At 46.5% G+C, this 287,658-nt stretch overlaps 2 protein-coding genes across 7 annotated transcripts; one reads left to right on the forward strand and one right to left on the reverse strand.

Annotated features, from left to right (window-relative positions):
* Window positions 1–78,357: 78,357 nt before the first annotated feature.
* Window positions 78,358–168,001, reverse strand: LOC147103070 (protein tyrosine phosphatase type IVA 2-like). Of its 6 annotated transcripts, none has more exons than XM_085962358.1 (6): window positions 167,895–168,001; window positions 113,860–114,451; window positions 107,809–107,901; window positions 92,142–92,272; window positions 86,548–86,622; window positions 78,358–78,967 (listed from the first exon to the last, which is right to left on the reverse strand). In XM_085962358.1, exons 2-6 carry the CDS (start codon window positions 113,953–113,955, stop codon window positions 78,856–78,858), a joined length of 507 nt encoding a protein of 168 aa, XP_085818484.1. In that variant the 5' UTR covers window positions 113,956–114,451; window positions 167,895–168,001; the 3' UTR covers window positions 78,358–78,855. The 6 variants fall into 6 exon arrangements, with proteins under 6 accessions (XP_085818484.1, XP_085818485.1, XP_085818483.1 ...); XM_085962359.1 differs by lacking the exon at window positions 167,895–168,001 and adding an exon at window positions 167,868–167,886; XM_085962357.1 differs by lacking the exon at window positions 167,895–168,001 and adding an exon at window positions 167,520–167,693.
* LOC147103071 (uncharacterized) lies at window positions 166,950–174,974 on the forward strand. Its single transcript, XM_085962356.1, has 2 exons — window positions 166,950–167,351; window positions 171,737–174,974. Exon 2 carries the CDS (start codon window positions 173,028–173,030, stop codon window positions 174,867–174,869), a length of 1,842 nt encoding a protein of 613 aa, XP_085818482.1. The 5' UTR covers window positions 166,950–167,351; window positions 171,737–173,027; the 3' UTR covers window positions 174,870–174,974.
* Window positions 174,975–287,658: the final 112,684 nt, after the last annotated feature.

A 287,658-nucleotide genomic window follows, 5' to 3' on the forward strand; every position in this document is an offset into this window, starting at 1 on the left:
GAGGAGGAGTGTGTTTGGGAGGAGCGTGTTTGGGAGGAGGAGTGTGTTTGGGAGGAGTGAGTTTGGGAGGAGTGTGTTTGGGAGGAGGAGTGTGTTTGGGAGGAGTGTGTTTGGGAGGAGTGTGTTTGGGAGGAGGAGCGTGTTTGGGAGGAGTGTGTTTGGGAGGAGTGTGTTTGGGAGGAGTGTGTTTGGGAGGAGTGTGTTTGGGAGGAGGAGTGTGTTTGGGAGGAGGAGTGTATTTGGGAGGAGGAGTGTGTTTGGGAGGAGGAGTGTGTTTGGGAGGAGTGTGTGGTATCTTGAGGTGGCCATAGATGGAGACGGACACCGGTTAACTCCTTAACATGGTTTAATCAACACTTGCACATAAAAGCTTCTGCCATGAGGCAGCAAAAACAAAGAGTACAACCAGTACAGATCAGACTTAACTCAGGAGAGCAATTGCCACAGCACCACCTGGTGGATCAGGTTACTCATAACCTCCCAGGTTACTACAGTCCTCCCCCCTTAAGATTGCCGTATGCAATTCTTAAACAACAACTCTTACTAGGTACTACGTTTTAATTAACCAGTATGCTCTAACCATGGTTAACCCCTGACTAATTTAATAGGTTTGTATAAGTCTTTCTGGTTGCTTGCGAATCCTTTGTGAACGTCTTAATTCCACTTGTGGTGGATTCTCAGATTCATTCGCACTTGAGATTGGAGTAGTCTCTGATGTTGGTTTTACTCTGTTCCGCTGTGGCCTGGCAGTACCAGTGTCCACTGGCATCTTATAAGCCGTGCTGGGTCCTGGAACAGCCTCCTCTACTGCCCTTTGTTCCAACTGAGGCAGTTCCCCCTGCTGCCGGCTGAAAAGCTGATCCACATGCCGACAAACCCCTTGACGATCCCCTAGTAACACGGAGTACGACACAGGTCCTGTAATGTCCTGGATTAGTCCTGGTATCCATTTCGGTCCATAACCGAAGTTCCGGGTGTACACAGAGTCCCCTATGGTGAAATGGCGAGCTTTAGTATGTTTGTCATGGTACGCTTTTTGGTTTGTTTGTTTTGTCTCAACCTTGCTTTTGAGATCTGGATGTATCAGGTCTAACGTGCACCGCAACTTTCTCCCCATCATCAACTCAGCCGGAGAACGCCCCGTGGTAGCTTGGGGTGTTATACGATAACTAAACAAGGCTCTATTGAGCTTGGTCTCCAGGGTGTCACCTGAGCTCTTCCTCATGAGCTCCTTAAAAGTCTGCACGGCTCGATCGGCTAACCCATTTGAGGCTGGGTGATATGGAGCCGAGGTGACATGTGTGATTCCATTCCTTACCATGAATTCTTTGCTCCCTTCACTAACAAAACACTGTGTATTGTCGGATACAATCATTTCTGGAATACCATGCGTGCTGAAGCTGTTCCTGAGACAATTCAGTGTGGCATCAGTCGTTGCAGAGCTCACTGGATAAACGTCGATCCACTTTGAGTGAGCGTCAACCAGCACCAAAAACATTTTGCCCATAAAAGGTCCCGCATAGTCTATGTGAATTCTCCTCCAGGGTTTGCTGGGCCATTCCCAAGGATGGAGTGGTGCCCCGGCAGGTGCTTTCCTCTGTTCCTGACATATAGTGCATGACTTTACCTTTGACTCAATTTCAGCATCCAAGTTAGGCCACCACAGGTAGCTCCTAGCCAGTCCTTTCATTCTAGTCATTCCTGGGTGCGATTGATGCAACTGTTCCATCAAAGTAGAGCGTCCCCGCTCTGGGACTATGATGCGTGCTCCCCATAGCACACATCCATCTTGGACACTGAGCTCGTGCTGTCTCTGTCTGTACGGCGCGAACTCTGGTCCCTCACGGTGATCTGGCCAACCTTTCAACACATACTCACGGACCCTTGACAGAATGGGGTCCTTGGCTGTCCAGCCCTGGATTTGCGCTGAAGTCATCAGGGGACTGACCTCCTGATCCAGCATCAGGATGTGCTCCTCAGGGGAAGTACTGCGAGGAGATTTTGAGAGGGGCAGGCGGCTGAGAGCATCCGCGTTCCCGTTTTCCTTGCCGGCTCTGTACGTGAGCACATATTCATAGGCTCTTAGTATTACTGCCCATCTCATTATTCTCTGTGATGCCATTTGAGGCACCGCTTTCATCTCATTCAGTAAGCTAATAAGAGGCTTGTGGTCAGTACTGATTACAAACTTCCTCCCATATATGTACTTATGGAATTTCTTTACTCCAAATATAATGGCCAACCCCTCTTTATCAAGCTGTGAATAGTTCTTTTCTGCAGCTGTGAGCGTGCGTGAAACAAACCCGATGGGCCTTTCCGCTCCATCTGGCATGCGGTGGGCCAACACTGCCCCCACTCCATAGTGTGATGCGTCGCAGGACATTATCAGCTCCTTCTTCTCGTCGTAATGCACTAACACCCTGCTGGACTGAAGTAGCTCCTTTGACTGCTGAAACGCTTTCGCTTGCTCTGGCCCCCAACGCCATGGCTCCTCCTTTCTCAGCAGTTTGTGCAGGGGTGCCAGCAGCATCGATAAGTTTGGAAGAAACCGGTTATAATAATTCAGGAGCCCTAGATAGGCTTTCAATTCAGTCACTGAGGTGGGTGCCGGTGCATCCTGCACTGCCCGCACTTTCCCTGGTAATGGATGGAGGCCTGTGGCATCCACCCGATGTCCCAGGAATGTAACTTCCTTCTCCATGAAACTACACTTACTCCGTTTCAGGCGTAGCCCCGCCTCTTCCAGCCGCTGTAGCACTTTGTCCAGTGTTTTTAAGTGATCCTGATTGTCACTTCCTGTTAGCAGAATATCATCTAAGTACACGGCCACCTTTGGAATGCCCTGCAGAATGCCCTCCATAGTCCGTTGGAATATTGCTGGGCTAGAACTGACACCAAATGGTAGCCTGGCATACGTGAACAGCTCCTTGTGTGTGTTCACCGTGACAAACTTTTTTGATTCTTCATCTAGCAATATCTGCTGATACGCACGACTCATGTCCAGTTTGCTGAATCTTTCTCCCCCAGCGAGCGATGTTAACATGTCCTCCATTCTCGGAATGGGGTACTGTTCCAGTGATGATACTCTGTTCACTGTTAACTTATAGTCACCACACACCCTTACGTTACCATCGGGCTTCAATACCAGGACTATTGGTGCCGCCCAGTCTGAAAATTTCACTGGTTCTATTACTTTGTCCCTTAGCAGGCGATCTAGTTCTGCCTCAACCTTGGTTTTCATTGCAAAAGGTACCGACCTTGGTTTAAAGAAAAGAGGCGTGGCATCACTGGCTACATGAATCTTGGCTGTGGCTCCCTTTAAGGTGCCCAGTTCGTCCTTGAACACTAACTCATGCTTCATCAGCACTTCTTGCAGTGCCTCTGTACTGTCCTCCATTTTATTCATTGCCTGCCAGTACACACTCAACTCACTGATCCACCCTCGCCCTAACAGGTTTGGCCCTGACCCTGCTACCACTACCACCGTAAGCTCTTTGGTGACTCCTTTGTGTTCCACTTGTACTTCGGCCGCCCCCAAAATGTCCACCTTCTGTCCTGTGTAGGTTTTGAGACTAATGGGGCATGTACCTAGCTCTGGTACTTTTGCTTCCCCCCATAGCTTGGTGTGCTCAGTCTGCGACATTATGGTTACACTACATCCGGTGTCAATCTCAAACTTTACTTGACCTCCATTCACTATCAAATACTGAGTGAGAGGGGGTATGTTGGGCCTTGAAGTGTCTATACTGTATACAGTGAAAACCTCCTCACTAGACTCACTAGACTCTTCCTCCTCTTGTATGTAATTTGCCCGCTTTGTGTACTTCTCCCTCCCCCCTTTTGCATGCTTTGCCCCTTTAGCACTGCTTCTCTCACTCACTGCCCTTTTACAGACTTTCTTTAAGTGCCCTATTTTTCCACAATTGTGGCACTTTGCCTTTGCAAACCTGCAGTCCTTTGCATAATGGCTCGTCCCGCCACATCGGTAGCAATCCCCAACCCCGACTGGTGGACTTTTCGCGCCAGCTTCCATCTTGAAAACAGCTCCTCCCACTGGTTTACTCCATTTCTCCTTGCTCATACTGTTTAAGTCCTCAATGTCCTTGTTAGCCGTCTCCATGGCTTGTGCTTTTTTAAGTGCCGTCTCAAACGTTAATCCTTCTTCTGACAGCAGCCTTTGCTGTATACTGTCGTCGTTAACTCCGCATACTAGTCTGTCCCTTAACATGACTGTGAGCGCATTTCCAAAATTACAGTCCTGTGCGAGCTTCCGAAGCTCCTCCACATACTCAGTAACGCTTTCTTCCGGCCTCCTAATCCTCAAATTGAATTTCCATCTCTGTACTATTTCACTAGGTTTCGGATTGAAATGATTCTTTAGTAGACTCACCAACTCGTCAAAAGATTTTTCTCCTGGCCGCTCCGGGCTCAGCAGATTCCTCATCCGTGTATAGGTTTGCGCTCCCACACAACTCAGTAAAATGGCCCTTTTCTTTTCAGCACTGTCCACCTCGTTTGCCATAAAGAAATGGCTCAGTATTTCAATATACTCCTCCCAAGACTGCGACTTGCTGTCAAAAGGTGCCACGGAGCCTACCGTTCCTGCCATCCTTGGAGTCCGGTCACTTCAGCCAAAAAATCAAACTCTGTTTCGACTCCCACGGCCTAGCCTCGTGCTTTTCCGGCTAGTTTGCTAACCAACCCGAGCTCCTCTTCCAAATACTCCAAAACTCTTCCGTCCTTTATCCTCGTCGCCATATGTGGTATCTTGAGGTGGCCATAGATGGAGACAGACACCAGTTAACTCCTTAACATGGTTTAATCAACACTTGCACATAAAAGCTTCTGCCATGAGGCAGCAAAAACAAAGAGTACAACCAGTACAGATCAGACTTAACTCAGGAGAGCAATTGCCACAGCACCACCTGGTGGATCAGGTTACTCATAACCTCCCAGGTTACTACAGAGTGTGCTTGGGAGGAGTGTGTTTGGGAGGAAGAGAGTGTTTGGGAGGAATGTGTTTGGGAGGAGTGTGTTTGGGAGGAGGAGTGTGTTTGGGAGGAGTGTGTTTGGGAGGAGTGTGTTTGGGAGGAGGAGTGTGTTTGGGAGGAGTGTGTTTCGGAGGAGGAGTGTGTTTGGGAGGAGTGTGTTTGGGAGGAGTGTGTTCAGGAGGAGTGTGTTTGGGAGGAGGAGTGTGTGTGGGAGGAGTGTGTTTGGGAGGAGTGTGTTTGGGAGGAGTGTGTTTGGGAGGAGGAGTGTGTTTGGGAGGAGTGTGTTTGGGAGGAGTGTGTTTGGGAGGAGGAGTGTGTTTGGTACGAGGAGTGTGTTTGGGAGGAGTGTGTTTGGGAGGAGCGTGTTACATAGAAACATAGAAGATAGGAGCAGCAGCAGGCCATTCGGCCCTTCGAGCCCGCTCCGCCATTCAATGAGATCATGGCTGATCATCCAAATTCAGTACCCTGTCCCTGCCTTCTCCCCATATCCCTTGATCCCTTTAGCCTTAAGAAATATATCCAAATCTTCTTGAATATATTTAATGAACTGGCCTCCACCGCCCTCTGTGGCAGAGAATTCCACAGGTTCACCACTCTGGGTGAAGAAATTCCTCCTCATTTCAGTCCTAAATGGCTTACTGATATACCTATCAATTCATCCAATGAAAAGCGACGAGTTAAGAAAGTAACTATAGGTTTTTATTGGCTAAATAACAGAACCCACCCTCGTGGGTGATCGGATACAACAAGGAGGAATGCCAGCCAGTCGACTACCTTTATACCTGGGCAGGTAGGTGGAGTCATGGGCGGAGTCAGCAGTGGTCAGCCCAGGTATAGCAGCGTGACAAGAGGCGACCTCGTATAGTGATACAACAGTGTGAACAGTGATAACCATAGAGTAACGATATAACAGTGATAACTATAGTGTAACGATAGTGAACGATAAAAGTGGTTTACCACATTCACCCCTTGTTTAGATTTGAGTCCGGCGGGGTGAAGTGTACTACCAGTTCTGGTATGTCAGTGTGTCCGGAGGCCTCGTAAGCCTTTCTGATCGTCGCAGCGGCGGTGTTGCATTATCCGGTGTTAATGCTGGTGTCTGCGTGGTCGGCGAAGGCTCGTGGGGTTCCGGCATGCCGTCTACCTGGTCTGGAATTGGGGGGGTGGTGGGGGGGGGTGAAGGTGGTGTCTCCGGAGTGCCCGAGGGTGCGAGGTCTCGTAAGGAGACTGTGTCCTCCCGCCCGTCTGGGTATGCCACATAGGCGTACTGGGGGTTGGCGTGCAGGAGGTCCACCCTCTCGACCAGGGGGTCCATTTTATGGGCCCTCACGTGCTTTCGCAGCAAGACGGGCCCCGGGGAGGTCAGCCAGGTTGGTAGCGTGGTTCCCGTAGTCGACTTCCTGGGGAAAGCAAACATTCATTCATGGGGGGTGGCGTTGATGGCAGTGCAAAGTAGTGACCGGGTGGAATGCAGCGCTGCCGGGAGGACTTCCTGCCAGCGGGAGGTTGGGAGGCCCTTGGACTTTAAGGCTAAGAGGACGGCCTTCCATACCGTCGCGTTCTCTCTTTCTACCTGGCCGTTCCCTCGGGGGTTGTAGCTGGTGGTCCTGCTTGCAGCAATACCTCTCGCTAGTAGGAACTGACGGAGTTCCTCGCTCATGAAGGAGGAGCCCCGGTCACTATGTATATAGTTTGGGAACCCGAACAAGGCGAAGAGGTCGTTCAGGCATTTAATGACCGTGGTACTGGTCATGTCTGGGCAGGGGAAGGCAAAGGGGAAACGGGAGTACTCATCAACAATGTTGAGGAAGTACACATTACGGTCAGAGGACGGGAGGGGCCCCTTAAAGTCGATGCTCAGGCGCTCGAAGGGGCGGGTGGCCTTGATCAGGCTTGCTCTGTCCGGCCTAAAGAAGTGCGGTTTGCATTCGGCACAGGTCTGGCAGTTCCTGGTCATGGTCCTGACCTCCTCGATGGAGTAGGGCAGGTTGCGGGCCTTAATGAAGTGGTAAAGTCTGGTGACCCCGGGGTGGCAGAGGTCGTTGTGGAGGGTCTGAAGTCTATCACTTTGCGCGCTGGCGCATGTAATTCGTGACAGAGCATCGGGGGGTTCGTTCAGCTTACCTGGCCGGTACAAGATATCATAATCGTAGGTGGAGAGCTCGATTCTCCACCTCAAGATCTTGTCATTCTTGATTTTGCCCCTCAGCTTGTTATTAAACATAAAAGCGACCGAACGTTGGTCGGTAAGGAGGGTAAATCGTTTGCCTGCCAGGTAGTGCCTCCAGCGTCGTACCGCCTCCACAATCGCCTGGGCCTCCTTCTTGACCGACGAGTGTCGGATCTCAGGGCCCTGTAGGGTCCTTGAGAAGAAGGCCACCGGTCTCCCCTCCTGGTTAAGGGTGGCGGCTAGGGCGAAGTCGGATGCATCGCTCTCGACTTGGAAGGGGATGGACTCATCCACTGCGTGCATAGTGGCCTTGGCAATGTCTCCCTTAATGAGGGAGAAGGCTGTGCACGCTTCCTCCGTAAGGGGGAAGGAGGTGGACTTCATGAGGGGTCTGGCTTTGTCCGCATAATTGGGCACCCATTGGGCATAGTAGGCGAAGAGCCCCAGGGTTCTCTTCAGTGCCTTTGGACAGTGGGGGAGGGGTAGCTCCATGAGGGGGCGCATTCTTTCGGGTTCGGGGCCGATGAGTCCGTTCTCTACTACACAGCCGAGGATGGCAAGGCGCGAGGTGTTAAACACACATTTATCCTTATTGTAGGTGAGGTTCAGCCGTTGGGCCGTACGGAGGAATCTCTCCAGATTAACATCGTGGTCCTGCCGGTCGCGGCCGCAGATGGTGACGCTATCTAGATAGGGGAACGTGGCGTGCAGCCCGTTCTGGTCAACCATCCGGTCCATCTCCCTTTGGAAGACCGAAACCCCGTTGGTGACGCCGAAGGGAACCCTAAGGAAGTGGTAGAGGCGGCCGTTCGCCTCGAAGGCTGTATACTGGCGGTCCTCAGGGCGGATAGGGAGTTGGTGATAGGCTGACTTAAGGTCGATGGTGGAGAATACCCGGTACTGCGCAATCTGATTGACCATATCAGATATGCGGGGAAGGGGGTATGCGTCCAGCTGGGTGTACCTGTTTATGGTCTGGCTGTAGTCGATGACCAGGCGGTTTTTATTGCCGGTCTTAACGACCACGACCTGGGCACGCCAGGGGCTGGTGCTCCCCTCGATGATGCCCTCCTTCAGGAGACGCTGCACCTCAGAGCTAATGAAAGCTCTGTCCCCGGCGCTGTACCGCCTGCTCTTGGTAGCGACGGGTTTGCAGTCGGGGGTGAGGTTAGCGAACAGGGAAGGTGGCGGGACCTTGAGGGTGGATAGGCCGCAGGTGTTACGCGGTGGGCGGTTTAAAATCTGCTGGTTGTCGACTGTGAGTGGGGGGAGGGGTCCGCCGTATGCTAGCGTGACGCTTTGGAGGTGGGATTGGAAGTCTAGGCCTAGTAGGACGGCAGCGCATAGCTGGGGCAGGACGAGGAGTTTAAAATTTTTATACTCCGTACCCTTAACCGACAGGGTCACAACACAGTAGCCGCTGATGTCTGTGGCGTGTGACCTCGATGCCATCGAGATCCGGTTGCACGTTGGCAGGACAGGGAGGGAGTAGTGGCTCACCGTGTCTGGGTGGATGAAGCTCTCCATGCTTCCGCTGTCGAACAGGCAGGTCGTGGCGTGGCCGTTTACTTTGATGTCCATAATCGACTTGGACAGGTGATGCGGGCGGGCCTGGTCCAGTGTGACGGAGGCTAGTGTATAGCTGAGCGAGTTGTTGTAGTCTGCGGTTGAGGCGGTAGTCGGGTCTAGAGGCACGGTGGCGGTCGGGCGTGGTGGTAAAATGGCGTCTCCCACGAGGTTGGACAAAATGGCGGAGAAGATGGCTGCCCCCATAACTCACATGAGGCACTGCTGGTGTCGGTTGCCTGTATCAAAGATGGCCGCCCCATGACTCACATGTGGGGATGCTGGCCTCTGTTGCCTTGAAGGAAGATGGCCGCCCCCACAGCTCGCATGAGGCACTGCTGGCCTCTGATGATCCACCTCTGCAGGCCTTAGCGAAGTGGCCTTTCTTCATGCAGTTTGAGCAGGTAGAGTTCCTGGCTGGGCAGCGCGACCTCGGGTGTTTCGCCTGGCCGCAGAAGAAGCAGCCGGCGGCCCGATCGCGGGGGTCCGATGTCGGAGCCGGTACCGGGGGTGGCGGTCTCGATCGGGTCCGGGACGCCGACGCTGAGGTAGGTCCCAGGGGGGTTGCTGCGGGGGGTATCGCGGTCGGGGTCGGTCCCAAGTCCCAGGGTCGCGTGTTACAGTACCTTGAGTATGCCTCGAGGTCCTGATGGGCCACCTCTAGAGAGAGAGCGAGGGCTGCAGCTTTGTCCAGGTCGAGGTCCCTTGCTTCCAGTAGTCTTTGCCGTGAGTAGTCGGACCGCAGGCCTTTCACGAAGGCATCGCGGACATTGTCTTCAGTATTTTCTGCCGCCGTTAACGCTTTAAAGTTACAGTCTCTGCCGAGTGCTTGTAGCACCCGTAAAAATTCCTCCACGGGCTCTCCTGGCTGTTGCGGGCGGGATCTTAGGAGGTGTCTGGCATACATGGAATTTACCGGGGTTTGGTACTGTCTTTTCAGCCGGTTGATGGCGTCCTCGTATGTTTTAAGGTCCCGGATGAGTGCGAATACTTTAGGGCTCACTTGGGCGTTCAGAACTCTTAGCATGGATTTCTGAGGCACGCCGGATTCTCCCAGGTAGGCTTCGAAGCAGCTCAGCCAGTGTTCGAAGTCGAGGGCTGAGTTTGCTGCCTGTGGGTTTAGATCCAGGTACGGTGGTCTGAGGGCTCGCAGCCAGGCCGGCTGCTGTGGCTGTTGTAACTGGGCGTCTGGCTGGTCGCTTGGCTGGTCGTTTGACTGCTCAGGTGTCGACATTTTAAAATTTAGCCAATAAAATTGATATACCTATCAATTCATCCAATGAAAAGCGACGAGTTAAGAAAGTAACTATAGGTTTTTATTGGCTAAATAACAGAGCCCACCCTCGTGGGTGATCGGATACAACAAGGAGGAATGCCAGCCAGTCGACTACCTTTATACCTGGGCATGTAGGTGGAGTCATGGGCGGAGTCAGCAGTGGTCAGCCCAGGTATAGCAGCGTGACAAGAGGCGACCTCGTATAGTGATACAACAGTGTGAACAGTGATAACCATAGAGTAACGATGTAACAGTGATAACTATAGTGTAACGATAGTGAACGATAAAAGTGGTTTACCACACTTACCCCTTATCCTTACACTATGACCCCTGGTTCTGGACTCCCCGGCCATCAGAAACATCCTTCCTGCGTCTAGTCTGTCCAGGCCTGACAGAATTTTATAGGTTTCAATGAGATCCCCTCTCAATCTTCTAAACTCCAGTGAGTATAAGCCCAATCGACACAATCTCTCCTCATACGTCATTCCTGCCATCCCAGGTATCAGCCTGGTGAATCTTCGCTGCACTCCTTCCATGGCAAGAACGTCCTTCCTCAGGTAAGGTGACCAAAACTGCACACAATACTCAAGGTGTGGTCTCACCAAGGCCCTGTAGAACTGTAGCAAGACATCCTTGTTCCTGTACTCGAACCCTCTTGCTACGAAGGCCAACATACCATTTGCCTTCTTAACCGCCTGCTGCACCTGCATGCTTACCTTCAGCGACTGGTGCACAAGAACACCCAGGTCTCTTTGCACTTCCCCTTCTCCCAATCTATTGCCATTCAAATAATAATCTGCCTTCCTGTTTATGCCACCAAAGTGGATAACCTTACATTTATCCACATTATAGTGCATTTGCCATGTTTCTGCCCAATCACCCAACCTGTCCAAATCATACTGGAGCTTCACGACATCCTCCTCACAGCACACACGCCCACCCAGCTTTGTGTCGTCTGCAAATTTGGAGATATTACATCCAATTCCCTCGTCCAGATCATTAATATATATTGTGAACAGCTGGGGTCCTAGGACCGATCCTTGCGGTACCCCACTAGTCACTGCCTGACACTCGGAAAATGACACGTTTATTCCAACTCTTTGCTTTCTGTCCGCCAACCAGTTCTCTATCCAAGTCAATACCTTGCCCCCAATCCCATGTGCCTTAACTTTACATGCTAATCTCTTATACGGGATCTTATCGAAAGCTTTCTGAAAGTCCAAATACACCACATCCACTGGTTCTCCCTTATCTATTTTACCAGTTACATCCTCAAAAAATTCCAGTAGATTAGTCAAGCATGATTTACCTTTTGTAAATCCATGTTGACTTTGTCCGATCCTGTCACTGCTTTCCAAGTGCTCTGCTATTACATCTTTAATAATAGACTCTAGCATTTTCCCCACTACCGATGTCAGGCTTATCGGTCTATAATTCCCCGCTTTTTCTCTACCACCTTTTTTGAATAGTGGGGTAACATTAGCTACCCTCCAATCCATGGGTACTGTTCCAGAGTCTACCGAGTTCTGGAAGATGACCAGCAATGCATCTACTATTTCTAGGGCCACTTCCTTAAGTACCCTGGGATGTAGATTATCAGGCCCTGGGGATTTATCGGCCTTCAGCCCCATCAATTTTCCTAACACCACTTCCCTACAAATACTGATTTCTTTCAGTTCCACCCTTTCATCAGACCCTATGTTCCCCGGCATCTCTGTGGGGTTATTTGTGTCCTCCTTTGTGAAGACAGAACCAAAGTAGGTATTTAGCTGGACTGCCATTTCTTTGTTTCCCATTATAAATTCCCCTGATTCTGACTGCAAGGGACCTACACTTGACTTCACCAATCTTTTTCTCTTCACATATCTATAAAAGCTTTTACAGTCAGTTTTTATGTTCCCTGCTAGCTTACTCTCATATTCTATTTTCCCTTTCTTAATTAATCCCTTTGTCCTCCTTTGTTGAATCCTAAACTGCTCCCAATCCTTAGGATTATTGCTTTTTCTGGCCAATTTATATGTCCACTCCTTGGATCTTATGCTATCCCTAATTTCCCTTGTTAGCCACGGTTGAGTCACCTTTTTTGTTTTATTTATATGCCAAACTGGGATGAACAAATTCTGTAGCTCATCCATTCGGTCTTTGAATGTTTGCCATTGCCTATTCACCGTCAACCCTTTGAGTGCCATTCCCCAATCAATCCTACCCAACTCGCTCTTCAGACCATCGTAGTTTCCTTTATTTAAATTGAGGACCCTCGTCTCTGAGTCAACTACTTCATTCTCCATCTTAATGAAGAATTCGACCATATTATGATCGCTCCGACCCAAGGGGCCCCGTACAACAAGATTGCTAATTAACCCTTTCTCAGTACATACTACCCAGTCTAAGATGGCCAGATCTCTGGTTGCTTCCTCGACATATTGGTCCAGGAAACCATCCCGTAAACACTCCAGGAATTCCTCCTCCACAGTATTGTTACTAATTTGGTTGGCCCAATCTATATGTAGATTAAAGTCACCCATGATGACTGCTGTGCCCTTATTGCACGCTTCTTTAATTTCCCTTTTAATGCCATCCCCAACCTCCGCCTTACTGTTTGGAGGTCTATATACCACTCCCACTAATGTTTTGGGAGGGGGAGTGTGTTTGGGAGGAGGAGTGTGTTTGGGAGGAGGAGTGTGTCTGGGAGGAGTGTGTTTGGGAGGAGGAGTGTGTTTATGGGGAGGAGTGTGTTTCGGAGGAGGATTGTGTTTGGGAGGAGTGTGTTTGGGAGGAGTGTGTTTGGGAGGAGGAGTGTGTTTGGGAGGAGTGTGTTTGGGAGGAGTGTGTTTGGGAGGAGGAGTGTGTTTGGGAGGATTGTGTTTGGGAAGAGTGCGTTTGGGAGGAGTGTGTTTGGGGAGGAGTGTGTTTGGGGGAGGAGTGTGTTTGGGAGGAGTGTGTTTGGGAGGAGGAGTGTGTTTGGGAGGAGTGAGTTTGGGAGGAGGGTGTTTGGGAGGAGGAGTGTGGTTGGGAGGAGTGTGTTTGGGAGGAGTGTGTTTGTGGGGAGGAGTGTGTTTGGGAGGAGTGTGTTTGGGAGGAGTGTGTTTGGGAGGGGTGTGTTTGGGAGGAGGAGTGTGTTTGGGAGGAGTGTGTTTGGGAGGTGTGTGTTTGGGGAGAGGAGTGTGTTTGGGAGGAGTGTGTTTGGGAGGAGTGTGTTTGGGGGGAGGAGTGTGTTTGGGAGGAGTGTGTTTGGGAGGAGTGTGTTTGGGAGGAGGAGTGTGTTTGGGAGGAGTGTGTTTGGGAGGAGTGTGTTTGGGAGGAGGAGTGAGTTTGGGAGGAGTGTGTTTGGGAGGAGGAGTGTGTTTGGGAGGAGTGTGTTTGGGAGGAGGAGTGTGTTTGGGAGGAGGAGTGTGTGTGGGAGGAGTGTGTTTGGGAGGAGGAGTGTGTTTGGGAGGAGGAGTGTGTTTGGGAGGAGGAGTGAGTTTGGGAGGAGTGTGTTTGGGAGGGGTGTGTTTGGGAGGAGTGTGTTTGGGAGGAGTGTGTTTGGGAGGAGGAGTGTGTTTGGGAGGAGTGTGTTTGGGAGGAGTATGTTTGGGAGGAGTGTGTTTGGGAGGAGTGTGTTTGGGAGGAGTGTGTTTGGGAGGAGGAGTGTGTTTGGGAGGAGTGTGTTTGGGAGGACTCTGTTTGCGGGGAGGAGTGTGTTTGGGAGGAGTGTGTTTGGGAGGAGGAGTGTGTTTGGGAGGAGTGTGTTTGGGAGGAGTGTGTTTGGGAGGAGTGTGTTTGGGAGGAGTGTGTTTGGGAGGAGGGGTGTGTTTGGGATGAGTGTGTTTGGGAGGAGCGTGTTTGGGAGGAGTGTGTTTGGGAGGAGTGTGTTTGGGAGGAGTGTGTTTGGGAGGAGTGCGTTTGGGAGGAGTGTGTTTGGGAGGAGTGTGTTTGGGAGGAGTGTTTTTGGGAGGAGGAGTGTGTTTGGGAGGAGTGTGTTTGGGAGGAGTGTGTTTGGGAGGAGGGGTGTGTTTGGGAGGAGTGTGTTTGGGAGGAGGAGTGTGTTTGGGAGGAGGAGTGTGTTTGGGAGGAGGGGTGTCTTTGGGAGGAGGAGTGTGTTTGGGAGGAGTGTGTTTGGGAGGAGGGTGTGTTTGGGAGGAGGAGTGTGTTTGGGAGGAGTGTGTTTGGGAGGAGTGTGTTTGGGAGGAGGGGTGTGATTGGGAGTAGTGTGTTTGGGAGGAGGGTGTGTTTGGGAGGAGGTGTGTGTTTGGGAGGAGTGTGTTAGGGAGTGTGTTTGGGAGCTGGGTTGTGTTTGGGAGGAGTGTGTTTGGGAGGAGGGGTGTGTTTGGGAGGAGGGGTGTGTATGGGAGGAGTGTGTTTGGGAGGAGTAGTGTGTTTGGGAGGAGTGTGCTTGGGAGGAGGGGTGTGTTTGGGAGGAGTGTGTTTGGGAGGAGTGTGTTTGGGAGGAGTGTGCTTCGGAGGAGGGGTGTGCTTGGGAGGAGTATGTTTGGGAGGAGCAGTGTGTTTGGGAGGAGGGTGTGTTTGGGAGGAGGAATGTGTTTGGGAGGAGTGTGTTTGGGAGGAGTGTGTTTGGGAGTGTGTTTGGGAGGAGGGGTGTGTTTGGGAGGAGTGTGTTTGGGAGGAGGGGTGTGTTTGGGAGGAGGGGTGTGTTTGGGAGGAGTGTGTTTGGGTGGAGGAGTGTGTTTGGGAGGAGTGTGTTTGGGAGGAGGGTGTGTTTGGGAGGAGTGTGTTTGGGAGGAGTGTGTTTGGGAGGAGTGTGTTTGGGAGGAGTGTGTTTGGGAGGAGGGGTGTGTTTGGGAGGAGTGTGTTAGGGAGGAGTGGTGTGTTTGGGAGGAGTGTGTTTGGGAGGAGTGAGTTTGGGAGGAGTGAGTTTGGGAGGAGTGAGTTTGGGAGGAGTGTGTTTGGGAGGAGTGTGTTTGGGAGGAGGAGTGAGTTTGGGAGGAGTGTGTTTGGGAGGGGTGTGTTTCGGAGTAGTGTGTTTGGGAGGAGTGTGTTTGGGAGGAGGAGTGTGTTTGGGAGGGGTGTGTTTGGGAGGAGTATGTTTGGGAGGAGTGTGTTTGGGAGGAGTGTGTTTGGGAGGAGCAGTGTGTTTGGGAGGAGTGTGTTTGGGAGGAGTGTGTTTGGGAGGAGTGTGTTTGGGAGGAGTGTGTTTGGGAGGAGGAGTGTGTTTGGGAGGAGTGTGTTTGGGAGGAGTGTGTTTGGGAGGACTCTGTTTGCGGGGAGGAGTGTGTTTGGGGGGATGAGTGTGTTTGGGAGGAGTGTATTTGGGAGGAGTGTGTTTGGGAGGAGTGTGTTTGGGGGGAGGAGTGTGTTTGGGAGGAGTGTGTTTGGGAGGAGTGTGTTTGGGAGGAGTGTGTTTGGGAGGAGGAGTGTGTTTGGGAGGAGTGTGTTTGGGAGGTGTGTGTTTGGGGAGAGGAGTGTGTTTGGGAGGAGTGTGTTTGGGAGGAGTGTGTTTGGGGGGAGGAGTGTGTTTGGGAGGAGTGTGTTTGGGAGGAGTGTGTTTGGGGGGAGGAGTGTGTTTGGGAGGAGTGTGTTTGGGAGGAGTGTGTTTGGGAGGAGGAGTGTGTTTGGGAGGAGTGTGTTTGGGAGGAGGAGTGTGTTTGGGAGGAGTGTGTTTGGGAGGAGGAGTGTGTTTGGGAGGAGTGTGTTTGGGAGGAGGAGTGTGTTTGGGAGGAGGAGTGTCTGTGGGAGGAGTGTGTTTGGGAGGAGGAGTGTGTTTGGGAGGAGGAGTGTGTTTGGGAGGAGGAGTGAGTTGGGAGGAGTGTGTTTGGGAGGGGTGTGTTTGGGAGGAGTGTGTTTGGGAGGAGTGTGTTTGGGAGGAGGAGTGTGTTTGGGAGGAGTGTGTTTGGGAGGAGTATGTTTGGGAGGAGTGTGTTTGGGAGGAGTGTGTTTGGGAGGAGTGTGTTTGGGAGGAGGAGTGTGTTTGGGAGGAGTGTGTTTGGGAGGACTCTGTTTGCGGGGAGGAGTGTGTTTGGGAGGAGTGTGTTTGGGAGGAGTGTGTTTGGGAGGAGGAGTGTGTTTGGGAGGAGTGTGATTGGGAGGAGTGTGTTTGGGAGGAGTGTGTTTGGGAGGAGTGTGTTTGGGAGGAGTGTGTTTGGGAGGAGGAGTGTGTTTGGGATGAGTGTGTTTGGGAGGAGCGTGTTTGGGAGGAGTGTGTTTGGGAGGAGTGTGTTTGGGAGGAGTGTGTTTGGGAGGAGTGCGTTTGGGAGGAGTGTGTTTGGGAGGAGTGTGTTTGGGAGGAGTGTTTTTGGGAGGAGGAGTGTGTTTGGGAGGAGTGTGTTTGGGAGGAGTGTGTTTGGGAGGAGTGTGTTTGGGAGGAGGGGTGTGTTTGGGAGGAGTGTGTTTGGGAGGAGGAGTGTGTTTGGGAGGAGGAGTGTGTTTGGGAGGAGGGGTGTCTTTGGGAGGAGGAGTGTGTTTGGGAGGAGTGTGTTTGGGAGGAGGGGTGTGTTTGGGAGGAGGGTGTGTTTGGGAGGAGGAGTGTGTTTGGGAGGAGTGTGTTTGGGAGGAGTGTGTTTGGGAGGAGGGGTGTGATTGGGAGTAGTGTGTTTGGGAGGAGGGTGTGTTTGGGATGAGGTGTGTGTTTGGGAGGAGTGTGTTAGGGAGTGTGTTTGGGAGCTGGGTTGTGTTTGGGAGGAGTGTGTTTGGGAGGAGGGGTGTGTTTGGGAGGAGGGGTGTGTATGGGAGAAGTGTGTTTGGGAGGAGTAGTGTGTTTGGGAGGAGTGTGCTTGGGAGGAGGGGTGTGTTTGGGAGGAGTGTGTTTGGGAGGAGTGTGTTTGGGAGGAGTGTGCTTCGGAGGAGGGGTGTGCTTGGGAGGAGTATGTTTGGGAGGAGCGGTGTGTTTGGGAGGAGGGTGTGTTTGGGAGGAGGAAAGTGTTTGGGAGGAGTGTGTTTGGGAGGAGTGTGTTTGGGAGTGTGTTTGGGAGGAGGGGTGTGTTTGGGAGGGGTGTGTTTGGGAGGAGGGGTGTGTTTGGGAGGAGGGGTGTGTTTGGGAGGAGTGTGTTTGGGAGGAGGAGTGTGTTTGGGAGGAGTGTGTTTGGGAGGAGGGGTGTGTTTGGGAGGAGTGTGTTTGGGAGGAGTGTATTTGGGAGGAGTGTGTTTGGGAGGAGGGGTGTGTTTGGGAGGAGTGTGTTAGGGAGGAGTGGTGTGTTTGGGAGGAGTGTGTTTGGGAGGAGTGAGTTTGGGAGGAGTGAGTTTGGGAGGAGTGAGTTTGGGAGGAGTGTGTTTGGGAGGAGTGTGTTTGGGAGGAGGAGTGAGTTTGGGAGGAGTGTGTTTGGGAGGGGTGTGTTTCAGAGGAGTGTGTTTGGGAGGAGTGTGTTTGGGAGGGGTGTGTTTGGGAGGAGTATGTTTGGGAGGAGTGTGTTTGGGAGGAGTGTGTTTGGGAGGAGTGTGTTTGGGAGGAGTGTGTTTGGGAGGAGTGTGTTTGGGAGGAGTGTGTTTGGGAGGAGGAGTGTGTTTGGGAGGAGTGTGTTTGGGAGGAGTGTGTTTGGGAGGACTCTGTTTGCGGGGAGGAGTGTGTTTGGGGGGATGAGTGTGTTTGGGAGGAGTGTATTTGGGAGGAGTGTATTTGGGAGGAGTGTGTTTGGGAGGAGTGTGTTTGGGAGGAGTGTGTTTGGGAGGAGGAGTGTGTTTGGGATGAGTGTGTTTGGGAGGAGTGTGTTTGGGAGGAGTGTGTTTGGGTGGAATGTGTTTGGGAGGAGGAGTGTGTTTGGGATGAGTGTGTTTCGGAGGAGCGCGTTTGGGAGGAGTGTGTTTGGGAGGAGTGTGTTTGGGAGGAGTGTGTTTGGGAGGAGTGCGTTTGGGAGGAGTGTGTTTGGGAGGAGTGTGTTTGGGAGGAGTGTGTTTGGGAGGAGGAGTGTGTTTGGGAGGAGTCTGTTTGGGAGGAGTGTGTTTGGGAGGAGTGTGTTTGGGAGGAGGACTGTGTGTGGGAGGTGGAGTGTGTTTCGGAGGAGGAGTGAGTTTGGGAGGAGTGTGTTTGGGAGGAGGAGTGTGTTTGGGAGGAGTGTGTTTGGGAGGAGTTTGTTTGGGAGGACTCTGTTTGCGGGGAGGAGTGTGTTTGGGGGGATGAGTGTGTTTGGGAGGAGTGTGTTTGGGAGGAGTGTGTTTGGGAGGAGGAGTGTGTTTAGGAGGAGTGTGTTTGGGAGGAGTGTGTTTGGGGGGAGGAGTGTGTTTGGGAGGAGTGTGTTTGGGAGGAGTGTGTTTGGGAGGAGTGTGTTTGGGAGGGGGAGTGTGTTTGGGATGAGTGTGTTTGGGAGGAGTGTGTTTGGGAGGAGTGTGTTTGGGTGGAGTGTGTTTGGGAGGAGGAGTGTGTTTGGGATGAGTGTGTTTGGGAGGAGTGTGTTTGGGAGGAGTGTGTTTGGGAGGGGTGCTTTTGGGAGGAGTGTGTTTGGGAGGAGTGTGTTTGGGAGGAGGGGTGTGATTGGGAGTAGTGTGTTTGGGAGGAGGGTGTGTTTGGGAGGAGTGTGTTTGGGAGGAGTGTGTTTGGGAGGAGGGGTGTGTTTGGGAGGAGGGTTGTGTTTGGGAGGAGTGTGTTTGGGAGGAGGAGTGTGTTTGGGAGGAGTGTGTTTGGGAGGAGGGGTGTGTTTGGGAGGAGTGTGTTTGGGAGGAGTGTGTTTGGGTGGAGTGTGTTTGGGAGGAGTTTGTTTGGGAGGAGGGGTGTGTTTGGGAGGAGTGTGTTAGGGAGGAGTGGTGTGTTTGGGAGGAGTGTGTTTGGGAGGAGTGAGTTTGGGAGGAGTGAGTTTGGGAGGAGTGAGTTTGGGAGGAGTGTGTTTGGGAGGAGTGTGTTTGGGAGGAGGAGTGAGTTTGGGAGGAGTGTGTTTGGGAGGGGTGTGTTTCAGAGGAGTGTGTTTGGGAGGAGTGTGTTTGGGAGGAGGAGTGTGTTTGGGAGGGGTGTGTTTGGGAGGAGTATGTTTGGGAGGAGTGTGTTTGGGAGGAGTGTGTTTGGGAGGAGCAGTGTGTTTGGGAGGAGTGTGTTTGGGAGGAGTGTGTTTGGGAGGAGTGTGTTTGGGAGGAGTGTGTTTGGGAGGAGGAGTGTGTTTGGGAGGAGTGTGTTTGGGAGGAGTGTGTTTGGGAGGACACTGTTTGCGGGGAGGAGTGTGTTTGGGGGGATGAGTGTGTTTGGGAGGAGTGTGTTTGGGAGGAGTGTGTTTGGGAGGAGGGGTGTGTTTGGGAGGAGTGTGTTTGGGAGGAGGAGTGTGTTTGGGAGGAGGAGTGTGTTTGGGAGGAGGGGTGTCTTTGGGAGGAGGAGTGTGTTTGGGAGGAGTGTGTTTGGGAGGAGTGTGTTTGGGAGGAGGGGTGTGTTTGGGAGGAGGGTGTGTTTGGGAGGAGGAGTGTGTTTGGGAGGAGTGTGTTTGGGAGGAGTGTGTTTGGGAGGAGGGGTGTGATTGGGAGTAGTGTGTTTGGGAGGAGGGTGTGTTTGGGATGAGGTGTGTGTTTGGGAGGAGTGTGTTAGGGAGTGTGTTTGGGAGCTGGGTTGTGTTTGGGAGGAGTGTGTTTGGGAGGAGGGGTGTGTTTGGGAGGAGGGGTGTGTATGGGAGAAGTGTGTTTGGGAGGAGTAGTGTGTTTGGGAGGAGTGTGCTTGGGAGGAGGGGTGTGTTTGGGAGGAGTGTGTTTGGGAGGAGTGTGTTTGGGAGGAGTGTGCTTCGGAGGAGGGGTGTGCTTGGGAGGAGTATGTTTGGGAGGAGCGGTGTGTTTGGGAGGAGGGTGTGTTTGGGAGGAGGAAAGTGTTTGGGAGGAGTGTGTTTGGGAGGAGTGTGTTTGGGAGTGTGTTTGGGAGGAGGGGTGTGTTTGGGAGGGGTGTGTTTGGGAGGAGGGGTGTGTTTGGGAGGAGGGGTGTGTTTGGGAGGAGTGTGTTTGGGAGGAGGAGTGTGTTTGGGAGGAGTGTGTTTGGGAGGAGGGGTGTGTTTGGGAGGAGTGTGTTTGGGAGGAGTGTGTTTGGGAGGAGTGTGTTTGGGAGGAGTGTGTTTGGGAGGAGGGGTGTGTTTGGGAGGAGTGTGTTAGGGAGGAGTGGTGTGTTTGGGAGGAGTGTGTTTGGGAGGAGTGAGTTTGGGAGGAGTGAGTTTGGGAGGAGTGAGTTTGGGAGGAGTGTGTTTGGGAGGAGTGTGTTTGGGAGGAGGAGTGAGTTTGGGAGGAGTGTGTTTGGGAGGGGTGTGTTTCAGAGGAGTGTGTTTGGGAGGAGTGTGTTTGGGAGGAGGAGTGTGTTTGGGAGGGGTGTGTTTGGGAGGAGTATGTTTGGGAGGAGTGTGTTTGGGAGGAGTGTGTTTGGGAGGAGCAGTGTGTTTGGGAGGAGTGTGTTTGGGAGGAGTGTGTTTGGGAGGAGTGTGTTTGGGAGGAGTGTGTTTGGGAGGAGGAGTGTGTTTGGGAGGAGTCTGTTTGGGAGGAGTGTGTTTGGGAGGAGTGTGTTTGGGAGGAGGACTGTGTGTGGGAGGTGGAGTGTGTTTCGGAGGAGGAGTGAGTTTGGGAGGAGTGTGTTTGGGAGGAGGAGTGTGTTTGGGAGGAGTGTGTTTGGGAGGAGTTTGTTTGGGAGGACACTGTTTGCGGGGAGGAGTGTGTTTGGGGGGATGAGTGTGTTTGGGAGGAGTGTGTTTGGGAGGAGTGTGTTTGGGAGGAGGAGTGTGTTTAGGAGGAGTGTGTTTGGGAGGAGTGTGTTTGGGGGGAGGAGTGTGTTTGGGAGGAGTGTGTTTGGGAGGAGTGTGTTTGGGAGGAGTGTGTTTGGGAGGGGGAGTGTGTTTGGGATGAGTGTGTTTGGGAGGAGTGTGTTTGGGAGGAGTGTGTTTGGGTGGAGTGTGTTTGGGAGGAGGAGTGTGTTTGGGATGAGTGTGTTTGGGAGGAGTGTGTTTGGGAGGAGTGTGTTTGGGAGGGGTGCTTTTGGGAGGAGTGTGTTTGGGAGGAGTGTGTTTGGGAGGAGGGGTGTGATTGGGAGTAGTGTGTTTGGGAGGAGGGTGTGTTTGGGAGGAGTGTGTTTGGGAGGAGTGTGTTTGGGAGGAGGGGTGTGTTTGGGAGGAGGGTTGTGTTTGGGAGGAGTGTGTTTGGGAGGAGGAGTGTGTTTGGGAGGAGTGTGTTTGGGAGGAGGGGTGTGTTTGGGAGGAGTGTGTTTGGGAGGAGTGTGTTTGGGTGGAGTGTGTTTGGGAGGAGTGTGTTTGGGAGGAGGGGTGTGTTTGGGAGGAGTGTGTTAGGGAGGAGTGGTGTGTTTGGGAGGAGTGTGTTTGGGAGGAGTGAGTTTGGGAGGAGTGAGTTTGGGAGGAGTGAGTTTGGGAGGAGTGTGTTTGGGAGGAGTGTGTTTGGGAGGAGGAGTGAGTTTGGGAGGAGTGTGTTTGGGAGGGGTGTGTTTCGGAGGAGTGTGTTTGGGAGGAGTGTGTTTGGGAGGAGGAGTGTGTTTGGGAGGGGTGTGTTTGGGAGGAGTATGTTTGGGAGGAGTGTGTTTGGGAGGAGTGTGTTTGGGAGGAGCAGTGTGTTTGGGAGGAGTGTGTTTGGGAGGAGTGTGTTTGGGAGGAGTGTGTTTGGGAGGAGTGTGTTTGGGAGGAGGAGTGTGTTTGGGAGGAGTGTGTTTGGGAGGAGTGTGTTTGGGAGGACACTGTTTGCGGGGAGGAGTGTGTTTGGGGGGATGAGTGTGTTTGGGAGGAGTGTGTTTGGGAGGAGTGTGTTTGGGAGGAGGGGTGTGTTTGGGAGGAGTGTGTTTGGGAGGAGGAGTGTGTTTGGGAGGAGGAGTGTGTTTGGGAGGAGGGGTGTCTTTGGGAGGAGGAGTGTGTTTGGGAGGAGTGTGTTTGGGAGGAGTGTGTTTGGGAGGAGGGGTGTGTTTGGGAGGAGGGTGTGTTTGGGAGGAGGAGTGTGTTTGGGAGGAGTGTGTTTGGGAGGAGTGTGTTTGGGAGGAGGGGTGTGATTGGGAGTAGTGTGTTTGGGAGGAGGGTGTGTTTGGGATGAGGTGTGTGTTTGGGAGGAGTGTGTTAGGGAGTGTGTTTGGGAGCTGGGTTGTGTTTGGGAGGAGTGTGTTTGGGAGGAGGGGTGTGTTTGGGAGGAGGGGTGTGTATGGGAGAAGTGTGTTTGGGAGGAGTAGTGTGTTTGGGAGGAGTGTGCTTGGGAGGAGGGGTGTGTTTGGGAGGAGTGTGTTTGGGAGGAGTGTGTTTGGGAGGAGTGTGCTTCGGAGGAGGGGTGTGCTTGGGAGGAGTATGTTTGGGAGGAGCGGTGTGTTTGGGAGGAGGGTGTGTTTGGGAGGAGGAAAGTGTTTGGGAGGAGTGTGTTTGGGAGGAGTGTGTTTGGGAGTGTGTTTGGGAGGAGGGGTGTGTTTGGGAGGGGTGTGTTTGGGAGGAGGGGTGTGTTTGGGAGGAGGGGTGTGTTTGGGAGGAGTGTGTTTGGGAGGAGGAGTGTGTTTGGGAGGAGTGTGTTTGGGAGGAGGGGTGTGTTTGGGAGGAGTGTGTTTGGGAGGAGTGTGTTTGGGAGGAGTGTGTTTGGGAGGAGTGTGTTTGGGAGGAGGGGTGTGTTTGGGAGGAGTGTGTTAGGGAGGAGTGGTGTGTTTGGGAGGAGTGTGTTTGGGAGGAGTGAGTTTGGGAGGAGTGAGTTTGGGAGGAGTGAGTTTGGGAGGAGTGTGTTTGGGAGGAGTGTGTTTGGGAGGAGGAGTGAGTTTGGGAGGAGTGTGTTTGGGAGGGGTGTGTTTCAGAGGAGTGTGTTTGGGAGGAGTGTGTTTGGGAGGAGGAGTGTGTTTGGGAGGGGTGTGTTTGGGAGGAGTATGTTTGGGAGGAGTGTGTTTGGGAGGAGTGTGTTTGGGAGGAGCAGTGTGTTTGGGAGGAGTGTGTTTGGGAGGAGTGTGTTTGGGAGGAGTGTGTTTGGGAGGAGTGTGTTTGGGAGGAGGAGTGTGTTTGGGAGGAGTGTGTTTGGGAGGAGTGTGTTTGGGAGGACTCTGTTTGCGGGGAGGAGTGTGTTTGGGGGGATGAGTGTGTTTGGGAGGAGTGTATTTGGGAGGAGTGTGTTTGGGAGGAGTGTGTTTGGGGGGAGGAGTGTGTTTGGGAGGAGTGTGTTTGGGAGGAGTGTGTTTGGGAGGAGTGTGTTTGGGAGGAGGAGTGTGTTTGGGATGAGTGTGTTTGGGAGGAGTGTGTTTGGGAGGAGTGTGTTTGGGTGGAATGTGTTTGGGAGGAGGAGTGTGTTTGGGATGAGTGTGTTTGGGAGGAGCGCGTTTGGGAGGAGTGTGTTTGGGAGGAGTGTGTTTGGGAGGAGTGTGTTTGGGAGGAGTGCGTTTGGGAGGAGTGTGTTTGGGAGGAGTGTGTTTGGGAGGAGTGTGTTTGGGAGGAGTGTGTTTGGGAGGAGTGTGTTTGGGAGGAGTGTGTTTGGGAGGAGTGTGTTTGGGAGGAGGACTGTGTGTGGGAGGTGGAGTGTGTTTCGGAGGAGGAGTGAGTTTGGGAGGAGTGTGTTTGGGAGGAGGAGTGTGTTTGGGAGGAGTGTGTTTGAGAGGAGTGTGTTTGGGAGGACTCTGTTTGCGGGGAGGAGTGTGTTTGGGGGGATGAGTGTGTTTGGGAGGAGTGTGTTTGGGAGGAGTGTGTTTGGGAGGAGGAGTGTGTTTAGGAGGAGTGTGTTTGGGAGGAGTGTGTTTGGGGGGAGGATTGTGTTTGGGAGGAGTGTGTTTGGGAGGAGTGTTTTTGGGAGGGGGAGTGAGTTTGGGATGAGTGTGTTTGGGAGGAGTGTGTTTGGGAGGAGTGTGTTTGGGTGGAGTGTGTTTGGGAGGAGGAGTGTGTTTGGGATGAGTGTGTTTGGGAGGAGCGTGTTTGGGAGGAGTGTGTTTGGGAGGAGTGTGTTTGGGAGGAGTGTGTTTGGGAGGGGTGCTTTTGGGAGGAGTGTGTTTGGGAGGAGTGTGTTTGGGAGGAGGGGTGTGATTGGGAGTAGTGTGTTTGGGAGGAGGGTGTGTTTGGGAGGAGTGTGTTTGGGAGGAGTGTGTTTGGGAGGAGGGGTGTGTTTGGGAGGAGGGGTGTGTTTGGGAGGAGTGTGTTTGGGAGGAGGAGTGTGTTTGGGAGGAGTGTGTTTGGGAGGAGGGGTGTGTTTGGGAGGAGTGTGTTTGGGAGGAGTGTGTTTGGGTGGAGTGTGTTTGGGAGGAATGTGTTTGGGAGGAGGGGTGTGTTTGGGAGGAGTGTGTTAGGGAGGAGTGGTGTGTTTGGGAGGAGTGTGTTTGGGAGGAGTGAGTTTGGGAGGAGTGAGTTTGGGAGGAGTGAGTTTGGGAGGAGTGTGTTTGGGAGGAGTGTGTTTGGGAGGAGGAGTGAGTTTGGGAGGAGTGTGTTTGGGAGGGGTGTGTTTCGGAGGAGTGTGTTTGGGAGGAGTGTGTTTGGGAGGAGGAGTGTGTTTGGGAGGGGTGTGTTTGGGAGGAGTATGTTTGGGAGGAGTGTGTTTGGGAGGAGTGTGTTTGGGAGGAGCAGTGTGTTTGGGAGGAGTGTGTTTGGGAGCAGGAGTGTGTTTGGGAGGAGTGTGTTTGGGAGGAGTGTGTTTGGGAGGACACTGTTTGCGGGGAGGAATGTGTTTGGGGGGATGAGTGTGTTTGGGAGGAGTGTATTTGGGAGGAGTGTGTTTGGGAGGAGTGTGTTTGGGGGGAGGAGTGTGTTTGGGAGGAGTGTGTTTGGGAGGAGTGTGTTTGGGAGGAGTGTGTTTGGGAGGAGGATTGTGTTTGGGATGAGTGTGTTTGGGAGGAGTGTGTTTGGGAGGAGTGTGTTTGGGTGGAATGTGTTTGGGAGGAGGAGTGTGCTTGGGATGAGTGTGTTTGGGAGGAGCGCGTTTGGGAGGAGTGTGTTTGGGAGGAGTGTGTTTGGGAGGAGTGTGTTTGGGAGGAGTGCGTTTGGGAGGAGTGTGTTTGGGAGGAGTGTGTTTGGGAGGAGTGTGTTTGGGAGGAGTGTGTTTGTGAGGAGGAGTGTGTTTGGGAGGAGTGTGTTTGGGAGGAGTGTGTTTGGGAGGAGTGTGTTTGGGAGGAGGACTGTGTGTGGGAGGTGGAGTGTGTTTCGGAGGAGGAGTGAGTTTGGGAGGAGTGTGTTTGGGAGGAGGAGTGTGTTTGGGAGGAGTGTGTTTGGGAGGAGTGTGTTTGGGAGGACTCTGTTTGCGGGGAGGAGTGTGTTTGGGGGGAGGAGTGTGTTTGGGAGGAGGAGTGTGTTTAGGAGGAGTGTGTTTGGGAGGAGTGTGTTTGGGGGGAGGAGTGTGTTTGGGAGGAGTGTGTTTGGGAGGAGTGTGTTTGGGAGGAGTGTGTTTGGGAGGGGGAGTGTGTTTGGGATGAGTGTGTTTGGGAGGAGTGTGTTTGGGAGGAGTGTGTTTGGGAGGAGTGTGTTTGGGAGGAGGAGTGAGTTTGGGAGGAGTGTGTTTGGGAGGGGTGTGTTTCGGAGGAGTGTGTTTGGGAGGAGTGTGTTTGGGAGGAGGAGTGTGTTTGGGAGGGGTGTGTTTGGGAGGAGTATGTTTGGGAGGAGTGTGTTTGGGAGGAGTGTGTTTGGGAGGAGCAGTGTGTTTGGGAGGAGTGTGTTTGGGAGGAGGAGTGTGTTTGGGAGGAGTGTGTTTGGGAGGAGTGTGTTTGGGAGGACACTGTTTGCGGGGAGGAATGTGTTTGGGGGGATGAGTGTGTTTGGGAGGAGTGTATTTGGGAGGAGTGTGTTTGGGAGGAGTGTGTTTGGGGGGAGGAGTGTGTTTGGGAGGAGTGTGTTTGGGAGGAGTGTGTTTGGGAGGAGTGTGTTTGGGAGGAGGATTGTGTTTGGGATGAGTGTGTTTGGGAGGAGTGTGTTTGGGAGGAGTGTGTTTGGGTGGAATGTGTTTGGGAGGAGGAGTGTGCTTGGGATGAGTGTGTTTGGGAGGAGCGCGTTTGGGAGGAGTGTGTTTGGGAGGAGTGTGTTTGGGAGGAGTGTGTTTGGGAGGAGTGCGTTTGGGAGGAGTGTGTTTGGGAGGAGTGTGTTTGGGAGGAGTGTGTTTGGGAGGAGTGTGTTTGGGAGGAGGAGTGTGTTTGGGAGGAGTGTGTTTGGGAGGAGTGTGTTTGGGAGGAGTGTGTTTGGGAGGAGGACTGTGTGTGGGAGGTGGAGTGTGTTTCGGAGGAGGAGTGAGTTTGGGAGGAGTGTGTTTGGGAGGAGGAGTGTGTTTGGGAGGAGTGTGTTTGGGAGGAGTGTGTTTGGGAGGACTCTGTTTGCGGGGAGGAGTGTGTTTGGGGGGAGGAGTGTGTTTGGGAGGAGGAGTGTGTTTGGGAGGAGTGTGTTTGGGAGGAGTGTGTTTGGGAGGAGTGTGTTTGGGAGGGGGAGTGTGTTTGGGATGAGTGTGTTTGGGAGGAGTGTGTTTGGGAGGAGTGTGTTTGGGTGGAGTGTGTTTGGGAGGAGGAGTGTGTTTGGGATGAGTGTGTTTGGGAGGAGCGTGTTTGGGAGGAGTGTGTTTGGGAGGAGTGTGTTTGGGAGGAGTGTGTTTGGGAGGGGTGCTTTTGGGAGGAGTGTGTTTGGGAGGAGTGTGTTTGGGAGGAGGGGTGTGATTGGGAGTAGTGTGTTTGGCAGGAGGGTGTGTTTGGGAGGAGTGTGTTTGGGAGGAGTGTGTTTGGGAGGAGTGTGTTTGGGAGGAGTGTGTTTGGGAGGAGGGGTGTGTTTGGGAGGAGTGTGTTAGGGAGGAGTGGTGTGTTTGGGAGGAGTGTGTTTGGGAGGAGTGAGTTTGGGAGGAGTGAGTTTGGGAGGAGTGAGTTTGGGAGGAGTGTGTTTGGGAGGAGTGTGTTTGGGAGGAGGAGTGAGTTTGGGAGGAGTGTGTTTGGGAGGGGTGTGTTTGGGAGGAGTGTGTTTGGGAGGAGTGTGTTTGGGAGGAGGAGTGTGTTTGGGAGGAGTGTGTTTGGGAGGAGTGTGTTTGGGAGGAGTGTGTTTGGGAGGAGCAGTGTGTTTGGGAGGAGTGTGTTTGGGAGGAGTGTGTTTGGGAGGAGTGTGTTTGGGAGGAGGAGTGTGTTTGGGAGTAGTGTGTTTTGGCGGAGTGTGTTTGGGATGACTCTGTTTGCGGGGAGGAGTGTGTTTGGGGGGATGAGTGTGTTTGGGAGGAGTGTGTTTGGGAGCAGTGTGTTTGGGAGGAGGAGTGTATTTGGGAGGGGTGTGTTTGGGAGGAGTGTGTTTGGGGGGAGGAGTGTGTTTGGGAGGAGTGTGTTTGGGAGGAGTGTGTTTGGGAGGAGTGTGTTTGGGAGGAGGAGTGTGTTTGGGATGAGTGTGTTTGGGAGGAGTATGTTTGGGAGGAGTGTGTTTGGGTGGAGGGTGTTTGGGAGGAGGAGTGTGTTTGGGATGAGTGTGTTTGGGAGGAGCGTGTTTGGGAGGAGCGTGTTTGGGAGGAGTGTGTTTGGGAGGAGTGTGTTTGGGAGGAGTTGTGTTTGGGAGGAGTGCGTTTGGGAGGAGTGTGTTTGTGAGGAGTGTGTTTGGGAGGAGTGTGTTTGGGAGGAGTGTGTTTGGGAGGAGTGTGTTTGGGAGGAGGACTGTGTTTGGGAGGTGGAGTGTGTTTTGGTGGAGGAGTGACTTTGGGAGGAGTGTGTTTGGGAGGAGGAGTGTGTTTGGGAGAAGAGTGTTTGGGAGGAGTGTGTTTGGGAGGACTCTGTTTGCGGGGAGGAGTTTGTTTGGGGGGATGAGTGTGTTTGGGAGAAGTGTGTTTGGGAGGAGTGTGTTTGGGAGGAGGAGTGTGTTTGGGAGGAGTGTGTTTGGGAGGAGTGTGTTTGGGGGGAGGAGTGTGTTTGGGAGGAGTATGTTTGGGAGGAGTGTGTTTGGAAGGAGTGTGTTTGGGAGGAAGCGTGTGTTTGGGATGAGTGTGTTTGGGAGGAGTGTGTTCGGGTGGAGTGTGTTTGGGAGGAGGAGTGTGTTTGGGATGAGTGTGTTTGGGAGGAGCGTGTTTGGGAGGAGTGTGTTTGGGAGGAGTGTGTTTGGGAGGAGTGTGTTTGGGAGGAGTGCGTTTGGGAGGAGTGTGTTTGGGAGGAGTGTGTTTGGGAGGAGGGGTGTGATTGGGAGTAGTGTGTTTGGGAGGAGGGTGTGTTTGGGAGGAGGTGTGTGTTTGGGAGGAGTGTGTTCGGGAGTGTGTTTGGGAGGAGGGTTGTGTTTGGGAGGAGTGTGTTTGGGAGGAGGGGTGTGTTTGGGAGGAGGGGTGTGTTTGGGAGGAGTGTGTTTGGGAGGAGTAGTGTGTTTGGGAGGAGTGTGCTTGGGAGGAGGGGTGTGTTTGGGAGGAGTGTGTTTGGGAGGAGTGTGTTTGGGAGGAGTGTATTTGGGAGGAGGGGTGTGTTTGGGAGGAGTGTGTTTGGGAGGAGTGGTGTGTTTGGGAGGAGGGTGTGTTTGGGAGGAGGAATGTGTTTGGGAGGAGTGTGTTTGGGAGTGTGTTTGGGAGGAGGGGTGTGTTTGGGAGGAGTGTGTTTGGGAGGAGGGGTGTGGTTGGGAGGAGGGGTGTGTTTGGGAGCAGTATGTTTGGGAGGAGGAGTGTGTTTGGGAGGAGTGTGTTTGGGAGGAGGGGTGTCTTTGGGAGGAGTGTGTTTGGGAGGAGTGTGTTTGAGAGGAGTGTGTTTGGGAGGAGGGGTGTGTTTGGGAGGAGTGTGTTAGGGAGGAGTGGTGTGTTTGGGAGGAGTGAGTTTGGGAGGAGTGAGTTTGGGAGGAGTGAGTTTGGGAGGAGTGTGTTTGGGAGGAGTGTGTTTGGGAGGAGGACTGTGTTTGGGAGGAGGGTGTGTTTGGGAGGAGGAAAGTGTTTGGGAGGAGTGTGTTTGGGAGGAGTGTGTTTGGGAGTGTGTTTGGGAGGAGGGGTGTGTTTGGGAGGGGTGTGTTTGGGAGGAGGGGTGTGTTTGGGAGGAGGGGTGTGTTTGGGAGGAGTGTGTTTGGGAGGAGGAGTGTGTTTGGGAGGAGTGTGTTTGGGAGGAGGGGTGTGTTTGGGAGGAGTGTGTTTGGGAGGAGTGTGTTTGGGAGGAGTGTGTTTGGGAGGAGGGGTGTGTTTGGGAGGAGTGTGTTAGGGAGGAGTGGTGTGTTTGGGAGGAGTGTGTTTGGGAGGAGTGAGTTTGGGAGGAGTGAGTTTGGGAGGAGTGAGTTTGGGAGGAGTGTGTTTGGGAGGAGTGTGTTTGGGAGGAGGAGTGAGTTTGGGAGGAGTGTGTTTGGGAGGGGTGTGTTTCAGAGCAGTGTGTTTGGGAGGAGTGTGTTTGGGAGGAGGAGTGTGTTTGGGAGGGGTGTGTTTGGGAGGAGTATGTTTGGGAGGAGTGTGTTTGGGAGGAGTGTGTTTGGGAGGAGCAGTGTGTTTGGGAGGAGTGTGTTTGGGAGGAGTGTGTTTGGGAGGAGTGTGTTTGGGAGGAGTGTGTTTGGGAGGAGGAGTGTGTTTGGGAGGAGTGTGTTTGGGAGGAGTGTGTTTGGGAGGACTCTGTTTGCGGGGAGGAGTGTGTTTGGGGGGATGAGTGTGTTTGGGAGGAGTGTATTTGGGAGGAGTGTGTTTGGGAGGAGTGTGTTTGGGGGGAGGAGTGTGTTTGGGAGGAGTGTGTTTGGGAGGAGTGTGTTTGGGAGGAGTGTGTTTGGGAGGAGGAGTGTGTTTGGGATGAGTGTGTTTGGGTGGAATGTGTTTGGGAGGAGGAGTGTGTTTGGGATGAGTGTGTTTGGGAGGAGCGCGTTTGGGAGGAGTGTGTTTGGGAGGAGTGTGTTTGGGAGGAGTGTGTTTGGGAGGAGTGCGTTTGGGAGGAGTGTGTTTGGGAGGAGTGTGTTTGGGAGGAGTGTGTTTGGGAGGAGGAGTGTGTTTGGGAGGAGTGTGTTTGGGAGGAGTGTGTTTGGGAGGAGTGTGTTTGGAAGGAGGACTGTGTGTGGGAGGTGGAGTGTGTTTCGGAGGAGGAGTGAGTTTGGGAGGAGTGTGTTTGGGAGGAGGAGTGTGTTTGGGAGGAGTGTGTTTGGGAGGAGTGTGTTTGGGAGGACTCTGTTTGCGGGGAGGTGTGTGTTTGGGGGGATGAGTGTGTTTGGGAGGAGTGTGTTTGGGAGGAGTGTGTTTGGGAGGAGGAGTGTGTTTAGGAGGAGTGTGTTTGGGAGGAGTGTGTTTGGGGGGAGGAGTGTGTTTGGGAGGAGTGTGTTTGGGAGGAGTGTGTTTGGGAGGAGTGTGTTTGGGAGGGGGAGTGTGTTTGGGATGAGTGTGTTTGGGAGGAGTGTGTTTGGGAGGAGTGTGTTTGGGTGGAGTGTGTTTGGGAGGAGGAGTGTGTTTGGGATGAGTGTGTTTGGGAGGAGCGTGTTTGGGAGGAGTGTGTTTGGGAGGAGTGTGTTTGGGAGGAGTGTGTTTGGGATGGGTGCTTTTGGGAGGAGTGTGTTTGGGAGGAGTGTGTTTGGGAGGAGGGGTGTGATTGGGAGTAGTGTGTTTGGGAGGAGGGTGTGTTTGGGAGGAGTGTGTTTGGGAGGAGTGTGTTTGGGAGGAGGGGTGTGTTTGGGAGGAGGGGTGTGTTTGGGAGGAGTGTGTTTGGGAGGAGGAGTGTGTTTGGGAGGAGTGTGTTTGGGAGGAGGGGTGTGTTTGGGAGGAGTGTGTTTGGGAGGAGTGTGTTTGGGTGGAGTGTGTTTGGGAGGAGTGTGTTTGGGAGGAGGGGTGTGTTTGGGAGGAGTGTGTTAGGGAGGAGTGGTGTGTTTGGGAGGAGTGTGTTTGGGAGGAGTGAGTTTGGGAGGAGTGAGTTTGGGAGGAGTGAGTTTGGGAGGAGTGTGTTTGGGAGGAGTGTGTTTGGGAGGAGGAGTGAGTTTGGGAGGAGTGTGTTTGGGAGGGGTGTGTTTCGGAGGAGTGTGTTTGGGAGGAGTCTGTTTGGGAGGAGGAGTGTGTTTGGGAGGGGTGTGTTTGGGAGGAGTATGTTTGGGAGGAGTGTGTTTGGGAGGAGTGTGTTTGGGAGGAGCAGTGTGTTTGGGAGGAGTGTGTTTGGGAGGAGTGTGTTTGGGAGGAGTGTGTTTGGGAGGAGTGTGTTTGGGAGGAGGAGTGTGTTTGGGAGGAGTGTGTTTGGGAGGAGTGTGTTTGGGAGGACTCTGTTTGCGGGGAGGAGTGTGTTTGGGGGGATGAGTGTGTTTGGGAGGAGTGTATTTGGGAGGAGTGTGTTTGGGAGGAGAGTGTTTGGGGGGAGGAGTGTGTTTGGGAGGAGTGTGTTTGGGAGGAGTGTGTTTGGGAGGAGTGTGTTTGGGAGGAGGAGTGTGTTTGGGATGAGTGTGTTTGGGAGGAGTGTGTTTGGGAGGAGTGTGTTTGGGTGGAATGTGTTTGGGAGGAGGAGTGTGCTTGGGATGAGTGTGTTTGGGAGGAGCGCGTTTGGGAGGAGTGTGTTTGGGAGGAGTGTGTTTGGGAGGAGTGTGTTTGGGAGGAGTGCGTTTGGGAGGAGTGTGTTTGGGAGGAGTGTTTTTGGGAGGAGTGTGTTTGGGAGGAGTGTGTTTGGGAGGAGGAGTGTGTTTGGGAGGAGTGTGTTTGGGAGGAGTGTGTTTGGGAGGAGGACTGTGTGTGGGAGGTGGAGTGTGTTTCGGAGGAGGAGTGAGTTTGGGAGGAGTGTGGTTGGGAGGAGGAGTGTGTTTGGGAGGAGTGTGTTTGGGAGGAGTGTGTTTGGGAGGACTCTGTCTGCGGGGAGGAGTGTGTTTGGGGGGATGAGTGTGTTTGGGAGGAGTGTGTTTGGGAGGAGTGTGTTTGGGAGGAGGAGTGTGTTTAGGAGGAGTGTGTTTGGGAGGAGTGTGTTTGGGGGGAGGAGTGTGTTTGGGAGGAGTGTGTTTGGGAGGAGTGTGTTTGGGAGGAGTGTGTTTGGGAGGGGGAGTGTGTTTGGGATGAGTGTGTTTGGGAGGAGTGTGTTTGGGAGGAGTGTGTTTGGGTGGAGTGTGTTTGGGAGGAGGAGTGTGTTTGGGATGAGTGTGATCGGGAGGAGCGTGTTTGGGAGGAGTGTGTTTGGGAGGAGTGTGTTTGGGAGGAGTGTGTTTGGTAGGGGTGCTTTTGGGAGGAGTGTGTTTGGGAGGAGTGTGTTTGGGAGGAGGGGTGTGATTGGGAGTAGTGTGTTTGGGAGGAGGGTGTGTTTGGGAGGAGTGTGTTTGGGAGGAGTGTGTTTGGGAGGAGTGTGTTTGGGAGGAGTGTGTTTGGGAGGAGGGGTGTGTTTGGGAGGAGTGTGTTAGGGAGGAGTGGTGTGTTTGGGAGGAGTGTGTTTGGGAGGAGTGAGTTTGGGAGGAGTGAGTTTGGGAGGAGTGAGTTTGGGAGGAGTGTGTTTGGGAGGAGTGTGTTTGGGAGGAGGAGTGAGTTTGGGAGGAGTGTGTTTGGGAGGGGTGTGTTTGGGAGGAGTGTGTTTGGGAGGAGTGTGTTTGGGAGGAGGAGTGTGTTTGGGAGGAGTGTGTTTGGGAGGAGTGTGTTTGGGAGGAGTGTGTTTGGGAGGAGCAGTGTGTTTGGGAGGAGTGTGTTTGGGAGGAGTGTGTTTGGGAGGAGTGTGTTTGGGACGAGGAGTGTGTTTGGGAGGAGTGTGTTTTGGCGGAGTGTGTTTGGGATGACTCTGTTTGCGGGGAGGAGTGTGTTTGGGGGGATGAGTGTGTTTGGGAGGAGTGTGTTTGGGAGCAGTGTGTTTGGGAGGAGGAGTGTATTTGGGAGGAGTGTGTTTGGGAGGAGTGTGTTTGGGGGGAGGAGTGTGTTTGGGAGGAGTGTGTTTGGGAGGAGTGTGTTTGGGAGGAGTGTGTTTGGGAGGAGTGTGTTTGGGAGGAGGAGTGTGTTTGGGATGAGTGTGTTTGGGAGGAGTATGTTTGGGAGGAGTGTGTTTGGGTGGAGGGTGTTTGGGAGGAGGAGTGTGTTTGGGATGAGTGTGTTTGGGAGGAGCGTGTTTGGGAGGAGCGTGTTTGGGAGGAGTGTGTTTGGGAGGAGTGTGTTTGGGAGGAGTGTGTTTGGGAGGAGTGCGTTTGGGAGGAGTGTGTTTGGGAGGAGTGTGTTTGGGAGGAGTGTGTTTGGGAGGAGTGTGTTTGGGAGGAATGTGTTTGGGAGGAGGACTGTGTTTGGGAGGTGGAGTGTGTTTTGGAGGAGGAGTGACTTTGGGAGGAGTGTGTTTGGGAGGAGGAGTGTGTTTGGGAGAAGAGTGTTTGGGAGGAGTGTGTTTGGGAGGACTCTGTTTGCGGGGAGGAGTTTGTTTGGGGGGATGAGTGTGTTTGGGAGAAGTGTGTTTGGGAGGAGTGTGTTTGGGAGGAGGAGTGTGTTTGGGAGGAGTGTGTTTGGGAGGAGTGTGTTTGGGGGGAGGAGTGTGTTTGGGAGGAGTATGTTTGGGAGGAGTGTGTTTGGGAGGAGTGTGTTTGGGAGGAAGCGTGTGTTTGGGATGAGTGTGTTTGGGAGGAGTGTGTTCGGGTGGAGTGTGTTTGGGAGGAGGAGTGTGTTTGGGATGAGTGTGTTTGGGAGGAGCGTGTTTGGGAGGAGTGTGTTTGGGAGGAGTGTGTTTGGGAGGAGTGTGTTTGGGAGGAGTGCGTTTGGGAGGAGTGTGTTTGGGAGGAGTGTGTTTGGGAGGAGGGGTGTGATTGGGAGTAGTGTGTTTGGGAGGAGGGTGTGTTTGGGAGGAGGTGTGTGTTTGGGAGGAGTGTGTTCGGGAGTGTGTTTGGGAGGAGGGTTGTGTTTGGGAGGAGTGTGTTTGGGAGGAGGGGTGTGTTTGGGAGGAGGGGTGTGTTTGGGAGGAGTGTGTTTGGGAGGAGTAGTGTGTTTGGGAGGAGTGTGCTTGGGAGGAGGGGTGTGTTTGGGAGGACTGTGTTTGGGAGGAGTGTGTTTGGGAGGAGTGTGTTTGGGAGGAGGGGTGTGTTTGGGAGGAGTGTGTTTGGGAGGAGTGGTGTGTTTGGGAGGAGGGTGTGTTTGGGAGGAGGAATGTGTTTGGGAGGAGTGTGTTTGGGAGGAGTGTGTTTGGGAGTGTGTTTGGGAGGAGGGGTGTGTTTGGGAGGAGTGTGTTTGGGAGGAGGGGTGTGGTTGGGAGGAGGGGTGTGTTTGGGAGGAGTGTGTTTGGGAGGAGGAGTGTGTTTGGGAGGAGTGTGTTTGGGAGGAGGGGTGTCTTTGGGAGGAGTGTGTTTGGGAGGATTGTGTTTGGGAGGAGTGTGTTTGGGAGGAGGGGTGTGTTTGGGAGGAGTGTGTTAGGGAGGAGTGGTGTGTTTGGGAGGAGTGAGTTTGGGAGGAGTGAGTTTGGGAGGAGTGAGTTTGGGAGGAGTGTGTTTGGGAGGAGTGTGTTTGGGAGGAGGACTGTGTTTGGGAGGTGGAGTGTGTTTGGGAGGAGGAGTGTGTTTGGGAGGTGGAGTGAGTTTGGGAGGAGTGTGTTTGGGAGGGGTGTGTTTGGGAGGAGTGTGTTTTGGATGAGTGTGTTTGGGAGGAGGAGTGTGATTGGGAGGAGTGTGTTTGGGAGGAGTGTGTTTGGGAGGAGTGTGTTTGGGAGGAGGAGTGTGTTTGGGAGGAGGAGTGTGTTTGGGAGGTGTGTGTTTGGGAGGAGGAGTGTGTTTGGGAGGAGTGTGTTTGGGAGGAGTGTGTTTGGGAGGACTCTGTTTGCGGGGAGGAGTGTGTTTGGGGGGATGAGTCTGTTTGGGAGGAGTGTGTTTGGGAGGAGTGTGTTTGGGAGGAGGAGTGTATTTGGGAGGAGTGTGTTTGGGAGGAGTGTGTTTGGGGGGAGGAGTGTGTTTGGGAGGAGTGTGTTTGGGAGGAGTGTGTTTGGGAGGAGGAGTGTGTTTGGGATGAGTGTGTTTGGGAGGAGTGTGTTTGGGAGGAGTGTGTTTGGGTGGAGTGTGTTTGGGAGGAGGAGTGTGTTTGGGATGAGTGTGTTTGGGAGGAGCGTGTTTGGGAGGAGTGTGTTTGGGAGGAGTGTGTTTGGGAGGAGTGTGTTTGGGAGGAGTGCGTTTGGGAGGAGTGTGTTTGGGAGGAGTGTGTTTGGGAGGAGTGTGTTTGGGAGGAGGAGTGTGTTTGGGAGGAGTGTGTTTGGGAGGAGTGTGTTTGGGAGGAGTGTTTTTGGGAGGAGTGTGTTTGGGAGGACTGTGTTTGGGAGGTGGAGTGTGTTTCGGAGGAGGAGTGAGTTTGGGAGGAGTGTGTTTGGGAGGAGGAGTGTGTTTGGGAGGAGTGTGTTTGGGAGGAGTGTGTTTGGGAGGACTCTGTTTGCGGGGAGGAGTGTGTTTGGGGGGATGAGTGTCTTTGGGAGGAGTGTGTTTGGGCGGAGTGTGTTTGGGAGGAGGAGTGTGTTTGGGAGGAGTGTGTTTGGGAGGAGTGTGTTTGGGGGGAGGAGTGTGTTTGGGAGGAGTGTGTTTGGGATGAGTGTGTTTGGGAGGAGTGTGTTTGGGAGGAGTGTGTTTGGGTGGATTGTGTTTGGGAGGAGGAGTGTGTTTGGGATGAGTGTGTTTGGGAGGAGCGTGTTTGGGAGGAGTGTGTTTGGGTGGAGTGTGTTTGGGAGGAGTGTGTTTGGGAGGAGTGTGTTTGGGAGGAGTGTGTTTGGGAGGAGTGTGTTTGGGAGGAGTGTGTTTGGGAGAAGGAGTGTGTTTGGGAGAAGTGTGTTTGGGAGGAGTGTGTTTGGGAGGAGTGAGTTTGGGAGGAGTGAGTTTGGGAGGAGTGTGTTTGGGAGGAGTGTGTTTGGGAGGAGGACTGTGTTTGGGAGGTGGAGTGTGTTTGGGAGGAGGAGTGTGTTTGGGAGGAGTAGTGTGTTTGGGAGGAGTGTGTTTGTGAGGAGTGTGTTTGTGAGGAGTGTGTTTGGGAGGAGTGTGTTTGGGAGGAGGAGTGTGTTTGGGAGGAGTGTGTTTGGGAGGAGTGTGTTTGGGAGGAGTGTGTTTGGGAGGAGGACTGTGTTTGGGAGGAGTGTGTTTGGGAGGAGTGTGTTTGGGAGGACTCTGTTTGCGGGGAGGAGTGTGTTTGGGGGGAGGAGTGTGTTTGGGAGGAGTGTGTTTGGGAGGAGGAGTGTGTTTGGGAGGAGTCTGTTTGGGAGGTGTGTGTTTGGGGGGAGGAGTGTGTTTGGGAGGAGTGTCACAGTCATAGAGTCATAGAGTTTTACAGCACAGAAAGAGGCCCTTCGGCCCATCGTGTCTGCGCCGCCCATCCATCCCTGTCCAGTCTAATCCCATTTTCCAGCATTTGGTCCATAGCCTTGTATGCAATGGCATTTCAAGTGCTCATCCAAATTATTCTTGAATGTTGTGAGGGTTCCTGCCTCTACCACCCTTTCAGGCATTGAGTTCCACATTCCAACCACCCTCTGGGTGAAGAAGTTCCTCCTCAAATCCCCTCTAAATCTCCTGCCCCTTACCCTGAATCTATGCCCCCTTGTTATTGACCCCCCTACTAAGGGGAAAAGTTCCTCTTTATCTACCCTATCTATGCCCCTCATCATTTTGTACACCTCAATCAGGTCCCCCCTCAGCCTTCTTTGCTCCAAGGTAAACAACCCCAGCCTGTCCAGCCTCTCTTCATAGCTGAGGCGATCCATCCCAGGTAACATCCTGGTGAATCTTCTCTGCACCCTCTCCAAAGCAATCACATCCTTCCTATAGTGAGGCGACCAGAACTGCACACAGTACTCCAGCTGTGGCCTCACCAGCGTTTTGTACAGCTCCATCATAACCTCCCTGCTCTTATATTCTATGCCTCGGCTAATGAAGGCAAGTATCCCATATGCCTTTTTAACCACCTTATCTACCTGTTCCGCTGCCTTCAGGGACCTATGTACATGTACACCAAGGTCCCTCTGACCCTCTGTACTTCCTAGGGTCCTACCACTCATTCTGTATTCCCTTGCCTTATTTGTCCGTCCAAAATGCATCACCTCGCACTTTTCAGGGTTAAATTCCATTTGCCACTTTTCCGCCCATCTGACCAACCCGTTTATATCGTCCTGTAGCCTGAGGCTCTCCTCCTCGCAATTTACCACCCCACCAATTTTCGTGTCATCTGCGAACTTACTGATCATACCTTTTACATTCTCATCCAAATCATTTATGTAGATCACAAACAACAAGGGACCCAGCACCGATCCCTGAGGTACCCCACTGGACACAGGCTTCCAGTCACAAAAGCAACCTTCGACCATCACCCTCTGCCTCCTGCCACTCAGCCAGTTTAGGATCCAACGCGCCAAGGCACCCTGGATCCCATGGGCTCTTACCTTCTTGACCAGTCTCCTATGCGGGACTTTGTCAAAAGCTTTACTGAAGTCCATGTAAACCACATCCACAGCATTTCCCTCATCCACCCCCCTAGTCACCCCCTCGAAAAATTCAATCAGATTTGTCAGACATGATTTACCCTTGACAAAGCCATGCTGACTATGCCCGATTAATCCTTGCCTCTCCAAGTGGAGACTAATTTTGTCCCTCAGAATTTTTTCCAATAATTTCCCTACCACAGATGTTAGGCTCACTGGCCTGTAATTCCCTGGTTTATCCCTGCTACCCTTCTTGAATAATGGTACTACGTTAGCTGTTCTCCAGTCCTCTGGTACATCCCCTGTGGCCAGAGAGGTTCTGAAAATTTGTGTCAGAGCCCCTGCAATCTCCTCCATTGCCTCCCACAGCAGCCTGGGATACATCTCGTCCGGGCCTGGGGATTTATCCACTTTTTGGCCTGCTAAAACCGCTAGCACCTCCTCCCTCTCGGTGTGTTTGGGAGGAGTGTGTTTGGGAGGAGTGTGTTTGGGAGGAGGAGCGTGTTTCGGATGAGTGTGTTTGGGAGGAGTGTGTTTGGGAGGAGTGTGTTTGGGTGGAGTGTGTTTGGGAGGAGGAGTGTGTTTGGGATGAGTGTGTTTGGGAGGAGCGTGTTTGGGAGGAGTGTGTTTGGGAGGAGTGTGTTTGGGAGGAGTGTGTTTGGGAGGAGTGTGTTTGGGAGGAGTGTGTTTGGGAGGAGGAGTGTGTTTGGGAGGAGTGTGTTTGGGAGGAGTGTGTTTGGGAGGAGGGGTGTGCTTTGGAGGAGTGTGTTTGGGAGGAGGAGTGTGTTTGGGAGGAGCGGTGTGTTTGGGAGGAGGGTGTGTTTGGGAGGAGGAGTGTGTTTGGGAGGAGTGTGTTTGGGAGGAGTGTGTTTGGGAGGAGGGGTGTGTTTGGGAGGAGTGTGTTTGGGAGGAGGGTGTGTTTGGGAGGAGGCGTGTGTTTGGGAGGAGTCTGTTGGAGTGTGTTTGGGAGGAGGGTTGTGTTTGGGAGGAGTGTGTTTGGGAGGAGGGGTGTGTTTGGGAGGAGGGGTGTGTTTGGGAGGAGTGTGTTTGGGAGGAGTAGTGTGTTTGGGAGGAGTGTGTTTGGGAGGAGGGGTGTGTTTGGGAGTAGTGTGTTTGGGAGGAGTGTGTTTGGGAGGAGTGTGTTTGGGAGGAGGGGTGTGTTTGGGAGGAGTGTGTTTTGGAGGAGTGTGTTTGGGAGGAGGAGTGTGTTTGGGAGGAGGGGTGTGTTTGGGAGGAGTGTCTTTGGGAGGAGTTTGTTTGGGAGGAGGGGTGGGTTTGGGAGGAGGGTGTGTTTGGGAGGAGGAGTGTGTTTGGGAGGAGTGTGTTTGGGAGGAGTGTGTTTGGGAGGGTGGGTGTGTTTGGAAGGAGTGTGTTTGGGAGGAGGGTTTGTTTGGGAGGAGGAATGTGTTTGGGAGGAGTGTGTTTGGGAGGAGTGTGTTTGGGAGGAGTGTGTTTGGGAGGAGTGCGTTTGGGAGGAGTGTGTTTGGGAGGAGTGTGTTTGGGAGGAGGGGTGTGATTGGGAGTAGTGTGTTTGGGAGGAGGGTGTGTTTGGGAGGAGGTGTGTGTTTGGGAGGAGTGTGTTCGGGAGTGTGTTTGGGAGGAGGGTTGTGTTTGGGAGGAGTGTGTTTGGGAGGAGGGGTGTGTTTGGGAGGAGGGGTGTGTTTGGGAGGAGTGTGTTTGGGAGGAGTAGTGTGTTTGGGAGGAGTGTGCTTGGGAGGAGGGGTGTGTTTGGGAGGAGTGTGTTTGGGAGGAGTGTGTTTGGGAGGAGTGTGTTTGGGAGGAGGGGTGTGTTTGGGAGGAGTGTGTTTGGGAGGAGTGGTGTGTTTGGGAGGAGGGTGTGTTTGGGAGGAGGAATGTGTTTGGGAGGAGTGTGTTTGGGAGGAGTGTGTTTGGGAGTGTGTTTGGGAGGAGGGGTGTGTTTGGGAGGAGTGTGTTTGGGAGGAGGGGTGTGGTTGGGAGGAGGGGTGTGTTTGGGAGGAGTGTGTTTGGGAGGAGGAGTGTGTTTGGGAGGAGTGTGTTTGGGAGGAGGGGTGTCTTTGGGAGGAGTGTGTTTGGGAGGAGTGTGTTTGGGAGGAGTGTGTTAGGGAGGAGTGGTGTGTTTGGGAGGAGTGAGTTTGGGAGGAGTGAGTTTGGGAGGAGTGAGTTTGGGAGGAATGTGTTTGGGAGGAGTGTGTTTGGGAGGAGGACTGTGTTTGGGAGGTGGAGTGTGTTTGGGAGGAGGAGTGTGTTTGGGAGGTGGAGTGAGTTTGGGAGGAGTGTGTTTGGGAGGGGTGTGTTTGGGAGGAGTGTGTTTTGGATGAGTGTGTTTGGGAGGAGGAGTGTGATTGGGAGGAGTGTGTTTGGGAGGAGTGTGTTTGGGAGGAGTGTGTTTGGGAGGAGGAGTGTGTTTGGGAGGAGGAGTGTGTTTGGGAGGTGTGTGTTTGGGAGGAGGAGTGTGTTTGGGAGGAGTGTGTTTGGGAGGAGTGTGTTTGGGAGGACTCTGTTTGCGGGGAGGAGTGTGTTTGGGGGGATGAGTGTGTTTGGGAGGAGTGTGTTTGGGAGGAGGAGTGTATTTCGGAGGAGTGTGTTTGGGAGGAGTGTGTTTGGGGGGAGGAGTGTGTTTGGGAGGAGTGTGTTTGGGAGGAGTGTGTTTGGGAGGAGGAGTGTGTTTGGGATGAGTGTGTTTGGGAGGAGTGTGTTTGGGAGGAGTGTGTTTGGGTGCAGTGTGTTTGGGAGGAGGAGTGTGTTTGGGATGAGTGTGTTTGGGAGGAGCGTGTTTGGGAGGAGTGTGTTTGGGAGGAGTGTGTTTGGGAGGAGTGTGTTTGGGAGGAGTGTGTTTGGGAGGAGTGTGTTTGGGAGGAGTGTGTTTGGGAGGAGGAGTGTGTTTGGGAGGAGTGTGTTTGGGAGGAGTGTGTTTGGGAGGAGTGTTTTTGGGAGGAGTGTGTTTGGGAGGAGGACTGTGTTTGGGAGGTGGAGTGTGTTTCGGAGGAGGAGTGAGTTTGGGAGGAGTGTGTTTGGGAGGAGGAGTGTGTTTGGGAGGAGTGTGTTTGGGAGGAGTGTGTTTGGGAGGAATCTGTTTGCGGGGAGGAGTGTGTTTGGGGGGATGAGTGTCTTTGGGAGGAGTGTGTTTGGGCGGAGTGTGTTTGGGAGGAGGAGTGTGTTTGGGAGGAGTGTGTTTGGGAGGAGTGTGTTTGGGGGGAGGAGTGTGTTTGGGAGGAGTGTGTTTGGGAGGAGTGTGTTTGGGGGGAGGAGTGTGTTTGGGAGGAGTGTGTTTGGGAGGAGTGTGTTTGGGAGGAATGTGTTTGGGAGGAGGAGTGTGTTTGGGATGAGTGTGTTTGGGAGGAGTGTGTTTGGGAGGAGTGTGTTTGGGTGGATTGTGTTTGGGAGGAGGAGTGTGTTTGGGATGAGTGTGTTTGGGAGGAGCGTGTTTGGGAGGAGTGTGTTTGGGTGGAGTGTGTTTGGGAGGAGTGTGTTTGGGAGGAGTGCGTTTGGGAGGAGTGCGTTTGGGAGGAGTGTGTTTGGGAGGAGTGTGTTTGGGAGGAGGAGTGTGTTTGGGAGGAGTGTGTTTGGGAGGAGTGTGTTTGGGAGGAGTGAGTTTGGGAGGAGTGAGTTTGGGAGGAGTGTGTTTGGGAGGAGTGTGTTTGGGAGGAGGACTGTGTTTGGGAGGTGGAGTGTGTTTGGGAGGAGGAGTGTGTTTGGGAGGAGTAGTGTGTTTGTGAGGAGTGTGTTTGGGAGGAGTGTGTTTGGGAGGAGGAGTGTGTTTGGGAGGAGTGTGTTTGGGAGGAGTGTGTTTGGGAGGAGTGTGTTTGGGAGGAGGACTGTGTTTGGGAGGAGTGTGTTTGGGAGGAGTGTGTTTGGGAGGACTCTGTTTGCGGGGAGGAGTGTGTTTGGGGGGAGCAGTGTGTTTGGGAGGAGTGTGTTTGGGAGGAGTGTGTTTGGGAGGAGGAGTGTGTTTGGGAGGAGTCTGTTTGGGAGGTGTGTGTTTGGGGGGAGGAGTGTGTTTGGGAGGAGTGTCACAGTCATAGAGTCATAGAGTTTTACAGCACAGAAAGAGGCCCTTCGGCCCATCGTGTCTGCGCCGCCCATCCATCCCTGTCCAGTCTAATCCCATTTTCCAGCATTTGGTCCATAGCCTTGTATGCAATGGCATTTCAAGTGCTCATCCAAATGCTTCTTGAATGTTGTGAGGGTTCCTGCCTCTACCACCCTTTCAGGCATTGAGTTCCACATTCCAACCACCCTCTGGGTGAAGAAGTTCCTCCTCAAATCCCCTCTAAATCTCCTGCCCCTTACCCTGAATCTATGCCCCCTTGTTATTGACCCCCCTACTAAGGGGAAAAGTTCCTCTTTATCTACCCTATCTATGCCCCTCATCATTTTGTACACCTCAATCAGGTCCCCCCTCAGCCTTCTTTGCTCCAAGGTAAACAACCCCAGCCTGTCCAGCCTCTCTTCATAGCTGAGGCGATCCATCCCAGGTAACATCCTGGTGAATCTTCTCTGCACCCTCTCCAAAGCAATCACATCCTTCCTATAGTGAGGCGACCAGAACTGCACACAGTACTCCAGCTGTGGCCTCACCAGCGTTTTGTACAGCTCCATCATAACCTCCCTGCTCTTATATTCTATGCCTCGGCTAATGAAGGCAAGTATCCCATATGCCTTTTTAACCACCTTATCTACCTGTTCCGCTGCCTTCAGGGACCTATGTACATGTACACCAAGGTCCCTCTGACCCTCTGTACTTCCTAGGGTCCTACCACTCATTCTGTATTCCCTTGCCTTATTTGTCCGTCCAAAATGCATCACCTCGCACTTTTCAGGGTTAAATTCCATTTGCCACTTTTCCGCCCATCTGACCAACCCGTTTATATCGTCCTGTAGCCTGAGGCTTTCCTCCTCGCAATTTACCACCCCACCAATTTTCGTGTCATCTGCGAACTTACTGATCATACCTTTTACATTCTCATCCAAATCATTTATGTAGATCACAAACAACAAGGGACCCAGCACCGATCCCTGAGGTACCCCACTGGACACAGGCTTCCAGTCACAAAAGCAACCTTCGACCATCACCCTCTGCCTCCTGCCACTCAGCCAGTTTAGGATCCAACGCGCCAAGGCACCCTGGATCCCATGGGCTCTTACCTTCTTGACCAGTCTCCTATGCGGGACTTTGTCAAAAGCTTTACTGAAGTCCATGTAAACCACATCCACAGCATTTCCCTCATCCACCCCCCTAGTCACCCCCTCGAAAAATTCAATCAGATTTGTCAGACATGATTTACCCTTGACAAAGCCATGCTGACTATGCCCGATTAATCCTTGCCTCTCCAAGTGGAGACTAATTTTGTCCCTCAGAATTTTTTCCAATAATTTCCCTACCACAGATGTTAGGCTCACTGGCCTGTAATTCCCTGGTTTATCCCTGCTACCCTTCTTGAATAATGGTACTACGTTAGCTGTTCTCCAGTCCTCTGGTACATCCCCTGTGGCCAGAGAGGTTCTGAAAATTTGTGTCAGAGCCCCTGCAATCTCCTCCATTGCCTCCCACAGCAGCCTGGGATACATCTCGTCCGGGCCTGGGGATTTATCCACTTTTTGGCCTGCTAAAACCGCTAGCACCTCCTCCCTCTCGGTGTGTTTGGGAGGAGTGTGTTTGGGAGGAGTGTGTTTGGGAGGAGGAGCGTGTTTGGGATGAGTGTGTTTGGGAGGAGTGTGTTTGGGAGGAGTGTGTTTGGGTGGAGTGTGTTTGGGAGGAGGAGTGTGCTTGGGATGAGTGTGTTTGGGAGGAGCGTGTTTGGGAGGAGTGTGTTTGGGAGGAGTGTGTTTGGGAGGAGTGCGTTTGGGAGGAGTGTGTTTGGGAGGAGTGTGTTTGGGAGGAGTGTGTTTGGGAGGAGGAGTGTGTTTGGGAGGAGTGTGTTTGGGAGGAGTGTGTTTGGGAGGAGGGGTGTGTTTTGGAGGAGTGTGTTTGGGAGGAGGAGTGTGTTTGGGAGGAGCGGTGTGTTTGGGAGGAGGGTGTGTTTGGGAGGAGGAGTGTGTTTGGGAGGAGTGTGTTTGGGAGGAGTGTGTTTGGGAGGAGGGGTGTGTTTGGCAGGAGTGTGTTTGGGAGGAGGGTGTGTTTGGGAGGAGGCGTGTGTTTGGGAGGAGTGTGTTGGAGTGTGTTTGGGAGGAGGGTTGTGTTTGGGAGGAGTGTGTTTGGGAGGAGGGGTGTGTTTGGGAGGAGTAGTGTGTTTGGGAGGAGTGTGTTTGGGAGGAGTAGTGTGTTTGGGAGGAGTGTGTTTGGGAGGAGGGGTGTGTTTGGGAGTAGTGTGTTTGGGAGGAGTGTGTTTGTGAGGAGTGTGTTTGGGAGGAGGGGTGTGTTTGGGAGGAGTGTGTTTTGGAGGAGTGTGTTTGGGAGGAGCAGTGAGTTTGGGAGGAGGGGTGTGTTTGGGAGGAGTGTCTTTGGGAGGAGTTTGTTTGGGAGGAGGGGTGTGTTTGGGAGGAGGGTGTGTTTGGGAGGAGGAGTGTGTTTGGGAGGAGTGTGTTTGGGAGGAGTGTGTTTGGGAGGGGGGGTGTGTTTGGAAGGAGTGTGTTTGGGAGGAGGGTTTGTTTGGGAGGAGGAATGTGTTTGGGAGGAGTGTGTTTGGGAGTAGTGTGTTTGGGAGGAGGGGTGTGTTTGGGAGGAGGAGTGTGTTTGGGAGGAGTGTGTTTGGGAGTGGTGTGTTTGGGAGAAGGAGTTTGTTTGGGAGGAGGAGTGTGTTTGGGAGGAGTGTGTTTGGGAGGAGTGTGTTTGGGAGGAGTGTGTTTGGGAGGAGGGGTGTGTTTGGGAGGAGTGTGTTTGGGAGGAGAGTGTGTTTGGGAGGGGGAGTGTGTTTGGGAGGTATGTGTTTGGGAGTGTGTTTGGGAGGAAGGTTGTGTTTGGGAGGAGTGTGTTTGGGAGGAGGGGTGTGTTTGGAAGGAGGGGTGTGTTTGGGAGGAGTGTGTTTGGGAGGAGTAGTGTGTTTGGGAGGAGTGTGTTTGGGAGGAGGGGTGTGTTTGGGAGGAGTGTGTTTGGGAGGAGTGTGTTTGGGCGGAGTGTGTTTGGGAGGAGGGGTGTGTTTGGGAGGAGTGTGTTTGGGAGGAGGATAGTGTTTGGGAGGAGGGGTGTGTTTGGGAGGAGTGTGTTTGGGAGGAGTGTGTTTGGGAGGAGGGGTGTGTTTGGGAGGAGGGTGTGTTTGGGAGGAGGGGTGTGTTTGGGAGGAATGTGTTTGGGAGGAGGGTGTGTTTGGGAGGAGGAATGTGTTTGGGAGGAGTGTGTTTGGGAGGAGTATGTTTGGGAGTGTGTTTGGGAGGAGGGGTGTGTTTGGGAGGAGTGTGTTTGGGAGGAGGGGTGTGTTTGGGAGGAGGGGTGTGTTTGGGAGGAGTGTGTTTGGGAGGAGGAGTGTGTTTGGGAGGAGGGGTGTGTTTGGGAGGAGCGTGTTTGGGAGGAGTGTGTTTGTGAGGAGTGTGTTTGGGAGGACTGGTGTGTTTGGGAGGAGTGTGTTTGGGAGGAGTGGTGTGTTTGGGAGTAGTGTGTTTGGGAGGAGTGAGTTTGGGAGGAGTGAGTTTGGGAGGAGTGAGTTTGGGAGGAGTGTGTTTGGGAGGAGTGTGTTTGGGAGGAGGAGTGTGTTTGGGAGGAGGAGTGTGTTTGGGAGGAGTGTGTTTGGGAGGAGGGGTGTGTTTGGGAGGAGTGTGTTTGGGAGGAGTGTGTTTGGGAGGAGGGGTGTGTTTGGGAGGAGTGTGTTTGGGAGGAGGGGTGTGTTTGGGAGGAGTGTGTTTGGGAGGAGGGGTGTATTTGGGAGGAGTGTGTTTGGGAGGAGGGGTGTGTTTGGGAGGAGTGTGTTTGGGAGTGGTGTGTTTTGGAGGAGTGTGTTTGGGAGGGGTGTGTTTGGGAGGAGGGGTGAGTTTGGGAGGAGTGTGTTTGGGAGGAGGGGTGAGTTTGGGAGGAGTGAGTTTGGGAGGAGTGAGTTTGGGAGGAGGAGTGTGTTTGGGAGGAGTGTGTTTGGGAGGAGTGTGTTTGCAAGGAGGGGTGTGTTTGGGAGGAGTGTGTTTGGGAGGAGGGGTGTGTTTGGGAGGAGTGAGTTTGGGAGGAGTGAGTTTGGGAGGAGTGAGTTTGGGTGGAGGAGTGTGTTTGGGAGGAGTGTGTTTGGGAGGAGTGTGTTTGGGCGGAGTGTGTTTGGGAGGAGGGGTGTGTTTGGGAGGAGTGTGTTTGGGAGGGGGATAGTGTTTGGGAGGAGGGGTGTGTTTGGGAGGAGTGTGTTTGGGAGGAGTGTGTTTGGGAGGAGGGATGTGTTTGGGAGGAGGGTGTGTTTGGGAGGAGGGGTGTGTTTGGGAGGAATGTGTTTGGGAGGAGGGTGTGTTTGGGAGGAGGAATGTGTTTGGGAGGAGTGTGTTTGGGAGGAGTATGTTTGGGAGTGTGTTTGGGAGGAGGGGTGTGTTTGGGAGGAGTGTGTTTGGGAGGAGGGGTGTGTTTGGGAGGAGGGGTGTGTTTGGGAGGAGTGTGTTTGGGAGGAGGAGTGTGTTTGGGAGGAGGGGTGTGTTTGGGAGGAGTGTGTTTGGGAGGAGGGGTGTGTTTGGGAGGAGTGTGTTTGGGAGGAGTGTGTTTGGGAGGAGGGGTGTGTTTGGGAGGGGTGTGTTTGGGAGTGGTGTGTTTTGGAGGAGTGTGTTTGGGAGGGGTGTGTTTGGGAGGAGGGGTGAGTTTTGGAGGAGTGTGTTTGGGAGGAGGGGTGTGTTTGGGAGGAGTGAGTTTGGGAGGAGTGAGTTTGGGAGGAGTGAGTTTGGGAGGACTGGTGTGTTTGGGAGGAGTGTGTTTGGGAGGAGTGGTGTGTTTGGGAGGAGTGTGTTTGGGAGGAGTGAGTTTGGGAGGAGTGAGTTTGGGAGGAGTGTGTTTGGGAGGAGTGTGTTTGGGAGGAGGAGTGTGCTTGGGAGGAGGAGTGTGTTTGGGAGGAGTGTGTTTGGGAGGAGGGGTGTGTTTGGGAGGAGTGTGTTTGGGAGGAGTGTGTTTGGGAGGAGTGTGTTTGGGAGGAGGGGTGTGTTTGGGAGGAGTGTGTTTGGGAGGAGGGGTGTGTTTGGGAGGAGTGTGTTTGGGAGGAGGGGTGTATTTGGGAGGAGTGTGTTTGGGAGGAGGGGTGTGTTTGGGAGGAGTGTGTTTGGGAGTGGTGTGTTTTGGAGGAGTGTGTTTGGGAGGGGTGTGTTTGGGAGGAGGGGTGAGTTTGGGAGGAGTGTGTTTGGGAGGAGGGGTGTGTTTGGGAGGAGTGAGTTTGGGAGGAGTGAGTTTGGGAGGAGTGAGTTTGGGAGGAGGAGTGTGTTTGGGAGGAGTGTGTTTGGGAGGAGTGTGTTTGCGAGGAGGGGTGTGTTTGGGAGGAGTGTGTTTGGGAGGAGGGGTGTGTTTGGGAGGAGTGAGTTTGGGAGGAGGAGTGTGTTTGGGAGGAGTGTGTTTGGGAGGAGTGTGTTTGCGAGGAGGGGTGTGTTTGGGAGGAGTGTGTTTGGGAGGATGAGTGTGTTTGGGAGGAGTGTGTTCGGGAGGAGTGTGTTTGGAAGGAGGGGTGTGTTTGGGAGGAGTGTGTTTGGGAGGAGCGGTGAGTTTGGGAGGAGTGTGTTTGGGAGGAGGGGTGTGTTTGGGAGGAGTGAGTTTGGGAGGAGTGAGTTTGGGAGGAGTGAGTTTGGGAGGAGGAGTGTGTTTGGGAGGAGTGTGTTTGGGAGGAGGGGTGTGTTTGGGAGGAGTGTGTTTGGGAGGAGGGGTGTGTTTGGGAGGAGTGTGTTTGGGAGGAGGGGTGTATTTTGGAGGAGTGTGTTTGGGAGGAGTGTGTTTGGGAGGAGTGTGTTTGGGAGGAGTGTGTTTGGGAGGAGGGGTGTGTTTGGGAGGAGTGTGTTTGGGAGGAGGGGTGTGTTTAGGAGGAGTGAGTTTGGGAGGAGTGAGTTTGAGAGGAGTGAATTTGGGAGGAGGAGTGTGTTTGGGAGGAGTGTGTTTGGGAGGAGTGTGTTTGGGAGGAGTGAGTTTGGGAGGAGTGAGTTTGGGAGGAGTGTGTTTGGGAGGAGGAGTGTGTTTGGGAGGAGTGTGTTTGGGAGGAGGAGTGTGTTTGGGAGGAGGGGTGTGTTTGGGAGGAGTGTGTTTGGGAGGAGTGTGTTTGGGAGGAGTGTGTTTGGGAGCAGGAGTGTGTTTGGGAGGAGTGTGTTTGGGAGGAGGAATGTGTTTGGGAGGAGGAGTGTGTTTGGGAGGAGTGTGTTTGGGAGGAGGAGTCTGTTTGGGAGGAGGAGTGTGTTTGGGAGGAGTGTGTTTGGGACGAGTGTGTTTGGGAGGAGTGAGTTTGGGAGGAGTGAGTTTGGGAGGAGTGTGTTTGGGAGGAGGAGTGTGTTTGGGATGAGTGTGTTTGGGAGGAGTGTGTTTGGGAGGAGGAGTGTGTTTGGGAGGAGGGGTGTGTTTAGGAGGAGTGTGTTTGGGAGGAGTGTGTTTGGGAGGAGTGTGTTTGGGAGGAGGAATGTGTTTGGGAGGAGGAGTGTGTTTGGGAGGAGTGTGTTTGGGAGGAGGAGTGTGTTTGGGAGGAGTGTGTTTGAGACAAATAATTTTGTGTTTGGGATGAGAAGTGCAGTTCAGAGTTTTGTTTCAATATTGTTCAGTAGTGTGAAACATCTTTCAGATTCAGCTATGCTGAGATGGCTTGGACACACTTTGGAGAGATTTCAAGCAACTGAGCTCCTCTGTGTTTTGCGTCTCGTCTCTCATGTCACAGATGGCCTGCTGCAACATCGCTCGACTCCGCCCCATCTCAGCTCATCTGCTGCTGAAACCTTCATGCGTGTCTTTGTTACCTCTAGACTTGAGTATTCCAATGCTCTCCTTTCTTGCCACCCTCCATAGACTTGAGGTGATCCAAAACTCTGCTGTCCGTGTCCTAACTCACACCAAGTCCCGTTCTCCCATCACCCCTGTGCTCGCTGACCTACATTGGCTCCCGGTTAAGCAACGCCTCGATTTAATAATTCTCATCCTTGTTTTCAAATCCCTCCATGGCCTCGCCCCTCCCTATCTTTATAATCTCTTCCAGCCCTGCAGCCCTCCGAGATCTCTGCGCTCCTCTAATTCTGGCCTCTTGCATATCCCCGAATTTAATCGCTCCACCATTGGCGGCTGTGCCTTCAGCTACCGAGGCCCTCAGCTCTGGAATTCCATCCCTAAACCTCTCTGCCTCTCGACCTCTTTTTCCTCCTTTAAGATGCTCCTTAAAACCTACGTCTTTGACCAAGCTTTTGGTCACCTGCCCTAATATGTCCTTATGTGGTTCAGAGTCAAATGTTTTTTTGATAACGCTCCGGTGAAGCGCCTTGGGACGTTTTACTACGTTAAAGGTGCTGTATAAATGTACGTTGTTGTTGCAGTTGTTGTTGTCGATTTATTCAGTGTGAACAATCACTTCCTGCTCACCGTGGTCAATGCTGGGTAGGACGGCTATTTGCCAGGGAAGGACACTGAGATTGGCTAAACCCTCAGAGTCGGCAGAGTCAGAGCCGCGCAGCTGTTTTTTTGTGTTCAAAGTCCCCGTCTGCCCTCTCGCATGTGAAAGATCCCATGGCACTATTCAAAGAAGCGCCAGGGAGTTCTCCCGGTGTCCTGGTCAACGTGTATCCTTCAACCAACACAACCAAAAAACAGATTAACTGCTCGCATCTATGTTTTTGGGACCTTTCTGTGCACAAGTTGGTTGCCGTGTTTCCTACATTACAACAGTGACTACGCTTCAACAGTACTTCATTGGCTACAAAGCACTTTGGGATATCCTGAGGATGTTAAAAAGTGGTAAATAAATGCAAATTCTTTCTTTCTTTCTTGTTGATGTGCCTTTGGAAGAACTACCTAGTGTGAACATAGGAACATAGGATCATAGGCACAGGAGTAGGCCATTGAGCCCTCGAGCCCGTTCCAGCATTCAATTAGGTCACGGCTGATCTGTATCTCAGCTCCATCGGAGTTCCATCACCCTTAATACCCTTGCCTAACAAAAATCTATCAAGTGTGAAGAAGTGCTTCCTGACATCACCCCTGAACGGCCTGGCTCTAATTTTAAGGTTGTGCCCGCTTGTTCTGGACTCCCCCACCAGAGGAAATAGTTTCTCTCTATCTACACTATCAACGCGTTTAATCATCTTAAACACCTCAATTAGATTACCCCCTTAATCTTCTATACATTCCTTGGTTTCTGATTCAGTCTGATCGCTACAAAGTGGAACTCCCCCAAGTCCTTGGCTGCTTACGTTTATAGGGTAATAGCAAGTTTATTTGATGTTAAGAGAGCAGGCAGTGTTTATCTGTTATTAGCCTAACCTATCTTTATCCCTCCTACATAAGAATGTAGAAAAGAAAAATGCCTCTCTCGCCCACCTCAGAGCAGTTTAACCCCCCACTGGCTTTGTTCTAATCTCCACATCCTTTGTTCTACATGACATCCAAAGTTTTAGATTTTGTATTAAAACAATAATAATAGAAGCAGCAACAAATCCTTTTCAGATCATTTCTTAAACCATCAGAATGAAGCTGCAGAGAGTCCCCCCCAGGTCTGAATTGAGGTCCTGCAGGTACATGAGTTTCCTCCTCAGGCCTTGGGAATGCTCAGCTCCCAGGCGCAATGAAGAGGAAGTGAGCTGCCATCTCAGCTTTCTGCCCCCGCTATGCCTTCCCGGAATTTCCAGCGGTTCCCACACTGAGCCTGACTTGGCGTGACTGGACGTGAGCCCTGCAGGAGTAAAGCATGTCAATCAGGCGGGACTGGCCATACCCAGCCCTCCCTCAGACCTTTCCTCTGAGTGTGGCTGTGGGCGCCCCAAACAGAGGAACACCCCAGAAAGCTGTTGGCGGGGCTCGCGCCAGGACCCTGCACAGACTGCAGTGTCTGGAGCACCCCGAAGATCTATGGAGGCAGAAGGTGTATCAATTATTCCATCCCCCTCCAGCACAACCTTCAAGTCTCGGGGGCCTTCTAGTTACTGCTGTCTGGGAACTAGAAGACCCTAATGCCGGCCCCAAGGAGCGCAGCTGCTGGCCTACAGCTCTGCCCCCACCCCGTTTCTGCCCACCGCCATCCCAGCACAAGGCCCTGCCAGTGGGCTTGGCTGTGCCAGGAGGCCAGGAATTCTGGATGGACTCCTGCTCCCTGCAGGCACACCACATGTAGCGTCAAGTGGAGGCAGACAAGACGAAAACAGGCCCTCTACACAGCAACCACCATAACAGACACAATTTAAGCAGAACATGAGCAGACCTACCACATGTAGAACAACTCGTGACAACATCATAGGAACATGGGACTTGCTAGACGACAACAGATCAAGGTCCACCTAGTTTGCCTTCTACCATCCTGGTAGTCCCATGATATAATGAGAATGGAGTTGTTAACTAATTATAGCCTCAATCTATCAGTTAGTCTACAACAAACCCAGACAAGAGATGAGGAAAACCCCAGTGGTGGAGAGCTTTGGGAACCATAGGTCGAAAGTCACCTGTTCCTCCCGAGCACACCACACTCACCACACGTCATGTCTCAGATTACTCACATACTGTATGCCAAAATATTATTTTCTGAAAGAAATCTATCTAATTTGCATGTGAAAGAATCAACACTATCTGCTTCCATCATCTCCCTAGGGGGCCTGTTCCATAGATTGACCACTCGATCACTGCAGGTTAGTTTTGAATTCGCCCCCTTCAAGCGGAGGCCGTGTGCTCTGGCTCTACAGTTCTGGACAGGGTGAAACAGCTCGTCATGTTCAACACACCAGGCGTCAGGAGCCAGAAACTCAACCAGTAGGTTCACTTTCCCCAAACACCCTTCGAAATTATCGAATCATAGAATGATACAGCACAGAAGGAGGCCATTCGGCCCATTGTGCCTGTGCCGGCTCTTTGAAGGAGCTGTCCAATTAGTCCCGCTCTCCTGCTCGTTCCCCAGAGCCCTGCTAAACGAGGTTACCTGGAGTGCAGGAGTAGTTGGATCAGCTCAGCCAGAAACTGTGCAAGAGTTTCCAGAAGTTGCATGTAGTTACTGACACACCACGTGACACACTAGCGTGTTGAGATGCATTTTGGAAGAATGCATAAGGATTATGTATGGAAAGATCCGCCTCATTTGCACAGTTATTATTGTATCCTTCTAATGATGCCATCAAATGTCCGTACAAATTTACAAAAATAGAATTCTCACGTTAAAGGAGAAAGGCTTGTATTTATATAACACCTTATTGTATCTCTCAGGAACACCCCAAAGCTCTTCACACACATACTACTGTCCTGTATGCAAACACTCAACTGCAGTACTGAGGAAGTGCTGCACTGTCAGAGGCCCGGTCTTTCAGATCAGGCGTTAAACCGAGGCCCTGTCTGCCCTCTCACGTGAACGTAAAAGATTCCATGGCACTATTCCAAGAAGAGCAGGAGAGTTCTCTACTGGTGTTCTAGCCAATATTTATGCCTCAACCAATATCACTAAAACAGATTATCTGGTCATTATTGTTATGTTCATTAATAACTAGACATTCTTATTATGAACACAGCTAGCTTTTGCTAGACCTTTTATTGAGCACATGTGGACTAGGTACTGTATCTGTGGAGGCTTTCATCTTGACTGCTGCCTTGTGGGTAGCCTAGCCTCATGGGTAATGTAGTCTTAATATCATACAGCTGGGTAGTGTAGTCTTATACATACAGCTATATACAGCTCTACACAGCTCCACCTAGTGTCCACTATAGAATGACATGCTATTGATCACTACATCCCCCTTTCTTTGAGGTTTAACAAAATCAATATCAATCAACTTTCAAGAAAACAATAAAGATAATATCAGTAACACTTTTGTTAGTGCTCTATAAACATAAACATTTTCAAAACAGTCAACACACTTTCAAAGCTTTACATTGTACTCAAAGATTAAGTCTATCAGGCTTTTTTACTTCACGTGTGGATCTTCTCAACACGGGTAAGTCTGATGTGTCTTCATGAGATTGTTCTGGTGATGAATGACAAGATGCAGTTGCAGCATTGTCATCAATCTGCTCTTGTATAGATCGAGGTCTCCTTGCGATCTTTGCTTGGAGAGGGTTTCAGTGTTTCCTTCACTCTTCATGCCATAACTCTCAATGTAGTCAATGCACTCTCGAAAAACTGCTGGCAGCTGGATCCCATCATACAGCATAGTCCTCTCAGCAGCCTCGGCTAATGGAACACCAAAGATTGGCCTGAGGGAAGAAGGAGTATCCACCGGAACTGCTTCCTGCTCTGGTGCAGGCTTCTTCTTTTTCTTTTTCTCTTTCCACTGCTTAACAACATCTGCTGCGGTTATATCTTTGGACTTTTTCTCCTTGTGTTTTTCCTCTTTGTGCTTTTCTTCCTTTGGCTTCTCTTTGACCTTGAAGTCTTTTTCTTTCTTCTTGGAGAAACTAGGCTTTTTGAAGACATGGATACCCTTTGGCCTTTTCATCCTTGATGGGCTTTCTGCTTCATCACCTGAGTCATCTGGTCTGCTTATGGCACAGTTTATACGGTAGACTCTCTTGACCAGTTCTAAGTCTTCACAAGCTTTGTCACCTAGTATCGAATCAAGTCTTTCAGCCCCAACAGAAAACATGAGATGATGCACTTTGTCTTTGACTGTCACTTTATGTCTGCATACACCTAAGCTATCTATTTTCTGTCCATTATAGTCCTTCAGTAGTACTGACTTTTTCTGTATTTTGGGCTTTTCTTTCATATTGTTAATGTCACTCATACTGATTAAGTTTGCTTTTGCCCCAGTGTCCAGTTTCAATGTAACTAATGCTCCATTTATCTGCAGTGGGATCATCCATTTGTCCTCTTTTACTGCATTAACTTTATGTTCAGCATTGTCTATTTCTGAGGGCTGCACATTTTCTGTATCTTTTTTGATATCGTCACATGACACCATTCCTACAAAAAATGTCTCACTTAAGTCAGTGTCCTCAATCACATTAACTCGTTGCCCTTTCGTCATTTTTACTTTTGAAAAGCATTGTTTGGCAAAGTGATTCTTTCCATTACACTTTGTGCACATTTTTCCAAACGCTGGGCATTGTCTTAACTGGTGTTTGTAACCACAGCGTTTACAATTAAAAATTTCATCCTCTGATTGCTTTTCATTTCTGTTCTGCCCACGTTTCTTCCCCTTGTAGGACACAGCACCGACAGCAGCATTATCACTCATTACATTTGCATCATTATTGATTTCACTGAAAGTCTTCGCGTGATTTCGAGCTAGCTCGCTGGCTTGGCATATTTTCACCGCATTTTCCAAATTTAGTTCGGTTTCTCTCAACAGACGTTCCCTGACTTTTTTATCATGAATACCAAACACAATCTGGTCATGAATCATGGATGCTTTGAGCTCAGAGAAATTACATGTCTGTGCTTTCAGTTTCAGATCAGTTATAAAGCTATCAAAAGTCTCATTTTGTTGCTGTGTCCGAGAACGGAAGATGTATCTTTCATACGTCTCATTCTTTTTGGGAGAACAATGTGCATCAAATTTCTGTAGCACATCGTCTAATTTGTCTCTGTTCTCCGCTGGATTAAATACAAATGTATTAAATACCTCTATCGCCTGTGGGCCTGCAACCGTAAGCAGCAACGCTATCTTCCTTGTGTCTGGCTTCGTACCGAATCCGATGGCTGCAATGTAGAGGTCGAATTGCTGTTTAAAAGTCTGCCAATTGTAGTCGATTTTTTCTGTGAGTTTCAAATGCTCTGGTGTCTTCAAATTCTCCATGTCGCTTTTCACAATTTTCAGCAGATCTTCATGGGTAATGTAGTCTTAATATCATACAGCTGGGTAGTATAGTCTTATACATACAGCTATATACAGCTCTACACAGCTCCACCTAGTGTCCACTATAGAATGACATGCTATTGATCACTACAATTATCTCATTGCTGGTTGTGGGATCTTGCTGTGTGCAAATTGACTGCCATGTTTCCTACATTATAACAATGAATATACTTCAAAAGTACTTCATTGACTGTAAAGCACTTTGAGACATCCTGAAGTCATGAAAGGCGCTATATAAATGCAAATTCTTTCTTTCTTTTAACTATGAGAGCTATTTTGCCCACATGATCTGAATGACATGTTCATCTATTTTTCGTACAAAAGCAAAATACTGCGGATGCTGGAAATCTGAAATAAAAACAGAAAATGCTGGAAATATTCAGCAGGTCAGGCAGCATCCGTGGAGAAACAGAGTTAACGTTTCAGGTCGAGATGCTGCCTGACCTGTTGAGTACTTCCAGCATTTTCTGTTTTTATTTTTGTTGGTGTTGTTGGTTAGGGGGATATTTTTGCCCAGGACACCAGGAAAACTGCCTTCTCTCCTTCCAACAATGCTACAGGATTTAATTCTAACACCTGAACTTGCAGACAAGGCCTCATTTTACTGTTTCACCCAAGGGACGATACTTCCAACAATGGTACTGCGCTGAGGTGTCAGCCGAGGTCAGTGCTCAGGTCAGGAATGGGGCTTGAACTACTCCGGTGTCCTGGCCAATATTTATCTCTCAACCAACATAACAAAAAACAGATTATCTGGTCATTAGCACATTGCTGTTTGTGGGACCTTGCTGTGTCTGCCGCATTTCCCACATCACAACAGTGACTCCACTTCAAAAGTTCGTCATTGGCTGTAAAGCGCTTTGAGACATCTGGTGGTCGTGAAAGGCGCTATATAAATGCACATCTTTCTTTCTTTCTTGAATCCACATTCTGACTCAGAGGTGATAATGCTACCAATGAAGCCAAGGTTGGCCATCGCAGCTCATCAGCTCATCCATTTAGAGAAATCTACAGTCCTCCCCGTCAGCATACAACTGCCTCTTAAATAACTGCAAAGATATTGCCTCCAATACTTTGCCTAGAATTTCAATCCAAGTATTGATAACTCTTTGATGAGGAAGTACTTCCCGGCCTCAACACTAAATTTTAACCAGCGCTGGCCCATGCCCCATTATCCTGCTGGCCCAGCCTCACTTGAAGCAGTGTTCTGGATTGCCCTTCTAAATTATTTGTTTTGCTGTGAAAAAAAGGTCCATATTTTGGTGATTTTGAAGTGCAAAAGGAAGTAAGATGGCACAGTGTGAATTTAATGCCACAATTCCACCCAATAAAATGGCCACTAAAATTTTCCACCAGGCGGTATTGCTGCCACGTGAACCCAGTTCCGTCTCACGTAAAAGGGGTTCGGTGGCTGTGGCCAACATTCCCATGCCATTTCCCCCACCTTTACCCCAAACCCAATCTCTGAGGGCCCCGCTGCTCTATATTTGGCAGCATGAGCAGCGATTTCCCTGAGGCGGATACTGCGTGGAGGAGGCCATTCGGGATTTCCTGGCTGAAGCGCGCAGGAACTTTGTCTACACAGCGATTCTCGGTTAGTTCATGCTCTGGAATTCTCTGACCATTTCTCCTGACTGGTATTGTGAGTAGTTGATAAAGTAAATTCCTGGACTGGGTATATGGAATTCCCAATGGGAATCCTTCTATGCCTGTACTATGAAGAGGAGGATGAGGTTATAGAAGTCTAGACTGGAGACTCTCAGAAGACATTTATTTCCTATACGTCGATACCCACTTCACAGGGTCGACAGCCCAAGGTTTTATTTAGATTTCTCTGCCTGTTAGTGCCTCAGGAGGCTGTGTATCCCCTGTAGGCTACTGGGGATTTATGGCAGCTGCTGGCTGAAGCCCACTTCCACTAGGAGCGTGGCACTGAAAGCGAACACGGTCGTGAATTTTTTTTTGCCACTGAATCCTTCCAGGCAGCCTCAGTCGACTTTTGTCACATTATTCAGGCAGCAGCACATTATTGTATAAAGATCACTGGTGCTTTCTTCAGGTGGCCCTTACAGTTTATTACCTTCCCTGTGGAATCTGTGAAGCAAAGAGAGCAGTCCAATTCTATAGCTCGGCAGGGTCCCATAGGTGCAAGGAGCAGATGGTCAGGCACATAGAGTACATGACAACCCCCTTCAATTTCATTAATAGGAAAGGCTTTCATTCAATAAATGTCCCGCTAATGTGTGATGCCAGTCAACTTATCATGCTTGAACATTAATGCCCCTTACCCAGGAAGCCACCATGATGCTTTTACCATGCGACAATGCACCAGCTTTAATAACTCTGAAGCATGTGTCAATGTTGGTTGCTTGATGATCAAGGGTATTCCTTCCAGTCATGGCTTATGCCTCCAGTAAGGCATTCAGAGACAGAGGAGGAGAACAATTATAACAATACCCCTATGAGTGTCAGCTGTGGCTCAGTGGGTCGCACTCTCTAGGTAGGAGGGGCTAGGAGTGAGCAGGTGTTACTGGTTGCCTGATTGCTGCAGGGAGTTGGAGTGAGTTTGTAAAAAGTTGGTGGTGTTTTTTTTCCAGGTTTTAGGGCCTTATGGCCCATAAACAACAGCCAGATGGCTGCTGAGGGGTTCGGAGTGCTGGGCCCCTCAGAGGACAGTGTTCCCAAGATTAATTTAATTAGGGGAGAAACTGTGGTTGGAAGGGAAAGAAAAAGGCCCAAAGATTTGGGCCAGGACCCCAGAAGGTTTGGAAAAGAAAGCACGGTGGTGGTTCAGTGCAAGGATAAGGAGATACGAGCTTGGGATATTATCCGAGCGGTACATGAGGGCTGTGGCGAGAGAAGCTGCTTTGCCTGCCGACCAAAGCCGAATGTTGGGTTCGAGATGACGGTCAGTGGCCGAGAGGAGGTGGAAAGACTTTTACTCAGTTTGAAAGTTGGCGATAAGTTCGTGGAGGTATCTCTGCTATATTCGGAGGAGGTGGTGGTCTCATTCTTAAACTTGCCAGTTTATGTTGAGGATGATGTGCTAATCAAAAAGTTGGAGTCGTGGGACATTAAAATTTGCTCAGCAATAAAGAGGAGGTACTATCCAGGAACACGGGTAGCAGATGGAACCCGTTATGTAAAGGTATGGTTCCCAGAGGGGGTAAAGTCATTACCGTACAGCATGAAATTCGAGACAATGGAAGGAGTGCAGTACTTCCGAGTACTGCATGATAACCAAGTGAAGGTTTGTTATTATTGTCTTGGACACGACCATCTTGTAAGAAACTGTCCAGACTTGTACTGTTATAATTGTGGCAAGTCTGGACACATCGCTCGGAGCTGCAAGGTGGAGAGCTGTGGGGTGTCACAAAGGCCCCACCTGCTATGAGTGTGAGGCAGAAGGAAGCTCTATGAGTGACAAGGAGATGGGAGAAGGAGCAGGAGGTGTGAGTGGAACGACCGGAGGAGCGGAGCAGTCGGAGGACACAGTTGGTAAATTGAAGGAGAAAAAAAGCACAGTAAGAGGCAGAAAATTGCGGAGCAGAGAACAGGATGGAGATGGTGGAAAACACACCAAGTACAGTGGAAAAGAACAAAGACAGTAGCAGGCAGCAAGGGTTGAGTGCAGACTCGAGCCTTAATACGGTTCAGCTCTCCCTAAAGCATTTGGTGTCCACGGGGGGGAGAGGAGGCAGGAGCGGGGTGCGTGGTAAATGTAAGTACTCCAAAGAAAGACGGGGAGTCGGATATCTCGGTGAGCAGGAGGGGGCAAGACAAGGAGAGGGTGCAAGAGGCAGGAGCCTTAAAGGGGCAGCAGGACGGGAGAGGCGAGACAAAGACGGCAGAAGGGAGCAATATAGGTGCGCCATTGTCCCAGAGAGAGAAGGATCAGGGAGCAAGGGTCAGAGGTGGAGATGAGGTCGAAGGTGTAGTGTATGTACCCGTCTACCTTTAAGGGAACTATTGAATGTAACCGTTCACCTTTAAGAGAACTACTTTAGGTGTGGCACTATTTGTTTGGCTTCTGTATACTGTAATACCGATAGTGACCACACCAGTATATAAGTGTTGTGGCAGGATTGCTGGGGCAGATTCGCCTGGACCTTCGAATAGTAAAGACCTGTTTGTTTGTTACTTCTGAAGTCTGTGTATTTATTAACTGCACAACCCACAGACTTTACAGTGGCGACGAGTCCGATCGTACCCTGCGGCAAGACTACCAAAGCAACGAAGAGCGTCGAAGAGAGGCAACCGCCCTCGGCGTGCTGCTGAAAGAAAACACGAGGCTGCAGCAGGAGGAAGGAGGAAGACTTTAGCAACAAAAGCTTCCATCTGCAACAGGCACTGACTACCCTTCTACCACGGTGCGGAGTGAGCCGATCAGCTGGAAACAAGGCGGCCGCGGAGACTGTGAGTAGGGGAAGGTGTAGAGAATATCCGGAGGATAAGGGCTGTGCACTCGACCACGGTCGAGGGGGGAACGGAGCCGGTCAGAAAGTCGGGTCCAACGGCGTCGTGAGACAGTCGGACCTCGATCGGCGGGAAAACCGGGCAGCGACCGCAGCCACGAAGCGCTGAGACTGTGAGTAGGCGCGGGAAGAGAAACCCAGCCGCAGCCGGGGAGGGAAACACCGGTCTGCGAGAGGGCTGGGAGGTGAACAGGAACCGTGCGGGTGGGAGAGAGAGACAGAGCCGAGCAAGGGGAGAGAGACTGCGCGAGAGCCAGTCCAGCGGCTGAGCTGTCCTCCACCAACGGGGTGCCCAGAGCCGGTAGAACCGAACGTGCGGGAGAGGGAGAGACAGAGCCGAGCAAGGGGAGAGAGACTGTGCGAGAGCCAGTCCAGCGGCTGAACTGTTCTCCACCAACGGGGTACCCAGGGCCGATAGCACCGAACGTGCGGGAGAGAGAGCGACAGAGCCGGGTACGGAGAGAGAGACTGCGCGAGAGCCAGTCCAGCGGCTGAACTGTCCTCCGTTAACGGGGTGTACCCAGCGCCGGTAGAGCCGTGCGGGCGGGAGGAAAAGACAGAGCCGAGTAAGGGGAGCTGTGCGGAAGCCAGCCAGCGGCTGAACCTGTCCGCTGTGGGGGAAGCGTACCCCTTCCACCGGGAAGAAACGCGGGAAGCCGCCATTAGGCGGAGAAGACGCCAGAAGCGGGAAACCGCCATTGAAGTGGGCGGGGCGAGAAAGGAAGAGCGGGAAACCGCCATTTTCGCGGGAAAACCGCCATCTTAACTGACATACTGCCGTTGAAGTGGGCGGGGAGAGAAGGAAAGAGCGGGAAACCGCCGATTTCGCGGGAAAACCGCCATCTTAGAAATAAACAAATAAATAAGAATACTTAAAGAAATACTGGTGCTGCTCCCAAGGGAAGAAAGATGCCTAAGCGAGGGAATATTAATGACTTTAATTCTGAAATAGAAGACTGGGCCACGTACGTGGAACGCATAGAGATCTATTGCGAAGCCAACAAAATAGAGGAAGACGACAAGGCGATAACATTGCTAAACTCGATGGGGGCAAAAACATACGGGCTCTTGAAGCATCTAATAGCACCAAATAAACCAGCGGATCAGACCTTCGAAGAGATTGTGGCTGTGCTGAAGGACCACTTGAACCCCACGCCGTTGATGCTGGCTGAACGATTCAAATTCTACGCAAGAACGCAGAGGAAAGACGAAAGCAATGCGGAATACTTGGTCAAACTGTGTAGGCTAGCGAAATACTGCCAGTTCGGAGGGAATCTGACAGAAGCGCTGCGGGACAAGTTCGTATGCGGATTGTCCAAAGAAGGGACGCAGAAGCGACTACTGGAAGAGAACGACCTCACACTGGACAGGGCTGTCCTTATAGCTGCATCACACGAAGCCGCAGCAAAAGGAACGGGGGAAATGCAACTAAAGGCGGCGGCACTCGGGGTGGACCAAATTACTTCAAGCACAACAAAATGCTACCGTTGTGGGAAGACAACGCATGACCAGAATCAATGCTGGTTTAAGAACCAAGAGTGTAGGAAATGTGGCAAACTGGGTCACATCGCGAAGGTATGCCAGTCCGGGAAAAAGACCAACAATCAAAGGAAGCCACCACAAGAAAAGTACAACAAGGTACACAAGGTGGCTGAGAAGAGTTCAGACAAACAGAATTCAGACTCAGACCCAAACAACCAGGAGCTGAGTAGTCTGAGAATCCACAATGTGGGTAAAGAAACAGATCTACAGACCATCTGGGTCATACTAAAAATAGCTGGAGTCCAAGTAAGAATGGAGCTGGACACTGGATCAGCTCTATCAGTCATCAACCGAAGGGACTACCACCGGCTATTCTCTCACATACCTTTAAGAAATACCAAGTTCGTATTACAGACATACACGGGGCATAACGTATACCCCGTGGGGAAAATAAGAGTCAAGGTGAGAGATAGGGGTAAAGAACACCCAAGAATGAACTTGTACGTATTACCTGAGGGAGGACCACCACTTCTAGGACGGGAGTGGATTAAGAAAATAGACATGGAATGGCATTACCTAAAAGCCATAATGAGGGAGGACTCGGTGCAAGCTATTAGCTCAGAGTCTGAAATGGATGATGATAAGACCAATTCGAATATGGAAGGCAAGGCTAAAAGGGACTTGCCGACAATGGGGAAGAAAACGAAGACATGCAGAAGGACTTATGGTACCAAGAAGAATAAAGCTGCAGAGCAGAACTCCAGGTTGACAGAGAATTCTGAGCCTGTTCAAGCAAAGGATTCATCCACGATGGAAGAACACCGAGCTCGGACGCAAACTTATGTCAAAGTACGACAACAATTAGAACAGTTGAGTGACCGTCTCGTACAAGAGATGAAAAATATGGAAAAGTTCTGGGACACCGAATGGGAGAACCTGGAAAGACAACAGAGACAGCTAGCTCAAGCAGAGAGCGACCATAGAGCCATCGTGGCCAAATACCAATCACATTCCCCTGATGCTGTTCAGGAACTAGAATATTTACAGAACGAACCAAAGGAAGAGGAATCTTCAGGAAGCCAGGATTTTATTCCAGTTCTTCTCTACGACTCCTTACAAGCAGAGTGTGAGAAGTTGAAAGAACAGTATGAACAGGCCCAGGCTACAATTCTGGAGGCGGTTAACTCGGCAACCTCCGAAAAGCTAGTTTCAGTAGAAGCATATGAACAACTAAAGGTTGAACATGAGCAAGAAGTCCAAAGGCTGCAGGAAACTCTTGATGAGCTCAAGGCCAAAACAGACTCATCGGTAGAAGTTCCATCCATAGATGAGAAATTAGAGGTGAAAAACATGGCAGAGCATGAAAGACAGGATGTCCAAGAACTCATAAAAACGTTGAAGGACACCCAAGACAAATATGAGGCGGCAATGACCGAGGTTCAACAACTTGAAGAACAGATTCAACTGGGAATCCTTTCAGTGGAAGGAAAGGAAACTGTAAGAAACTCCGAGACTGTAAGAATGGTCCCTGAACATGAACTAGAGAGCATCAGGGCGCAACTTTTCCGAGCGCTGAAAGCCAAAGTTCAAGAGGAACAGAAGGTGGAAGTATTGGAGGGAAAGGTGGATGAAATGGAGAAGACTCTGATCCACCGTGTTCCCAGGGAAGAGTTAACGGTCAGCCAACTCCTTCATAGGCTGAAGGACAAGACTCTGCAAGGGGAACAATCTGAACACGAGCTTCAATCTTCAGGGGGAACGAGTTCGGAGCTCTCAAAAGTCATGGAGATAGCTGAGGTGGCAACACAAATTTTACAAGGATGCCAAAAGTACGTTGAATCACGTCAAGGTGAACAGAAGAATGTGGAAACCGTTACTTCAGTAGAAGGATTAAATAGCCTGATAACGCAATTCCCGATGGAAGGGAAGGTATTGAACTCACAAATGAGGTCCGTCGTGAAGGAATGGCAGATAACCCAGGAAGAGCGGGATGAATATGAATGCATGAAGAAGTCTTTTCAAGAAAGATATCTAGGGAAGGAACCACCGTCAGCTAACGTCCAGACGGGTGAGGAGGAAGAAGAAGGCTCTCTCGCTGGCCTAACTCAGGACGAACCCGAATATTACCATGACCTGTTGAGTGACACTGAATATTACGAGGATGTGGTCTGCCCAGCTTGTGATGAAAACTCCCAAAGTGCTGAAATCCAGATGAAGCACTTAAGGTCTAAGGAACATAGAGAGTTGGTGGCGCTACAGCTGGCAGCCGAGAAAGGAGCTCCGAGAGTTTCAAAAAGGCAGAAAAGAAAAAGAAGAAGCAGAAGATAATAACTGTCTAAAATATTAGCACTTCTAGCATCTCAGGCGGGACACTACGAAAGGAGCTAAATTAGTTGAAAAACTGGAAAATGTCAAGACAGCCAGTTGGTTGTAAAAGTCCGCACTGCTGGTTCAACAGGACGAAAGTTCAAGCTGTTACGTCAAGAAAAAGGCTATGGAGGAGTCACGCTAGCCAGGTGAACCGGCTACACCAAAGAAATGTTGTTCGGAACGAGTCAAGATCAGAGACTGAATCTATGAACTGTTCCCGCAGACTGAACCTGTGAACTGTTCCCACCGAGATTATATCTGTAAATTGTTTTATATGACATTGACTCCACCGAGATTATATCTGTAATTTGTTTTATAGTAAGTTGAAGATATGTATGTTTAACGGGGACTCTGTAAGTAATAAGCTAAAAAGGGAGGATTGTAGTGTATGTACCCGTCTACCTTTAAGGGAACTATTGAATGTAACCGTTCACCTTTAAGAGAACTACTTTAGGTGTGGCACTATTTGTTTGGCTTCTGTATACTGTAATGCCGATAGTGACCACACCAGTATATAAGTGTTGTGGCAGGATTGCTGGGGCAGATTCGCCCGGACCTTCGAATAGTAAAGACCTGTTTGTTTGTTACTTCTGAAGTCTGTGTATTTATTAACTGCACAACCCACAGACTTTACAGAAGGGAGCAGCACTGTTGGAGAAACCGCAATAGCAGGAAGACTCTCTATGGGAGATGATGTATCTGATGGGGAGCAGGATTATGTATCTGACAGGGAGCAGGCACAGGGGGTTACAGAAGAGCTTGAGAGTGAGGAATTAGAGGGGGACAGAGACATAGAAGTGGGGTGTGGGGTGAGGTGGCATCATGTGGAAAGGGAAAGGTTAGTGAGGGGCAGAAGGAGGGAGAAAGGGCAGCTCCTTGGCCCAAACTTAATGCAAGGAAGAGGCTGAAACAGCAGGGAAGGTTCAAACAGGAGGTGAAAAAGAGTCGGAGGCTGCAGGAAAAAGCAACAGCTGGCCGAAAAGTTGGGAAGGAGCATGAGAGGAGGGAAGGGCCAGAGATTAAATGATGGGGAGATTATCAGGCATACTTCCCTTCTTTGGAGCCATGATTACATTGGTCTCGATTAATGTGAACGGACTGAGGGGTGAGAAGAAATTGCAGCAGTTGTTGCAGGATTTTAAAGGCATGGACTTGTGTCTGCAAGAAACCTTTTGGGATGAGGATATCCTAGAAAGAGTTCAGAAGGTTTGGAAGGGAGAGGTGTTTGCAAGTTGTGCAAACAATAACCGCAGAGGGGTGGCTGTTTTGGTGAGTCCGTCCATAAAAGAGAACGTTGCCTTGGTGGACAAGGACACTGAGGGGAGATTTTTACAGCTAAGGGTAAAAATGGAGGAATTTAATTGCGATCTCTTTAATATCTATGCACCGAACGACCATTGCAAGCGTCGCGAGTTTTTTCGGGGGTTATTCACTGAATTGGCAGAGGTGGCAAACCCTTGTATAGTGGGGGATTTTAATGTATTTTTATCTCGGATGGACATTTCAGCCAAGATGACCTTTAAGGATGATAACTCCAGAGGGATGATTGTAAAAATGATGGCAAATTTAAATTTGAGAGACTTATGGAGGGACCGGAACCCCATAAAAAGGGAGTTCTCCAGATCAGGTTGGGTGGGTGATGTTTTAAAACAGAGCCGAATAGATTTTGTGTTAATGCGGGAAGGGTTAAGTTCTGAGGTGATGGAGATTTATTATAAAAAATATTTTTTAGTGACCACTCGGTTTTGGTTCTTAGAATTAGGAACAGCAGAGTTAAAATCGGTTCAGGGGTGTGGATTTTAAACAATCAATACCTGAAAGAAATTGCTTATAAAGAAGGGATTTTAAATATAATAAAGAATGCTCGGAAAGAAGAGTTTGGTGGGACAACTTCAAATATGAGGTAAAAGTTTTTTCGAAGAGAATATAAACAAAAGGTTTACGGATGTCTGTAAAGCAGTTGACGGAGGGGATAAGGGAGCTGAGACTAAGTTTCGGGTGCTAAAGGAAGAGTGGGAATTATTGCAAGCTGAAAAATGCAAGGGGGCCATTCTCCGTGCAAAGGCTAGAGATGCATTGGAGGGCGAAAGATGCACTAGATATTTTCTAGAGCAAAAGAAGCTGTGACAGAGATTATCATTAATTGAAGAGTTGAAGGTTGGGGAGAAGATCATTCATGAAAGTGGGGAGATTTTAGAGGCAGCTAGCAGCTTTTATCAAGAGTTATATACAAAAGAAGACATTTCCAATTTGGCGATGGAGAAGGTTAGTGCTTTTATTGAAGAGGGTTTAAAGGAGGATGAGAGAAGCATGTGTGACAAAGAAGTAGGATTAGCAGAAATAAAAGTAGCAATAAGTGGAATGAAGGGGGGGGGGGGGAAAGCCCAGGGTCCGATGGACTGAGTGCAGAATTTTATAAAGAATTTTTCAAGATTTTAAGTCCATTGCTCTTAGAAGTTTTTAAGGAAATTAAAATTGAGGGAAGCCTGGCCCCATCTATGAGGAGAGGTGTCATAAGCTTAGCTTATAAAAATAATAAAGGGGATAGAAGGGATCTGAAGAATTGGAGGCCCATCACATTAATAAATGTGGATTATAAGATCTTGGCGAGGGTTATGGCAAATCGTATGAAGGAGGTGTTGCCGCAGATAGTTTTGCCCTCTCAGTCCTATGGAGTCATAGGCCGGGACACCGCAGACTCTGTGGTCTCAATCCGAGATGCGATAGAGCTCATGGAAGAGAGTGGGAGGGAGGCTTATGTATTAAAGATAGATCAAGAGAAAGCCTTTGATAGGGTCTCTCATGAGTTTTTATTGAAGGTTTTGGAAGCATTTGGTTTCGGGGAAAATTTCATTCAGTGGATAAGGATATTTTATTCAAACATATTTAGCTGTGTTAAATGTAACGTTTTTTTATCCAAGTATTTTCCGATACAGAGATCAGTGAGACAGGGTTGTCCCCTGTCCCCATTGTTGTACACATTGGCAGCAGAACCATTAGGTTACATGATGCGAAAGAAACAAGGTGTAGTTGGGATTGTGGTTCCCAGTTCTGGGCTGGTGTCGGTGATACACCAATATGCAGATGACACAACCTTAACATTGAGAAATGGGGAGTCAGTGAGGACAGCTATGGATGTAGTGGAGGAATATTGTAAAGCTTCAGGAGCTAGAGTGAATTATAGTAAGTCCCAATGCCTGGTTGCAGGAAAGGGTAGGGGGGAATGGTTGGGGGACGGTGGAGGATATTCCTGAGTGGGTGGAAAAGTCCATCCGAGAGGCTTGTGTGAGATTTTTATGGGAAGGGAAACCAGCCTTGGTGGCTTACAATACCATCATTGGACAGAGAAATCAGGGAGGACTCAATTTCCCAGATATTGATTTGAAGAAAAAATCCTTTAGAATCAAATGGGTGAAGAGATTTCTTCAGAAGTCAAATACAAGTTTTTGGAAGAGTTGTTTTGAGCATTTTTAAAAATGAAGTGAGATAAGAGGGCAGGGGATATTGTATATGGAATACAATATGTTTTTGTAATTGATTAAACTTCTCCCTAGGTTTTATAAGGGGGTTGTAGAGACTTGGGCCCAATTTTTAAAGTGTGCAGTTTATGCCCAAGGGGGCTGAGGAATTTTTAGAACAGCCCTTATTTTTGAACAGGTGGGTCAACATCGAAGGAGAGGTATTATTTAATCAAGCTTTTATAAAAGCTGGTATTATATGTATGAAAGATTTATTATACGAGGTAATTCCAGGTTGGTTGCTGGAAGCGATAGTGAGGGGACATGGTGTGGGAGGAGGATCAGGAAGTAGAGGAAAAAGCAATAGGGATCATGTATGAGAAGATTGTGAGGGCAATGCCACAGGTTTGGATGGAAGAAATAAATGCGGAAATCTCCAAAGGAAGTAAAATGCGTCCCGCTTTTCCAAGCTTTCTGCTGGAGAAAGGGGGAGAGTTGGTCCAAGTTGACAACTGTAATACTTGAGATTTCTATGAGGTATTTAGAGAATGGAGATTCAAGACACCTGCTCGTCAGGAGTTTTCGCAGAGTATATACCCACAGCTGGATTTCAACAGGATTTAAAAGGGAGTGTGGGCGAATTTTAAATGTCCAGAGTGAATTGAACTGTATTTCAAATTGGCTCATAACCGGATTTTTACCATGACGGTCTTGTGCAAGATTGGACGAGTGGAGAGGGCAACTTGCCCAGTGTGTGGGACACGGGATGAGACTCTGTCCCATTTACTGGTGTTATGTCCACAGTTAAATGATTTTAAATACTATGTTCAACAGTTGTGTGAAGTTTTTTTGCTGGGTGGGGACCGAAGAGCGAGAATGGGAATCCCGTGGGACTCAATTTTGAGATGGGGATTGCAGGAGAGTCTGCCCGAGTCTAGCGGAATGGCAATTAATTTAATGTTCAGTTTGGCTAGATTCATGATTGTGCAAAGAAGGAATGCTGTTTTTTAAGGGGAGAATCAATCTAAAAGAGTATTTTAAATATAAGCTAAAAGATCATTATAAGGCTCTGTGGATGTTTTATTCAGAAAGGAATTTAAAGATTGTACTTTAAAAATTGATTGTAAAATACTATCAATTAATATATGTTACAGGAGACAAATTAAACTTCAGGTTTTGATGTTAAAATGTGGTGGCGGAATGGCTGTGCAGAGTGGCGGAATTGATTTGTATGATACAATGAAACGATCACGATGTTGTAAATGTTCCTAATATTCAATAAAGTATATTAAAAAAAAGTGGGTAGCACACTTGCCTCTAGATCAGAATGGTTGTGGGTTCAAGTTTCACTCCAGGAACTTAAGCACAAAATTCTAGGCTGACACTCCAATGAAGTGATGCACTGTCAGAGGTGCCGTCTTTCGGATGAGACATTAAACCGAGCCCCTGTCTGTTCTCGCAGGTGGATGTAAAAGATCCCATGGCACTAGTTTGAAGAGCAGGTGAATTATCCCCGGTGTCCTGGCCAATATTTATCCCTCAACCCACAGAACAAAAACAGATTATCTGGTCATTATCACATTGCTGTTTGTGGGAGCTTGCTCTGTGCAAATTGCCTGCTGTGTTTCCCACATTGACTACAAGCCAAAAGTACTTAATTGGTTGTAAAGCGTTTTGAGACATCTGGTGATCATGAATAGGTGCTATATAAATGTAAGTTTTAATTTTTTTTCTTGCAGTCATGGCTTATGCCTCCAGTAAGGCATTCATAGACAAGAGGAGGGGAACAATTATAATAAGGCCAATGGAACTACACAAATTTTAATAGAGCAGACCGTAGGCATTAAAGCCTTATTTTTGGTGTCTGGATAAATCTGGTGGAGCACTGCAGAATGGTCCAGCCAGAACCTCCAGTCATTGTTGCTTTCTGCTGAAGGGATGATGATGAAAAAGCTGAAGAAGGCCTTCCATCGCCAATCAGGAGGTGGGTGCACAGGGTGGAGGAGGTGGTGGAGCTGGAGAGCCATCAGGTCACCCAGAGAAAGGAGCAGCAACTTATAGCTGAGCGCTTTCAGTAAATAAAGATTGTGAAACCAAAAAAAATTCACCCCAATCTGTACTTCCACCATCCCCCACCCAAGTGTCTCGCAAAGACCTGCATTCTCAGAGACTTCCTTTCTGTGTCGAAACAAAACTATCCCTCTCTTTCACTCCCAGGTCCTCATGCTCACTCGTGCTCAGTGCTCCACCAGTGAAAACCCGTGTTACTCATTAACTACTTCCTCCCACATGTGTATGGGCTGGTGTTGGGACAGGTAAGAAGCCATCATACAGTAGGTGAAGATGGGGTAAAAGCTATGGATCTTGATGAGCCCGACTGTTCCTCTCAGTAGTTGACCTCTTCCTGCATGACATCTTGCAGGATTTCAAAAACACAAACACTTCTTTAGCCAGCATGAACACTTACACAACTCCTTGAAGAAATAGCACTCTCGCGCATGGCCATTGTTTGCCTTGTATTCTCGCAACTGCTGTGGAGGCCTGGAGACAAATGGCCCTGTGGGAATGGGGCAGTGCCACGTGCACCATCTTGCTGCCTTTGTGCAAGGGATGAGGTGTGTTCGGGCTTTGATTGGGGTTGGGAGCACATGGGCAGCGCCACGACTGAGGCCCAGCAACCATGTGAGTGATAACCCATTAATGGTGACATTAATTATCACAGGCCCAAGTGAGGCATGCAGGCCACAAACACATTTTTAAAATTTATAACTGGAGAGGGCGGGGGTGATTTTCTTATACAGCGTTAGGCTGGTTGTGCACTCTGCCTGCTGAAAGGAGGCAGCGTGGCCTCTGAGCCATTTTCGCGGTCGTGCATCATTAATGCGATGAACTGCCAGCACAAAAGGTGCTCCTTACAAGCAGCAAGCTGAGCTGGGGCATAAGGAAGTATCTGCAGCAGCACCTTAAAAGGGAGGGGTTGGAAGCAACTTAGAGCAGCAGGAGAAAAAATCTTGCAGCAAGATTAAATATTGGAAACCTTTAAGGCTCCAAACTCACAAACGACTGCAGAAAAGAGTGCCAAAGCTACTGCAGTGAAGGATCGCTTTAAAGAATGCTCAAAGTGCCCTCCTCCTGGCTCTTACTGCCCATGTTTGGTGGGTGCAAGCGGGAACTCGTGGTAGCAATGCAGGCGGGAGCAAAAATAGTCAGAGGTTGTAACTATGTCATTTATGCCTGAGACCACTCCCCTCCCCCCCCCCCCCCCCCCCCAACCCAATTCCAATGGGAGCTCTGGTTGCATTAATCAACACTTCAACGGTACACATGATTTTGGTGCTATGATTGCATAATTTTTAAGTGCAAATGGTGCCATAGTGACATGAAAATCAGCCCCTGGATATTTTGTGCTTTTGAACACCCTAAGTAGGATTTTTTTTAAATATAAGCCAAAGCATGTAGCACACATTGTAGTATTATGTACTAGCTGATTTACCATGGCTAAGAGCAGCATAGAGAGCAGAGCACAACGGGAGAGGGGGGTAAAGTATGGGATTTTAATATTCAAAGCAGGAAAGTGTACAGGCTTACCTCTAATTGTGCCAGTCAACACCTGTAGAGGCTTAGCTGTAATAGTGCCGGCTGTTGTGGCTTAGCTCCACTAGTGTCAATGAAGCAACGTGTCAGCAGATCTTCGAATGAAGGGAGCATTTAGAATTGATGTCAGGCAGACCATCACGCAAAGAATGATCAACACTTGGAATAGTCTTCTGTGCAGGGTAGTGATGGAAAAACTCCAGGTTCAGTTAGATGATGTGAGGGAGGAAATAGAAGTTTTGATTTCCAATCTGGAATGGTTGAACTTGTATGTATTTTGCAACTTGGGAAATATTATTTATAAAAAGTGACATATACAATTGGGCTCAGAAAACAAGGTGGCAGCTAAAACCAATTTGAAAGAAATGTCAGGTTTGTCTTGAGCAAAATTAAAGCCACTGGTTTGTAGATATTTGTACCCATCTATATTTGAGCAAATCAACAGCAGCCTAAAAGACAATGGTTATTTGAGCCAATATGAAGTGATAACTTTTCATGCCAAGACGTAATGTGCCACCCTTCACAGCCATTGTAGAATTGTTGCTATGCACAAGACTTTTAATGATAGAGATAGTTGATTTCCTGTGATGTGCATTGAGTACGCTTATGTGCAATTGCCCTCAAGTCTTGGCACTGTCCCGCAACTTCTTTGCTTTTCACCGTTCTAAAAAATATCACTTTCCATGAAAAGTGCCTAAGCTCAACAGTGTCTGCGCACCTTTCATACTTCAGAAACAGTAATAGAATTAAATTCCTACAGGGTGGCACTTGGAGCCACTACCGAGAGCTAGTAAATCAGGACCAACTGATAGTAAAACCACCCTTCTGGGTGTGGTGGTTTTCTTTTCCAGCCCCATTGTCACTGCTGCATTTCACTTGAACTTTATGCAGGATGCATCTTTATTTTCCCATGGTTCAGGAGCCAGGCCTTGCCCTTAGCTGCTGCAAACCCACTTTGTTCAAAATTCAATCTCTCACTTCACCATCAACAGCCATCCCTGCAGTAGGAGGTTTGAATGCCTCGATGAAGCTTCGAACCGTACAACAGCTGCATCAGAGTATTTTTTGTGGAAAATATATATTTGTTTGAAGTACTACCAGTTTTAAGCTGTAGATTCAGAGTACTCCAGTACATACATTCTTCAATGTGAAATTGTTCAATAACAGATGAATGCGGGAATAGAGTCCTGTCAAATCCAGATCTAGAGCCAACCGACTTTTACACTTGGTGCAAAGACCTAAAAACTATTGGAAGGAATGGCCCAGTTATCAAAGTAAGCTCCAGGAAAAGAGCAAAACTCAACCCAGACCCCAAAGCAATAAAAAAAATATGCTGGAAGTGCACAACAAATTGGTTGGGGTCTGTGGAAGACAGGTTTCAGATGAAGAGTACACAGCTGAAACATTAATTTTCTCTTTGTAGACACTGCCCAACCGGTGTCTTTCAGTTTTTAATCCCAGAGCTAAGGTAGGCCTTTAGGGGCATAATTTATTGAATAGCTTTGCACGAGGACATGGGAAACTTAAAATTAAATAGTTTGCAAATTATCTATTTTTCCACATGTGTTTGTTAGGATTTTTATTTTAGCCGATATATATTTGGTGGGTTGCTGAAACATGGCAACTTAAAGAATTTGAGGGGTGGGAGAAGATAAATCAACAATTTAATTTGTTCATCTGATGGTGCTTCTTGATTCCAGTGATTTGATTGGATGGAGAGGTATGGCTCACTGGTTCCGCCTTCTTTTGACCAAATCAGCTTGATTAATTTATCAGAAAACACGATGGATGACTTTTCGTGCTATGGCCACATTTGACGTGCAACGAGGTGGAGTGGGAAAAACACAGATTGAAGGATAAACAGCAGGGGAACAGGGAACTTTCATGGTGGTCAATAAACATTAAATTGCCCCCTCCCCAATAATCTGGTGTCACATGGTTAGTATGGACCAATGTTGGGATTGGCTAGATTGCTGGTGTCAATTGGTAAAGACTTGCATTTATATAGCGCCTTTCACGACCACCGGATGTCTCAAAGCGCATTACAGCCAATGAATTACTGTTTGAAGTGGAGTTACTGTTGTAATGTGGGAAACGCGGCAGCCAATTTGCACACAGCGAGCTCCCACAAACAGCAATGTGATAATGGCCAGATAATCTGTTTTTATGTTGGTTGAGGGATAAATATCGGCCAGGACACCGGGGATAACTACCCTACTCTTCTTCGAAATAGTGCCATGGGATCTTTTATGCCCAGCTGAGAGAGCAGACGTAATCAAACAATGTTAGCTCATTTTATATTCATATACAGTATTACAAACATTAAACACAGACAAGATTTTTAATGGGGACTTCAAAAATGCAATTCCCCCCACTTTTCTTGCTTCAACCCTCACAATGTTTTACTCCTTGTTGGGATGTGGTCCCACTGGCATACAGTTGTTCCTCACCCAAGTGAGCACAGCAGGTGCGCACGCAGATGGGGAAGTGTGTCCTCAGCTGATGTTCACTTCCCCCAGTGAGCACAGGCCAGACACCTCAGATAGTCACAGATTTAAATAGCTGGAGCCTTTGGGGAACAGCAAAATGTCAAACTTTCAGAGTCTTTATTTTTTTTTTGGGGGGGGGGGGGGGGGGGTGGGGGTGTTGGGAAGTGTACTACCCAATAGGGTCTGCTCTGGTTTATGATGGCAATGTTGAACCTAGACAAAGAGCATTCAGTCTTGTTGGAAATCTACATCCTACATAACTATATAAATGCAAAGCACGGATTAATAGCTTTGGAATTTATTGCTTAAACAGAGATGAAACTGTGACAGAAACTCGAGAACACAACCTGGCTGACTAGTCAAGTTGGGTCTGCTGGTATCCCTTTCTGTATCAGTCGTGCAATCAATGCCAATATAATCATTCCATCAGGTTTGTGCACATCATCAACCTATTTATACAATGGAAGTAGTCCATTATGTTACAAAGGAATCTAGGCTTGTTTTCTTTTGAATAAAAGACTTCACCCTGATCCAATTAATTACAAAAGGGAATGAACAAAATTGATCCAAGCAAATTGTTCACTATGGTAAAGGGCTCGACCCCAGGGGATATGTAAAGAAATCTAAGTTACCAGCAAGAAGGGAAGTCAGGTGGAAACTTAGCACTCTTGCAAATAAACTTGTGAAATCAGTTACCAGGTCAAGCCATTAAAACAGATAATATAGTTAGAGTTGCGACATTTTGATGTATTTCTGCAGTGAAGGGATTCAGGGAAACTATAGGAACATTGGCTCAGATTTTGCAGTCAGCGGCGAAGGAACAGCGCACGCCGTTCTTTACGCTTACATTGCCCAGAGACTTTGTGGGCTTTTGAGCTGCAAGTTATGGTATTTAGAGATCCTTTACAGCATGGCACCCTCTACAGGGGATCTGTGGTGAGAGCAGGGAAAGCAACAGCGTGGATCTTCCACCAATCAGATTGAAGAATCCTCACTGAGACACGCAGTCTAAACCAGGAAGTATAAATTAGAATATTTAATTCAATGTAAAATCATGTACAGAAAGCAAAATAGAAAGATAGATGGGATTGAGGTAAGAAATAAAGTAGTAAAAAATGTTTAATTTTTATAAATGTCCAACAATAATTAAATTCTGAAATAATGAGACACTACACTTATAAAATTACATTTTCAGAGCCAGAGGGGTTGTTTGGCCATAATTAAGACATAACACCAATGTTCCCTTCAAGCTGCGCAGCGCTCGAGGGAACCCGCGCAGCCGGCTTTTCAATGCAAAAACCGCGCATGCACAGTATTTTGAATGGCCCAAGAAAAATTACAGGGCACATTGCTTAACACGCCGTTAAAAAATTCACTAGCCCAAACGTTTTCCTGTGGTGTTTAGTGGGTATCTAGTGAGCAAGTATCGTAACATGCCTTCATGTGTTTGAATGCTGAATCTCTCGGCAAGGTACCTGTGAAGCACAACTTGTGGAGCTGGGCACATTGGACAGCAACTTCTGGAGTTCCGCGTTTAACTGCGCATGTACAAACTCCTGGAAGTTGCTGCTTAATTTACTCCATAATAACGGTGAGTGCTGATAGCCTCACCGCTAATTCTACAGCAAAATCCGGGCCAATATGTTCCAGTTCCGAAAAATTCTTATGGTTCTGTGGCCAAGTTAAAGCATTGCTTCGATCGTAGAACCAGCATATACAAGGTCGTAGCACTGAACTGCTGACTAAGATTGGGAACAGTTTGGAAAAAAGTACTTAAGTTTCATTCAAAAAGAAAGTTTTGAACGAGTATCAAACACGATGGAAGTATTCAGTCACCAAGGCTTGATGAGATTTTGTCACAACCAATGACCTAACTTGAGCACAATATGTTCACATCAGTTGCTTGTTAGCTGTCAGCCATGCCTGCGTTAGTGCTCTTTCCTGAGTCAAAGATTGTGGGCTCAAGTCCCACTTGTGAAAGGCGCTATTTAAATGCAAGTTCTTTCTCTCATGCACTATGCCGTTGGAGCACTGTCCTACGCCATCCTTCATTCCCCTCAGTTCCTGTTTAAGGACACAGGCATGTCAGCCCACAGAGGCAATGAGTTGATAAATTCTAACCAGTCTGCATCAAGATGTGCTGCTTTTTACAACAAACTGAGAAAGTAAAAGTGGATGCCGGCGCAACTGATTTTTGTCACCTTGATTATTGAATCCAGAATGAAAACCGACATGATGTATATGTTGTCAAACTTTTTAGCCCAACGATGACCAAGCTGCATAAACAATGAAACAAAACGCAGAGTAAGAGAGCTCTAACGCTGAAGACACTTGATCTCTTTAATATCAAATCAATAAAAGCAGAATTTATGCTAGAAACACTATTTCAGAAAAACTGCATCCCTTTAGTCGACACAGGAGGTAAAAGCAGCTCAGAGCAGGAGCAGCTTTCCCGCAACACTGAGCTGCACTTCCAACCAACGCCATTTTGTTTCACAAAATGGTGAAGAGTGAATATGTTTGGAACAGAATTAATGGTTTGAAAAAATAAATACTTTAAGAAAGCTAGGTGATTGCTGGTGTGCACACACAGACAACCAACTGGGCATTCATAGAATGGTCACAGAAATTATAGATCAGTGTGTCAAACTGGAAGACTCGGGCTAGTGCCGAGCATTGTGCCAAGCTGTCATTTTAAAGACTGAGCACTCTTCCAGCTCGTTACAAATTACATGCAACAAGACATCAGCGATCTATCTCAAAATGCCCACCTCAAACAGGAAACCTCTCACTCAAAGGCCCTGCTCAAGTTTCAGATTATGTAACTATTCTCGTCAACTTGAGTTTCCCTCGGAGAACACGTGATAACTTAAAAAGGAATGCAGTCTTTCTAGGACAGACATCACTAAGTTCTTCAATAATTCACCATTTAGCATAGTTTGTTAATTTTGAAATGACAGAAAATTGATTCTAAATACCAACAGTTTGAAATAGTGACAGACCAGCAGTTAATGTAATCATTTCACCCTTGTGTGTTTATTTTAGCACCTAAAAGCACAAGTCTGGTAACATCAAAGTCCACTAGAAAAAACTGGACTTGGGTATAGGAGTTGGAACATCAAAGTGGACCCATACCTGGACCTGGACATTGTCAACGCTGGCCTGGTGGTTGCAGTACCTGGTTATAGACACCCATCCAGCATTCCTACCAGTCCATCACTGGTCTAGATTTCTTATACTCTCCTAGCCAAATATTAGAGCTTGTCAACTGCCATACTGAGGTGTGTACAAGTAAAATAAGTACCCAGCTGATGTCTGTAGACAAATATAAAATACAAACATTTCCAGGTTGGAGAAAATGATCTTCTGAAAAACTGAGATTGAACAATTTGCAAATTGCCCCCAGTCTAAACTAATTTCCAATGTATAAAATGTGGCAGGTGTCCCTACCACACCCAACCCGACTCAGGAAACCCTGTTACTGACATGTCCTGTATAATCGATGAAACAAGGGGCCAACAGCTCAAAGTTTTCTTCTTTAAATAAAAGGGTTAGGCTCTTGAAGAAATAAGTATATCGGACTACGTGAACCTGGTTCAGTTCCTAAAAATCACAATGGAACGATTAGTGCACACTCCAATATGGCAGAATTTGAGAGGTCCTTCAATTACAAGTAAAACATTTAAATACAGGGTGTCTTGAGATTTTCCCTTCCAAATACAAACTATAATTTTCACACAAGAGATGGAAAGTACAGCCAGACCACATTATCCCACATCCTTTCAGATCAAATCACGTGCAATTCCTTCCCCTCCCCCGAATTTTAATCTGACTCACTCCCTTCCTGATCGTTTAGGTTTGCGGGGGAAAATGGTTTAGCCCGAAACATCCTGGCCGCCAACAGCAGGTGCGCTTTATAGGGCCTTTGAAGGCCTCCTTACTGATTTCTACCTATTCCTTAGACTCAAGCCAATAATGCAAGGCACTTGATGGGAGTGCCCAGTTTAGCTTACCACGTAACAGATGTTACACATCAGGCAAAGCCGAGTGTCAAAATAGCACAGTAGTGACAAAGCTACCCTGAGCACCCACGTCAGAGCGCAGTGCTCCAAAGGTAGAGCTACTAGATTAGTCTCAGGAACAAGTAGTTCAGCTGTTTCAAGTTTATGTGCTTCTCAACAATGATTCACTGATGCAGCTACTACCAAGGTTATTTGCACTGGTGAGATTTGACTGTGTGTGTGGGTTAAGATATCTAGGACCAGATAGAATCAGAATTCCGACATTCATTGTGCTGCAATTAAGGCATAATCTTTTGGATGCTTTTTGAGGAGGAGGAGTGGGGATTCACCTAAAAACCAAAATAAACTAAGTCACCCATTCCCTGTGATAGAATTAAAAAGTTCTAAAGATATAAAATTGTTTTAGAAAATTCTGCAGGAGCCTCTCATGTAATATTGGGGGGAAAAAAAGGCAAATCACACCAGAATAACCATGATGAATTAGTTAAGGACCATTTTAAAGCCAACATTGTTCCAAGGTTATATCAGGTTCAACCTTGCAAAAAAATTATGAGGGGGCAAAAATTTGAGTTGAATCAGGTTTAAAACACTACAAGATCATACTCGACAGACAGGCACAGTTAATGATTAGCCAGGCTTTAGCTGATATAACTGGTATGCTCCAGTTACTCAGCTCTCTTTCCTGTTTTGTTACACACTGTACAATACAAGATGACTGCAACATGAGGCTGGCCACAAAACTGCTCCTGTAAGTAGGATCAGAATTACACTGAACAAGCATCTGCCGGGTGCTTTCAGGGGATTTAAAATTTTGCTACACCCTACTTTTCTGTGCTGGACCCCGCACCCCTACAAAACACATATTGCAAACAAACAAGTCATGGCTAATGGATGGCAGCAGGGCGCAGTGTGCAGGATCCTTAAACATTTTGACAACAGGAAGTCCTCTGGCATTAGTGCCATCTAAGCTAATAGGCACTGGTCACTCTATATCGTCAGCAAACAGCAGCTTGACCCCATATTTAACGAGGAGCATTGAAGGGTCACATGTTCTTTCTGTAAAATTAGTACCCACGAGAGTTGAAGAATTTTTTTTTAAATTACGCCAAGGCTGTACATTTGCGCTGCAGGGTCTTGGTTGTGCACGCCATGCATCTTTGCACACGTTGGTGATGTAAGCTCTTGCATGAGCCACATCTGTAGGACCAGAAACAGCCTGACTAAAACAGCAAAGCTGTTTACCGAAGAAACAATTCTGGCTTCCTTACATCATTACGCTAGCATGTCTGTTGCCATTCATCCAGTAGCGGCACTTTCTGTACCACACAAAGTGTGTCCAGAGATAACAGTTTGAAAGATAAAAACTGAAATCATCAACAGGAGAAAAACCATTAAAAAAAATTAAACCATGATTCAGAAGCATTTTCTCCTTAAGTACCAGGCTGATCATTGGACACAACTAACAAGGTGCCCCCTCTTACCTAATGACTACAAAATAAGACAGACAATTTTCATTTTACACATCAGCCATCTCAGGAAATTCCTGCCTTTCCTCTACATTTAAAGTGAATAAAAATTAAAATAAGCCTAGTTCATGTTTTTTTTGCTTTTTGTTTCGTCGAGTTGAAAATGGTTTTATTACAAGATAGAATTTAAAGAAAAAAAATCCAATAAATTGACATTTTGTATGAGCTCAGGAGGGATTCAGTGCTAAATCCAAACAGAACCATCCACAAAATAGGGTGAACTTTCACAGTAGGCAACTAATAATTGTGATTTTAAAATGGGAGCATGAAACCTATTTCCAGTCTTCTCTGTAGATATATTTCAGAATTTAACACATTTATGGCCAGATGTTAGATAGACATCTGTATTTTCATTTAACCATTTTCCATCTCTTCAAATCCCTGCCTTTCACTCACCCCAACCTTCCCATCGGCCAGTTGGCAAATCCAACAGGCTGCATATTCTTCTAACTAGCAATCGATTGTCCCTCTCTCCCTCCCGCCCGCCCGCCCCCCCCCCCCACCATTTTCTATTTACAATGAGTTGGTAACGGTGTTAAAAAAGGAACATTGCTATGGGATCATTCTTCTGCTCTCAGGTCCGCAGAACAATGCACACAAGTGTGATGTTCAGAGGGGTATGCTTTTAAAACAATAACCCTGCTGGGAAAGACTCGTAATGTGTACCAGTCACCAACTAGTGCAGACACTTAATCTATTTTGTGGGCTCCACAAAAGCAGTCACAGGAGCCAGAGTCAGTCGGGTAATTTACCCTCTTCCTCTGCCCGTCCAAAGCACCTTGCCCCAGAAAGCGACAGTGCAGAAGGACACACTATGTAGCAAACTGGCTGAAAAAAGGAATCCATCACACTAATATTGGTACATAGGTTGGAGCATTTGCCACTAGTGGAACTCAAACCCAATACTGCAGAAATACGAACATGCACACATCCCACATCCTGGGAAATATCTCATGCGCACATGGCAGATTGTCACTAAGTAAGGGTTCCAAAGCAAAAAAAATTCACTCTTTCTTTTAAAAATAAAAAAAGGACAGATACTTGCTCTCTCTCACTCCTCAACCTTTTTGGATGAAAAATTGGTAGATAAAAAAACTAAAATACAGGTGTTTATACAGATTTAATTCTTCCGTTTAAAAAAACTAAGTATTACACCAAAACAGAGAGATTATTCTCTAAGATTGGCATTGCTTATCTCTGGAAATCAAATACAATACAATTACAGTGCCAGATTCCATCTTTTATTTTGCCTACCTGCTGTAACCAGAGGGATAAACTATTGCATCGAACCATATCCTCAGGAAGTCTTTGTGCAAGTGAGGTTTACAAAGTGAGGTGACAGTGGGGCTTTGCACAGACATAATCTTAACCTCCTTTTTACAGAGGCAGTGAATTCTTTTTCTATACAGACCGTTTTAAGATGCAACACCTCCCTGATAAGATCAATCAGAATATGAAAAATACACAATTCCTTCACCAAAGACAGATTTTTTTTTTAAATTCACTCCAAGATTGACGGTCCTGACTTCACTGCAGTGTGGATATATCTCAATTTCTGTGTTCGTGTCACCAGGGTGTCTACAGTCCGGAGGGAGATCGCTACTGGATGCAGCAGCTCGTGCTGTTGGAGGCTCTGAAGCGCAAACGCAATTTTGGCCGATATTTCTCGAGGTAAAGTAGTTGCTTTGAATTAAAAGCTCCACGCCTTTTCCTGAAATGGAGAAAGAAATGGAATGATTTGGTTTCAGCGGATTCACACATTTAAAACAAAAATCAAGTGAACTGTACTTCCTAATTATAACACACATCTTTCACAAAAGCCTCCTCTGCCTGCATCTGACATTTTCTTAAGTAACATTAGTTTTCAACTTGCCTAAGTTACTTCATTTCACAATTGACCGTTCCCAAAAGCAGGGCACTTGAGAGAGCGCAGTGCTTATTTTCAGAGCTCTTTTTGAAAATGGCTTGGAATGCTGCCTCAGGGTCCTGCACTCTGATTTTTCAATCGCAGCCTCTTGCTGCTGCTGCTAAAGTGCAGGACCTGCAGTCGGCAAGGGAATCAGCTACAGCTTTAAATGGAAGTCAGCAGAATGAGTTGGTTCAACAGGAGTCTGATTTGATCATTTGGACATCGATTCTAATTACCAATACTTCTATATAATCAGATAATCATATAATTTGAGGATGGTGGGGACAGAACAATGCAGATTTATGCAAATGTCCTTGGGTAAACATGTTGCAGGGTATAGCTGCTCTATAGCCAGTAACATGATAAAACTCGATTCCAATAACACTGAGCAGCAAAATCCCCATGTCCTAGCCAGCAACAGACAACCAGAGCTGTAATTACATTTATGTCACTTCTGTTGGTGAGTTTAATATTCACGAAACTGAAAGGTGGTTAGTGCCAGGGAATCATAGAATGGTTACAGAACAGAAGGAGGCCATTCAGCCTGTCGAGCCCGTGCCGGCTCTCTGCAAGAGCACTCCAGCTAGTCCCACTCCCCCACCCTTTCCCCGTAGCCCTGCAAATTTATTTTCCTTCAGGTACGTAGCCAACTCCCTTTTGAAAGCCGTAATTGAATCGGTCTCCACCACCCTCGCAGGCAGTGCATTCCAGATCCTAACCACTCACTGCATAAAAAAGTTTTTCCTCATGTCGCCTTTGGTTCTTCTGCCAATCACCTTAAATCTGTGTCCTCTGGTTCTCAACCCTTCCGCCAATGGGAACAGTTTCTCTCTATCTACTCTGTCTAGACCCCTCATGATTTTGAACACCTCTATCAAATCTCCTCTCGGCCTTCTCTGCTCTAAGGACAACAACCCCAGCTTCTCCAGTCTATCCATGTAACTGAAGTCCCTCATCCCTGGAATCATTCTTGTAAATCTTTTCTGCACCATCTCCAAGGCCTTCACATCCTTCCTAAAGTGCGGTGCACAGAATTGGACACAACACTCCAGTTGAGGTCGGACCAGTGTTTTAAAGGTTAATCATAACTTCCTTGCATTTGTACACTCTGCCTCTATTTATGAAGCCCAGGATCCCGTATGCTTTTTAACCGCTTTCGCAAACTGCCCTGCCACCTTCAACGATTTGTGCACATATACCCCCAGGTCTCTCTGTTCATGCACCCACTTTAGAATTGTACCTATTAGTTTATATTGCCTCTCCTCGTTCTTCCTACCACTTCGCACTTTTCTGCACTAAATTTCATCCACCCATTCCACCAGCGTGTCTATATCCTCTTGAAGTCTATCACTATCCTCCTCACTGTTCACTATACTTCCAAGTTTTGCGTCATCTGCAAATTTTGAAATTGCACCCTGTACACCCAAGTCATTAATATATATCAAGAAAAGCAGTGATCCTAGTACCGATCCCTGGGGAACACCACTATCTAACAAACACCTTCCTCCAGTCTGAAAAACAACCGTTCACCACTACTCGGTTTCCTGTCACTTAGCCAATTTCGTATCCAAGCTGCCACTGTCCCTTTTATTCCATGGGCTTCAACTTTGCTGGCAAGCCTATTATGCGGTACTTTATCAAAAGCCTTTTGGAAGTCCACGTACACCACCTCAACCCTTGGTTACCTCATCAAAGAACTCAATCAAGTTAGTTAAACACGATTTGCCTTTAACAAATCTGTGCTGGCTTTCCTTAACTAATCCACACTTGTCCAAGTGACTGTTAATTTTGTCCCGGATTAGCGTTTCTAAAAGCTTTCCCACTACCTAGGTTAAACTGACTGGCCTGTAGATGCTGGGTTTATCCTTGCACCCTTTTTTGAACAAAGGTGTAAAGCTTGCAATTCTCCAGTCCTCTGGCACCACCCCAGTAACCACAGCAGCAGCAGACCTGGGTGGAGCGAGGCGCCTGCAGCAGATAGGCCCCACAGCGGCGGCGGACCTGGGTGGAGTGAAGTGACGGCGGCGGAGCTAACAAAACCGAGGTGGCAGCAGCAGGTAGGCCCCACAGCGGCAGTGGAGCTAACAAAACCAAGGCGGCAGCAGCAGGTAGGCCTCACAGCGGCGGCGGAGCTAACAAAACCGAGACGGCAGCAACAGGTAGATTTACCAATCTCAGAGCGGGAGAGAGAGAAGTAAAAAGTAATCGAAGTGTGACGTCACCAGAAAGCAGGTAAGTGATTGGTTGGTGAGTATTTCTCTCTCTTTTTCCAAACTTAAACTCTGTGTTTATAGTTTCTAATCTCTCTGTGGTGCAGCGGGTTTGTTGGTAAACAAGGGCACTTGAGTATATAATTTAATTATAGTGTGATTGGTGGTATTGATTTGATTTTAATTAATTAATTAAAGGGTAAGTCATGGCTGGAGAGCTCAGCCCCGTGGTATGCCCCTCCTGCGCTATGTGGGAAATCAGGGACACTTCCTGTGTCCCTGACAACCATGTGTGCAAGAAGTGTATCCAGCTGCAGCTACTGGCAGACCGCTGGAGCTGCGAGTGGATACACACTGGAGCATTCGCGATGCGGAGGTGGTCGTGGATATCACGTTTAATCAGTTGGTCACACCGCAGGTAAAGGTTGCACAGGCAGAAAGGGAATGGGTGACCACCAGGCAGAGTAGTAGGCGCAGGCAGGCAGTGCAGGAGTCCCCTGTGGACATCCCCTCTCAAACAGATATACCACTTTGGATACTGTTTGGGGGGGGATGGCTTATCAGAGGAAGGCATCAGCAGCCAAATTCCTGGCACCAGGGGTGGTTCTGCTGCACAGGACGGGAGGAAAAAGAGGGGTAGAGCTATAGTAATAGGGGATTCTATTGTAAGGGAAATAGATAGGCGTTTCTGTGGCCGAAAACAAGACTCCAGGATGGTGTGTTGCCTCCCTGGTGCAAGGGTCAAGGATGTCTCAGAGCGGCTGCAGAACATTTTGGAAGGGGAGGGTGAACAGCCAGTTGTTGTGGTGCAAATAGGTACCAGCGATATAGGTAAAAAACAGGATGAGGTCCTAAAAGCTGAATATAGGGAGTTAGGAGGTAAATTAAAAAATAGGACCTCAAAGGTAGTAATCTCAGGATTGCAAAAGGATTAATTAGCAATCTTGTTGTGCAAGGCCCCTTGGGTCGGAGCGATCATAATATGATCGAATTCTTCATTAAGATGGAGAGTGAAGTAGCTGACTCAGACTAGGGTCCTGAATTTAAATAAAGGAAACTACGATGGTATGAGGCGCGAGTTGGGTAGGATTGATTGGGGAAATGTCACTCAAAGGGTTGACAGTGGATAGGCAATGGCAAACATTCAAAGATCGCATGGATGAACTACAGAATTCGTTCATCCCAGTTTGGCATAAAAATAAAACAAAAAAGGTGACTCAACCGTGGCTAACAAGGGAAATTAGGGATAGAATAAGATCCAAGGAGAGGACATATAAATTGGCCAGAAAAAGCAGTAAACCTGAGGATTGGGAGCGGTATAGGATTCAACAAAGGAGGACAAAAGGATTAATTAAGAAGGGGAAAATTGAATATGAGAGTAAGCTTGCAGGGAACATAAAAACTGACTGCAAAAGCTTTTATAGATGTGTGAAGAGAAAAAGATTGGTGAAGTCAAGCGTAGGTCCCTTGCAGTCAGAATCAGGGGAATTTATAATGGGGAACAAAGAAATGGCAGACCAATTTAATACATACTTTGGTCTGTCTTCACAAAGGAGGACACAAATAACCTCCCAGAGATGTCAGGGAACATAGGGTCTAATGAGAGGGAGGAACTGAAAGAAATCAGTATTTGTAGGGAAATGGTGTTGGGGAAATTGACGGGATTGAAGGCCGATAAATCCCCAGGGCCCGATATTCTACATCCTAGGGTACTTAAGGAAGTGGCCCTAGAAATAGTAGATGCATTGCTGGTCATCTTCCAAAATTCTACAGGCTCTGGAACAGTTCCCATGGATTGGAGGGTAGCTAATGTTACCCCACTATTCAAAAAAAGGTGGTAGAAAGAAAACGGGGAATTCTAGACCGGTAAGCCTGACATCGGTAGTGGGGAAAATGCTAGAGTCCATTATAAAAGATGTAATAGCAGAGCACTTGGAAAACAGTGACAGGATCGGACAAAGTCAACATGGATTTACAAAAGGTAAATCGTGCTTGACTAATCTACTGGAATTTTTTGAGGATGTAACTGGTAAAATAGATAAGGGAGAACCAGTGGATGTGGTGTATTTGGACTTTCAGAAGGCTTTCGATAAGGTCCCGCATAAGAGATTAGCGTGTAAAGTTAAGGCACATGGGATTGGGGGCAAGGTATTGACTTGGATAGAGAACTGGTTGGCAGACAGAAAGCAAAGAGTTGGAATAATCGGGTCTTTTTCCATGTGGCAGGCAGTGACTAGTGGGGTACCGCAGGGATCGGTCCTTGGACCCCAGCTATTCACAATATATATTAATGATCTAGACGAGGGAACTAGATGCAATATCTCCAAGTTTGCAGATGACACAAAGCTGGGTGGGCGTGTGTGCTGTGAGGAGGATGCCGAGAAACTCCAGTATGATTTGGACAGGTTGGGTGATTGGGCAGAAGCATGGCAGATGCAATATAATGTGGATAAATGTGAGGTTATCCACTTGTGTCAAAAACAGGAGGGCAGATTATTATCTGAATGGCAATAGATTGGGAGAAGGGGAAGTGCAACGAGATGTGGGTGTCCTTGTGCACCAGTTGCTGAAGGTAAGCATGCAGGTGCAGCAGGCGGTTAAGGCGGCAAATGGTATGTTGGCCTTCGTAGCGAGAGGGTTCGAGTACAGGAACAAGGATGTCTTGCTGCAGTTGTACAGGGCCTTGGTGAGACCACATCTTGAGTATTGTGTGCAGTTTTGGTCACCTTATCTGAGGAAGGATGTTCTTGCCATGGAGGGAGTGCAGCAAAGATTCACCAGACTGATACCTGGGATGGTAGGAATGACATATGAGGAGAGATTGGGTCGATTGGGCTTATACTCGCTGGGGTTTAGAAGAATGAGAGGAGATCTCATTGAAACTTATAAAATTCTAACAGGACTAGTCAGACTAGATGCAGGATGTTCCCGATGGCCAGGGAGTCTAGAACCAGGGGTCACAGTCTAAGGATAACGGGTAAGCCATTTAGGACAGAGATGAGGAGGAATTTCTTCACCCAGAGAGTGGTGAAACTGTGGAATTCTCTACCACACAAGGCAGTTGAGGCCAATTCATTAAATATATTCAAGAAGGAGTTAGATATATTTCTTAAGGCTAAAGGGATCAAGGGATATGGGGAGAAGGCAGGGACAGGGTACTGAATTTGGATGATCAGCCTTGATCTCATTGAACGGCGGAGCAGGCTCGAGGGGCCAAATGGCCTACTCCTGCTCCTATCTTCTATGTTTCTATCTAAGGAGGATTGGAAGATTATGGCCAGTACCTCTGCAATTTCCACCTTTACTTCCCTCAGCATCAAATCCAGTCCTGGTGACTTATCTACTTTAAGTACAGCCAGCCTTTCTAATACCTCCTCCATCAATTTTTATCCCATCCAGTCTCTCAACTACCTCCTCTTTCACTATGACTTTGGCAGCATCTTCTTCCTTGATAAAGACAGATGCAAAGTACTCATTTAGTACTTCAGCCATGCCCTCTGCCTCCATGTGTAGGTCTCCTTTATGGTCCCCAATCAGCCTCCACCCAATCTCTTACTACCCATTTACTATTCATATGCCTATAGAAGACTTTTGAATTCCGTTTTATGTTAGCTGCCAATCTATTCTCATTCTCTTTGCCCCTCATTTCTTTTTTCCCCCCTCTGAACTTTCTATATTCAGCCTGGTTCTCACTTGTATTCTCAACCTGACATCTGTCACATGCCCCCTTTTTCTACTTCATCTTACTCTATCTTTTTCGCCACCCAGGGAGCTCTGACTTTGGTTGCCCTACCTTTCCCCCTGGTGGGAATGTACCTCGACTGTACCCGAACCAGCTCCTCTTTAAAGGCAGCCCATTGATAGATTACAATTTTGCTTGCCAATCTTTGATTCCAATTAACCCGGGCCAGATCCGTTCTCAACCCACTGAAATTGGCCTTCCTCCAGTTAAGTATGTTTACTCTAAATTGCTCCCTGTCCTTTTCCATAGCTAACCATATGACACTATGATCAGTGTTCCCTAAATGTTCCCCTATTGACACTTGCTCCACTTGACCCACCTCATTCCCCAGAACCAGATCCAGCAATGCCTCCTTCCTGGAACACTTGCCATTTTGGTATCCCAGTGTCAACATCAAGCACTTCCAGATCAGGTTAGATGCAGACTAAATCTCCCTCTACAATGTTCTAACAAGCCCTCCCAGGTCAGGGTCAAGCACGGGTTAGATAGAGTAAATCCCTCTCGACAGTGTCCCAAATATTCTGAAGTAGGTACTCCACTTAGATACAAAGTAAAACTCTTTCATCATCTCTGCTCTGCCTCAGAGAACAAACTTCAGGATAGCATCCATTGCTGCAAGGTACATTTCCCAGAGTGGCCACTCTAGCCAGCGTGAGGTGGCCAATTTAGTGTAAATTAGTGCTGAATTAGGGGCAGTTATACCCATTAAGAATCAACTACACGGGTTCTAATTTCATGTAGGACTCTTGCAGCCAGCAGACAGAAGAGACTTTTATCTAATCAATCTGGGATGGATTGGAATTCTGTCCCAGAGTAAAGGGCCCCTTCTAAATCATTGCTCTACCCAATCCATGTGCCAGTTTACCTCAGTTGGTAGCATCTTGCCTCTGTATCAGGAGGTTATGGGTTCAAGCTCTCTACTAGGGTTTGAGCTAATAATCTAGGCTGACATTTCAGTGCATTACTGAGGATGCACTGTCCGTCGGTTGAAATGTTAAACCAACGGCCCATCTGGTGGTTCAGGTGGATGTTAAAGACTCTATTTGTTATTCAAAGAGCAGGGAGTTCCTTCTGTGCCCTCAACCTGTACCATCAAGAAACAGGTCAATGGGTCATTTACCTGATTGCGTCTGGGATGTTGCTGGGCTAGAATAACTGCTGCATTTTCCTACGTAACAGTCGTTGCATTTCAAAAGTAACATTGCGTGAAGAGCTTTGGAACGTTTTTCAAATAAAATAGCACCAAGTATGATCAGTTAATTCAGCACAGATCGAGAGTCAAATCTCAGAACTTTGTGGTATGTACGGTTCAGTTCCGCAATAGGCAGTCCACTGACTGAGCCAACAGGGAAACTGTGCAATATGCACCATAACTATCTATAAACAAAATTCAAAACCATCTTTGCAAATAATTGCTGTAGTTTACTTACTGTCGTATAAACTGAACAGCATCTTCATACTTCATTCCAGATTCAATCAATGCTAGTGCAACAAGAACTGGAGCTCTGCAGTGCAAGAAAATGGGTAGATTGAATAATGTAAGTGCTTGTTTAGAAAGGCTGCAATTTTTTGTGCAGTTATTTACTGTGCTTTTACAGAGACCATGGAGAGAGAATAGGAGCAAAAAAAAGTTATTCAGCCCACTGAACCGGATATCTCTTGTAGCACAGGTCATCCATTACAGTATCCAACTGTGCAGTGCCTTAATTCAAAGTAATATACTGGGTTTACTTAATAATATACATGTTAAATGGTATAAATTATGAAGGGTCACATTAACTGCCTTCTTCTTCACAACTCATCTTTAACTTGGGATCAGTCTTGATTGCTCCACTCTGCAACTTTTCCTATGCATGTGGTACAGTGACCAAACTAAACACAACACTCTAAATATGGTATAACCAGTATATTGCATGCCTCAGCGTAACTTGTGATGACATGTACTCTGCTGTTCTGGCTGTATATCCCAGCTTTCTATTAGTTTTAAAAAAATTGCCAGTGTCTGGACAACAAAAGTGAAATGTTTACTATTTGTATCAGGTCCCTTTCCAAGTCTCACTTAACCATTTCACTGTATACCTGTGAATCATTCAGAGGAAGATAGGAACAGGAGTAGGCCATTAAGCCCCTCGAGTCTGCTCCTCCATTCTTATTAGATCATGGTTGATCTGTACCTCAACTTCATTTACTGCCACCCTTACCTAACAAAAAGACAGTTCCAAATTGCTACTACTGTGTGTAAAAAAAATGTTTTGTGATTTCATTAAGCAAGGTGATATTCATAGATGATAATGCAATTGCAAAATATTAATTTAATGTATTTCAACTATTAATCTTCTTTAGCTTCACTACCACATGTACCTTTTAAAGTTCTAACTTCCTCCCTAATATGTTTAGTATTGTTACCAACATCTTTAGCCATATTCATCTTGTAAGTTTCCTTAGCAAGTTCTGATACACCTCCGAGTCCCAACTTCCTTCTCCTTGTAGCCTTTATATAATTTTCTTCTATTCTCCATTTTTTTTTTTTTTTTTTTTTTTTTTAAATTGCTTCTACAGTTTAGTTTACATTCATTTTTCTTTGATGCGTGCTTATCGTGCACACTTCAACATTATAGTTTTAAAAGATGTCCCTTTGCCCTAAACTTTTCAGCATTATTCTCCAGTTGATTTCTTTTAGTTCTCTTATTCCTGTTGAAGTTTTCCTTTTTAAAAAAAAAAAAAAAAAAAAAAATTCTGTCTTTATCTTTACTAGTGCTCTTGGTCAGAAAAAGGTTTGCCAAATATATGACAATCATATAAATCACAAGAGATGCATCATTACCTGAACATTTTGCCAAACATGACGCACAGAACTGATCCCTCCCCAAACTCAGTTTGCCAAAAACTTAAGTCTCCAATACACAGATTGCAAACTTGCCCTCATCAATTCATCTTTAAATGTTCTGTCAGTATTATAGGAATTACACAAACTAATATTCAGATAACTGCCTCTAAAATTTAGCCGAACTCTGCAGGGTAGTATTTGCGACTGTAGCACATTAGTTAAGATTTGTAGAAGACAGCTGGTATAACGTAATGTGTTGCACCCTACAATGACAGGACACGGATTATATGCACGATTTCCAATCTTGGTCGGATTGATCGGGCTCTGTGGTGAATCGGGACAAAACATTTCCTCGTAAACAGGAACAGAAAAATATACAAATCAAGTTAGGTCCATCACAGTAGCAGTAGGGGCCCCGAGAACAAGTCGCCTGCATGCCTTCTCAAAGAACGGCGTGTGACATTAAAAATCGTATTGTTGCAATAATGTCTCCCCTTTTAACATTAAATTCAACTAAAACTTGGATGGAAGAAATCTGTTTTTCTCTCTTTTTTAACCCTATAAAAAATATAAAATTATACAAATAGTATCTGCATATTAGTAGGTAGGGTAGTGGAGTAGACGAGAAGTAAAACAAAAGCCATATCATCTCTATATGTGCTGCTAAATGAGGTGCACGCATTCCAAATCACGAGACTCACAAAATTATACTTTTTACAAATCACAGAGGTTTGCAAATCTAGTGACTTTTTCAGCGAAGAATTGATTAAACGTAACTGGGAACAATTTTGAAATCCAGGAATTTATACCGATGAAAAATAAGGTAGAACCAAAGCTGAAGAGTCTTATGGATGCCTTACTGGCATTTAATTTGGCCTTGTACTGCAGTGTAGACTCGGAGTCTGTTGGGAAACACCAGACTCTTGATAAAGGGTACAAAACAATACGAGCTCCTTTAGTTGTTTCACTAAGATAAGACATTTATTGAAAGAATTTTTCCTGTTGTGTAAAATATATTTCACACACAACCTGAACGAGATTTTTAGTTGCGAGAACACTAACGGGAATTGCTATAATTTCTGCTTTCCCATGCCAATTAGCGCACAAAGACTTACTGTTACTGATAACTATAGGTCCGAGACCCAATAACCCCAGTCAAACCTGTTTAGTTATTTACCCTACATTTCTGTTTTGATAAACGGCATCGGCAATGTCCCATATCAGCATGGAGATGGTGCACTAGTTCCTCCAGAGTATGGTAGCTGATGCAGCAAATAGGGGTGTCTCCTTTATCAATGCTGTCCCCATGGCAGGATTGCGCCCCCTGTAGGTGGGAACTCTCAAAAACAGTGTCACAATCCCTGCCATTAGCACTAGGACCAGCGCCGATAAGAGAAAGGGGCCTGGTTTACATTACCCACTGGATTCTGGTATGATAATAATAATAATCATCAACTTTTTTGTCATTGTTAGTGCACAAGTGCAGTACAACGAAATGTAGGCTTGCGGCTCCCGAGAGTGTACATTTAGATTAAGACATTTAAACATTCAACATACATTTGGCTTGTAATACATTAACATAAACATAACCATAATAAAGTGCATTGGCAGATGTGCAGGCTTTAGAGTTTATTTGTGGAGTTCAGTAGGATGACAGCCCTGGGAAAGAAGCTGTTCCTAAATCTGGTCGTACGGGTGCGAATGCATCTGTAGCGTCTCCCAGATGGCAGGAGGGCAAACAGACTGTGGCTGGGGTGGGTAGGGTCTTTGATGATGGACCGTGACCTCCGTAAACAGCGTTTCTGGTATATGTGCTCTATGGTCGGTAGCCGGGTGCCGGTAATGCGTTGGGCAGTTTTGACTACCCGCTGCAGGGCTTTCCGGTCATAGTAGCTACAGCTGCCATACCATACTGTGATACAGTTCGTCAGGATGCTCTCTATTGTGCAGCGGTAAAAGTTAGAGAGAATCAGGGGTGACAGGTTACATCCCTTCAGCCTCCTTAGGAAATATAGGCGCTGCTGGGCCTTCTTCACCAGAGAGGAGGTATTGAGGGACCAGGAGAGGTCTTCTGTGATGTGGACTCCGAGGAACTTAAAGCTGTCCACCCTTTCCACCACAGCCCCATTGATGTGGATGGGGGTGTGACTTCCGCCTTTAGACTTTCTGAAGTCCACAATGATTTCTTTGGTTTTCTTGATGTTAAGGGCCAGGTTGTTATCGGCGCACCACTTCACGAGATGCTGGACCTCCTCCCTGTAGGCTGACTCATCGTTGTTGGTGATCTGGCCTACTACCGTGGTATCATCCGCGAACTTGATGGTGTTGGAACCATGAACAGCCACACAGTCGTGGGTGAAGAGGGAGTAGAGGAGGGGGCTCAGCACACATCCTTGTGGGGGCCCCCGTGTTCAGGGTCGGGGGGGGGGGGGGCGGGGGAAGGTGTGGTTACCTAATTTGACAGACTGGGGTCTGTTTGTTAGGAAGTCCAGGGTCCAGTTGCAGAGGGAAGTGTTCAGGCCAAGAGTGTGGAGTTTGGTGGCCAGCTTGTTGGGGACGATGGTGTTGAATGCTGAGCTGTAGTCTATGAACCGCATTCTGAGTGAGGGAGACAGAATGTATGGGATAGTGTGTCTCTGAACTGGGTCTGGATGGAGTAGAGTGTGTCTTTGTGAACTAAGGCAGTGGGAGTTTGGATGTGGGAGTGTAACGTTGAGGTAACTTTTGGCTAAGTCATCATCTGGCTAGTCTACTGAAAATCTAAATGTCACTTTTGTTTTTCATTTTTAAAGATTGAGTGGATTTTCTTTTTTCCACAAACCCTCAGTTCACACAGGCATGCTCGCCCCCTCAATTCAACTGGGCACTCCTCTCCCCCTCCAAACCAGGCCACTCCCTCAATTCAAGCTAGCACTCTAACCTCCATCTCCCAGAGTTTATGGTGACACTTTCTCTCTCCTGGCCCCCACTTCTCCAGCCCACAGTTCAAGTTGGCACTCTCCCTCTCCACTCTGCTGACGCAGTGCCTTCCTCTTATCCCAAGGCACTTCTTCCGTGTTCTCCTTAGTCCTCCCCACAAGCACAGTGCTCAAGTTCAGCCCCTTTCCACACTCCTTCATTACCATGCATTTCCCCGTCTCCCTATTGTTATCCATTCCGCTCCCTTTCATTACCATTTATTTCCGCCCCACTCCTTTCCTTCAATTCCCCTTCTAACTCCCTATTAATTGTGAAGCAAGAAAATGCTTAAATCAAAACAATGTAAAAATGTAAAATTTTGCCTGGGGAGTATGCTGCTGGATCCCCCTAGTTTTCTGCCATCAATATTTGGATTTGCCCTTTAGGCTTACAAGTACTTATGTTTTTTTCCTCCAATGCAATTAGAGGAATTTGTGCATCTCCTACCACTTAAAAGTACAACAGCCCTCAGGGCTGTTCGTCAGTTGTCAGTTTCTTGGGGTTGTGTCAGTTTTTTTTTTGAAGCAGTTGGTTAGCTTTTGCTAGTTTTCTAGGTTGGTCTGTGTGCTAACAGGGCATCATTTACAAATGGTTTGCATTAAATGAGACAGCAACAGATGATCCCCTAACAATCTAAACTTCATGAAAAGTGGAGGCTGCCAAAACCCAAATAAACTAATGTAATGTTGACCAGATGTGCAAGATACTGAAAATTATGTGGGAGATCACATGAGTAAATGGTAACTAAAGTAGAAACAAAGAAATTAATGAGCAAGCAATACAAGCTGGGTGTAAAAAGCTTTGTTGACCCACTATCCATTTTCTTTGGAAGCAAGGTAAATATAGTTGGCCTCCAGACCGTAGTCTGCAGTCAAATAACCGGTAATGGAGGAGAAAAAATGTGTTGGTAATTTTTTTTTTGTTTTTTTTTGTTGCATGTGTTCTAAAAGTCAAAAGGAAACAGCTGCATCTTTTTCTGATGATGCACCTAAAAGAACACCTGACAGCTCGTCCTACTCCTGTTTTGAGAAGAGAGTTGCACTCATTGAGCTGCCAACGTGACAATGCTATTGGCTCTCACTCCTACTCTGGTAATGCCAGGGAAGAGGACGTGCGTTTCAAGCTGACTCTGGTTGTGTTGGTTTCCTTGCACCCACCTGCAAAGTGTCTTCGGACGTTTTGTTATATTAAAGGCACTATAAGAATTCAGGTTATATTGTAAACCGGTATCTTCCTTACCGTCCCAGTCCTGCCACACAGTGCACAGCAATGCAACATCCAGGCTCATCATGGAATCTTTCTCTCAACAGAGTCAACCAATCATCCACAATCTGAGTAGGAGGTGGGGCTCCATCATCAAATGGCCAGTCCTAAAACAGAATACAAACGTGAGATATACAGCAGAACTAATATGGTACAGTACACAGTACAGTTGAAAGGATCCCTCGCCCAAGCTTTTTGTTGGCCTACATTTAAGATGACAAGTTACATTTAAGACGACAAGATGGCAATGTTGGATGCTTGGGGCGAATACATTACGTAACACTAAACCATTATGAAGTCAATGGGGGAGAAATTGGGTGAGTAGCGCCACTTGTTAGCGCCTAAAGAGGCAGGCAGCGGCTGTAGCGCCACTGGCTGCGCCTCCCACGATATTGAGTTGGGGCGATAATGGTGGCGTTAGTCTTTTGCGCTGCACCGCCACCGAAGACGTCATCGGTGTGTGCAGCACCCCATTCGCGATATTAGGTAGCGAACGGCACAGTTGTGCCGTTCGCTACCCGCGCCCGGTTCACGGGGCCTTACTGTGCCAGCAGCGGCGCAAGTTAAGGTGGAGGTGCGGGGCGGCCGCCTTTTTCGGCTGCCGCCTGCCAGCACCTCCGTCCCCGGCCTCCGAACCCCCCCCCCCCCCCCCCCCAACCAAACGGCATTGCCGGCTATTTCCCGAGAGCCCGGCACTTCTCCTTGGTGCCGGACTCATTTGCCGGCACTCGCGAGCGGGGATTGCGCTGTTGCAGGCACCTCCCCCTTAACAGTGGGAGGAAGGCCTGCAGTACCGCAGTGTGGCGCTGCGGCACGTTGCGCTGCGATATTCAGTTTCAGCGCCCTAAGAGGGACGCGGAGCGCCTCGAGCCTCGCCCCGTGTCCCTCGAGGGGTAATGAAACTGAATATCTGACGATCGCTAAAGCCTCGAACGCTGCGCTAAATCCTGCGCTCAGGCGACTTTTGCGCACCAACCCAATTTCTAGGCCAATGTGTTCTCTAGCAATTGCCAAACATGTAGACATAAGCCCCAAATCAACAAGGGGCAGCATGTGTAATTGGAAGCATAATCTACTGAATGGTTCCATAATTGTAAATAGCATAAAGGGAGATGCCAACACACTTCTCCGTCAGTCACTCCTTATTACCATACTTTATACTTTAAAATGGTCAGCTGGAAGTAATCTGTAAAAAAGATCTTGTTTAGAAGGTCCCTTGATGTGCCATCATGAAGATGAAAACCCAATACTGTGGAAGGCACACTCTCCACAATCCCATCGTACTATTTATACAGTCACTGGAGGGGAACTTCATGAGACAATTCAGTGGAATACACTTCAAGTTTACACACAGGTCAAAGAGCGGCCCCATTCATGTCATGACAATGCTTTGTGCAGAAGCGGTTTTGAAACAGTCAAGTGCCAAGGCATGTTGCTACTCCCAAAAAGCTGCTGTCCCCTTCTCTTTCCCCCCCAACCCTCCTCCCCCAAAAATTTAACAGCAGAGATTATTTGCAAAGCGGAACAGCACCACCGTAACGCCACAAATAGAGCACGCCACTAACCTCAATTGCAGAACTTTTCAAACACATAATTAGCATGATCAGTGTCGGGTGGGGGAAGGAAGAGAACCTCTTTGCTTGACCAAGTCAGCCGTATGATCCCATTTTAGATCAACCCTTACCCTGCCGAATAAACAGGAACTCCGCAAAGTCACACAGTGAGAATCCTCACCCTGCTGAATAAACAGGAACTCCGTACTATTACAAAAACAACAACGAGGCTTCTAATTTAAAAGGATAAAAACACAACAGCAATTTTAGACAGCTGGTAACCATAGTTAAGCTTACTACAGTACTAGAAACAGAACTGCCAAATATCACTCACTAGAATTGACAGCCATTCATTCTGGTTTAAAGGCATGAAATTCTACTCTTAAAAATGAGCACGGCCTCAGGATTTTCAAAGATTTTAGTAAATCCAAATGTCAGGTGAAGTATATTCTTCATTTTCCTTCTCTCAAGTTTCCTTTTAGTTTCTCCCTTTTATTTTTTTTCCTGCTTGAATGTCTCTCGTATTAAAGTTGTTCTGCACTCCCCTTGCTGCTCACCAGTTTACACCCTTACTGTCTATACTTTGTGTCCTCACATATCGCTTGATGTTCTTGTCTTAATTCTGTTCCAACCAGTTTTACAATTCGATTATCCAACTCTGCCCTACCATCACTACAGGTTGAGAAAGTCAACTTCACATGAATGGAGGCACAGCTTGCACATACTCCTTAGCAAGAGTGAAACTGAATTACGGTTTTCAGTGGATTGAACCCAAATCAACCTAAATCTGCCACTAGACTCAACTCCGCATCCAGACATAAAAGACGAATACTTCAGGATACTGCTTTAGGAGCAGAAAAAATCAGTGCTGCTTAGAACATTTACAAGTCTCTATCCGGGCAAAGGAGTAACCAACACAATACAATCTATGCAAGAAGGACTCTTGACGCCACTGGCTTATCTAGAACATATGAAATTTAGAAAATGGCCAATTGTTCAGCAATACTGTTTGCTCCCGTCTTAACCATACACCATTTCACAAAGCATTACTTTTAGAATTGGCCATCATTAGCTGTCCAATGCAGATCTGATCCCTCATACATTGAGCTTCCAATCATAGCCACACTATTAGGTGTGCCAAGCAGAGCCTGGAGGGAAGGGAAAATAAGGGGTTACTCTTACAGCTCTAGCAAAGAGCTGGCACAGATACAATGGGCTACATGGCCTCCTTCTTTGTATCTACTTCTCAGGTGTCTTACGGGCTGCACCAGCAACCTCCTATCCAATTTCTCAATCAAGGAATAATGCAGAGTTACGTTCTCGAAGCTGCCGAGCGGGGAGGAGGACCTGGGTGTAATGCATGAATTATTGAATGTCCAAGGCCAGTGCCGTGGGGCTATTGGAAAAAGCAAATAGCTTGTTAGGATATATTGCCAGGACGATCAAATATAAAATCAATACATACAATTCTGTCTTTGTACAAAGCCTTGGTCAAGCCTCATCCAGTTTTGGAAGAGCTGGGGCATTTTACTCTAGAAAAGCATAGACATCAAAGGAGATTGAAGTTTTTAAAAATAATGGAAGGATCAGATGTAGTCCATGTGGATAGGCTATTTGAGCTGGATACGTTGGGAAGATTAGGGAACATGAGTATAATTTATGTAAGCAGAGAACTAGGTTAGATGTTATTTATATATAGCTGCGATCTGATCAAAGTTGCCAGGATGTGCAGAGAGTGCGGATTTGCTGCTTCAAAAGGGCACTGGACACGTTCCCGAATGTGGGCAACATAACTGTACATAAAAAGTAGGTGGGTATTGGGGATGGGTCTCCCAGTCACAGTGATCTCCTGGAATTTCCCAGAGTTACCCCGCCCCCCAACCTTAAATTGGCCTACGTTTCTTTCTCTCTGTTTTTGCCTCACAGGTGATTCATGAGTGGGAATGGGATTATAGTGTACTGAAGTTGCAACATGACAGAATGGGACAAGCCTTTTCCTGCCCTTTGTTTTTGTATGTGCAACTTAAAACAGGACAGAAATTTAATAGGGTTTAAATTAAAAAGTATGAAAGATGATGGCCTCTGACAATGCAATTAGTCAGAAGACCAAAGATGGAGTCACCCACCAATTTTTCCTCTGAGGAAACAAGCCATCTTTGATCTAGAGCTCACATGGGCTGTTCTGACTAACATCAAAAGTTCTGAACAAGGAAGCTAGCTAACCTAGTAAAGAAATATAAAAAACAGAAGAGGAAACAGACACTCAAAGCCCTGGAGACTAACAAATCTCAATTGTGAACAAATTTCAATTAGATTTTCATTTTCTGTTAATACAACACTTCCAGAAGAAAATTCATAAGAATCAAATTTATTAAGGATTTTTCCCCCAACAGGATGTTCAACTAGATACGCTCAAGTAGAAAAACAATGAAATCCAGTTTCTACAGCACTTCAAGGGCATATAGCCACTACCACTTACGCAGTTCAGATGAAGCATGGTGCATTGAAATGTGATATGGGTAACAAATTGTTCATATCAAAGTACAACAGGTAGAAGAGATTTTCAGTGGGGAATGTGTTGGGTTTATATCCTACCTGGCACACCTATACTTACAGTATGAATTTAAATGAATTGATTATAACCTCCTGTTAGTTCCAGTCAAAGCAACACTAACAGCATTAAGTGTGCAACAAAAAGAATAGAACCAATAGGCACTGCTGCTGTGAGAGCTGCCCTGCTGCTCTGCGTATCATTTACACGGTACAGCAGCTCAAACTGTGCAAATACGACCACTCTTGGATTGAGGTACAAAGACTGCTCTGTGACGCCCGACCAGGAAAGAGAACACTGCCACTATTTAAAGTGTTGGCGTAGAGCCCAACATTTCCAAGAGGCCCTCAGTCTCTGTTTACTAGTTGCACGGCATTACGCAGGTACAAACTACATCCTGGTGCTGGGCCTTCCACTGACGCACTGGATTAACAGGCACACTGAGGTTAGGAAGGTGCTTTGTGGGGCGGGGCAAATAGAATTTTAAACAATTACTAGGGCTGGAATTATATAGATTTTAGGGAAGTAAAGTTTAGACAACATTTAAACTGCCTATTTTTTCGTCTTATAACTCTGTGAAGCGCCTTGGGACGTTTTACTACGTTGAAGGCTCTATATAAATGCAAGTTGTTGTTGTCTAGAGCTGGAGCATTGCCTCCAACTCTCTCCCCATCCATTTTTCCTTTCTCTGGCTATCTGCCTCACCAGGTTGCTTCATAGCACGTAATCCACTGGTCATGATGCTGATGTTACCTAGTCATTTGGTGAATTTTACATTTTAACTTTAAAGAATATATTGCCAAGAGCAAAAGCAATGTAGTAATAAGGAAAACCACCCAGCACACTATTATTTACAACTCATTTCCCTCCCTCTGCCACACAAGACATACTTAACTTGCAATTAATTGTATTAGCATAAAAGGAACTTTTTCTTCTAGATATTTTAGATACAGCATTTATTGTTCTGACCAATCGCCATCATCTCTGCATGCACACCCCCCTCCCTTCCTTAAACCTGTTATTGCTGTCCCAGGATTTAAAACACTCACAAGCCCAGCTATATCATACAGAGGATCTCCTGTGGTTTTGCTCAGAGTCAGAGGAAGTGCTCAAGTGTAACCAGTAATAAAAGTGTGATGCTTATGGGAAGTATGTGCTATACAGAAGACTTTTAATATATTACTAACAGGTTTGCTGTATCAGCGCTCATGGTAAGTCATAGGATGTGTTGTGTGTGTATCTATTTTGTCATCTTATTCTCTGTCCATTTACTGTTTTTTTGTTGCCGTTGTGGTCTTTTTTCTGTACCTTTTTTGTACTTTTACCTTGTGTTTTCTGCCTTTCACTTTTGTGTTTGATTTTTTTTTTGTTATGCTTTTTAAACTTGTTTTCTTTTGTCAGTAGGAGTGTGTAGGTGGCTTGCGGGGGGGAGGAAGAGATCTGGCCAGGGTGTATGGCAGTGGTAAGAAACAATGTTAAGGGCGGTGCTCTCACCACTTTGCCCCATATCTATTACCCCAGTTGCAGCCTGTCTCATACCCACTTGTCTTCATTACCCCATTAATTCCCATCCCATAGAACCATTCCTCCACACCACATGGTTCCATTCTCATATTACTAACTCACTATTTCCTATTAGTTTTCCCATCCTGTCTGCTGCCCACTTACTGTTCCGAGTGCTCACTTCCTGATGCTCATGGTTGCTCTTTGGTGGTTTCCCAGCACCGAGTTGGAAAACCAGCCCTTTACGTTTTAAAGCACTTTTGTGATTATAATCTATTTATTTGTGCAAGCTGCCTTACCTCACCGATTGCTTCTAGGTTTGTTCGTGCTCCTTGCCAGATTACTTTTTAAAGCACTTATAATATATTTGCAAACACAAAGTTATAAAGTGTTTTAAAAGGTAAACAGTCGATAAACCAAATAGCATCAGTCGGCCCGGCAGCACCTCAGGGGGAGGGCAGGCCATGCTGTGTAGTCAGTAAACTTGGGGAAGAGGAGGCTGAAGGCTTGGGTGCAGCCAAGGAGTAGGCCGAACTGGTGAAAACAGCTCGGGGAGGGGGATGAATAGTAGATACCAAGTCCAGGACAGTAAGAGGGGAGGTGGTTGCCATGAGGAGCAAGCAGCAAGGGAAAGAAAAGTGAGAATTTAAAAATGTTTCCTAAAAGACTAATGGCATCTAGAGACTGGAAGGACAGGCCTTACAGTTTAAAAAAGTAACACCCAGGCATTACAAAACCTTGATAAACAGGAAGTGTACATTAGACACCAGACTATTAATAAACTGTCAGTACAGTCCAGAGTGTGCACCACCACTGATTCTTACAATTAACACTTTCTAAGTCTTGCACTCGGCTGTTGTTCTGGAATGTCCTCAAAACTTGAGCCATTATTCTAGCACAGAAGTTCCAGGAAATTATAGTGCGAGTGATCTACCCTAGCTTTACATCGCGTCAACATTTCCTGGGCCACCTGCACTGCTCCGCCGAGACCTCACCTAAACAGTTAAAGGTTCAGTATAATAGATCCGCCCTCCATTCAATTCCCTCGATTCACAACGGTTTGCTCACTGCTTGCAGGCATGCTGATAAAGAAATGCACACACTCATTTCCAGTCAAAACTTACAAGAAAAGACAAGCACACACACACACACAATTGCTCAAAAATCTGAGCAAGTGGACCAGGGGAGGGAAGTAGAAGAGTGACCGTATATCTATTTATTATGCATAGAATGAAATACTTTGTACTGATCTGCTTAAAACCAGCTTGGTTATTTTCGTATGCTTTGATCTTCCTACTATTACCGCTTATATTGATATATGTAGTCACACCACTGTATTAACAGATAGCACCACTACCCCGCGTTTGACACGCAGTATAAAGCAACAAAAGAAAATTAATGTTTCTAGACCTATTTATTGCTTGACTAGAATTATTTTCATACATCCTTCTGAAACTATCCCACAGCCAAATGTGTTTTACGCAATTACAGCAGATAGTGTACCTAATATGATAGCCGTTTAATGTACTGCATTAATTGCCCCTTTCCCCAACTAGAATTCACCTGTTGAATAAGTTATATGCTATCAGTGGGAAATTCTTACATTATAGAAAAAGCTCATTATTGTGCAGAAATAATTTTCAAGGCCCTCAAATTGTTATTGTCTTTTTATATATGTGAAGGGATGTAAAATGGACTGCCACGCAGACTGTTTCGATTCCATGGAAAGTTTTACATTCCAGTTGTAGCCCGTCGACGTGACAATTTCTGCCAAGTGTTTCGAAACAACTTATAGCGTATGTTGTACAAATATATAAAAAAGGTGACTTAAAGCAAGCTTTTATGTTAATATCTAGCCAACTCTCAGATACTGCAAATTAAATCCCTGTGTGCATCTGTTATAATAAATAGTAAACGCACTAGTCTATTTAATCATAAAGACTTGTTCAGCGATTCATAAAAAGGTACACGGCAGAATCAGATTCATTTTCAAGAAACAAATAGGATTTGCCAATAGATAATAAATCAAGTGAAACTTTTGCAATCGCATCAAGTAGTGGCTGGCGAGAATTAGTATCTAAAATTTGTAGAACAAGGACAACTGAGAAAAATCAACATATGTATTGGAGGGAGAGCGAGAGATTGGGTAAGAAATATGAAAAATATTAAAACTGGGATTAGATCAGACCAAACATGAAAATATTTAAAACAGAAAATGCTGAAAACACTCAGCAGGTTAGGCAGCATCATGGAGAGAGAAACAGAGTTAACATTTTGGGTCGATGATCCTTTGTCAGAACTGTGATAGTTCTGTGGTAGGATGATGGCAGGAGAGATTAAAAGACAAAAGGGATGATGGTGCAAGGCAAAAGGAGATGGTAATGGGGCAAGTTAAGAAACAAAAGATGAGTCCTCTAATTGAGGTGTAACTGGCAATGGCAGAATCATCAACAGCTGCCATGTGAAAGAATAAAAAATAGGGGCTGAGGTTATAGTTTGAAATTGTCGAACTCGATGTGGAGTCCAGAAGGCTGTAAAGTGCCTAATCGAAAGATGAGGTGCTGTTCCTCGAACTTATGTTGAGCTTCGTTGGAACAGTGCAAGAGGCCGAGGACGGAGAGATCAGAGTGGGAGTGGAGCGGAGAATTAGAGGCAGGCAGCCGGAAGCTCGGGGTCGCCCTTACGGACGGAACGGAGGTGTTCCATAAAACAGTCACCCAATCTGCGTTTGGTCCCCCCAATGAAAATATTTAAATTAACTTGTAAAAACAATTTTTTTTTGGCCTTTGACAGAACTGGTTGTGTGTGAAAGAATTCCCTTTGGTGCAGAGATATCCATTGCCTGTGCCAATTTTGATTCAACACTATCCTTGCTGTGGCATATTCAAATCAGTTATCCAGTAAATTATGGAGGAATATAATTTATGCACAACTGTCTAACTTATGGCGGTCGTGGCCAATATCGTCGTTGTAGGAAATTCCCGGCCGTTGTGTCTTTCAAGTCCTCCTCTTGCATTTAAGGAGATTTTTTTCCCAATCACACATAGGTGCCAAATTTCTGGATGCAAATTGTGTCAAATTTGCACCCAAATGGCTGAATTTTTATGCTGATCAAACTTGAATCAGAACAGGTATAGAGTCTACCAATCAAAAGATAGATCAGTTGTGATGAATAGGAGTTCTGTCACAATTCAAATTGTATATTTTTTTTTATCTATGAAATGTGATTGTTCACTAAATTTGTGTTATTGTTGGCTAAGTGTCCCTGGGTGAGGCAGAATCCACATTCTGTAGCTGTCATAATAACATAAGAAATAGTAGCAGGAGTAGGCCATTCGGCCCTTCGAGCCTGCTCTGCCATTCAATGAGATCATGGCTGATCTTCTGCCTCAACTCCATTCACCGGCCCTATCGCCATATCCCTTGATGCCTTTACTAGTCAGAAATCTATCGACTTCTGTTTTGAATATACCCATTGACTGAGCCTCCACAGCCCTCTGGGGTAGAGAATTCCAAAGATTCACCACCCTCTGTGTGAAGAAATGTCTTCTCATCTCAGTCCTGAATGGCCTACCCTTTATCCTGAGGCTGTGGCCCCTGGTTCTAGATTCCCCAGCCAAAGGAAACATTCTCCCAGCATCCACCCTATCAAGCCCTGTAATAATTTTGTATTCTTCAATGAGATCCCCTCTCAGTCTTCTGAATTCAAGAGAATACAGGCCTAGTTTACTCAATCTCTTCTTATACGACAGGCCCGCCATCCCAGGAATCAATCAATCTCGTGAACCTTCGTTGCACTCCCTCTATGGCAAGTATATCCTTCCTTAGGTAAGGAGACCAAAATTGTACACAGTACTCCAGGTGTGGTCTCACCAAGGCCCTATATAATTGCAGTAAGGCTTCTTTACTCCTGTACTCAAATCCTCTTGTAATGAAGGCCAGCATACCATTTGCCTTCCTAATGGCTTGCTGCACCTGCACATTCACTTTCAGTGACTCATGTACAAGGACACCCAGGTCCCTTTGAGCATCTGCATTCCCCAATCTTTCACCATTTAAGAAATACTCAGCCTTTCTGTTTTTTCTACCAAAGTGGATAACTTCACATTTATCCACATTATATTCCATCTGCCATGTTCTCGCCCACTCACTGAGCCTGTTGAGATCACCTTGAAGCCTCTTCACAATTGACACTGCCACCTAGCTTTGTATCGGCAGCAAATTTGGAAATGCTACATTTAGTCCCATCATCCAAATCATTGATATACATTGTGAATAGCTGGGGCCCAAGCACCGATCCTTGCGGTACCCCACTAGTCACAGCCTGCCATCCTGAAAGACCCGTTTATCCCTACTCTGTTTTCTGTCTGTTAACCAATTCTCAATCCATGCTAGTATATTACCCCTAATTCCACGCCCTAATTTTGTTCACCAACCTCTTGTGTGGGACCTTATTGAAGGCCTTCTGAAAATCCAGACACACATCAACCGGTTCCCCTTTGTCTACTCCACTAGTTACATCCTCAAAAGAACTCCAATAGGATTGTCAAACAGAATTTCCCTTTCATAAATCCATGTTGACTCTGCCCAATCTTACTATTAGTTTCTAAGTGCCCAGTTATTGCATCCTTTATAATAGATTCTAGCATTTTCCCAACTACTGATGTGAGGCTAACAGGTCTGTATAGTTCCCCGTTTTCTCTCTCCCTCCTTTCTTAAATAGCGGGGTTACATTTGCTATCCTCCAATCTGCAGGGACCGTTCCAGAATCTATAGAATTTTAGAAGATGACAGCCAATGCGTCCACTATTCCAATGGGCACCTCTTTCAAAACCCTAGGATGTAGGACATCCGGTCCTTGGGATTTATCGACTTTTAGTCCCATTAATTTTGCTAGTACTTTTTTTTTAAAACTAATAGTAATTTCTTTAAGTTCCTCATTCTCGCCACACCCTTGGTTTTCTCGTATTTCTGGGAGGTTTTTTTGTGCCTTCCTCCGAAGGCAGAAACAAAGAATTTATTTAATTTCTCCGCCATTTCCTCATTCCCCATTATAAATTCTCCCATCTCTGACTGTAAAGGACCTACATTTACCTTCACCAGTCTTTTCCTTTTTAAATACCTATAAAAGCTTTTACAATCCGTTTTTATATTTTACTAGTTTGTGCTCATATTCCATTTTCCCTTTATCAATTTCTTGGTCCCCCTTTGCTGATTTCTAAAAAGATCCCAATCCTCAGGCTGACCGTTTTTTCTGGCAACTTTATAAGCTTCCTCCTTTGACTTAATACTAGCTTTAATTTCTTTTGTTTGCCATGGTTGGATCACTTTTCCTTTTGGATTTTTATGCCCTCGAGGAATATATGTTTGTTGCAAACTATGCATTATTTCCTTGAATGTTAGCCATTGTATGTCCACCTTCATACCTTTTAGTGTAGTCTCCCAATCTACCATGGCCAACTTGTCCCTCATACCCTTGTAGTTTCCTCTGTTTAGACTGAAGACCTTAGTTGCAGATTGGACAACATCACTCTCAAACTTAAACGTAAAATTCAATCATATTATGGTCACTTGTCCCTAAAGGCCCCTTTACAAGATTATTGATTAGCCCTTTCTCATTACACAGTACCAGATCCAGAATAGCCTATTCCCTGGTTGGTTCCTCCACATACTGATCCAGGAAACCATCTTGCATGCATTCCAAGAATTCGTCCTCCACACCATTAGTGGCAATTTGATTTGCCCAGTCAATATGTAGATTAAAGTCCCCCATGATTACCGTATTGCCCTGGTTACATGCACTTCTAATTTCTTTATTGATACTGAGCCCTACATTATTACTGTTTGGTGGCCTATACACAACTCCCACCACTGTTTTCTGCCCTTTGCTGTTTCTTAGCTCCACCCAAACTGATTCCAGTTCTACATCACGATCTGCCGAGCCAAGATCTTTTATCTCTACCATACCAATCTCATCCCGGTCGCTGGAAATTGCCTGAAGAAACAAAGGCACTGCAGCCACATATGACTGTCATGACACTGGTTGACCTTGGATGTATGGATATTGATCTCATTAGAAGCTCTTACTGACACCTATCTGCATAGTTATCAGTTTATCAGCTTGCACCTTGGTTGGCTGGAGACAGCTGAAGCTTTCAGCTCCACTTGGACAGTTCACTGGCCAGAAGCTCTTAAATCTGAGGATAAACGGGACAGCTTTCCCCAGTTCATCAAAACACAATTATCTGAAGATTCCATGGTGCTTAGGCAAAATCTCACATGCAAGTTTTACAACACAGTCGCTAGTCCAGGTTTCTTAAGAGTCAGCACAGTGTTGTATCTTATTTTTATATTTGAGAAGAGTTAGAAATTCTGAAACCAAGTGAAGTTTGCTGTTTAAATTTTTATTAAACTTAATTTGTAGCTTAAATCATGTGGTTTGAGGGAGTTTATTCTTTTCTTACCCAAAACCATGAGAGGATTCATGGCAATTCAGTTGACTAATTACAGTAACAAGGGATTGCGTTCGACCCCTGGGCGACACTACATTACTGGATTTTGTGTATAAATTCACACCGTTTCATACCGAGTGTGGGCATGTTTATGGAAGTGGTCTTTGGCGCTCAGCATAAAATATCTGGATAAAGCCTAAAAATAGAACCATGTGTACATAAATTTCCAATGAAAAACTACAAGGGCATATAAAAACAAATCAATAAAGCAGTCAGTAAAATCTGCCAATAAAATAAGCAAACAAATGAAAACCACTTCAAAATATTTTTTAAAAATCCTTTTGGCCACAATCTTCAACTCACTACATGGAGAAATTTAGCACTGGAAATAATGAAACATAATTAAAACTTCAAAGAAATGGTTAAGACTTGTGTATACAATAATATTTGGTGTTTAAAATATGTAACCTTTGAGAAGCCTGGGACTCAAGTTCAAGGGGTTGTTAAGCCATCACTGTAAAGTAGATGGCTACAATTCCCAACATGCACACATTTGGGAGTTATTGGTTTTGCTTGACCTTCCGGAGTAGAGGCAGACATTCTCATCTTAAAATGCGAATGCAAAGTAATTTAGTATCTAACCCTCGCTATATGCAGCTTGCAGGACAATAGATGACAACTAACTGTTCAATTGCTCCGCAGACTGAGGCTTGCCATATGCAAACATGTTTTCGCCAGTGTCAATTATCTGGGTGACAGCCTATAAATAAGCGGGATGGAGATAAGGAAACTACAAATAAACAGCAACAGAGTGTTTGTCACAGCTCAGGAATCTAGCAACTGACACAGTGCTTTCCAGGAACAATGTACACAGCTTATTAATAATACAGAAATATCATTGATCTATCTGGTTTCTGGAGTACTTAACCAGATTAACAAGGGGAATTCAGAAGAAACTTCTTTACCCAAAGAGTGGTGAGAATGTGGAACTCACTACCACGGATGCATTTAAAAGGGCAGTTAGATAAACATAGGAGGGAAATGGGATTAGAGGGTTATGCTGATAGGAGTTCAATGAAGGCAGACGGGAGGAGGCTCGAGTGGAATATAAACACCGGCATAGACTGGTTGGACCGAATGGCCTGTTTCTGTCCTATGTAATCCTATGCAACTGGATTCCTTTCCAGGACCGTGGTGTTTAAGGCAATAAACTTGTTAACAGTAAAACACCAACATTCCCTGCCCTCAAAACTAGCACAAGAAGTGGCAATGAAAGGAAAAGGAAAGAACTTGCATTTTAATAGCGCCTTTCACAATCGCAATGCGCTTCACAGCCAATGAAGTACTTCTGAAGTGTAGTTACCGTTGTAATGGAGGAAATGCGGCAGCCAATTTGCGCACAGCAAGCTCCCACAAACAGTAATGAGATAAATTACCAGATAACCTGTTTCAGTGACGTTGGTTGAAGGATAAATATTGGCCAGGACAGCTCGCCAGTACTTCTTCAAACAGTGCCATGGGATCTTTTACATCCACCCGTGAGGACAGTGCAGCACTTCCTCAGTACTGCACAGAAATGCCAACCTAGCTTATGTGCACAAGTCTCTGGAGTGAGGTTTGAACCCACAACCTTCTGACTCCGAGGCGAGTGCGCTACCCACTGAGCCAAGGTTGGCACTTCATTACTGAGGACATCTCAAAGTTCCATCAAAAATAATTTATTTTGATTGCAGCTAAATAGATTTGGTAGATTTCAGTCTGATCCAGTGACGCGCATATGACCCAAGAGTCCATTTATAGCTACCATTTTCTAACCTATGGCCCTGGGCAGACTGTGTTCCAAGTGATTCTGGGCCACTATTCACAGCTCATGTCGTTGCAAGATGCTCATCAAATGAAGAATTAGTGCTGTTCCCTCGATTTTGCTCTTTCCAGCAGAAGTCGTCAAGGGAATGTATTTGGGAGTCAGATTACTCCACCTTCCATACAGCAAGTGAAAGGGGCCTAAATAATACTAGAGTATAAAACTATTTCCCCTACCTACAGAAAAGTACCTGAACAACTGCCCAGAGTGGCACGATAGTAATCAGGAGCTCCCTGAGTGAGGAACAGCAGATGCAGACTCGTGGACCATGACTGTGTTGCAGCGTTCCAGATAGTGGCTCTCAATAAAAAGTTATTGAGCAGCACCAGTTCAGACCTAGCCACCACATTCATTTGGATTCAAGAAAAGCAAGCTGCATTGATCATTAAATGGTAAAAACTGATGAATTTATTTTAGTGCAATAGTGGGAACTAAATTCATAGGTTTCTCAGTGACAATCACTGGAAGATCGTTACTGTGAATATACCACAGTAAAAGTGCATTAAAGTTCACCAGATCCTGAGGGTGCTATTGCCACGTAACAAAGTAAAATCCAATACAACTGCAATTAAAGTCACAGCTACTGGTAAGAAAAGTGTTGTTAACTGAACAAAACTTATGAACCTGGATGTATAATATTCTTTTGAGAGAAAAGAGATGAGAAAAAAAAACTGAGAGGGAGAGAGAGAGAGACAGAGAGAGATTAATCGATTGATTTTCAGACACCCAATTCAGCCTGGGGTTGAAGTGCTGATAAAGCACAAGAGCAAAGTTCAAGCAATTTATCAAGTCATCAGATTCCCCTTGATAAACTGTCCTCTATGCAAGATGTACTCTGAGCAATCAACGCTTAAATAAAAAATAAAATTCTATTTTTGTAGTCTAGGAAAATCAGTTGGCGGTTCTGAGATGTCACAGAAACGGAGGGGCTCGCTATTACCCATCTGCACGAGTTCTCAGAATGAGAATGTTGATCCCTTCCTGGAATCATATTTTAGATCAGGTGGGTCCAACCTGTGGCTCCCAAGCCCTAGCAAACTGCCCATTGAAGCCTACTCAACAATCCTATTTTGCACTTCAATTTCTTATCTGCTAGTTTGTCCTGTTGTGTGGGCCTGGATGTTTGGAAAAGTCTGTTTTCAGCCCGGTTGCCTCACTGATGATGCATCCTAATCAAAGCACCAAGATCTGGTTAGTATCAGAAACTTAAACATTCATCTATGTGGCCTTAGAGGCTCCATAGTATGCACCTGTACAGCCCATAAAGTCAAAAGCTTGGATACCCCTGTACTACGAGTACTAAGCGAATGAAAGCACAAATTTTGTCAAATCTATTTCTCCCACCTTGCCCCCATTCCTCCAGCCTCCTTGCCTACCTTACACATTTTATCCCTTAAAAAAGCATCACAGGACAATGTACTGTACTATCCCCAAATCCCTATAATTCTGACTCTCTAATCAGCCAGCAGCGGCAGGGGCAACTCTCATTGGGGAATCGCCTTCTACAGGGATACTGAAAAGACGACCTCGCTGGGTGAAATGACCTTTTCTCGTCCATGACTTTTTCTGGCTTTGTTCGATACCTTTTCAGGATTGTTCTATTGGAGACTGAACTCATTGGGACAAAACCGACATCCTACAGATCCAGGGCACTGCACGTCAACATGTTATCTCCAAAATCTGGAGTATTTCAATTGGTTTGTAATTAACAGCTACTCACCAAAACCTGGATGCCTTCTTTTTCAACAGGAGCCTTGTCATAGGTGGCTTCACAAACTCGAACCAGTGTGGTAACACCATATTTTTTGAGCTCCTGGCAGGCACAATAATAGTTCATGTTAAAAAAAGAGTTCTCGGGCAAGTTTTTTTTCCTGTTTCTGCTCTCCCTCATTGGTTGACTTGAATGGTAAACAAAAGCGGCCTCAATTTATACATACTCCTGCTTTGCCAGAGGGGACAGGTAACTGTGGGCAATTAAACAAAGGCAATGCCAGGTTGCAGTCCACAATGGGGAATGACGCGCCGTTTGATAAATGAAACGGACAGCCTCACACACTACTTGAAGTTTTCAGATGTCAATTAAAGGGAGAGATCTGCTCAAAGGGACAGCAACCCTCATTCTTCAAAAGAAGTTCTCCACATTCCACAGCTAATTACCTAAGCCAGCATACAAGTTTATCATTTGGCCTTTTATTTATACATGAAAGCTATGTCACAGTGAACTTTGTGACTACATGTGCTAGTAGGGTTGTTTTTGTTTGTGTGACTTTACGCTCTTCCCTTGGAGAATAGTACAGTATGAAGTAGTGGAAGGATTCACAGGCTGTCAGACTGTTAGTCAGCCTGCGACATGAACGCTCCCTCCATGGCCGTAACCATCATTATACCAGACAATAGGCTGGGTAGTCCTATATGGTGGGAGAATTTTATGGACTCCCACACCCCTTATGATATGGAGGGGGGCAGACACGAGTATCCCACTCGGTGTCAACCCAGAGTTCAGAGCGGGAACTTTGGTATGGTCTCTGTGCCAGGACTGTCTGGAGTGGGGTTCAAATCCTGCCCCGTCTGGCACAGAGGTGGGAATGCTGCCACTAAACCAAAGGCTTGCTCATTAAGAGTTTTCAGGCCGATTTGCTTTTTTAAAAAAATTTGCAGTGTTTACTTTTAAACCATTTTGCATTTTCACTAAAACTGGCGTTTACTTCTGTTTCAACCAAAAGTTAAAAATCGGTGAAAATGTGCAAAGGGAAAAATAAAGTTAGTTAAACTCTTGAGTTTACTGATGCACTCATGCAGGCAGGCAGGTCAAGAGAGAGCTTATGTTACCAAGAACTACACAAACCTAACTACCTCTTGACCTTTTCCCCCTCAAATTCTGCAGGATTTTAATTGGTGTTACTGAAATAAACAGACTCCAATTTTATTCCCAGGAGGTGTTTCATCAGGTTTACTGGAAAATTGAAAACCTTGTCGAAGAAATGGATATTGTTGCAGTTTGAGGTAAGCCGCTGAATGTGTTGGCAATTTGGCCTCCCATCTTGTGGGTTTGATGCAAATCAAATAATTACTGTAACTCAGTGGAACTTCTGTAATTCCAAGAATTCAAAATGCCTTTTGACAAAAGTACGTTTAAAGTTTTTGATAACAGAAGTTTGAACTTGGTGTGTGAAAGAGATCGCAACTTTTTTAGCCTAATATTGTCATTTACTTTCATTAAACCATTTCAGCACCAAGATAGTTATGCTTTGAGATTTAGCAGATTCAACTCTATCCAAAAGAACTAAACAAGATGGGGGTGCTTATTTCAGACCAATGGTTTATTCTGTAGAGGCCACCAGGATAAAACTTCATCAGCTGAAGTGACAGCTTGTGGCTGAAATTAGCCCTGGGAAAGAGTGACATCATACCGCCAGAGGAGGGCACAGTTAATACAAGGTCAGCTGGAAACAGCAGCATTTTTTGATGCTTTAGACTCAATGCAGTGTGGGTTTTTTTTTTTTTTTATAAAAAGGGTACCTCATCACCGAGGCACGTGCTTGTAGTCTCCACAGGGCACAAAACTGTGATGGAAAATGAATCTTCCACATGGCACTCAACACACTGATGCCCTATATTCAAGAGAGCTAGTGGTGCGATACTGGGCTAATGTGTGTGCGATGCCAATAGGCAAGCATTTGCCAACCCCACTCTGAAGCTGGCCAACTAGGAAGTGCACAATTGTTAAAACAGAAAATGCTGGAAACTCAGCGGGTCAGGCAGCATTTGCAGAGAAATGTAGGGTTAACGTTTCAGGTTGGCAAACTTTCGTCAGAACCGGTTCCAACAAAAGGTCATCAAGCTGAAAGGTAATCCTAGCTTTCTCTCTCCACAGATGCTGCCTGCCCTGCTGAGTGTTTCTAGCAACTTATGTTTTTGTTTCAGATTTTCAGCATCTGCAGTATTGTATTTCTTGGTGTACAAATGTAGCCTGGCTAAGTCAGTCCCTCCCTCGGGGAAGCCTCTGGGTCTGCGTAGTACCGTGGCCGTGATTAGCAACTCAGTGGAATGGATGAAAGTGCTTTCTGTGGATGGTGCTGGTGCTCCTGTGCAATCCACCTGCTCTCCCCATCAATTGTACTTTACAAACCAAACCCATTAAACACAAGGATTCTTCCTTCAACCAGAGGGAAGGAGGCGGAACCCTTTATGCACTGCCACTTTGCTGTTCTTAAGCAGGTCCAATATTTGAGGGGGTACTTAGGCAGGTTTAAAGTCTGATTTATAGATTAGAAGTTGGGTTTATTGTCACAGAACTCAGTTTCCAGCTTACCCAATGTCAAAAATGAAGAATCTGATGACTTAAAAGTTCATCAGTTTTAGTGACATTGTGCAAACATGCCTTTAATGGGGAAAATGCACTGTTGGTTGATTATATAAAGATAAAAACAAAGCAACTGTTCATATATCTGAAAAATTCCAGTGTATCCCACTGAAGGGATTCTTCAATTCAAGCCATAATGCAGAGATGTGCTTAGCTCACAGATTCAGTTTACAAGCACCAGCATTCGCTCAGATCAGTAGGCAAAAAATGGCTATTATGCAAAATATACATAGAACTGAAATTTTCATTAAAAGTTCAAATTTGTTGACACTAGAGATTCCTGCAAGTGTTCTACAATATGCGTACGGTCCATATATATTCAAATAGAACTTCTTAAACAGATTGGATTCCAAAGTTAAACCACGTCATTATAGATTTATACATCCATTATTCAGCACCAACATCTCAAATTTTCCATGTGCAATCTAGAACACCTTTATACATTAAAAACATGGAAATGCAAAATTTTACACAAATGAAACAAATGACGAATGCCTCAAACTTCTTGTGTATGATTGCAGAGGAGAGCACATAATAGAGGCATACGCTATATTTCGGATTTGAAATTATGCTGGGAGAGTTGTTATATTATAATTTAATATCATTAAGATGGATGAACCAATCGTATAACATCCTTGACACCTTGGATTGCTTGTATTTAGCTTGGTGTACAAACTCCACTCACCCCAATAAACAGCAAGGACCAGAGAAAGAGACGGGCAACATGTGGAAAACTTCTTTTGGGAAAAATGAATCCCGCTGCACAGGGCAGCAAAAATCGTAAGAGCGTCGACAAAAAAAAAACAATTTTATGACTGACAAAACGTATAGCCTTTAATTGGAGGGAAGAGGCAGCATTAGGACAGGACTGGATGGAAGGTAATGAGTTAATGCTTGAACCATGTCTGATTAAACACCTCTCTAGTCCCAGGACACCGTGCAATTCCGGTCTGAAACGTAGCAAATGTCATTTGACTATATTAAATAATAATTCTCTGCCGCCTCTGTGGACAAAGCAGTCAAAATGCAGAAATTTCCACTGCATAAACCTCAAAACCACGTTACTCATTTACTGTTAATTCTCATGAACAAGTCGTTCCCCGTGTTGCACTGCTGGCTTTTTTGTAGTACGTACTCCGAATGAAACACTTCCCACCCAGCGCCAATATCAAGCACTTGGTCAAAAGCAGCTGAAAATAGAGCAAAGCTTCCTTCACTCCACCTCAACATACTTCAACCTCAGAACAACTCCTGTTGTGCACAAGTGTGACATTTCCATTTCCCATACCAGCAATCCTTAGAGCTGCTCAGCGAGATTGCATATTTCTACTGAATTTGACACTTTTATAGTGCAAGCTTCTGTACATTAGAAACTGTGCTGACTGTCCAAACCCATTTGTATAGGATGCCACAGGCAGCACAGAAAATACTTTCACCTTTGCAACCTGGGGTTGAGGATATAGAATGCAAAAATATGGTAACAACTCGCTTCGCATAGCCAAGGACCCTGTCAATCTAAAATGGAGGATCCTGTCAGCATAAAATGGTGGTGAAATGTCGACATCGCTGAGTCACTTGCATATTGTAAGAAATGATCATGTTAACTCAAGAAACTGTGACGGCAGCAGGAAGTAAAATAAAAGAAGCTAAACTGATCTGATCTGTGGCTGCTAATATGGCTGGCACCCACGATGTCACACCTTGCTGGTGGAAACAGTGTAGGGCGGAGTGCAGAGGTTATACAGACAATAGGCGATCAGAAAACACATTACCATGATTGCAAATGCATTACCATAATGATTAGGTGATCATGAAACCATTACCAGCATATTTACTTAACTATAAACCATTCAGTGAAATGTGACTTCTTTGTTTCATACTGCCAGGCCAGGAAATCAAATTAAATGAATACGTGTACAGCTCGGGATTGGTGCAGACTGTACGATGTGTTAATGTCTTCTCAAATGCAAGTATAATAATGTGGCACCCTGTATGAAAGATTGCTTGCTCTGGTTTAGCCTGTCGGACTCTTCTGGAGTCAGGACTGTGCTGTATCAGAGTAAGTCTCCCGGGATGACGGAATAAAAACTGTTGAACTCCACCAGTATTCGACTCAGTGTTTGTACTGAACCAGATTGAGGACCAAAAGAATCCGTTTCAACAGGGTATTAGTCCAACTCGAGCTGCTGGAATCAATGAACATAAACATGCATCACTTGGTCACTTAGTGAAAATATAAAGTCAACAATCATATGGCAACCACAGCAATCTGCAGCTCCAACACACTACTTAGAGTAGCAGGGTGTAGATTCACATTTAATTCCCACGATGTGACTTACCGCTATCAGCCATGCACTGGGAAGGGAGAGAGCGAGAGAAAGAAAGATTTAGCAGGTTGCCCACTGCCTTCTTAATTAGAGTGAAAAAGAAACTTTTCAAAACAAAAATTTAATCCCGATTAGGTTTTAAATGTTTGAGCTGTTTTCTTAGTTAGATTCAAAACAAGGTGAAGATGACACTTGTGCACTAGATTTTTGTGAGCACTTTTTCCCCCCCACTACTTGCTTAAGGCTATTTATTATTCGGTGACATCCGACCTTTTTAACATGATTATCTACACGAGACATGAAATAATCACATTACACGCCAGAAGTCTTAAACAAGTTACTGAATTAGTTACTACCAAGTTGTGGTTACTAATTTAGCAGTGACCGTTAATCTTTTGGAATTTAAACTCTTGTACCATTTTGTTTCTTTTTGCAAAATATTAAGGGGGTTAGTGTTTAGAAAATAACATGAGACTAGGATTTGGGCTGGTTTTTTTCCAAAAAATTAAACACCAAAGTCAGACACTGCTGGTGTTTGTACATCACGGTGCCACAGTCACCAAAGGCAGGCTGAAAACACATTTTTCCAATTGGCACCTAGTGGCTGCAGCAAACAGCCAGCAAATTAACATTGTCGACAATGCAATACCACCCCAGAAAGACCTCCGCTACGTGTCCTCTTTCCACAAGACCACCCAATGGTTGCCTATGAATGTTGAATGCAAAGGCAGTTTTGTTTTGTGGACTTCTGGCCACTGGTGCTGGCCTGTGAACACAAATATATTTACTCAGGACTCAGCCATCTGTTTTTAGGGGGGGGGGGGGGTGGGGGGGGAGGAAAGAGAGGAAAAGAGAGGGGGCGGTGTGGAGAAGAGACCTTCTTCCTCTGTCTGAGCTGGTTTTGAAGCGCCAAAAGTGAAAGGGCATCACACAGTACCATTTGTTTCCTTTTAAAGGTTTTATCCTCTCCTTCTGGGCCAGATCTGAATCAAAGACCCAGGGAGGATTGCACAGTACACTAAAAAACATTGCATCAATTTATTTGCAAAGTTGGCCTGGAAGATAAATTGTTTTTTTTTACCTCTGTGAACTTGTTGAGGGTAGCATTGGTTGGGTTGTGTGTGATGAGAAACCTCATACTCTCGGAGCTGATTTCTACTGGGGCCGGGCGGTTCATTGTGGTTGCAATGCTTATACAACTTCAAAAAAAAACAAAATAAAAAGAAAAATGGGAGAGACTCTGAAGCAGCACGTGTTCCTTTTCACTGTTGGTACTTGTGCTTTTAAAACCTCCACTCACGACTGGACTTAGCACGCGTGTTGTAAAGTCCAGTTCAAACTGGCACTTTTCGGTTGGTGTCTCTGTGCAATGGTGCTCCTGAAAGCATCCAATTGCACAAAACACGAGCAGATTTACCCCATCCAGACTAGGTCATCGAAAGAACAAATGTCCTCTGCTTCTTACAAACTATCCAATTTTTAAATCCAGTATCCAGATGAATCCCAGTCTGTTGTTGGCACTTTTCCGGTTAAGGTGGTTTCCTAGTGGAGTAGTTGAATCGGGAGAGACCTCGAGTTCACTTGTCTGCAAGGAGGCCGTGCTGTGCCTGGCAATAGTCCCTGCTGCCCTTCAGAAACTCCATAAATGAGCAACCGGAAATACCACTGAATTGCTGTGGAAGAAGAGGAATCACTCAGTAAAGGGTTACAGCTTGTACACAGTACAACCAAAATAACAGCCATGCACTTCAAACGTAACTCAATATATGTGAAGTGCTTTAATGTTAATGCATTAAGGCAGTAAATAAATAGTTGTATATGAAAGAGTATTAATGCTTCTAAGAGAACCCTTCCACATCATACATTCCTCTCTCCATCAGTTGTGTATATACTTTCTCCCCACCTCAGTTCCACTACATAACTAACTCTCACTCCCCTGCGCTCCAAAAAATCTTATGTAGTGCACACCCGAACAGCTGAATCAGTATACCCAATTCCTCTTTAGAGACGCAATTGCATTTTCCCAGGTGGAATTTTGTCTTGAGCAAAGCGGTCACTGGGTTTTTGTCTGTCCAGGATTACTAATAGAGCTTGGCACTGTCACTAGGGAACCTTTAACTGGAAGTACCTGGAAAATATATGCTTCTCCCTTTTAAGAGGCAAAAATGTGACAAGATCGGATATTGTTTTGTAACTGTATCCCCCCCTTTCTCCCTTCTTTTCTTGAAGGCGCTGCGACTCTTAGGGTTCTGCAAGGTTCGCTCTAGTACCTTGTTCAAGTTGGCCAAACAGCGAGAGCCTCATCTGTGAGGCAACCTTGGGGCAGCATCACAACCAAGCGGAGTTCAGCTAACTGAACAGAACAGACCAGGAATCGAACAGTGGTCTGTATGACTTTCTTACATGGTTACACCGGAGCCACTGGGGAGATGCATGTCTATAATTCCAAAGGTAGCTCACTATCCCCCTCATCACAGTGTATGCTCCATAATAATGCAATGATACATCACAGAACTACTGCTGCAGTAACATCCAACTGCACAAACATATTAATGTTTGTCAAGTTAAAAGAAAAACACGCTCAACAAAAATATGGCTCGTTAATCAGAGGGGGAAAAAATAGCCCTGCCAATTTCTGCTGAAAACTCCAAGGCATCCCACAAGCTGGGGGTAGACAGGAAGTTAAGTACCTGTATTACTTGTCTCGGTTCTCAAAGTAGCGGCAGTTTGAATCATTCAAAAGCTTAAGAACAAACGACACTAACCATCTGTGGTAAGGCTCAGTTTCACATTTAAGCTGAAGTTCAGCCCCCTTCCTGGCACCCCAGCTCGGCGAGCTGCTGCAGATCTGAAGGCAGCTCAAGTTCTGCAATTACGTGGCAAGATCTTGTCTTTGTGCATTACATTCCATACACATGCTGCTCACAGCCGTTCAGCACAAGCTGGAAACTGGAACTCCGAGCACTCAGCTGCATTTCATACCTTAAAAAAAGTCACGACCATTGGGCTTTCAAAAAGGCCCTCAAACATTGACCGCAACAGCTGAGCGCTTTCTACTCTTGCAGTGCAACTGTGCTTCAGAAAAGGTTACAAGGATCAACTTTCAAAATATTCTCCGTACCCGAGCAAAACTACAGACTGAATGTGCACTTCTTAAACCAGAGCCACATGGTTATTCCAGAGAGGAGCTTGGATTCTCTCAGGTTCTGGGATGTTGTGTGGAAATTAATATAAGGCAGGAGATGATGCAAGAATGATCATTTTTAGAAGCCTCTTTTGCACAGCATGGCGATTCTTTGAGCCTGAAGCACAGTCCCGGGCAGCAGATTTCCAGTATAAATATGGAACTTGCCTGGAGAGTAGCAGCTTGGAGCTTAAGGTTACACAGCTGAAAGTGCCTGGAGCAATATCAGAAATGAATTCTGGGTTAAAATGTCCTTCAGTAGGGAGGGTCACAGTGAACAAGGTGCCGATACTGCTTTCAGAGTCCAAGACATCCCTAAACTGATGGTTTCAATGGTGCGCCTGTAAGCAACACCGTCATGATGGCAATAAAAACTTAGCTGCCTGAAGCATAGGTGTCTAGCTTTTTGGCAAACAAGACTAACCAACTCAGTCTGCCTAGCAGAGTTTTTTGGGGCAGGTAAAACTCCTAGCCTGTCAGTCAACTTCTATTGGGCAAGTCACAGCAGCCTGAAATAAGTCACAAAATGCAACTGTTCAAACAACCGTGCAGCAGCTGCAAGCTTGTGCACATTGTTTTTCTGTTGTCCTTGGGCTGTCGAAGCCTGAAGTGGTTGTAATATAAATGTGCCATTTTGCCTCCTCCCACTTCCCCACGAACATCCTGGTTCAGCGACTGGAAGCAGCAATTAAGGTTTTCTCCAGTCTCTAAATACCTAATTTACCTCCTGCATCATTTTAGAATGGTTACTAAGAATACAGGGATGTTGTAATAAAATTTCCACTCAAGACATACACGCAATGTTATGATCTATTTACACAGGGTTTCCTCTAGTACGTATTGCAGCCTACACTGCAGTCACCATCTACTCTGAAATTTGATCAAATAACTAAACATTTAACCCTTATCTTAAAAAAAAAATCCTACATCTATATAAGCCTGAAGAAGCAAGTTCATGTAATATAGTTCCCTTCCAATTTAGTGGTCCTTTCACAAAGTAACTCTCGGTTAGAGCTTCTCACCACCACTTTGAAGTAACATTACCGTAGGATTTTATTTTTATTAACTTTTTACTGATTTTTGAATTTTTTTTAAACTGAGCATGTCAGACAACATAAAACAGGAGTCAGTTGACATTTCAGGTGCAAACCCTTCCTCAGAAATGGAAGATATTCCAGATGAACAGCATTTAAGGAGGAACGGACAAGGAAAGGGTGGGAGGAGGGAGGGAGGGAGGGGGGGGGGGGGGGGGGGGGGAGAAAGCTGGGAAAAATATTAAATGACCTGTAAAGTGCTATGGTGGGGATCAGGAAATAGTTAAAGCGCAGAAGTGATAATGTACAGGAGACATAATGAGAGCAATCAAAGAAATAAAAGGCATAGGAGAGGAGTTTGAGATAAGCCAAAAGGGAATCAGTAAGTGGAATGGGAAGCATGAAAAACTGGCAAAGAGGAGCAAGCTCCAGCGACCGAGGAGTCTGGTGAAAGAGAGCTGGTCTGTCACCACGGGTGAGGGTCACCTCGTCAGGTACAAAAGGAAAACAAAAGTCACACTTAAGCCAATCTCCTTTAACATTGTGTAATGTGCTTCTTCAAGTGCACCTCCAATTGCCAGCAGCACCAGTGACCGACCTATAACCACCAATACTGATGTATACCTGTACTACCACAACTACTACAACAGCTTGGACTTATATAGCATCTTTAGCACAGGAAAACACCCCAAGGAATGTAATAAGACAAAAACTGAGATTGAACCAAAGGAGATATTAGGAGAGATGACTAAAAGCTTGGTCAAAATGGTAAGTTTTAAAAAGGATCTTAAAAAGGAGAGAGATAGAGAATGTTTTAGGGAGGGAATTTCAGAGCTTCGGGTCTAGATGGCTAAAGGCACAATGAATTCACAATAGTGAGGTGAAGGGAGTGGGGGATCCAGGAGTCTAGAGTCAGAGGAACTTGGGAGGGTTGTAGAGCTGGAGGAGGTTATCGAGATATGGAGGGCTGAATTTTAAAACAGGTGTTAGTGGACCGGGAGCCAATCTAGATCAGCGGGCACAGGGTGTGATGGGTGAGCTGGACTTGGTAGGAGTTAGAATACGAGCAGCAGAGTTTGAAATGAGCTCAAGTTTATGGAGGCTGTAAAAAGAAAGGCTGGCCAAGAACTCAGTGGAACAGTTGAGTCTGGAGAGGAGAACAAGGATGGATGATGTACAACTCCGAATGCTCTCTTCAGGCACAGCCCAAGTTTGCAGGGACAAAGTCTATAACTGTACTGTATGAACATTTCACAAACCCACTATTTACTGAAATTCTAGAGAAAACAGCATTAGGTAAAATAGCAGGACTTACTATTTTAATGTATTTTTGTTTTATATTTCTGCTTAACAGTTAAGTTTAGAAGAAACCTTGAGGGAAACAATAACCCTGAATCAGCCATTCCTTTTCATGTTTTTGAAAAGGACTGTAGTTAATAGCTTAATGTCCTCTCCAAATGATTAAAATCCTCTCTCAATTCCCCTCTCCCCTAGCCTAAGGAATCCTACAGTATTAACAGCAAAGTTTCAAATTTCACCGATCTATAAAAGGAACACAAGAGCAAAGTGGGAAATCTGTAACTGTCATAATGAGATGCAACATTTTCTTTTTGGACACTGGCTTGATTTTCTCTAATCAGAGTCACAAGCTATTTTCTACATACACTATTACTAGACAGGAATGCCAAAATATGCCTATTTATATTCTGTAATACAGCACGTGCCTATTATTTTCTAAAGTTTGATGTCCTTCATTATAGCTCGAGTAAAATAACCCGCTTTCTGCTAATACAGTACAATAGCAAAATACTGCGGATGCTGGAAATCTGAAACAGAAAATGCTGGAAACACTCAGCAGGTCAGGCAGCCTCTGTGGGGAGAGACTTTCTGCTAATTTTATTTCCAATGTCCATTAAAAACTCAAAGAATGTAATTATTTTATCCATTGCAAAAGGGTGTGCTTCTTAAATGGTAGACGTTACAGCAATAATTTAATCGAACAAAATGCAACGGAAAGGCGGGTGTAAAAACAGACTAGTGCATTATAATCTGGAAAGATTTCGCTGTCAAAATCCTTATTGGCACCAGACCATAATAAAATCAATTTTTACATGTCAACCAAATCTCTTGGCTACACAACAACTCACTTAACATTGAGGGGAAATAACTTTTAACTAGGTTTTTCAAAATGATGATTCCTGGTCTGTCAGAATTCCTTCCTTACCCACAATTAATCATGAAATAACCACAAAATTTTATCTAGAAAGTTAGGGAAAATGAGCAGGATAAGCCTGTGGTGACGAATGCAGTTTGCGCTACGATATGTAAAAGGACCCTAATGGTCTAGTGCAGTGATGTCGGAGCTTTGTGTGGGCCACACAGTTGCATATCAAGGAGCTTTGGGGGCCACTTACAGTTTCACTCCATGTTTGCAATACTTCACATTTATTTCTCATTACTAATACCAATAGATTTCGGTTTTCTGATTTAGGATTTATCCAATGAGGTAGAAGTCCTTTCCAAAACTCAAGACCTATAAAACTAACAGAACAAACCAGACAGTATGAAATACAAGTGTAACAGGACTCAATTTGTTTGGGCTCCAGGGTTGAAAGTGGCCAAATGCCTGCTTCTTGAACACCCCTGGACTAGTGGATAAAGACATAGACCAAGTGGTAACAAGTTTGACTCCTGGTCTGTGCTGGTTAGCTGATCTCAGCAGGAATGTCAGCATTCTTTGGGGATACAGAGGAAAAATGTACTGACCCAGACTATTGTTTAATTATAAAAAGGTGAACCATTGCAACAATTATTGTTTTTACTCATTTATAGGCCAATCTTGAATAAAAGAATGCTCCCCAATTTTGAATCCTACCTCAGAAAAGAATTACAAAAAAAGTAACTCGCATATCAACCACATTCTAAACTTGAATGGTTTTTGCTGTTGAAAAGTGCAACGTGTATGCGAGTAAATATACAGTCCAGTATTTCAGGAACTACATGCTTTATCGATAAAAAACCAGGAGCATTGTAAAACTGGCAGTTCAAAGACAAATCGGCGACTCCTCATTTAGTGCTTAGATACCTTATCAGTGCAAGTCTACCTTTCAGTAAATGAATTATAAAACAGTTTACGTCGTCCCTGACTGATCAGCGGCAACCTTTACCTGCACGAGAAGACTTTCTGTACAAATGACAGGGAACAATGCTTCAGGAAGCCTGTTCAACAAATTCCCAAATGGAGTATTTGGTCCGTTTACTGAAGGGCCATTCATTGTAAGCTGTTTTGAACTAAAATGCTATTTTTATACACTAGAATGCTGAAAGGTATTGTAATTAAATGTCATTGAGGGTAGAGAGAGGTCTATGTGAAAGTTGTGTGTCAGCAGACTCTTACCTCTGAATTAATGGTGCCATGCCTCAGCTCCCTCAGCTCCCTCATGTGCGACAGAATGACTCCATTGCTGCCTGGCATTGCTGAAGTGTAAACGGGAGCCGAGAGAAAGCATCATTATATCAGAACCCAAAAACCTCTGACAGCTTAAAAACTTACTCAGAATTTCGCAATGGTTCTGATGCAAGAATTAATATGCTGGTTTACTGTGGTTTCTGCCCGAGTCCCAAATTACAGCACTCAACTGGCATTTTTATTTCCTCAACCATCAGTGAGCAATGGCACTTAGTCGGTTTAAATTCTAAGCTTTTGTGTTGCTGCGTGATTCTGAAATTTCTCTGCAAGTCAGATTCAAAACTAAGAGTTAATTTTTCAGACAATCAACCCTGACATAGTTTGTGTACCCTGCAGTGTAGAATACTGATCACTTGATTTCTGTACTGCTATCTGCTCTCAGATGCTTTACACACAAAGTCAGCAGTGTTATCTGTACACTCCTGAATAGCTTGGATGGTGTCGAGCTTGAGTGCTGTTAAAGCTGCACTCATCCAGGCAAGTGGAGAGGATTCCATCACACTCCTTACTTGTGCTTTGTAGATGGTGGAAAGGCTTTGGGGAAGTCAGGAAGTACAGGAAACTTTAGTTTATCCGGAGGTTAACTGTCCGGAATGCTCGAGCCACCAGCAAAATTCAGGAGTCGGTTCAGTTAAGTTTTTTTTCTTTTTGTTGCTTTTTTTCCCCCCCACTCGTCAGACTCTGCAAGGTCTAGCTAAAGCTGTTGCTTAGCTACAGAGACACTTGCAAGCTACGGCCGACTGTTTAGAAGCTGTTGCTAAGCAACAGGGTTTGTTGCTAGATATGGAGCTCAAAAGCTTCCGTATGTTTTAACATTAGCGCTGGTTTGTCCGGCAGTTTTGATGGGACGGCAACAGCTTGGTCCCGTCGGTGCCGGATATCACCAAGTTTCCTGTAAGTCACTCGCCGCAGAATACCCAGCCTCTAATCTGCTCTTGTAGCCACAGTATTTATGTGGCTGGTCCAGTTAACTTTCTGGTCAATGGTGACCCCCAAGACGGTGATCGTGGGGGATTCGACAATGGTAAAGCCTCAGTATTGCACTGAAGTGTCAGTCTAGATTTTGTGCTCACGATCTGGAGCGGGACTTGAACCCACTCCGCAGCGAGAGTGCTGCCACTGAGGAGAGGTCATTGCCTGGCACAAATGTTACTTGCCACTTAGCAGCCCAAGCCTGGATATTGTCCAGGTCTTGAAGCAGTCCGTGCCTGCATGCAGCATTATCTGAGGAATTGCGAATGCACTGAACACTGCAGTCATCAGCAAACATCCCCACTTCTGACCTTATGATGGAGGGAAGGTCATTGATGAAGCAGTTGAAGATGGTTGGGCCAAGGACACTGCCCTGAGGAACTCCTGCAGTGATGTCCTGGGCTGAGATGATTGGCCTCCAACAACCACAACCACCTTCCTTTGTGCTAGGTATGACTCCAGCCAGTGGAGAGTTTTCCCCCCACACCCCCGATTCCCATTGACTAGGGCTCCTTGATGCCAGACTCGATCAAATGCTGCCTTGATGTCAAGGGCAGTCACTCGCACCTCACCTCTGGAATTCAGTTCTTTTGTCCATGTTTGGATCAAGGCTGTAATGAGGTCTGGAGCAGTGGTCCTGGCGGAACCCAAACTGAGCATTGGTGAGCAGGTTATTAGTAAGTGCCGCTTGATAGCACTGTCGATGACACCTTCCATCACTTTGTTGATGGGGCAGTAATTGGTCGGATTGGCTTTGTCCTGCTTTGTGAACAGGACATACCTGGGCAGTTTTCCACTTTGTTGGGTAGATGCTACTGTTGTGGAATAGTACTGGAATAGCTTGGCTGGAGGCGTGGCTAGTTCTGGAGCACATGTCTTTCGTCTGTGCCCCACAGCTGATGAGGGAAGATTCAAGATGGAACCTTATTATCACAAAGTCAGCTACTATCTCCCACCACTGATTAACACCCTGACTGCAGATCGGAAATATGGTAAGCCATTCAGGAACATAGGAAGCCTTCCTGTCAATTATTTGAAAAACATACTAAAGCAACCACATTTTCTTCATTCAAAATGGTGGGGCTTGGACAACCAAAGGATCACATTTCTTTAAAGATATTTATTCCTTCACAAATAAAAAGCATGCATTAGAATCACTGAGTGTATATATCCATTTCCCCCTCCACTGATTGCCATCAGAGCAAAGTTTTTATTGTTCCATACACATCCTCCTCGGACATTCACAAATATAAATCCAAGTCGTTTTTGAATGTAATTTAGGCGCCAGCCTTGGCTCAGTGGTAGCACTCTCGCCGCGGAGTGGGTTCAAGTCCCGCTCCAGGTCGCGAGCACAACATCTAGACTGACACTTCAGTGCAATACTGAGGAAGTGCTGCACTGTCAGAGGTGCTGCCCTTCTGAGATTTTCAACAGAGGTCCCCATCGGCCTTGCTCAGCTGGACGGCAAAGATCCGATGGCACTATTTTGAAGAGCAGGTGAATTCTTCCTGGTATCCTGACCAATATTTAATCCCTCAACTAACATCACACACAGATCATCATATTGCTGTTTGTTGCACTCTGCTGTGCACAAATTAGCTGCCACGTTTCCTACGTTACAACAATGACTACACTTTAAAAATACTTCTTTGGCTGTAAAGCACTTTGGGACGTCATGTGGTCTTGAAAGGAAAGTCTTTCTTTAATTGGATCAGTGGAATGCTTCTTTCCACTATAACAACTTACTCAAATGGATTAAAGTGTAATGTATAGCCACCGTTAAAATAAAGGAAATTTGAAATACAGAATTCCTCTTCTAATTTCCAAAAGTAGCTATTTCTTGCTGGAATTTAATGACAAACCCAATTTTCAATATTAGGTCAGCTATTTTTAAATAAAGCCTCATAAGCAGAGTCTGTCCCGAGCCTACCAAAAAGGATGCCCAAATCTCTAAACAGCACTGTGGGAATACCTTCACCATAAGGACTGCAGTTCAAGGTGGCGGCTCACCATCACCACCTCAAGGGCAACTAGGGATGGGCAGTAAATGCTGACCTTGCCAGCAACGCCCACCTCCCAGGAACAAATAAAAAAAAGCCCAAATCCCTAAAGCTGCATTAAAAATAAGTTTGAACAAGCATGCCGCCAAGTCCTTGGTAGGTTTGTGGCATATCTAGTTTTCTGTGCGTCAGCACAGCAGACTTGGGCCACAATTCCCCAAAGCAATGTTTTGGTTTGTAGCTGATCTGCCATACTTAGTTCTCGGTATCTTGCACTCAGGAAGCAGCTGATAAAGGAGACGGGCAGCCACTCTGCACAGTTACTCTCATTCCTGGAATGTAGACTTTCTGCCAACGTCAAGAGGTTCCTTGAACAAAAATCCAAGCTCTAAGTTGTACTTTGAACAGGTCAATATGGATATATGGACGAGTAGACCAAGAGACATTCCAGGCTTTGTCACCATAAATATACTTGCAATTTAACTGTTTGATTTCAATGTTGCATCTACTTTTCCACATTCCTAGTGGAACTTCACCATCTTGTTAAACGGTCTGCTCTGCATAGGCACAGCAGCAGAGTATATGCCAAGATTAGACACACTGCATTCAAATATTGCGATATGATTATATATAAATATTAAAAATCTTGCTTCCTGTCAACTTTTCCCTATTACAAATTCCTGTGTCCACATTTATATTATAAACTACCTATGTAAACGTGCCACACTAATTACACCCTCCCACCAGTGGTGGCAACAGATTACCTCACTTTTGCATCTCCCAACTCCTCAGTCTGTACGCATAGTCCAGCCAGCTCTACTTCTCTGGTTCCCAAATTATGGCACGTTTTGCTCTTTAAATAAAATACAATCTAAGTACAGTACTGTATCAAAATAAGGACAGAATACACAACTCTGGACCAATTATCCCCATCCTCAAACTCACTTTTTCCTGAAGACTACACTTTGTCTCAACATGTGTACAAACGCCAACTGAAGCAGCTATATATAGCATGCTACCTCAATTGGCATTCTTATTAGCAAACAGTGAGAGCGCTTGGGCCAGTTTGAATAGACTTTGACTGTTCTGGCAGAAGGAGGAAGTAAATTATCTAGTTAGATACAAGATCAACAAGAGTGAGTCTCGGAAGTTTAACAACTTCGACATGCACAGAACAGGAAGTTCTTAACTTATGCTCAAGTTATTGTAGGTCTTCTGGCTTTCAAAGGAGAATTGGCTAAGTACCGAAGGAAAAAATCTGCAGGGCTATGGGGAAAAGGGCAGGGGAATGGGACTAGCTGAAGTGCTCTTGCAGAGAGCCGGCACAGGCTCAACGGGCCGAATGGCCTCCTTCTGTGCTGTAACCATTCTAGGATTCTAATGTAGGCGGCTTGGTAGTGCAGCCTACTGAGAACGTCTCGGTTCTAAAATGCAACTTTAAAAACTGATGTCCAATTATTTTACAAACTTCCTAGACATATAAAAAAGGTAGTTAAAAGTTTTCAACTAATATTCATCAGCACCAAAAACATCAGAATTTAAACAATGGTGAAGGGAACTTCGTGCTAATCAAAGCACTTGGGAAACCGGTTCCTTGCCCCCACCCCAAGCCAGTTTATCACAAAGTATGATTATCCAGTAACTAATTAAAAACATTAACAAAATTAGCCACCATACAATTAGAACACAAGTAGGAATTTCTAGCAGGTGCAGCTTACTTTGTGAAGGCTGAGCTTGGTCACATTTTTAAAGCTAGTTAAAACTGCAGGTGTGTTTGGCTTTTGAAAGCACCAGAGCAAATAGGCAAAAATTATATCGCTCAAATAGATGCACCATGAATAAGAGCTTTCATTCAAAGCAGAAAAACAATGGTCAATCTGCCCCATCAATTGCCTTGCCATATGCCTCACACCATTCATCAACAGAACAGGGAGGCTAATTCTAAAGCCATCAGAAGTAGGTGATCAAGAGTTCAGAGTAAAACTGGCCTTGAACTTTCCTCCTTTGGGATAAATGTCTCACCTCCCTGTACAATTATCCTTAGCCTAGCTTGGAAGATCAGAAACGCACTTAGAATTGCTTAGCAACTTGCACATGACAACCCAGGACCAAAGTATTTAAGATGCAAGAGCTGTCTCTGGGAAAAAGTTTGAAACATTGCTGTGAACATGCTCCTAAATGCCTGCATCATAATACGCACAGCATTTCTTGTTCTTACCGTGCAAGGTCCAGCTTCCTGAGCTAGGCAAGAGTTAAAGTAGAGTTTTTGTAAAATACAAAAGAAACACTGGTTTTCATCTCACACCGCTCTCACTGCTCCTAATAAACACATTAACCTAGTTATAAAATAGGGAAAGCTGCAATGAAGAAAGGTCATTTTGCAAATCAGCAGAATGATTGCATCTCTGGCATACTGACAAGCACAGGTTCATTGGTATTAGGCAACATTTTCCAGTTACTTGATTCAATCTGATTTAATGCTTCAGTGGGGCGGGAGATGGTGAGGGGGGAAAGGGAAGAGACAGACGTACAGAGTAAACAGCCTGCAATGAAGAGTGAATTCGGATATTTCACAGGTCAGAATGTATTGCTGTCTTTAATGAATATTAAAGACTGATATTCTCACTGTTGCCAAGTAGCAAGAGACATTGAGATTTGACAGGGCTGTCCATTAAAAAGTTGCGAAAATGTGCATTTGTTGCTCTGCTTGACAGCAGTCCATCAACTGCCACAGGGTAGCAAACCCCCCAACCTCAAAACTTCACAGCGCTAGACTGGTAATAAAAAAGTAGGGCGTCACAAACTAATCAAGCTCACATTAGTAGTTTAGGATCTTCTCTGAACCTCTAACTGTGCTGCCACCTTCAAATACACACCAAGCCATTCTTTAGGTTAGGCTTTATGCTCAAACGTTCTTTTCCAAATCATTTCAAAATTCCTGGTGCTTCTGGCAAAGCCAATATGCCCCCTATTTCCTGAACCCAACAATTACAGGCTGCATGAACATCGCAAGTAAATATTACAAGTATTACAATACTGCACTCCGAATAAAGACTGCCGAGTTAGAAGGCAAAAACCAGGATCTGACTGAAGTCACTGATCTGGCAACATAAAATGGAAACTTTGATTTTAAAAAGTGTACATGCTGTATCTTATGTTCAAACTTTGTTGGAGGCAGTTTATAAAATGCCAGGACACACAATTCATTTGTGTGTTGGAGCAGAGCACGACACTGAAAGGCTTTCAGTGGTCTATTGATTCTCAGAACTCTCCCTCACTAGAGGGAACCTGACCCTATGCATACTGTAAACTCAGAACACAAAAAGGTAAGAGGACACACATTTTAATAATTCTATCCCACATAACTCACTGAAAACACTAAACAGGAGAGCAATGCACTATAGACCAATGTTCCCTCTAATTTTTTTTGGGCTGCACGGCCCCTTTAACAGGTTGAGCAGCCCATTCAAAATTGCACACATGCGCGGTTTTTCCATTTAAAAGCCGGGGCCGCTGGCTGCACGGGACCAAAGCGCTGCACGGCCGCGCAGCTTAAAGGGAACACTGCTATAGACTGCCGTGGATGTCTGTATTTCGGGTTTAATGTAATAAATCTCAAGATAGTTCGGAGTACAAACTGCCAACTGTTACATTCACAGAAACTGCAACGGTTAACATTTAAGCTATAGAACGTTTTATCAACTGAACACCAGCAAATAACATATACAATATTCTCTGCGTCCAAGTTCATAGATCACATTGTTTGTGTGAAATGGTGCACTTGGGAATATGGTTTGTCCACCTGAATTAAGACACTGTGAACATAACGTTCAGAGTTTTGAAAATGCAAGACAAGAGATATTTGGGAATGTGCTTCAAAGTAGCAACCTGCAACAGGTCCTGAGATTTTGATAAACGGAACATTCAGAATTTCATCCAAACCCTTCAGTGCTGTACTGCCTTGTAACAAACTCCCACATATTATACATAGAATATTATACACAATTTGCTATTCTCATTAGACAGGTCTGATGTGCAACTTAACAGGGTGCTACAATATTAAAACGTCTGTAAATGTGCTGTGTCTCTAATGACAGAAGTAATGAAGGAAAAATCAATATACCTATCAGATAACGCCAGTTTAAAAACTGTATGCATACATATACAGACACGGATACCCATATTAACTGGGAATTAACTAAAGGCTGAAATTTAATCCAAGTCCAGACAATATTCATGAAACAGTCAAGGTATGTTCTTCTAGTTTATGATGCCATCCAAACCCAACTCAATTACATCACTGGATATTGCTGACAGATTTCTAGCATTGTACGATGATGTCACACAATCTAGTTGATGCTCATTTTTCAGGTCAGGTCTGTAAACATTAGAGAGCACAGTGGGCATTGCAGACCTAATACCCAACTGTCCAACGTATTGTATTTATATTCACTGGATAATAGCCAAACATTTTTAGATTTGCAGTACGAAGCATCACACTAAATTTCACAAATTGCTTTCTCATTTATCAGAATGCCACGTATAACTAAATCGTCTGTATAAAGTTCTTTACATTCTACCCATTAAACTTATTTAAAAAACCTGCAATGACCCAATCACTTCAGTCACTTGTAGACAACAATATTCAATTTTACACTGTATAAAGTTCTTGTCTAGCACATCCTCGGACTAATCCTGAGCAGCTCCATTGGAGAGCCACTAATGCATTATAAACGATACAAGCTGCAAGACAGCACACTGAAAAGAACACGCCCGTAACCTGTTCAGAAAGACTTTCCGTGATGTTACTCAACTACCTCCAATCAAAGGTTTTCAGTGACCAACTTTCAGCCTTTTGGCCCAACAGCAGCACCTGGTCTACATTGGGATAGACAGGAAACAAAAGTAGCTGGGAAAGCGGATACTGCGGAGAGTGGGCTCCAGAATCAGAAAGCACCCCATCAAGCAGACTTGTCTGCATGGTTTGGGTCACTGCTCAGGCTTAGATCATGAGGTGGGGTTTCTCCTCAGCTAGCCAAAAGCGGCTGAAATACTACAGACAGGATTTGTAAAACACTGAAGTTATATCGTGGCCAGTTAAGGCTGAGATTTGAGGATATGAAATCCAGAAAGAAATGAGAGAAAGGAGAGAATAAATATTTTTGCTTTATTTTCTTTCTGCAACCACGCACTCAGAGCAGTCAACAATCCTTGGGTTTCAACATAAGGGGTCTGTGTTTATAAATGCACAGGTAATTAGAAATGGCTATGACTATAATGCAGAGTCATATTGTACTACCAGTCATGTGAACACGATCCTTTAGGTTCAATGTCATCTGGAGTGATCATAGCATTTCTCCCAAGTTATTAATCACCTAGCTGTGGCAGTAAACAGGCAACTTCACTGCTCTCACAAACTCTTCCAGGCTTCCTCCACATTACTTTCATCTTGTGAAATGTTATCTGCTACTTCCTCTAATTGGTTTAAATTGTACTGGCTATATAGACCTCTCTGCAGCTTACATAATTTTTAATACATTACTAGTAAATCTCCCATGGCACTGCTCATGGCAAGTCAAACGATACACTCGAGGGCAGGAACATTATATCATGTAAAACAGAAGGTAGGTGTGCATCCCTTTAAGGCTAGAGGAGCAATTGCGCTGCATTCTTGAAATGAATGGTGGGTTCACCTAGAGCCATCAGGTCACAGATTACAATTCTGATGATGTTTCATTGAGAAGGCAATTAAAAATTTGTATATGTGGTGGCTCCAGGATTTTCTGAGTGAGTGAACGACAGCTAAAACATGCAGCGTTTTAAGACTATTTTACATCTGTAAGAGAGCGAGCCAAATGCAGGAGTGAAAATTATCCTAATTGAGAAATATTGTTTAAAAAATTCTTACATTTACACCTAGTATAGAATGGCTTGCAGTTTGTTCCAACATACTTCATGGTCTGCTGCAGCTCGTGGAACGTGTTGGCCGGGGATGGGAGTCCATCACGTGGGGGAAAGTAACGCAGTAGAAGTAGTTTACCTCAGTTAGAATAAATTTGCCCATCTGACAAGGGAAGCATTACAGAAGAAGTATTACACAAAAAAGTTACAGGAAGTGTGTGGCAGCATGCACGCACTAGAGAGACTTATTACTAGTTGATTTCTTGCAGCGCTGTTTGTGGAGGAAAAAAAGTGCCCGTCGTCTTGATCATTCCACAACTGATTATTTGTGTGTTTTTGTCTTGGAATGTTTGTGTGCTCCTTTGTGTATGCCAGTGAGGCATTTGCAGACTGGATGTTGCTTCAGTATCTTTTTACTTGTGTTTGACTGTTTACAGGAAACTCTCCGATATCCGGCACCGACGTGATACCGATCTATCAAAAGTTCCGGAGTGGTGAGCGGATTATCTACCCAGGCTGCTTTTAACAAAGAAAAATTTAAAAATCAAGAAATGTGCAATATACAGTAATTGGGTACTCACCTACAGAATGTTGTGTTAAATGGATGGTGAAAGATGCTTGATTAAGTACAGTACTGCCAGTTGATGGTAATCCATAACTCTTTCATTACTTAACAGTAAAACAAAACTTATAAATGACTGTGCAGTGCACCAAAACTTAAACGACTGTACAGTACAGTATAAAGTACTGTACAGTGGTTGACTGTACACTTATTCCAAGCCAACTGGTTCATCAGGATCATGCACTTCAACAGATTGTTTAGGCACTTCCACTGCTCCAACTCTTTTGGAAGCTTTCTTAAACATGTCCCGGATGTCTGCTTGCTTAGTGGACTCTTGCCTTCTTTGTAGAAAGGTAGACTGCAGAATATGGAGCTGCATAACTTCTTGGGCCAAATAGCAAGAACAGCTTTCAGCACATTTCATGAATGAAGCAAGATCTGCTGCAGCTTTAGCCCAAGAAATCTTGTTCACTTCAGAAATCTCATCGTCTTCAGTTTCCATCACACTTTCCTTTTCTTTCCTTGGATTCAAAACAGTCTCCATTATTTCATCATCACTTAGCAAATGCACAACAGCAACTTCTCTATCTGCATCAACCCACTACTCAATATCACTTTCACTGAGGTGATGTAGAGGGTTTGCTGGGCCTATATCTTTCACCATGTCAGCCATTTCCATTACTGCAGTCTTCCGCGGACGAAGATTGAACCCACGAAATTCCTCCTCTGAAGAAGAACCTTCAGCAAACATTACAGAAGGCCACAATTTGCGCCAGGCTTGTCTCAAAGTGTGACCTTTCACCAATTTCCAGGAACATGCAACATTAAAGATGGCATCTTTAAGATTGTATTCCTTCTGAAATGCCTTAATACCGGTCTTGTCATCTTGGCTTATCAGTCTACGTAGGAAGTCTTTCTTGTAATGACACTTGAGATTTTGGATAACGCCCTGGTCCATGGGTTGTATGAGAGAAGTAACATTTGGTGGCAAATAAATGGTGAAAATATTTCCAGAAACCAACTCGGATTCATGCGGATGGCCTCTACAATTATCCAGCAATAAAATGCATTTGCTATCTTCAGGTTTCCCTATTCTACGGAAATGTTCCCTCACAGATGGAGCAAAAGTATGATGGAACCAATTTGAAAAGATTTCCTTATCCATCCAAGCATTTGCTTGAGCTTTGTACTCAACAGGTAAGTGCCTCACATTTTTAAATGCACGGGGATTTTTATACTTCCCAATGACGAGAAGTTTAACCCGGTGTGATCCAGCAGCATTTGCACATGTTAGCATGGTTACACGATCTTTATTTTTCTTGTAACCTGAAGCATTAGCCTCACTAGCCCCAGCAAGCGTTGATTCTGGCAAAAACCTCCAAAATAAGCCAGTTTCATCGGCATTGTATAGCTGTGCTGGCGACAAATCATGTTGCTGCACAATCCGATTGAAATAATCGCAGTATTCTTCTGCGGCGTCGTGATCAGCTGATCTCTTCTCCCCGCAAACATCGAGTCGTCGTATCCCATGCCGTGCCTTGAAGCACGATAGCCATCCATCAGAGAAAGCACACTTGTCAGTGAGCTCCATCTTTGCGTAAAAATCCTTCGCTTTTTCGATTAGCATGGGTCCGGAAATCGGAACACCCTCTGAATGCTTCAGAGCAAACCACTCAAAGCACGGTATCCAGCTCTTCAAGCTTAGGCTTACGAAGCGTGCGCCGTTTCTCTACACTCTTAGATGTCTCCAAGCTTGCATAAAACTTGAGCAGCTTATCCTTCTGCGCTTTGATGTCGTACATTGTTGACGAACCGATTTTGAATTCTTTCATAATGTGCATACGCTTCGCTCCCATTTCTAGTCGTTTGCACATATCAATTTTCTGTTTTAAAGTTAACACCACTCTCTTCCTTTTGGTTGCATCAACTTTTGGGATTTCCATAATGCAGTCCAATGAGTTGCAGCAGCGTTGGAGTGGAACCCCAGACTGGACTGGAACCCCAAAAAATGGCGGATCAGAGGAGGCTACCGGCAGCATGGGAGACACACAGCACTGTACTGGAACCCCAAAAAATGGCGGATCAGAAGAGGCTACCGGCAGCATTGGAGGGCGAGACTCCTGATGCAGGGTTTCTGAGGTGTTCCGACTTCCGATAGCGCCAAGAGGCCGAGTAGTGGCAGTTTGTCGAACTACCCCCACTGACGAACTCGGCAACCGTTGGAGACTCGGAACCGGCAACATTGCTGGTTACCGAGGCGCTGTTTTTGGGGGGTGAATTCTGCCGGTAGAGCGAGGTTTCCGGACATACAACCTCCGGCTAAACCAAAGTTTCCTGTATTATGTTTCTCTCTGTAAGCCCGTCAGATATTATAGCTGTATGTGCTTCATTAAGTGTTTTACCTTGGTGTATTTGCAGATCACTACCCTGAAACACTCAAAATGAAAATAGACATCAAGAGTAATCAGCTCTCAAGCAAAAAGAACCAGCACAGCTAATGCTATTATATTCTGATACACACACACCTTGCAAAAACAATGTATACAACACAGCTGAGTGCAATGCTGTTAAGTAGGCACCAGTTTCAGAACTCATTCATTGGCCAATTGACCAATCACTCCTGAATCGCAGGTTCACCATCACTTTAATCTCGGTTTACCAATAATTTGAGGTGGCATAGTGGCTAGCACTGTTGCCTCACAGCGCCAGGGACCCGGGTTCGAATCCGGCCTCGGGTGACTGTCTGTGTGGAGTTTGCACATTCTCCCCGTGTTTGCGTGGGTTTTCTCCGGGTGCTCCGGTTTCCTCCCACAGTCCAAAGATGTGCAGGTTAGGTTGATTGGCTATGATAAATTGACCCTTAGTGTTAGGGGGATTAAATACGGGGGGTTACAGGGATCGGGTGGGATATGTGGCGGTGCAGGCTCGATGGGCCGAAATGGCCTCTATCTGCACTGGGGTTTCTGTGATTCTGTGAAGAGCAAGAGCAATGATATAAACTACAATCTTTCAAAACAGGCCTGCATACAGTGACACCACTATTCCCAGCCAGAATGGCGATGATTGGTCAATTTCCCCATCAATGATGCCTGCTGTAAGTGACTGGGATTGATTTTATGCACACAAGTTGTATGCAACAATCCTCCACTCACTGCATTTTACTGGCGAAATCACCCGGTTTTATCATCAGATGTTGTTGCTGCAGTTTCGGTCACGAGTTCAGTTTGCCGTAGTTCGGGGAGGCAATTTTTAAATAAACTCTGTAGACTATTTGTTGTAGTGCGCTGTTTAAATAGACTCTGCTGAGTAAAGAGACTTTGTCTGCTGTAAAATAGACTGTTTGCTGCGAGTCCTGCCGTAAGTGCCGCCCCATCTCCAACTCATTGGCTGACAGGTGTCATTAGACACTCTGTTCAAACATTATGGGGCAATTCATCCTCAGGTCTTTTCTAAAGGTGGGAGATTCATTCAGTGCCCATGTAAGACATTGCTAAGATCCACATTCATAACTAGTGTACAGCTTGCCATAGCTTAACCATTGTAGCAAGAGATATCCACAACATGCAAAAAGTAATACAAAAAGCATCCTAAGCGTTCTTTGGGCTGTAACTCGGGGAATGCGTAACTGAGGAATCAACTCACTTAAATTGAGCACAGTTAGAGAATTAACAGGAGTAATTATAATGGCCACAAACAGAAAATATGGGACTTATAAATGTCCATTTACTTATCAGTCTCTTAAACGGAACAAGCCATACAAATTTCTCATTTAAATGTGCGTAACAGCCAGGTTCTGGATTTCGTTCAGCTAGAATCAATAAAGAAATGGATATTTCATGGTTTCCAATAGCAACCAACATTTGAGTGTTAACGTAATCCAGCAGATCCTTAATTGACCCTCAGCAGAGGCAGCCAGGGTCACTGCTTACGAGTCTACATTACACTGTATGGTGTATGTATAACAGTATTTTAAATCCAGAAACAGGGCTCAATATTAGTTGGTGTACTTAACCTACAGGTCTCCTATACACAGTATTTCTTGAAACCATGTCTTGGTTCGTAGCTGTCCACAGTGGATAGCATGCGGAGCAGCAAAAGCTCAGGTTGTTGGATGGGAGTTCAGTAACAAAAATTTAGACCTTCAGTAAATACATAGCACACCATCAGATCTGATGGGTTAAACGGGTAGGGTGCGGTGCTTGGTTTCTGTAATTATCGGCTGCACGCCAACCTTCTTAAAAAAAAAAAAAAGCTTGGCTTGCAGGCACGGAGAGCCTGGTGAAAGCAATACTTTACCTCCATGCTATTTCCCACCCCATGCCTTTCACCATCCACAGACAAGGAGGAAGGCAGCAACCGGTGACCAGGCCTTCTGTCAATATCACACTGAAGCCAACTTCAGGCCATTCACCCATAGCCAAGTATTTGGAATCAGTAACTTGATGGCACGGATACTGCCAGCTCAACCCACATCCTATCGGTATCGCACTGCAGCAGCGTTCCAATGCCCCACTACACCACAATGTCAAGAATTTACACCCATCCCAAACAAAATTACAACCAAAATAACAACAGAAAACGCTGGAAAAACTCAGCAGGCCAGGCAGCATCCGTGGAGAGAGAAACAGAGTTAACGTTTCAGGTCTGGGACCCTTCGTCAGGACTGAGAAAAAAAGGCAGGAAATGAAACAGATTAAAAGGCAGTTTGGGGGCTGGGAAATGGGGGAGGGGGGTGAAAGAAGAGACATTAAGAGATATTCAAGGTAGACGAGATGGTGATAGGACAGGTATAGAAACAGACAATGGCTCGAGATGAAGTGTGAAATGCGCTGGCAGAGTGAGAGACAGCTGCCATGTGGGAGAGAGAAAAAGGCACAAACCAAATGTGTGGATTAAAAATAATAGGGGCCGAGGGGATGATCTGAAATGGTTATATTTTTTATCCACACATTTGGTTTGTGCCTTTCCCTTTTTTAAAAATCTCTCCCCCACATGGCAGCTGTCTTTCACTCAGTCCCGACGAAGGGTTTCGACCTGAAACGTTGACTCGGTTTCTCTCTCCACGGATATTGCCTGGCCTGCTGAGTTTTTCCAGTGTTTTCTGTTGTTATTTTGGATTGCCAGCATCTGCAGTATTTTGCTATAAAATTACAACCAAAGTAGTTTGAAAAAGAAAAACACACCAACAGGCTACAATTAACCTTTTGCTACAATTTCTATTCTCTAGACTATTAAGCTAGAATATTAACTGATGAATGTTTTGGAACAGCACATGATCCCAAAAGTGGTACAGTTGACACACCCAATCACAAATCGACATTAGCTTATGCAGAATATATGGAATCCCAACACCGGCTACAAAATCCCAATTGTTCCCAATAAACTCATGCCCATTACAGGTAAACGTGAGTAAGAAGAGCCACTTCATTTCCTCCACCACCAATCAGAATTGGCAGGTTTAAACAGCTTTTAACTAAATAGCGAGGCCAAGAAATAAAGCAGCAAAGACCACATCTTCTGGATAAGCAGTGTCCTTCTGTTAAGGAAAGACATTTGAAAGTTAAAATGATTTCTAAAACTTGGGTTTTCAAAAGCCAAGTAAAGTAGTGACATTTTAGAGAATGTCCGAAATCAGCAGGGTCGCTATCCACACAGGCGGACAGGCAAAGAACAAGTTACAACTTGTCTGGCAGCACATGCTACCTCCTGATACTTTCATTAAACTTTTATGCAACACAAATGCTGCAACAGATCCAGTCTTTCAGGTCCTTGCACTGCTAATCTCATTTACATACAGCAAAAGGGAGAACCTCTGCAGGATTCCTTCTCCATCACTCGCAAAACACCAATTAACATGCTACACGTGAATAATTTACACAAGCAGATGCTGCACGTACTAAGCCTTTCATTAAGATGGCGTGCACAAACCGTGTCCAGGCTTCTTAATGTTCAGCGCGGTAGCTAGAAGCTACACAGAAATAATAGAGGTAGACTCAGGAACATAGGAACGGGAGAAGGCTTTTCAGCCACTCGAGCCTGTTCCGCCATTCAATTAAAATCTCGGCTGATCTGTACCTCAACCCCATTTCCCTGCCTTTGCTCCCTCGATACCCTTATCTAACAAAAATCTATTGATCTTAGACTTGAAAGCTCCAATTGTCCCAGCATCCACCACCATTTGGGTGAGAGTTCCAGATTTCTACTACCCTGTGTGAATTCTTGATTCACTACTAAATGGCCCGGCTCGAATTTTAAGATTATGCCCCCCTTGTCCTGTACTCCCCACCAGAGGAAATAGATTTGCTTTATCCACCCCATCGAATCCTTTTTATCATTGTAAAACAACTCAATTAGATTACCCTTTAATCTTCTAAACTCAAGGAAATACAAGTCAAGTTTATGCAACCTGTCCTCATAACCTAACCCTTTTACCCCCTGTATCATTCTGGTGAATCTGCGCTGCACCCCTTCCAAGACCAATATATCCCGCCTGAATGCAGTTTGGTTACTCTCAGACTGCTCGTCCCTCTGGGGGAAAAAGGGAAAGGTTTGTTTAATTGGTTACTTTCAGTAAACCCATATTTTTATGGCCAAATCCTCAATGAAAAGAATTTGTATCCCCCAAACAACAGTCTGAAACATGTGAATTTAAGAAAAAGTGCGAGTACAGCGCATCAGATGATCCAGTCACCATTAGCACCCTATTGGGTACTTCATAGCATCACTTTTTGGGAGGATTTTAGAATTCATCAAAGGAGGACCAAGAAATTGATAAGGAAAGAGAAAAATGAATTAGTAAATTAGCAAGAGACATAAAAAACAGATTGTAAACATTTCTATAGGTATGCAAATAGGAAGAGATTAGTGAAAGTAAATGTGGGCCCTTTAGAGGCAGAGACATTAAAACAAATACTTTGCATCTGTCTTCACAGTAGAAGACACAAAAAAATTCTGTAACTTAAAGACATAGTACTGGAGAAATTAACTGGACTAAGTGGCGACAAATCCCCTGGACCAGACGACCTGCATCCTGGGGTTTTAAAAGAGGTAGCTGCAGAGATAGTGGATGCACTGGTATTAATCTTCCAGAATTCCCTAGATTCTAGAACAGTCCCCAAGGATTGGAAGGTAGCAAACATAACCCCACTATTTAAGAAAGGAGGAAGAGTAAAAACGAGAACTATAGGCCAGGCAGCCAGACATCAGTAGTAGGCAAAATGCTAGAACCTATTATTAGGGACGTGGTATCAGGGCACTTAGAAAATCATAATATGATTAGGCAGAGTCAACATGGTTTATGAAAGGGAAATCGTGTTTGACAAATATGAGTGTTTTTTGAAGATGTAACTAGTAGGATGGATAAGGGGGGAACCAGTGGATGTGGTGTATTTGGATTTTCAAAAAGCATTCGATAAAGTGCCACACAAGAGGCTATTGCATCAAATTAGGACTCATGGGATTGGGGGTAATATATTAGCATGGATTTGAGATTGGTTAATGGACAGAAAACAGAGAGTAGGAATAAACGGGACTTTTTCAAGTTGACAGGCTGTAACTAGCGGGGTAGCGCACGGATCAGTGCTGGGGCCTCAGTTATTTACAATCTATATTAATGACTTAGATGAAGGGACTGAGTGTAATGTATCCAAGTTTGCTGATGATACAAAGTTAGGTGGGAAAGTAAGCTGTGAAGTGGACGAAAAGAGGCTAGAGAGATATGGACAGGCTGACTGAGTGGGCAAGAACATGGCAAATGGAATACAATGTGGGGAAGTGTGAAGTTACCCACTTTGGTCAGAAAAACAAAAAAGCAGAATATTTTTTGAATGGCGAGAGACTGGGAAATGTTTGTGCTCGGGGGCACCTGGGTGTCCTTGTACATGAATCACAGAAAATTAACATGCAGGTACAGCAAGCAATTAGGAAAGCAAATGGTAGGTTAGCTTTTGTTACAAAGGGACTGGAGTATAAAAGAGTAAAGAAGTCATACTACAATTATACAGGGCATTGGTGAGGCCACACCTGGAGTACTGTGTACATTTCTGGTCTCCTTACCTAAGGAAAGACATACTGTACTTGTCTTAGAGGGAGTGCAACGAAGGTTCACTACACTGGCTCCTGGGATGAGGGGCTTGCCCTATGAGGAGAGACTGAGTAGACTAGGCCCATATTCCTTAGAGTTTAGAGGAATGAGAGGTGATCTAATTGAAACATATAAAATTCTTAAGGGGCTTGACAGGGTTAATGCTGGTAAGTGTTTCCCCTGGCTGGGGAGTCCAGAACATTGGGTCACAGTCTCAGAATAAGGGGTCGGCCATTTAGGATGGAGACGAGGAGAAATTTCTTCACTCAGAGGGTTGTGAATCTTTGGAATTCTCTACCCCAGAGAGCTGTGGAGGCTCAGTCATTGAGTATATTCAAGAAAAAGGTTGATACATTTTTGAGAACAAAGGGAATTAAGGGATATGGGAATAGTGCGGGAAGGTGGAGTTAAGGCAGAACATCAGCCATGATCTTGTTAAATGGTGGAGCAGGCTTGAAGGGCCAAATGGCCTACTCCTTTTTCTTATGCCCATATGCACAACGTCTTCCCTCGAGCAGGGAAATAGCTGCTGCACTGGGAGCTGGCCAGCTGGCACTTTAACCAATAATTTACTGCCCCCAAAAAATTTTGCCTATGGGAAAGAGGAGTCTTTTATCAATGCTGTAGTGGCTCAGGTCTCCCACAGCTGATTACTGCTCCACTGGCTGCTCCCCACTGCACCCCCCCACCCCCGCACCTGCTCCTCTCCCCCCGACCCTGCTCCCCACTGCCCCCCCAACCCTGCTCCCCGCCCCCCCGACCCTGCCCCCCGCCGCCCCCCACCCTGACCCTGCTCCCCGCCACTGCCTCCCTCCGCCGCCCCCCCGACCCTGCCCCCCGCCCCCGACCCTGCTCCCCCCCGACCCTGCTCCCCCCCGACCCTGCCCCGGCCGCCCCCCCCCGACCCTGCTCCCCCCGCCGCCCTCCCAACCCTGCTCCCCCGACCCTGCCCCTGCTCCCCCCGGCCGCCCCCCCCCTGCTCCCCCGACCCTGCCCCTGCTCCCCCCGGCCGCCCCCCCCCTGCTCCCCCGACCCTGCCCATGCTCCCCCCGGCCGCCCCCTCCGACCCTGCTCCCCCCGCCGACCCTGCTCCCCCCCTGCCCCTGCTCCCCACTGCCGCCCCCCCGACCCTGCTCCCCCCTTCCCTGCTCCCCCCTGCCGCCCCCCCTCCCTGCTCCCCCCTGCCGCCCCCCCTCCCTGCTCCCCACTGCCACCCCCCCGACCCTGCTCCCCACTGCCGCCCCCCCTCCCTGCTCCCCACTGCCGCCCCCCCCGACCCTGCTCCCCACTGCACCTCCTCCTCCACCACCCCCCCCAACTTCTTTAGAAAAAGTGTGAAGATCACATTATAGTTCAACTCTCTATTTGGGATCATCTTAAACAGATTATAAAAGCAGCAGGCACTCTTAAACAAAACCTCCCCTTCCAAGTTTATTATTTTTAACAAGTTTTTTTATTTTTTTTTAAAAACAGGCTTTCATTAAGAATTAATGATAAATAGGGAGCTAGTAGCCTATGGCCAGAAAGACCAGGGTTTAAATCCCATGTGTGCCCTATAGGAATGTGACAAATTCAGGTCTGCCTCAGACAGCGACTTGGGTTTAGTGGAGCCAGTCGCCTGGTCACCTGCCTCTTGACAGAAGTTGACTCCCACTGTCCTATATCTAAGCACGGCCACAAGATTCAGGATCCGAACAATGCAACTTCCTTGTGCTCTGGACCAGAACTTTGAGTCTTACATGCACATACTCCTTCAATATCTCCACAAGTAGGACCAAGTTAATAGGCAAGATGATATTCGGTTCTGTTGGTAAGCTGCTTCATTCCATAGTAGGCAAAGCATACAGAACACTGACTATGATGAGAGACGCTTGATATAATCAGCCTAACTTCTGTTTGCATTTTATTACAAAAATACTTGATGTGAAACAATCTCTTGCTGACAAGGGCAGATGATGCCGAACTTTTTGCCATCTGTCCTAGCTTTTAAAAGCCTCTCACCTTGACCCATTTGTCAACAGCAAAGTGCTAGATGTCTTTCTGAATGATCAGACATTGCTAATGAACTGCCTGATTAGTTTCAACTACATCCCGGTCGCATATTAATGACCATTCGTCTACCTACGGAATCTCAACTCGGCATGCGGCTTTTGCTCAGAACGCATTTCAAAATAACTTACGCCCTAGTCTTTTGATGGGGAAATGGCCAAAGATTTCCAAAGCACGAGCAAGGATTGAAGAAAGAATCTCTCACCTACTGCCACCAAGGAGATGTAATTTTAAAATTTTAAAAAGAAAAACATTAATTCGGAATTGAAATCCTTGATGTACTTCCATTAGCTATTGTGGGGCACTTTAAATAAAATAAAATTAGGTACTCAGTTTTAAATGCAAAATAAACCAGTGATTTTAACAAGAGACAGAAATACAATCACAGACAAACAGTAAGTAGCAGATTGAGCACTTAGTCTAAAATTAATTTTATTACGCAGTAGTTTTTTTTATGTAGTGTACAGATCAAATATTTATCTATATATAAAAAGTCAACTCAAAAATGCACCAAATAAAATAAAGAATTAAAGTTTTGAGGTCCCCAAACCCACTTGGAAACCGCCAAGCTCATAATCCCCTTCAGAAATGTTTAAATCACGACTGTCTAAAGGAAGAACTTGCATTTATAGTGTCTTTCACGACCTCAGGACATCTCAAAGTGCTTTACAGCCAAAGAAGAACTTTTGAAGTGTAGTCACTGTAGGAAATGCGGCAGCCAATTTACACACAGCAATGAGATCATGACCAGATAATCGGCTGAGGGATTAATATTGGTCAGGACACCGGGGAGAACTCCCTTGCTTTTCTTCAAATAGTGCCATGGGATCATTTGTCAGATGGCTTCGGTTTAATGTCTCATCCGAAAGTGCCGCACGCCCTCAGTATTGCAGAGACATCAGCCTAGATTTTGTGCTCCAGTCTCTGGAATGGAACGGACCCACAACCTTCTGACTCAGAGGCAAGTGCTACCACTGAGCCAAGGCTGACACTTGGTCTGGTCCCACTTCCCCTTGTTGTCTGCAACTAAAAGTTAAAGATTACCGAGGTGGAGTCAAAGATTACACTGTGCTGAATCATAAGTACCCCATAACAAATTCCACAAACTACTGGGAGAAAATGTCCAGTTTCAAGTATACATACAGTTGTGAATCAAGTCAAAACTATGTATTTTGACCTCTGTATTCTTCAAGTTGTGGGCATGTAGGAACCAAAAGTATACTTCAGTGCTGTCTCACTAGGTGTATTTAGTGCCCAATACCAAAACACTATAGTGAGTAAGAAACACTTTACTCCAAGAGGCTTTGACGCTGTCAATACCCTTCTTGTCCAAACTCAGTTCACCACAAATTGCTCCCACCGCTGCCAATGACAGACCTACAATCACCAGTAAATGCTGGAAAAACTCAGAAGGTCAGGCAACATCCGTGGAGAGAAATTTGAGTTGACGTTTCTCTCCACGGATGTTGCCTGACCTGCTGAGTTTTTCCAGCATTTTCTGTTGTTATTTCGGATTTCCAGCATCTGCAGTATTTTGCTATCCTACAATCACCAGTACTTCCCGTCACTTATTCTGGTCATGCTTTTGTCAACATTTCCCATTGTAGATTGCTGTGTCAACATTTCCCATTCAATTTTGCTATGTCAACGGTCATAAACTGTACATGCGCTGGTTACAACTTTCTGAAGTCTCTCTCCCAACTCCATTACCATCATAATAAAACCTACATTCATGAACTGAGTGGGCAATTTACAACTTTTAAAAAATTACTAGCCGATTGGGGCGTGCCACGCTTCCAGAGAAACCTTCCCCGGTTACTCAGTAGGGACACAACCTATTCAAAGGGTCTGATGTTGCAGTGACTTTGTTTTACTGGGAACAGATTCCCAATTACTAGTAAATGCACAATGGACAAATCAAGCCACATAGACTCTATTCATGCAGAACAATTCACTGGCGCACAAAAATAGCAAAATTACAGGCTAAATAGAGCTCATCATCAGCACAGAAATAGCCCAGACAGATCGACACAGAAATCGAGCACATCTAAAGAATTGTCTGGGCCGTCACTGTGGACTGATGGAATCCAGCAGCAAAACTTCAGCCAAATCGTTTCGGTAACTGCAGTTTGCGATGTCTGCTCTGATCATTATTAATACCCTATGAGAGTTAAGCACGAGAGAAATATAGAAAAAGATTCAGAATATATTGAAGGCTGGAAAGTATTTCAAGACTGAGAACTGTTCTTGGTTCAGAAACAATCATTTAGATTTTTCAGAGGGAGACAGCTCCTGTTCAAACTTGGCTCTTCAATCATTTGGATTTACTCCTTTCTGTTTACTGGAGAACATAAGAGGCAGAGGTTATCCCCTATTATTCAGTTGAAAGCTGCATTAAATTCTTAATCAACACGTAAGCATTTCAAAAAATTATATAGAAGCATGGTAGGTGGGGACAAAAAGACTGGGCACCGAACCTCAGGAAAGATATATTGTCTTTGGAAGGGCAGATTCACCGGAATGATACCAGGGCTTAAAGGGTTAAATTATGAGGGCAGATTGCATAAACTTGGCTTGAATTTTCTAATTAAAAATGAAGAGATTTAATAGGGTAGATAGAGAAACTATTTCCTCTGGTGGGAGAATCCAGAACAAGGGGGCATAGTCTTAAAATCAGAGCAAGGCCATGAAGGTGAAATCAGGTCGTATTTCCCCCCCCCGCCCCCCCCACACACAAAGGGTAATGGAAATCTGGAATTCGCTCCCCCGAAAGGCTGTGGATGTTGGATAAACTGAAATTCAAGACGGACATCGGTAGGTTTTTGTTAGATAAGGGTATCAAGGGATATGTATCAATGGGTAAATGGAACGGAGGGACAGATCAAATTGGCTCGAGGCTCCTATTCTTGTACTTCAAACTGTCAGGGTGGGGCAACGTGAAGGATGTCTTGTGTGCAGAGAAGCAATACGGCAAACAGTGCAGAACACACATCGCTAAGGATGGGTCCACCCACAGAGTTATCATCTTGTCTGCCAAATGACAAGTACACAAAGTTACTCCAGTTGCGCCTCTGTTCTGCCCACGCCCGGTTCGAAGTGTGCGTAGCTGGCAATCAGTTATCATCTAATTTGGTTGCTCTCTGATCAAATGCTGAGGCACAGCAAACGATCTAAATGGATTCATATAATGGAGAGTCAGATGCTTCCCAGCATCGTTTCAGAACCTGCTGCACAAGGACATACACAAGGGGGAAGGAATGACTGCTTTTAGTAGAATTAGTTGAAATTACTAGCTGTACTTGGGGTACAGTAGCTTAGCAGCTACGATACTGGACTAGCAACAGAGGTCACGAGTTTAAATCCCACTGTGGTAAGTTGTAAAACTGAATTCAATAAAACTGGTAATTTGTGGGCTGGCACCAGAAAATGACCATGAAAGCTACAGTTTGATTATAAAAACCCAACTGGTTCACGAATATCCTTCAGGGAAGGGGACCTGCCACCCCAGACCCACACTACGTGGCTAACCCGAGTGCCCTCAGAGAAACTAGGAATGGGCAATAGTGCCTTGCCAGTGTCACTCATTCCATCAACAAATAGCAATACTTTTATTGCCAGTCATTCCCCCCCCCCCCCCCCCCCCCGCCGAATAGGAATTTGGGTAATGAGTTCCATTCATCAAGTATAACTCATGGCAAGAGTTACACAACGGAAGCAAGTCTTATAAACTGAATAATGTTCTCACTAGCACAATACCTTGCTACCAGGTCCTTTAAAGGTCTAAAACAGAATGAACTGTAAGCTGTTGAAGTTGCCGACTGCTTACTTTAGCATCATTTTCACAATTCAAAATAGTATCAAATGTGAACTGCCAAGTCAACAAAGAGAGAACCCAAACATTTGTGTAATAGTACATCAGGCTTTGTTAAACAGCTCATTGACTAAACACACATTTCACATTTACCCAGTACTCTGAAAACACAGCTCTTGCACCTTCCCCGAGAGTACTGGCAAACACTATTCAAGATACTGGTCAATTTGAGAGCTATCATTTTCATCCAACAGAAAATCATGGGGTTCACTTGCAAATATCAGAGATTTTTCTATTGCAAGAGCAGCTACATGGTCAGTTAGATGCAAGGAAACAGCAACACTATTGGTGTGGGCATACTGAATTTGACACCAACAGCATTATGAACACAGCCCTGTGCACACCACAATGTTGAGCCAGCACTCTGCACATATCTACCTCAAGAAATGCAGAGCTCTGCTCATTGGGAAACCATCTAAGCTCTTCTCCCATCACCATCACCATCAACAATTTGTATTTATATAGTGTCTTCAATGTAGGAAAACATCTCAAGGCACCTCTCAGAAGTGTAATCAAACAAAAAACTGAACTGAGCCAAAAGGAGATATTAGGCGTGTGGTTAATCACTTGCTCAAAGAGGTAGGTTTTCAGGAGAGTCTTAAAAGGACGCAGAGATGGAAAAGATCGAGGGGTTTAGGGAGTTTTAAGAGGGTTGTAGAGCTGGAGGAGGTTACAGAGACAGGGAGTGGCAATGCCATGGAGGTATTTGAACACTGGATAAAAAAATTTAATGTGAGGCATTGGTAGACCGGGAGCTAATGTAGGTTAGTGAGCATTAGTGTGCTGGGTGGGCAGGATTTGGTGTGGGTCACGATACAGGGAGCAGAGTTTTGGAGGAGCTCAAGTTTACAGCCAGGGAGAGCACTGGAATAGTTACGTCTGGAGGTAACACAAGCATGGATACGGGTTTCAGCAAAAGATGGGCTGAGGCAGGGGCAGAGATGGGCAATGTTACTTAGGCAATCTGATGGAAAGCTGCCAGAGCCTGTGGAACTGTACCCCAGCGCAAGTCACAATCATGAGGAGAGGAGGAAGAACATGGTAAAAACAGGACGCTTCCAGTCCCATTCGATCATTAATGAACCCTTAAAAGGAAAATACGTCTGCAAGATTTAGATCTTCAGTCCAGCTTTATAGATACCATGCTATACACCAATCATTTTGACATTAATTAACTCAAAAGTACTAAAGGAAGATCTAATTGCAAAAATAAAAGCAGCATTTCCATTTTAGAAACAAACCTGCTAAGAAGCCACTTCTGAAGTTTAGAGAGAACTTTACGCCATCAACTATCGGGTCTGAAATTAACAGTTTTAGCTATTACCACCAACACTGGGGCTTGCATACATTCAGTCTGAACTATTTAAAGGAACGCTGGCTTCCTAGTAGCATACTTTGCATATTATTTTACTTAGTTTGCACAGTACAGATATGCAAAACACAATTGGCGATATAGCCGCATTGCATTATCGATCGAGTCTAACATTACAGATCAAGTCCAAGTTTCAAAAAGTGATCGGAAAATTCAAAACTTCGCCACAAGAGTTGCACCATCATAGTTCACACTGCAAACATTACATTTTTACCAGTGTAATCTTTCCACTGCGACCAATATGGCAGCTGTGAAGTAGGGTATTTTTTTGGCATAGGCTATTCCAGGAACAGTGTGCCAGAAAAGAAGCCCAACATTTTAACACTGTCCTTTTAAAAGCAAAGTTAACATTTTTAATTTCAAAAAAGGAGTTTTGTGCCATAAATTTAGACAAACACCATTTAAAATAAATTAAAATCATCAGCTTTAGCATTTGCCAACAGCAGTATCCCTTTTTAATTTTTTGGGTGAAGTTTGTGTTCTTATAATGAAGGATGAGAATGCTGGAAAGCAGAACATTTTTTCCACTTGTATCAGCTTCTGTCAACATCAAGCACTTGTCATGGTACAGCACAGCCAGCTGCAGAGCAGAACTCCTCTTGCTCTGCCCCAGTGATGGTCTTGTGCACTTCAAGAAGCATTCTGCAATACCAGGTCTGGGTGCCAGGTGCTGTAGAGACTGCACAGTTTATATTGTGGGGAAACCACACGAGTGGTTCACAACTATGCAACAGCCAATGGCTGGGGTAAAGTCCATATAGGTCAGCGAACACAGAAACATAACTGCCTCTGCTATTCTGTTTATGTTGCTGCTCAAAGGAGCACTGCCGTCAGGTGACTGCAGAAAACATCTCTCTCGGCAGTGCAGAAGACCTTCAAAAACAGCACTGCTGCCTTCTTTAGACTGCCAACTCGCACCAGTGGCGGAGTGATGATTTGTCTCAAGCTAGTAACATAAATGCAGCATTGACCCCAACTTCAGCACAATAATCCCTACTGGAACAGTACGAATTTGTCACACTTTGTAACTTCTGAGACAGCCAATTTATATAGTTTTGTGCCATAGGCTCACACCCACTATGAGCAGAGTTCAATCTGTTGAAATTAATTTAACTTCATCAGTCTAGACTCGATTTAAGCCTAGGTATCAAAGATGAAACAGCAATGTGCTATCCAACTCCCTTCAAGATTCACTAAAAGATTGCACGATCTACGTGAAATGAGTTTGTGCAGTCTCAATCCAGCTCCCAGCACAACAGACAGCACAAGATTGCTTCTAACAATAATTGCCACTCATTCAAAAAGACCACAGATGGTCACCATCATGGAAAATGTTACAACAGTGCAGTCAGGAGTGTTCGTCCCTGGTTTCTATTGAGGCACAGTTAGAATGGAGTGGAAAAGGAAGGCAAGGTTACTTTGCAACGAGCCTGTGCTCTTCCTGACCAGGAGGGTTTGATGTAGACGCTGCACAACCACAATTATATTCCATTTGCCAACACTTGATAAGCACAAAATTTAGGGAACAAGTTTTTTTAGTAGCATGATTGGACATCTTGGCTGCCTGACCTCAATTCAAAAATGGCACCCTGGAGTTGCTGGAAAGAAATGTTAAGAAAATCAAGTATTAAAAAAAAACTATAATTTGGTTCTAAACGTTTAAGCAGGACCAGGGACATGAAACTGTTAAATGTCAGTGACTAATTGTGGCTCATTGCTTCTTTGATATTGCACTGGTCACCATCTGGCCTGTCAATCAGAACATCACTGTGCTGTTGCACAGTGTATCAGAGCAGGCAGGGTTTAAACCAAAGGTCACATTCTAGATATCCTCAGATCCAGTGGGAAGTGGACAGAGCTTCAATGCAGGAGCAAGCACTGCTGAAAACAGTACATTAAGATAATGAACATTAAACTGAAATCAATTCTTTGGCATAAACAATGTAATATGCATACTAACAAATTATTACTATTTCCCTGAAAGGATGTCATGGAATTTACCTCACGACAGTCAAATGGATTTAAAAAGTTTACCAGAATTTTGACAGCACAGAAACTAGAGTACCATTGAAACAATACAGCAAAATATTAAATTACAGCCTCAGTATACAGGCAAGGGCGTTCACTAACAACTCACCCAAAAATAAAACGACAGAAACCAGAACACATACAAAACCAGCCAAATGGACAAAAACTGTACACGGCACCCTATTAATCACTACAAGATCCACACAGTAGTCTAATCCAGAAAAGGACAACCAATCCACCTAGACTCAACCCCTTGGTCTGCTCCCAAGAAGGGAGGGCGGCCAACTGGTCGCACCAGTGTCACAGAAGTTAGAAGCAGCAGGATGATTCAAAATTTTAACAACCCGAGACAGAATGTACCCTGCCCACGTACCAAATACAGGATTGCTCTCCCTCCCAAACCCGTGTGGCATGAACAGGTGCTTGAATTTTTATACAAGATTTTTTGTAATCATTATGGAAGGTCCCAGTCTGAATCAGACACTGGGAATCATTTTCAAACAGACTTCCAGTCCAACCACACGGGGTTTACCTTTTACAAGATTTGTTCATCGAGTGTTCCAGCAGGAATCTGCAACACTTGGAGAAGAACAGGACCCAATCCTAAGCTACTTAAATATTAAAGTACCAAGTGTTATCAGTAAAGTATTTCCAGCAATGTTAGAGGAACCAAAATGAATGATGTTTGCATTGAGGTAGTGCAGCAGGATTTGCATTTGTGGCCATGATTCCCCAGATGGAAGGTTTCCTGGTCTTAGCATTCCTTTATCAAGAAAGCTCAGAGGTCAGGTGCTTTCCACAAATGAGGAGAGAAAGGTTTCTTTAAAGTCTTAAGTATTTAAACATTATTTTCAAACAAACTACACTGTGCCTGCAGCATTGTATCATAACCTCCCCCCATTTCTACATGCTGCAAAGGGTCCAAAAATCCTGTTACTGTATAATGAAAATGTGTAAAGATCAAGGAAACCAGGAAGAAATGATAGCCCAAGAGGTTTTTTTCTTGGCTTTGGCAACGATAATTCCTTGGCTCTTGGTTCAAAGCAAGCTACTGAGTAACTGCACACTAAATCCAGCACATGCTGCTGGTGACTCATTTCCCATTTATGCTAACTAGGCCATTGAAGTAGATCCGTGATATAATCTCCCAACAGTATCACACCCACTCTTGTCCAAGGTCACTCACTGTGTGTGTAAAAATTGTATTTCTAATGGAAGGCTTCACTCAGTGCATTTAATTTAGTGGATTCAAACTTTTACTACCTTCAGAGTTCTGCAACTGGAAAAGTCCAAAAGTATATCAATCAGGGGCCAGAAATTAACCTTTGGAATTCTATACTGCTTCATGTTGTCCTTCAACTTGTCTTTCAACTACAGAATTTTCAAGAAACCACTAATGCAGCTGTCAAATGACTCAGAGGTAGAGTTTCCATCTCAGCCATTTAGAGTATATAGAAAGGCACCAGGTTAGATCCCTGGATGTGGTGACTCAGCTGACTCAGCCAGAGCAGTAGAAGAGGAACTACAGTTGGTCAGATTCCTTGGGTTGTGGGGGGCAGGACCCCAAATCTGCTAGAGTTCCCCTTCTATTGACTATACACTGACTGCTGCTAGAGTTATCAGGGGTGGAATGCAGCAGAGAACAGGACCAGGTTTGGTTATGATGTTGTTCATAGTTGGCAGTCAACTGTCAAGGTTCACACGTAAATAATGACCACGTAGACACAATATCAAAAGGGAGACCACACTCCAGTGAGGGAATATCTGATAATGGCAATTTATAGATATTTTAAAGAAATACTTCCTCCAAAATAGATATCCATATTTGAGCATCAGAGTGTCAGATGAGTATTTCTCAAATCTAGCCAGGACTCATCTACACACTTAAGTGGTTGCTCCAGTAAAAAAACATTGCAAATACATTAAATACTCATAAGTGGCTCTCTTCCCTCCCTGCTCCATAATTGTATTCTATACATTGACCTATCACAGATCAATTGTGTGTGGATGATGCAACAAAGGGCCTCAAACATCAACACACAGAGCACGTTATATATTGCTTTGAAGTTAGAGCAATGCAGGAAATGGAGTTGACAAATACCATGTGATCATACATCTACGCAAACTAAAACTGAATGCAACTCTGCTTGTACTCGCACTTAATCCAAGTGTATGCATCACAATCCAACAATGCCATACAAATAACTGGAAAACCTGCAGGAAGTGGTTACTGTGGCTCAACCAGTTCAATCAGGTACAGGTTTCAAGTCATACCAGGCAGCAAAACAATCTTCCATTTATCGAACAAAAAAAAAACTTCTAACTAGTCAAGCTGAAAAATGTTAACCTTCCAAGCTTTAACTCCTGACGTCAAGATGGATGTCCAGATAAACAGTCGCAGGGTGTTGGATTAAAGCACATCTTCCTACATGATGAGACAGCTCTTTCACAAAACTGGAGCCAGCACTAACACCTACCCAGGCTCCAAGATAATTAAATAAATGCTCAATCATCAGGGCCAGGCTCATTGCTTAACCCAATTCGCCCATCCTACCTTCTCTAACTCTAGATTACTCTGGCATTTAAAAGCTTAGCGATGTGTCTACTTCAACTGTGTTATTTGGGCTGTCAGACATATTTCTACAGCATATCTCGAGCACAACCATTTGATGGCCACAATAAACATTTAAACTTTAAACCTGAACATTCACATTGATGTAAAGGGGGAGATTTCAGAAATTGCGGATCAAGCCATATTTACTCTGCATCCAGCACCCCCACTTTATTTTGAACCATTGCTGTCTCTGGTGGCTTCAGAACTCACTGAAAAAGAGGTGGTTTTTTCAAACACTGCCAGAGGCAGTGCTATCCCTTGTGGGAATATAAACAGTGTCTTCCTTTTATTCTGGCAGCCGCTTCCCCAGCCAGTGTGCAATGCACGGCAGCCTGAACCAAGCATAAGCAATTTAAATATAACTACGCATACTCAAGCATGGGCACTCACTTAATTTTCCATGTTCCTCCGCTATAGAATCTGCCTCACAAAGTAAATGTGGTGGTCCCACAGCACAAGGCGTATAGGCAATATTACTAAACTGCGTTCTGAAGGGATTCTGCAAAATAAAAATACAGCTACTGACTCGCGTATTCAATGTAGATACTAGAAACTAAAAAGTGTCACTTGTGACCCTTACCCATAGCCTTGTCCCATCTTGACTTCTTCACTGAATGTTTGCATTGTACAGGAAACTCTTTTTACCGGCACCTAAATAACCAGAAATCTCTCTTAACCGGCAAAATTCAGGAGTAGGTTCCGGTACGTTTTACTTCATATTAGTGGCCGTGTAACCGGGGTTCCTGGATCTGTGGCCGTGTAACCGGGGTTCCTGGATCTGTGGCCGTGTAACCGGGGTTCCTGGATCTGTGGCCGTGTAACCGGGGTTCCTGGATCTGTGGCCGTGTAACCGGGGTTCCTGGATCTGTGGCCGTGTAACCGGGGTTCCTGCACCTGTTGCCATGCAACAGGGACGCCTGGATCTGTGGCCGTGTACGGGGCTCTCGTACCTTAGTAAGTATACCTCTCTGTAATCAGGACTTTTTGATCAACCGGCAGCACGCCGGTCCCGGATAAAAAAGTTTCCTGTACGTTTAATTCAGAGTATGAGTGAGCAGCAGCTGTACGAGTTAACGGGTAAAGTCAGCATTTTTACCCCGTAGTACAAATGAAGGACAACAAATGAGAACTATAAGAAAGAACTTTACAACTAATATTCAATTTACCAACATCCTTAACTTTAATGAGAAAAATTAAATTTAACAGGATCCGAGAACACAAACTAACGGCATACACCTGAAGTGGATTTTTCAAACAGTTATAGTAGCAACTCACTTTAAAGGTTAATGCGCATTGGAATTATGGATTAGCTGTTAATTTATTTATTCAAAACGAAGACCTTATTAAGAGTACTTTCATATATTTTCCCCTCACTTATATGGAATGCAGAGGTTAAAAAGTGCTGACTGCTGCACGTGTTGCTCACTTAATCGCCGTACACTATAAATATAACAGATTAATCAAATATCATTATGGGTAAGTCATTGGTGAGATAAAACTCAAATGGATCCTTAAAGCAAATCTGGAATACCGAAATGCCGTTAATGTTCATTTCTGAGTTTAATTTAACTTGTAGACAAAGAACAAATTAAGTTGGATATGAGTAAGCTGTTGGAGCTCAACTTTTCTCAATCTAACTGCGATTTTTATGAATCCAGAATTTTATTTGTGAACTCCTGAGTCACCAACTCAGATTTATCTCAGCAGACAAGTGGGTAGAAAAATGAATGGATTTCCCTTTGTGAATCATTCACAGTAGTGCAAGCTTCAATTGGAACTCCTGCAAACCTTTTACCAAACTATCTTACTCCATTATATAAATAAGAATAGAATTATAAAGTGGCAATTTTTAAAAAGCTATTTTGACACTAAATTGTGCTGATGTATACTTTCCTCAGCAAAACCACTAGCCATGACTGAGGCACAACGCCTCAGTTTGACGATGGGAAGATATGCCAAAAATTACAAGAAAAAAAGGTAAGTTTCCTTCAATAACTGGTGCGAGGCACTGTGTTGCTGAATAGGGGCATGCAGCTGGAACAGCAGTAGCACACCTTTTAAACAGGATAATTGGAGTTATTCCAACTGGCACTAAGCAGTGCTCACCTCCCATCAAGGAGAATAACGTTCAGCTCCCTCGGTCACCTGTCATGTCCAGCACTTTGTCTCAGCCGAGTGAGATGTGCTCGTTCAGATGTAGATTTCTGCTTTGAAGAGACAGTGGTAAAGGAAATAGCTTTTCCCCTTCTGGGATGGAGAAGGGTATAACAGAAGGGGGGGAAAAAAAGCAGAGGCATACAATAAAAGCACAGCCTCGATCACTGTTTGAAATTAAGCCTTTACCTCAACAATCACGGACAGCATTTAACAGGGGCGCTAGCTATAGAAAAAAAATAGAAACTTGCACGATTGCGTCATAATCTGCACAAATGTAATGGTCACGTTCCAAAATCAGTAGACATGATGCTTAAACTGGTTGTAAACTGCTTACCAAACCTGAACTGCACTTCTAAAATGAACAAAGGTTAATTCAGATCTTTCCATATCCCTGTTAGTGAAAGAACAAACTGGCAGAACAGAGAACAAAATGTTACCAGATAAATAGGGATAATTAAAGTTCTTTTTTACACGCCATTGAAATTCCTGGATTAGATTGGTGAAAACAGTTTCCTTCCCAATTTTTTCAGGCACAATCCCTAAAAAAAACAACCGTGGTCTTCACAGGATGTAAAATCGGCTCACGTTAGTAACATCACGCACATTGCATGATGACATACATACACACATGCAACACGATCATGCAATGCGTGTGATGACCTCACTAACGCAATACCTATGAATCCCTGGACACAATTACAGGAAACTTTCTGGTATCCGGCACGGACGCGACCGACGTGGTGCCGGTTCATCAACAATTCCGGATAACCGAACGCTATAGTAAAAGTACGGAGCTCAGAGCTCCGTATAAAGCAACAAACCCAGCTTCAAAACAATGGGCACAAGTTGCAAGCGTCTCTGTAGCTTAGCAACAGCTTCAGTTACACCCTTGCACAGCAACAAATGGAGTAAAAAAAGTGATAAAAGTTACCTGAACCGACTCCTGAATTTTGCCGGTGGATAGTGTGTTCCGGTTATTTAGGGGCCAGTTAATCGAAAGTTTCCTGTATTAGTGCCAAGTTCTTACAGGGAATACAGACTTCAGGCAAGTTTGTCATAGTTGTGATATTTACCCTTCCTCCAAAACCATAGGAAGAATATTTCTTCAGAGATTAAGTAGGTTAGCAACCCAGAAGACGTTTTCAACAAATAACACGGGTAAACACATTTGAATTCTAGGCTCATCTCCACTTTTTCACTGGAATTCTGCTGAATAGGAGTTACACAAGGGAGTTTGCTTCTTTTCAGTCTTTAACTGTGCATGTTAAAACAGGAACCTCCCCTTCCAAGTAATGAGACACTTTAGGCTAATAGAAGATTCACTTTGAGAAGGACTCTTAGTCTCTCCACAAAGCTCCTGGAGAATGTGGTTTCCTGACTGAAAATCCACTGCAGGGGAATTTCCACTTTTTCCAGCCGGTATCAGTGTTAAGCACTTTGAGTCAGGGCTGCACTAATGACAATTCACTTTCCCTAACCAGTCATCTTTGTAGCCTGTTTGAGCAAGATAGCAAAATAGTGTCAAATTATGGGTAGTTTGTCCAAAAGCAAAATACTGTGGATGCTGGAAATCTGAAATAAAAACAGAAAATGCTGGAAATACTCAGCAGGTCAAGGAGCATCTGTGGAGAGAGAAACAGAGTTAATGTTTCAGGTCAATGACCTGTTGTTAGAACTGGAAAAAGTTAGCGATGTAACAGGTTTTAAGCAAGTACACAGGCGGGGAAAGGGAAGGTCTGTTATAGGGTGGTAGGCGGGAGAGATTAAATGACAAAGGATGATGGTACAAGGCAAAAGGAGATGGTACAGCCTGACCTGCTGAGTATTTCCATTGTTTTTCATTATGGGTAGTTTGGGTTATGGCTCAATGATCATTAGGAACTGGATTAAGGCTGTGCAATTTATATTAAAGATCCAAATTAAGCACCTCTACAAAAAGGGTCAATGAGTAAAGAGCGAGCTAGTAAAGATCAGATACATTCCTTCTTTGGGCCGCTAACAGTTATTTATTCATGGTTTAACAATCAATCAAACTACTTCCACTGGTCACCGAGTCCCGAGCTAGAGAGATAAGATCACGAAATAGAAAGAAGGGAGGTTAGAAAGAGGTTTTTTAAATTAAAACACAGCAGTTTCTACCAGAAACAAAGTGGAATCAGAATCAATAATAACTTTTAAAAGCGCAAATAAATATTTGAAAGAAAATATTTGAAAAGATATGAAGAGCAGGGGTATGGGCCTAAATGGGTACAGTTTCATAGAGCCCACAGAAATAACTGTGGGTTTGTCATTTAGCTTAACGGTCCCTTTTTGTTAGTCTCTTGCATGTTTTCTTGAGTTGCAGCAATGTGCCAAACAAAAAACGATTTTCTCCAAATTTACCCTGGTTTTTTGGCCTTCAATTTGTTGCTGATTTTCTCAGTTTTTGACGCCACAAATAAAAGTCAGAAAGCACCCAGTTAAAAAAGGCTTTTAAAATCAGAAATAAAAACGGATTTTAAATGATCCTTACAAATAAAGTTTCAAGATGCAGCAGCCAGGCATGAAATATTTACTGAGCATCTCGACCACAGACCAACAAGTTGGTACTTGAACAGAGAATAGGCAGCCTGCCATTTTCTATTCTTTATACCATTCAGTATTGAGGTGCTCACTGGCTTCAAGTGACTTGCCAGTGCTATGTAGCTTAGGTAAGAAAGTTGCACTGAATAGTGCATGGAAAACATATTGAAAATGCTTGATCACTTGGCCAATAGTCCAGCGGGTAATGCCAAGCCTGGTATATTAAAATATACTGACCAGAAGGTCCCTGGTTCAATTCCCCATCAATCTCAAATTAACCTCCCTTAGCTAGGTCACTACAGTTGGCCGGTGTCCTTGGACTTGGGAAAGGAAACGTGAGGCTGGTCAGGGCTCCTCGCTGTTTATCCAGTGAGCCCTGTTGGAAAGTGTTTATGTGTCAAAGTCAAACAAGGACAGAGCAGGATCAGTTGTGTTGCCCCTTCCACTGTCAAAAAAAAAACTATCACTCAGTGTGGGCTCACATGTGAAGAATGGTCACATGAGCAAGGCACCATGGAGTTCACACTTGGGAGACTACTCTAGCAAGTTAGCACCTGAAGGAGAATTGTAAAAAAAAAACTAAGAAAAAGTTTTGCTAAAAATTAAGATGTCTGACCTCAAGCAGTTAGTACCAGTTATTGTTTTTTTGGATATTGAAGAGAATATGTAATACACAAACACCATAAAAATATGGCTTGCAAAGTCAAGGGCAACAGGTTTTACAAAACCCTGTGCACCGCTTAATGCTGTCCATAACAGGCCTTAAATTAAGATTTCATAGAATCATACAGCACAGGAGGCTGCCATTTGCCCATCGTGCCTTTGCCAGCTCTTTGAAAAGAGCTATCCAATTAGTCCCACTCCCCTGCTCTTTCCCCACAGCCCTGCAAATTTCTCCCCTTCAAGTATTTACCCAATTCCTTCTGAAAGTTACCATTGAATCTGCTACCACCACCCTTTCAGGCAGTGCATTCCAGATCATAACTCGCTGCGTAAAACTATTCTCATTTCACCTCTAGCTCTTTTGCCAATTACCTTAAATCTGTATCTTCTGGTTACCAACCCTTCTACTAGTGGAAACAGTTATTCTCCTTATTTACTCTATCAAAGCCCTTCATGATTTTAAACTCCTCTATCAAATCTCCCCATAACTTTCTCTATCCATGGAGAACAATCCCAGCTTCTATAGTCTCTCCGCATAACTGAAGTTCCTCATCACTAGTAAATCTCCTCTGCATCCTCTCCAAGGCTTTGACATCCTTCCTAAAGTGTGGTGCCCAGAATTGGAATACTCCAGCTGAGACCAAACCAGTGATTTATAAAGGTTTAGCATGACTTCCTTGCTTTTGTACCCTATGCCTCTATTTACAAAGCCAGAATTCAGGCAGAAATCAACCGAGATCCACACAAAATTACAAACGCCAGTTAGCCTAACATCTATTGTCAGGAAATTGCTAGAGTCTATAATTAAGGATAGAGTGACTGAACACCTCAAAAATACTCAGTTGATCAGAGAGCCAGCATGGATTTGTGAAAGGTAGGTCATGCCTGACAAGCCTAACTGAATTTTTTGAAGAAGTGACTAAAGGAGTGGACAAGGGAATGTCTATGGATGCTTTTTATATGGACTTCCAGAAGACATCTGATAACGTCCCACATAAGAGACTGTTAACCAAGGTAAAAGCCCATGGAATTGAGGGCAAATTATTGACCTGGTTAGGAAGTTGGCTGAGCGGCCGGAAACAGACAGTAGGGATAATGGGTAGGTACTCAAATTGGCAGGATGTGATTAGTGGTGTCCCACAGGGATGTGTGTTAGGGCCTCAACTATTCACAGTATTTATTAACGACTTAGATGATGGCATAGAAAGTCATCTATCCAAATTTGCCGATGACACAAAGATATGCGGCATTGTAGATGAAAGCATAAAATTACAAAGGGATATTAATAGATTAAGTGAATGGGAAAAACTGTGGCAAATGGATTTCAATGTTGGCAAAAGTGAGGTCATCCACTTTGGACCTAAAAAGGATAGAACAGGGTACTTTCTAAATGGTGAAAGGCTAAAAACAGAGGCGGTCCAGCTACATAAATCATTAAAATGTCATGAAAATGTCATAAACAAGTACAGAAAATAATTAAAAAGGCTAATGGAATGCTGGCCTTCATATCTAGAGGACTAGAATACCAGGGGGTAGAAGTTATGCTGCGGCTATACAAAACCCCGGTTAGACCACACCTTAAGAAGGATATATTGGCCGTGAAGGGCGTGCATCGTAGGTTTACCAGGATGATACCTGGACTTCGAGGGTTACGTTACGTTACGAGGAGAGATTACACAAACTAGGGTTGTATTCCCTAGAATTTTAGAAGGTTATGGGGTGATCTGATCGAAGTTTTCAAGATATTATGTGGAACAGATAGGGTAGAGAGAGAGACACTATTTGGGGATTCTAGGACTAGGGGACATAGTCTAAAAATTAGTGTCAGACCTTTCAAGATTGAAATTAGGAAACACTTCTACACACAAAGGGCGAGAGAAGTTTAGAACTCTGTTCCGCAAACAGCAATTGATGTTAGATCAATTGTTCATTTTAAATCTGAGATTGATAGCTTTTTGTTAACTAAAGGTATTAAGGAATATGAGGCAAAGGCAGGTATATGGAGTTAGGTCGCAGATCAGCTATGATCTCACTGACTGGCTCAAGGGGCTCAATGGCCTACTCCTGTTCCTAAGAATTCTGGAAAAATGTTGCAGTTTCTCTGGGGTTTCCATGGATCTGCCGCTGAAGTCATGGTGGACGATCGGGAAAACGCCCACAGAAATTCAACCCCATAATGTTTACTTCACCTTTAACAAATACAATCAGCAAACTCTGAAGACGTAAAATAAAGCACACAAGTCATACAGCCCTATTTCCTGTCTGCACATTTCAGCGGTACTGACTCAACGGCCAACGAGCAAGTATGGAATAAGGGAGTTAGAAATAGATTTAATTAGGTGTTACGATGAATGATGGAACTATTTTTCTTTTAAAGACAGGAATCAGCTCTTAAACCATAAATGTCTATTCAGAAATAGAGCAAAAGCTGAAGTACTCAAGATTGCTCACTGCCCAAACTAGGCCATCTTGTGCTTTTTAAAAAAAAGTTAGCTTCACAAACATGTTATGCCATTACCGTAGTCTATTTCCATTAACTCTCTGAAATTTGCTCAATTAAAGATCACAGTGGACTGCCTTGAGTACACACCTTGTACTCAAAAATGCTCAAATATTAAACGGAGGTTGTTGCTATACGTTGGTTCACAGGCATATGTGTGTTTTGCATTAAATATGAACAAATCACTGACGATTCTGCTCGGTCAGATCAAGCTGCAAATTTAGCGATGGACCAACAACAATATGGCCTTCTGATTATCCAACTAATGCATCCACAAGCAAACCCAACATTTTCATATACAGACTTTGTGCTATGTGGTCACTGGGGCAGCGCAATAGTATTTCACCACAGGAAACCTTATTATAACCATGTCAACAAGTACAAGGCTAATCTCAAGCCCAGCACATACCTGACAAAATGTTACCAAGAAACCTTGTCAACTTCATTCTCACACCTTTGCACAAGATGCTGTGACTCACAGCTTGCCCTAAAATCACAGCTACTGTATACAGAATGCCATTTAGTGTCAGATTCATTTAGACCCAGTTTGCAGTCTCACATCGGTTTATATAAACAGACCACTGACTGGTCAGTTATCAGCCCTGCTAGCAGCGAACAGTTACATTTGGCCCTGAATGAAGGTAGGGTACAAGCAAAGCTAAATTCATGTTAAAAGCCTCACTTGCTACATTCTAAATACAGTACATGGAGAGCGTGACTTCTAAAATAGCAAACTACAATTTAAAAGAGAAACTAAAATAATAGAACCTTAGTCATAATCATGTTAGACTAACAGGGTATTGGGCAACATATTGAATCTTGTGCTTTAATTAGATCATGATTCCTCCAGCAGAACATAATCATTTTAAACAGCACAGTCTCAATTAAAGAGCGCTACAGGTAAGCACCATCAGGTAGACATCTATGTACACAGTTCTCTCAACAATTTTAATAATCTAAAGCAAAATCACTTGATGTTTTCTTTGTTACAAAAGGTGCTTTATGGACCCAATCACCCTTCATCGCATCAGAAAGTCCCCTTCAGCGCCTCAATTCCGCAGGACAAAGATCTCTCTTTCCTGCTCCCAGCTGGGGTTTCACTTTTTACTCACGTCAACACGTATTAGGCAAGAGCCTCTCCATGATAACAGCTACATTCTTTAAGGATTTGCATATGGTCTGGTGCCAATTTAATCCACAGCAGTCAGATTAAGAATGAGGGCTTTTATTGGTGACTGAATTATGTCAGCACACTCTTGTCCAATTATCCCCTGCTCTCTAACCCTGCTTCACCTGAAGATCACACTTGGTCTTAATTCCCCATGTGCAACAGCACAGGAAATCCACTCACTGATTTGGTCCCTACAACAATACCGATCAACCTGGGGGCCAGCCCTTGCACAGTCATCCACGTGCCAAGTCCTTGTGATTAACAATCCACCATCTCTCTGTTGCATTCCTCATTCTTCATCGTTCCAGTATCCTTTGTTCCTCCCCCTCATCCTGACAATCACCTCCACAATGCGCATCTCACGCTTCCACCTTTATCTCTGCACGTGGCCACCAACTCTGCATTTTTCAACAGCTTTTCTTTCATCTCATGGAATGGTCAATTCCACTTGGTGAATTTTTTTCATCTGCTCTTACTATGGAGTCATACCTGGCTTCAGATTGGTGCTAATTAATTGCACCAGAAAGAGCCCTGTCCCCCAGTCTACTGATAATTTCCAATCTTTCTCACCAATCAACATCCATTTTACCTTCATCCTCACACATTTGTTGCTCCTCATTCAATTCCTGCCCGCTCTTTGATTTCCATCTTTGACCTGCTCCATCTGTTGCGTCGCATCTTTATCGACGTCCCTGTATACGTTCACTAAAAGGCCCTCCAGGCTGACAGGGTTTATTCCAAATTGGTTATCCCTGCCTGCATAACACACGACACTCATTTCCATTAGTCAATCAACTTACACTGCAGAAACTGCGGTTTGTGCAAAGGTCGCTATGGTAAACATTCAAATAGACCATCTCCAGCTTTTAATACAATTCCTGACCACAAACTGATCTGTCCACTTCTAAATCTAACATGGCGTGCAACGGACGATGGCATAACCAAACACTTAACTAAATTATCCAAATTAATCGCTTAAAGACAATTTAAATTGTAATTTGGTTGTGCAGAAACATACCTCGTTAATCAAATATTGATAATCCACCATACCCATTTTTACAAAGCTGAAAAGCAAAATACTGCAGATGCTGGAAATCTGAAATAAAAACACAAAATTCTGGAAATACTCAGCCGGTCAGACAACATCTGTGACCTGAAACTTTAATTCTGTTTCTCTCTCTCTCTCTCTACACAGATACTGCCTGACCTGCTGAGTATTTCCAGCATTTTGTTTTTATTTTACAAAATTGAATATGGAAGCGATATTCTCTGTTGCAGTAAACAGAGTTCCAAATCAGGCTACAAATCTCTTGGACGGCATATGTAACAGCTACTGTTTGGTGAGAAACAGTGTACCAACACAACGGAAACCACAATGTTTATTATACTTCATAATCAGCATGTCAAGAGCAACTTGCAAAAGACTGAAGAAGCTTCCAGCATGAACACGTTTACGGATTTGCAGTGATGCTGATTTTACAGACCTTTAACTCTCTCTCAGCAGGCATTCTAATCCACCTGCAACATGTTTGTTAATGGCGTCAAGTGCAATACACTGCTGCAGTGGAGTCAGGGCCTAACATAAAGGCTTATTTACAAGACTGTTCAGAGAGCCATGTAAGCGGTTGTGTTACCTACATGCAAGCAACTAATCTCTGGAACAATTTCATTATCACGCAAGTTTAATGCACACTCATCTAAAATAAATGGAAGTCTAGGATCAGTTACTTAGCTGGAAAAGTTAGTTTCAAGCCGGAATATTAGGACATGACAAGGGCATATTTTCAGAACTCATTCACACCATCTAACCCACTATCAAAAGGTAAAAGCACACAGAAAGCAATTACTGAACACTTCCTAATTTTATGCATATTATTCTTGTACCACCTGAAAGACACCATTTTAGGTGTTCTCAAGTTGCCCCATCAGCTTATATTTGCATAAACTGCTGGAAAGTGGGGGAAGGGGGCACAAGTATTCTGTCGAAAGGCTAACTCAAATCTGCCAGATAATGGATTTTTTAAAATGACTTCATTAAAGTCTTATAATCTTGTAGTACTCCATCCAAACTAATTCTGTTTTGACATACGAGACAGCAGGTACACATTACAAAAGTAAAACCATTATTTTGCTAAATGCGGATGTTTTTCTCTTACCTGACATTGTTACTCTGCTGTCCAAAGACACTGCATAGGCAACAAGAGTTCTAAAAACCACCTCCACTTCTGGTAGTCAGGTGTAAAAGTTTGAAGTGGCTTACTGAATACTTAAAAGCAAATCTTGTATTGCATGAATCTACAAGATAGCATACATACTTGTCAAAAATGAATCTGCACAGCTAGTCAGATGGCCTGATAAGGTTCCAAACCCTCTCCACCCTCCAAACACAAGCTGACGTATATTGGGACAGTGAAAGACGAGGATTCCAAAGTTAGCTAATGTGCCTTTGCCACTCCATAACTGCAGCTAACACTGTGCAGTCACTGAAAATTTAAAAATCAGGCTTGAATTTTGCTATATTGCAGCTGCAAAATACTTGCAATCTTGCAATCATCGGTTCCTTAAACTGATCGAGAATGTCGTCTCAGCCCTCAGTAACCAGTATGGCTAGGTTGCAAAATAGTATTTGGTTCGTAAAGGCTGTGCTCGAGAACCTAGTGCTCCAAGCTAAATGACCAATCGAAAGCATGGGCAAAAATGTCACTGTGAAAGTTAAGCAGTCCTTTGGTGTACACGAGTATAAATACTGCCAATATTTCAGTTGCAACGGAAATGGTCTCTTTTATTGAGCAATTGATCCCATGTCCCATTTTGACTATCTATTCACTGCATAAAACTGGATGGGGACATCGTCCCCCAAAATAGCAGTGAAACAGTTCCTGAGTTAACTTTTAAACAAAAAAAATCAAAAGTTGCTTCCCTTCCCCTCACAAAAATACGATCGTGATTCCCCTGGGGCCTAGCATAAAAATCTTAATGTCAGCATCGCAGTGCCACGGTGAGCGTTAGCACGGGTGGGCCATTAGAAAGCATCTCCAACATATCAGTGGATAGTATGGGGTCTGATTATCAGCTGGTTGGTTTCTGCTTTCATTACAGCACTCACACACAAGAAACCAATCATTCGCACCATTCACTAACTTTTGCATGAAAACAGCTCTCTATCCCAGTTAGGAAATGGACAGCTATCAGCACCAAGATGTACTTTGCACCTCTGCCAAAAAAGGTTTACAATGGTGTATAAAAAAGATAATTTTATAGTTATGGCCTCTCCTGCAAGCCATTTGGTGTTTTTCCTACAATGAATTTCCTTCATGCAAGTTAAGTTCTGATGAAAAAAGACAACACAAACTACAAAACTTTTAACAATGAGCTGTATTAATGCAGATAGGTTACTACAAGGAAACTTACTTACTCCACGACATAATATTCTATCCATTAACAAAAATGCACAATCATATTTGAATTACTGATATACAGAATAAGTCGATATACAGGCGCTTTCATTGCCTCACTCCACCCACCCACACGAGTGACCACAGAGATACTTCTCAGCATGTCATCATGACTCAAAACATTAAAACCTATTTTGTCCACAAAAACTTACCAGTTCCATTTCAAAATATCACCAATCTTTCAAGAATTGATTGGTCCAGTGAAAACCATCATCTACAATCTAGAAAAACTTAAAATTTGTGTAATAAACTTAAAAAACCAACAGCCCTATTAAGCCTACAAGCTTTCAGCAGGAGGTTTAGAAACAATGATCCTAATTAAACCGGGAGCTCTTATCTCTCAGCCTCCCCCAGCACACACTGAATCCTGACCTACATTCCACATCTCATACCGATTGCAGCCTTTACATCCCATCGCCAGAAGTCTCAACACGCATGATTATTGACCTCTTCTAACCCACAAAAGAATGACCAGTACTAAAGTTCAGGCAGGGGTTTTCTCAGATCCCATGCATATCCTTCTATTCAGACACGTGGCATTTTTCTGTTTATATGACCCAACGTCTTAGTACTGACAGCATGGAAACCAGAAGCTTTGTAACAGAATGCATCAGAAGTCACTGTACAAAGCAATGGAAGATTATTTTCTTACCATAAATTACAAAGTAGCAAAGGATCAACAGACTTTGAAACATGTGACAAGTCCTAAATGCTCCCATTTTAACTACATCCCTCGAATCCAGAAATGCTGGCCAAAAACAAACCATGTAGTCCCTTGGCAATAGACATGGGCCACTAGGTTAACAAGTCTGGCTAGTAATATTGCAGGTAAGTGTCCCATTTAATATTGCAGGTGTCCATCACAATATAATATAGATGTTTGAAATATTTCCTCTCAATTAAGAGCACTAGGAATTAAATCATCATTAGGTGGGGCAGCAGCACGACTTGTTAAAGCAGGGAAGTGATCCACCAGAGGGGTCAGGAGTTCCCAAACCCAAGCCTGGCTGTGTAGGGAAGTTCCAAACACATGCCAAGTATTAATCTGTTGAACACTTTGGACAATAACTTGTCAATGGCGTGGACATTTCCAAAGCCTCTAATGGAGTCTCGCACTGTACAGCTCTACATAAGTTAACACAGGATGCCCATTCAACAATGCTATACATACAACTCACTTATTTTCACCTCGATTTTGCTTTCTGTGCTGTAGTTAATGGTGTATCCTCTAACTTTTGTCCATTAACTCAGGAGCTTCCCAGTTCTCTTGTTAGTAACAGCACTGTGAGCTGACTGCTTGCCTCAACCTCTCAGACACGAGGTGTGCAACCTTAGGAGAAAGAGACCGCATGAGGAAGAAATGGAGATAGGAGGAGTGCCGGTAGTATATAGCCAATAAAAAATGGAATGGACACATTCATTGTCTATATTATTCAGTTACAGTTGGGGGGGGGGGGGGGAAGGCATCATAGCACTAATTCTTCACCTAACCAGTTTTCTCACTGGGGTTATTTAGAGGGTTGGTGCCAATATTCTCTCAGGAAAAGTTACTTAAATCAGTATGTTTTTGTTGTGATGCTCTTAATTCATCAACTCAAATTCCTCCCAATGCTACCTCAATCATTGGTAGATTTGGAACCGGTTCTTCAGTCCAGTGTTATAGACCAGGTTGCACTCTTCGGACACAAACAAGTTTGGACTGCTGAGATATTTAAAAAACGATAGGGTTTGAAACTTCACCTGCCCGCTTTATTGAAATCCCAACAACAACACTAAATGTCCATCCGACAGGTCAACACAAGTGTCTTGAGGGGTTGAAAGCAGAAAAGGGAGTTACCAGCATGTACAATGTTAGGAAGTGCAGCAATGTGGATACCAAGCTGAGGTAGGCCACTGCTCCTCCCACTTCCATGTCCTACAGAAAAACAAATCTGCATCATAATGGAATTTTAGAAATGCATTTATGCACGCAACACAGTAGGTGTAGGATAGGCTTGTTATTCTGCATTTCTTGCTTTGTACAATTCGTTCAGCTGCTGAAATTATTTTGCTTCTAGTCCCCAAGTCTCCAATCATAGATCCAAAAATATACTTAACATTTGCCATGGGATTAATTTAAACTGCAACACCAAGACTCACTGGGATTCCAAGTATTAAAGTACAAGACATTTTAAATATGCAGCCTCACCAATAACATGGAAACAATCCCAACTTAGTTCTTCAGGTTTAAGGGTAGCTGCAATTACTTTAGGAACAAAAATGCAATATTAGAATTTGTATCCTTCATTGATTACACTCCTGTTTAATGTGCAAGTGTAAGCAGCTTATAAACAGAGCCATAAGATTGAGAACCCTTCTACCAAACACGGTCAATTAATTCAGTTTATGTTTTAAAATAACACTGTTTAACTATCAGCTTTTTCTTTCCCTGGTAATTGATTACTTGACCAAAAAACTCAGATTGCATAAAAGGGAACAGGGATTCTCAATGTTGCCAATAGTCTTACTTAAGTGGCTGACTTACTCATGTGCCACTGGAGCTCATTTACTGACCATTCTTGTTCAGTAAATGAGCTGCATATTTGTGTTTGATAAACTTACAATATCAGCCTCAAATCACTTAATCTTCCTGTGCAAATGCGATTGCACAGCAACATACAATACTGCCTGTTGACAACTGCTCAAAAGAAAGACTAAATAAGCTTACCTCAGTTTACAATAGCAAAAAAAATTCAAGACAGCAATGTAATCTTCAGATACAGATTACAACTGTGACTACACTTCAAAAGTACTTTGTTGGCTGTAAAGTTCTTTGGGACATCCTGAGGTTCTGAAAGGCACTATATAAATGCAAGTCTTTCTTTAAACCACTAGCATTGTGTTCCTGTTCCATAAACTCACCTGAACCAGATATTGCTTTGCAACCATCCTGAACTATCTATTACACTCATCATTTTTACTCTCCGGAGAAAGCAGCATTTGGTGTTTCTGAAGTAACTTCTATTGAGCAGCAAATCCTGCCATCTTTGTTTCTGCACAAGACCAGTCCTGGTGCACCACTTCAGAGGAGGCCACCCAGCACCTCACACTAGTGGGCATGCCTCAATGTGAAATCCTGGACGATGAGTGCAGTCAGGCTAAATGACCATGGGCCCATTATCTGACAGGGACTAGGGCGGCAGTGACCAGAAGTACTGGGTTGCACCTGGGATCTTTCTGATCTGTATGACTCAGTGCCATATCATGTAACAGACTCAAACACTGAACTGTAGCTCATAGGTATTACCCCATTTGTCAAAGACAGAGTCCCTTAAAACATCGCCAAATCTAAATTTATTTTAGATTTGGGTTAGCAGACATTTACTTTTCACAACAAAGCAGTTTCTGCAAGGAGCCAGGGTACAGCAATCATTAGCACCTTTAAACATATTAAATTTCAGTGCCCAAATCATATGGACAGCATTAGTTCAAACAACTTTCAAGCCTAAAAATACTTCCATCTCCATAATGTTAGACAACACAGCTTCAGAGAAAAGGTCAGGAAATTACACAATCATTACTTCTTTGGAATATGCAGTTAAATATCTTCGAAAGTTTAAAAATAGCATAGTACCTTTTAAACTTATTTTCTGCCTCCAAACAATATACACTTCATGACAATAGCCTTCTAGCCACACTACTAGCTCCCAAGCATCCCACAACCGTTCTCCCTCTACTGTTCCCCACATCAGCATGCTCTCGAAGTAGACCTGTCCTTTCTTTTGCATGCTGCCAGAGTCTAAAATTTCACCTAGAAACAGTAAAACAGTGGTTGAACAGTGTCGTGTCCACTCTATGCATTGCTCAGGTGCCCATTGCTTTCCTTTTCTATTCCGGGCCATCGTTCAGTGAACGTGCTTCTCCTTAGAATTAGTTTGTCTGGCATTTTTCATGATTCAGGAACTTTAGTCACACGTGTGCGCTCTCTTTCACAGACTCTATACCACTTCCTTCCATTACTCTTTAATCCAAAAATATATTCCTCTCCCCTACATTAGGGCACATCCATGGTAGAAGATTTCCTCTATGCATTAGAAGTAGCAAAATGATAAACCCACTCTTTAAATATATTTACAATTTTATTATACCAAGCACAGAGGAAACCCACCTAGTCCATGTGTGCATCTCTCTTCCTTTCCATACAGCCCCACCACATGTTTCCTGCTCACATACACCTCTCTCTCTCTTCTCCCTAATACAGACATCACATACATGCAGTCCCCCAGGTTCATAGGAATTGCTACTTTGCCGTCTATCATCCTGGTAGCTACATGATAGAACGATAATGAAGTTATTGACTAATCATAGCAATCAATCTCTATCAATTGGTTTACAACAGGTTCGAGACACGAGGTGAGGAAAACCTCAGTGGTGGAGAGCTTTGGGAACCATAGACTCAGTTCCTCCGGTGCATGCTACACTTACCACAAAGCACCCAGCTTTCTGCCCCATACCTCTGACTTAACCAGTGTAATGTACTTCCCTCTTCCCCCGGCCTAGGCTCCTGCCCAACTCCTTTTCTTCCTCCCCCCTCTCATCGCCCACAAAAATTGCCCAAGCACTTGCCCACATCCCTTTCCTCCTCCGTGGCCAAGCCGCAACTTGTGATCACTAACTCCCCAGGCAAAGTCGGATCACAGTCCGGGGATCAACGCCCCTTCACTCCACCGGCCTGCCTTCGCTTTTTATTTCTCTCTCCCAAACCCCCTTGACCCGGACCTGTTCGGTGAGGCCGGCGCCTCCCATCTCCCGGCCCGGTCCAACAGCCGGTGCCTCTCCTAGGCCTGTGTGCCGTGTTGGCCACGCTCTCCTCAGGCCCAGGCTCCCCGCAGCCAGCCACTCACTCACTCGATCCCCAAGGCTCATCTTCTCAGCCAGCCGCCGACAGTAAGCATCCCCGCCGCTGGTCCCGGAACTCGCTGCACTGGGGGCCTGGGCCACCGACTGACCGGCGCGCAACCTCCCGACAGGCCGGCGGCTCCGAGGGGAAATGGCGGCTCCGCGCTCACCCCACAATCCCGGTTTGACCAGCGGGGATAGGCCCAGCATACTCACAGTAACCAGCCTGTTCATTGAAAACTACTAAAAGCCGTGCGGTTCCGAGCAGCGATTCCGACACACACACCGCCTCGTACGCAGTGTCACACGGTCTCAGCGAGACTAGCGGCACCCAGGACTCCGAGCGGCAACGAGCACTGCCGAGTGAACCCGAGCGTTGCCGAACCAACCCGAGCGCCTTCGGCTCAGACAGGAGCGTCGCCGAATGTGTTCGGGACCAACCCGAGTACCTCAGGAACCCCCGCCCGCGAGTCTTTCCGAGTGACGCCAAGCAGCTGCGCTCCGCCCCGTCAAGGCACAGGAGCAAAACGCCGGCGATGGCACGAAGGGATTGGGGTTAATTACCAAGCCCGCTCCTTTCATGTACCTCACCGTCGTATATCGGCAGGAGACGACAGGCTGTAAGGAAACCTACGCAGCCGGCATGGCGGTCACAATAACCCGGCCTCGTGCCCGGCTCAAAGAGCAGGCCGCTGTTTAAAATGGCGGCCATAGATTCCCGCCTGAAGGCGGCCACTCGGCCGCGCCTGCGTACTGCCTCCTGGCCGGGCGAAAGCAGGCCAGGCTCCCGCCCGTAACAGCGCATCTCATTGGCCACTGCGGCAGCTTTGGTGTGATCTGATTGGCGAGCCCGCTGTCATTGCTTGCAGACGTCCCCTCTCCCCCAGCAACGTGCTGAAGGTGCCAACTCCATGTTTGAATCTATTCAATCTGAAACAGCCTTGACCAAAGTCATGAATGGCATCCTCTCACTGTTATCGTGGGGCATTATCTCTCCTCGACCTCTCTGCAGCCTTTGACACAGTCAACCACACCATCCTCCTCCATTGTGGGTGCAGAGGAGATTCACGAGGATGTTGCCTGGGCTGGGGAATTTCAGCTATGAGGAAAGATTGGATAGGCTGCGGTTCTTTTTGGAACAGAGGAGACTGAGGGGAGACCTAAATGAGGTGTATAAAATTATGAGGGGCCGACATAGAATGGACAGGAAGGACCTATTTCCCTTAGCAGAAGGGTCAATAAGCACGGGGCATAGATTTAAAGTAATTGGTCGGAGGCTTAGAGGGGATTTGAGGAGAAATTATTTTACCCAGAGGGTGTTGGGGGTCTGGAACTCACTGCCTAAAAGGGTGGTAGAGGCAGAGACCCTCATCACATTTAAAAAGTACTTGGATATGCACTTGAAGTGCCGTAACCTACAGGGCTACGGACCAAGAGCTGGAAAGTGGGATTAGGGTGGATAGCTCTTTGTCGGCCGGCACGGACACGATGGGCCGAATAGCCTCCTTCTATACTGTAAATTTCTATGATATGATTGTCTCGCTTCTGTTTAGCTTAGTGAGACTGCCCCCACTTGGTTTCTCTCTTACCTATCTGATTGTAGCCAGAGCATCTTCGGCAAGGGCTTCTCTTTCCATCCCTGCACCAAATGTTACACTCCTGTTTAAAAAAGGGGAGAGAGATAAACCCAGCAACTGCAGGCCAGTCAGCCTAACATCAGTGGTGGTAGACTTTTAGGGGGGAAAATTCAGTTGGTTAGCGGCTTCTGTTAGCACCTCCAAGGTGCTCTAATGGGGCGCTAGGAACTTAGCGCTCGAGCGCGGCGATTTTAGCGCCGCTCGCGAAATTGACCAGTCGTTTTGCGGCAGCGCTAAACACGACCGCCACGATCTCCTACGCCCGCACATTGTGACGTCAGTCAAGCGTGCAATGCCCCGGTAGCGCCCCAGACCGGATATTGAGTCGTGCCCCCTGCTTTAGCACCTGCTGCTAGGAACAACTGATAGAGGGGAACGTTTTCAAGTCGGGAAGGGGCTGGGGGAGCATTTTTTAAAGGCAGGCGCTTCCTGCCTTTTCTTGTCGGCAAAATGTTTGGTTTTAACGCTGTCCAAAGGAGTTTTGGCCCTCAGCACCACTTTTGAGGTTCCTAAGTGCCGAGCTCTTTCCCTGGGCTTCCAACACAATTGCTTTTGAGGTCTCTGCAGGCCAAGATTCAAGGCTGCAATGCGCAGGGGCTGGCTGGCCAGCAAGATGGCCCCTCTCCTTTAAGAAAGGGACAGCGCCAGTCTGTTTGGTTTCCATGGTCATTGGCATCGCCTGAGCTTTGGTAGTGTTCTGAGGTAACACCTTGCTCCCTGACATTTGCGCCTTGAGAGGTGTGCTGCGCCTGATTTAACGCTCAAATCACCTCCGGGGTGATAGAGGCGAATTTTGTTAAAGGCAAATCATGTTTGACTAACTTGATCAAGTCCTTTGATGAAGTAAGGAGAGGTTCATGAGGGTAGTGCAGTTGATGTTGTGTATATGGACTTTCAAAAGGCGTTTGACAAAGTGCCAGATAATAGATTTGTTAACAGGATTAAAGCCCATGGGATTAAAGGGGCAGTGGCAGCATGGATATAAAATTGGCTAAGGGACAGAAAGTAAAGAGTAGTGGTGAACGGTTGTTTTTCAGACTGGAGGGAGGTATACAGTGGTGTTGCCCAGGGGTCAGTATTAGGACCACTGCTCTTTTTGATATATATTAATGACCTGGACTTGGGTATACTTGGGGTATGGAAGCATAGTGGACTGGACTAGTAATCCAAGAGGCCTAAACTAATGATCTGGAGACATGGCAGCTAAGGAATTTAAATTCAGTTAATTAAATAAATCTGGGATTTAAAAAAAGCTAGCATCAGTAATGGTGAAAACCCTGGTTCACAGATTTAGTGAAGGAAATCTGCTGTCCTTACTTGGTCTGGCCTACATGTGACTCCATACCCACAGCTTTTGGGGTTGACTCTTAACTGCCCTCTGAAATGGCCTAGCAGCCACTCCGTTGTACCAAACTGCTACAAAGAAGTATACACCTTCTCAAGGGCAATTAGGGATGGCCAATAAATGCTGGCCTTGCCAGTGACACCCACATCCCATGATGAATAAAAAATATATACAGAGAATATTTCAAGTTTGCAGATGATACGAAACTCGGAAATGTAGTAAACAATGAGGAGGATAGTAACAGACTTCAGGAGGACATAGACAGACTGGTGAAATGGGCAGACACATGGCAGATTAAATTTAACACAGAAGTGTGAAGTGATACATTTTGGTAGGAAGAATGAGGAGAGGCAATATAAACTAAAGGGTACAATTCTAAAGGGGTGCAGGAACAGAGAGACCTGGGGGTGTCTGTACACAAATCTTTGAAAGGCGCAGGACAAGTTGAGAAGGCTGTTAAAAATGCTATGGGATCCTTGACTGTATTAATAAAGGAAGTTATGCTAAACCTTGGTTCGGCCTCAGCTAGAGTTTTATGTTCAATTCTGGGCACCACACTTTAGAAAGGATGTTAAGGCCTTGGAGAGGGTGCAGAAGAGATTTACTAGAATAGTACCAGGGATGAGGGACTTCGGTTATGTGGAGAGACTGGAGAAGCTGGGGTTGTTCTCCTTAGAGCAAAGAAAGTTAAGAGGAGATTTGATAGAGGTGTTCAAAATCATGAATGGTTTTGATAGGGTATATAAGGAGAGACAGCTTCCAGTGGGAGAAGGGTCGGTAACGAGAGGACACATATTTATTAATAATAATAATAATCAACTTTATTGTCATTGTTAGTGCACAAGTGCAGTACAACGAAATGTGATTGGCAAAAGAACCAGAGGCGACATCAGGAAACGTTTTTGTACACAGCAAATTGTTGTGATCTGGCATGCACTGCCTGAAAGGGTGGTGGCAGCAGATTCAATATTAACATTCAAAAGAGATTGGATAAATACTTGAAGGGAAAAAATGTACAGGGCTATGGGGAAAGAGCAGTTGAGTGGGATTAATTGGATAGCTCTACCAAAGAGCCAGCACAGGTATGATGGTCTCCTTCTATGCTGTATCATTCTGTGATCACAAAGACTGCCTACTTCCACTTTAACCCATGCATCAGTCTATATGCTGCTGGAAACCACATCGATGCTTTTATAAACTCCAGACTCAACAATGTTTTCCTGGCCGGCCTCTCATCCTCCACCCTCTGTTAACTTCAGTTCGTTCAAAACTTGGCTGTTCGTATCCTATCCGGCATCAAGTCTAGGGTTGCAAAGGGGTGGAAAGTTTCCGGTAAATTTCCGGAAATTTTCCACGGGAAGTTTAGCTTGGGAATTTTGGGAATTTTGCCCAAAAAAGCACATGCTAGCATAATAATGTTTTTTTTGTATTTCTTTCTTTTCTTTCCACAGGTCCTCTCTTAAAATTACTAACAGAGATGGAATCTTAATTATTAAGGAATTTCTTAATCAATATATGTTTATCTTCTTACTTGGCTTGTTTTAATAATTACAAGTGTAATACCCACTGGAAATGTTATGTACGCTAAGTATGGTTATCAATCTTTAACTTAGACACTGTATTATCATTGTTATAAATCCCTGGGTTAAAGTTGCCCATGTGAAGGTACGGCAAGAACTTTTAAGGACACAATGTGACTAAGAGCAGACTTTCCATAATTCTGTACCAGTATCAACTGTTGCAGACAGTGAGGCTGCGCAGTCTCCAGGCAGAAACCCCAGGAGGAAGGGGTGGAGTCGGGTTTTTCGAGCGGGAAACGGGAGCGACTGGAAGAAAAGAGGGCAGGAGCTCTGAAAAGAGGGCTCAGGAGGCAAATGGCTGTCGCATCCCGTCCCGGGCTTCCAAACTCGGCCGCCGCCCTTCGTATTAGTAGCTCTGCATCCAGAACTCAAAGTGGGATTCAGTGATCATGAAGAGAATTCAACGAAGGGGTTCGGAGTCGTAAGTCTTGCAGACATTATACATACCATGAGCTCCAACTTAAGCGCGCCAACGAAAGAGTGCACTCGAATTTGGACACAGGGACAGATTCTCCTTTGAATCCATATCAATGGAGAATGTATGTTTATTATGTCTAGATTCATTCTAATGTATGCAAATGTCTAATTTAGGTCATTGACCCGTAATCTTCTTATACTGTCTGGCGTTAAAACTATAAAGTAAGATAATTAGAATTAAGCCATTGTAGTAGTGATCTCCTTACTGGACTATAGAATACTGTCTACAACAGAGACCACATCTCACATATATCTAGAGAACCGTGAAGTGGTTACACAAGTTTTGTGCGTGACTGTGAACAAATGTGTCCTGATTGGTTGGATGAGTGGATGAGCAATTAGCTCCCTCTATTTGTAATATTTGCATATCGAATTGTGATTGGCCTGCAGGCATCTGTAAGACTGCTATAGTTTTTTTAAGGTCCAGGTTAGGGGTCCTGAGGGAAGTCATTTTGTTTTCTGCTGATGTTGTGATGATGCAGTAAGTAAATCAGACTTTATACCAAATAAACCAGTTACTTGTTGAACTCTGTTGTCCTTCAATTTAAAATATACAAAATAATACACTATTGGTGATGTAGCGTCGTGTGTGTACAGGTCATGCTTCCATCACATGGAGCATCAGCAAAAATGTACTCACCCTGTTGCAATCGTGCTGATCGACCGCAGTTCGACACAGAGATGAATGCCCTTTATTTCTCTGCATAGAACAATGCCACGTTTACCGTCGGATGTGTGGAAGCATTTTACCCCAGGCATTAAAGATGGAAAGACTGTGTACATGTGCAAACACTGTAGAAAGCCATATGTAAAGAATGCCACAAAGATGCAGCAGCATTTATCCAAATGCAACAACTTCACTCAAAGCTCACAGCAGTCAGCCCAGAGTTCCTCTGCTTCCATTCAAGAAGATGATGGTTCTCATTCAGCATCAGGCTCCTTATCATCAGCAACTCCTGGCCCACTTGGAAGGTTCTTTGATACAATGGATAACCATAGCCAGAAGAATGCAGATGAGTGCCTTGCTCGAGCTGTATATGCAACAGGCTCACCCCTCATGCTCACAGCCAATGTGTACTGGAAGAGATTTTTCAATGTTATTCGCCCTGCATACTGTCCTCCCACCAGACATGCTTTGTCTACTTATTTGCTGGAGGCTGAGTATAACAGAGTCCAAGGAAAGCTCAAAGAAACGATAGCGATGGCAGACTGTGTTGCAGTTATCTCAGATGGGTGGTCAAATGTACGAGGGGAGGGCATCATAAACTACATCGTCTCCACTCCTCTCCCAGTGTTCTTCAAGAGCACAGACACGAAGGACAACAGACACACAGGCACATACATTGCTGATGAGCTGAAAGCGGTCATCAACGATCTTGGATCACAAAAGGTCTTTGCAGTAGTTACTGACAATGCTGCGAATATGAAGGCTGCTTGGGCTCAAGTGGAGGAGGCCTACCCTCATATTACGTCTATTGGGTGCACAGCTCATGGGCTTAACCTGCTCCTCAAGGACATCATGGGTTTGAGAACCATGGAAGCACTGTACAAGAGAGCCAAGCAAGTTGTTAAGTATGTCAGGGGAAAACAGGTAGTTGCAGCAACCTACAACTCCAAGCAAATGACAAAGAACAAGAACACCTCACTGAAGCTGCCCAACAACACTAGATGGGGTGGTGTTGTCATAATGTACAACAGCCTTCTGGAGGGTAAGGAGTCACTGCAAGAAATGGCAATATCCCAGTCTGGGGATATGGAAACCACCATCAAGAAAATACTGCTGGATGATGTGTTTTGGGAGAAAGTGGTTAGCAGCCTTAAACTACTCTCACCAGTAGCATCTGCAATTGCTCAGATTGAAGGAGATGACGCTGTCTTGTCAGATGTTCTCAGGCTTTTTACTGATTTAAAAGAACAAATCAGCATTGCCCTACCCACATCCCTGCTGCTCAAAGCAGAGGAGAAGGCAATTGTTCAATTCATACAGACGCGTCAAGAATTTTGTGTCAAGCCGATTCATGCTGCAGCATACATGCTGGACCCAAAGCATGTTGGGAGACCAATACTTTCTGGAGAACAGATCAACAGCGCTTACAGTGTGATTTCTACCCTCTCACACTATCTCAATCTGGATGTGGGCAAAGTTCTGGGAAGTCTGGCAAAGTTCTCTACCAAGCAAAGTCTTTGGAATGGGGATGGGATATGGGAATCATGCAAGCATATCAGTGCACATACCTGGTGGAAGGGACTTTGTGCATCTGAGGCCCTGTCACCTATTGCATCGGTGATACTCCAAATCCCACCTTCATCAGCGGCCTCTGAACGAAACTGGTCACTTTCTGGGAATACACATACAAAGGTGCGCAACAGGCTGACTAACAAGAGAGTGGAGAAACTGGTGGCTATCCGGGCGAACCTACAACTTATTGAGCCAGATACAGAAGTGTCCACCACACAGCTAGACACTGACACAGAGGAGGAAATGGACACATCAGAGCCAGAGTCAGAGAATCAGGAGGAGCAATGAGGAGTAGAAGACTCATGAGTAGAAGACTCAAAGGGACAAAATAAGGACAAATTACAGGCTAAATAAGCTGACGCTCTTTTTATTTTACTTTAGATGGGTCTTTTATGTGGGGGTTCAATAAAGTTCAAAATTATAACCGAAATAAAGTTTTGAAAGCCTGTTTTTATTTGTATGGAACAGTATGTCTATTTTGACGACAAAGATAATATAAGGGTCAGAGACAAAAACCATCAGTGTGCAAAAAAACTCAAAATTCCCATAAATTCCCTAAATTCCCATAAATTCCAGAAAATTCCCATGGAAAGTTTCCTCTTTTAAAAATTCCCAGAATTTTGCAACCCTAATCAAGTCCCACTCGCCCATCATCCATGTCCTCACGTTGGCTCCCGGTCCCCAATGTCTCAAATTTAATTTCCTCATCCTTGTATATAAATGGTCTTGCCCTTCCCTATTTCTGAAGCCCATCCTATATCCCACCCTTGAATTCTGAATCTGGCTTCTTGTGCACCCTCTCTCCCTTCACCCCACTATTGGTGGCTGTGCCTTCAGCCATCTAGCCACATGCTCTGGAATTCCCTCCCAGAATCCCTTGCCCCTTCACCTTCCTCTCCACCTTTAAGACCCTCTTTAAATCCACCTTGGGCCAAATATTTTCTCTCCCCTTCAAATATCTCCTTCTTTGGCTCTGTGTCCATTGATGATGCCCATGTGAAGAACTTTAAGACATTTTTCTACATTAATTAAAGTCTCTATATAATAGCTTGTTGCAGTTAACATCGTCATCGTTGCTGCCATCCTTACACCGTTCCTCCCATTGGAGGAGTGTCCTTTATCCATAGATAAAGGCCATGGAGGCTGGAGATTCAAAAATTATTATAAATTCAATTGTGAAATTATCCTGCGTCAGCTCATGACATAAATTCCAAGTCACTGATAGCCATGCAGTTGAAACCAAGTTATGACAATCCATCCAGAAAAAATGGAAATCAGTGAACCCAAGAAGGAAAAATGGTTATGAAGCCAAAACCCTTTTTCATAGAAGTATCACTGGGACCAGCTAGGAGGACTTCTATGGTCTTTTCCAGTACTATACATTCCTGTGTTCCAAAATGTAAACGCACTGTGAAATGTTTGCATGTTTGTTCTCAATACACTCAGATATGGAGGAGGGGGATGGTAAAGCTGATGTTTATAAACTGGCTGATCAAAGCTCTCATTTAAGTTATATGGCAGGCCTGCAAAACAATGCAGAATGATGCAAGGCAACAGAAGAAGTAACTAGAAAATCAAAGAATGCTTGGACAAAGACACAATCTGCTAGGTGACAGCGAGTTGCAATCGTAAGGGACTCCACTCAGGACAATGGATAGTCATGTGTATTGTAAAGACAATATCTACAGGATGGAGAGTTGTCTACCTGAACTTAGGGCCATATATATTTAGGAAAGGGTAGATGGGGACAGGAAGGGACTCAGTGGTAGTGATGGGTGTCAGCCTTGGCTCAGTGGTAACACATTGGGCTTGATTTTAATAGCCCTGAGGAGGCGGGTCTGTTGGGAAAATCAGAAAAAATGGCTTCAGACCATCCCGCCCCCACCCGATTTTTGTGAGTGCCTGTTTAGCCGCTCCCAAACTGACCCATCTGGAACTGGTGGAACAAGTAGTTAAGGCAGTTAACAGCCTGTTACTGCCTTGCTAATCCTATTTTCATAGTTGTTTCCCATTTTTGTGCTTCTGGCTCCTGTTTCCCGACTTGTCAGAAACAGGCCAAGTCCAAGGAGAAGAGTTGCTGGAGGACATGATTTGTATGCATTGGTGGAGCACTTTAAAAGCACCCCTGAAACATGGCTGACATTCAAATGCAACAGCTTTGCTGTTGTAGGTATGGGATAACATTTTGCACATCTACTGACCTTCTGACTGTTCAAGCTGACACCCATCTGCAGCGTGGCATGAATGGAATAATTTCAGGCCACTTCAACTGTGCACTTGCAAGATTGTTGCCTCAAATGAAATCAGTAGCAAGGCATGGGAAATATTTATGCCCTCTCATCTTGGTCCTCATAATCGTAGGAGTAGCAGCCATGTGGCTCAGTGCAGATCTTCCTGGGAAGAGGAGTAGGAGGAGGACGAGGGGAGCCTTGCATGCCCTGTTGTGACCAATGCAGCATCCCTCCAGTTCACTGCTGCCCATCAAGCAGGGTATGCACAATGCCATGCCACATTAGCATAAGCTTACTCTTCAACCATAGGTGACTACCATATGGCTCTGTAATTGCAGGCGACACTTGTCCAATGTCGTACTTCATCTCTGCTATACCCTGTTATTTCCTATCAATTTTACCATCAGCATTACAAAAGCAAGTCACCCTGAGCCCTCAATGCGCTTTTGCCATTTCCCATAACACATAGGCCACACAATCAACTGTTTGACATAATTTATCTTTAACACATGACAAAGGACAATAAACCAGCAAGAGTCAGGAAAAAAAAGAAACATCACCCAAGTGACTCCCCTTGTAACTATAGGTGCTTAATCTTTCTCTTATGCATGCTTCTATGTGGTGCTTCCCCTGTGGCTTCAGCAGATGTAGAGGCACCTTGCTGACTAGGATGCTTCGCCTGCTTAGATGCCTTTGGCGGGCGTCCTCTGGGTTTGGGAGCCTGGGAGGGCTCTTCAACAATCTGCTCTTCCTGCGGCTGTGCAGGGGCTGAAACGGCCATCTCAGTTGTCTCTGCAAAGTGGGTCTCTGACCGAAGGCTCCGCAATGACATGGTCGTGTGAGCACTTTGAGAGGAGCCCACACTTCTGTCCTGCTAACAACATCCCTCTCATGGGTCAGCCGCACCACAGTGCTGGCAAGTGGCTGGAGAGCACCTTGCTGCACTTCAGGGGGACCATGGGGACCCGTATCTGCACTGGCAGTCCTCCTCAAAAGGACGTTCATGAAACTCTGGTCTCTCTGCTCAATAGCTGCCCATCACTCCTCCAGAGATGTCATTCTATTCTGAACAGTCATCATGTTTTCCTGACTCTGGCGACTTATTTCCTTCATGGCCATAGCCATCCTTTCCACTGAGGTAGCTAGCCTTTCCACGGAGGTTGCCATCCTATCCATGGTGGTGTGTTCATGTGCCATTTCCTCCACCACAGCAGTGCTGATGTTAGAGATGGACTCCTCCGTTCTCTCCACACTCACACTAACCCTGGAGGCAAACCCTTCCAGAGACACCTACACTTGTTCCTGTATTTCACGAACCGCTCTTTTTCTGGATGGCCCCTGAGGCACAGCGTCCGCATGCAGCTCAGCAGAGCTAGGAGAGTCCTGCGACCTCTGCCGCGGACTCTCCACTGCTGTCGCTGTCTCCACCATCTGCTGATGCTCACTTGTGCACTGTGATAGACCAGGTGACAACACTACTCTAACTCGCGATGGCCCCACTGAGGTGTGCGTTGCTGCGCTGGTGCTGGGTGCGCTGAGTCCTGGTGATGCTGCTCCCTCAGGCTTCAGGTTCCTCTGAGGAGTTGTCCAGGTCTTTGTCCTGGATCGTGGGGAGGGGGGCGCTCGATGGTCCTGTGTGAGAGTATAGGCATGATTTAGACATCTGATATTGATGTAGCAGACACATCCTTTTGAGCAAATGATACAATGCGATTCTCTATGAACATCATATGCCATTGCTTTCTGAGAGGGATGAAAATCTATTACGTCACCAGCTTCCTCTAGTGTGCCCGTCTCTCCATCGCCCACTTCCAGGTCCTCGCCTCCTCCAATAATCTCGTTAGCTGCCTCCTCAGCCCTGGTCAACGTCGCTAGGGTAGGTGTTCCTCCTCCAGTCATTGCTCTTTCCCTCTTATTGTGGGCTATCTTTTCCTGCAAGGAGGGACACAAGCGGTGTTTCAGCCACAGTGATGGAGTGAGTGTGAATAATCCCTACCATAGAAGTTTTGAGTGAGACGAAGATGGGGTAAGGTGCCAAGAGGAAGGTAAGCTCACTGCATGACAGTGAGAGCGAGTCTAAGGGGTGCATAGGCATGATGATGAAGTGATTCAGTGCAGAGACAGAGATGGATAGGAAAGGGTGCAAGGGAAGTAAGAGTAAGGTGGGATGTGAAGGAGAAGGCTTACAACACAGAGTGCTGGTGATGAGAAGAGAAGGAAAGCAGAGTGAAGGCAAGTGTGATGGGAGACTCACTTTTGATGTTCGCACAAAATCATTAAACCTTTTTCGGCACTGGGTCCATGACCGTGCATAAATGGACCTTACGCTCACCTCCTGAGTAATGTGCAGCCAGGCTGCCTTGGTATGCTGAGGAGGCTTCCTCCGGCCATCAGGAGGGAAGAGAATCTCCTTGCGCCCTCTGACAGCATCCACAAGAACTTGGAGTGATTCACTATTAAAACAAAGCGCTGCCTTGCCCCTGGAAGAAGTCATAGCGTTTAAATCAAGTCCAGGAAACCACAATAGAAAGGCTCAGGCTGGATGGCAGCTTTAAAAGCAGCTACTATTATGACATCATCAGAGGCGGCCAGCCGAGCCGATCCCACTCATTGGACCGGCCAGCGCGCCTCCTTGAAATTAATAAACTCATTGAATCAAAATTGGACAACTGCAGCTGATCGTGTAGGAAGCAGCTCCCGAACCCGCCCACCATGCAACCCGACTCCAACCCACCTCGGGAATTAAAATTGAGCCCATTGTCTGAGTCAGAAGGCTGTGGGTTCAAGTCCCACTCCAGAGACTTGTGCACATAATCTAGGCTGACACTTCAGTGTAGTACTGAGGGAGTGCGGCACTGTTGGAGGTGTCGTCTTTTGAATGAGATGTTAACCGAGTCCCCGTTCCCTTTATCTATCAAATCAGTCACCTCTTCAAAACACTATTACATTTGTGAAACTCGACTTGCTTTTAACAGACCCATGATGATTGTCCTTGATTATCCTTTGCATCTCTAAATGCTCACTAATTTGATCTCAAATTATAGATTCTAAGATTTTGCCCAAAACTGACATTAGGCAAACTGATCTGAAGTTACTGGTTTATCTTTCTCTTCCATTTTGAACAGAGGGACTGGATTTTGTCAATGGGGAGCTTTTGGAGGCGGGACTCCCACTTGTCGGGTTTTACTCCCACTTCCATCGACTTGTGGCCAACCCACGCTATTTTCCTTTGCTTGACCTTGTTAAGCCCGCCCAGTGGGCTTAGCAGGCCAATTAAGGGAAAGCAGATTACAGGTGACGTCAGCGAGTGACGTTTCATCTGTCAAGAGCTTTTGACAGATGAAATATCATTGTTTGACGGCTCTGTGAAGCTGTCAATTAGAAAGCTTTCCTGAGCAGAAAGCAGAAGGCTGCAGCTTTTGACAGTTCAGCGGCCATTCTGCTTTCTGTGCCGGTGAACTGAGGGACTCCCGAGACCTGAAGGGAGGAAGCCTGCAGGAAGGAGTAAAGGTAAGTAAAACTTACTTTACACACACCTCACACATTTATCTCTGCACACATGCACCCATCACTCACCTGCACACCGGACATCTCGTCCCCTCTGACCTCCACAGACCGACGGCCCGCTTCCCTGACCCTGGCGAGGTTCAGAGCCATCGGGAAGCCCACACTTCAGGGCTCAAAATAGGTATTAGCCAAAAAACTGTCTGTTAACTACCTGGTAACAGGCAGTTAATTGGCACTAATCCCCTTCCTGCCTTAGAGACTGGACCCGGCGTGGGTCGGGTTCCCACCTCCTGGGAAGATGGCACGGTGACGGGTTGAGGATGGGATGGGTACCCGCCCCCAACTTCTGCCATTTTCCCAGCAGTCCCGCCTCCAAACCCACCTCCCCAGGGCTGGCAAAATCACCCCTGATGTTCCATTGACAACCCTTCAGTCCTCTGTTTGTATATCTAAAGATGATTGAAAAACTGTGAGCAGGTTAGAATTACACACCATAGATAGCGTATACAATCACAAGTGCATTTTGCTGCTGCACAACTCCTCTGTATAATTACATACATCAATGTTTTTAACCATGCCACAATGTTACTCACTCCTCCTCTATATTTTCCCCCCTCCCTGGGTTGCCTAACTGGAGGCATTACCAAAAGCATAACAAGCATTCCACAGTGTCTTTGATCCATGCTTTCATCCAGATCAAGGATGTTCTGTTGTAGTCTGTGTCCTTCTCTGTGCTTTTGCCATCTGCTCTGGCAATTAGCCCAGGTCTAAGTTCTGGCTGTTCTAAAATCTAGGTGTGCAAAGATTCTTTGTTTATATCCGCTGGCCTTTTTAAGTCCCACAGCTCAGCACCTTACTGTGCCAGAATGGAAGGGGCCCGTTGCTAGGGGTCCAAACTTACGTATTTGATTCAGATTCAGAATCAGATTAGATTTATTTGCCATATGTAACAAGTACAATGGAATGCTTGTTCCCCGTAGGGACACGTCAGCTATACATACAGCGCCGCGTTCAGAGTCAATACAATGGCTTCCCGTGGCAGTGGGAGCACGATGTCCCTCAGCCGCTCCGTCCTCCTCTTCACCGCGGCCTCCTCCTCGCTGTTGCCGGCTCCACGTGTGGTGACCTGCTTCTCCCGCTCTGGCCGCCATGCCCGGCTCCCCTCCTCCCATCCGGACTGCGAGTTACCCCAAATGGAGCTGCCTGCCGATGTGCTGCAGCGTGTCGTGAGTCTGCTGCTGCTGCTCGTTGTGCTGCGCTCCTCCGCCCGACTCGCCGAACACATCGTCGGGATGTGAATGCTCCAATTCAGCCTCCTCTTCACCGTCGCCGGCTCCATGCTCCACGGCCCGGGGCCTACTCCTCTCTCTTCACGGGTCGGCCTCTGGCCGCCATGCTCGGCTACCCTCCTCCCAGTCGGAATTCCTTCCCGCTGAGGAGCTGCCGGCCGATGTGCTCCAGCAGGTCGGCTTGGCTGCTACTGCTGCTCACCGCACTGCGCTGCCTCTGCCCGACTCGCCGAGCACCTCGCTCCGGTTGCGGGAGCGAGCGGCGAGAGCTGGCTGCCTGAAGCAGGGAGAGCGATCTCAGCACTGGACCGTCACGGCCGCCATCTGGACCTCCGCGATAGCACCTCCATTTTTGAGTACTTGGTGTGGAGGTCGCCAGGCCCTCAAACTAGCCCATCCTCTTGCTCAAGCACTTTACAATTTTCTTACTGAAGGACCAATAGGTTGGGTGGCCTCCCTGAAGGGTCGGGGTGCGAGTGACTTCCAAATCGATGGCTAATGCATACATGCACAGGTGCTAGCCAATAGAATTCATAATGCAGTGGGTACTCAGTCTTGAATAATAACCTTTGAGTCAAATTCTCCCTGCTGCTATTTCACTCATTATTGTGAGAGCCCGGTGCAGGTGAGTTAGTACTAAAGACAAGATAATCAGCTTTTTATTTCAAAAATGGAACATTTTATTTTTTAAGTAAGTGGTTTGAACACTACCCTCTTACCCATAAGAAGTCAACCATGACCAGAAAGAACACTTTTTATTGTTAATGCTCTCCTCATCTCAAGTTCTGGCCAATTATTCAGACACACAAATGTAAAACTCATTCATCTGATTGAAACACTAAGGCTATGGAGGTGACAATCTAAACAGGGTATGGAATGAAGAAGAACTGCAAAGATGAGCTATAATTCTAAATAGTAATAATTTTCAATACAAGGTACAATGACTAACAACATCATTCAAGCGTGGCCAATATCCAATCCGCATTCGTTAATAGGTTGTAAAATTTCTCATTACCTCTTATCCCAGCAGCCAAAGTTTGTGCGTGTATTTTTATTGATTAAAGTGGGCTTTGAGAACAAAAGGTCAATTAGTACATGTGACCTATTATTTATAACGTTGATAGCAAAATCTAATACAAGATAATAACCAGTGCCGTTTGATAACACTAATGGTGCTTGTAAGATTCACAAAATTCAACAGATTCCCCAAAACCAAGAAGATTACCCTAAGGAAGGGATATTTGGACTGCTAATAAACCATGTCAGAATGGTATAAGAATATTGGGCCTAAAGGGAGATTTAAAAATCAAAGACCCCAGGATTTTGGTTTTTATTTTAAAAGCATGTTCGAGCCTGTGGAAGAAAAGGGGGCTGCAACAAAAGGAATTGGGATTGGCCTCTGTAAATGGACAGTTTTGAGTATTGGCATTAGCCAAGCTGTCTGGGGACTATCTGGACTGTCTCAGTCATTTTACATAATGACAATAGACCAACAGAAGAGCAGTTCCCGCCCAAAATTACAGAACCATCCAAAGTATACATAATGCAGAACATGCCACCAACTAACAAAAGAACCGTGGGCCCCACAGGAAAAGACAAATGTTACTGCAATTAAACAAGAGGTTAAACAATCGCTTAAAACCACTTAAGAATCGATGGGTCCACCCCAAAACCACTTCGCGCAATCTTAAACCAATTAAGATCGATGGGACCATCCCGAAACCTATTAAACAATTTTTAACCCATCAATGTTAACGAGCCCGCCAAAACTAACAAAGAGACAGAACTGATTTGGCACGCAGATTAGCAGGCCTGAAATGGTATAATTGAGGGCCTGCTTTTACAACGGTAGGTCAAGCAGTTCGACGAAGTTCAAACAGCAGTGCAGTGCTGTTCGAAGGAGTTCGGTCCAAGGAGTGCGGGTTCAGTTCGGGTCAAGCGGTTCAAGCAGTTGAGTGAGAGGAGAGTTGAAGAAGTTGAGACGAGTTGAAGAAAAGAGTTCACTTCATCATTCATGTGAAATCAAGTCACCAAGTTCAAATCCAAGAAGAAGCTCCCTCTCAAAGAAATAACGCACCGCCAGAAACCTCGCGGCAGACCAGGGCCCCACGAAACAAACAACCAAATATTACCAGCAACCGGGTAATATTGGGCCACCGCGACCACCAAAACCCAACTCAGAAGAAAACCGAAGATCCACAAGTTTTTCCACTCTACAATCTATCCTGACTTACCCCTGGGTAAGATTTTACTGAAAAGACTCTAAACCCTACTTCTAACCAAAAGAAATTGGGTACTCATCTGATAGATCCAATACGCACCCTACCGCATCAGTGGACTCGCGAAGACTGACCAGCCACGCAGGTGAAGTCCTCTACCGCATCCGGGGTACGGCAGGCCCCAACCAACACATCTAGAGAACCCCGAAATCATGAACCTCTACAACTGTCAAAAGATGTCATTTTGGTGAGCATTATCCCTGGTCCTCTGGAGCCCAACTTAGCCAGTGAAGTGGGATTGGGAGGGGTGAAATATTCTGTCTATTGTTATTTTCTCTCGTATATTCCAAAGTGTTCCCCCAATTTAGAGTGTTAAGATTATTGTGTTGTATATTTTCTTTCTCAATAAAGATCTTATTCCTTTCACCAAAATTCAGTTGTCTGCTGCACTTTTCATCACAACCCCCAAATAAGTCCCAGGTCTAGAACCAAGGGAGTGGGAGCGATTCAAACTGCTCACATGTCAGAGGTGAAGCTGACCCACACACCACCTACAGTGCTACTGCATATATGCTTTATTTCAAGAACTCAATCTAAATTTTTCCAAAACATTGCTCATTACTTTTCAGCCTTTCAGCATAAGCCATTCGTATTACATTCCCTAAAATAAATCTATAATTAACATAGTGAGTGTCATAAATCTCATCATCGAGAAACTACCTATGAAATAACATTGGACGGCCAGCTGGTGGCGCCGTCCAAGGAGTATAAATACTCGGGCGTTGGCCCCAGCTTGCCAGGGACATTTTGTAAAGACAAGGAGCTAGTGGATACAACTAGACTTCCATGTTCTGAAATAAGTTGATTAAAGCCTTGCTTTATGCTCAAACAAAGTGCGTAGTGAGTTTTATTACGTCAATTTAATCAACTAAATATCAACTCCACGCTTTGGGTGATTTCGGGAACAGCCAGCTAGGACTCGAACCATAGAAGGGAACTCAGACAAGTAATCGATCCATCATGGAGAAACTACTCAGCCCCGCCCGTCTTGACCTGGACCCGAATTCACTTACAGCTGCTAAGGCATGGAAACACTGGTATCGTACTTTCAGCAACTTCCTCAGGGTGTGTGGTGAAAATGTTCCTGATAAATTAGAAATACTTGCTAATTACGTATCCCCTCATGTGTTTGATTATATCGAACACTGTGTAGACTATGACGTTGCTATCCAAATACTACAGCAGCTATGTGTCAAGTCCCCAAATGAAATTTTTTCTCGGCATCTACTAGCCACAACTCGACAACAACCCAGGGAATCACTTGACGAAATCCTTCAGAAACTTTGCAGGCTCAGCAAGGATTGTAATCTTAAAGCTGTTACAGCTGAGCAGTACCAGGAGGAGTTAATTTGTGATTCCTTTATTAATGGGATTGCATCTCCATTCATACGTCAGCGTCTGTTGGAGAATAAAACCCTCAAGCTACAGGCTGCCTATGACCAGGCATGTTCTCTGGACTTAGCAAAGAGGAATGCAGACACCTATCTTTTACCACGTGCACGGGCTGCTGCTGTCTCTTTTAGTGACTCTTTCAATAGGCCTCGGGCAGAAGGCTTCACGGATGACGACTCCAACCCAGCTGATGCCAACCCTACCCTAGAAACCTACACTGATGATGACCCCGCCCTACCGGCATCTTGGCAATCTGGAAGGAAGTGTTACTTCTGTGGAGGAGCGTTCCATTATAGGAAATTTTGTCCTGCTCATAACGCGACCTGCAATCATTGCAGCAAGAAAGGTCACTTTTCTAAGGTATGCCAGTCAAGAGCCGCTGCTAGTAAGAAAGGCCACTTTTCTAAGGTATACCGGGCAAGAGAACCTGTTAGTTTTGCAGCTACTATCTATAAAACTGCTCCTCCCCCAAGAGCCACTACTAAGGTTACAGCTGCAATCTATAAAACTGCTCCTCCCCCAAGAACCACTACTAAGGTTACAGCTGTCAAGGGTAAAACTGCCCCGCCTCCCATCACAGCTGTTTTTCCCCAAAGTTTGTTCCATGCAGCCACGAAGGTTTCGATAAATGGACACATTTTGAGTGCACTAATCAATTCATGCAGCTCTGACAGCTTCATTGGTGAGCGGGCTGTCAGTAAGTTAAAACTGCGTATTTACCCCTCAGACAGGGAAATTGCAATGGCTCTGACGACACTGACCACCAATTCTTCTGGCTTTTGTCTTGTCGACCTTATTCTCAATGGCCGCACTTATTTCTCCACCCGGCTCGGGGTGCTCAAGAACCTATGCAATGATGTGCTCCTGGGACAGGATTTCCAGAAACAACACAAAAGACTCACTTTTGAGTTTGGAGGGTATAGTAATCTGGGATGTAATGCTTAAGTTATCCACCAGATGGAGACAAATATTAAGGGATTATATTTACCAGTATTAAGGTAATGTCCTGGCACACCACTTATTAAGATAGTGGCATTGCATTCTGGGTATGGCTCAGAGGTTGATCCTCCATCTTGTGATCGCACAGTAAGAAATAGAGTGCTTGCTGGCAGCCTGTAAGATATGTTTCTCCGCTACCTATGTATAATTAAACAGTTGAGTTTGGTTCCTGAAGTCTGGCTTATCTCAGTTTCTGACCTTACCACTCGGATATCACATTTGGCGATGAGGCTGAACAGATCTCATCTTGAAGAAGGGAAAATAAAAGAAAAGCACTGTATCAAGGAATCATGGCTGCTATGGTAGGACAGCTCTCTGCTTTTGATGTTAAGACGCAGAACTGGAATGAATACTGTGAGTTGCTGGAGCATTTCTTTGTAGCAAATGATATAGTTGATGTTGGGAAAAGGAGAGCTATTAAGTCAGACGTATAGTTTGATGAGAAACTTATGCAGTCCTGAAAAGCCTGGAGACGTACCATTTGCTAACTTAGTGGACTTGCTAAAGGAACATTTCAATCCCAGACCGAGTGAGATTGTACAGCGTTTCAAATTTAATTCACGGAACAGGAAACCGGGAGAGACTGTATTGGATTATGTAGCAGTGTTGAGAAAACTGGCACATGATTGCAATCACGGGAACAATTTGAAAGACATGCTGAGAGATAGGCTTGTTTGTGGGATAATGAATGCTCGAATGCAGAGGAGATTATTGTCCGAGACTGGGCTTACGTATGAAAAAGCATTGGAACTTGCTCAAGCCATAGAGACAACTAACCGAGATGTAAATGAAATACAAGGTTCCGACTGGGCTACTACGAGACAAGTTGGAGGTCCGGTTGTGCGCAAGTTAATTATGAGTCAGAAACCACAACGTGAGCATGTAAAGGCATGTTATAGATGCAATGGAGATCACCTGGCGAGGGAATGCAGGTTTCTGGAGGAAAAGTGCCACAAGTGTGGGAAAAAAGGACATATAAAATGTGCATGTCGAGCAAAAGCTACCCTGGAGGTATACAAACCTAAAGGGGGAGAAAAGCAAAACCTAGTAAGAGAAGTGAAAAAACAGGGAGCACATCACATCAGTGGAGAAGCTGAGAAAGAAGACGACATGTTCATATTGCATAGTATGGTAGAGGACATTCCAAAAGTGGATCCTATCACTTTGCAACTGATAGTAAATGACTCTAAGGTGAACTTTGAGGTGGATACCGGATGTGGTGTTACCATAATGAACAGGGAAGAGTACTCAAAATTGTGGAACCGTGCAAAAGTTCCAGAGTTAAAGTCTTGCTCTATGCAGCTTAAAATGTATACCGGTGAACAAGTGGTGACATTGGGTGCAGCTACTGTAACTGTGCAACACTGGGACACCGTGGAACAGCTACCTGTAGTTGTAGTATCGGGTTCTGGACCAAACTTGTTAGGTCGGGGCTGGATATGAGAACTTAAATTAGATTGGGGAGCAATAAATCAACTAGAGGGAGGCAAACAGTTGTCTTTGCAAGACGTGTTGATTGAACATGAAAACGTGTTCAAGGAAGAACTTGGAACATTTAATGGCCCCCCAGCTAAGATTTATGTCGACAAGGAGGCACTGCCAAGGTTTTTTAAACAACGACCTGTGCCGTATGCCATGAAACCGAAGGTAGAGGCTGAGCTTGACCGTCTTTTGAGAGAGAACATTCTGGAACCCGTAAAATGTTCAGAATGGGCAGCTCCCATTGTACCTGTTTTAAAACCAGACAATTCGGTAAGAATCTGTGGCGATTATAAATTGACAGTAAATAGGGCGTCTAAACTTGAACAGTATCCTATTCCTAAAACTGAGGATCTTTTTGCAAACCTGGCTGGAGGGAAGAAATTCATGAAGCTGGATATGAGTCATGCATACTTGCAGATTACACTAGATGAGGAATCCAAGAAGTATGTAACCATAAATACACACAAGGGTTTGTTTACCTATAACCGCTTGCCATTTGGTGTCTCATCTAGTCCAGCTATTTTCCAGAGGACTATCGAGGAGGTACTGCAAGGGATTCCACATGTTTCTATTTATCTGGATGACATTCTGGTGACGGGAAGAACCGACCAGGAGCATCTGAGCACTCTGAGCGAGGTACTACAAAGATTGGATAAGGCTGGGTTACGGCTCAAGAGGAGTAAGTGACAATGCCGCATGTTTTGTGAGTATAGAAACAAAATAATTCATGAGAAACAATGGCATAGTGCACGTGACTTCAGCTCCATATCATCCGTCTTCAAATGGACTTGCGGAGAGAGCCGTACAAACATTTAAGGAAATGATGAAAAAAGTGCGGAAGGGAGTTTGGCAGCAAAGGTGTCACGAGTTCTGTTCAGCTACAGGATAACACCTCAATCTACCACAGGACTCTCTCCTGCTGAGTTGTTGTTAGGACGTCGACTACGCTCCACTCTTGACCTGGTTCACCCAGATCTAAAAAGGAAGGTGGAAAACCGACAAATCAAACAAAAGGAGAACCATGACAGAAGGACAAAGAGCCGCAGTTTTGGAGAAGGAGATGCGGTCCTTATCAGGAATTTCAGTTATGGTCCAAAATGGATTCCTGGCGTCATAGACTCAATGACCGGTCCAGTATCATATACGGTCATGGTGGGAACTGATCAGGTAGTACGCAGACATGTGGATCAGATACTGACCAGACAAAGGGAAATCGAACTGGAGGTTCCAGTGGAGATGTCAGAGGACAAGTTGGCCCCCAGTTATCCAAATGCATTGGTGGTACCAACACCACGAACAGAGCCAGTTATACCTGGACCCCTTCGTCAAGAGGAAACCATCGTAGCAGATTCAGATACTCTGAGTACTGCTCAGGAGCAGCAGGTGGCTCTAACACAACCAAGCAGGGACTTGACTGTAAGACGTTCACCAAGGCCTCACAAGCTGCCAGAGAGATTGATAACAACTTGCTAGATTCGTTCAGTATGGACTATCATTAAATAAGTTTCCTTATGGACTTTTTAAGAATGTTGTTAAGAAATTATTGTAAACATAAGAGGGGGGGATATAGTAATCTGGGATGTAATGCTTAAGTTATCCACCAGATGGAGACAAATATTAAGGGATCATATTTACCAGTATTAAGGTAATGTCCTGGCACACCACTTATTAAGGTAGTGGCATTGCATTCTGGGTATGACTCAGAGGTTGATCCTCCATCTTGTGATCGCACAGTAAGAAATAGAGTGCTTGCTGGCAGCCTGTAAGATATGTTTCTCCGCTACCTATGTATAATTAAACAGTTGAGTTTGGTTCCTGAAGTCTGGCTTATCTCAGTTTCTGACCTTACCACTCGGATATCACAGAGGGTCAAAGCCGAAGCTTACTATTTCCAAAGTACCGTTTTGTGTGCTTTCGGCGGCTACGCTCGACGAGCCCTCCTTGTTTGCCAATCTTTCCCCCCGATGTAAGCCCATAGTCACTAAATCACGACCTTTCAGCCGAGATGATCGAGCCTTTATCGAGGCAGCAATCTCTCGCCTTCTAGCTGACGGTATCATTGAGCCATGTTCATCTTCCTGGCGGGCTCAAGTTGTCGTTGTTAAAAATCCTCTGAAGCAACACAAGAAATGTCTTTGCATCGATTATTCGCAAACTATTAACCAGTATACCGACCTGGATGCCTACCCACTACCACGCATCGATGACATGGTCAATAACCTTGCCAACAACAAGGCATTTTCAACTTTTGATTTAAAGAGCGCATATCATCAAGTACCGCTAAAGGACTGTGACAAAAAGTATACAGCCTTTGAGGCCAATGGTCGGCTTTACCAGTTTTGTCGCCTTCCATTTGGAGTCACCAATGGGGTGGCCGTCTTTCAACGGGCAAAGGATAGCCTAGTCAAACAGGAGAACTTAACGGACACTTTTTCATATCTAGATAATATCACCATTGCTGGTCATAACCAGAAGGAGCATGATGCCAATCTCCAGAAATTTTTTGACGTTCTCCGTCGTCGCAACTTAACCTTAAATGAGTCCAAATCTGTGAAATCAGTACCATCAGTCAACATCCTTGGCTACTGGGTGGGCAACAGTGTCATCAAACCGGATCCGGAGCGACTTCGTCCGCTTCAGGAGCTCCCTCCTCCTACGAATCTTGGCTCTCTTCATTGGGCACTCAACATGTTCGCCTATTATGCAAAATGGATACCCCACTTCTCCGACAAAATCCAGCCCCTGCTTCACGCAAATTCATTTCCATTGGAGGCAACGGCTATTTCAGCTTTCAAGCTCCTCAAGCGACAACTGGAAAAAGCCACGCTTCGTTCCATTGATGAAAATCTTCCTTTCGTGGTCGAGTGCGATGCATCGGATGTGGCGTCTCTGCTACCTTGAATCAAGGTGGTCGACCCGTTGCATTTCTGTCCAGAACTTTGCAGGGTAGCGAGCTCCATTATCCTCCTGTCGAGAAGGAGGCTACGGCCATCATCGAAGCAGTACGTAAATGGAGTCATTTTCTCGCTCATCGCCATTTTACACTTATAACCGATCAGCGCTCCGTGGCCTTTATGCTGGATAACCGGAAACGCGCTAAGATCAAGAATAACAAAATACAACTCTGGAGGATGGAATTGGCTGCCTTTGGATACACCATACATTATCGACCCGGCAAAGAGAATGTGGCCCCGGATACCCTCACGCGGGCATTCTGCTCTTCTATGTCAACTTCGACTCTGGCGGATCTTCATACTGACTTATGCCATCCTGGCATTACCCGTATGTTGCACTTTGTGCGATCTAAAAATCTCCCATTTTCTACGGAAGATGTGAAAAGAACGTGCTCCTCCTGTAAAATTTGTGTGGAGTTAAAACCGCAATTCTTCCGTCCATCGGATGGCTCGCTCATATACGCTATGCAGCCTATGCAGCGACTCAGCATTGACTTTAAAGGGCCATTGCCTTCCTCAACGTGGAACACCTACATACTGACTATGGTGGACGAATATTCACGCTTTCCCTTTGCTTTCCCCTGTCCCAATATGCTTACTTCCACAGTCATCAAATGCCTTGATCAAGTCTTTCCCCTTTGCGGTACGGCCAATTTCATCCACTGTGATCGGGGTCCCTCCTTCATGTCAAGTGAACTCAAAAGTTATCTCTCCCACCGTACCATCTCCTCAGTAAATCTACCAGACCAGCAATGGGAAACTATGCTCCCTGACGCGCTGCATTCCATCAGGTCTCTCCTTTCTAGTTCTACCAATGTCACACCTCACGAGCGATTCTTCAGCTTCCAGCGTCACTCCACCCATGGGACGTCTCTACCGTCATGGTTGGCAGCTCCTGGCCCCGTGCTGCTCCGAAGATTCATCCGATTGTCAAAAACCGATCCTCTAGTCGACGAGGTAGAGCTTACAGACATCAACCCCACATACGCCCACGTGTGGTACCCGGATGGCCGGTAGTCCACCGTTTCGCTCCGGGACCTGGCTCCCTGTCCGGCCAGTTCCGCGGACCCGACTGAGGGAGAGACCCGCGGGGATGAGGCCGACACTCTGCGCTCCCCCGAGGATGACGCACTACCTGGGACATCGAGGGATCTGCCGGCTGCCCTGCCGGATCCGCTCGGGGAGCCGAGCACGCCCCGTGGGATGGCCACCCCAGGCCAGGACGCCAGTCAATCTCCGGCTAACCGACGGGACGAAGCCAGTTCTGCGCCTGCGGGGACCCGCACCCGGAGTCATGATCTGCCCAGCCTCCCTCGGGTTGATCAGAGTAACACGGGCCCTGTTGATCCACCGGCACGGATCAGGCGGCCCAGGGACCAAGACACGGTCCGGGGAGACGTGCCTTCTAGCCATAAACATAAACCTAAAAGACTGCGGCTATTCGTAGTCCGCCTAATCCGTTAAGAGGAAGTCGTCGGACTTCCAAATCTTTTAGGCAGGAAGAATGTCATAAATCTCATCATCGAGAAATTACCTATGAAATAACACTGGACGGCCAGCTGGTGGCGCCGTCCAAGGAGTATAAATACTCAGGCGTTGGCCTCCAGCTTGCTAGGGACATTTTGTAAAGACAAGGAACTATTGAAGTACAACTAGACCTCCATGTTCTGAAACAAGCTGATTAAAGCCTTGCTTTATGCTCAAACCAAGTGCGTAGTGAGTTTTATTACATCAGCGGGCAATACTAACTGTTAAGGCAAAGTAATGAAGCTGGTAATTGGACTGTGACACCACAGTCGTATGATTGCTACTAGTTAATGAGATTGCTAGAAAGTGACACCACCTTTGACCATAAGTTGGTTCAAAAGTGACATTAATCATTTTTAAAATTTGTATATAAAGAATAGATATGATTAGGATTTCATTGTTGATACTGTAGTATGGATGAACACTCTACCTTGACAAGAATGCAGCTTATCTAAATACTGGGAAAGCTATTAGATCCTCGGAGATAACATTGAGATTTTTTCCCCTGGCTGTCTCATTTTATTTTCCTCTCTGTTTAGAGCCTTCTGCTCAACCCCCAGCTTATGCATCATTCTCTGTGAGCAGGCAACCTCTTTCCCAAGCTTCTACCATGATGCACCAGCCACAATCAAAGGCCCAGCAAAGCCCACTTGCTGATTATCCCTTCCTCTTGGTCTGAAATTTCTCCTATTTCTCATCTACATGCTGCCCCTCGACGACATCATCCGAAAACACAGCGCCAGTTTCCACATGTACGCTGATGACACACAGCTCTACCTCATCGCCACCTCTCTCGACCCCTCCACTGTTTCTAAGTTGTCAGACTGCTTGTATGGCATCCAGTACTGGATGAGCAGAAATTTCTTCCAACAAAATATTGGGAAACCAAAGCCATTGTCTTCAGTCCCCACCACAAACTCCGTTCCCTATCCACCGATTCCATCCTTCTCTGTGGCAACTGCCTTGAGGCTGAACCAGACCGTTCACAACCTTGGTGTTGTATTTGACTCTGAAATGAGCTTCCAATCACATATCCGTTCCATCACCAAGACCACCACAACATTCCCGACTCCGCCCCGCTGAAACTGTCATCCATGCCTTTGTTACCTCTGAAATTGCCTATTCCAACGTTCTCCTGGCCGCCCTCCCATCTTCCACCCTCCATAAACTTGAGCTCATGCAAAACTCTGCTTCCCGTATCCTAACTCGCACAAAGTCCCATTCACCCATCACCCCTGTGCTCGCTGACCTACATTAGCTCCCGATCTGGCAATTGCTCAGTTTTAAAATTCTCATCCTTGTTTTCAAATCCCTCCATGGCCTTGACCTTCCCTATCTCTGTAATCTCCTCCAGCCCTACAGCCCTCTGATATCTCTGCGCTGCTCCAATTTTGGCTTTTTGCACCCCCCCGATTTTAATCGCTCCACCACTGGCAGCCATGCCTTCAGCTGCCTAGGCCCTAAGCTCTGGAATTCCCTCCCTAAACCTCTCTGCCTCTCCACCTGTCTCCTCCTTTAAGGCGCTCCTTAAAACCTACCTCTTTGACCAAGCTTTTGGTTAACTGTCCTAATATCTCCTTATGTGGCTCAGTGTCAAATTTCGTTTGATATCGCTCCTGTGAAGTGCCTTAGGATGTTTTACTACGTTAAAGGCGCGATATTGTTGTTGTTGTTGTTGAAAGTAACTAGTCTCTGGTGCTTTTCCTTGTGGCACAGGGAAGAATGGGAATTCACAATGTGGAAAATCACAAATGTGAACCTACAAACTGCTCTGTGAGTATAAAGACTGAGAACCATTTTTTTGAACCAGGTGTAGTTTGAGATGTCACGAGATGTTTTTGCCAGATGGATATAGATAAGATTCAAAGAACTTGAGAGATGCTGACATGAAGGTGCATGCTTACATTCCTGGAATGTAAGGCTGTAAAGTTATAAGAAATAAGAATATTAGAAAGCTTTGATTCAGGAGAACCCTATTGTACATGTATAAATCTGAACCAATAAAATCTAACCAAAGAAAATACATTTTTACATGAGTCCAGAACTACAATCTAGCGACAACATTCATGTTGGATGGAGGCATAAGCTTCTATTATGTTGGCGACTTGTGCTGATGTCATTAGCCCCCGACAGATGGGTATTGCATGGCACAACAACACCAAAGTAAACTTGCCGGATTTTCTAAGGCCGGATGTCGGGAAGACCCAGTAAAACGAACGAGCCCTCCAGCACCTGGCAAGTGTGGTGCAAGGATGCCACTGGCCTTGAGACCTGCCGTCAGGAGTCAGCAACACCAGCGTGGGTCCTACCCAATATAAAAGCCATTGTACATTCCCCCTTTTCCTGATGGAACCAATGAGCTAAGCAAATTAATGTCCATTTCCTATCTGGATATATCTGGGGATGAGATTGGTTTCCTAACCCATATGGTTGAGTACAAGCTGGTACAGCTTTAGAAGCCCCGCCGTTAATCTAACCCGTCTGACGGGAACGGCACGGCTTCAGTTCAAATGCCCATTTTACAGCCTATCCTGAAATCGGGCGAGGTATAAATCGTGGGCCAAACCTAAACCCACACCATTCCCGCTGGGCGGCTTAGGTAAAAATCGGGGATAGGGAATCGGTGTCAGCTCTACACAGATGGCTTTAAAAATACTGGGGTAGAATTTCCTCGGGGTTTCCTGATCTCACCGTAAATGAAGCAAATAAAGCTTTGTGTTTTGAAAATAATTAAAATTTTTTATAATTAAACACAACAATTTGCAAAAGAGAATAAATATCCCTGATAGAGTTTACCCAAGTGTTCCCTGCATGGCTCGGTGGGTGAGATTTTGTTTTTTGTGTGTTACTGATCCAAATAGAGCTGCAACATCAGAGGTTCAAACCCAATGTGTCTACAATTGGTTTTCAGCTGAGAAGGGCGATTGAGGGTTATAGAGCGGTTAGTCGCAATGATTTAGGGGTGGGAGAGAAATGAATTGAGTAACGGATCAACAGATGGGGAGGGATGTCATGATAGAATAATCTATATGGACACTGACGGAGCGGATGTGATGGCTGAAAGACCTGTTCTTACAACAACGACTTGTATTTTTATAGTGCCTTTAATGTCCCAAGGCACTTCACAGGAGCGTTATCAAACAAAATTTGGCACATAAGGAGATATTAGGGCAGGTGACCAAAATCTTGGTCAAAGAAGTAGGTTTTAGGGAGCGTCTTAAAGGAGGAAGGAGAGGTACAATTCCAAAGCTTCGGGCCTTGGCAGCTGAAGGCACGGCCACCAATGGTGGAGCAATTAAAATTGGGGATGCTCAAGAGGCCAGAATTGGAGAAGCGCAGATATTCGGAGGGTTGCAGGGCTAGAGGAGATTACAGAGATAGTGCGGGACGAGGCCATGGAGGGATTTGAAAACAAGGATGAGAATATTAAAATAGAGGCATTGCTTAACCGGGAGCCAATGTAGGTCAGTACGCACAGGGGTGATGGGTGAACGGGACTTGGTGTGAGTTAGGATATGAGTTTTGGATGACCTCAAGTTTACATAGGGTAGAACGTGGAAGGCCAGTCAGGAGTGTGTTGCAATAGTCAAGTCCAGACCTTCTTTGCTATGTCTCAAGTTGCACTTGCTAACATTGATGGTGATGCTGCAAATGGTATTAGAAGAAAAGTAACTGGCAACAGTCGGTGGAGAGGGAAACATTTTTCTAGGAGGGTAGATGTGGATTTTCTGACGCAACTATCAGTAAAATTCCATGACCAGGCAAATTTATTAATTTCTCTTTAGTCTATTAAAGTTTCAATGTATAAACACTGTCTAACAAACTTTGAGGCACTTTATGCAACTGTCATCATATGCAATATTTGAGTAGGCTTAGTAGTAAATATGCAATATTGTTGAATAGGTTGGTTGAATACATGCCATACAATATGCCATGAAGAACAGGACTGTAGGCAGGTGAAGGCATTAGCTACTGTGTTGAGGATGAACCTAGAATCTAATTGCTTTTGTCCCTATCAACAATAACGCCATTCCCCTCTCCCTCCCACACCCTGCACCAATGCAGTCACATCCCCAAGCCCTGCTGGAAACTCCCCATTGTTACGTCTGAATAACCACTCAAATTAGTGGGGTAAGAGTTAGTTGCTTTTATTTCCCAGACCGTCTAGAACATTCTGGTCAAGAATAACAAAAGTTATACAAGTGATACCTTGGACTGGAATTACAACAATGGGAGTACTCCCATCAGGGGACCATCGAGTGTTAAGTTAACAGTATGGAAGTACCATACATATAGGCCCTGATTTTCTCCCAGCCGTTGGGCGGGTTTTCAGGTGGGCGGGGGCCGAAAATCGCAGAAATAGGGGGTCGCGACTCCCCCCCTGCCCGATTCCCCGCCCCGCCTGACTTTCGCCCCCGTGTTTCAGCGGGACCCGAATCAGTCCCGCCCGCCGCAGGCGGGAATGGTCGGCGGGAGCCTAATGACCAATTATTAGCATGTTTAAACCTATTTTCAAGGGCCCTTGCAATTTTCTGGCTTCCCCCACGTAAAACACGCCTGGTGGGAACACCGCTGATGAAACCTGGCGTGAACAGAGTTGGCTTGCTTGATTTCAGCTGCAGGTCAATCAGGGCTGAAGAGATTTAAACAGGCAGCATTTGCAGGCTGCAGGACCTTGTTGCTGAAGGCTTGCGGCAACTTTTTGAATGCTTAGGCACAGCTGTGGAAGGTTGGAGCCTCACACACTTCTCCACTGTGAGCTCCTGGGAAGCCCCTCTCACCACCCTAACTCAGCGCCTTTTCAACGGAGGCATCTGCCAGAAGCATGGGAGGCCTTTTGTTCCTTCCCTTCCTGGCATTAGAGGATCTCCAGCAGCAGAGGAGGCTGGAGCAACTCCAGCAACAGCAGCACCAGCAGCAACAGCAGCACCAGCAGGAGCGGCAGGCTGCGGCTCAGCGACCTGGGGCAGCACAGGCCAGAAGGGGCCAGCGCATGGAAGGCCGTCGGCGCAGGAGATACCCCCCAAACAGGGTCTACAGACACAGGGTCAGCTACCTCAACATGACTGTGCAGCAGTGCCAGAGGCGGCTCCGACTTTCGCAAGAGGTTGTGACTGACATCTGCACAATGCTGCAGCAAGACCTGGAGCCCAGAGCACCAGGTCCACACTACTTACCAGTGGCCATCAAAGTCACCACTGCACTCAACTTTTATGCCTCAGGTTCCTTCCAGGGATCAGCAGCAGGCATCAGCGGCATCTCCCAGGCGGCCGCACACACTTGCATCACGCAGGTAACCGATGCCCTCTTTGCCCTCGCGCACAATCACATCCATTTCACCAGGTATCGTGCAAGTGTGACGGCGCGAGCGCGTGGATTAGCTCAGCTGGCAGACTTTCCAAGGGTGCAGGGCGTCATTGACTGCACACGTGGCCCTTAGGGCACCCCACCGCAATCCAGGAGTTTTGTCAACCGCAAGGGCTTCCACTCCCTTAACGTTCAGCTGGTGTGTGACCACAAGAAGGTGATTTTGCATGTTTGTGCCAGGTTCCCTGGCAGCTGCCATGACTCCTTCATACTGCGCCAGTCTACTGTGCCTCCACTATTCAGTCCGCCAAACGAACTTGAAGGATGGCTACTTGGAGACAAGGGATATCCCCTGCGCTCTTGGCTAATGACGCCGTTGAGGAGACCAGCCAGCGAAGCTGAGGCGCTACAACTCCAGCCACATTACTACCAGATGCATTATTGAGCAAACCATCGGATTGCTGAAGATGCGCTTCAGATGCCTCGATAGATCAGGTGGAGCCCTACAGTACTCATCAGCCATGGTCTCCAAAATCGTCGTGGTATGCTGTGTGCTTCACAACATAGCACAGCGTCATGGCTTGCCGATTCCGCAAAACCAAGAGGCTCCTCACAGAGCCACCTCGGATGAGGATGATGCTGAGGAGGAGGAGGAGGATGGAAACGAGCATCCTGCAGAGGCCCGCCAACCAGCAGCACCAGTGCGCGAGAACATTGTTGGGCGGAATGCAAGGAACGCACTCATCCTGGGCAGATTTGCGTAGCCTGGTACATCAAACACTGCAGCCTCACTGCTTCTTAACTGACCATGGACAGTGGCCCATGCCTACACTTTCCTACCTATTTGACCAGCTTGCTGACATCTGCAAGTTATCCTAAGCCCTCTATGTGATATCCCCATTCGCCAAATGACAGACGCCATAACTGCAGCAGCTGCCACCAGATTTTTTATGTACAGGAAGATGATGGCATTAAAACTATTTACAAGACTGGATGGTGGAATAGTTATGTGAATGTGAGCAGCGAGAGATACGGAATGGGATAGGGTGCATGGATGTGACTGTGAAGTGGGATGTGGAGGAAGAGTTTGCTGAAGCTGAGTGCTGTTGGGGAAAGGCAATGGGGATCAGGTTGAGGGTGATGGAAACTTCGTACTTGCTTTCCCTGTGCGGTGAAGGTCATGGAAGCGCTTCCTGCACTGCATCCAGGTGCGACGGGTGACTCCCAGAGAGTTTACCTCTGCTGCCACCTCCATCCAGGCAGCCCTGGACTCTTTGGGAGGCCTCTTTCTCCCTGAGTGAGGGTAGAGGACCTCCCTGTGGGCCCTTACCCCATCCACCAAGGTCTGCAGTGATGTCTCGTTGAATTTGGCCGCAGCTCGGCCTCTGCCGCTGGCAGCAGCTGGTGCAGGCTCCTCTGCCATTGTGCAAGAGTGGTTGAGAAGCCTGCAGAGGTGGAGAAGCTTGCTGGACACTTTAAAAGCACCACGAATGATGACATCATACTGTGGGGCTTTCTGACTGGAAATGGACACTTCGCAAGACTGCCCACACGCTGGAACTTAATTGGCCACTTGAGGGAAAGTTGCATCCAGCTGGCTGACCCATTTTTTTTCGGGTCATAACCCCACATTCGGGGAACCCGAACATTTCCTGCAGGATCCAGAAAATCGGGCCCATAGAATCTTACAGCACAGAAAAGAGGCCATTTGGTTCGTCATGCCTGTGCCGGCTCTTTGAAAGAGCTATTACATAGATACATAGATACATAGAAGATAGGAGCAGGAGTAGGCCATTCGGCCCTTCGTGCCTGCTCCGCCATTCGATGAGATCATGGCTGATCCTTTAATTCAGTATCCCGTCCCCGCCTTCTCTCCATAACCCTTAACCCCTTTTGCCCGTAGAAATATATCTAATTCCCTCTTAAATATATTTAATGAGCTGGCGTACACTGCCCTCTGTGGCAATGAGTTCCACAGGTTCACCACTCTCTGAGTGAAGAAATTCCCCCTCATCTCTGTCCTAAATGGTTTAGCCCTTATCCTTAAATTATGTCCTCTAGTTCTGTTCTCACCCGCCAAGGGAAACATTCCTTCTGCATCCAGTCTGTCTAGACCTGTCAGAATTTTATACACTTCTATGAGGTCCCCTCTCAATCTTCTAAACTCCAGTGTGTACATCCCTAAACTACATAGTCTCTCCTCATAGGTCATTCCCGCCATTCCTGGTATCAGCCTGGTGAATCGCCGCTGCACCCCCTCCATGGCAAGAACATCCTTCCTCAGATGAGGCGACCAAAACTGTACACAGTACTCGAGGTGTGGTCTCACCAGTGCCCTGTACAGCTGCAGCAAGGTATCCCTGTTCCTGTATTCTAACCCTTTTGCTATGAAGGCCAGCATACCGTTTGCCTTCTTGACCGCCTGTTGCACCTGCATGCTCGCCTTCAGTGACTGGTGTACAAGAACACCCAGGTCTCTCTGTACTTCCCCCTCTCCCAATCTATTGCCATTTAAATAATAATTTGCCCTCCCGTTCCTGCACCCAAGGTGGATAACTTCGCACTTGTCCACATTATAGTGCATCTGCCATTTATCCGCCCAATCGCCCAGTCTGTCCAAATCGCTCTGGAGCTTCCTGGTCTCTTCCTCTGAGCCCACCCCCCCTCCTAGTTTAGTGTCGTCTGCAAATTTGGAAATGCTGCATCCGACTCCCTGATCCAGGTCATTAATGTAAATTGTGAACAGCTGGGGGCCCAGGACAGATCCCTGTGGTACCCCACTTGTTACTGCCTGCCATTCAGAAAATGAGCCGTTTATTCCAACTCTCTGTTTTCTATCTGACAGCCAGTTCCCTATCCACGCCAAAACTTTCCCCTTTATCCCATGAGCCTCAATTTTCCATGCTAATCTTTTATGTGGGACCTTATCGAAGGCCTTTTGGAAGTCCAGGTACACCACATCTACTGGCTCTCCCCCATCTATTCTACCAGTTACTCCCTCAAAAAATTCCAATAGATTAGTCAAGCACGATTTACCCTTTGTAAATCCATGTTGACTCTGTCCTATCCTGTCCCCATTTGCTAAGTGCTCCGCTATTTCATCCTTAATGATGGACTCCAGCATTTTGCCCACAACTGATGTAAGGCTTACAGGTCTGTAATTACCTGCTTTTTCCCTACCCCCCTTTTTGAATAGTGGGGTAACGTTAGCTACCCTCCAATCCATCGGCACTGTTCCCGAGTCTAATGAATTCTGAAAAATCATCCTTAGTGCATCCGCTATCTCTAGGGCCACCTCCATCAGTACCCTAGGATGCATGTTATCAGGCCCTGGGGATTTGTCCACCTTCAATCCCTTTAGCTTCCTTAACACCATATCCTTAGAGATATTGATTTGCGTCAGTTCCTCCTTTGCCAATGTCCCTATTTTTCCCGATATCCCAGGGAGGTTTTTTGTGTCTTCCTTCGTAAAGACTGACCCAAAGTATGTATTTAGTTGATCTGCCATTTCCTTATTTCCCATTATATATTCCCCCGTATCTGACTGCAATGGACCAACTTTGGTTTTCACCAGTCTTTTCCTTTTGATATATTTATAAAAGCTTTTGGAGTTAGTTTTTATATTTTCCGCCAGCTTGTTTTCGTAAGCTATTTTGCCCCTCTTGATCATGCCCTTTGCCCTCCTTTGCTCTATCTTAAACTGTTCCCAATCTTCCGCTCTGGCGCTTTTTTTGGCTATTTTATACGCCCTATCTTTGGATTTTATGCTGTCTCTAATTTCCCCTGTTATCCACGGTTGAGTCACCTTTTTAGATTTCCTTTTATGCCAGATTGGTATAAACAATTTTTGCAATTTTGTCATTCTATCTTTAAATGTTTGCCATTGTTTATCTACCTCCAGTCCTCCCAGGAACGTTGTCCAATCAGACCTACTCAGTTCCCGTCTCATGGCATCATAATTCCCCTTGTTTAAATTCAGGACCTTAGTCTCTGAGTCAATTTCTTCGCTCTCCATTTCGAGTGAGAAATCGATCATGTTATGATCGCTCTGACCCAAGGGTCCCCGTACAACAAGATTACTGATTAGTCCCTTCTCATTGCACAGTACCCAGTCCAATATAGCCTGTTCCCGAGTTGGTTCCTCGACATATTGATCCAGATAACCATCCCTTAAACACTCAAGGAATTCCTCCTCCTCATTATTTTTACTGATTAGGCTAGTCCAATCTATATGTAAGTTAAAGTCACCTATGATGACAGCTGTGCTCTTATTGCACGCTTCTCTAATTTCCCTCGTGATGCCCTCCCTAACCTCTATATTCAATTAGTCCCACTCCCCTGCTCTTTCTCCATAGCCCTGCAAATTTCTCCTTTTCAAGTATATATCCAATTCCCTTTTGAAAGTTAGTATTGGGGCAGTAATTCGGCTCGGGTGGTTGCCGCGCGTGCAAGGCCCCAAGGTGGACTTACCCGGCGCGCCGACATCTGAAATCTGGCCCGCAATGACATTCCTGTGACTGGCCAGCTTGAGGTCCTGCCGCGCTGTGCGTGCGTGACCCAGCGGCGTACTTAGTGCGATGAGCCGGCTGGGATCACGTGAGCACAGGGCAACCAATGGGAGGTTGCAAAAGTTCATTCATAAGTTTGACAGTGAGAGTTGTCAAACTCATGAAAACTCCTGGCCCCAAAACACTACTTAAACCTGAAAGAAAATTAAAAAAAACATTGCACTACTTAAATGAACCATAAATAACTATGAAAAACTATTTTAAACAATAATTTTAAAATTTGAAAAAAAATTTTTTATAAAAAATCGGGGCTAAAACTAAACTTACCTTACTGTAAATTCTTTAAAAATAACAAACCTGTGGGAAAAAAAATTCTAAATTGTATTAATAGACCACTTACCTGAAAAACTAAGTACTTACGTGTGGTTTTTCTGTGTGTAAATATCGGAGGCCTTTACACACGCGCATCTCTCTCAAAATACAGGAATCCCAAGGCGCACGCGCTGCCCGATACCACGCATGCGTTCAGCCTCTGAACCCCTTCGTTCAGAGGACTGGAAATGCCGGCGTTCCCCACATGCACGGTGTTTCCTGAACGCCGGCATTTCATCCGGCCAGATGCGTGAGTACCCAGACCATACTCACGCATTTGGACCCGAATTACTGGGCCATTAAATCTGCGTCTACCACCTTTTCAGGCAGTGCATTCCAGATCGTAACAAATCGCTGCATAAAAAAGATTCTCCTCGTTTAGCCTCTGGATTTTTTTTGCCAATTATCTTAAATCTGTGTCCTCTGGTTACCGACCCTCCTGCCAGTGGAAACAGTTTCTCCCTATCTACTCTATCAAAACCTTTCATAATTTTGAATACCTCTCCTAATTTTGAATACCTCTATCAAATCTCCCCTTCACCTTCTCTGCTCTAAGGAAATGAATCCCAGTTTCTCCAGTCTCTCCACATAACTGAAGTTCCTTATCCCTGGTACCATTCTAGTAAATCTCCTCTGCAGCTCTCCAAGGTCGGGGTCGGTGGTGGGGTGCGACCCCGCTGCTGGCTCCAGTCCACAGTCCAAAGTGATTTTATGTTGATTGGGCTTGTTAAGCCCGCCCAGCGTGTTTGCCAGCCAATTGAAGGAAGCGGGTCTAGTGACGTCACTTGATGACGCATCATCAGCCGGTTTCCTTAAAGGGACCATGCACAAATTGATTTTGACAGTTGTGCTGTCAGTGTTCTACAGCATTGAGATGCTGCAAACACTGACAAGCACTGCACAGAGCTGCACGGCTGCACCCACGCACTCCCATGATAAGAATATGGAGGGAGTCACAGCACGCAGGGAGGTCCTCTTCCCTTCACATGGACGGAAGAGACCTCCCCAGGAGAACTACGCAGCCTGGTTGCACATTGCACAGGAGGACACAAGCAGGGATGTCATCAGGAGGACCAGGCTGCAGTGGTGCAACCTTTTCAATGATCTCAGTAGATCATGAAACGTTACTGCAAAGCCACACTCAACCTCATACCGCTGTGCCACTCATAGAAACATAGAAGATAGGAGTAGGAGTAGGCCATTCGGCCCCTCGAGCCTGCTCCACCATTCAATGCAATCATGGCTGATCATCCAAATTCAGTACCCTGTCCCTGCTTTCTCCCCATATCCCTTGATCCCTTTAGCCTTAAGAAATATATCCAACTCCTTCTTGAATATATTTAATGAATTGGCCTCTACTGCCTTCTGTGGTAGAGAATTCCACAGGTTCTCCACTCTCTGGGTGAAGAAATTCCTCCTCATCTCTGTCCTAAATGGCTTACCCCTTATCCTTAGACTGTGACCCCTGGTTCTGGACTCCCCGACCATCGGGAACATCCTTCCTGCATCTAGTCTGTCTAGTCCTGTTAGAATTTTATAAGTTTCAATGAGATCCCCTCTCATTCTTCTAAACTCCAGCGAGTACAAGCCCAATCGACCCAATCTCTCCGGTAAGCCTGACATCAGTAGTGGGGAAGATGCTAGAGTCCATTATAAAAGATGTAATAGCAGAGCACTTGGAAAGCAGTGACAGGATCGGACAAAGTCAACATGGATTTACAAAAGGTAAATCATGCTTGACTAATCTACTGGAATTTTTTGAGGGTGTAACTGGTAAAATAGATAAGGGAGAACCAGTGGATGTGGTGTATTTGGACTTTCAGAAGGCTTTTGATAAGGTCCCGCATAAGAGATTAGCGTGCAAAATTAAGACACATGGGATTGGGGGCAAGGTATTGACTTGGATAGAGAACTGGTTGGCGGACAGAAAGCAAAGAGTTGGAATAAACGGGTCGTTTTCCGAGTGGCAGGCAGTGACTAGTGGGGTGCCGCAAGGATCGGTCCTAGGACCCCAGCTGTTCACAATATATATTAATGATCTGGATGAGGGAATTGGATGTAATATCTCCAAATTTGCAGATGACACAAAGCTGGGTGGGAGGGTATGCTGTGAGGAGGATGTCATGAAACTCCAGTACGATTTGGACAGGTTAGGTGATTGGGCAGAAACATGGCAAATGCACTATTATGTGGATAAATGTGAGGTTATCCACTTTGGAGGCAAAAACAGGAAGGCAGATTATTATTTGAATGGCAATAGATTGGGTGAAGGGGAAGTACAAAGAGACCTGGGTGTTCTTGTGCACCAGTCGCTGAAGGTAAGCATGCAGGTGCAGCAGGCGGTTAAGAAGGCAAATGCTATGTTGGCCTTCGTAGCAAGAGGGTTCGAGTACAGGAATAAGGATGTCTTGCTACAGTTGTACAGGGCCTCGGTGAGACCGCACCTTGAGTATTGTGTGCAGTTTTGGTCGCCTTATCTGAGGCAGGACGTTCTTGCCATGGAAGGAGTGCAGCGAAGATTCACCAGGCTGATACATGGGATGGCAGGAATGACGTATGAGGAGAGATTGCGTCGATTGGGCTTATACTCACTGGAGTTTAGAAGATTGAGAGGGGATCTCATCGAAACCTATAAAATTCTGTCAGGCTTGGACAGACTAGATGCAGGAAGGATGTTCCCGATGGTCGGGGAGTCCAGAACCAGGGGTCATAGTCTAAGGATAAGGGGTAGGACATTTAGGACTGAAATGAGGAGGAATTTCTTCACCCAAAGAGTGGTGAACCTGTGGAATTCTCTGCCACAGAGGGCGGTGAAGGCCAGTTCATTAAATATATTCAAGAAAGAGTTGGATATATTTCTTAAGACTAAAGGGATCAAGGGATATGGGGAGAAGGCAGGGACAGGGTACTGAATATGAATGATCAACCATGATCTCATTGAATGGCGGAGCAGGCTCGAAGGGCCGAATGGCCTACTCCTGCTCCTATCTTCTATGTTTCTATGTTTCCTGCCATCCCAGGTATCAGCCTGGTGAATCTTCGCTGCACTCCTTCCATGGCAAGAACATCCTTCCTCAGATAAGGTGACCAAAACTGCACACAATACTCAAGATGTGGTCTCAAGGCCCTGTACAACTGCAGCAAGACATCCTTGTTCCTGTACTCAAACCCTCTCGCTACGAAGGCCAACATACCATTTGACTTCTTAACCGCCTGCTGCACCTGCAAGCTTACCTTCAGCAACTGGTGCACAAGGACGCCCAGGTCTTGTTGCACTTCCCATTCCCAATCTATTGCCATTCAGATAATAATCTGCCTTCTTGTTTTTGACACCAAAGTGGATAACCACGCATTTATCCATGTTATATTGCATCTGCCATGCTTCTGCCCAATCACCCAACCTGTCCAAATCATACTGGAGTTTCTTGGCATCCTCCTCACAGCACACACGCCCACCCAGCTTTGTGTCATCTGCAAACTTGGAGATATTACATCTACGATAGCAAAATACTGCAGATGTTGGAAATCCGAAATAACAACAGAAAATGCTGGAAAAACTCAGCAGGTCAGGCAACATCCGTGGAGAGAAATTTGAGTTGACGTTTCGGGTTGGACCCTTCTTCAAAACTGGAAAGAAAAGAAACTAGATCGAAGGCAGGGCTGCGATCGGACAAAAGAATAAAAGAAACAAAAGAAGTAAAAGAGATTAGAAGCTAGACGAGATGGTAATAGGCTGGGATTAGGTGTAAAGTGTACTGGCCATCTCATCTAGCTTCTAATCTCTTTTACTTCTTTTGTTTCTTTTATTCTTTTGTCCGATCGCAGCCCTGCCTTCGATCTAGTTTCTTTTCTTTCCAGTTTTGAAGAAGGGTCCAACCCGAAACGTCAACTCAAATTTCTCTCCACGGATGTTGCCTGACCTGCTGAGTTTTTCCAGCATTTTCAGATATTACATCTAGTTGCCTTGTCCAGATCATTAATATATATTGTGAATAACTGGGGTCCAAGGACCGCTCCCTGCAGTACCCCACTAGTCACTGCCTGCCACTCGGAAAAAGACCCATTTATTCCAACTCTTTGCTTTCTGTCTGCCAACCAGTTCTCTATCCAAGTCAGTACCTTGCCCCCAATCCCATGTGCCTTAATTTTACACGCTAATCTCTTATGTGGGACCTTATCGAAAGCCTTTTGAAAGTCCAAATACACCACATCCACTGGTTCTCCCTTATCTATTTTACCAGTTACATCCTCAAAAAATTCCAGTAGATTAGTCAAGCACGATTTACCTTTTGTAAATCCATGTTGACTTTGTCAGATCCGGTCACTGTTTTCCAAGTGTTCTGCTATTACATCTTTTATAATGGACTCTAGCATTTTCCCCACTACCGATGTCAGGCTTACCGGTCTGTAATTCCCCGTTTTCTCTCTACCACCTTTTTTGAACAGTGGGGTAACATTAGCTACCCGCCAATCCATGGGTACTATTCCAGAGACATTCGAATTTTGGAAGATGACCAGCAATGCATCTACTATTTCTAGGGCCACCTCCTTAAGTACCCTAGGATGTAGATTATCAGGCCCTGGGGATTTATCAGCCTTCAATCCCGTCAATTTCTCCAACACCATTTCCCTACAAATACTGATTTCTATCAGTTCCTCCCTTTCATTAGAGCCTATGTTCCCCAACATCTCTGGGAGGTTATTTGTGTCCTCCTTTTTGAAGACAGAACCAAAGTATGTATTTAATTGGTCTGCCATTTCTTTGTTCCCCATTATAAATTCCCCTGATTCTGACTGCAAGGGACCTACGCTTGACTTCACCAATCTTTTTCTCTTCACATATCTATAAAAGCTTTAACAGTCAGTTTTTATGTTCCCTGCAAGGTTACTCTCATACTCTATTTTCCCCCTCTTAATTAATCCCTTTTTCCTCCTTTATTGAATCCTAAACTGCTCCCAATCCTCAGGTTTACTGCTTTTTCTGGCCAATTTATATGTCCTCTCCTTGGATCTTATGCTATCCCTAATTTCCCTTGTTAGCCATGGTTGAGTCACCTTTTTTGTTTTATTTTTATGCCAAACTGGGATGAACAAATTCTGTAGTTCATCCATGTAATCTTTGAATGTTTGCCATTGCCTATCCACCATCAACTCTTTGAGTGACATTCCCCAATCAATCCTACCCAACTCGCGCCTCATACCATCGTAGTTTCATTTATTTAAATTCAGGACCCTAGTCTCTGAGTCAACTACTTCACTCTTCATCGTAATGAAGAATTCTATCATATTATGATCGCTCCGACCCAAGGGGCCTCGCACAACAAGATTGCTAATTAATCCTTTCTCATTACATAATACCCAGTCTAAGATGGCCTGATCTCTAGTTGGTTCCTCGACATATTGGTCCAGGAAACCATCCCGTATACACTCGAGGAATTCCTCCTCCACAGTATTGTTACTAATTTGGTTAGCCCAATCTATATGTAGATTAACGTCACCCATGATGACTGCTGTGCCCTTATTGCATGCTTCTCTAATTTCCCTTTTAATGCCATCCCCGATCTCTGCATTACTGTTTGGAGGTCTATATACCACTCCCACTAACGTTTTCTGCCCCTTGGTATTTCTCAGTTCTACCCATACAGATTCCACATCATCAGAGCTAATATCCTTCCTTACAATTGTTTTAATCCCCTCTTTAACCAGCAATGCTACCCCACCTCCTTTTCCTTTTTGCCTATCTTTCCTCAATATTGAATACCCCTGGATGTTGAGTTCCCAGCCTTGGCCACCCTGGAACCATGTTTCCGTAATCCCAATCATATCATATTCGTTTACCTCTATTTGCACAGCTAATTCATCCACCTTATTCCGAATGCTCCTCGCATTAAGACACAAAGCCTTCAGGCTTGTTTTTTTAACGCTCTTAGATCTTTTAGAATTATTATTTACTGTGGCCATGTTTGATTTAAACCCTTGATTTCTCTGTCTGCCACTTTTGTTTTTCTCCTTCCTGTCTTTTACTTTTATCCTTGTTTCCCTTTCCTCTGTCTCCCCGCTCAGGTTCCCAACCCCCTGCCATTTTAGTTTAAACCCTCCCCCAGAGCACTAGCAAACACTCCCTCTAGGACATCGGTCCTGGCCCTGCCCAGGTGCAAACCGTCCATTTTGTACTGGTCTCACCTCCCCCAGAACCGGTTCCAATGTCCCAGGAATTTGAATCCCTCCTCCTTGCACCATTCCTCTAGCCACGTATTCATCTGAAATATCCTTCTATTTCTACTCTGACTAGCACATGGCACTGGTAGCAATCCTGAGATTACTACCTTTGAGGTCCTATTTTTTAATTTACCTCCTAACTCCCTGTATTCAGCAAATCATATCCCCAACACTCTGTCTTCCCTACCCTGCTCCTGCACATCCTTACTCACACCAACATACCTTGCACATCCACCCATCCCTCTCTATCTACATTATCACTTCCCCATCTCACTAGCCACCCCTCACACTCACCCTCATCCTAGTCCAATCATAATAACTAACAACACACAAGGGCAGGCACATGTGTGTTTTAGCCAATGTTCATGTCAAGTTTCTGTTAATGTGCTGTCAAACATTGAAATCTTTATTTTCAACACTTTGCTTTCTTGCATAGATTTGTGTGCACCTTTGGAAGTTGCTTAGTGAGTTTCAGTGAATGGTGAGACACAACAGTACCCCCCACAATGGCGATGAGTGTGAAAGGAATGGCTTGGGCATTGTAGGGATGCTTTATGGTGTTGGTGTGGGGTGGTGCCAACCCAGCGCATCATGTGGCAGCCAGGGTATACAGCGTCAAGTGAAGTAAATCTAGCTATGCTGAGGTCATCCATGGCCTCCCGGCCAGCAATGTGCTCAAATGCTGATGCCCCATGTCCTGTGCAGCATCAGTTGATTGCAGAGAAAGTTGGTGTTGTTATTGGTGCTGATGGTGTGCCTGGTGCTGCTGGTATTGGGGCTGATTGTGGTGGGATTATGAGGACCAAGGTGAGATAGTTTCAAGGGCACTGATGCTGATGTAATAGATGGCAGGTGAAGTTGAGATGACAGAAGCAAATCTGTCAATGGTGAGAAAGGTTGTTCCAATGAGGCGACACTGGATACAGAGTTTACTCCAAACACTTGCAACCTGCATAAAGTTCAATCTGTCTTCCAAATGCAGTAAGCAACCGCTTCTGACCTTGGAAAGTGAACAGCTGTGAGATGGGAGCTTTTATAGCGCATTTGCAGCTGTCAAGTAAAGAAATGATTTCATGGTGACACCACTCCAAACCTGCTGAGCTGACATGATCCCCGAGCAGCGTGGAACCTGTGGGTGACCTCATAAAATTTAAAGGTGAGCTCAAAATAGCTTTTAAGTGGCTGTTAACAAGTTCTTAATCACCTAAATTGCCTCGCCCGCCACTTGGTGTCGGGTCTGGGAAACTAGTGTAGTGGCGGGTTGACAGTGGCTTCCCTACCTGGTCAAAAACATTTTTCCCCCCACCCAACCCGCCACCAAATGCGCCCGCTGATCCCCCAAAAAATTCCCTCCAAGATATTCTTCCTGAAGTGTGGTACGTAGAATTGGACACAATACTCCAGTTATGGTCTAACCAGTGACTTACATAAGAACACAAGAAGTAGGAGCAGGAGTATGCCATACGGCCCCTCGGGCCTGCTTCGCCATTCAATAGGATCATGGCTGATCCGAACCTAGACTCATGTCCACTTCCCTGCCCGCTCCCCGTAACCCCTAATTCCCTTATCAGTTAGGAAACTGTCTATCTCCGTTTTAAATTTATTTAGTGTCGCAGCTTGCACAGCTCTCTGAGGTAGCAAATTCCATAGATTTACTACCCTCTGAGTGAAGAAGTTTCTCCTCATCTCAGTTTTGAAAGGGCAGCCCCTTATTCTAAGATTATGCCCCCTAGTTCTAGTCTCACCCATCAGTGGAAACATCCTCACCGCATCCACCCGATCAAGCCCCGTCACAATTTTATATGTTTCGATAAGATCGCCTCTCATTCTTCTGAATTCCAATGAGTAGAGGCCCAACCTACTCAACCTTTCCTCATAAGTCAACCCCCTCATCTCCGGAATCAACCGAGTGAACCTTTTCTGAACTGCCTCGAGAGCAAGTATATCTTTTCTTAAATATGGAAACCAAAACTGTACGCAATATTCCAGGTGTGGCCTCACCAGTACCCTGTATAACTGCAGCAAGACTTCCCTGCTTTTATACTCCAGCCCCCTTGCAATAAAAGCCAAGATTCCATTGGCCTTCCTGATCACCTTCTGTACCTGCATACTAACCTTCTGTGTTTCATGCACCAGGACCCCCAGATCCCTTTGTACTGTAACACTTTGCAGTTTCTCTCCATTTAGATAATAACTTGCTCTTTGATTTTTTCTGCCAAAGTGCATAACCTCACACTTTCCAACATTATATTCCATCTTATAACTTATAAATGATAAGCATAACTTCCTTGCTTTTGTACTCTATGGGCTAAAAATTAGAGAGTGCTAAAAACCTGCTGGTGCCACCGTGGGCTGGAGTTGATGGCTGCCGAAATTAATGGTGCTGGCACAGTGTTCAGTGCCATTCGCAACTCCTCAGATAATGAATTAAGGAGTCAATTACTGCAGTAAGGAGGGATGATATATTAGCAGGGTCCTCTAATGAGGCCATATGGGTGGAGCTTAAAAACAAAAAGGGGGCAAGCACTTTGCTGGGAGTGTACTATAGGCCTCCAAACAGTCAGGGGGAGATAGAGGAACAGATATGTAGGCAAATCTCAGAGGAATGTGCAAATAATAGGGTAATAATAATGGGGGATTTGAACTTCCCCAATATTAACTGGGATAGTCAGAGTGTGAAAGGCTCAGAGGGTGTAGAATTCTTAAAGTGCATCCAGGAGAGCTTTTTGAGCCAGCATGTAGAAAGTCCTACAAGAGAGGGGGCGGTACTGGACCTAATTCTAGGGAATGTGGCCGGCCAAGTGGGAAAAGTGCTAGTAGGTGAGCACTTTGGTGATAGTGACCATAATATGGTAAGATTTAAGGTGGTCATGGAAAAGGACAGGGATGGGCCGGAAATAAAGGTTCTAAATTGGGGGAAGGCCGATTTTAATAGGATAAGGCAGGATCTGGCCAAAATGGACTGAGATCAGCTACTTGTAGGAAAATCCGCATCGGAGCAATGGGAGGCTTTCAGAAGGGAGATTGAGATCATACAATGGCAACATGTTCCCGTAAAGGTCAAGGGTGGTTCCAAAAACCACAGGGAACCTTGGATGTCAGGGGATATACGAGAATGGATTAGGAAAAAAAGGAGGGCTTTTGGTAGATACAAAAGGCTAAAGACGGAGGAAGCCCTAGAGGAGTACAAAAAGTGCAGGGGGATACTTAAAAAAGAAATTAGGAGATCAAGGAGGGGCCATGAAATAACACTGGCGAGCAAAATAAAGGAAAATCCGAAGATGTTTTATAAGTATATTAAGGGTAAGAGGATAACTAGGGAAAAAATAGGGCCCATTAGGGACAAAAGTGGCAATCTGTGTGTGGAGCCGGAAGATGTAGGAGGGGTTCTAAATGAATTTTTTGCATCTGTTTTCACTATGGAGAAGGACGATGTAGACATAGAAATAGGGCGGGGGGACTGTGATATGCTCGAACATATTAACATCGAGAGGGAGGAGGTATTGGCGGTTTTAGCTGGCCTAAAAATGGATAAATCCCCAGGCCCGGATGAAATGTATCCCAGGCTGCTGTGTGAGGCAAAGGAGGAGATTGCGGGGGCTCTAACACATATATTCAGGACCTCTCTGGCCACAGGGGATGTGCCAGAGGACTGGAGAACCGCTAATGTAGTACCATTATTCAAGAAGGGTAGTAGGGAAAAACCGGGGAACTACAGGCCAGTGAGCCTAACATCAGTGGTAGGAAAATTATTGGAAAAAATCCTGAGGGACAAAATTTGTCTCCACTTGGAGAGGCAAGGATTAATCAGGGATAGTCAACATGGCTTTGTCAAGGGAAGATCATGTCTGACTAATTTGATTGAATTTTTTGAGGGGGTGACTAGGTGTGTGGATGAGGGTAACGCAGTGGATGTGGTATACATGGATTTCAGTAAGGCCTTCGATAAAGTCCCGCACAGGAGACTGGTCAAGAAGGTAAGAGCCCATGGAATCTAGGGTGCCTTGGCACATTGGATACAAAACTGGCTTAGTGGCAGAAGGCAGAGGGTGATGGTTGAAGGTTGTTTTTGTGACTGGAAGCCTGTGGCCAGTGGGGTACCACAGGGATCGGTGCTGGGTCCCTTGCTGTTTGTGGTCTACATTAATGACTTGGATATGAATGTAAAGGGTATGATCAGTAAGTTCGCGGATGATACAAAAATTGGTAGGGTGGTAAATAGCGAGGAGGGTAGCCTCAGTCTGCAGGACGATATAGATGGGTTGGTCAGATGGGCGGAACAGTGGCAAATGGAATTTAACCCGGAAAAATGTGAGGTGATGCACTTTGGGGGGACTAACAAGGCAAAGGAATACACAATGAATGGAAAGACCCTAGGCAAGACGGAGGGTCAGAGGGATCTGGGTGTGCAAGTACACAGATCCCTGAAGGCGGCGGAACAGGTGGATAAGGTGGTAAAAAAGGCATATGGGATACTTGCCTTCATTAGCCGAGGCATTGAATATAAGAGCAAGGAGGTTATGATGGAGCTGTATAAAACACTGGTTAGGCCACAGCTGGAATACTGTGTGCAGTTCTGGTCGCCACACTACAGGAAGGATGTGATCGCGTTAGAGAGGGTGCAGAGGAGGTTCACCAGGATGTTACCAGGGCTGGAGCGCTTCAGCTATGAAGAGAGACTGGGCAGATTGGGTTTGTTTTCCTTGGAGCAGAGGAGGCTGAGGGGGGACATGATTGAGGTGTACAAAATTATGAGGGGCATAGATAGGATGGATGCTGAGGAGCTTTTTCCCTTAGTAGAGGGGTCAATAACTAGGGGGCATAGATGCAAGGTAAAGGGCGGGAGGTTTAGAGGGGATTTGAGAAAGAACTTTTTCACCCAGAGGGTGGTTGGAGTCTGGAACTCACTGCCTGAAAGGGTTGTGGAGGCAGAAACCCTCACAACATTTAAGAAGCATTTGGATGTGCACTTGAAATGCCATAGCATACAAGGCTACGGGCCAAATGCTGGAATATGGGATTAGATTAGACAGGGCTTGATGGCCGGCGCGGACACGATGGGCCGAAGGGCCTCTATCCGTGCTGTATTACTCTATGACTCTATGACTCTATGCCCGCATGCAGCAAGACCTGGATGACATTCAGGCTTGGGCTGATAAGTGGCAGGTAACATTTGCGCCACACAAGTGCCAGGCAATGACTATCTCCAACAAGCGAGCATCTAACCACCTCCCCTTGACATTCAACGGCATTACCATCGCCAAATCCCCCACCATCAATATCCTGGGGGTCACCACTGACCAGAAACTTAACTGGACCACCCACATAAATACTGTGGCAACAAGAGCAGGTCAGAGGCTGGGTATTCTGTGGCGAGTGTCTCACCTCTTGACTCCCCAAAGTCTTTCCACCATCTACAAGGTACAAGTCAGGAGTATGATGGAATACTCTCCACTTGCCTGGATAAGTGCAGCTCCCAACACTCAAGATGCTCGACACCATCCAAGACAAAGTAGCCCGCATGATTGGCACCCCATCCACCACCTCAAACATTCACTCCCTCCACCACTGGCGTGCCGTGGCTACAGTGTATACCATCTACAAGATGCACTGCAGCAACTCGCCAAGGCTTCTTCGGCAACACCTTCCAAACCTGCGACCTCATCCACCTAGAAGGACAAGGGCAGCAGATGCATGGGAACACCACCACCTCCAAGTTCCCCTCAAAGTCACACACCATCCTGACTTGGAAATATATCGCCGATCCTTAATCGTCTCTGGGTCAAAATCCTGGAACTCCCTCCCTAACAGCACCGTGGGAGTACCTTCACCGCACGGACTGCAGCGGTTCAAGAAGGCGGCTCCCCACCACCTACTCAAGGGCAATTAGGGATGGGCAATAAATGCTGGCCTTGCCAGCAATGCCCACATTCAAGAAAGAATATAAAAAATGACTGTGATATTGGTGCTGGTTGCTAATTAACATTAGCCCAGCGCTAAACTCACTGTGAAAGGTCGGTTCCCCTGGTAGTAGTCTCAGCAGGAGGCCCAAATGTAGCATGGCCATAGCGTCATTGCAGCAAGAACCACCTTCTCTTAAAGCAAGGCTGTCATTTTAGAAAGCAGTGCGGTCTCATAAAGGGGAACTGTCTTCTAAAATGAAAAAGTAAAAGTGATTTAAAAATAGGCAGTTTTTAAGCACTTAGAGCTCAATTGACTTCTGGAAAAAAAATTAAAAAGAATTCCCAAATAACAGTCTTCAGCTCTTAAAGTTGAATTGCATTTCTTGCCTTTGAATTGAATTGCCTTCTGCACCAAAAATAATGGGAAAAGTGCTTCAGCACGAACACAAATAGCTCTTCAAGCCAGGGAAGGGGCATCCTGGGTCTCGCACGCAGCACTCCAGCTTTGTGCAGGGGGTTTAACACTGCAAGAGAGGTCCTCTACCCACAGGAGCCAGGAGGCCCTCTAGAAAGAATGATGATGGACCAGATCACCGAGGCTGTCACTGCCAGCAGTGTTGCCCCCACCACCTGGCTCCAGTGCCCAAAGAAGCTTCATGACCTCAGAGCAGTGGTCAAGGTCAGTGAATGCGTCTTCAAAAGCCGTCTCCTACCAACTGCACCATTAACCTCACACACTGCTCAATGCATGACCCAATTACTCACCTACCAACAAACTATACCAAACATGAGGCACACCTCCCATTCCTAGCTTCACCTCACCCCCATGGAGAAGACTGTGCAGGCCATTCTTGGCAGTGGCATGGCTGAGCCCTTGGCCAGTGGCGGGGCTGAAAGAATACAAGATGTTGGTATCCTCATACGTTATCCTCCTTCTCGCATGCACCTCTTGCTTTCGCACCCTCCCCTCACCACAACTCCACCCCTGTGCCTTCCTCATTTCACACACCCAAGAAATGCAGCCTGCCCAGCCAGTGGGTGACCAAGAAGAGGGAGAGGAGAGTGAAGAAGAAGAACACCATCACTTGATTTCACACTTCCAGCCACCAGCTCCTCAAGGTCAACCTGCAAGGCCATTTGCAGCGTTACCCAGCCATGCTGCAGTCACTGGGGTAGCATTGCATGACAATCAGTAGGATCGGCAAAGGCACACACAAGACAGCCACTAAGAATATGCATACGGGCGATGAGTTGATTTCTTGATGTTATATTGGATGGATATATCTATAAAGTTGGATTGGAAAGTTTGCTTTGTGCTGACTTTTATTTCAACATTGTAGCAAGAGGACGCTGTGATGGTCAGTAACAGAGGGAAGGGGAGGTCTGGGACAAATGTTGAAAGGGGAATTGGGGTTGTGGTCACTAGTACCACGGGCGGTTGATTCCATCCTGGATATCCCGGCCAGAAACAGGCTGTTTGGGTTGCATCTTTCCTTCCGCGTCCTCCTCTTCAGCGTCCTCCTCTTCCCTCTGCAAGTAGATGCTGGAAATCTGAAATAAAGCAGAAAATGCTAGAAATACTCAGCACATCAGGCAGCATCTGAACCTGAGACGTGAACTCGGTTTCTCTCTCCATGAATGCTGCCTGACCTGCTGAGTATTTCCAGCATTTTCTAACTTCTCAGAGGCTTTCCCTTACCATCCAAGGCCTTGCAAGCATCCAGCAGCACTCCCTGCACACTTTAAAATCTTTTAACATGTATTGCACCAAGCCACTACTTCAATAAAATATAAAAAATCCAGTCCAAAAGCTTAAGTGGAAACTTACCTGAGAAATGTGTGTGCCTCTTTAAGAAGTGCTGACAATGTCTCTGTCGGTCTGCTGCACGCTTGCTTTTCAGAGTGAGCTTAGGACCCAGCGCTAAACTCAACACAAAGGTCCAAGTTCGCACAGCATGGTGTTAAGTCGGCATGCACACGTTCTCCATATTTGCATGTCCTGGGCCAGCGCTGCTGTCGGCAGTGCTATGGCCCTCACCAAAATGGCGACTGGCGAGTTCTGCACCAGAGAACGGCGTTAGCGCTGTAACTGCCATTTTTTTCAGGAAACCGGCGATAACTCGTGACGGTAAGTAGCCGAATTTTTCGTCGTATGCCTCTATTTATTTGTGTACCTAAACCCCCAGGTCTCTCTGTTCCTGCACCCCCTTTAAAATTGTATCATTTAATTTATATTGCCTCTCCTCATTTGTCCTTCCAAAATGTAATACTTTACACTACTCTGCATTAAATTGCATCTGCCATGGGTCTGCCCATTTCACCAGTCTGTCTATGTCCTCCTGAAGTCTGCTTCTACCCTCCTCACAGTTTACTACATTTCTGAGCTTTGTGTCACCAACAAGCTAAATAAGCTATTGCTCAAACCAGAGAGAGCAAGATTGGAAACCTGAAAATTACTGGAGAATAACCCTGAAATATTAGATTTGCAAACACATTGACATTTACCTTAATATTAAGAGATGTCATTTTAAGCAGCCTGACTGACAATGCAGACTGTGGTTTGTGGCCTTTGCCTGCCTTCATCAGTTTTAACTGCACAGCAGCTTCAGTAATGGAGGAAATGTAAGAATATGGGTCAAATGGGGCTTTGCGATTATTCACCATGGCAACACCTGCCAAGTGCGGTTGATCAAACATCAGGTGGAACAGTTTCCAACAGGCGCCATTCCTGTGGTTACAATCGTAACTAAACTATTTGTATAGTGGAAATTTACAAGGTGCCTCAGGGTCACAGTTTAAAGTGTGTGCACATACTTTCCGCACCCGGTGTTGTGTCCTGGTTCCTGCACAAGGACATAAAATTTACTGCATACCTGACATGCCAGCACTCACTTGTTACGAGGGAGAGTTGCTCACCCAGTGCGAGGTCAGACTTTCCGTGAACATCACATTTTCCTGTAAGTAGCCCATTGCTTTTCTGCAGACATGAAAAAATAGATCAAGAAAATTATGAAACCAGAGAAATTGCACTGAATTTTTGTCAGGAAACACAATCGGTGTGGGAGCAGTAACACTCAGCATCATGAAATGGGAGGATCAAGGTCCAATCTCCTCTCTAATCAAGTCCAGATCTGAGATGTGTTGGAAGTAACATTAGGAACAGGTGTAGGTCATTCAGCCCCTCTAGCCTGCTCCGTGTTCTATTAGATCACAGCTGATCAGCACCTCAACTGTAATTACCCACCTTCGCTCCATATCCCTTGATACCCTTACCCAACAAAACTCTATCTATCTCAGTCTTGAAAGCTTCAATTGACCCCTAGCATTCAAATCTCTGGCTGGTTCCTTCCAGGGTGAACGGCATCTGTCGGAGCCATTTGCTATAAGGTGTCAGAGACCATCTTCAGTGCCTCATGTATTTGATGCCCTTACGAGCTACCCTCTTTTAAAAGCAGGACCCATGAGATCTGGTGATCTCCAGGCTCTTCAGCCAAGGGGTGACGTCTCCTGATCATACAGCAACAATAACAACTTGCATTTATATAGTTTCTTTAATGTAGTAAAACCTCCCAAGGTGCTTCACAGGAGTGGTTATCAAACAAAATTTGACACCGAGCCACATAAGGAGATATTAGGACAGATGACCAAAAGCTTGGTCAAAGAGGTAGGTCTAAAGGAGGGGAGAGAGGTGGAGAGGTTTAGGGAGGGATTTCCAGAGCTTAGGGCCTAGGTAGCTGAAGGGACTGGTGCCAATGGCGGGTGAAAATCGGGAATGTGCCAGAATTGGAGGAGCGCCAGAATTGGAGGAGCACAGAGTTCTCAGAGGGTTGTAGGCTGGAGAAGGTTACAGAGATAGGGAGGGGTGAGGCCATGGAGGGATTTGAAAACAAGGATGATAATTTTAACATAGAGGCATTGCCGGACCGGGAGCCAATGTAGGTCACCAAACATGGGGCGATGGGCGAACAGGCAGCAGAGCTGTGGATGAGCAAATAATGTCTTCTCATGTTCCACCCAATCTGCCCTGCACAGCGCTCTGCGTTTCACCCTGTGCAACCCCACACTTCCTCGTTCTCTACTTCTCTCCCCCAGTGGATGTCTCTGGGCTTCTGCTGGTTCAAAGGGGAAGACTGAGTGCCATTGTGTGCTGGCAGGGCTGGGTGCAGACGGCCCTGCTTCTTGTCCTTCCTCTGCGTTGTCTTGTTCCTCAGGCACATCGAGAGGATGAAAAGAGGAAGAGAGGTTAGTATGAGTTTGCGCCACATTCAGAAGGAGTGACAGGAGGGTTACATGATCTAGTTTGCTGACGGATAACGTAGGAGAATGAGATGGACAAATCTGCAGCTGGCAGCTGCTCTCCTCCCTTCTGACCCTCTCCATGATCTCACTTCCCAGGACTGCAAGGACTTCTTTCTTGTGGGGGAAATAATGGGCATCCACAGCCTGTGACATTTCTTGCCCTGTTATCAAGGGCGGCTTTCACCTTTAAAGAAATACAAAATGTTAGAATTACCTTTGAGTACCCCAAAAGGCGGCAAAACCCAGGTGTTAGCAAGCAGCCCATGATAGGTGTGATGACAGGTGCATACACCATGCAATTAGAGGCCATGTGAGGCTTTTAGTTGACTGTATGAATGTAAGGTTGTGAGGGAAGGAATACTTCCAGGTAAAAGTCGTAAAAATGGCAGTGCTCTGCTCCTGGCAATTGATAATAAGCAATTCACTCCCTTCAGCACATGATAAAGTCACTTTAAGTGGCTGACAGGCTTTATACAATGCATCCTTGTAAGGTTCTGCTGACTTCTCTTGCCTTACCTGTGCTGGTAAAGTCATTAAACATTTTGCAGCATTGAGCAGCCATGAGTGGTATGAAAAAAAAGAAAGACTTGCATTTATATAGCGCCTTTCATGACCTTAGGGCATCCCAAAACGCTTTACAGCCAATGAAGTACTTTTGAAGTGTAGTTACTGTTGTAACGTAGGAAACGCGGCAGCCAATTTGCGCACAGCAAGCTCCCACAAACAGTAATGTGGTAACGACCAGATAATCTGTTTTTAGTAATATTGATTGAGGGATAAATATTGGCCAGGACACTGGGGCTAATTCCACTACATAAGAACATAAGAACATAAGAAGTAGGAGCAGGAGTAGGCCATACGGCCCCTCGGGCCTGCTCTGCCATTCAATAGGATCATGGCTGATCTGAACCTAGATTCACGTCCACTTCCCTGCCCGCTCCCCGTAACCCCTAATTCCCTTATCAGCTAGGAAACTGTCTATCTCCGTTTTAAATTTATTTAATGTTGCAGCTTCCACAGCTCTCTGAGGTAGCAAATTCCATAGATTTACTACCCTCTGAGTGAAGAAGCTTCTCCTACTACTCTTCTTCAAAATTGTGCCATGGGATCTTTTACGTCCACCTGAGAGGATGTCTCATCCGAAAGACGGCACCTCCGACACTGCAGCACTCCCTCAGTACTGCACTGGAGTGTCAGCCTAGATTTTGTGCTCAAGTCTCTGGAACTACTGACACGCTTGCTATCCTGACCACTTCCTGCCACTGCTGCACTCCTTTGCGGCCTGCGTCTCTCTGACACAAACAGTGTGAGCAAATTCTCTGCTTCCTCACTGAGATGGGTCGGGTGGGGGGGGGGAGTAAGCTTAACCCTCCTGCGTACCTCGCTGACCTGCAGGGAACAATTCTGAAAGAGGTTGATAGAGAAAAAGATCTAGATTTTATTGTGCACAGATCACTGAAGGTTCATGACCAATGAGCGGCAGCGGTGGGAATCCGAGCAGCAGCGACCTATAAAAGGTAAGTCCAAGGTGCGGGTAGGCCTCAGAGCGGCAGCGGTGGGAATCCGAGCGGCAGCGACCTATAAAAGGTAAGCCCGAGGCGCGGGTAGGCTTCAGAGCGGCAGTGGCGGGAATCTGAGCGGCAGCGACCTATAAAAGGTAAGCCCGAGGTGTGGGTAGGCCTCAGAGCGGCAGCGGTGGGAATCCGAGTGGCAGCGACCTATAAAAGGTAAGCCTGAAGTGCGGGTAGGCTTCAGAGCGACAGAGGCGGGAATCCGAGCGGCAGCGACCTATAAAAGGTAAGCCCGAGGCGCGGGTAGGCCTCAGAGCGGCAGCGGCGGGAATCCGAGCGGCAGCGACCTATAAAAGGTAAGCCCGAGGTGCGGGTAGGCCTCAGAGCGGCAGCGGCGGGAATCCGAGCGGCAGCGACCTATAAAAGGTAAGCCTGAGGTGCGGGTAGGCGTACTAATCTCCAATCTCACAGGGAGAGAAGTAAAAAGTAATCGAGGTGCGACGTCACCACAAAGCAGGTAAGTGATTGGTTGGGAGTATTTCTCTCATTTTTAAAACTTTAACTCTGCGGTTTATAGTTTTTAAAGTCTCTGGGGTGTAGCGAGGACAGTTTGTAAACCAGGGCCCTTAAATATATCATTTAACTGTAGTGAAATTGGTGGGATTCATCTGTTCAATTTAATTGCAATTAATTAAAGGGTAAGTCATGGCAGGACAGCCCGGTGCTGTGGTATGCTCCTTCTGCGCTATGTGGGAACTCAGGGACACTTCCTGTGTCCCTGACAACCATGTGTGCAGGAAGTGTGTCCAGCTGCAGGTACTGGCAGACCACATTACGGTGCTGGAGCAGCGATTGGATACATACTGGACCATTCGTGATGCTGAGGACGTCGTGAATAGCACGTTTAATCAGTTGGTCACACCACAGGTAAAGGTGGCACAGGCAGAGAGGGAACGGGTGACCAACAGGCAGAGTAGTAGGCGCAGGCAGTTAGTGCAGGGGTCCCCTGTGGCCATCCCCCTCTCAAACAGATATACCGCTTTGGATACTGATGGGGGGGGGGTGGCTTACCAGGGGAAGGTAGCAGCACCCAACTTCCTGGCACCAGGGGTGGTTCTGCTGCACAGGACGGGAGGAAAAAGACTGGGAGAGCTATAGTGATAGGGGATTCTATTGTAAGGGGAATAGATAGGCGTTTCTGCGGCCGCAAATGAGACTCCAGGATGGTGTGTTGCCTCCCTGATGCAAGGGTCAAGGATGTCTCAGAGCGGCTGCAGAACATTTTGGAAGGGGAGGGTGACTAGCCAGTTGTCGTGGTGCATATAGGTACCAACGATATAGGTAAAAACCGGGATGAGATCCTAAAAGCTGAATATAGGGAGTTAGGAGGTAAATTAAAAAATAGGACCTCAAAGGTAGTAATCTCAGGATTGCTACCAGTGCCACGTGTTAGTCAGAGTAGAAATAGAAAGATATTTCAGATGAATACGTGGCTAGAGGAATGGTGCAAGGGGGAGGGATTCAAATTTCTGGGATATTGGAACCGGTTCTGGGGGAGGTGGGACCAGTACAAAATGGATGGTTTGCACCGATGTCCTAGGGGGAGTGTTTGCTAATGCTCTGGAGGAGGGTTTAAACTAAAATGGCAGGGGGTTGGGAACCTGAGTGGAGAGACAGAGGAAAGGGAAACAAGGATAAAAGCAAAAGACAGGAAGGAGGAAAACAAAAGTGGCAGGCAGAGAAATCAAGGGTTTAAATCAAACATGGCCACAGTAAATAATAATTCTAAAAGATCTAAGAGCGTTAAAAAACAAGCCTGAAGGCTTTGTGTCTTAATGCAAGGAGCATTCGTAATAAGGTGGATGAATTAGCTGCACAAATAGAGGTAAACGAATATGATTTGATTGGGATTACGGAAACATGGCTCTGGGGTGGCCAAGGCTGGGAACTCAATATCCCGGGGTATTCAATATTCTGGAAAGATAGGCAAAAAGGAAAAGGAGGTGGGGTAGCATTGCTGGTTAAAGAGGGGATTAACACAATTGTAAGGAAGGATATTAGCTCTGATGATGTGGAATCTGTATGGGTAGAACTGAAAAATACAAAGGGGCAGAAAACGTTAGTGGGAGTGGTACATAGACCTCCAAACAGTAATGCGGATGTCGGGGATGGCATTAAAAGGGAAATTAGAGAATCATGCAATAAGGGCACAGCAGTTATCATGGGTGACTTTAATCTACATATCGATTGGGCTAACCAAATTAGTAACAATACTGTGGAGGAGGAATTCCTGGAGTGTATACGGGATGGTTTCCTGGACCAATATGTCGAGGAACCAACTGGAGATCAGGCCATCTGAGACTGGGTATTATGTAATGAGAAAGGATTAATTAGCAATCTTGTTGTGCGAGGCCCCTTGGGTCAGAGCGATCATAATATGATAGAATTCTTCATTAAGATGGAGAGTGAAATAGTTGACTCAGAGACTAGGGTCCTGAATTTAAATAAAGGAGAATACGATAGTATGAGGTGCGAGTTGAGTAGGATTGATTGGGGAATGACACTCAAAGGGTTGACGGTGGATGGGCAATGGCAAACATTCAAAGATCGCATGGATGAACTACAGAATTTGTTCATCCCAATTTGGCATAAAAATAAAACAAAAAAGGTGACTCAACCGTGGCTAACAGGGGAAATTAGGGATAGCATAAGATCCAAACAGAGGACATATAAATTGGCCAGGAAAAGCAGTAAACCTGAGAATTGGGAGCAGTTTAGGATTCAACAAAGGAGGACAAAGGGATTAATTAAGAGGGGAAAAATAGAGTATGAGCGTAAGCTTGCAGGGAACATAAAAACTGACTGTTAAAGCTTTTATAGATATGTGAAGAGAAAAAGATTGGTGAAGTCAAGCGTAGGTCCCTTGCAGTCAGAATCAGGGGAATTTATAATGGGGAACAAAGAAATGGCAGACCAATTAAATACATACTTTGGTTCTGTCTTCACAAAGGAGGATACAAATAACCTCCCAAAGATGTCGGGGAACATAGGCTCTAATGACAGGGAGGAACTGATAGAAATCAATATTTGTAGGGAAATGGTGTTAGGGAAATTGATGGGATTGAAGGCTGATAAATCCCCAGGGCCTGATAATCTACATCCTAGGGTACTTAAGGAAGTGGCCCTAGAAATAGTAGATGCATTGCAGGTCATCTTCCAAAATTCGAATGTCTCTGGAACAGTACCCATGGATTGGCGGGTAGCTAATGTTACCCCACTGTTCAAAAAGGGTGGTAGAGAGAAAATGGGGGATTATAGACCGGTAAGCCTGACATCGGTAGTGGGGAAAATGCTAGAGTCCATTATAAAGGGTGTAATAGCAGAGCACTTGGAAAAAAGTGACCGGATCGGACAAAGTCAACATGGATTTACAAAAGGTAAATCATGCTTGACTAAGCTACTGGAATTTTTTGAGGATGTAACTGGAAAAATTGATAAGGGAGAACCAGTGGATGTGGCGTATTTGGATTTTCAAAAGGCTTTCGATAAGTTCCCGCATAAGAGATTAGCGTGTAAAATTAAGGCACATGGGACTGAGGCAAGGTATTGACTTGGATAGAGAACTGGTTGGCAGACAGAAAGCAAAGAGTTGGAATAAACGGGTCTTTTTCCGAGTGGCAGGCAGTGACTAGTGGGGTACCGCAGGGATCAGTCCTTGGACCCCTGCTATTCACAATATATATTAATGATCTGGATGAGGGAACTAGATGTAATATCTCCAAGTTTGCAGACGACAAAAAGTTGGGTGGGTGTGTGTGCTGTGAGGAGGATACCGAGAAACTCCAGCACGATTTGGACAGGTTGGGTGATTGGGTAGAAGCATGGCAGATGCAATATAACGTGGATAAATGCGAGGTTATCCACTTTGGTGTCAAAAACAGGAAGGCAGGTTATTACCTGAATGGCAATAGATTGGGAGAAGGGGAAGTGCAACAAGACCTGGGCGTCCTTGTGCACCAGTCGCTGAAAGTAAGCATGCAGGTGCAGCAGGCGGTTAAGAAGGCAAATGGTATGTTGGCCTTCGTAGCAAGAGGGTTCGAGTACAAGAACAAGGATGTCTTGCTACAGTTGTACAGGGCCTTGGTGAGACCACATCTGGAGTATTGTGTGCAGTTTTGGTCACCCTATCTGAGGAAGGATGTTCTTGCCATGGAAGGAGTGCAGCGAAGATTCACCAGGCTGATACCTGGGATGGCAGGAATGACGTATGAGGAGAGATTGGGTTGATTGGGCTTGTACTCGCTGGAGGTTAGAAGAATGAGAGGGGATCTCATTGAAACTTTTAAAATTCTAACAGGACTGGACAGACAAGATGCTGGAAGGATGTTCCTGATGGTTGGGGAGTCCAGAACCAGGGGTCACAGTCTAAGGATAAGGGGTAAGCCATTTAGGACAGAGATGAGGAGGAATTTCTTCACCCAGAGAGTGGTGAATCTGTGGAATTCTCTACCAAAGAAGGCAGTAGAGGCCAATTCATTAAATATATTCAAGAAGGAGTTGGGTATATTTCTTAAGGCTAGGGGGATCAAGGGCTATGGAGAGAAGGCAGGAACAGGGTACTGAATTTGGATGATCAGCCATGATCTCATTGAATGGCGGAGCAGGCTCAAGGGGCCGAATGGTCTACTCCTGCTCCTATCTTCTACGTAATGCAGCGAAACTGTAGCTAAAGCTAACAGGGTGTTAATAGTGCCCTTAGAAAAGGTCCAGAAGAGAGCTACAAGAATGATTTCTAGCTTTAAAAACCTTCGTTACTCAGATAGACTTAAGGAGTTGGGTCTGTTAACTTTACAGCAACGTAGACTTAGAGATGACCTGCCAGAGGTCATGCTGCTCCGGCCATCATGGTCTGGGACAAGCTTAATGCACCGGGTGGTCTTTTCCTGTCCATCAGTTTTGTATGGTCGTATGCGTCATCACTTCAAGTAATGCGACTGGAAGCATTTCTGCTGTGCTGACCTAGTTAAGCTGCAGCAGGCATTGAAATCCTGCAGAAGCACACAAGCTCCTGCCCCTCTTTCAAATGGCAAGCTCCCAATCAGGTACAACAATAATACGGGGAGCTCACCAGAAACATTAAAATTTGGATAATTGCAGAAAATGCAGCGGAGTCAGGCCATTTCGCTCTGGCAGGTGCAAATTTTATTCTGCCATTTTCTACTCCAATTTTTTGGCCAAGCAGTGCTAATAAATCAGCCATGACTACGCTTGTTGTTGTCCTTTTGCTCACCGATGCTCAGTTTGGGTTCCGCCAGGTCCGCTCGGCTCCAGACCTCATTCCAGCCTTTGTCCAAAAATGAACAAAAGAGCTGAATTCCAGAGGTGAGGTGAGAGTGACTGTCTTTGACATCAAGGCAGCATTTGACCGAGTGTGGCACCAAGGAACCCTGGTAAAATTGAAGTCAATGGGAATCGGGAAAACTCTCTACTGGCTGGAGTCATACCTAGCACACAGGAAGATGATTGTGGTTGTTGGAGGTCAATCATCTCAGCCCCAGGACATTGCTGAGGAGTTTGTCAGGGCAGTGTCCTAGGCCCAACCATCTTCAGCTGCTTCATCAATGACATTCCCCCCCATAATCGGGTCAGAAGTGGGGATGTTTGCTGATGACTGCACAGTGTTCAGTTCCATTCGCAACTCCTCAGATAATGAAGGAGTCCATGCTCACATGCTGCAAGACCTGGATGACATTCAGGCTTGGGCTGATAAGTGGCAGGTAACATTCACACCACAGAAGTGCCAGGCAATGACTATCTCGAACAAGTGAAAGTCTAACCACCGCCCCTTGACATTCAACAACAAGGACAAGGGCAGCAAGTGCATGGGAACACCACCACCTCCAAGTGCCCCTCCATGTCACACACCATCCTGACTTGGAAATATATCGCAGTTCCTTCATCGTCGCTGGGTCAAAATCCTGGAACTCCCTACCTAACAGCACTGTGAGAGTATGACAGAATAAGCCATATTTCAAGAAATACACCATAATATGAATAGAATTGTGATATTTATTAATACATGATATACTGGGTTTAAAAATCTAAAGCCTCGGAGACACAGGCTGCAAACAGAAAACAGGCTTCTGAGATGGGATGGTTTGATAACAAAGTTATAAACACCATAAGCTTTGAAATGGGAATTGATTATTAATGCTAATACAAAGGCCCTATTGAAATAGCAGTTTGGTGCTTCCGAAAGGTCTGCGGTTTGGAACCAACACAATGCAAGGACCCAAGTAAAGTGTTAAGAATTAACACATGAAACAGAAACAGAATATTAAAAAACCATATGCCTTTGAAAAGATGACATCAAGTAAAAGAAACACCTGCTGGTCAAATAGTTTTTATGTTAAACTTGAAAGACAGGAAACATAAGATTAAATATGCAACCAATTAAGATAGCTAGAAAACAAGTAAACACTCTGGTTAAAGTGTCTTTAATTTACATGTACTAAATATGATACCTGCAGAACACTTTGAAGATATAACTTCAATAGATACACCAAGCAATTACATTGTTTTTGTAGTGAACTTGGAACACCACGGAGTCACAACATCTGCTAAAACCAGTTAAGCCAATATTAAGAATTGAATGGAAAATCTTCGATAAAAATGACACCAAAGTGATAAATCTGTTGTAGCCATTTTTGATAAGTTTTTGGAACACCTAAAGATAGAGACATTATTATGCATGCAGCAGCTAAATTGACAGTAAGAATAGAAAGCATTCAACAGAAAGAATGAATAAGACAATTAGCTTACATCAGCAGGAAACTTCAAAGAATAAACCACTAAAAAAAGAGTATAAAAGATAGAGCTTTTCAGATGAAAAGTCAGAGCTCACTGAATGGGCCAAGCATTTCTCAACTTCACAGGCACGCACTGTAAGTTTTTAACTTTGAGTCTTGGGTAATCAGGGTATTTGATTTTGGTGGATGTTCTGGATTTAGAAATAAGTAAGAAATGTAGAAATGTAACGAAGTAAAGATTTGAAAATAAGGATCTCTGAGAAATATAAGCTATTTGTATTTTGAATTGTTAATGTTGCGACTGACTCAACAACTGTTAACTGAATATCGGCTCTTAAATAAATCTATACATAGAAGATAGGAGCAGGAGTAGGCCATTCGAGCCTGCTCCGCCATTCAACGAGATCATGGCTGATCATCCAAACCCTAGCACCCGGTCCCTACACCGACAGCCATCCCACCCAAGCCCTATCCCCGTATTTAATCCCCCCTAACACTAAGGGACAATTTTTTTATCATGGCTAATCAACCTAACCCGCACATCTTTGGACTGTGGGAGGAAACCGGAGCACCCGGAGAAAACCCACGCAAACACGGGGAGAATGTGCAAACTCCACACAGACAGTCACCCGAGGCCGGATTTGAACCCGGGTCCCTAGCGCTGTGAGGCAACAGTGCTAACCACTATGCCACTGTGCTATATATATTTTTAGAATTGTCTCACAGAGTATTTCTGAAATAATCTCACAAACCCAATTGCTGTACACTCCTTTGTAAGGAGTTGCAGAATTCTAGGGGGTATTCCGGACCCTCATAATATCCAGTAGGTTACAGCCTAGTTAAACTTATTAAAAGTGCTATCCAGAGGACGGTAACATCTTCAGTCATTCCTTTCCTTTAGGGAGAGATAGCCTGAACCTTTAGACCCATTTAAGCATCTTATAGAATTCGGCTATCTCTAACTTTAGTTAAAGGGGAACGTCTGGGGAATATGCCTGATCTGGGGTAGCCCGAAAAGGGCTAGGACTTGTAATTATCCCTTCAAGAGTACCTTCACCACACGGACTGCAGTGGTTCAAGAATATAAATAAAACTTGCAACTCATAAAAAAAAATTACAGCAAAAACAGTGAGGTATTTAATTGCTCCAGCATCCACCAGCTTCGTCAGAAACAGCTGCTCGTGTGTGACATTGTGCTCGGAGTTAGACATTTTTTCATGGTAGTTTTGACGTAGTAGTGAATGGGAGTATTTTGTTGACTTTATGGATAACCAAAGCCAGCAACATGGACCTCATTGCAATAGTTCAGGGCAGCTCACCACCACCATCTCAGGGCAACTAGGGATGGGCAAGAAGTGCTGGCCTTGCCAGCGACACCCACATCCCATGAATGAATTTAAAAAATCAACCGTTCCCATTAGTAACCTTTACTGTTACCCTATGCCGAGTCAGAAATTAATAAAACTGGAGTGGCACAAGCAAAAATCATTGTGTTCTGTGCAATAGTGAATTATAGGTCTATTGTGTGTATTTTTCCCTCCCTACCCATGAAACCTCCTTATTTGTCACCCTGTGTAATGGGCCTATGAGGCCTCAGAGCTTTAGATTGCATCATAGAACTCCGTCTTCCAGTGAGGCACCAGAGGTATTTTCTGTTATACCAGAGAAACTGTGGTCAGCACTGTGTGATATCACAGACAGACTGCTGCAGGTTGATTAGCATCAGGCATAGCAGCAGCTGGAGCATCCTGCCACAGTGCATATTCCCTCCATCATTGGCCCAGAAATTCAGGTCTCCACGGGTGAGTACGCACGGGGTACTCACCCGTAGGCCCAATGGAAGTGCCGGTTTCCTGCATGCACTGCGCATGCGCGGGAAACCGGCACTTCTGTTCCCCTGAACGAAGGGGTTCAGAGTTCAAACGCGTGCACAGGAGAGGCTGCACGTGCGCATCGAACTTATGTTTTTTTGCAGGTTTTCCCAGGATGGTAAGTCTCTAGAATTTACACATTTAAAAAGCAGGCATAAGGCCTGCTTTTTACAAGGTAAGTGGTGAATTAATTAAAATTACAACATTTTTTCCACAGGTTTATTATTTTTAAATACTTTAAAGCAAGGTAAGTTTATTTTTAGCCCCGTTAGAAAATAAAATTATTTTTTTCAAAAATTTAAATTATTGTTTAAAATAGTTATTTCATGTAATTTATAGTTTATTTAAAAATGTGATGTTTTTAAAAATGTATTTGAAGGTTTAGTGATGTTTTGGGGCCCGTAGTATTTATACGTTTTGACAGCTCTTCCTGTCAATCTTATGAATGAAGCATTCCCTGCTCCGATTGGCTCCCCATGGCCCACGTGATCCCAGGGGCTGCATCGAACTAACTGCGCCCCTGGGATACGCAAGCACTGCGCGTCGGCAGCTGGACCAGGCCCAGGATCGGAATTCCACGGGGGCCCACAGCTCAACAGCCGGTGCGCAAGGTAAGTGCAGGTCGGGGGCTTGCACCCGCGGGAAGCCTCCGACCTGAATTTCTGGGCCAATTATGTTTTCACTGAAGATACTGGCCCAGATATTCTGATCCCTATGGATGGGTACGCGCTGTATACACACCAGTAGGGACATCGGAAATGCCGTCTTCAGGCATGCGAAGCGCATGCGCTGAAACCCGGCATTTCCAATCTGTCAAGAATGCTCTTGACAGATCGGATGCCTGCCCTGGAGAAGGGCCTTTGCAGGCAGATAGTTCCACTTTCTGGAGAACCTCCACCCGCAGAAAACTCTTAGAAATATTACACCTGGTCAAAGCAGGCATAAGGTCTGCTTTTACCAGGATAAGAGTTGAAAAAAAGTATTATTTAAAATGTCACTCATTTATCGTTTAAAAATACTTTTAAAAAAGGTAGGTTTTTTTAGCCCCGTAAAAATCTTCAATTATTTTTTTCAAAAAGTTAGATTTTTGTTTAAAATATTTAATTTATTGTAATTTCAACTAATTTTAAGAAAGTGATGGTTTAAAAAAAAATTTATTTAAAGTTTTACTATGTTTTTTCATTGATCTCCGTTCATATACAGTATTTGATGGGTCTATCTGTCAAGTGTATGAAGGGAGATCCCTTCTTCTATTGGCTGGCCGGGCCCACATGATCCCAGGGGTGCTTGCGAACCACGTGCACCTTTAGGATATGTGGGCCCTGAACACTTGAAGTTTGGAGAGGCGCCCCGGGAGCCCTCAGATAAGTTCGTAGATTTTTCCAGATCGGAGGCCTACGCACACAGGAGGACTCCAATCGGAAAATGCGGTCCATTGATAAAGATTATCCTTCTCTATGCAGCACCATAGTGGCTTACCATCAGTGCAGTACATTATGGAAGTGACATGGAGGCACTCAGCTCTGTATAGGTAATCATCTGGAAGATGGAGGTGTTCATCACTGAGATACATGCCTATGTTCTGCCAAGCATTTGGTTCACTGTGGTGTGCCTGGTGCCTGTAACAGTGTGTGCCTCATGCCTGTAACATTGTGTGTCTGGAGCCTGTAACAATGTGTGCCTGAATCCTGTAACATTGTGTGCCTGGTGCCTGTAACAGTGCGTGCCTGGTGCCTAGCACATTGTGTGTCTGGTGCCGGTAACATTGTGTGTCTGGAGCCTGTAATAATGTGTGATGTAAGAAAAAGGAGACTTACCATCAAGTAACTTTAAAGTAAGCTTTAAGTAACTTATAAACACACTATATACACAAGAGAGGTCTTTACTATGCCTCTGGTAGAAGCCCCTTACAATACTGAACAGACCAGTATTTATACCAGTCCAACAGGAAGTGACATATGACAGGAAGTGAGGTATGTACACAGTTCATAGTTCATAGTTCACAGGAAGTGATGACATAACTTCCCGGAAGTTATCATTTTTATCACAATGTGTGCCTGAATCCTGTAAGATTGTGTGCCTGGTGCGTGTAACATTGTGTGCCTGGTGCCTGTAACATTGTGTGCCTGGTACCTGTAACATTATGTGTCTCGTGTCCTGTAAAATTGTGAGACTCATGCCTGTAACATTGTGTGCCTGGTGGCTGTAACATTACGTGCCTGGTGCCTGTAACAGTGTACACCTAGTGCTTGTAACATTGTGTGTTTGGTGCCTGTAACAGTATGCAACGAGTGCCTGTAACATTGTGTGCCTGGTGCCTGTAACATTGTGTGTGTGGAGCCTGTAATAATGTGTGCCTGAATCCTGTAAGATTGTGTGCCTGGTGCCTGTAACATTGTGTGCCTGGTGCCTGTAACATTTTGTGCCTGCTGCCTGCACCATTGTGTGCCTGGTACCTGTAACATTATGTGTCTCGTGTCCTGTAAAATTGTGAGGCTCGTGCCTGTAACATTGTGTGTCTGGTGCCTGTAAAATTGTGTGCCTGGTTGCTGTAACATTACGTGCCTGGTGCCTGTAACAGTGTACACCTAGTGCTTGTAACATTGTGTGTTTGGTGCCTGTAACAGTGTGCAACTAATGCCTGTAACATTGTGTGCCTGGTGCCTGTTACATTGTGTGTCTGGTGCCAGTAACATTGAGTGCCTGGTGCCTGTAGGATTGTGTGCCTGGTGCCTGTAAGATTGTGTGCCTGGTGCCTGTAACATTGTGTGTCTGGTGCCTGTAAGATTGTGTGCCTGGTGCCTGTAACATTGTGTGCCTGGTGCCTGTAACAACGTGTGCCTGGTGCCTGTAACATTGTGTGTCTCGAGCCTGTAACATTGTGTGCCTGCTGCCTGCAACATTGTGTGCCTGGTGGCTGTAACATTACGTGCCTGGTGCCTGTAACATTGTCTGACTGGTGCCTGTAAGATTGTGTGCCTGGTGCCTGTAAGATTGTGTGCCTGGTGCCTGTAAGATTGTGTGCCTGGTGCCTGTAAGATTGTGTGCCTGGTGCCTGTAATATTGTGTGCCTGGTGCCTAGCACATTGTGTGTCTGGTGCCTGTAACATTGTGTGTCTGGAGCCTGTAATAATGTGTGCCTGAACCCTGTAAGATTGTGTGCCTGGTGCCTGTAACATTGTGTGCCTGGTGCCTGTAACATTTTGTGCCTGCTGCCTGTAACATTGTGTGCCTGGTGGCTGTAACATTACGTGCCTGGTGCCTGTAACAGTGTACACCTAGTGCTTGTAACATTGTGTGTTTGGTGCCTGTAACAGTGTGCAACTGGTGCCTGTAACATTGTGTGCGTGGTGCCTGTTACATTGTGTGTCTGGTGCTAGTAACATTGAATGCCTGGTGCCTGTAACATTGTGTGCCTGGTGTCTGTAAGATTGTGTGCCTGGTGCCTGTAACATTGTGTGTCTGGTGCCTTTAACATTGTGTGCCTGGTGTCTGTAATATTGTGTACCTAGCGTCTGTGACATTGTGTGGCTGGTGCCTGTAACATTGTGTGTCTGGTGCCTGTAACATTGTGTGTCTGGTGCCTGTAACATTGTGGGGCTGATGCCTGCAACATTGTGTGCCTGGTGCCTGTAACATTGTGTGCCTGGTGCCTGTAACATTGTGTGTCTCGTGCCTGTAACATTGTGTGTCTGGTGCCTGTAACATCGTGTGTCTGGTGCCTGTAACATTGTGTGATGCCCAAAACATTGTGCACCTGGTGCCTGTAAAATTGTGTGCCTGGTGCCTGTAACATTGTGTGCCTGGTGCCTGTAACATTGTGTGTCTGACGCCTGTAACACTGTGTGCCTGAATCCTGTAACATTGTCGGCCTGGTGCCTGTAACATTGTCTGACTGGTGCCTGTAAGATTGTGTGCCTGGTGCCTGTAAGATTGTGTGCCTGGTGCCTGTAAGATTGTATGCCTGGTGCCTGTAACATTGTGCGCCTGGTGCCTGTAAGATTGTGTGCCTGGTGCATGCAAAATTGTGTGCCTGGTGCCTAGCACATTGTGTGTCTGGTGCCAGTAACATTGTGTGTGTGGAGCCTGTAATAATGTGTGCCTGAATCCTGTAAGATTGTGTGCCTGGTGCCTGTAACATTGTGTGCCTGGTGCCTGTAACATTTTGTGCCTGCTGCCTGTAACATTGTGTGACTGGTACCTGTAACATTATGTGTCTCGTGTCCTGGAAAATTGTGAAACTCGTGCCTGTAACATTGTGTGCCTGGTGCCTGTAACATTGTGTGTCTGGTGCCTGTAACATAGTGTGATGCCCAAAACATTGTGTGCCTGGTGCCTGTAAGATTGTGTGCATGGTGCCTGTAACATTGTGTGTCTGGAGCCTGTAACATTGTGTGCCTGAATCCTGTAACTTTGTGTGCCTGGTGCCTGTAACATTGTCTGCCTGGTGCCTGGAACATTGTCTGACTGGTGCCTGTAAGATTGTGTGACTGGTGCCTGTAAGATTGTGTGCCTGGTGCCTGTAAGATTGTAAGCCTGGTGCCTGTAACATTGTGTGCCTGGTGCCTGCAAGATTGTGCGCCTGGTGCCTGTAATATTGTGTGACTGGTACCTGTAACATTATGTGTCTCGTGTCCTGGAAAATTGTGAAACTCGTGCCTGTAACATTGTGTGCCTGGTGCCTGTAACATTGTGTGTCTGGTGCCTGTAACATAGTGTGATGCCCAAAACATTGTGTGCCTGGTGCCTGTAAGATTGTGTGCATGGTGCCTGTAACATTGTGTGTCTGGAGCCTGTAACATTGTGTGCCTGAATCCTGTAACTTTGTGTGCCTGGTGCCTGTAACATTGTCTGCCTGGTGCCTGGAACATTGTCTGACTGGTGCCTGTAAGATTGTGTGACTGGTGCCTGTAAGATTGTGTGCCTGGTGCCTGTAAGATTGTATGCCTGGTGCCTGTAACATTGTGTGCCTGGTGCCTGCAAGATTGTGCGCCTGGTGCCTGTAATATTGTGGGCCTGGTGCCTAGCACATTGTGTGTCTGGTGCCAGTAACATTGTATGTGTGGAGCCTGTAATAATGTGTGCCTGAATCCTGTAAGATTGTGTGCCTGGTGCCTGTAACATTGTGTGCCTGGTGCCTGTAACATTTTGTGCCTGCTGCCTGTTACATTGTGTGCCTGGTACCTGTAACATTATGTGTCTCGTGTCCTGTAAAATTGTGAGACTCGTGCCTGTAACATTGTGTGTCTGGTGCCTGTAACATTGTGTGTCTGGTGCCTGTAACATTGTGTGATGCCCAAAATATTGTGTGCCTGGTGCCTGTAAGATTGTGTGCCTGGTGCCTGTAACATTGTGTGTCTGGAGCCTGTAACATTGTGTGCCTTAATCCTGTAACTTTGTGTGCCTGGTGCCTGTAACATTGTCTGCCTGGTGCCTGCAACATTGACTGACTGGTGCCTGTAAGATTGTGTACCTGGTGCCTGTAAGATTGTGTGCCTGGTGCCTGTAAGATTGTCTGCCTGGTGCCTGTAACATTGTCTGCCTGGTGCCTGTAACATTGTCTGACTGGTGCCTGAAAGATTGTGCGCCTGGTGCCTGTAATATTGTGTGCCTGGTGCCTGTAAGATTGTGTGCCTGGTGCCGATAACATTGTGTGTCTGGCGCCTGTAACATTGTGTGCCCGGTGCCTTTAAGATTGTGTGCCTGATGCCTTTAACATTGTGTGTCTGTTGCCTGTAAGATTGTGTGCCTGGTGCCTGTAAGATTGTGTGCCTGGTGCCTTTAACATTGTGTGCCTGGTGCCTGTAAGATTGTGTGCGTTGTGCCTGTAACATTGTGTGCCTGGTACTTGTAACATTGTGTGATTGGTGCCTGCAACATTGTGTGCCTGGTGCCTGTAAGATTGTGTGCCTGGTGCCTGTAAGATTGTGTGCCTGGCGCCTGTAAGATTGGGTGCCTGGTGCCTGTAAGATTGTGTGCCTGGTGCCTGTAACATTGCGTGCCTGCTGCCTGTAACATTGTGTGCCTGGTGCCTGTAACATTGTGTACCTGGTGCCTGTAACATTGTGTGTCTGGTGCCTGTAACATTGTGTGTCTGGTGCCTGTAACATTGTGTGATGCCCAAAACATTGTGTGCCTGGTGCCTGTAAGATTTTGTGCTTGGTGCCTGTAACATTGTGTGCCTGGTGCCTGTAACATTGTGTGCCTGGTGCCTGTAACATTGTGAGTCTCGAGCCTGTAACATTGTGTGCCTGAATCCTGTAACTTATTGTACCTGGTGCCTGTAACATTGTCTGCCTGGTGCCTCTAACATCGTCTGACTGGTGCCTGTAAGATTGTGTGCCTGGTGCCTGTAAGATTGTGTGCCTGGTGCCTGTAAGATTGTGCACCTGGTGCCTGTAATAATGTGTGCCTGGTGCCGAGCACATTGTGTGTCTGGTGCCTGTAACATTGTGTGTCTGGAGCCTGTAATAATGTGTGCCTGAATCCTGTAGAATTGTGTGCCTGGTGCCTGTAACATTGTGTGCCTGGTGCCTGTAACATTTTGTGCCTGCTGCCTGTAACATTGTGTGCCTGGTGCCTGTAACATTGTGTGCCTGGTGCCTGTAACATTGTGTGCCTGGTGCGTGTATCATTGTGTGCCTGGTGCCTGTAACATCGTGTACCTGGTGCCTGTAACATTGTGTGTCTGGTGCTGTAACATTGTGTGTCTGGTGCCTGTAACATTGTGTGATGCCCAAAACATTGTGTGCCTGGTGCCTGTAAGATTGTGTGCCTGGTGCCTGTAAAATTGTGTGCCTGGAGCCTGTAACATTTTGTGCCTGGTGCCTGTAACAATGTGTGTCTCGAGCCTGTATCATTGTGTGCCTGAATCCTGTAACTTATTGTGCCTGGTGCCTGTAACATTGTCTGCCTGGTGCCTGTAACATTGTGTGACTCGTGCCTGTAAGATTGTGTGCCTGGTGCCTGTAAGATTGTGTGCCTGGTGCCTGTAAGATTGTGCACCTGGTGCCTGTAACATCGTGTGCCTGGTGCCTGTAACATTGTGTGTCTGGTGCCTGTAACATTGTGTGTCTGATGCCTGTAACATTGTGTGATGCCCAAAACATTGTGTGCCTGGTGCCTGTAAGATTGTGTGTCTGGTGCCTGTAACATTGTGTGTCTGGTGCCTGTAACATTGTGTGATGCCCAAAACATTGTGTGCCTGGTGCCTGTAACATTGTGTGCCTGGTGCCTGTAACATTGTGTGCCTGGTGCCTGTAACATTATGTGTCTCGTTTCCTGTGAAATTGTGTGCCTCGTGCCTGTAACATTGTCTGTCTGGTGCCTGTAACATTGTGTGTCTGGTGCCTGTAACATTGTGTGATGCCCAAAACATTGTGTGCCTGGTGCCTGTAACATTGTCTGCCTGGTGCCTGTAATATTGTGTACCTAGCATCTGTGACATTGTGTTGCTGGTGCCTGTAAGATTGTGTGCCTGGTGCCTGTAAGATTGTGCGCCTGGTGCCTGTAATATTTGTGCCTGGTGCCTAGCACATTGTATGTCTTGTGCCTGTAACATTGTGTGTCTGGAGCCTGTAATAATGTGTGCCTGAATCCTGTAAGATTGTGTGCCTGGTGCGTGTAAGATTGTGTGCCTGGTGCCTGTAACATTTTGTGCCTGCTGCCTGTAACATTGCGTGCCTGGTACCTGTAACATTATGTGTCTCATGTCCTGTAAAATTGTGAGACTCGTGCCTGTAACATTGTGTGGCTGGTGCCTGTAAAATTGTGCGCCTGGTGGCTGTAACATTACGTGCCTGGTGCCTGTAACAGTGTACAACTAGTGCTTGTAACATTGTGTGCCTGGTGCCTGTTACATTGTGTGTCTGGTGCTAGTAACATTGAATGCCTGGTGCCTGTAACATTGTGTGCGTGGTGTCTGTAAGATTGTGTGCCTGGTGCCTGTAACATTGTGTGTCTGCTGCCTTTAACATTGTGTGCCTGGTGCCTGCAACATTGTGTGCCTGGTGTCTGTAATACTGTGTACTTAGCGTCTGTGACATTGTGTGGCTGGTGCCTGTAACATTGTGTGTCTGGTGCCTGTAAGATTGTGTGCCTGGTGCCTGTAACATTGTGTGTCTGGAGCCTGTAACATTGTGTGCCTGAATCCTGTAACTTTGTGTGCCTGGTGCCTGTAACATTCTCTGCCTGGTGCCTGTAACATTGTCTGACTGGTGCCTGTAAGATTGTGTGCCTGGTGCATGTAAGATTGTGTGCCTGGTGCCTGTAAGATTGTCTGCCTGGTGCCTGTAAGATTGTGTGCCTGGTGCCTGTAAGATTGTGCACCTGGTGCCTGTAACATCGTGTGCCTGGTGCCTGTAACATTGTGTGTCTGGTGCCTGTAACATTGTGTGTCTGATGCCTGTAACATTGTGTGATGCCCAAAACATTGTGTGCCTGGTGCCTGTAAGATTGTGTGTCTGGTGCCTGTAACATTGTGTGTCTGGTGCCTGTAACATTGTGTGATGCCCAAAACATTGTGTGCCTGGTGCCTGTAACATTGTGTGCCTGGTGCCTGTAACATTGTGTGCCTGGTGCCTGTAACATTGTGTACCTGGTGCCTGTAACATTGTGTGTCTGGTGCCTGTAACATTGTGTGATGCCCTAAACATTGTGTGCCTGGTGACTGTAAAATTGTGTGCCTGGTGCCTGTAACATTGTGTGCCTGGTGCCTGTAACATTGTGGGTCTCGAGCCTGTAACATTGTGTGTCTGGAGCCTGTAACAGTGCGTGCCTGGTGCCTAGCACATTGTGTGTCTGGTGCCGGTAACATTGTGTGTCTGGAGCCTGTAATAATGTGTGATGTAAGAAAAAGGAGACTTACCATCAAGTAACTTTAAAGTAAGCTTTAAGTAACTTATAAACACACTATATACACAAGAGAGGTCTTTACTATGCCTCTGGTAGAAGCCCCTTACAATACTGAACAGACCAGTATTTATACCAGTCCAACAGGAAGTGACATATGACAGGAAGTGAGGTATGTACACAGTTCATAGTTCATAGTTCACAGGAAGTGATGACATAACTTCCCGGAAGTTATCATTTTTATCACAATGTGTGCCTGAATCCTGTAAGATTGTGTGCCTGGTGCGTGTAACATTGTGTGCCTGGTGCCTGTAACATTGTGTGCCTGGTACCTGTAACATTATGTGTCTCGTGTCCTGTAAAATTGTGAGACTCATGCCTGTAACATTGTGTGCCTGGTGGCTGTAACATTACGTGCCTGGTGCCTGTAACAGTGTACACCTAGTGCTTGTAACATTGTGTGTTTGGTGCCTGTAACAGTATGCAACGAGTGCCTGTAACATTGTGTGCCTGGTGCCTGTAACATTGTGTGTGTGGAGCCTGTAATAATGTGTGCCTGAATCCTGTAAGATTGTGTGCCTGGTGCCTGTAACATTGTGTGCCTGGTGCCTGTAACATTTTGTGCCTGCTGCCTGCACCATTGTGTGCCTGGTACCTGTAACATTATGTGTCTCGTGTCCTGTAAAATTGTGAGGCTCGTGCCTGTAACATTGTGTGTCTGGTGCCTGTAAAATTGTGTGCCTGGTTGCTGTAACATTACGTGCCTGGTGCCTGTAACAGTGTACACCTAGTGCTTGTAACATTGTGTGTTTGGTGCCTGTAACAGTGTGCAACTAATGCCTGTAACATTGTGTGCCTGGTGCCTGTTACATTGTGTGTCTGGTGCCAGTAACATTGAGTGCCTGGTGCCTGTAGGATTGTGTGCCTGGTGCCTGTAAGATTGTGTGCCTGGTGCCTGTAACATTGTGTGTCTGGTGCCTGTAAGATTGTGTGCCTGGTGCCTGTAACATTGTGTGCCTGGTGCCTGTAACAACGTGTGCCTGGTGCCTGTAACATTGTGTGTCTCGAGCCTGTAACATTGTGTGCCTGCTGCCTGCAACATTGTGTGCCTGGTGGCTGTAACATTACGTGCCTGGTGCCTGTAACATTGTCTGACTGGTGCCTGTAAGATTGTGTGCCTGGTGCCTGTAAGATTGTGTGCCTGGTGCCTGTAAGATTGTGTGCCTGGTGCCTGTAAGATTGTGTGCCTGGTGCCTGTAATATTGTGTGCCTGGTGCCTAGCACATTGTGTGTCTGGTGCCTGTAACATTGTGTGTCTGGAGCCTGTAATAATGTGTGCCTGAACCCTGTAAGATTGTGTGCCTGGTGCCTGTAACATTGTGTGCCTGGTGCCTGTAACATTTTGTGCCTGCTGCCTGTAACATTGTGTGCCTGGTGGCTGTAACATTACGTGCCTGGTGCCGGTAACAGTGTACACCTAGTGCTTGTAACATTGTGTGTTTGGTGCCTGTAACAGTGTGCAACTGGTGCCTGTAACATTGTGTGCGTGGTGCCTGTTACATTGTGTGTCTGGTGCTAGTAACATTGAATGCCTGGTGCCTGTAACATTGTGTGCCTGGTGTCTGTAAGATTGTGTGCCTGGTGCCTGTAACATTGTGTGTCTGGTGCCTTTAACATTGTGTGCCTGGTGTCTGTAATATTGTGTACCTAGCGTCTGTGACATTGTGTGGCTGGTGCCTGTAACATTGTGTGTCTGGTGCCTGTAACATTGTGTGTCTGGTGCCTGTAACATTGTGGGGCTGATGCCTGCAACATTGTGTGCCTGGTGCCTGTAACATTGTGTGCCTGGTGCCTGTAACATTGTGTGTCTCGTGCCTGTAACATTGTGTGTCTGGTGCCTGTAACATCGTGTGTCTGGTGCCTGTAACATTGTGTGATGCCCAAAACATTGTGCACCTGGTGCCTGTAAAATTGTGTGCCTGGTGCCTGTAACATTGTGTGCCTGGTGCCTGTAACATTGTGTGTCTGACGCCTGTAACACTGTGTGCCTGAATCCTGTAACATTGTCGGCCTGGTGCCTGTAACATTGTCTGACTGGTGCCTGTAAGATTGTGTGCCTGGTGCCTGTAAGATTGTGTGCCTGGTGCCTGTAAGATTGTATGCCTGGTGCCTGTAACATTGTGCGCCTGGTGCCTGTAAGATTGTGTGCCTGGTGCATGCAAAATTGTGTGCCTGGTGCCTAGCACATTGTGTGTCTGGTGCCAGTAACATTGTGTGTGTGGAGCCTGTAATAATGTGTGCCTGAATCCTGTAAGATTGTGTGCCTGGTGCCTGTAACATTGTGTGCCTGGTGCCTGTAACATTTTGTGCCTGCTGCCTGTAACATTGTGTGACTGGTACCTGTAACATTATGTGTCTCGTGTCCTGGAAAATTGTGAAACTCGTGCCTGTAACATTGTGTGCCTGGTGCCTGTAACATTGTGTGTCTGGTGCCTGTAACATAGTGTGATGCCCAAAACATTGTGTGCCTGGTGCCTGTAAGATTGTGTGCATGGTGCCTGTAACATTGTGTGTCTGGAGCCTGTAACATTGTGTGCCTGAATCCTGTAACTTTGTGTGCCTGGTGCCTGTAACATTTTCTGCCTGGTGCCTGGAACATTGTCTGACTGGTGCCTGTAAGATTGTGTGACTGGTGCCTGTAAGATTGTGTGCCTGGTGCCTGTAAGATTGTAAGCCTGGTGCCTGTAACATTGTGTGCCTGGTGCCTGCAAGATTGTGCGCCTGGTGCCTGTAATATTGTGTGACTGGTACCTGTAACATTATGTGTCTCGTGTCCTGGAAAATTGTGAAACTCGTGCCTGTAACATTGTGTGCCTGGTGCCTGTAACATTGTGTGTCTGGTGCCTGTAACATAGTGTGATGCCCAAAACATTGTGTGCCTGGTGCCTGTAAGATTGTGTGCATGGTGCCTGTAACATTGTGTGTCTGGAGCCTGTAACATTGTGTGCCTGAATCCTGTAACTTTGTGTGCCTGGTGCCTGTAACATTGTCTGCCTGGTGCCTGGAACATTGTCTGACTGGTGCCTGTAAGATTGTGTGACTGGTGCCTGTAAGATTGTGTGCCTGGTGCCTGTAAGATTGTATGCCTGGTGCCTGTAACATTGTGTGCCTGGTGCCTGCAAGATTGTGCGCCTGGTGCCTGTAATATTGTGGGCCTGGTGCCTAGCACATTGTGTGTCTGGTGCCAGTAACATTGTATGTGTGGAGCCTGTAATAATGTGTGCCTGAATCCTGTAAGATTGTGTGCCTGGTGCCTGTAACATTGTGTGCCTGGTGCCTGTAACATTTTGTGCCTGCTGCCTGTTACATTGTGTGCCTGGTACCTGTAACATTATGTGTCTCGTGTCCTGTAAAATTGTGAGACTCGTGCCTGTAACATTGTGTGTCTGGTGCCTGTAACATTGTGTGTCTGGTGCCTGTAACATTGTGTGATGCCCAAAATATTGTGTGCCTGGTGCCTGTAAGATTGTGTGCCTGGTGCCTGTAACATTGTGTGTCTGGAGCCTGTAACATTGTGTGCCTTAATCCTGTAACTTTGTGTGCCTGGTGCCTGTAACATTGTCTGCCTGGTGCCTGCAACATTGACTGACTGGTGCCTGTAAGATTGTGTACCTGGTGCCTGTAAGATTGTGTGCCTGGTGCCTGTAAGATTGTCTGCCTGGTGCCTGTAACATTGTCTGCCTGGTGCCTGTAACATTGTCTGACTGGTGCCTGAAAGATTGTGCGCCTGGTGCCTGTAATATTGTGTGCCTGGTGCCTGTAAGATTGTGTGCCTGGTGCCGATAACATTGTGTGTCTGGTGCCTGTAACATTGTGTGCCCGGTGCCTTTAAGATTGTGTGCCTGATGCCTTTAACATTGTGTGTCTGTTGCCTGTAAGATTGTGTGCCTGGTGCCTGTAAGATTGTGTGCCTGGTGCCTTTAACATTGTGTGCCTGGTGCCTGTAAGATTGTGTGCGTTGTGCCTGTAACATTGTGTGCCTGGTACTTGTAACATTGTGTGATTGGTGCCTGCAACATTGTGTGCCTGGTGCCTGTAAGATTGTGTGCCTGGTGCCTGTAAGATTGTGTGCCTGGCGCCTGTAAGATTGGGTGCCTGGTGCCTGTAAGATTGTGTGCCTGGTGCCTGTAACATTGCGTGCCTGCTGCCTGTAACATTGTGTGCCTGGTGCCTGTAACATTGTGTACCTGGTGCCTGTAACATTGTGTGTCTGGTGCCTGTAACATTGTGTGTCTGGTGCCTGTAACATTGTGTGATGCCCAAAACATTGTGTGCCTGGTGCCTGTAAGATTTTGTGCTTGGTGCCTGTAACATTGTGTGCCTGGTGCCTGTAACATTGTGTGCCTGGTGCCTGTAACATTGTGAGTCTCGAGCCTGTAACATTGTGTGCCTGAATCCTGTAACTTATTGTACCTGGTGCCTGTAACATTGTCTGCCTGGTGCCTCTAACATCGTCTGACTGGTGCCTGTAAGATTGTGTGCCTGGTGCCTGTAAGATTGTGTGCCTGGTGCCTGTAAGATTGTGCACCTGGTGCCTGTAATAATGTGTGCCTGGTGCCGAGCACATTGTGTGTCTGGTGCCTGTAACATTGTGTGTCTGGAGCCTGTAATAATGTGTGCCTGAATCCTGTAGAATTGTGTGCCTGGTGCCTGTAACATTGTGTGCCTGGTGCCTGTAACATTTTGTGCCTGCTGCCTGTAACATTGTGTGCCTGGTGCCTGTAACATTGTGTGCCTGGTGCCTGTAACATTGTGTGCCTGGTGCGTGTATCATTGTGTGCCTGGTGCCTGTAACATCGTGTACCTGGTGCCTGTAACATTGTGTGTCTGGTGCTGTAACATTGTGTGTCTGGTGCCTGTAACATTGTGTGATGCCCAAAACATTGTGTGCCTGGTGCCTGTAAGATTGTGTGCCTGGTGCCTGTAAAATTGTGTGCCTGGAGCCTGTAACATTTTGTGCCTGGTGCCTGTAACAATGTGTGTCTCGAGCCTGTATCATTGTGTGCCTGAATCCTGTAACTTATTGTGCCTGGTGCCTGTAACATTGTCTGCCTGGTGCCTGTAACATTGTGTGACTCGTGCCTGTAAGATTGTGTGCCTGGTGCCTGTAAGATTGTGTGCCTGGTGCCTGTAAGATTGTGCACCTGGTGCCTGTAACATCGTGTGCCTGGTGCCTGTAACATTGTGTGTCTGGTGCCTGTAACATTGTGTGTCTGATGCCTGTAACATTGTGTGATGCCCAAAACATTGTGTGCCTGGTGCCTGTAAGATTGTGTGTCTGGTGCCTGTAACATTGTGTGTCTGGTGCCTGTAACATTGTGTGATGCCCAAAACATTGTGTGCCTGGTGCCTGTAACATTGTGTGCCTGGTGCCTGTAACATTGTGTGCCTGGTGCCTGTAACATTATGTGTCTCGTTTCCTGTGAAATTGTGTGCCTCGTGCCTGTAACATTGTCTGTCTGGTGCCTGTAACATTGTGTGTCTGGTGCCTGTAACATTGTGTGATGCCCAAAACATTGTGTGCCTGGTGCCTGTAACATTGTCTGCCTGGTGCCTGTAATATTGTGTACCTAGCATCTGTGACATTGTGTTGCTGGTGCCTGTAAGATTGTGTGCCTGGTGCCTGTAAGATTGTGCGCCTGGTGCCTGTAATATTTGTGCCTGGTGCCTAGCACATTGTATGTCTTGTGCCTGTAACATTGTGTGTCTGGAGCCTGTAATAATGTGTGCCTGAATCCTGTAAGATTGTGTGCCTGGTGCGTGTAAGATTGTGTGCCTGGTGCCTGTAACATTTTGTGCCTGCTGCCTGTAACATTGCGTGCCTGGTACCTGTAACATTATGTGTCTCATGTCCTGTAAAATTGTGAGACTCGTGCCTGTAACATTGTGTGGCTGGTGCCTGTAAAATTGTGCGCCTGGTGGCTGTAACATTACGTGCCTGGTGCCTGTAACAGTGTACAACTAGTGCTTGTAACATTGTGTGCCTGGTGCCTGTTACATTGTGTGTCTGGTGCTAGTAACATTGAATGCCTGGTGCCTGTAACATTGTGTGCGTGGTGTCTGTAAGATTGTGTGCCTGGTGCCTGTAACATTGTGTGTCTGCTGCCTTTAACATTGTGTGCCTGGTGCCTGCAACATTGTGTGCCTGGTGTCTGTAATACTGTGTACTTAGCGTCTGTGACATTGTGTGGCTGGTGCCTGTAACATTGTGTGTCTGGTGCCTGTAAGATTGTGTGCCTGGTGCCTGTAACATTGTGTGTCTGGAGCCTGTAACATTGTGTGCCTGAATCCTGTAACTTTGTGTGCCTGGTGCCTGTAACATTCTCTGCCTGGTGCCTGTAACATTGTCTGACTGGTGCCTGTAAGATTGTGTGCCTGGTGCATGTAAGATTGTGTGCCTGGTGCCTGTAAGATTGTCTGCCTGGTGCCTGTAAGATTGTGTGCCTGGTGCCTGTAAGATTGTGCACCTGGTGCCTGTAACATCGTGTGCCTGGTGCCTGTAACATTGTGTGTCTGGTGCCTGTAACATTGTGTGTCTGATGCCTGTAACATTGTGTGATGCCCAAAACATTGTGTGCCTGGTGCCTGTAAGATTGTGTGTCTGGTGCCTGTAACATTGTGTGTCTGGTGCCTGTAACATTGTGTGATGCCCAAAACATTGTGTGCCTGGTGCCTGTAACATTGTGTGCCTGGTGCCTGTAACATTGTGTGCCTGGTGCCTGTAACATTGTGTACCTGGTGCCTGTAACATTGTGTGTCTGGTGCCTGTAACATTGTGTGATGCCCTAAACATTGTGTGCCTGGTGACTGTAAAATTGTGTGCCTGGTGCCTGTAACATTGTGTGCCTGGTGCCTGTAACATTGTGTACCTGGTGCCTGTAACATTGTGTGTCTGCTGCCTGTAACATTGTGTGATGCCCTAAACATTGTGTGCCTGGTGACTGTAAAATTGTGTGCCTGGTGCCTGTAACATTGTGTGCCTGGTGCCTGTAACATTGTGTGCCTGGTGCCTGTAACATTGTGTGTCTGAAGCCTGTAACATTGTGTGCCTGAATCCTGTAACTTTATGTGCCTGGTGCCTGTAACATTGTCTGCCTGGTGCTTGTAACATTGTCTGACTGGTGCCTGTGAGATTGTGTGACTGGTGCCTGTAAGATTGTGTGATGCCCAAAACATTGTGTGCCTGGTGCCTGTAACATTGTCTGCCTGGTGCCTGTAACATTGTGTGTCTGGTGCCTGTAACATTGTGTGATGCCCAAAACATTGTGTGCCTGGTGCCTGTAACATTGTCTGCCTGGTGCCTGTAAGATTGTGCGCCTGGTGCCTGTAATATTGTGTGCCTGGTGCCTGTAAGATTGTGTGCCTGGTGCCTATAACATTGTGTGTCTGGTGCCTGTAACATTGTGTGCCCAGTGCCTCTAAGATTGTGTGCCTGATGCCTGTAAGATTGTGTGCCTGGTGCCTGTAACATTGTGTGCCTGGTACTTGTAACATTGTGTGATTGGTGCCTGCAACATTGTGTGCCTGGTGCCTGTAAGATTGTGTGCCTGGTGCCTGTAACATTGTGTGTCTGGTGCGTTTAACATTGTGTGCCTGGTGCCTGTAACATTGTGTGCCTGGTGTCTGTAATATTGTGTACCTAGTGTCTGTGACATTGTGTGGCTGGTGCCTGTAACATTGTGTGTCTGTTACCTGTAACATTGTGTGTCTGGTGCCTGTAAGATTGTGTGCCTGGTGCCTGTAAGATTGTGTGCCTGGTGCCTGTAACATTGTGTGTCTGGTGCGTTTAACATTGTGTGCCTGGTGCCTGTAACATTGTGTGCCTGGTGTCTGTAATATTGTGTACCTAGTGTCTGTGACATTGTGTGGCTGGTGCCTGTAACATTGTGTGTCTGTTACCTGTAACATTGTGTGTCTGGTGCCTGTAAGATTGTGTGCCTGGTGCCTGTAAGATTGTGTGCCTGGTGCCTGTAAGATTGTGTGCCTGGTGCCTGTATCATTGTGTGCCTGGTGCCTGTAACATCGTGTACCTGGTGCCTGTAACATTTTGTGTCTGGTGCCTGTAACATTGTGTGTCTGTTGCCTGTAACATTGTGTGATGCCCAAAACATTGTGTGCCTGGTGCCTGTAAGATTGTATGCTTGGTGACTGTAACATTACGTGCCTGGTGCCTGTAACATTGTGTGCCTGGTGCCTGTAACATTGTGAGTCTCGAGCCTGTAACATTGTGTGCCTGTATCCTGGAACTTATTGTGCCTCGTGCCTGTAACATTGTCTGCCTGGTGCATCTAACATTGCCTGACTGGTGCCTGTAAGATTGTGTGCCTGGTGCCTGTAAGATTGTGTGCCTGGTGCCTGTAATAATGTGTGCCTGGTGCCTAGCACATTGTCAGTCTGGTGCCTGTAACATTGTGTGTCTGGAGCCTGTAATAATGTGTGCCTGAATCCTGTAAGATTGTGTGCCTGGTGCCTGTAACATTGTGTGCCTGGTGCCTGTAACATTTTGTGCCTGCTGCCTGTAACATTGTGTGCCTGGTGTCTGTAATATTGTGTACCTAGCGTCTGTGACATTGTGTGGCTGGTGCCTGTAACATTGTGTGTCTGGTGCCTGTAAGATTGTCTGCCTGGTGCCTGTAATATAGTGTGCCTGTTGCCTGTAACATTGTGTGTCTGGTGCTGTAACATTGTGTGTCTGGTGCCTGTAACATTGTGTGATGCCCAAAACATTGTGTGCCTGGTGCCTGTAAGATTGTGTGCCTGGTGCCTGTAAGATTTTGTGCCTGGTGCCTGTAACATTGTGTGCCTGGTGCCTGTAACATTGTGTGTCTCGAGCCTGTGACATTGTGTGCCTGAATCTTGTAACTTATTGTGCCTGGTGCCTGTAACATTGTCTGCCTGGTGCCTGTAACATTGTCTGAATGGTGCCTGTAAGATTGTGTGCCTGGTGCCTGTAACATTGTGTGCCTGGTGCCTGTAAGATTATGTGCCTGGTGCTAGTAACATTGAGTGCCTGGTGCCTGTAATATTGTGTGCATGGTGTCTGTAAGATTGTGTGCCTGGTGCCTGTAACATTATGTGTCTCGTTTCCTCTGAAATTGTGTGCCTCGTGCCTGTAACATTGTCTGTCTGGTGCCTGTAACATTGTGTGTCTGGTGCCTGTAACATTGTGTGATGCCCAAAACATTGTGTGCCTGGTGCCTGTAACATTTTCTGCCTGGTGCCTGTAATATTGTGTACCTAGCATCTGTGACATTGTGTGGCTGTTGCCTGTAAGATTGTGTGCCTGGTGCCTGTAAGATTGTGCGCCTGGTGCCTGTAATATTTGTGCCTGGTGCCTAGCACATTGTATGTCTTGTGCCTGTAACATTGTGTGTCTGGAGCCTGTAATAATGTGTGCCTGAATCCTGTAAGATTGTGTGCCTGGTGCGTGTAAGATTGTGTGCCTGGTGCCTGTAACATTTTGTGCCTGCTGCCTGTAACATTGCGTGCCTGGTACCTGTAACATTATGTGTCTCATGTCCTGTAAAATTGTGAGACTCGTGCCTGTAACATTGTGTGGCTGGTGCCTGTAAAATTGTGCGCCTGGTGGCTGTAACATTACGTGCCTGGTGCCTGTAACAGTGTACAACTAGTGCTTGTAACATTGTGCGTTTGGTGCCTGTAACAGTGTGCAACTAGTGCCTGTAACATTGTGTGCCTGGTGCCTGTTACATTGTGTGTCTGGTGCTAGTAACATTGAATGCCTGGTGCCTGTAACATTGTGTGCGTGGTGTCTGTAAGATTGTGTGCCTGGTGCCTGTAACATTGTGTGTCTGCTGCCTTTAACATTGTGTGCCTGGTGCCTGCAACATTGTGTGCCTGGTGTCTGTAATACTGTGTACCTAGCGTCTGTGACATTGTGTGGCTGGTGCCTGTAACATTGTGTGTCTGGTGCCTGTAAGATTGTGTGCCTGGTGCCTGTAACATTGTGTGTCTGGAGCCTGTAACATTGTGTGCCTCAATCCTGTAACTTTGTGTGCCTGGTGCCTGTAACATTCTCTGCCTGGTGCCTGTAACATTGTCTGACTGGTGCCTGTAAGATTGTGTGCCTGGTGCATGTAAGATTGTGTGCCTGGTGCCTGTAAGATTGTCTGCCTGGTGCCTGTAAGATTGTGTGCCTGGTGCCTGTAAGATTGTGCACCTGGTGCCTGTAACATCGTGTGCCTGGTGCCTGTAACATTGTGTGTCTGGTGCCTGTAACATTGTGTGTCTGATGCCTGTAACATTGTGTGATGCCCAAAACATTGTGTGCCTGGTGCCTGTAAGATTGTGTGTCTGGTGCCTGTAACATTGTGTGTCTGGTGCCTGTAACATTGTGTGATGCCCAAAACATTGTGTGCCTGGTGCCTGTAACATTGTGTGCCTGGTGCCTGTAACATTGTCTGACTGGTGCCTGTAAGATTCTGCGCCTGGTGCCTGTAATATTGTGTGCCTGGCGCATGTAAGATTGTGTGCCTGGTGCCTGTAAGATTGTCTGCCTGGTGCCTGTAACATTGTCTGCCTGGTGCCTGTAACATTGTCTGACTGGTGCCTGTAAGATTCTGCGCCTGGTGCCTGTAATATTTTGTGCCTGGTGCCTGTAAGATTGTGTGCCTGGTGCCTATAACATTGTGTGTCTGGCGCCTGTAACATTGTGTGCCCAGTGCCTGTAAGATTGTGTGCCTGATGCCTGTAAGATTGTGTGCCTGGTGCCTGTAACATTGTGTGCCTGGTACTTGTAACATTGTGTGATTGGTGCCTGCAACATTGTGTGCCTGGTGCCTGTAAGATTGTGTGCCTGGTGCCTGTAACATTGTGTGTCTGGTGCGTTTAACATTGTGTGCCTGGTGCCTGTAACATTGTGTGCCTGGTGTCTGTAATATTGTGTACCTAGTGTCTGTGACATTGTGTGGCTGGTGCCTGTAACATTGTGTGTCTGTTACCTGTAACATTGTGTGTATGGTGCCTGTAAGATTGTGTGCCTGGTGCCTGTACGATTGTGTGCCTGGTGCCTGTAAGATTGTGTGCCTGGTGCCTGTATCATTGTGTGCCTGGTGCCTGTAACATCGTGTACCTGGTGCCTGTAACATTGTGTGTCTGGTGCCTGTAACATTGTGTGATGCCCAAAACATTGTGTGCCTGGTGCCTGTAAGATTGTATGCTTGGTGACTGTAACATTACGTGCCTGGTGCCTGTAACATTGTGTGCCTGGTGCCTGTAACATTGTGAGTCTCGAGCCTGTAACATTGTGTGCCTGTATCCTGGAACTTATTGTGCCTCGTGCCTGTAACATTGTCTGCCTGGTGCCTCTAACGTTGCCTGACTGGTGCCTGTAAGATTGTGTGCCTGGTGCCTGTAAGATTGTGTGCCTGGTGCCTGTAATAATGTGTGCCTGGTGCCTAGCACACTGTGTGTCTGGTGCCTGTAACATTGTGTGTCTGGAGCCTGTAATAATGTGTGCCTGAATCCTGTAAGATTGTGTGCCTGGTGCCTGTAACATTGTGTGCCTGGTGCCTGTAACATTTTGTGCCTGCTGCCTCTAACATTGTGTGCCTGGTGTCTGTAATATTGTGTACGTAGCGTCTGTGACATTGTGTGGCTGGTGCCTGTAACATTGTGTGTCTGGTGCCTGTAAGATTGTCTGCCTGGTGCCTGTAATATAGTGTGCCTGTTGCCTGTAACATTGTGTGCCTGGTGCCTGTAACATTGTGTGCCTGCTGCCTGTAAAATCGTGTACCTGGTGCCTGTAACATTGTGTGTCTGGTGCTGTCACATTGTGTGTCTGGTGCCTGCAACATTGTGTGATGCCCAAAAAATTGTGTGCCTGGTGCCTGTAAGATTGTGTGCCTGGTGCCTGTAAGATTTTGTGCCTGGTGCCTGTAACATTGTGTGCCTGGTGCCTGTAACATTGTGTGTCTCGAGCCTGTGACATTGTGTGCCTGAATCTTGTAACTTATTGTGCCTGGTGCCTGTAACATTGTCTGCCTGGTGCCTGTAACATTGTCTGAATGGTGTCTGTAAGATTGTGTGCCTGGTGCCTGTAAGATTGTGTGCCTGGTGCCTGTCAGATTGTGCACCTGTTTGCTGTAATATTGTGTGCCTGGTGCCTAGCACATTGTGTGTCTGGTGCCTGTAACATTGTGTGCCTGGTGCCTGTAAGATTGTGTGCCTGGTGCTAGTAACATTGAGTGCCTGGTGTCTGTAACATTGTGTGCGTGGTGTCTGTACGATTGTGTGCCTGGTGACTGTAACATTGTGTGTCTGCTGCCTTTAACATTGTGTGCCTGGTGCCTGCAGCATTGTGTGCCTGGTGTCTGTAATATTGTGTATCTAGCGTCTGTGACATTGTGTGGCTGGTGCCTGTTACATTGTGTGTCTGGTGCCTGTAACATTGTGTGTATGGTGCCTGTAACATTGTGGGGCTGATGCATGTAACATTGTGTGCCTGGTGCCTGTAACATTGTGTGCCTGGTGCCTGTAACATTGTGTGCCTAGTGCCTGTAACATTGTGTGTCTGGTGCCTGTAACATCGTGTGCCTGGTGCCTGTAACATTGTGTGTCTGGTGCCTGTAACATTGTGTGTCTGGTGCCTGTAACATTGTGTGATGCCCAAAACATTGTGTGCCTGGTGCCTGTAAGATTGTGTGTCTGGTGCCTGTAACACTGTGTGTCTGGTGCCTGTAACATTGTGTGATGCCCAAAACATTGTGTGCCTGGTGCCTGTAACATTGTGTGCCTGGTGCCTGTAACATTGTGTGCCTGGTGCCTGTAACATCGTGTACCTGGTGCCTGTATCATTGTGTGTCTGGTGCCTGTAACATTGTGTGTCTGGTGCCTGTAACATTGTGTGCTGCCCAAAACATTGTGTGCCTGGTGCCTGTAAATTGTGTGCCTGGTGCCTGTAACATTGTGTGCCTGGTGCCTGTAACATTGTGTGCCTGGTGCCTGTAACATTGTGTGTCTGAAGCCTGTAACATTGTGTGCCTGCATCCTGTAAGTTTGTGTGCCTGGTGCCTGGAACATTGTCTGCCTGGTGCCTGTAACATTGTCTGACTGGTGCCTGTAAGATTGTGTGCCTGGTGCCTGTAAGATTGTGTGCCTGGTGCCTGTCAAATTGTGCACCTGGTGCCTGTAATATTGTGTGCCTGGTGCCTAGCACATTGTGTGTCTGGTGCCTGTAACATTGTGTGCCTGGTGCCTGTAAGACTGTGTGCCTGGTGCTAGTAACATTGAGTGCCTGGTGCCTGTAACATTGTGTTCCTGGTGCCTGTAAGATTGTGTGCCTGGTGCCTGTAACATTTGGTGTCTGGTGCCTTTAACATTGTGTGCCTGGTGCCTGTAACATTGTGTGCCTGGGGTCTGTAATATTGTGTACCTAGCATCTGTGACATTGTGTGTCTGGTGCCTGTAACATTGTGTGTCTGGGGCCTGTAACATTGTGGGGCTGATGCCTGTAACATTTTGTGCCTGGTGCCTGAATCATTGTGTGCCTTGTGCATGTAACACTGTGTGCCTGGTGCCTGTATCATCGTGTGCCTGGTGCCTGTAAAATTTTGAGCCTGCTACCTGTAACATTATGTGTCTCGTGTCCTGTAAAATTGTGAGACTCATGCCTGTAACATTGTGTGCCTGTTGCCTGTAAAATTGTGTGCCTGGTTGCTGTAACATTACGTGCCCGGTGCCTGTAACAGTGTACACCTAGTGCTTGTAACATTGTGTGTTTGGTGCCTGTAACATTGTGCAACTAGTGCCTGTGACATTGTGTGCCTGGTGCCTGTTACATTGTGTGTCTGGTGCTATTAACATTGAGTGCCTGGTGCCTGTAACATTGTGTGCCTGGTGCCTGTAAGATTGTGTGCCTGGTGCCTGTAACATTGTGTGTCTGGTGCCTTTTACATTGTGTGCCTGGTGCCTGTAACATTGTGTGCCTGGTGTCTGTAATATTGTGTACCTAGCGTCTGTGACATTGTGTGGCTGGTGCCTGTAACATTGTGTGTCTGGTGCCTGTAACATTGTGTGTCTGGTGCCTGTAACATTGTGGGGCTGATGCCTGTAACATTGTGTGCCTGGTGCCTGTAACATTGTGTGATGCCCAAAACATTGTGTGCCTGGTGCCTGTAAGAATGTGTGCCTGGTGCCTGTAACATTGTGTGCCTGGTGCCTGTAACATTGTGTGCCTGGTGCCTGTAAGATTGTGTGCCTGGTGCCTGTAAGATTGTGTGCCTGGTGCCTGTAAGATTGTATGCCTGGTGCCTGTAACATTGTGCGCCTGGTGCCTGTAACATTGTGCGCCTGGTGCCTGTAATATTGTGTGCCTGGTGCCTAGCACATTGTGTGTCTGGTGCCTGTAACATTGTGTGTGTCGAGCCTGTAATAATGTGTGCCTGGTGCCTGTAACATTGTGTCCCTGGTGCCTGTAACATTGTGTGCCTGGTGCCTGTAACATTGTGTGTCTCGAGCCTGTAACATTGTGTGCCTGAATCCTGTAAGTTATTGTGCCTGGTGCCTGTAACATTGTCTGCCTGGTGCCTGTAACATTGTCTGACTGGTGCCTGTAAGATTGTATGCCTGGTGCCTGTAAGATTGTGCGCCTGGTGCCTGTAAGATTGTGCGCCTGGTGCCTGTAATATTGTGTGCCTGTTGCCTAGCACATTGTGTGTCTGGTGCCTGTAACATTGTGTGTGTGGAGCCTGTAATAATGTGTGCCTGAATCCTGTAAGTTTGTGTGCCTGGTGCCTGTAACATTGTGTGCCTGGTGCCTGTAACATTGTGTGCCTGGTGCCTGTAACATTGTGTGCCTGGTGCCTGGAACATTGTCTGCCTGGTGCCTGTAACATTGTCTGACTGGTGCCTGTAAGATTGTGTGCCTGGTGCCTGTAAGATTGTGTGCCTGGTGCCTGTCAAATTGTGCACCTGGTGCCTGTAATATTGTGTGCCTGGTGCCTAGCACATTGTGTGTCTGGTGCCTGTAACATTGTGTGCCTGGTGCCTGTAAGACTGTGTGCCTGGTGCTAGTAACATTGAGTGCCTGGTGCCTGTAACATTGTGTTCCTGGTGCCTGTAAGATTGTGTGCCTGGTGCCTGTAACATTTGGTGTCTGGTGCCTTTAACATTGTGTGCCTGGTGCCTGTAACATTGTGTGCCTGGGGTCTGTAATATTGTGTACCTAGCATCTGTGACATTGTGTGTCTGGTGCCTGTAACATTGTGTGTCTGGGGCCTGTAACATTGTGGGGCTGATGCCTGTAACATTTTATGCCTGGTGCCTGAATCATTGTGTGCCTTGTGCATGTAACACTGTGTGCCTGGTGCCTGTATCATCGTGTGCCTGGTGCCTGTAAAATTTTGAGCCTGCTACCTGTAACATTATGTGTCTCGTGTCCTGTAAAATTGTGAGACTCATGCCTGTAACATTGTGTGCCTGTTGCCTGTAAAATTGTGTGCCTGGTTGCTGTAACATTACGTGCCCGGTGCCTGTAACAGTGTACACCTAGTGCTTGTAACATTGTGTGTTTGGTGCCTGTAACATTGTGCAACTAGTGCCTGTGACATTGTGTGCCTGGTGCCTGTTACATTGTGTGTCTGGTGCTATTAACATTGAGTGCCTGGTGCCTGTAACATTGTGTGCCTGGTGCCTGTAAGATTGTGTGCCTGGTGCCTGTAACATTGTGTGTCTGGTGCCTTTTACATTGTGTGCCTGGTGCCTGTAACATTGTGTGCCTGGTGTCTGTAATATTGTGTACCTAGCGTCTGTGACATTGTGTGGCTGGTGCCTGTAACATTGTGTGTCTGGTGCCTGTAACATTGTGTGTCTGGTGCCTGTAACATTGTGGGGCTGATGCCTGTAACATTGTGTGCCTGGTGCCTGTAACATTGTGTGATGCCCAAAACATTGTGTGCCTGGTGCCTGTAAGAATGTGTGCCTGGTGCCTGTAACATTGTGTGCCTGGTGCCTGTAACATTGTGTGCCTGGTGCCTGTAAGATTGTGTGCCTGGTGCCTGTAAGATTGTGTGCCTGGTGCCTGTAAGATTGTATGCCTGGTGCCTGTAACATTGTGCGCCTGGTGCCTGTAACATTGTGCGCCTGGTGCCTGTAATATTGTGTGCCTGGTGCCTAGCACATTGTGTGTCTGGTGCCTGTAACATTGTGTGTGTCGAGCCTGTAATAATGTGTGCCTGGTGCCTGTAACATTGTGTCCCTGGTGCCTGTAACATTGTGTGCCTGGTGCCTGTAACATTGTGTGTCTCGAGCCTGTAACATTGTGTGCCTGAATCCTGTAAGTTATTGTGCCTGGTGCCTGTAACATTGTCTGCCTGGTGCCTGTAACATTGTCTGACTGGTGCCTGTAAGATTGTATGCCTGGTGCCTGTAAGATTGTGCGCCTGGTGCCTGTAAGATTGTGCGCCTGGTGCCTGTAATATTGTGTGCCTGTTGCCTAGCACATTGTGTGTCTGGTGCCTGTAACATTGTGTGTGTGGAGCCTGTAATAATGTGTGCCTGAATCCTGTAAGTTTGTGTGCCTGGTGCCTGTAACATTGTGTGCCTGATGCCTGTAACATTTTGTGCCTGCTGCCTGTAACATTGTGTGCCTGGTACCTGTAACATTATGTGTCTCGTGTCCTGTAAAATTGTGAGTCTCATGCCTGTAACATTGTGTGCCTGGTGCCTGTAAAATTGTGTGCCTGGTTGCTGTAACATTACGTGCCTGGTGCCTGTAACATTGTGTGTCTGGTGCCTGTAACATTGTGTGTCTGGTGCCTGTAACATTGTGGGGCTGATGCCTGTAACATTGTGTGCCTGGTGCCTGTAACATTGTGTGTCTGGTGCTTGTCACATTGTGTGTCTGGTGCCTGCAACATTGTGTGCCTGGTGCCTGTAACATTGTGTGATGCCCAAAACATTGTGTACCTGGTGCCTGTAAGAATGTGTGCCTGGTGCCTGTAACATTGTGTGCCTGGTGCCTGTAACATTGTGTGCCTGGTGCCTGTAAGATTGTGTGCCTGGTGCCTGTAAGATTGTGTGCCTGGTGCCTGTAAGTTTGTATGCCTGGTGCCTGTAATATTGTGCGCCTGGTGCCTGTAACATTGTGCGCCTGGTGCCTGTAATATTGTGTGCCTGGTGCCTAGCACATTGTGTGTCTGGTGCCTGTAACATTGTGTGTGTCGAGCCTGTAATAATGTGTGCCTGGTGCCTGTAACATTGTGTCCCTGGTGCCTGTAACATTGTGTGCCTGGTGCCTGTAACATTGTGTGTCTCGAGCCTGTAACATTGTGTTCCTGAATCCTGTAACTTATTGTGCCTGGTGCCTGTAACATTGTCTGCCTGGTGCCTGTAACATTGTCTGACTGGTGCCTGTAAGATTGTATGCCTGGTGCCTGTAAGATTGTGCGCCTGGTGCCTGTAAGATTGTGCGCCTGGTGCCTGTAATATTGTGTGCCTGGTGCCTAGCACATTGTGTGTCTGGTGCCTGTAACATTGTGTGTGTGGAGCCTGTAATAATGTGTGCCTGAATCCTGTAAGATTGTGTGCCTGGTGCCTGTAACATTGTGTGCCTGACGCCTGTAACATTTTGTGCCTGCTGCCTGTAACATTGTGTGCCTGGTACCTGTAACATTATGTGTCTCGTGTCCTGTTAAATTGTGAGACTCATGCCTGTAACATTGTGTGCCTGGTGCCTGTAAAATTGTGTGCCTGGTTGCTGTAACATTACGTGCCTGGTGCCTGTAACAGTGTACACCTAGTGCTTGTAACATTGTGTGTTTGGTGCCTGTAACAGTGTGCAACTAGTGCCTGTAACATTGTGTGCCTGGTGCCTGTTACATTGTGTGTCTGGTGCTAGTAACATTGAGTGCCTGGTGCCTGTAACATTGTGTGCCTGGTGCCTGCAAGATTGTGTGCCTGGTGCCTGTAACATTGTGTGTCTGGTGCCTTTAACATTGTGTGCCTGGTGCCTGTAACATTGTGTGCCTGGTGCCTGCAACATTGTGTGCCTGGTGTCTGTAATATTGTGTATCTAGCGTCTGTGACATTGTGTGGCTGGTGCCTGTAACATTGTGTGTCTGGTGCCTGTAACATTGTGTGTCTGGTGCCTGTATCATTGTGGGGCTGATGCCTGTAACATTGTGTGCCTGGTGCCTGTAACATTGTGTGCCTGGTGCCTGTAACATTGTGTGCCTAGTGCCTGTAACATTGTGTGTCTGGTGCCTGTAACATCGTGTGCCTGGTGCCTGTAACATTGTGTGTCTGGTGCCTGTAACATTGTGTGTCTGGTGCCTGTAACATTGTGTGATGCCCAAAACATTGTTTGCCTGGTGCCTGTCAGGTTGTGTGTCTGGTGCCTGTAACATTGTGTGTCTGGAGCCTGTAACATTGTGTGATGCCCAAAACATTGTGTGCCTGGTGCCTGTAACATTGTGTGCCTGGTGACTGTAACATCGTGTACCTGGTGCCTGTATCATTGTGTGTCTGGTGCCTGTAACATTGTGTGTCTGGTGCCTGTAACATTGTGTGATGCCCAAAACATTGTGTGCCTGGTGCCTGTAAAATTGTGTGCCTGGTGCCTGTAACATTGTGTGCCTGGTGCCTGTAACATTGTGTGCCTGGTGCCTGTAACATTGTGTGTCTGAAGCCTGTAACATTGTGTGCCTGCATCCTGTAACTTTGTGTGCCTGGTGCCTGTAACATTGTCTGCCTGGTGCCTGTAACATTGTCTGACTGGTGCCTGTAAGATTGTGTGCCTGGTGACTGTAAGATTGTGTCCCTGGTGCCTGTAACTTTGTGCGCCTGGTGCCTGGAAGATTGTGCGCCTGGTGCCTGTAATATTGTGTGCCTGGTGCCTAGCACATTGTGTGTCTGGTGCCAGTAACATTGTGTGTGTGGAGCCTGTAATAATGTGTGCCTGAATCCTGTAAGATTGTGTGCCTGGTGCCTGTAACATTGTGTGCCTGTGCCTGTAACATTTTGTGCCTCCTGCCTGTAACATTGTGTGCCTGGTACCTGTAACATTATGTGTCTCGTGTCCTGTAAAATTGTGAGACTCGTGCCTGTAACATTGTGTGTCTGCTGCCTGTAAAATTGTGTGTCTGGTGCCTGTAACATTGTGTGTCTGGAGCCTGTAACATTGTGTGCCTGAATCCTGTAACTTTGTGTGCCTGGTGCCTGTAACATTGGCTGCCTGGTGCCTGTAACATTGTCTGACTGGTGCCTGTAAGATTTTGTGCCTGGTGCATGTAAGATTGTGTGTCTGGTGCCTGTAAGATTGTGTGCCTGGTGCCTGTAATAATGTGTGCCTGGTGCCTCGCACATTGTGTGTCTGGTGCCTGTAACATTGTGTGTCTGAAGCCTGTAATAATGTGTGCCTGATTCCTGTAAGATTGTGTGCCTGGTGCCTGTAACATTGTGTGCCTGGTGCCTGTAACATTTTGTGCCTGCTGCCTGTAACATTGTGTGCCTGGTGTCTGTAATATTGTGTACCTAGCGTCTGTGACATTGTGTGGCTGGTGCCTGTAACATTGTGTGTCTGGTGCCTGTAAGATGGTCTGCCTGGTGCCTGTAATATAGTGTGCCTGTTGCCTGTAACATTGTGTGCCTGGTGCCTCTAACATTGTGTGCCTGCTGCGTGTAAAATCGTGTACCTGGTGCCTGTAACATTGTGTGTCTGGTGCTGTAACATTGTGTGTCTGGTGCCTGTAACATTGTGTGATGCCCAAAACATTGTGTGCCTGGTGCCTGTAAGATTGTGTGCCTGGTGCCTGTAAGATTTTGTGCCTGGTGCCTGTAACATTGTGTGCCTGGTGCCTGTAACATTGTGTGTCTCGAGCCTGTGACATTGTGTGCCTGAATCTTGTAACTTATTGTGCCTGGTGCCTGTAAGATTGTGTGCCTGGTGCCTGTCAGATTGTGCACCTGGTGCCTGTAATATTGTGTGCCTGGTGCCTAGCACATTGTGTGTTTGGTGCCTGTAACATTGTGTGCCTGGTGCCTGTAAGATTGTGTGCCTGGTGCTATTAACATTGAGTGCCTGGTGCCTGTAACATTGTGTGCCTGGTGCCTGTAAGATTGTGTGCCTGGTGCCTGTAACATTTGGTGTCTGGTGCCTTTAACATTGTGTGCCTGGTGCCTGTAACATTGTGTGCCTGGTGTCTGTAATATTGTGTACCTAGCATCTGTGACATTGTGTGGCTGGTGCCTGTAACATTGTGTGTCTGGTGCCTATAACATTGTGGGGCTGATGCCTGTAACATTTTGTGCCTGGTGCCTGTATCATTGTGTGCCTGGTGAGTGTAACACTGTGTGCCTGGTGCCTGTATCATCGTGTGCCTGGTGCCTGTAACATTTTGAGCCTGGTACCTGTAACATTATGTGTCTCGTGTCCTGTAAAATTGTGAGACTCATGCCTGTAACATTGTGTGCCTGGTGCCTGTAAATTTGTGTGCCTGGTTGCTGTAACATTACGTGCCCGGTGCCTGTAACAGTGTACACCTAGTGCTTGTAACATTGTGTGTTTGGTGCCTGTATCATTGTGCAACTAGTGCCTGTGACATTGTGTGCCTGGTGCCTGTTACATTGTGTGTCTGGTGCTATTAACATTGAGTGCCTGGTGCCTGTAACATTGTGTGCCTGGTGCCTGTAAGATTGTGTGCCTGGTGCCTGTAACATTGTGTGTCTGGTGCCTGCAACATTGTGTGCCTGGTGTCTGTAATATTGTGTACCTAGCATCTGTGACATTGTGTGGCTGGTGCCTGTAACATTGTGTGTCTGGTGCCTGTAACATTGTGTGTCTGGTGCCTGTAACATTGTGGGGCTGATGCCTGTAACATTATGTGCCTGGTGCCTGTAACATTGTGTGTCTGGTGCTTGTCACATTGTGTGTCTGGTGCCTGTAACATTGTGTGCCTGGTGCCTGTAACATTGTGTGCCTGGTGCCTGTAACATCGTGTACCTGGTGCCTGTAACATTGTGTGTCTGGTGCCTGTAACATTGTGTGATGCCCAAAACATTGTGTGCCTGGTGCCTGTAGGAATGTGTGCCTGGTGCCTGTAACATTGTGTGCCTGGTGCCTGTAACATTGTGTGCCTGGTGCCTGTAAGATTGTGTGCCTGGTGCCTGTAAGATTTTGTTCCTGGGGCCTGTAAGATTGTATGCCTGGTGCCTGTAACATTGTGCGCCTGGTGCCTGTAAGATTGTGCGCCTGGTGCCTGTAATATTGTGTGCCTGGTGCCTAGCACATTGTGTGTCTGGTGCCTGTAACATTGTGCGTGTCGAGCCTGTAATAATGTGTGCCTGGTGCCTGTAACATTGTGTGCCTGGTGCCTGTAACATTGTGTGCCTGGTGCCTGTAACATTGTGTGTCTCGAGCCTGTAACATTGTGTGCCTGAATCCTGTAACTTATTGTGCCTGGTGCCTGTAACATTGTGTGCCTGGTGCCTGTAAGATTGTGTGCCTGGTGCCTGTAAGATTGTGTGCCTGGTGCCTGTAATATTGTGTGCCTGGTGCCTGTAAGATTGTATACCTGGTGCCTGTAAGATTGTGCGCCTGGTGCCTGTAATATTGTGTGCCTGGTGCCTAGCACATTTTGTGCCTGCTGCCTGTAACATTGAGTGCCTGGTACCTGTAACATTATGTGTCTCGTGTCCTGTAAAATTGTGAGACTCATGCCTGTAACATTGTGTGCCTGGTGCCTGTAAAATTGTGTGCCTGGTTGCTGTAACATTACGTGCCTGGTGCCTGTAACAGTGTACACCTAGTGCTTGTAGCATTGTGTGTTTGGTGCCTGTAAAAGTGTGCAACTAGTGCCTGTAACATTGTGTGCCTGGTGCCTGTTACATTGTGTGTCTGGTGCTAGTAACATTGAGTGCCTGGTGCCTGTAACATTGTGTGCCTGGTGCCTGCAAGATTGTGTGCCTGGTGCCTGTAACATTGTATGTCTGGTGCCTTTAACATTGTGTGCCTGGTGTCTGTAACATTGTGTGTCTGGTGCCTTTAACATTGTGTGCCTGGTGTCTGTAATATTGTGTACCTAGCGTCTGTGACATTGTGTGGCTGGTGCCTGTAACATTGTGTGTCTGGTGCCTGTAACATTGTGTGTCTGGTGCCTGTAACATTGTGGGGCTCATGCCTGTAACATTGTGTGCCTGGTGCCTGTAACATTGTGTGCCTGGTGCCTGTAACATTGTGTGCCTGCTGCCTGTAAAATCGTGTACCTGGTGCCTGTAACATTGTGTGTCTGGTGCTGTAACATTGTGTGTCTGGTGCCTGTAACATTGTGTGATGCCCAAAACATTGTGTGCCTGGTGCCTGTAAGATTGTGTGCCTGGTGCCTGTAAGATTTTGTGCCTGGTGCCTGTAACATTGAGTGTCTCGATCCTGTGACATTGTGTGCCTGAATCTTGTAACTTATTGTGCCTGGTGCCTGTAACATTGTCTGCCTGGTGCCTGTAACATTGGCTGAATGGTGCCTGTAAGATTGTGTGCCTGGTGCCTGTAAGATTGTGTGCCTGGTGCCTGTCAGATTGTGCACCTGGTGCCTGTAATATTGTGTGCCTGGTGCCTAGCACATTGTGTGTCTGGTGCCTGTAACATTGTGTGCCTGGTGCCTGTAACATTGTGTGTCTGCTGCCTTTAACATTGTGTGCCTGGTGCCTGCAACATTGTGTGCCTGGTGTCTGTAATATTGTGTATCTAGCGTCTGTGACATTGTGTGGCTGGTGCCTGTAACATTGTGTGTCTGGTGCCTGTAACATTGTGTGTCTGGTGCCTGTAACATTGTGGGGCTGATGCCTGTAACATTGTGTGCCTGGTGCCTGTAACATTGTGTGCCTGGTGCCTGTAACATTGTGTGCCTGGTGCCTGTAACATAGTGTGTCTGGTGCCTGTAACATTGTGTGATGCCCAAAAAATTGTGTGCCTGGTGCCTGTAACATTGTGTGTCTGGTGCCTGTAACATTGTGTGATGCCCAAATCATTGTGTGCCTGGTGCCTGTAAAATTGTGTGCCTGGTGCCTGTAACATTGTGTGCCTGGTGCCTGTAATATTGTGTGCCTGGTGCCTGTAACATTGTGTGTCTAGAGCCTGTAACATTGTGTGCCTGAATCCTGTGACTTTGTGTGCCTGGTGCCTGTAACATTGTCTGCCTGGTGCCTGTAACATTGTCTGACTGGTGCCTGTAAGATTGTGTGCCTGGTGCCTGTAAGATTGTGTGCCTGGTGCCTGTAAGATTGTATGCCTGGTGCCTGTAACATTGTGCGCCTGGTGCCTGTAATATTGTGTGCCTGGTGCCTAGCACATTGTGTGTCTGGTGCCTGTAACATTGTGTATGTGGAGCCTGTAATAATGTGTGCCTGAATCCTGTAAGATTGTGTGCCTGGTGCCTGTAACATTGTGTGCCTGGTGCCTGTAACATTTTGTGCCTGCTGCCTGTAACATTGTGTGCCTGGTACCTGTAACATTATGGCCTAGAAATTGGGTATAGCCCCGCCAGCTCGTTTGCGCCGTAAATTTTGCGCCCACCGGGGAGCCAGTTGTGCCCGCCCCATATTCACTTTCAGCGCCCCAAAGCGGAACCGGGCACTGTTCCAGGGTTTGGCCGCCCCGCTTGGGGCACTGAAAGTGAATTTCAGCGCTGCCGGTCCAGCTGCGCCACCCGATGCGATGCGGCAGGCTGCTGTACTGCAGGCCTCCCCCTTCTCTTAAGGGGGAGGTGCCTGCAACGGCTGGAGCCCCGATTGCAAGTGCCGGCAAAAGAGCCCGGCATAACGGAGAAGTGCCGGGCTCCACGGAAACCAGCCGGCAATGCCACGGCGGGGGGGGTGGAGGAGGCCGGGGAAGGAGGTGCGGGCAGGCGGCTGCCGAAAAAGCGGCCGGCCGCACCTCCACCTTAAAGCGCCCCGCTAAGGCTGCTGTAAGGACCCGGTCTCCCGATGTTGTTAGCGACCGCCACGGATGAGGCGGCCGCTACTGAAGATGGGGATCGGCGTGGTTTCGGGCGGTACCGGGGCACTGCGCACACCGATGACGTCATCGGTGCCGGCGCAGCGCTACCGGCTAACGCCGATGTTAGGGGCCACCTAATTTCAGGCGCGACGCAACTTCCGGCGCAACCCACACTTTCGGCCCTAATTGGGCGCAAACGCAAGTGAATTTCTAGGCCTATGTGTCTCGTGTCCTGTAAAATTGTGAGACTCGTGCCTGTAACATTGTGTGTCTAGTGCCTGTAACATTGTGTGTCTGGTGCCTGTAACATTGTGTGATGTCCAAAACATTGTGTGCCTGGTGCCTGTAAGATTGTGTGCCTGGTGCCTGTAATATTGTGTGTCTGAAGCCTGTAACATTGTGTGCCTGTATCCTGTAACTTTGTGTGCCTGGTGCCTGTAACATTGTCTGCCTGGTGCCTGTAACATTGTCTGACTGGTGCCTGTAAGATTGTGTGCCTGGTGCCTGTAAGATTGTGTGCCTGGTGCCTGTAAGATTGTATGCCTGGTGCCTGTATCATTGTCTGCCTGGTGCCTGTAACATTGTCTGACTGGTGCCTGTAAGATTGTGCGCCTGGTGCCTGTAAGATTGTGTGCCTGGTGCCTATTACATTGTGTGTCTGGCGCCTGTAACATTGTGTGCCTGGTGCCTGTAAGATTGTGTGCCTAGTGCCTGTAACATTGTGTGTCTGGTGCCTGTAAGATTGTGTGCCTGGTGCCTGTAAGATTGTGTGCCTGGTGCCTTTAACTTTGTGTGCCTGGTGCCTGTAAGGTTGTGTGCCTGGTGCCTGTAACATTGTGTGCCTGGTACTTGTAACATTGTGTGATTGGTGCCTGTAACATTGTGTGCCTGGTGCCTGTAAGATTGTGTGCCTGGTGCCTGTAACATTGTGTGTCTGGTGCCTTTAACATTGTGTGCCTGGTGCCCGTAACATTGTGTGCCTGGTGTCTGTAATATTGTGTACCTAGCGTCTGTGACATTGTGTGGCTGGTGCCTGTAACATTGTGTGTCAGGCGCCTGTAACATTGTGTGTCTGGTGCCTGTAAGATTGAGTGCCTGGTGCCTGTAAGATTGCATGCCTGGTGCCTGTAACATTGTGTGCCTGGTGCCTGTAACATTGTGTGCCTGGTGCCTGTAACATTGTGTGTCTCGAGCCTGTGAAATTGTGTGCCTGAATCCTGTAACTTATTATGCCTGGTGCCTGTAACATTGTCTGCCTGGTGCCTGTAACATTGTCTGACTGGTGCCTGTAAGATTGTGTGCCTGGTGCCTGTAAGATTGTGTGCCTGGTGCCTGTAAGATTGTGTGCCTGGTGCCTGTAATATTGTGTGCCTGGTGCCTAGCACATTGTGTGTCTGGTGCCTGTAACATTGTGTGTCTGGAGCCTGTAATAATGTGTGCCTGAATCCTGTAAGATTGTGTGCCTAGTGCCTGTAACATTGTGTGCTTGGTGCCTGTAACATGGTGTGCCTGGTACCTGTAACATTTTGTGCCTGCTGCCTGTAACATTGTGTGCCTGGTGTCTGTAATATTGTGTACCTAGCAGCTGTGACATTCTGTGGCTGGTGCCTGTAACATTGTGTGTCTGGTGCCTGTAACATTGTGTGTCTGGTGCCTGTAAGATTGTGTGCCTGGTGCCTGGAAGATTGTGTGCGTGGTGCCTTTAAGATTGTGTGCCTGGTGCCTGTAAGATTGTGTGCCTGGAGCATGTAAGATTGTATGCCTGGTGCCTGTAACATTGTCTGCCTGGTGCCTGTAACATTGTCTGACTGGTGCCTGTAAGATTGTGCGCCTGGTGCCTGTATGATTGTGTGCCTGGTGCCTGTAAGATTGTGTGCCTGGTGCCTATTACATTGTGTGTCTGGCGCCTGTAACATTGTGTGCCTGGTGCCTGTAAGATTGTGTGCCTGGTGCCTGTAACATTGTGTGTCTGGTGCCTGTAAGATTGTGTGCCTGGTGCCTGTAAGATTGTGTGCCTGGTGCCTTTAACTTTGTGTGCCTGGTGCCTGTAAGGTTGTGTGCCTGGTGCCTGTAACATTGTGTGCCTGGTACTTGTAACATTGTGTGATTGGTGCCTGTAACATTGTGTGCCTGGTGCCTGTAAGATTGTGTGCCTGGTGCCTGTAACATTGTGTGTCTGGTGCCTTTAACATTGTGTGCCTGGTGCCCGAAACATTGTGAGCCTGGTGTCTGTAATATTGTGCACCTGGCGTCTGTGACATTGTGTGGCTGGTGCCTGTAACATTGTGTGTCTGGTGCCTGTAACATTGTGTGTCTGGTGCCTGTAAGATTGAGTGCCTGGTGCCTGTAAGATTACATGCCTGGTGCCTGTAACATTGTGTGCCTGGTGCCTGTAACATTGTGTGCCTGGTGCCTGTAACATCGTGTACCTGGTGCCTGTAACATTGTGTGTCTGGTGCCTGTAACATTGTGTGTCTGGTGCCTGTAACATTGGGTGATGCCCAAAACATTGTGTGCCTGGTGCCTGTAAGATTGTGTGCCTGGTGCCTGTAACATTGTGTGTCTGGAGCCTGTAACATTGTGTGCCTGAATCCTGTAACTTTGTGTGCCTGGTGCCTGTAGCATTGTCTGCCTGGTGCCTGTAACATTGTCTGACTGGTGCCTGTAAGATTGTGTGCCTGGTGCCTGTAAGATTGTGTGCCTGGTGCCTGTAAGATTGTACGCCTGGTGCCTGTAACATTGTCTGCCTGGTGCCTGTAACATTGTCTGACTGGTGCCTGCAAGATTGTGCGCCTGGTGCCTGTAAGATTGTGTGCCTGGTGCCTGTAAGATTGTGTGCCTGGTGCCTATTACATTGTGTGTCTGGCGCCTGTAACATTGTGTGCCTGGTGCCTGTAAGATTGTGTGCCTGGTGCCTGTTACATTGTGTGTCTGGTGCCTGTAAGATTGTGTGCCTGGTGCCTGTAAGATTGTGTGCCTGGTGCCTTTAACTTTGTGTGCCTGGTGCCTGTAAGGTTGTGTGCCTGGTGCCTGTAACTTTGTGTGCCTGGTACTTGTAACATTGTGTGATTGGTGCCTGTAACATTGTGTGCCTAGTGCCTGTAAATTTGTATGCCTGGTGCCTGTAACATTGTGTGTCTGATGCCTTTAACATTGTGTGCCTGGTGCCCATAACATTGTGTGCCTGGTGTCTGTAATATTGTGTACCTAGCGTCTTTGACATTGTGTGGCTGGTGCCTGTAACATTGTGTGTCTGGTGCCTGTAACATTGTGTGCCTGGTGCCTGTAACATCGTGTACCTGGTGCCTGTAACATTGTGTGTCTGGTGCCTGTAAGATTGAGTGTATGGTGCCTGTAAGATTGTGTGCCTGGTGCCTATTACATTGTGTGTCTGGCGCCTGTAACATTGTGTGCCTGGTGCCTGTAAGATTGTGTGCCTAGTGCCTGTAACATTGTGTGTCTGGTGCCTGTAAGATTGTGTGCCTGGTGCCTGTAAGATTGTGTGCCTGGTGCCTTTAACTTTGTGTGCCTGGTGCCTGTAAGGTTGTGTGCCTGGTGCCTGTAACATTGTGTGCCTGGTACTTGTAACATTGTGTGATTGGTGCCTGTAACATTGTGTGCCTGGTGCCTGTAAGATTGTGTGCCTGGTGCCTGTAACATTGTGTGTCTGGTGCCTTTAACATTGTGTGCCTGGTGCCCGTAACATTGTGTGCCTGGTGTCTGTAATATTGTGTACCTAGCGTCTGTGACATTGTGTGGCTGGTGCCTGTAACATTGTGTGTCAGGCGCCTGTAACATTGTGTGTCTGGTGCCTGTAAGATTGAGTGCCTGGTGCCTGTAAGATTGCATGCCTGGTGCCTGTACCATTGTGTGTCTGGTGCCTGTAACATTGTGTGATGCCCAAAACATTGTGTGCCTGGTGCCTGTAAGATTGTTTGCCTGGTGCCTGTAACACGGTGTGCCTGGTGCCTGTAACATTGTGTGCCTGGTGCCTGTAACATTGTGTGTCTCGAGCCTGTGACATTGTGTGCCTGAATCCTGTAACTTATTATGCCTGGTGCCTGTAACATTGTCTGCCTGGTGCCTGTAACATTGTCTGACTGGTGCCTGTAAGATTGTGTGCCTGGTGCCTGTAAGATTGTGTGCCTGGTGCCTGTAAGATTGTGTGCCTGGTGCCTGTAATATTGTGTGCCTGGTGCCTAGCACATTGTGTGTCTGGTGCCTGTAACATTGTGTGTCTGGAGCCTGTAATAATGTGTGCCTGAATCCTGTAAGATTGTGTGCCTAGTGCCTGTAACATTGTGTGCCTGGTGCCTGTAACATTGTGTGCCTGGTACCTTTAACATTTTGTGCCTGCTGCCTGTAACATTGTGTGCCAGGTGTCTGTAATATTGTGTACCTAGCATCTGTGACATTCTGTGGCTGGTGCCTGTAACATTGTGTGTCTGGTGCCTGTAACATTGTGTGTCTGGTGCCTGTAAGATTGTGTGCCTGGTGCCTGTAAGATTGTGTGCGTGGTGCCTTTAAGATTGTGTGCCTGGTGCCTGTAAGATTGTGTGCCTGGAGCCTGTAAGATTGTATGCCTGGTGCCTGTAACATTGTCTGCCTGGTGCCTGTAACATTGTCTGACTGGTGCCTCTAAGATTGTGCGCCTGGTGCCTGTATGATTGTGTGCCTGGTGCCTGTAAGATTGTGTGCCTGGTGCCTGTAACATTGTGTGTCTGGTGCCTGTAAGATTGTGTGCCTGGTGCCTGTAAGATTGTGTGCCTGGTGCCTTTAACTTTGTGTGCCTGGTGCCTGTAAGGTTGTGTGCCTGGTGCCTGTAACATTGTGTGCCTGGTACTTGTAACATTGTGTGATTGGTGCCTGTAACATTGTGTGCCTGGTGCCTGTAAGATTGTGTGCCTGGTGCCTGTAACATTGTGTGTCTGGTGCCTTTAACATTGTGTGCCTGGTGCCCGTAACATTGTGAGCCTGGTGTCTGTAATATTGTGCACCTGGCGTCTGTGACATTGTGTGGCTGGAGCCTGTAACATTGTGTGTCTGGTGCCTGTAACATTGTGTGTCTGGTGCCTGTAAGATTGAGTGCCTGGTGCCTGTAAGATTACATGCCTGGTGCCTGTAACATTGTGTGCCTGGTGCCTGTAACATTGTGTGCCTGGTGCCTGTAACATCGTGTACCTGGTGCCTGTAACATTGTGTGTCTGGTGCCTGTAACATTGTGTGTCTGGTGCCTGTAACATTGGGTGATGCCCAAAGCATTGTGTGCCTGGTGCCTGTAAGATTGTGTGCCTGGTGCCTGTAACATTGTGTGTCTGGAGCCTGTAACATTGTGTGCCTGAATCCTGTAACTTTGTGTGCCTGGTGCCTGTAGCTTTGTCTGCCTGGTGCCTGTAACATTGTCTGACTGGTGCCTGTAAGATTGTGTGCCTGGTGCCTGTAAGATTGTGTGCCTGTTGCCTGTAAGATTGTACGCCTGGTGCCTGTAACATTGTCTGCCTGGTGCCTGTAACATTGTCTGACTGGTGCCTGCAAGATTGTGCGCCTGGTGCCTGTAAGATTGTGTGCCTGGTGCCTGTAAGATTGCGTGCCTGGTGCCTATTACATTGTGTGTCTGGCGCCTGTAACATTGTGTGCCTGGTGCCTGTAAGATTGTGTGCCTGGTGCCTGTTACATTGTGTGTCTGGTGCCTGTAAGATTGTGTGCCTGGTGCCTGTAAGATTGTGTGCCTGGTGCCTTTAACTTTGTGTGCCTGGTGCCTGTAAGGTTGTGTGCCTGGTGCCTGTAACTTTGTGTGCCTGGTACTTGTAACATTGTGTGATTGGTGCCTGTAACATTGTGTGCCTAGTGCCTGTAAATTTGTATGGCTGGTGCCTGTAACATTGTGTGTCTGATGCCTTTAACATTGTGTGCCTGGTGCCCATAACATTGTGTGCCTGGTGTCTGTAATATTGTGTACCTAGCGTCTTTGACATTGTGTGGCTGGTGCCTGTAGCATTGTGTGTCTGGTGCCTGTAACATTGTGTGCCTGGTGCCTGTAACATCGTGTACCTGGTGCCTGTAACATTGTGTGTCTGGTGCCTGTAAGATTGAGTGTATGGTGCCTGTAAGATTGCGTGCCTGGTGCCTGTAACATTGTGTGCCTGGTGCCTGTAACATTGTGTGCCGGGTGCCTGTAACATCGTGTACCTGGTGCCTGTAACATTGTGTGTCTGGTGCCTGTAACATTGTGTGTCTGGTGCCTGTAACATTGTGTGATGCCCAAAACATTGTGTGCCTGGTGCCTGTAAGATTGTGTGCCTGGTGCCTGTAACACTGTGTGCCTGGTGCCTGTAACATTGTGTGCCTGGTGCCTGTAACATTGTGTGTCTCGAGCCTGTAACATTGTGTGCCTGAATCCTGTAACTTATTGTGCCTGGTGCCTGTAACATTGTCTGCCTGGTGCCTGTAACATTGTCTGACTGGTGCCTGTAAGATTGTGTGCCTGGTGCCTGTAAGATTGTGTGCCTGGTGCCTGTAAGATTGTGTGCCTGGTGCCTGTAATATTGTGTGCCTGGTGCCTAGCACATTGTGTGTCTGGTGCCTGTAACATTGTGTGTCTGGAGCCTGTAATAATGTGTGCCTGAATCCTGTATAATTGTGTGTCTGGTGCCTGTAACATTGTGTGCCTGGTACCTGTAACATTTTGTGCCTGCTGCCTGTAACATTGTGTGCCTGGTGTCTGTAATATTGTGTACCTAGCATCTGTGACATTGTGTGGCTGGTGCCTGTAACATTGTGTGTCTGGTGCCTGTAACATTGTGTGTCTGGTGCCTGTAAGGTTGTGTGCCTGGTGCCTGTAACATTGTGTGCCTGGTGCCTGTAACATTGTGTGCCTGGTGCCTGTAACATCGTGTACCTGGTGCCTGTAACATTGTGTGTCTGGAGCCTGTAACATTGTGTGTCTGGTGCCTGTAACATTGTGTGATGCCCAAAACATTGTGTGCCTGGTGCCTGTAACATTGTGTGCCTGGTGCCTGTAACATTGTGTGCTTGGTGCCTGTAACATTGTGTGTCTCGAGCCTGTAACATTGTTTGCCTGAATCCTGTAATTTATTGTGCCTGGTGCCTGTAACATTGTCTGCCTTGTGCCTGTAACATTGCCTAACTGGTGCCTGTAAGATTGTGTGCCTGATGCCTGTAAGATTGTGTGCCTGGTGCCTGTAAGATTGTGCGCCTCGTGCCTATAATATTATGTGCCTGGTGCCTAGCACATTGTGTGTCTGGTGCCTGTAACATTGTGTGTTTGGAGCCTATAATAATGTGTGCCTGAATCCTGTAAGATTGTGTGCCTGGTGCCTGTAACATTGTGTTCCTGGTGCCTGTAACATTTTGTGCCTGCTGCCTGTAACATTGTGTGCCTGCTACCTGTAACATTATGTGTCTCGTGTCCTGTAAAATTGTGAGACTCGTGCCTGTAACATTGTGTGCCTGGTGCCTGTAAAATTGTGTGCCTGGTGGCTGTAACATTACGTGCCTGGTGCCTGTAACAGTGTACACCTAGTGCTTGTAACATTGTGTGTTTCGTGCCTGTAACAGTGTGCAACTAGTGCCTGTAACATTTTGTGCCTGGTGCCTGTTACATTGTGTGTCTGGTGCTAGTAACATTGAGTGCCTGGTGCCTGTAACATTGTGTGCCTGGTGTCTGTAAGATTGTGTGTCTGGTACCTTTCACATTGTGTGCCTGGTGCCTGTAACATTGTGTGCCTGGTGTCTGTAATATTGTGTACCTAGCGTCTGTGACATTGTGTGTCTGGTGCCTGTGACATTGTGTGTCTGGTGCCTGTAACATTGTGTGTCTGCTGCCTGTAACATTGTGGGGCTGATGCCTGTAACATTCTGTGCCTGGTGCCTGTAACATTGTGTGCCTGGTGCTTGTAACATTGTGTGCCTGGTGCCTGTAACATAGTGTGCCTGGTGCCTGTAACATTGTGTGCCTGGTGCCTGTAACATTATGTGTCTCGTGTCCTGTGACATTGTGTGCCTCGTGCCTGTAACATTGTGTGTCTGGTGCCTGTAACATTGTGTGTCTGTTGCCTGTAACATTGTGTGATGCCCAAAATATTGTGTGCCTGGTGCCTGTAAGATTGTGTGCCTGCTGCCTGTAAGATTGTGTGCCTGGTGCCTATAACATTGTGTGTCTGGTGCCTGTAACATTGTGTGCCTGGTGCCTGTAAGATTGTGTGCCTGGTGCCTGTAAGATTGTGTGTCTGGTGCCTGTAAGATTTTGTGCCTGGTGCCTGTAAGATTTTGTGCCTGGTGCCTTTAACATTGTGTGCCTGGTGCCTGTTAGATTGTGTGCCTGGTGGCTGTAACATTGTGTGCCTGGTGCTTGTAACATTGTGTGGTTGGTGCCTGTAAAATTGTGTGCCTGGTGCCTGTAACATTGTGTGCCTGGTGCCTGTAACATTGTGTGCCTGGTGCCTGTAAGATTTTGTCCCTGCTGCCTGTAACATTGTGTGCCTGGTACCTGTAACATTATGTGTCTCGTGTCCTGTAAAATTGTGAGACTCGTGCCTGTAACATTGTGTGCCTGGTGCATGTAAAATTGTGTGCCTGGTGGCTGTAACATTACGTGCCTGGTGCCTGTAACATTGTGTGTCTGGGGCCTGTAACATTATGTGCCTGGTGCGTGTAAAATTGTGTGCCTGGTGCCTGCAACATTGTGTGCCTGGTGTCTGTAACATTGTGTGATGCCCAAAACATTGTGTGCCTGGTGCCTCTAACATTGTGTGTCTGGAGCCTGTAACATTGTGTGCCTGAATCCTGCAACTTTGTGTGCCTGCCGCCTGTAACATTGTCTGCCTGGTGCCTGTAACATTGTCTGACTGGTGCCTGTAAGATTGTGTGCCTGGTGCCTGTAACATTGTCTGCCTGGTGCCTGTAACATTGTCTGACTGGTGCCTGTAAGATTGTGCAGCTGGTGCCTGTAATATTGTGTGCCTGGTGCCTGTAAGATTGTGTGCCTGGTGCCTATTACATTGTGTGTCTGGCGCCTGTAACATTGTGTGCCTGGTGCCTGTAAGATTGTGTGCCTGGTGCCTGTAACATTGTGTGTCTGGTGCCTGTAAGATTGTGTGCCTGGTGCCTTTAACTTTGTGTGCCTGTTGCCTGTAAGGTTGTGTGCCTGGTGCCTGTAACATTGTGTGCCTGGTACTTGTAACATTGTGTGCCTGGTGTCTGTAATATTGTGTACCTAGAATCTGTGACATTGTGTGGCTGGTGCCTGTAACATTGTGTGTCTGGTGCCTGTAACATTGTGTGTCTGGTGCCTGTAAGATTGAGTGCCTGGTGCCTGTAAGATTGCGTGCCTGGTGCCTGTAACATTGCGTGCCTGGTGCCTGTAACATCGTGTGCCTGGTGCCTGTAACATTGTGTGTCTGGTGCTTGTAACATTGTGTGCCTGGTGCCTGTAACATTGTGTGTCTCGAGCCTGTAACATTGTGTGCCTGAATCCTGTAACTTATAATGCCTGGTGCCTGTAACATTGTCTGCCTGGTGCCTGTAACATTGTCTGACTGGTGCCTGTAAGATTGTGTGCCTGGTGCCTGTAAGATTGTGTGCCTGGTGCCTGTAAGATTGTGCACCTGGTGCCTGTAATATTGTGTGCCTGGTGCCAAGCACATTGTGTGTCTGGTGCCTGTAACATTGTGTGTCTGGAGCCTGTAATAATGTGTGCCTGAATCCTGTAAGATTGTGTGCCTGGTGCCTGTAACATTGTGTGCCTGGTACCTGTAACATTTTGTGCTTGCTGCCTGTAACATTGTGTGCCTGGTGTCTGTAATATTGTGTACCTAGCATCTGTGACATTGTGTGGCTGGTGCCTGTAACATTGTGTGTCTGGTGCCTGTAACATTGTGTGTCATGTGCCTGTAAGATTGTGTGCCTGGTGCCTGTAAGATTGTGTGCGTGGTGCCTGTAACATTGTGTGCCTGGTGCCTGTAACATTGTGTGCCTGGTGCCTGTAACATCGTGTACCTGGTGCCTGTAACATTGTGTGTCTGGTGCCTGAAACATTGTGTGTCTGGTGCCTGTAACATTGTGTGATGCCCAAAACATTGTGTGCCTGGTGCCTGTAAGATTGTGTGCCTGGTGCCTGTAACATTGTGTGCTTGGTGCCTGTAACATTGTGTGCCTTGCGCCTGTAACATTTTGTGTCTCGAGCCTGTAACATTGTATGCCTGAATCCTGTAACTTATTGTGCCTGGTGCCTGTAACATTGTCTGCCTTGTGCCTGTAACATTGTCTAACTGGTGCCTGTAAGATTGTGTGCCTGGTGCCTGTAAGATTGTGTGCCTGCTGCCTGTAAGATTGTGCACCTGGTGCCTGTAATATTGTGTGCCTGGTACCTAGCACATTGTGTGTCTGGTGCCTGTAACATTGTGTGTCTGGAGACTGTAATAATGTGTGCCTGAATCCTGTAAGATTGTGTGCCTGGTGCCTGTAACATTGTGTGCCTGGTGCCTGTAACATTTTGTGCCTGCTGCCTGTAACATTGTGTGCCTGGTACCTGTAACATTATGTGTCTCGTGTCCTGTAAAATTGTGAGACTCGTGCCTGTAACATAGTGTGCCTGGTGCCTGTAAAATTGTGTGCCTGGTGCCTGTAAGATTGTGTGCCTGCTGCCTGTAAGATTGTGTGCCTGGTGCCTATAACATTGTGTGTCTGGTGCCTGTAACATTGTGTGCCTGGTGCCTGTAAGATTGTGTGCCTGGTGCCTGTAAGATTGTGTGTCTGGTGCCTGTAAGATTTTGTGCCTGGTGCCTGTAAGATTTTGTGCCTGGTGCCTTTAACATTGTGTGCCTGGTGCCTGTTAGATTGTGTGCCTGGTGGCTGTAACATTGTGTGCCTGGTGCTTGTAACATTGTGTGGTTGGTGCCTGTAAAATTGTGTGCCTGGTGCCTGTAACATTGTGTGCCTGGTGCCTGTAAGATTTTGTCCCTGCTGCCTGTAACATTGTGTGCCTGGTACCTGTAACATTATGTGTCTCGTGTCCTGTAAAATTGTGAGACTCGTGCCTGTAACATTGTGTGCCTGGTGCATGTAAAATTGTGTGCCTGGTGGCTGTAACATTACGTGCCTGGTGCCTGTAACATTGTGTGTCTGGGGCCTGTAACATTATGTGCCTGGTGCGTGTAAAATTGTGTGCCTGGTGCCTGCAACATTGTGTGCCTGGTGTCTGTAACATTGTGTGATGCCCAAAACATTGTGTGCCTGGTGCCTCTAACATTGTGTGTCTGGAGCCTGTAACATTGTGTGCCTGAATCCTGCAACTTTGTGTGCCTGCCGCCTGTAACATTGTCTGCCTGGTGCCTGTAACATTGTCTGACTGGTGCCTGTAAGATTGTGTGCCTGGTGCCTGTAACATTGTCTGCCTGGTGCCTGTAACATTGTCTGACTGGTGCCTGTAAGATTGTGCAGCTGGTGCCTGTAATATTGTGTGCCTGGTGCCTGTAAGATTGTGTGCCTGGTGCCTATTACATTGTGTGTCTGGCGCCTGTAACATTGTGTGCCTGGTGCCTGTAAGATTGTGTGCCTGGTGCCTGTAACATTGTGTGTCTGGTGCCTGTAAGATTGTGTGCCTGGTGCCTTTAACTTTGTGTGCCTGTTGCCTGTAAGGTTGTGTGCCTGGTGCCTGTAACATTGTGTGCCTGGTACTTGTAACATTGTGTGCCTGGTGTCTGTAATATTGTGTACCTAGAATCTGTGACATTGTGTGGCTGGTGCCTGTAACATTGTGTGTCTGGTGCCTGTAACATTGTGTGCCTGGTGCCTGTAACATCGTGTACCTGGTGCCTGTAACATTGTGTGTCTGGTGCCTGTAACATTGTGTGTCTGGTGCCTGTAACATTGGGTGATGCCCAAAGCATTGTGTGCCTGGTGCCTGTAAGATTGTGTGCCTGGTGCCTGTAACATTGTGTGTCTGGAGCCTGTAACATTGTGTGCCTGAATCCTGTAACTTTGTGTGCCTGGTGCCTGTAGCTTTGTCTGCCTGGTGCCTGTAACATTGTCTGACTGGTGCCTGTAAGATTGTGTGCCTGGTGCCTGTAAGATTGTGTGCCTGTTGCCTGTAAGATTGTACGCCTGGTGCCTGTAACATTGTCTGCCTGGTGCCTGTAACATTGTCTGACTGGTGCCTGCAAGATTGTGCGCCTGGTGCCTGTAAGATTGTGTGCCTGGTGCCTGTAAGATTGCGTGCCTGGTGCCTATTACATTGTGTGTCTGGCGCCTGTAACATTGTGTGCCTGGTGCCTGTAAGATTGTGTGCCTGGTGCCTGTTACATTGTGTGTCTGGTGCCTGTAAGATTGTGTGCCTGGTGCCTGTAAGATTGTGTGCCTGGTGCCTTTAACTTTGTGTGCCTGGTGCCTGTAAGGTTGTGTGCCTGGTGCCTGTAACTTTGTGTGCCTGGTACTTGTAACATTGTGTGATTGGTGCCTGTAACATTGTGTGCCTAGTGCCTGTAAATTTGTATGGCTGGTGCCTGTAACATTGTGTGTCTGATGCCTTTAACATTGTGTGCCTGGTGCCCATAACATTGTGTGCCTGGTGTCTGTAATATTGTGTACCTAGCGTCTTTGACATTGTGTGGCTGGTGCCTGTAGCATTGTGTGTCTGGTGCCTGTAACATTGTGTGCCTGGTGCCTGTAACATCGTGTACCTGGTGCCTGTAACATTGTGTGTCTGGTGCCTGTAAGATTGAGTGTATGGTGCCTGTAAGATTGCGTGCCTGGTGCCTGTAACATTGTGTGCCTGGTGCCTGTAACATTGTGTGCCGGGTGCCTGTAACATCGTGTACCTGGTGCCTGTAACATTGTGTGTCTGGTGCCTGTAACATTGTGTGTCTGGTGCCTGTAACATTGTGTGATGCCCAAAACATTGTGTGCCTGGTGCCTGTAAGATTGTGTGCCTGGTGCCTGTAACACTGTGTGCCTGGTGCCTGTAACATTGTGTGCCTGGTGCCTGTAACATTGTGTGTCTCGAGCCTGTAACATTGTGTGCCTGAATCCTGTAACTTATTGTGCCTGGTGCCTGTAACATTGTCTGCCTGGTGCCTGTAACATTGTCTGACTGGTGCCTGTAAGATTGTGTGCCTGGTGCCTGTAAGATTGTGTGCCTGGTGCCTGTAAGATTGTGTGCCTGGTGCCTGTAATATTGTGTGCCTGGTGCCTAGCACATTGTGTGTCTGGTGCCTGTAACATTGTGTGTCTGGAGCCTGTAATAATGTGTGCCTGAATCCTGTATAATTGTGTGTCTGGTGCCTGTAACATTGTGTGCCTGGTACCTGTAACATTTTGTGCCTGCTGCCTGTAACATTGTGTGCCTGGTGTCTGTAATATTGTGTACCTAGCATCTGTGACATTGTGTGGCTGGTGCCTGTAACATTGTGTGTCTGGTGCCTGTAACATTGTGTGTCTGGTGCCTGTAAGGTTGTGTGCCTGGTGCCTGTAACATTGTGTGCCTGGTGCCTGTAACATTGTGTGCCTGGTGCCTGTAACATCGTGTACCTGGTGCCTGTAACATTGTGTGTCTGGAGCCTGTAACATTGTGTGTCTGGTGCCTGTAACATTGTGTGATGCCCAAAACATTGTGTGCCTGGTGCCTGTAACATTGTGTGCCTGGTGCCTGTAACATTGTGTGCTTGGTGCCTGTAACATTGTGTGTCTCGAGCCTGTAACATTGTTTGCCTGAATCCTGTAATTTATTGTGCCTGGTGCCTGTAACATTGTCTGCCTTGTGCCTGTAACATTGCCTAACTGGTGCCTGTAAGATTGTGTGCCTGATGCCTGTAAGATTGTGTGCCTGGTGCCTGTAAGATTGTGCGCCTCGTGCCTATAATATTATGTGCCTGGTGCCTAGCACATTGTGTGTCTGGTGCCTGTAACATTGTGTGTTTGGAGCCTATAATAATGTGTGCCTGAATCCTGTAAGATTGTGTGCCTGGTGCCTGTAACATTGTGTTCCTGGTGCCTGTAACATTTTGTGCCTGCTGCCTGTAACATTGTGTGCCTGCTACCTGCAACATTATGTGTCTCGTGTCCTGTAAAATTGTGAGACTCGTGCCTGTAACATTGTGTGCCTGGTGCCTGTAAAATTGTGTGCCTGGTGGCTGTAACATTACGTGCCTGGTGCCTGTAACAGTGTACACCTAGTGCTTGTAACATTGTGTGTTTCGTGCCTGTAACAGTGTGCAACTAGTGCCTGTAACATTTTGTGCCTGGTGCCTGTTACATTGTGTGTCTGGTGCTAGTAACATTGAGTGCCTGGTGCCTGTAACATTGTGTGCCTGGTGTCTGTAAGATTGTGTGTCTGGTACCTTTCACATTGTGTGCCTGGTGCCTGTAACATTGTGTGCCTGGTGTCTGTAATATTGTGTACCTAGCGTCTGTGACATTGTGTGTCTGGTGCCTGTGACATTGTGTGTCTGGTGCCTGTAACATTGTGTGTCTGCTGCCTGTAACATTGTGGGGCTGATGCCTGTAACATTCTGTGCCTGGTGCCTGTAACATTGTGTGCCTGGTGCTTGTAACATTGTGTGCCTGGTGCCTGTAACATAGTGTGCCTGGTGCCTGTAACATTGTGTGCCTGGTGCCTGTAACATTATGTGTCTCGTGTCCTGTGACATTGTGTGCCTCGTGCCTGTAACATTGTGTGTCTGGTGCCTGTAACATTGTGTGTCTGTTGCCTGTAACATTGTGTGATGCCCAAAATATTGTGTGCCTGGTGCCTGTAAGATTGTGTGCCTGCTGCCTGTAAGATTGTGTGCCTGGTGCCTATAACATTGTGTGTCTGGTGCCTGTAACATTGTGTGCCTGGTGCCTGTAAGATTGTGTGCCTGGTGCCTGTAAGATTGTGTGTCTGGTGCCTGTAAGATTTTGTGCCTGGTGCCTGTAAGATTTTGTGCCTGGTGCCTTTAACATTGTGTGCCTGGTGCCTGTTAGATTGTGTGCCTGGTGGCTGTAACATTGTGTGCCTGGTGCTTGTAACATTGTGTGGTTGGTGCCTGTAAAATTGTGTGCCTGGTGCCTGTAACATTGTGTGCCTGGTGCCTGTAAGATTTTGTCCCTGCTGCCTGTAACATTGTGTGCCTGGTACCTGTAACATTATGTGTCTCGTGTCCTGTAAAATTGTGAGACTCGTGCCTGTAACATTGTGTGCCTGGTGCATGTAAAATTGTGTGCCTGGTGGCTGTAACATTACGTGCCTGGTGCCTGTAACATTGTGTGTCTGGGGCCTGTAACATTATGTGCCTGGTGCGTGTAAAATTGTGTGCCTGGTGCCTGCAACATTGTGTGCCTGGTGTCTGTAACATTGTGTGATGCCCAAAACATTGTGTGCCTGGTGCCTCTAACATTGTGTGTCTGGAGCCTGTAACATTGTGTGCCTGAATCCTGCAACTTTGTGTGCCTGCCGCCTGTAACATTGTCTGCCTGGTGCCTGTAACATTGTCTGACTGGTGCCTGTAAGATTGTGTGCCTGGTGCCTGTAACATTGTCTGCCTGGTGCCTGTAACATTGTCTGACTGGTGCCTGTAAGATTGTGCAGCTGGTGCCTGTAATATTGTGTGCCTGGTGCCTGTAAGATTGTGTGCCTGGTGCCTATTACATTGTGTGTCTGGCGCCTGTAACATTGTGTGCCTGGTGCCTGTAAGATTGTGTGCCTGGTGCCTGTAACATTGTGTGTCTGGTGCCTGTAAGATTGTGTGCCTGGTGCCTTTAACTTTGTGTGCCTGTTGCCTGTAAGGTTGTGTGCCTGGTGCCTGTAACATTGTGTGCCTGGTACTTGTAACATTGTGTGCCTGGTGTCTGTAATATTGTGTACCTAGAATCTGTGACATTGTGTGGCTGGTGCCTGTAACATTGTGTGTCTGGTGCCTGTAACATTGTGTGTCTGGTGCCTGTAAGATTGAGTGCCTGGTGCCTGTAAGATTGCGTGCCTGGTGCCTGTAACATTGCGTGCCTGGTGCCTGTAACATCGTGTGCCTGGTGCCTGTAACATTGTGTGTCTGGTGCTTGTAACATTGTGTGCCTGGTGCCTGTAACATTGTGTGTCTCGAGCCTGTAACATTGTGTGCCTGAATCCTGTAACTTATAATGCCTGGTGCCTGTAACATTGTCTGCCTGGTGCCTGTAACATTGTCTGACTGGTGCCTGTAAGATTGTGTGCCTGGTGCCTGTAAGATTGTGTGCCTGGTGCCTGTAAGATTGTGCACCTGGTGCCTGTAATATTGTGTGCCTGGTGCCAAGCACATTGTGTGTCTGGTGCCTGTAACATTGTGTGTCTGGAGCCTGTAATAATGTGTGCCTGAATCCTGTAAGATTGTGTGCCTGGTGCCTGTAACATTGTGTGCCTGGTACCTGTAACATTTTGTGCTTGCTGCCTGTAACATTGTGTGCCTGGTGTCTGTAATATTGTGTACCTAGCATCTGTGACATTGTGTGGCTGGTGCCTGTAACATTGTGTGTCTGGTGCCTGTAACATTGTGTGTCATGTGCCTGTAAGATTGTGTGCCTGGTGCCTGTAAGATTGTGTGCGTGGTGCCTGTAACATTGTGTGCCTGGTGCCTGTAACATTGTGTGCCTGGTGCCTGTAACATCGTGTACCTGGTGCCTGTAACATTGTGTGTCTGGTGCCTGAAACATTGTGTGTCTGGTGCCTGTAACATTGTGTGATGCCCAAAACATTGTGTGCCTGGTGCCTGTAAGATTGTGTGCCTGGTGCCTGTAACATTGTGTGCTTGGTGCCTGTAACATTGTGTGCCTTGCGCCTGTAACATTTTGTGTCTCGAGCCTGTAACATTGTATGCCTGAATCCTGTAACTTATTGTGCCTGGTGCCTGTAACATTGTCTGCCTTGTGCCTGTAACATTGTCTAACTGGTGCCTGTAAGATTGTGTGCCTGGTGCCTGTAAGATTGTGTGCCTGCTGCCTGTAAGATTGTGCACCTGGTGCCTGTAATATTGTGTGCCTGGTACCTAGCACATTGTGTGTCTGGTGCCTGTAACATTGTGTGTCTGGAGACTGTAATAATGTGTGCCTGAATCCTGTAAGATTGTGTGCCTGGTGCCTGTAACATTGTGTGCCTGGTGCCTGTAACATTTTGTGCCTGCTGCCTGTAACATTGTGTGCCTGGTACCTGTAACATTATGTGTCTCGTGTCCTGTAAAATTGTGAGACTCGTGCCTGTAACATAGTGTGCCTGGTGCCTGTAAAATTGTGTGCCTGGTGCCTGTAAGATTGTGTGCCTGCTGCCTGTAAGATTGTGTGCCTGGTGCCTATAACATTGTGTGTCTGGTGCCTGTAACATTGTGTGCCTGGTGCCTGTAAGATTGTGTGCCTGGTGCCTGTAAGATTGTGTGTCTGGTGCCTGTAAGATTTTGTGCCTGGTGCCTGTAAGATTTTGTGCCTGGTGCCTTTAACATTGTGTGCCTGGTGCCTGTTAGATTGTGTGCCTGGTGGCTGTAACATTGTGTGCCTGGTGCTTGTAACATTGTGTGGTTGGTGCCTGTAAAATTGTGTGCCTGGTGCCTGTAACATTGTGTGCCTGGTGCCTGTAAGATTTTGTCCCTGCTGCCTGTAACATTGTGTGCCTGGTACCTGTAACATTATGTGTCTCGTGTCCTGTAAAATTGTGAGACTCGTGCCTGTAACATTGTGTGCCTGGTGCATGTAAAATTGTGTGCCTGGTGGCTGTAACATTACGTGCCTGGTGCCTGTAACATTGTGTGTCTGGGGCCTGTAACATTATGTGCCTGGTGCGTGTAAAATTGTGTGCCTGGTGCCTGCAACATTGTGTGCCTGGTGTCTGTAACATTGTGTGATGCCCAAAACATTGTGTGCCTGGTGCCTCTAACATTGTGTGTCTGGAGCCTGTAACATTGTGTGCCTGAATCCTGCAACTTTGTGTGCCTGCCGCCTGTAACATTGTCTGCCTGGTGCCTGTAACATTGTCTGACTGGTGCCTGTAAGATTGTGTGCCTGGTGCCTGTAACATTGTCTGCCTGGTGCCTGTAACATTGTCTGACTGGTGCCTGTAAGATTGTGCAGCTGGTGCCTGTAATATTGTGTGCCTGGTGCCTGTAAGATTGTGTGCCTGGTGCCTATTACATTGTGTGTCTGGCGCCTGTAACATTGTGTGCCTGGTGCCTGTAAGATTGTGTGCCTGGTGCCTGTAACATTGTGTGTCTGGTGCCTGTAAGATTGTGTGCCTGGTGCCTTTAACTTTGTGTGCCTGTTGCCTGTAAGGTTGTGTGCCTGGTGCCTGTAACATTGTGTGCCTGGTACTTGTAACATTGTGTGCCTGGTGTCTGTAATATTGTGTACCTAGAATCTGTGACATTGTGTGGCTGGTGCCTGTAACATTGTGTGTCTGGTGCCTGTAACATTGTGTGTCTGGTGCCTGTAAGATTGAGTGCCTGGTGCCTGTAAGATTGCGTGCCTGGTGCCTGTAACATTGCGTGCCTGGTGCCTGTAACATCGTGTGCCTGGTGCCTGTAACATTGTGTGTCTGGTGCTTGTAACATTGTGTGCCTGGTGCCTGTAACATTGTGTGTCTCGAGCCTGTAACATTGTGTGCCTGAATCCTGTAACTTATAATGCCTGGTGCCTGTAACATTGTCTGCCTGGTGCCTGTAACATTGTCTGACTGGTGCCTGTAAGATTGTGTGCCTGGTGCCTGTAAGATTGTGTGCCTGGTGCCTGTAAGATTGTGCACCTGGTGCCTGTAATATTGTGTGCCTGGTGCCAAGCACATTGTGTGTCTGGTGCCTGTAACATTGTGTGTCTGGAGCCTGTAATAATGTGTGCCTGAATCCTGTAAGATTGTGTGCCTGGTGCCTGTAACATGGTGTGCCTGGTACCTGTAACATTTTGTGCTTGCTGCCTGTAACATTGTGTGCCTGGTGTCTGTAATATTGTGTACCTAGCATCTGTGACATTGTGTGGCTGGTGCCTGTAACATTGTGTGTCTGGTGCCTGTAACATTGTGTGTCATGTGCCTGTAAGATTGTGTGCCTGGTGCCTGTAAGATTGTGTGCGTGGTGCCTGTAACATTGTGTGCCTGGTGCCTGTAACATTGTGTGCCTGGTGCCTGTAACATCGTGTACCTGGTGCCTGTAACATTGTGTGTCTGGTGCCTGAAACATTGTGTGTCTGGTGCCTGTAACATTGTGTGATGCCCAAAACATTGTGTGCCTGGTGCCTGTAAGATTGTGTGCCTGGTGCCTGTAACATTGTGTGCTTGGTGCCTGTAACATTGTGTGCCTTGCGCCTGTAACATTTTGTGTCTCGAGCCTGTAACATTGTATGCCTGAATCCTGTAACTTATTGTGCCTGGTGCCTGTAACATTGTCTGCCTTGTGCCTGTAACATTGTCTAACTGGTGCCTGTAAGATTGTGTGCCTGGTGCCTGTAAGATTGTGTGCCTGCTGCCTGTAAGATTGTGCGCCTGGTGCCTGTAATATTGTGTGCCTGGTACCTAGCACATTGTGTGTCTGGTGCCTGTAACATTGTGTGTCTGGAGACTGTAATAATGTGTGCCTGAATCCTGTAAGATTGTGTGCCTGGTGCCTGTAACATTGTGTGCCTGGTGCCTGTAACATTTTGTGCCTGCTGCCTGTAACATTGTGTGCCTGGTACCTGTAACATTATGTGTCTCGTGTCCTGTAAAATTGTGAGACTCGTGCCTGTAACATAGTGTGCCTGGTGCCTGTAAAATTGTGTGCCTGGTGGCTGTAACATTACGTGCCTGGTGCCTGTAAAAGTGTACACCTAGTGCTTGTAACATTGTGTGTTTGGTGCCTGTAACAGTGTGCAACTTGTGCCTGAAACATTGTGTGCCTGGTGCCTGTTACATTGTGTGTCTGGTGCTAGTAACATTGTGTGCCTGGTGCCTGTAACAGCGTGTGCCTGGTGCCTGTAACATTGTGTGCCTGGTGCCTGTAACATTGTGTCTCGTGTCCTGTGACATTATGTGCCTGGTGCCTGTAAGATTGTGTGCCTGGTGCCTGTAACATTGTGTGCCTGAATCCTGTAACTTTGTGTGCCTGGAGCCTGTAACATTGTCTGCCTGGTGCCTTTAACATTGTCTGACTGGTGCCTGTAAGATTGTGCGCCTGGTGCCTGTAAGATTGTGTGCCTGGTGCCTGTAAGATTGTATGCCTGGTGCCTGTAACATTGTGTGCCTGGTGCCTGTAAGATTGTGCGCCTGGTGTCTGTAATATTGTGTGCCTGGTGCCTAGCACATTGTGTGTCTGGTGCCTGTAACATTGTGTGTGTGGAGCCTGTAATAATGTGTGCCCGAATACTGTAAGATTGTGTGCCTGGTGCCTGTAAGCTTGTGTGCCTGGTGCCTGTAACATTTTGTGCCTGCTGCCTGTAACATTGTGTGCCTGGTACCTGTAACATTATGTGTCTCGTGTCCTCTGAAATTGTGTGCCGCGTGCCTGTAACATTGTGTGTCTGGTGGCTGTAACATTGTGTGTCTCGTGTCCTGTGACATTGTGTGCCTGGTGCCTGTAAGATTGTGTTCCTGGTGCCTGTAAGATTGTGTGCCTGAATCCTCTAACTTTGTGCGCCTGGTGCCTGTAACATTGTCTGCCTGGTGCCTATAACATTATCTGACTGGTGCCTGTAAGATTGTGTGCCTGGTGCCTGTAAGATTGTGTGCCTGGTGCCTGTAAGGTTGTATGCATGGTGCCTGTAACATTGTCTGCCTGGTGCCTGTAACATTGTCTGACTGGTGCCTGTAAGATTGTGCGCCTGGTGCCTGTAATATTGTGTGCCTGGTGCCTGTAAGATTGTGTGCCTGGTGCCTATAACAATGTGTGTCTGGCGCCTGTAACATTGTGTGCCTGTTGCTTGTAAGATTGTGTGCCTGGTGCCTGTAACATTATGTGTCTGGTGCCTGTAAGATTGTGTACCTGGAGCCTGTAAGATTGTGTGCCTGGTGCCTTTAACATTGTGTGCCTGGTGCCTGTATGATTGTGTGCCTGGTGCCTGTAACATTGTGTGCCTGGTGCCTGTAACATTGTGTGCCTGGAGCCTGTAACATTGTGTGACTGGTGCCTGTAACATTGTGTGCCTTGTGCCTGTAACATTTTGTGCCTGCTGCCTGTAACATCATGTGTCTCGTGTCCTGTAAAATTGTGAGACTCGTGCCTGTAACATTGTGTGCCTGGTGCCTGTAAAATTGTGTGCCTGGTGGCTGTAACATTACGTGCCTGGTGCCCGTAACAGTGTACACCTAGTGCTTGTAACATTGTGTGTTTGGTGCCTGTAACAGTGTGCAACTAGTGCCTGTAACATTGAGTGCCTGGTGCCTGTTACATTGTGTGTCTGGTGCTGGTAACATTGAGTGCCTGGTGCCTGTAACATTGTGTGCCTGGTGTCTGTAAGATTGTGTGTCTGGTGCCTGTAACATTGTGTGTTTGGTGCATGTAACATTGTGGAGCTGATGCCTGTAACACTGTGTGCCTGGTGCCTGTATCATCGTGTGCTTGGTGCCTGTAACATATTGAGCCTGGTACCTGTAACATTATGTGTCTCGTGTCCTGTAAAACTGTGAGACTCATGCCTGTAACATTGTGTGCCTGGTGCCTGTAAAATTGTGTGCCTGGTGCCTGTAACATTGTGTGTCTGGTGCCTTTTACATTGTGTGCCTGGTGCCTGTAACATTGTGTGCCTGGTGTCTGTAATATTGTGTACCTAGCGTCTGTGACATTGTGTGGCTGGTGATTGTAACATTGTGTGTCTGGTGCCTGTAACATTGTGTGTCTGGTGCCTGTAACATTGTGGGGCTGATGCCTGTAACATTGTGTGCCTGGTGCCTGTAACATTGTGTGTCTGGTGCTTGTAACATTGTGTGTCTGGTGCCTGTAACATTGTGTGCCTGGTGCCTGTAACATTGTGTGCCTGGTGCCTGTAACATTGTGTGCCTGGAGCCTGTAACATCGTGTACCTGGTGCCTGTAACATTGTGTGTCTGGTGCCTGTAACATTGTGTGTCTGGCGCCTGTAACATTGTGTGATGCCCAAAACATTGTGTGGCTGGTGCCTTTAAGAATGTGTGCCTGGTGCCTGTAACATTGTGTGCCTGGTGCCTGTAACATTGTGTGCCTGGTGCCTGTGACATTGTGTGTCTCGAGCCTGTAACATTGTGTGCCTGAATCCTGTAACTTATTGTGCCTGGTGCCTGTAACATTGTCTGAGTGTTGCCTGTAACATTGTCTGAATGGTGCCTGTAAGATTGTGTGCCTGGTGCCTGTAAGATTGTGTGCCTGGTGCCTGTAACATTGTCTGACTGGTGCCTGTAAGATTGAGTGCCTGGTGCCTGTAGAATTGCGTGCCTGGTGCCTGTAACATTGTGTGCCTGGTGCCTGTAACATTGTGTGCCTGGTGCCTGTAACATCGTGTACCTGGTGCCTATAACATTGTGTGTGTGGTGCCTGTAACATTGTGTGTCTGGTGCCTGTAACATTGTGTGATGCCCAAAGCATTGTGTGCCTGGTGCCTGTAAGATTGTGTGCCTGGTGCCTGTAACACTGTGTGCCTGGTGCCTGTAACATTGTGTGCCTGGTGCCTGTAACATTGTGTGTCTCGAGCCTGTAACATTGTGTGCCTGAATCCTGTAACTTATTATGCCTGGTGCCTGTAACATTGTCTGCCTGGTGCCTGTAACATTGTCTGACTGGTGCCTGTAAGATTGTGTGCCTGGTGCCTGTAAGATTGTGTGCCTGGTGCCTGTAAGATTGTGCGCCTGGTGCCTGTAATATTGTGTGCCTGGTGCCTAGCACATTTTGTGTCTGGTGCCTGTAACATTGTGTGTCTGGAGCCTGTAATAATGTGTGCCTGAATCCTGTAACATTGTGTGCCTGGTGCCTGTAACATTGTGTGCCTAGTACCTGTAACATTTTGTGCCTGCTGCCTGTAACATTGTGTGCCTGGTGTCTGTAATATTGTGTACCTAGCATCTGTGACATTGTGTGGCTGGTGCCTGTAACATTGTGTGTCTGGTGCCTGTAACATTGTGTGTCTGGTGCCTGTAAGATTGTGTGCCTGGTGCCTGTAAGATTGTGTGCGTGGTGCCTGTAACATTGTGTGCCTGGTGCCTGTAACATTGTGTGCCTGGTGCCTGTAACATCGTGTACCTGGTGCCTGTAACATTGTGTGTCAGGTGCCTGTAACATTGTGTGCCTGGTGCCTGTAACATTGTGTGATGCCCAAAACGTTGTGTGCCTGGTGCCTGTAAGATTGTGTGCCTGGTGCCTGTAACATTGTGTGCTTGGTGCCTGTAACATTGTGTGCCTTGCACCTGTAACATTTTGTGTCTCGAGCCTGTAACATTGTATGCCTGAATCCTGTAACTTTTTGTGCCTGGTGCCTGTAACATTGTCTGCCTTGTGCCTGTAACATTGTCTAACTGGTGCCTGTAATATTGTGTGCCTAGTGCCTAGCACATTGTGTGTCTGGTGCCTGTAACATTGTGTGTCTGGAGCCTGTAATAATGTGTGCCTGAATCCTGTAAGATTGTGTGCCTGGTGCCTGTAACATTGTGTGCCTGGTGCCTGTAACATTTTGTGCCTGCTGCCTGTAACATTGTGTGCCTGGTACCTGTAACATTATGTGTCTCGTGTCCTGTAAAATTGTGAGACTCGTGCCTGTAACATTACGTGCCTGGTGCCTGTAACATTGTGTGCCTGAATCCTGTAACTTTGTGTGCCTGGTGCCTGTAACATTGTGTGCCTGAATCCTGTAACATTATGTGTCTCGTGTCCTGTGACATTGTGTGCCTGGTGCCTGTAAGATTGTGTGCCTGGTGCCTGTAACATTGTGTGCCTGAATCCTGTAACTTTGTGTGCCTCGTGCCTGTAACATTGTCTGCCTGGTGCCTGTAACATTGTGTGCCTGAATCCTGTGAAATTGTGTGCCTCGTGCCTGTAACATTGTGTGTCTGGTGGCTGTAACATTGTGTGTCTGGTGCCTGTAACATTGTGTGATGCCCAAAACATTGTGTGCCTGGTGCCTGTAAGATTGTGTGCCTGGTGCCTGTAAGATTGTGTGCCTGAATCCTCTAACTTTGTGCGCCTGCTGCCTGTAACATTGTCTGCCTGGTGCCTATAACATTGTCTGACTGGTGCCTGTAAGATTGTGTGCCTGGTGCCTGTAAGATTGTGTGTCTGGTGCCTGTAACATTGTCTGCCTGGTGCCTGTAACATTGTCTGACTGGTGCCTGTAAGATTGTGCGCCTGGTGCCTATAACAATGTGTGTCTGGCGCCTGTAACATTGTGTGCCTGCTGCTTGTAAGATTGTGTGCCTGGTGCCTGTAACATTATGTGTCTGGTGCCTGTAAGATTGTGTGCCTGGAGCCTGTAAGATTGTGTGCCTGGTGCCTTTAACATTGTGTGCCTGGTGCCTGTAAGATTGTGTGCCTGGTGCCTGTAACATTGTGTGCCTGGTGCCTGTAACATTGTGTGCCTGGAGCCTGTAACATTGTGTGACTGGTGCCTGTAACATTGTGTGCCTTGTGCCTGTAACATTTTGTGCCTGCTGCCTGTAACATCATGTGTCTCGTGTCCTGTAAAATTGTGAGACTCGTGCCTGTAACATTGTGTGCCTGGTGCCTGTAAAATTGTGTGCCTGGTGGCTGTAACATTACGTGCCTGGTGCCCATAACAGTGTACACCTACTGCTTGTAACATTGTGTGTTTGGTGCCTGTAACAGTGTGCAACTAGTGCCTGTAACATTGAGTGCCTGGTGCCTGTTACATTGTGTGTCTGGTGCTGGTAACATTGTGTGTCTGGTGCCTGTAACATTGTGTGTCTGGTGCATGTAACATTGTGGGGCTGATGCCTGTAACACTGTGTGCCTGGTGCCTGTATCATCGTGTGCTTGGTGCCTGTAACATTATGAGCCTGGTACCTGTAAAACTATGTGTCTCGTGTCCTGTAAAATTGTGAGACTCATGCCTGTAACATTGTGTGTCTGGTGCCTGTAAAATTGTGCGCCTGGTTGCTGTAACATTACATGCCCGGTGCCTGTAACAGTGTACACCTAGTGCTTGTAACATTGTGTGTTTGGTGCCTGTAACAGTGTGCAACTAGTGCCTGTAACATTGTGTGCCTGGTGCCTGTGACATTGTGTGTCTCGAGCCTGTAACATTGTGTGCCTGAATCCTGTAACTTATTGTGCCTGGTGCCTGTAACATTGTCTGAGTGTTGCCTGTAACATTGTCTGAATGGTGCCTGTAAGATTGTGTGCCTGGTGCCTGTAAGATTGTGTGCCTGGTGCCTGTAACATTGTCTGACTGGTGCCTGTAAGATTGAGTGCCTGGTGCCTGTAGAATTGCGTGCCTGGTGCCTGTAACATTGTGTGCCTGGTGCCTGTAACATTGTGTGCCTGGTGCCTGTAACATCGTGTACCTGGTGCCTATAACATTGTGTGTGTGGTGCCTGTAACATTGTGTGTCTGGTGCCTGTAACATTGTGTGATGCCCAAAGCATTGTGTGCCTGGTGCCTGTAAGATTGTGTGCCTGGTGCCTGTAACACTGTGTGCCTGGTGCCTGTAACATTGTGTGCCTGGTGCCTGTAACATTGTGTGTCTCGAGCCTGTAACATTGTGTGCCTGAATCCTGTAACTTATTATGCCTGGTGCCTGTAACATTGTCTGCCTGGTGCCTGTAACATTGTCTGACTGGTGCCTGTAAGATTGTGTGCCTGGTGCC

This window comes from Somniosus microcephalus, chromosome 20, assembly GCF_052327205.1.
Source record: "Somniosus microcephalus isolate GS21.2 chromosome 20, FLI_Smic_1.0, whole genome shotgun sequence".
Lineage (NCBI taxonomy): Eukaryota > Metazoa > Chordata > Chondrichthyes > Squaliformes > Somniosidae > Somniosus > Somniosus microcephalus.

Bases quoted from the DNA above. Each gene is read 5' to 3' on its own strand.
- LOC147103070 (XM_085962358.1), bottom strand. From the start codon at position 113,955: ATGAACCGCCCGGCCCCAGTAGAAATCAGCTCCGAGAGTATGAGGTTT. The intron at 86,623-92,141 runs GTAAGGAAGATA...CTTGCACTGCAG, and splicing joins TGTGTGGCAGGACTGGGACG to AGCTCCAGTTCTTGTTGCAC. The intron at 78,968-86,547 runs GTAAGTAAACTA...TCTCCATTTCAG, and splicing joins GCTGTTCAGTTTATACGACA to GAAAAGGCGTGGAGCTTTTA.
- LOC147103071 (XM_085962356.1), top strand. From the start codon at position 173,028: ATGCCCTTTATTTCTCTGCATAGAACAATGCCACGTTTACCGTCGGAT.